The following is a 281,917-nucleotide window of genomic DNA, read 5'->3' on the forward strand; positions in this document are numbered from 1 at the left end:
GATGTATTGTTTCAATGCGTCTTCTGAACTCTTTCTCCTGTATTTATTCTAGATTTTTATATGTAAATTTTTACCAATAATCATCTGAGATAAAACAGTGTAAGTTCACTCATGTTACCTTTACACTTCTGAATACTTAGGTGGAATTGCAGATTATAGCCTGCACTTCAGTATCCTAGGGTATGATACCAGTCCTTTCTTTGATAATCTTGTGACTGCTGTGATCCTGATGGTCTCGATAAAATTTTCCTCTTAAAGTAACCTGACTTTTGTTTATCATCTCATTTGGCCAGGTCACACTGAGTGCTATTTTAGACATCCTAGACAGCTTTTTGTTAAATTCCTGCACCCACCCCAATCAGAAAGGAGTCATGCTAATGCTCATTTCATACTTCTGCTTCTGTGTCGTCAGACTCACAGACTTGCTCTGTCAGTAATCCTCTGGCTTCAGGGTGACTGTTCAAGAAATAAGATGCTATTCACATTTAAGGCATCCAGCTCTTCAAAAGCTGTTTTACCTCTTTAAATCTGACTCTCACCTAACTAATCTGGTATTTATGATCTTTAGAGCCACTTAGTTTACTCCAGGCTACTAGTTGTAGCCTTTTTACTACAGTGCTGAACTGCGTAGGGAAACTGGAAAAAGTTGAGCCAAAACATCAGGGAAGTACTGCTTCACCTTCCAAAAGAGAAAAAAACTCAACAAATCTGACAGGCTAGTGCAAAAGGAGCATAGAAATCCCTACCAAAAAACATGTGGGAGGGAGCATATATTTAAAATAGGACCGCCTAATTCAGCTGCTAAATCACTGTAAGGAGCTCTCTATGTCTGTGTGTGCGGGAGGGAGAGGGAGAGACAGAGGGAGAGAGTCAGAAAGGGAGAGAGGAGCAGAGGGAGGGAGGAAGGGAGGGCAATGTGCCTTTCACAGAGCTGGGAGCTCGATGGGAATGTTTGATTAGCTCCTCTCTGAAAGAGAAAAGGTGTCCAGGCCTCCCTTCACCGCCTGCCTCCGATTCTTTAGAATAATGTTGGCTGGAGTTTGTGGTACAGAAAAGCTGGGAAAAAATAGCACTTTCATACTGTGTGGAGGAAAGGAATAAAAAGTTACACACCTCAAGCAAGGTAATTTTGATGTTGTTTCTCTACTATATTTGTTTGTTGGGGAGAGGGAATATTGCCTTTTTGTGTGTTGATAGTAGTTATATTTTCACCGCTAAGAAACTGTAGGGACATAACTTTTTGTTTAACATTCCAGCTGTGTGCAGAAGATCAAAGACTTAAGGAGATTTGGACATAGATGTAAAATGAAACTGTACTTTATATAGATTTTATTAAGTTTTTATAAAAGCATTAAACCCCTACTGTTAAAGTGGACACACATGCTAAATAGCAAGGGCTTAACTCTTTCATAAAGCATGGTGTATATTAGTCACACACCAATAGACATATATATGCCAACGATTCAAATAGTGTGTAAGATGTAATATGACTTGTTCCCTGTGTTTAAAGTACTTTTGCTTTCAAGACTTTTTCTTCACCTCTTTGATCAATAGGGAGGTATGCGTTGTATCATTAATTAGCACTAGATGACTCCAGGGAACGCTAATCTACAGGACACAGAACAGAAAATAGCGTTATTCCACTCATATGACCTATACAGCATATTCTTTGCTAGTCGGATAAGTACAGATGCATGAGCAGTACAGTAGCCTAGACTCTATATACGCCTTTGTGCCGAGCGCTTGTTTTGCTGGTGAGGCTCCAAAAATGAATAGCATTGTCAAGCCTGCCACAGCCGTTCAGCTCTCTGTGGAGAGATTAGAGTCTCGATAAGTCTCTTCAAAATGTGATTTCTGTCAGACTAGTACAAACATGAACCAAATGCCCCAAGCAAACTTTCAACCCTACTTGATATTTTGTTTCTAGAGTTTATGGGAACTACGCCACATCCAGAGCAAAACAGGAGTTACAGATTTCAGAGGCAGATCCTCCTTTTCCTCTAACCCCTCCAAAATTTAAACGGAAGACCAAAAACAAGCAAGCACACACAGAGAAAAAGTTTCTTCAGTTTAGATGGTTTAGAAGATCTATTTGACTGAGAATAGCAATGGAGCCATATATGTTTATAGCGTGTGTTTTAGCATGTCAAAGATAAAAACACCTTGCACGACTATGCTTGAAGACTGGCTTTTTGCTGTACCTGTAGTACCACGTCCTTCAGTCCTTGCTCAGATTATCACTTGAATTAAAGTGATTATTATAAGACTGGTCTCTTTAGAAAATGCAGAGCTCAAGGAAAAATAAAGGATTGCATGTGCACATTAGTTTCTGAATATTGAATTGGTATCTTATTGCAAAGACTTATTTTCCTTCCATATTTTATCTAGTGCTTTGAGTTGCTGGGGTTGTTCTCACTGGGGTGTTGGAAAAAGCTTCCTGTCTTTCTGTTATTCAAGACATAGGAGTATTTAATTAATTGGAGTGAAAATAAAAAAAAAAAGAAGAAAAAAAAAAAAAAGAAGAAAAAAAAGAAAAAAAAAATGAAAGAAACCTTGATGTCTTACCAGTATAATTGAATATTGCATTGTGCTTTTGCCTGTAGCAGGAATTTCATGTTCTTAACTTGCTCGCTACTTTCTGTAAGACACTTTCTTCTTTGGCAGTGTTTTTGCACAAGACTTACCACTGCTGATTGAACTAAGTAGTTTTACAACCAACACCATCAAGGAAACTGTTTCCTCACACTTAGGATGCAAGAATGAGTCTCTGTGGATTCTCTGATGCCTAATAAAGAATGAGTTCCTACTGAAGTCTCTCATTTAGTGGGAACATTAACAAAGATTAACATTCACCCCTTCACCCAGCTACTTACTTTCACAAAAGCAGTAGGAATTTAGTAGGAAATTAATTTTTAACATTCCCTTTAGTTAAACTTGATTAATTTGAGTATTTCTGAAGAAGACTGGGTGAGACACAGTGTAAACACAGAAGATGGGAAAAGAGTCTGATTACTTCAGGCGAAAGAACAGAATTATTTGCTATTTCTGGCTGTTGCTTTTTAGAAAACACTGCTAAATATAAACCTGAAGTTTATGTAACAGTGGCATCAAGGACTTGACTGTACCTAGTCTGTCTGGAGAAATTAAATTTTTTCCTATTCACCCCAGAGTCACAAATAGAGGTTTAGAAAGAAAATATTGCCAAGTAACTTTCATGCTAACTCAAGACCTAGGACACACGTGCTCACATCTCTGCTCCTAACTGATGATAGGCAAGACATTTAGGATAGCCAAACGAACTAAGCAATAAAATGGCTAGTTCAGCTTACTATCCACAACTGTGACTGTATTCCTTCTCTGGCATCTTGAGGCTAAATGCACAGAAAAACAATGCTCTGGCACACAAAGTCACCAAATCCCCATACCAGAGATTTTGGGACTGGGATGGGCAGATGCTGGATCAGCAAGGTGTGTGTTGGCCCACTGCAGTGGCATGGGAAGGCACTGTATTTTCTGGACGGGTGGTCCAGGGTTTTCTGAGAGTCCCAGGAGATGTTCTGGCCTCCTGAAGCTCTGGGTCCACCAGGACTCCTCTGACGTGCTGCAGCATCATGTCACATTCAGGGCTTGCTGATCTGGGTTGGAAAACAGAAACACAGAACAAAACAGAAATAAACGCAAAACTAAATTTAGTTGGTTGGTTGGGTTTTATTTTGCCCGCCTTGAGTAATTTTCAAGGCCCACAGGGAGAGATAGGTGCTTAGCACCTCCTTAAACACTTCAGTCACTTTTTTGAACTTGCCTGCACACAAGGAGCACGTTGTTCCTGTGCTGTTGGCCTTGGGTGCCTGTGCTGGGGGATTCAGCTGGGGTGTGGGACAATGCAGCCAGTGTTCAGGGCCCGATTGTCACACGGAGACTATAATTATCTCCCTTCTAATGACCAGCCAAGCAAGATAACAGTTTTTATGCTATGTTTAGAAAACAATGTCTTACTACAAATTGGTGGCTCATTCGCCTGTAAAAGAGCCTCTCTAACTGTCTTGGAGCAGATGCCATTCTTTTGCATCCTGATTCCTTTATTTATTGCACATTTCACACTCGGAAAACTTGGGTGAATGCTGCACAGGCAGTGCAGCCTCCCCATGTCACTGAAGATGGCAGAGCGGTGCAGAGTGCCCAGAAAACCTGTGGCTGTTTCGGTTGTATCTACATCAGTAAATTGAACTCTGACCGTCTGGCTCATGACAGCCTGCATCTTGTGGGTGAACTCTTTTAGCCCCCAGCCCAACAGGGCTGCACGTGTGGCTGCAAGCTCTGTGGGAGGGAGCAGTAAGGATGCTTCTTGCAGACTCCCTATAATGCCCTGCAGTGGCAAAAAGCGGGGTGTGAAGGGGCTTGCGATGGGTAACACAGCAGTGTGTATTGCAGATGAGATCTTACCCACAGGCATCCTGGGGAGACTTCTGACATGGTGTAGGCTCCTAAGGCATCTGTGGGGGTAGCTATACCCACCAGCAGTGACTGCAGTCTGTGGCTATGTCTGACCCTTGCAGACAGGGAGATGAATCAGAAGTGGGCAGTCACGACGGCGACACTCATGGTTTAGCTACCTGAGCGTTGGCTCAGGGCTCTACAAACATTCAACACTAAGCTCTGTGCTGGGGCAGCTGCAGATTTTGTGGTGTCTGAGGGCTGCTGCCACATCCCCTGCTGGGTGCCCTGCCAGCAGAGCAGCACAGCTGCCCACTCCCTCTGCCCACAGCCTGCTCACCTTACCTCTTGCCACCTTCTCTGAGCTGGCATCTCTGCACAGTAGCAAGGATGTGGCTGGGTCATTTTTTTCAGCAAATGAGCCCTGGAAAAAGCCAGAAAGAAGATTTCCAGATCAGAAACAAGATTTCCCAATGAGTAGGAACCAGCATTTGAAGTTGGAGCTATATTTTAATTAGAATAACAACACCATCTGCAGATTTTGCTTTCACCACTGAAGCAGAGCACCCAAATCTATAGCTCATCCCCCAAACTGGGAACACATTTGAATTCAGAAGAGTGTTTATAACCATCCTTGCTTCATTCAAATCAAGATTTAAGCAGGTCTTAACCTGCCAAGCCTTACCGTCCTGACTGAACTGGCTTTCTAGTAACTATTAAGCCCATCCTACCTCTGCTCTATCTCCAGAGCAGCAGGGTGCGTTAAGAGTTCAGAGGCACATTAACAGCACTATCTATGTCAGCTATCCTTAATGTGTCTCATTCTACAGGACATCCCATAGATACAGATATAAAAAATACTTTGAAGATGCAAACTGCATTTGGAAACTGTATTTTGGCCTGTCACCCTATAAAATAGCTTTGTAAATGCAATGCATGTAACACAGCAGCCAACAGTTTCTCAGCTGGCAGCTGGTTTCCTATGAAAAAAATTCATAATTGCCAAGTGACAGTTTTACATGAGCCAAAATTTCTGGTAAAATTCTGAATGATCTTTGTGTAGCTTCACACAATCCTTTAATGTCCCCACCAGGATGCATTGGGGATTTCCAGTGCCTCCAGGCTTGTACATAAAACTGTGGAAATTTTTACCTCTCCAAAATCACTTGTTTACAGGGAAGTTTGAATGCGGCCATGTCTGTACCTCTGTCTCTCTCTGCCAGGTTCCCTTAAGGATTCAGAAGGCTCCATTCTTTCTCTTTTCACCAAATATGCAGCTTACCCTGGAGTCAGTAGAAGAAGGGTGAGACAGAGGAAAGCTGGCAGCAGCGCTGTGTATCCTGGCCCTGGTCACCTCCAGCGAGTCAGAGTTACACAAGGGTAAGGGATCCATGACTCCGTTGGCTGTTGGCACCACTACCAGCCAGCTTAAGATGATAGGAGCCCACCTTGCTCACCCTGGTGGGAGCCCACCTTGCTCATCTCTCTGGCAATGCATCTGTAGCACACCAGTATTTTGTTCTCCCAGGCTTGGTGGAAGAAGCGTTTGGACATGGAGGGTATGAAGAGAGACTGGTTGGAGATGAGGTTAAATGGAGAGAAGGAGAGGAGTGTCCAGACGAGGGAGGGAGGAGGTTATAGAAATTTAGAGTAATTGCTATGAAACAATTTGGTGCAAACAGAACTGCTTCTGAGGTCAAATATAGGTACCACATGTGTACTCATGAATCTGCCAGGAATTAAAGTGGACACCTGACATTTTCTTCAAGTATGGGGTAAGCACCATGCCCAGGTCAGACAGATGTTCTCTGACAGATGTTCCCCCTACTCTGGGGGCAGTCTTTCTACCAAAATGCCTCTCAAAATATGTGGTGATTTGGGATGTAGCATCTCAGGTTTCCATGGTCTACATCTTTGATTCTCACAGGCAAAATTTGTGCATCTAAAGAATAAATTTTAGGCAATAACTAGAAGTTTATATGGTAGTCTCTTCAAACCAAAGTTCAGAACAAAATTCCTGAGCATGGAAGTAGATTATGCAGTATTAAGGTCTGCAGGCTTTGTTCTGTTTTTAAAACAGACCTTTGACCCTAAATTACATATTCCTGCTCTTGATCACCTGTTTGCTCCCAATCCATGTGATTAACACAGATTTCCTTTTTGATCTTGGGTTCTCAAAGACAGAATCCTGTGATTCATCTCTATGCTAAAACAGCAAGTTTTAAAAGTTTCTAATAGGCAAAATTATTAAATCAGTATCAGCCTGGCCTTCAGATGTATTTCTCAAAAATTTCTAGCTGCACCTATGCTGTCACAGTATCCATGGCCAAGCTCTGGATGCCATGTTCCATGCCACCACATTCGCTAGCTCTTTATCTGCCTCCAGGGCACTCATACACATAAAGGATACAGTTTTGGAAGCATAACCACCTGCCATGTTGTCTGCATGCCCCGTGTGCTAGAGAGCCCACTCCTGCCGTCTGCCAAGGGCTGCCAACATGCATAATGTAGGGCTGCACAGCTTGGCCTGCACGATGTCAAGTCTTTGACAGCAGTGCCTCTTCAGAAACCCCTAACATCCTCATTTATACTGCTGGCACCCGTGCAAACCTGTAGCTCACTTTCATCTCAAAAGCAGCATGGAGTCCCAAGATATCTTCTGCAATCATTAAAAAGCAGAAACGATATTCGCAGGACCACCATTTTCAAAAGGCTCCACACAACAGCCACGTCTAGTGATAGCCCTTCCTGATTTGCTGAAGATATTTTGTGTACAATATTTCCTTAATCAAGTCACCATTACTAGGCATCGATAAATTGGCTGCTTACTGCCTTATCTAAAACCAGTGCCACATGCTAGGAGGGCTCCAGATAGTTTTTTTAATTGCATATGTTTTATGAATCCTTATCCAACCAGTCCATGGCTTTGGCATGGAGTAGTTGTGCTGAGTGCAGGAGATACTGAATTGATACAGCGTCCATTCTGGTTTTCTGTGAGATGCTGTATAAGTTTATCAGCATGCTTAAGGACTGGGTTTGCTTTCAATCTGGAGATAAAATTTACTTTTGCAGTAGAGGGATACATGTAGCTTTAATAAGCAGAGCATACACGTCCTACATTTTCTCTAAATTTCTGTGTCTAAATTTCTACCAAACAAAAAGGTGTCAAGCTGTGTCTCAACATGCTACAAAAATTCCCCAAACCATCTCCAGAGTGATGTGCAGTTTATTCAGTGCCTTTTACACAAATTCTTTACTTTTAGGCCAAATATGTACCTTCAGGGGAATTCTGACACACTACAATAATTCTTAGCTTGCAGGCAGCACAATAGCGTGGTTATTCAGTGCTTGTTTATTGTGCATCCAAACTGAGAAACCACATATTGCACTTTCAAAAGTCACTTTGACTTTTCAGAACTGGGTGTTTTGTTGAAAATAGAAACAACGCGTTTTTTTTATAAAAAGTGAAAGAAATGTGGCCAAGAATCTTACTCTCCCTACCTAACACATCCCTCAGGCACTGCTGGATTGCAGATATTCCCATTCCCTTCATGTCAAACATTTGCTCTCGGTTTCTTGGGAACACAGCACTGCCAGGACTGACAGTACCCAGCTGGGACCTGGCTGGTATTAGGGAGAAGTAATTAAGTTAGGAAAGGGAAAGAGGTTGCCCTCAGCAGTGAGCAAGTTCCAGTGCACAGACAGAATAAGGCTCAAGCCTGGGAGCAAGGGGAGGAGATACATTAGATACGAGAGCTGTGGGGGACGGACAGACAGAAGGTAGTTGTCTGGACAGAGCTTCACAGGTCAGAGCTAACAGCGATTCCCAGTGAGCAATAAAAGCTGTGCATCGAAATGAAAAAATGTAACATAAAATAATACATTATTAAATGTAAAAAGAAAACAGGAAAGCATGGTGCAATGACCCTCACAGATATAGTCATCCGGATATTCCAAACTGTATTTTCTCTGTGAGTGGGTGGCATATCCTAACTGTATTTCTTCCTCTGCTGGGAGGAACAGATCAGGACAGCATAATTGGTGGTTATCTCTGTGAGACAGATGAGAAAGTATAATCATTGCAGTTTTATTTAGGCCCTCAGAAAGGTCTGGCAAGTTAAATCACACTATAGTTTTAAATAAATTACCTTCTTCTAAACGAGCTCTGTGGAAAGCAGAGAAACCATTTGTCACTGTTACTTCAGCCTTATGTTGGTTTAATTTCAGGGCACTGCATGAATATAAAATGAGAAGCACAGGGCTGCTTGGGTGTTTTTATTCAGCTCTAAATTGCTGGGTATAGCATCGTCATTTTACCTACCTGACTGGAGCTGTTTTGGACTAAATTCTTCTTGAAAATCCGCATGTAAACATTTCTTAAAGTGTCTCTGGAATAAATAGAAAAGGATTTGTGTGCCCCAAGTGCAACTGAGGTAGCATTGGGACCTCTGAAACCCAGGGAGGGTCCCAGGACCCTATGTCCCCCTCCCCATCTATGTCCAAACCACAGAGCAAGGCTCCTTTGGCATCTTCACAGCTCTTATGGACTTGACCATGCAGTGGTCAAGTTTCATCAGAGAGGGGAGAATGTGCCCAGGCATCCTTGGCACCCTCTCAAAAAAATATTAACTCTCTTCACACTCACAGACCACTCAATAGGCTGAACAGCCCAACCTGAGCACAGTGACCACATGCTGGCACCAGTCAGCTGAATTTCTTTGAGAAACAGAGCTGACAGCTACCTCGGTATAACAAGATGGTGGAAAGCAGCACATCTTCAGGCAGCAGAGCAGTATGTAAGCCCTCAGCTCCCATCTCTGAAGCAAAAGGCTTAAAATGCTAAGCAAGAACAGCAGCAACCACCAGCCTGCTGTTGAGGGTGTGACAACCCACGGGGGGAAGGACAACTGTGGACCAGTGTGGGATTCGTGTGGCCACAGGGAAGAGATGACAAGGAGCCTGTGGCTACTGCTCAGGTGGTAAAGACTTTTTATTCAAAATGAATAGTCCTGCCTATGATCCTAATGCTAGCTGTGCATGTTACACAAAGACACATTGAGGCAGAAGTGCAAGCTGTCCACAGGCTCAGAAACTCATCCAGCAGAGGTCTGGCTGTTCATTTTATCACACGCACAATTGCTTCATGTGCAACATCTATTATTTCTTCCAATTCCTCCACCACTGTGGAAACAGCTGCAGACATAAAAGCCTGTGTTTCCTCATCAACTCTTTCTGAGGCACTGGATAACTTAGCAAAGTGAATCTGAGTACCGCCTCCAGGAGGTAATTTTGGGTTCTCAGTCCTACATGTATTTCCACAGAGGCACCTACCCCTAGCTGGGACAGGGATTGTCCTTTTGTCTCTTCCTGCTGTTTGCCCAAGCCTCCTGTTTGCAACCAAAGCCCAAGCTCCTCTGAAAGCTGAAGAAGGTTTAATTATGCACATGGTACAGGAGACTCTGAGTTTCTTACTGACACTTCCCACAAACAGTGTGGGCAATTTATTTGTTTTCTTCTCTTTGATCTGATAAGGTATGAAATGTCCTATCCTTGCAGATGGTGCTAGTGCAGATACAAGCTTTCTCTTGCCTCATCTTTTTTATAACAGAAGGTAATGGTTTCTATGATATTTTTAAATCCCTGAATGAATATATTTTATTTCAGGCCATTACAAGACAAAAGTCCACCATCCCATGCAAATGAGCTCATGCTTACAAGCTAGCATTTTCAGTCTTACTTCTGTTACCCAGTGTCCTGACCTAAGATACCTGCAGGACAATCTAAGCTTCTGGAATGAAATACAGTTATCACCACTGCTTTTCTAGCTCAGCAGAACTCACTACCTGTCTTTTCAAAATAAACTACCATTTGGATTTTTTTTGTGTATAGACTTTCAGAGCAAATCAATGCACTGAGTGAACAGCATTCCTTCCCTTTGAGGAGAAAAGAGAGGAAAGTAAATGCATGTGACAGGTATTAGCCCTATTACCTAGTGTGCACCAAAATGCACAGCTATGTTATAATGGTGAGCAAGGTACTATACTATGGGGACAGAATATGAACATGAAACCAAGAAAGAGTGAAACGTTTTTTAAAAGAAACAATAGGAAAATAGATAAATAAATAAATAAAATCTTTTATCTGCAAAGACGATGATAAGCTTGTTTATCTGAACCGCTATACTCACACCTACACCAAACCCACTTGATTTTCCTGTAAGGAGCACATATCTAACTCAACCCACAGTGCTCTAAGATGGTGTTGTTAACTCCAAACTACTTGCTCAAATAGCTTTCAAACAAAGTCCACTTCTGTTTTTTTTAACAGTGCCAGTGTTGCTGCTGTACTATAACCTCTTGAGAAGGAGAACAATAGCACGCTTTATTGTGGTACAAAGGAAGTACAGAAATTAATTTCTGCAGCACAGGAGATTACAGGAAACAAACTGCTAACGCCTGCAGAGTCAAAGCACATGGCACCAGCAAAGAATTTCTGTTTGCACATGTAATGGACAGCAATGCCTTACACAAAACATCAAGGACTTACTTAAAACCTGTGCTTCCATCAGCAAAAGTATAGTTTTCCATACAGTAACAGTTTATACAGATCAAAACCATCTGTTTGTTTGTAGAGGTTCTTTCATGTAACAGCTCCCTGAGAGCCGAGCTGCTATTAAAAGGCATAAAAATCTGACTTTATATCCTAAAAGAATGGTTTGCTAACTCTGTCTTTTCACTGGCATTTGAGCATTTTCAAATATTTTTAGCACAGGAAAAAGGAATCAACATTCTTTCAAATAGAAATTTGATTTCAAAATGTTAGGATGGGGCTTACACTTGGAAACACTGAAGGAGATGCTTTTTACTGCATTTGTGCGTGACTTAACATGGGTTTAAGCAGCATTGATATAATGCACATACACTGCTTTCCTGGTATAGTAATAGCATCTGTTATGGTGGTCAGAAGGATACAGATGAGGAAATGTACTAGGAAAAAAAAAAATCCAGCATAAAGTTTGGGAGATTTAATATTGAATGGTCACTAGTTAACCAACTAGGACTGTAAATAATTAATGGAAATCTGGTAAGCATAGCTGGCATTATCTCTCAGTTCATGAAGAGTGTCACAGAAAAGGAACAGAAGATGCCAGTGAATCAGGGCTTCCAAAATATCATCCATTATTCTGGTTTACTAATGAGACACAAACTCAAAAGATGCTTTAGCATCCCATTGCTGGGAGTGAAAGGAGCCACAGCTACTGGACATAGCAAACATAACCAGGGCACTGGACATTATAACTTTTTTTTTTTTTTTCTTTTTCCCATTTTGTGTGTTATGACAGGAATTTCATGAGGCTGGAAAACTAAAATCATGTAAAATCCCTGCTGCAGTCCCCCAGCAGGGGCAGGAGACTGGGCTGCTGGAGGGCAGGTAGTCAGGCACAGCCTCACAGACACCAGAATGCAAAGACAAGGAAACCCAGCCCATGGGAGCTTCTCACAGTAAGATAATACAGGGAAGAACATATAGTCCAAGACAGCTGGAAGAAGGTGTTTCTTGGCTTTACTTTCCACTGAAAAAAAAAAAAAAAGTCTGAGGAAAACACACTTTCCTCAGTGAAAACTCTCAGAACCTGACTGGGAAGCCAGGCATTAGGAAAGACCTTGCTGTTAACCAACTATTGGTATATTCTCTCACTCTTGGCTTTTTAAAAAAATATCCCAAATGCATTTTCCCAGCTAGAAGTTAATGAGTAGGACACAGCATGCTCCTGTGCTGGCTGAGTAATTATCCTTCAGAAATGCCTGAAAAAGGTACAGTAATCACATTTTTATTAATGCATTAGTAATAATGCCACACAGATTAGTATTAAAAATATTTTAAACATATCATGTTTTAAATGGCTCTTTACTCTGAACTGAGTACTCTAAACTGTAGTAGAGATGCCATAGGCAGAAAGGAGGAATACAAAATCCACGAGAGAAAGACCATGTGAGATTTTGATATCATTTATCCCAGCTATGGAAGCAGCAGACACACTCCTCTTGTACATAAGATTTCTCATTTTGGCTTTCTTGAAGTTAATTGCAGTATGGGTTATTCTCTTATGCATCCATGCGGCCCCTTGCATCACACTTCTGAAGGACAGGTGGTTTAACCAGGTGTTGATAGCAGGGAGTCAGGACAAGAACTGCAGAAGGCTGAGGTGTAAATTCATGTGGCCACTTGATGGTAAGTTTGCGATAACATCAGTGGAGGACTTTGATTATTTCTCAGAGGTGGGATCAGATTGCATATAATAGGTGTTTGAAGGGCATGAGGTTTGAATACTCTTCAAAACAAAAATAAGATCTGGGATCAAAGGGGAGGATCAATACCAGACCTACACAAAGCACATCCTACTTTAGCAGAAAACATGGAAAATCAGGCGAATTGGGGGTTTTCTGTATGGTTATTGAAATAAAACCAAAATATTTAATGACTTTGGTAAACCTCTGTCTTTCACAGACAAGTTAATAGTTGCATGCATGAAGTGGTGATATTAGGTTCCCAAGAAAAAAATCTAGGGTGTAAAAAAAAAATTAAACACACTGAGACTTACAATGGTAGATAAAAGGAGAAATCTCAGCAAAACTCATACTATAGATTAACCCAAAGCAGAAACTTCAGTTTTTGCGTTAATGAGATCTATTAATTTTGTAAAGTAAGAAAGGGACACTAGCTTCTTGTTTAATTGCAAAGTGTCATTCTCAATCTGCAGACATCCCCAAAGCTGCCATTGAATTTAGACTAGAGGGCCAGTCATACACATAGGTCCATTTGGAAGATCAGAGCCCTAGTTCCTCTTTTCTTCCCAGAGAAAGAAAACAAACAAACAAACAAACACACCATTTTATTCCAGACATTTGTTCCTTTTAAGAATTTGAAAGTAGCAGATGCCATGCTAGCCCACCATATAGGAGGTCTCATAGTACCTATAGGATATCTGTGCATATTTCCTGGTATACCAATGCCTAACATAGAAATTAATATAGTTGGAAAAAATAAGTTTCTTTATTAAAATTTATTTCCATCAGGATGCCAGTAAAAGCTGCACCAGCAACAGCACAGTCCCCAGTAGCATGCTTTTGAGAGTAGCTATGACAACAAATCTGTCAGGTAAATCGAACAGCCTTGCCTAAATGCTTCTATTAACTTTCCTGTCGGTAAAATACCTGTTATTGCAGGCTAAGGAGTCTGCTGAACTCATTTGCCTCCTGATAGATTTTATATATGAATTCTGTTTAGATTTCTTGGCCTCTTTCTACCGGACATTCATAGTACTTCATTGCCACCCAGGAGGGCTGGGATGGTGCCTGGTGCAGCTGGCCTTAGGATGGTCGGGCATGGGGACAGCAGGGCCTTTGGAAAGTAACAAGAGCTCTTGTGCAGCACTGGTGGTTTATATATTTTGTGAGATGGGAGAAGTCAGGCAACATTGGACTCTGTCCACAGCAAGGCACACAGCAACCTACCCGTGAGGCAGCTTTCACATGTATCCTTCACTATCCCATCCCTCTTCTACTCTAGTTAAACTGGAGATGAAAGTGTTTTAGCACTAAGCCAAATACTGTCAAGACTAATTCTCACAGCTCTCTCTGACTTTAAATAAAGATTCCACTGCTGATTTTACTCGCTATAGATTCGGGGAATGCCCAGTCAACACCAGCACGGCCTTTAAAGATGTATGGTGTTTCTGCAAGTGGCCAGAAAGTCCCTCAGTCTGCATCTCCTGTTCCTGGGATTGAGCTGAAGTAAGAACTGATGTGATCTTGCTTCTACTACTTGCACAGCCTGGGGTGACCCCTGACTATGCTGTCCACTGTTCTGAGAAGGACACAGCCCTGTGAGCAGCTTTCCATGCCCCAGGATTCAGCTTGGTGGCTTCTAGGCAACTTCTGCTTCTCTCCACCTCAGCAGTTAGCAGGTTTTACTGAGATTGATGAGGAAAGGTGCAGTACCAAAATACTTATTTCCAAGTGATACTGTTAACCATAGTTGCTGGCATTTTGAGTTCCCTGACCATAATACAGAAGCAGAAATTGGAGGTTCAGCTGGCTTGTGTAAAAACAGTTATAAATTATATAGGCCTACAACTGGATAAACTCAGTTTAATCTGGCAAACTATTTTCATCTTTCTCACTCAATAAACATGTGGTTTTCTTGAAAAAGAAGAGCAATTAAAATAAAAAATGTGGAAACATTGACTTTGAGGAAAGATTGTGGATTTTTTCCCTCTGCCCTATATCTGTCTTGTCCTTCTAATTTTCCTTCCTGAGGTGGGAGAAGCCCAGGTCCGAGTACACAAATCTCTGAGTGGAATCTGTCACTGCCATGTTTTCCAGGAGGCAGACAACTTGTTTTCCCTAACTGTTTCCAGCTTTAGTACTTACTCTCTATACTTTCTTTGATAGCAAGCTAATTTTGACTTTAGTGCAAAGCTTGCCATTTGTAAGCATGTAATCAATTTCCTTTCATTTTGCGCCTTGAGTTTTTCCTCTACAACACACAAATATTTTCTCACTCTCTGATATTTGTTAGGCATTTTGTGGTATTTTAATGACTGATGTTAATTACAAGCAACCAACCCAGGATTTCCCCAGCAATCATAATATAATGAACACTTGCTACTAGAGGTAAGGAATTAATGGTAATTAATTGCTACTAGAGGTAAGGAATTAATACATTGTGATGATTTCCTCTTTTTTGTTTCCTCCTATGCCTTGTTTAAAGTAGTGTCTCCTAATTTGCTAGAGATTAAAAGCTTCACTTCTCAAGCTCCGTAACTCATTAGAAAGACAGTTTAAAAATACAATTCTTTTTTGTTTTCATTGTCATGCTAAACTTCTATCCACTGACTGCTCAAGCACTACTCATTCAGCCCACTTGTAACTCTTTCAAATTCAAAGAAACAGTGGGCATGTCAATAAATGAATGCGAATAAAGATAAAAATATTCCCCCATATAACATCTCCCAGATGTTACAGAGGGGAAAAGTGACCACAAAAGCAACATGGGAGGTGATGCTCAGGAAAAGGAGGATACCTGTGATAAGCCTGTAGTCTTGTAGTCTGGACAAGAGCTTCAGGAATGGCAGACATCAGGAACTGCATACGTAGACCCAGAGAAAAATGTTGTCCAGATGTTCCGAGACTCTTCTCATTCTCAGGCATGTTCTCACACACACACAATAAGGAAAGGAAATAATCCAGTAATTTGGCTCAAAATCTATGATGTGATTACAAGATACTTTGCACAACTTGCTTCAAGAGTAAGCAAATTTATGTTCTCCTTACATTTGTGAAATTATGGGGTGCAATTGGACATGCAGACAGTACAAGTCTGCGAATACTCCCTAGAAAACTAGCAAATTAACTTGAATAGCTGCAAGAGCATGTTCATATCTGTCATGTCCTCTGCTACCACTGGCTTCAGAAATAAGTATGAGGGATGAAATCTTGGTTTCACTGAGGAAAAAGGCAAAACTTGGACAGAAGGAAAAAAATTAGTCCATGGTTGTTCCACAGACCAAATATCATCTTCTCAGGGGGACATCAGCTGCTCTGCAAAGCAGAGAGCTCAGGAGAAAAGAGCACCGTACATGAGGATGGTGAAATGTTGAAGAATAATGCACAGTTGCTATTCCCCGATGTTTCCAGTATCATTTATCATAACTCTAAATACAGCCTCTTTTTTACAGTACTCTTTTTTTTTTTTTTTTTTTTTTTTTCAGTGCTCCTTACTGACACATTCAGACTTTGCTTTAATCACCATGAAGGCCTCAGTTATTGTGATCTTCTTTGGTAAGTACTAAAGATGTGCTACAATTAGTAGTTTGTGGATTTGTACACCCCATCCTGGCTGATCAGTGACTCCACTGCTGATGAAGCTCTCTGTGGAAGGTAGAGTAAGCCTTGACACAGCTTTTCAGAAACAGTACCCAAACTTCCAAACTTTTGCATAGAAATAATATTAATTATTTGCAGAGCTCTCTAAGCATGTGGCCATAGCTGAACACAGTCCACATCAGATGGTACCACTAATGCTGGAAAATATCTGTAACTTAAAGATTCCCTATAAAGAAAAATCAGCTATTTATTTCATACTGTGGGAGCACCCCCCCGTTTACCCCTTTCTCTGAGAACACAATTTCTGAGAGATTTCCATGGCCAAGAAGGTGCCAAATGAAAATGCTTATAAATGTGTTCTATTTTCTTTCCTCTGGATGTCAGATGAGATCGTACTTTCTGGGAAGGCGTAGAGATTCCAGAATTTGCGATAGGTCTGACATGAACAACCTGGTTGATCGGGCATAGTTGCTTTGCGTAGTGTACTAGTGCACTTATCACCCTTTGATGGTGCTACAACTATCATGTAACCTAATGCTGCTGTATGACTTTAATTGCAATATTCCCAGGCAATGCTCCATTTAGCTGGGACCCTCCAGCCTGGCAGCATACCCATATTTAGTTTAACTTCATAGTTACCTATGTTGTTCTTTTGTCTTTACTAGGAAGACTATCTTCCTCCACATTAAATGAGGCCCTAACACAGCGTGCAGCTGGGATTTTGCACTTTCTTTTACATTGCTTCTATTTTTTTTCTAAGTACAATTTCTCTTCACACAACTTTACCAATGTCAAGAAGTCCCTCTACTGCATCTATATGCTGTAACTTCAGAAACAGTGAGACTCTTTTTACTTTTGAGCAGGTTGTAACAGTTACTGTCTGCAAGCACTTGCAACCAGTCTAGGGGGAGAAGATTATATTAAAAAGAAGAGAGAGAAGAAGAAGAAGAAACATTGCTGTTGCTGAGTCAACACTTCATAGAGAGTTTTATTTCACTCTAAAAGCTCAGAAAAGAAGGTGAATAGGAAGGCCAAGACATTTGTAACAGTTATTACCCACAACTTAGTGCTTATAAAGTAAACACACAGAACTGTTTGTACATCAAACACTTAGCAAGTAAACCCAGCCAGCTAAGCAGCATACATATATAGTGATGTATTTTTTAACATAACTGTATGTCTCTTCTACAATCACATTTTTCAAATCACAATTCTACTTACTTAAGGAAAGCAGTGTCCTTGCTGGGACAGGGTATTGGACATGCCACACTGGAATCTCATACATTTCATGATGCTCCTGGTATCCCATATCCACTACCACCACTGAGTGAAATGCCACAACACACTCTTATAGGATACCATCCCTGCATAGGCTATTAAAATATATCTTTCTCTCCCTAAATTTCTAGCTGTTTTATGCACAGAGCGTGTTTCACTGGTATCTCTATACACCAATTGCAATGAGTTTCTACCGCTCTTGGAGATACTTAGGCTTTTTTGTGATTTTCTGGAAGTGCCTGGACTTAATGGCATATTTTGACATGAGTTCCACCGATTAATGTGCAATCAATTGATGTTTAATCCCCTTCAAAAAGCTAACTGTGGGGGCACAGTAGATGCCATCTTGACTGAAAAGTTAACCAACAAGTTAACCAAAAAATCTCATGAACAGGTGACTGATGCTGGTAGTTCCTTTTTTTCTGATACTATGTTTTCTTTGTTCTAGGTGTATTTCTTACATGTACATATGCAGCCAAGGAAGCTACAAAGAAGGTTAAAAAGGCTAAGCTATGTAAGTGGTCCCATTAGTGTGCCTAGCTGCTTTACTGCAGGCAAGACTGATGCATAAACGTGTCCAAAGTGAAGTCATATTCCAGTAACTTCACAATTCTTTGCAGAGTCAATAGGAACATACATTAACTAACAAATTCTACTGAAGTCAAATCACTGAAATGTGTGCTACTGTACACTTGTAAAGAGGATATTGTGTATTTCACTATTAAAATGTATCTTCATAGGTCCCCAGGTACTATACACACTTACTTTGGAGAAACAAACACTGAAAATCAGAAGTATCCCCAGGCTTCTTCAGTCCACCCCCACTTACAGCCACAACCCTTGGCACACAGGTTGTTATGTGTTATATTGTAGATACAGAAGACATAGACATCTCTTGTGTCACAAAAGCATTGGTATAAGTGCATAAGAGGAGGGCATCCCTGTCACTCAGTTACTCATTATATTCATGACAAGATAATTCATCTATGAAAACATTCAGTTTGACTTTACCAGGATTTTGTCCTCACAGACGTACCACAGATCGACTGTGATGCCAAGGCAGGGAAGATAATCAATCCCGAATTCATTGCAAAATGCCCTCCGGGATGTCAAGATGTAAAATACCGTGTGTACGGCACAGACATTTATGCTTCTTTTTCCAGTGTGTGTGGTGCTGCAATTCACAGGTGAGTGGGTTTAAGTTAGCCAAGCACCCTGAGAGAATCATCATCTCAGTGTGGGGAGCTCTTGGCCATTCAGGTCCTTTAAAGTTCCCAGTGCCTTGTAGGTTTGATTGCAGGCTGCTGTTCTCGTGAAAAGCATGTCAGAAAGACCACATGTGATGCAACGGATCCTGTTTTATGAAGTGCTGTCAATCCTCTAGTCCTACTGAAATCAGTCATGTCTGAAAGTGTTTTTCAACCTTAGGAGAAATGTTTTGAGTTTTTTCAGATCTGCCATTCAAGCATAGCAAATGACTATTATACTATTATTATTCAAGTAGGATGGAGCTGCTGCTACTAATACAGCTTTAGAAAAAAAAAAAAAAGACATATCACTGGCAATGAATACATACAACTCACATACTTCTGGGACTGGTTTTGGCTCTCTAGATTTGAATTTAGCTGTCGTTGATGTCAGAGGCTGAGTAATGTGCTTTTCTGCCACAGAAGGAAATACTGGACAAGGAAATGTATAATGCAGATTTGATAGTACAAATTATACCAAGTTTAATTTGCCATGCAAAAGTGTGCAGATATTTTTAATGGAGAATAACTTCACAACCAAAACACACCATAATTGCAGGCAGGATGCAAAAGCAGGATGCATTCAGCTGAAAATGCAGGAAGAACTTGTAGAGTCTGATCAACATCTTGGCTTCATTCAGAGTTATCATAATGCTTTCAGTTCTGAGAAATACCTGGGAACCTGAGTAAGCTTGAATAGTTCAGACTGTACTTTATTTGAAAACACATTCCCTTCATATTACATTAGGGAACTGTAGCAGCACTGAGAAAGGAAAAATGTTCATGAATCTTAGGCAACACCAGTGGGAATTTCTCTGCCCTCCTTCCTTTCTCAGTCCCAGCCCATGAATTGCTCTATCTTTGTAACAGCCTACTCCAGTATGACCTGCTGAGATGAAAAACTGTGTTAATGCAAAGCTTGTGATTGCCATGGGAAAGCATCTCTAAGTCGATAAGAAGATGCAAAGTATTTCGTTTCCTTAACTGTCTGCTGTGAATTTTTACTTGAACCTGTAAGAAGACAAAAGCTCTGCTATAGGGGGTGATGCCCACGAGGAGACAGTGAAGCCCATGCTGGACCGAGGACGAACGCAAGGTGCTGTGGATGAGAGCCCATCACGAAGCCGCACCTCCCGGCAGAGGTGCCGGTGTGCGCAGCGCTGCCATCTCCTGGCTGCAGCTGCCCTGCTCAGCCCCTTGCTGGGAGATGGCTCTCGAGGGACCGGCTTTCACCTGTCACATTCTTCCTGCGAATGCACATTGGAAATTGTGTGCATCGCTGCAAGCAGAGCTTGTCCCGGTGGGAGGTTATAAAATGCTGACGGTGAATGCAATTTCTGCCACAGCTCAAATGCTGGCTCCCTGTGTTATTGGAGTGAGGATTTCAGTTTTCCTCATTTGCGAGCTGAGTTTGGCTTCATTAACTTACATCGGCATTTCTGCAGACAGTGAATTTCCTTTCCTTATGGTTATTATACCACCAGCTTCTCACAATCATCAGAGAAAGCTAAGGCAGTAACGCATTCTTCACCACTGCTGGCTGCCCATTACTAATTGCCATGCACTGTGCAGTTACTGTCAATTATACTAGCCCTTTGTAGTAGCAATCATTTTTTGTACTGTCCTAATAATGCCACAGCAGGTTGCATACAGTGAAGGTTTTCTGTTTGTCCTGAGAAAAATATTATATCAAATGTCAAACACCATTTATTGTGCACCAGACAAGGAGATGGTCAGGTTTTCTGCAGCTTTTTGTAGTAATATTTTGTTCACTTTAGTCTGGGCTGAGGCCAGAACCAGGCTTAGTTTTCTGTGGTAATGCATTCTGAAAATCAAAGAAAACATCAGTTTTCATGAAAGAAAAAGCCAAGCAAGTGGGAGGCTTGCCTTGCATTTGTCTAAATTATTTCTGTTGCATGGCTGGCCCTAAAACTCCTGTGAGTATATTGCATATCTTCAATCATGCAGTCTAGCTTGTAGGAATTTTAACAAAGGCAGAGACTCGTCCTTAGAAACAAAACACATAGATCTATGGGAAGAGCAAACAGAGCCCGACAGCACTGTGTGGCAAACTGCTCTTCTCTGTGTTGAAGAAGTACAATTTTTTCTCAGTGGCAGACTTAGCAGTAGCTTCATGGCTCCACTGTAAATCCTGGCTTAAAGATGAAAGCAAATGCTTCCTACCTCTTGCACTGCTGAATGGTCTCTATGTTTCTGGGGAGCGTTTCCTCCTTCAGCTACTATGTTTTCCCCTTGCAGTGGTATCATTGACAACACAGGCGGGAAGATCCTGGTTCAGAAAGTGGCCGGCCACGCTGGTTACCGGGGGAGCTTCTCCAATGGAGTCCGATCCCTGTCACTGCCGCGCTGGAGGGAGTCCTTCCTCGTCTCAGGTACTGTGCCAGAGCACCTCAGTTAGTTCTTATCCTGGGCTTCAAAGAGAAATACACCCCACCAGAGGTGCATGGGGCTCAGCCCTCTGCAGGTCTGCCAGAGGTGACAGACAGTCTGGATTGACTGCCCAAGGGCAGCCCAGCTCCTGCTCTTGATGCTTAAAACCTGAGCCTTGGTACCGGTGGGAAGATCTCCCTAATGCACTTGCTCTCCACCCTGACAAGTATTGCTGCTAAGCAAACTAAGTGGCCTTTTGGCCCCCTCAGTCTGCTTCTGCACCTGTGTCTTCTGAAACAACTTGTTTCTGTGCTGCCATTCAGGCTTTGCAGAGAAGCCTTTTGGTCTGTTTTACTCTGAGTTTACTCTGAGAAAGCCACACATTTTCACTGCAGCCGTTGGACACAATGGCCCAGGTTCTCTGAGTTCCTCGTTAAAATTAAATATGTATAGTTTATCCATATAAACCTTTAAATAAAAACTGCCAAGCCTTCTCAAATCATATATAGCCATACTGTATTAATACAAAACCCTATATTAAAAAATGTTATTGTCGTATCCCAAATAAGTTATGAAATTCTCCCACCTCTGTGAGCCAAAAGGTGCTGCTATCTACCCAGTGCAGGGAAATCCATCTCAATTCAATGCTAATTCCTTTTTCTGCCCAGTAGCTCCCTTGGATTCATTGATGAAATTCATAATTTATATACAATTTCTAAATCTAACCTCTTGCTGCATCCATCCAGTGGTTAAGTTCTTGCTGGTCCACACATCTGAAGCTTTGGGATAGGCGTGACCAACTGATGTTAGTTAACTTCATCTTTTTTGGAAAAATCAACAGCTCAAGCAACTGAACAGCCTCTAAAAATAAAGAAATGTTCTTTTCATGTGAAAATTTGTGGACAGCAACAGAGGTTTTAGAAGCTGACCAAAATGAATTGCCATCTGGAGTTTGCATTAATATATTTGGATGCACTTTTACAGCATTTTACCATGGGTACACCAAATTGAGAAGGATTTATTTTGGATGAGTATGGATTTCCTGGAATAGCTGAATTGCTACTTGTACTTGTTGCTGCTTTTTTTTTTCGCAACAAACAGCACATTGTAATTCTGGTACATAAATGAGAAAGAAGAACTTTTTACCTCAGCAGCTGCTCGCTTATCCTATAAAACTGTAGGAATTTTTGATTTGTAGTAACGAAACTTTGTTCTTAATTAATTAACGAGTTACTACAAGAGATTATACAAGAGAAAGTCACAAGTACACATAAGAGGAGATGATGAAAAATCTGTATACTGATACAGGCATGGTGAGATTTGTCTTTCATACACTTAATTTTACGCATGTTGAGTGGTCCCTCTGATGTAAATGTAGTTTATGAACTAGCTCAAGCATAAACGTGACATAATATAGCCTGTCTCATCTCACGTTTCATATACAAATAAGAAAGGAATTCTTACTATACCTGATGAAAATGTGGGAATTTTTGAATTTCAGAGAGAAATTCAGAAGTCTAAAACCCCAAGAAGGTTGTGCTATTCATCACAGCAGCCTGTGGCTGCATGCAGTCAGATCTCATTCTCAAAAAGAGAAAAATGGTGTTTTTGTTTTGGTTTGGCTTGCTTTTTTTTTTTTTTTTTTTTTTTTTTTTTTACAGTTATGAGTCATAAAAACACAGAGCTGCATAATGCATTCCCCCATAAAATACAAGTCACCTAAGGCATTAATTTAAAGCTTTAGAGCTTGCACTGAGTCTCCTGTTCTCCATCCAAGTTCCCCTTCATCAGACCAAAACTGTACATGTATGTGATGCTGTACCCTGGGACAGTGCCAACATTTTATTCCTAGTTAGGACATTGTCACCAGGAGTTTGTGATGTTTAAATTGTGAATGAGCATCCACACAAAAGAGCACAGAGGAGGAATCCCTGGGGGACCCAGGGAATGAGGTGGCGTGATTTGGGAGCAGCAGGGGAACAAGGTCTGTCCTCTGGGATTAAAGCAGTCAGCACACCAGGAGGTATGCAAATGCACTGGTATTCACTTTCAAGCACTGAAATGCCTTGGCACTCAGCTGAATGGCTCCATTCAGTTTAGTGGGAGTTTCGCAGCTAGTGGGTTAAGAAAATAGAGCTCTAAACCTCTGGCTTTGCTACTTACAAACAGGCACGAGAGGGTGAGCGGCCACCACACCATAATTTGTACTTCAAACAGACTGAAACTGAGGTTTCCAACCCAGATGTGAACCCATTTTTAAGCATGTTAAGCAAACTCCGGCCTAGACACAACTTCTTCCAGATGACACATCGGTAGAAAGGATGCATTACCATTGCTCCAAAAAGCAGGGCCACATTCAGGTCAGGCTTCAGACCTACCTTTTGACCACATATGGGACAATGGGACACAAGATGATGTTTATCAAAACCCACAGAGCCCAGGAGTACGCAGCTTCCCCATAGCCAGAACCTAGTTTATTTGCACAGTGGCAGTCTTCAGGTTTACATTAGAAGCATCACAAAAAGAGTCTAAATTTAGATCAGATTATTATGCTGCTGCTGCATCTGTGTAACAACTCACCTTATCACTCCGCCACTGCTGGGGATAAAGAAATGCATTTAGAAATCATCTGCAATCCTATAACATTTTAATCTTTCTCCCAAATTGGAGAAAGAGCTCCTTAGTCCTGCTTGTCTCCTGAGCCCAGTTTTAGCTCAGAGGAAAGTAAAAGTGAAGACCTGCTGTTCTTCACTTAGTCCAGATTCTGTGAGAGACCCAAGGGCAAGGAGAAAGCTCTTTCCAGCTTGTCCATGTATGTTAAAGCGCTTTGGTCTTTGCAGGAGCTGTGCTGACTTCCATGGCTCTACTCTCCATTTACACAACTGTAAATGAGAAATGTAATAGATCCTTACAGCATTGCCTCATTAGTAACTCAAACTAACTCCTTCATCTAGGGCTTTTTCATGACTGAGATTTCAGAGAAGAGTAAAATCAAGGGGCTAGAGACATGCAAAGGGACAAAGGACAGTGCTTCTCAAGCTCCATGGCCATCCCTGCACATAAAGGACCAGTTTCTCTGGCACATATACTTCTCTGTGTGCTATCACATGGGACATAGTTCCCAGTTCCCAGGTGCGGCTCAGTCTGTAGCAGCAAGTTCTGCTGAATGCTGTTGATCTCTCAATGAATTACTAAGGATGACAACTGTCATGCTCACAGTACCCATATACACCATCTACAAGAATTCACTGAGGGCATAAGGAAAAGCAAACCTATCATCATGACTCAGGTTTTGCAGGAGGTGAAGGCACATCTATCTGAGGTGGTCCAGATGCATGACACAGCACATCATTTTGCAGAGGAGTCCCCAGGGTCTAGAAGTCCTTTTGTACATCACACCCAAGCTTGCACAGATATTTTGTCCAGCTTTCAGAGGATAGAGCAGTCTTCCCTAAACAGAGCAACACTTTTCATTGAGTGATACAGGTATACCTTGGGAATATAAAAACTACCCTAAGAGATGGAATTGCATGGCCACATGTGCCAATAGAGATGGCATCTGGTGTGGCATTAAAAAGATTTGTGGTTTAAAGCTTAACTGGGAAACATACCTCATTGTTTTAAGACAGGACCCTCATTTTAGATCTAAATATAGGAACCATATGTTCCCACACATAAGCACAGTCTTCTCTCACTGTTATTACTGCAAAAGACTGTTGCTAGAAATAGATATTGCAAAACTGAGGTCAGAGAAGAATGCTGTGTGCTTGATGAAACGAATCCCACATCAAACACACTTTCTAACTCAACTACATATTCGGGCACTGGAAAAGACTACATAGGGAGGCCGTGGGTTTAAGTACAGGTTATACAGATGTTCTTCGGGAACAATCCCATTATGCTTAACCTTAACCATGTGAGAGCAAAAGAATGAACTACCTGACTTCTTCAAATCCATCCCAGGCCTGTGTTTTCATACTTTCTATCTTTTTTTATGATGCTGGATTTAAGCATTAGTATTTTTAGTGAAACAGTTTTTAGATTCTGCCAGCAGATGAAAGAAATCTTCAAGAAAATGAGTTGGGCAGTGAAGAAGCGAGGTTTGATTCTGAACACATATGTTAGATGGGAGTTTTGTTGCAAGAAAGCTTATAATTTTCTGTTATGCTTCTTTTTTTTTTTTTAGAGGGCAAGCCAAGAAAAGGTGTGACATATCCATCAACTCTTGAATATTCTTCCTCAAAAAGTACAGCTGTTAAACCAGGCAAGTAATTATGATGGACTTTTCCTTATATCTATTCACATCTATCTCTTGTAGCATCTCAGTTGTGTAAAGATTTAATTATAGAGAAACTGAAGTTAATGTACCCCTTATGTTCATCAATATTATTATCTCATTCAAGTCTCTCATGTTTTCTTTATATTAAGCACATAGAATTATTCTAGATATATATATATATATTTTTTTTTGTTATGCCCAGTTTCACAAACCTCTGTTCCCACCTACCTTTCCCCTTGCTTTAAGTCTGAGAGTATGATGTTGTATCTTTCTCCTAGTGCTATTTGTGTTATCTCTTGGGATCTTTGATGTATGCAGTACATATATATATAGTGGATTATAATAATTATTATATAGTAATACATAGTACTACAATATTAATGACACAGATGGCAATGCACAGCAGCTTTAGCTAAGGATCATATGATAAGGAATTACTCTGTATAATCACTTTAGCCTGTAGCCTACTCTGTCATACTCAACTCGGTTTAAATAATTTAGTTGTTTTCAGAGGTCTTTGATATCAAGCCGCACACCAGGTGGTAGTTGATATTCAAGTGTCTCTATCATGGAAATGACATTTGTTTGTGCTCCCGGTCACAACTGTGTAAAGTCTAGGCTCTACGTAGGGAGTCTGAATGAAAAAATAAATGTCTTCTGCTACTACACACTTCCTTATCATGGGTCTTCTGCTCTTTGCTGAGCCCAAGCCTTTCTGAGCTTATGCACTGTAAACAGTGGTATAAGGAAATGCAATGTATCTTCCCCATGTATTCAAATGCTTGTCAATAAGTGCATCCACCCAAGGTTGCACAGTTGTTACTTGGAGTCCTGCTCTTCTCCTGTATATTGCTGTTGATCCATGAAAGCAAAAGTACAGAGCTCTTTCCTCATCTTTAGGTTTTTATTTACACAAAGACATCTGAATGCTGTAGTTGTTCAGACTGAATATGCATCACCTAAAGCCAGGCCTTTAATTTACGGTTCCTGCGCATTTACAGACAAGTAGGTACATATTTGTACATATGTCTTGATGCAGAAACCATTGGCCTAAATATTATGCAGTACTAGAAAGGAGGCAACACTTTAGAATTTTATTTTATTTTTTTCTAGGAAGCATTCACTAAAACTACATCTCTCTGTTCCCAAATCTAACCACACTTGAAGTATCAGTCCAAGTTCCTCACACCAGAGCAGGAACAATCACATTCAGGGTAGAGCTCAGTAGGCTGTAAGCAATGATTTCTTCCACCAGTGAGAAAACTGACATTACATGAAAATCTGTATAGGAATGGGAAGTATCATCAAACCACGTTGCAGTCACAAACAAAATATCAGAAAACTGCTCCTGCAGCAAAGCAAAGATGCAAGTGACTTCCTTCACTTTGTTCCTGAATCAGTTTGAATGAATGAAAGTGTTACAATCCTAGCAACAGAAACTGTGCACTCATGCAGAGAAAACCCAGGATGACCAAAGGAGCAAATAATAACTGATATATCAAACACAATACTTGAAGAGCCCACTGCCTTGCTTTGCCCATCCCTGTCCCACAAGTAGAGATCAGACCACCACGAGTAGTCTTCTCCAAACCCAGTTTATTCCCACTGCCTCCACTCAGCCATCTCAGCTGTATGCTGCCAGAAACAGTTTGTTCTTGAGATAAGATCTCTGTAATATGGTGCTAGAGCCATCTTGCAATACGGTATTTCATATTTCTTTTTCAATTTTCAGAAAGTTATCTTCTTCCAACTTAAATTATAGAGACCACATTGCACAGCTGGGTATTTAAACCCATTGTATCTAGGTGTTAAAGGCAGTCTTTTGAGGATTACACTTATTGCCAGATTAGAGAAAATCCTACTTCACATCTGATCTGCGCTGTCAGAGACGCGCTTTTGGTCCTCATCCTAGGGGCACTGGAGACTCATAGTACCTGATGTTTCTTTAAATGCCCCTCAAAAGATGGGCAGAGGAGGAAAAACCTTCCCAAAGTTGTAACTAATCACAGCAGGTAAAAAAAAAAAAAAAAAGAAAAAAGCTACATTTAAAAAAAAAATAGTACAAATTATTAAGTAGCCATTAACCCTGGAGCAATTTCTTAAATAGGTCAACGCTGTCAAAATAGCTAGAGAAGAGAAAAAAAAAATAAGAAAGAAAGATCAAAATCTTCCAGTACTCAGTCAGACACAAATGCATAGGCGGATTTGTTTGCTGGGTAGCAATAAATGAACTGTAATAAATGTTCCAAGTACTTTGATGACTTTGAGTCTTAGAAGAACAGAAAGACAAAAAATAATTTAAAAAAAAACAAATCCTTCTAAGCCAGTCCATGGCACTCAGGATGTGGTCCCATCTGGGAATGTCAGGCAAGAAAGAGATGCATCTGAATGTGAATTAGTGACTGAAACATCACATGGTAGGGCATATTCACCAGGCACCCTACACACACCAAGAGCCTGACTCTCATTAATCTTATGAGGATTGGTTTATTGGTAGAAAAAGAAAAAAAAAAAAAAAAAAAGTGTTTGCTCACTTCATAAATTCTGTTGACATTGGCAGGAGCTTTTGGGAAATCAGACACCTAAATCAGGCACCAACAACATCAGCTGACTACTCTCTAGAGGCACCCATCCATCACTTTTTCTCTCCTGGTGAGGAAGCTCTGATTAGACCAACTAGCCTTTCTAACACTAGGTGATGGGATGCCTGCTTTTGAGGACAAATAATCTCTGAATAGAAAATTTAAATTTGTTTTCTTTCAGAGCTGGATTTCCTAATGTCTTCATTTTTTCTGCAGAGCCTAAGAAGCCTGAGCAAGACTTAAAAGCTCTGAAGAGTGCAGGCACCTCTAATACATCAGAAAAAGCACTGGAACAAGGTAGGGGCTGGGAATCTCAGTGCCCTTTTCTACAGAAAGCCCACTGCTTTATCCCATCCAGCCTAGAATGCCCACAACTGTTCATGAGAAGCAGTCTGACACTGGTAACACACAGCTTTACCAGCCTCCACTCCACAGCCTCTTTCCCTCTGAAGTGACCCCATTACATGAGTGCCTGCAACCGCTGCCTGAAAGGCATGGGACTACTCAGAGCAGAGAGGACAGCCTCACCATTTAATTTCTGCCTGTGCTTTGGATGAGTTCAAGTGTCACAAACTTCAAAAGCCTGCATTGCACCTCTCAGTAGTTTCCTCTGCAGAACCTATGCCCTGCAAACCCTGTGCAGATCCTGTGAGGGAGGTGGGCACCCTGCCTTTGGGAGCACTGGGAACAGCTAGCCCTTGGGAGCTCCTCTCGTGTCCCAGGCTCTAGCAGAAACCCAGCCAACAAGTGCCAAGGCAATATCTTTGCTCTGTTCTTACTATGCTGCTTCCCTGGCCCAGGGTTTTCTGCTATACTTTTAGATTGCAGCCTCCTTGCTCCATGCAGCCTAGGTTATGGAGAGCTGACATGCCCGCTCCTGGCTTCTGCAGCACCACATCACATGGGAAGAATCACTGTGCCCTCTGTCTTCTTGCTTTTAGTGTGGCAGTGTGGAGCAGGGCACTGCTCAGCCCAGAGAGCCATTCACGCTGATTTTTCAGCTGAGTTGTTTTGTTTTTCTTCTGAGCTCTCTTTCAGCATTATCCCATTAAAACTGTCTGAGGTCTGAGTTTTTCACTGGCTAGCATTAGGTGGTAATTAATCCACCAGACAGCTTCATGATGGTGCTTTCCAAAAGGAGAACATCCAGCAATAAAATGCAAGCTTGTGCTGTGCAGCAATGAATAGACTGAATAAAGGCACACCATTCCCTTTCAGTGCACACAGCCTGTCAGGCCATCCCCAGGGATACAGGCAGGGAGGAGAGGAGCAAGACTGGGGTGAACATGGAATATATTCTAGAGTGGATTTTGGTAGATAGATTGAAGAGAACAGGAAAGGCTCCTTTCTAAGATAACAACTTGAAAGAACTGTAATCATGCTAAAAACTTTGTATAATGCTATTTAGTATGCACATTTTTGCAACTAGAATTGTCTGTTCTCACGACAGATGATACACTTTAAAAGTAGTAACAACTGTGAGCTGAGTCAAAGTGAGATAAAATCGGCACCTCCCAGGCGGTGCTCTCCTCCATGCTCCCCTCAGCCAAAGCCCTTGTGTGTGCTGCTCCTGCCCTGACCCTCTCCTGAATCACCCTCCCCTAAAAGCTGTCTTTCTGCCAAGAGCATTTCAGTGATGCAGTAGGCAATGCATATTTTATTCTGGTCTATGACTCAGAATTGCCATCTTTTATTACCAGATGTCAGTTGATTTCCATTTATATGGACTTTCTAACAGCTTAATTACACTGAGAAAAGATGATGGCAAAACAGGAACTGCAACTGGCTGTTTGAACCACTGCATAGGTCTGAGACATCTGTCAGGCAGCAAGGTTTCCCTGTTTAAAGCAGAGAAAGTATAGAGGAAACATAAGGCTATGACAGCCTGCTGTCAGCACCTCTAGACAGCATCACACAGGCATGCATGGCATGAGGTCCACAGATGAGAATGTTTGTAGACACCCTGAGGAAAACACCAGTGACTTGGTTGCCTTAAAGAGGGAGTGTTACTAATGATGTTTCTATGTGTGTCACATAGAACTTCATAGGGTGATTGTGTTGATTTTCCTGCAGGGGACACAGGCCGCAAGGTGGATCAGACATCACCGGTACCGACACCAACTATACAACTGGCCACCACAACTCCAACCCCAACCAGCACGACCACAGATCCTTTCACCACAACACCAAAGCCAACCACAACGCCTGCAACAACCAGAACCATGACAGCTGCAGCTGCAGTCAAGTCTCGACCTGGACTGCAGCATAGGGTCAGAGATACAGGTCAGTAGCATGGTTGTTTGCATTGCTTTCCTCTGACCAACACTTCTGCTAGAATTAAAGGAACAAGGCAGGCAGTTGAACATACCATTATTTAGTAGATCATGAAGTCAGCAGTTCAATGCAGACACACAGAGTGGATAAGGAAATTAATTCCAGCAGATGGGCTGGAGTCAGAGCTGTACAGCCTTTGAGACACATACAAAATCAGTGTGCCTCACATAAACATGTGTAGATTCTCCAAGATAAGAGTTCATCTGCAGCAAACACAGCAATTATGGTTAGTCCTTATCTTTGCATATAATATACTGGCATCTAAACTGATCCATGTGGGAGGAAGCTCTCCATCCTCAAATGCTGTGATAATTTTCAGTTGCAGTAGTCAACAAATATTTCCTTGATTCATATGTCTGGACTAAGCATTCAACAAATAGCTCAATATACATTTTAGATTTGATTCTGTGATAACTTCCAATAAATGAAAGCTATAATATATTTTCTGTAACAACTCTTTGATTTCAAAGATAAAAACACTATGATGGAATTATCCTCAAGATTTTTGCACACCTGGTTTTCCCTAGTCTTTAATTCTCCCCTATATTTATTATTAGAAAAAAAAATGCAGTTTATTATGGCTCAATAGCTGAAAATCAAAATGTCTTATTTTCAGGTTCTAGCAGCGTCCACCCAGCATATTCATCTGTGGCAGCTGCAGCATCAAGTAAGTACCATGAAGAAGTATGTGCCACAAGGCATTCGATAAAATGTGTTTTAAGGTGGCAATGATCCAATAACCTTTCAAACCCCAGCAAAGTCAGTGGTTGAATACAAGCTGGATTTAAACTCAAAAATAGATGCTTGGCCTGATTGTCAGAGATGCTGATCACCCATACCTCTGGGGAAGCCTTTCCAGCAAATTGCTGCATATTTCAGCCTTGAAAAATGCTGGATTTTGCAACACTTGAGATAAAGTGTGTGCTGTTTGAATTGTATTTGCCTATTGCTTCCTTCTGTCTTACTCTCTTAAAGGAAAATCTCATTTAGTTGTAAGATATAAAATACAGATGGCTGCATTGCTGTCTGAACTTAGGGCTGAGAGCTCTGAAATGCTGACTTCAGTTAGACCAATGCTCTTTTGGAAACCTTAGGCTGTGGTCCTGAGCCTGGCATAAATGTGATGTTATTCCTGGCACACCACTTGTGTTTTTGACAACAGAGTGGTGGCTGTTCAGAGCTCTGTATCTTCATCCAGAAGTCTGCTTCCATTCCAGCCACAGGCTGCAATGCAAACATGTAGAGGAGATTGCCCATACAATGTGTAATTGCTCAGCTGTGCAGTCAAGGAAAGGAGAACATTTTCAGTTATTTGCAAGTTTCTGAGTATGAGGATATGATTGCTTTTGAATGAAAGGGAGCTAGGAGGTTTTATACCCTGTTGCTATTTCTGAGTGCCTAGAGCTTGGTTCTGCTCTCACACACCTAACTCTGGTCATCCCTGCAGCTGAGTAATTCAGAGCCAAAGCACGTGGCAGGCATCTTCTGGCCAATTCAGGTCTTGAGGGAAAGCACCATTAAATCAAACTCAGCTGCGAGCCCAGAAGTCTCCTACTTTACTACTTCTGCCTAGAAAGCCTGCCTGCACCATGAGCATCCCCCTTCATCAATTCCCTCCTGCTTGGAGGGCTTAGAACAAGGGACCCTGCACACCCAGACCAACAGACCATGCTCCTGCCCTGCTCCACGTGGTTAATCTTACTGCATCAAATGTGCAAGTATGTGAATAGCAAGATTAACAGAAGTGCTAACACAATTCAAAGCAGATTAGTCTCAGTGAGAAACTGCATCATTCGGTACCTAATGTGCCTGTAAACCTGGTCCTGCTTGTTGCTCTTTTTTATTTCATGTACCCTCAGGCTGAGCAAAAAAGAGGACATTATTGTCTTTTACTGACAATTAGAAAAACCCATCTGAGATTACCCAGTCAGTAAGAGATGTGTGTTGAAGGTGAAGTTTTGGCAACACTGAAATCGTGGAGACCTACTTCTGACTTCATGGACTTCATTTCTAGAACCATGTCCAGCATGTCGCTGCTCAGCATCTGGCTTCCTGAATTATCCTGATCTCTTCTTGATTCTGAAGGAGAACAGCTTGTTGAAAACAAACAAATAAAACCAAAACAAACAAAAAGTGCAAATCTACTTTTGAAGCTATAACCACACAAGCAGTTAATCAGTTTTCTCTGTCTGAAGAGTCTTTTGAACTCACTCCTGTTATTCAAACTGAAGTTTCTGATGTTGCCCTTGGGCATAACCAGAGTTTGGCTTGACCAAACAGAGTCAAATGTTCTGTACATCTTGGCTCATAGGGATTTGCAGACCTACTTCTCACAGGGCATTCACAGTTCACCTGCAAAAGACGCTTCAGAAGTAAATAACGTTAAAACAGAGCACAGTCAGAAGGAGAACAGCTGTGTCTGCTGTAAGCTAAGGTGTTTTCATTTCCAGCCACTGGTACTGGCAAAAGTTCACAGGGGCAAAAGCAAAGCAGGACTTGCAGCTTAGGGCATTGGAGCAGGGGTAGAACTCCATCCTAGCTCTTTCTCTTCTTTCCCCTTTATCTTCTGTTTCTGTCAAAGATGTGGAATCACCAAAATTTATGAGACTGCTCCATCAGAGGACTCCTGCGTTAAAGACTTCAACGTGGCAAAACTGCTAAATGAAAAAAACACTGATGTATCTAGCTTGGCATTTGACAGCTTATTCCTCCTTACCTGCCCTACTAAAGAGTGCACAGCTCACCAGTGCAGTATGCAGCACAGGAATATCCTGAGGAGGAAGCAGCAACAGGAATGGGCTCTGAAAGTGGATACAAAACCTATTTTGCTCTGGGCACAACTCAAATTTCAGCTGTGCTCTGGTACAACAGCTTCTGCCTCTTTCCAACAGCAGTTAACCCAGCATGCTCGCAGGAACCATGAACACACTTGCCTTCTCCCGTCCCAGCTCTTCAAGCAATTTTCTGCACAGCTGCTTGGACCCTAGATAAGGATTGATTATAAATCCAGTGCTTCTGTGACCACTGTGATCACAGTCATGTCCCCATCTTCTGTGTCAGACCAAAGCACTGAGCTGGCACCTCCACACCAGGCAGAAAGTGCCTGCCGTGCGCTCCAGCTCAGTTCAACCATTGCATCTCTTTTCAGCCAGTGACCCCAAGCTGCCTACCACTGTACACTGCTGTGCTTTCATCCCCAGCTGTGACTCATCATAGTAGTAAGAGTAGAAAGAAAAGAAAAAGAGGAAAGACATCATCATTGAAAGCAGAACAGAAAGCACTGAAAACTCTCAGCCAACAGTGCAAAAACATCAAGGCTCATACATATAGGAATAAGGGAAGCACAGGATAAGGGGGATAAGAGCTCCATCTGGACACTAGGTGGAACAGCTAGAGCTTGGGTTTGGATGCTGCCTTCCCCCCAGGTTAACTCTGACTGCTCAGCCCACCAGCGGTGCTGACCAAGTTGTGGGGTGCAGTTGTGTTATTTGCACAGAGTAGTTGCTCACCTTTTCACATGAGTTTCCATCATCTGTAAGGAACATCCCAAAATGCAATTCTCTCTGCTGCCCTGCCATCCTTTCCTGCCTCCATGCCTCCCACTTACTACAGACTTGCTTCCAACCATGGCTGGGATCATCCTCTGTGGCAGATCAGAGCTCTTCCCCAGCATGGTTGCATTTTGCTGATCCCAGCCCTGACCGCCACTGTTTCCAGAGCTGGTTTTGGATTTGCCTTGCATGTTCATTCCTTGCCCTGTTAGCCACACATTACATACAACCATTCTTGCTGTTTACCACCACAGCATTGATCTTAAATGGAACATCTCTAATTGGGTGTTTAGAAGGTTTCTCTACTCCACTGCCTTTATTTTTTTGGCCCACTTCTTGCAATCACTTGGTTACTGCCTGTCCCCAGTTCAACTTCTTGCTCAGCCTTTGGCTTGCACAGAGCTCTGCTTTAACAGACACACAATTTCATGCCACAGACTCTCTGGCTTTCCAAATCAAAGGAAGAACAAGCCTTGTAGGCCCTGGAAACATGATTACCACTTTTCCCCTCTACTACTACAATACTCCTTCCAGCAAAAAACAGCATACTGCAGGGATGCCTTGGGGTGGCACAACAAGAGCAAACAGCCCCGCGGGCCCAGCAACACCCAAAAGGAGCAAAGAGGGCAAGCCAGCCTGCTCAAGGGTGTGGAGGGACTAAGCAAAAACTATGGCACACAACGCTTCTGAGCTAATCTCTTTCTTAGCCTCTTGTACTCTGTTTCTACTGACCTTGTAAATTGTGTTACATAGACATTCAGGCTCAGCTGTGACAAACCCAAACCGAGGCAAGCTTTCAGGCACAAAGCTAATTTTCTTCCAGCTCTTTGGCATGTACCCATCTTGGGTATGGAAAGCATGCCCACCTCTGTGCAACGCTGCTGCATAAGCAGACCTTCCTCTCCAGAACCTGAAAAGGCAGCCTCTGCCAGCTGCAGATCACCTGGAGCCAGAGCTAGAAGCCTAGAGAGTTCAAAAGTCTGGCAGATGAGCCTGCAATTTACTAAAACAGGATCTCTTTGGCTTCCGGAGTTTGCAAGCTCTCTCAGCACAGCTTGTAAAATCCCATCAAAAGACTTCCATTGGCCTGTGAAGATTTGAGATTGGGTCATGCATAAACTATTTGCTGTCACTAATTTTGTAATATCAAGTCCCCAGGGAGCACCTGTTCCTGTTTCCTGAGACAACCATTCCAAATGGTCTCATTTATGATATTTTATTGAGAAAAATATCTTGCAGACCCCCAGCCAGTGTTCACAGAAGTCAGGTACACATTCCCACTAATTTCAGCAGGTTTTGGAATGTTAAGGTGTAAGTTTGTTAACAAACTTCATAAAAATAAGTAATGAGAAGAAAAGCATGATTGAAGACATGATCTTCTGCAAGCATTTTGAGCCTTCAGTATTTTTGTACAATTGGAATTTAATGTGTTAACCCAATCACCTTAAAAAAGCATTTTGTATAGACAGTGATGAAGACACTTTAGACACATGAATTCTCCCACATTATTTTTATCATTGTTTCATTATTTACAGTCTGCCTGCTTGCACTCACCGTCTCTTGTCTCACATGGTAAGCTCGCTGCAGGAAGAGTAGTATCTGGTCTGGATGTTGTTTTGTTGTTAACCTTCCTCACATAGCCAGCACAACTGGATAGTACTGAAATAGAAATAAAACCAAATAACAAGTGTGAGCAATTGAGTTAAGGAAACTTAGAAAGGAAAGTAAATCACAACATTAACTACAAACACCTTAAGTGTAAACCAAAGGCATTTATAAGTAATATTCATAACTGAATGTTAACTAACGTATGTGACAGACAGAGCAAGGCAATTCTTTTTTAAACTTGTTTAAAACGTATAGTGTTAACATCTCAGAAAGAATATTAATGAAAACTCTCTATATATGAACCATTAACTCTGATAGCCATAAAATGAGACTCACTGAAAGTCCCAAGTAGAAGTAGCCCTGCACTAAACATGGTACAAATGACACTTCTCCATTTTGATGTCTACAGGACAGGTTCAGGCTGCACAGGGAAGAGGACTGAATACAGGTATGTATTCTACTAATAATAACTACTACATTTTTTTATTGCTAGAACGCTTTGTCTTTTGGTTCCATGTACTAACCAATACAATATTTTCAAAGCATTCAGGGGCCCTTCCACATCTACAAATAACAGGAACATTTTACGACCCAGTACAGGTAAGCAATTGCTTCTCTGATTTCTCCTTGTAGCTAGTTCCACCACTTGCATCTACTGAGCAGCTATCACAGTGATTATTGCATGACAATAGTGTAACTTTCTTAAAAAAAAAATGAAAATAAAGCAATGGGAATAATTAAACCTAGGTTTGTTCCCACAACAATACCCTAAACCCATTTATATGAGTCTTTTAAAAAATTTGCTGTTGCAAAATGACAGGGGAACTTTGTGCCTGGGGAAGCTTGGGGTCCATCAGTCTGACCCTACAAGTTCTTCCAGTTTCCAGCCCCTGAGCATGGCCAGCATCTCAGGATCCAGTGCCCATTGCTCCAGTGCACAGGAGAACTACAGCACCTACTAATATTCAGAGTCCTTTCTTCTGCTTTTGCCACCCTTCTTAAGCTTTTAAATTCTTCAGCTTTTTTTTCTTTTTTCTTTTAATCCTTAGTTTCCATTTTCCTTTTCCATTTTGTTTGAAAACACATACAGAAAGATAATTCGGGGCCCCCATATTCCTGGTGGTCCTGCTTCTCTCTCCTGGCCAGCTGACATCTAACCTCACACTCTTTCTCGAACCACACAGGTATTCAGCGCCAAGAGCCTGTTGCTGCTTTCCGGAGGCCTGCTGGGTCTCCAGCCCACCTAGGTGAGCCAGACTGCTAGGAGCAGGTTTTCTGCTCACTTTCATGGTTTTAGTAACCCCAAATTAGCCCACAAGCTAATTAGAAGAGGCAGCTCTGCAGATGGTTTCTGTGCGTGCTGGAGAAGCACCAGGGCGAGCCTCCTGCACTGAATACCAACTAGCAGCATCCAGGACAAGAAGGCAAAGGACAGCTATGTCACTGGCAAGCTGTTGTTTCAGGCCGTGGGAATCAACATCTACCACAGTGTTTGCAGTTTTCCTTATTTGTTAGTCAAAATGAGGAACAAAATCCCAGCCCCTTGCAGCCTATCGGGTCTATGATCAAGCTAAATTTTGTTCTGTTCCTGCTATTCCTGGGAGCCTCCAGGCTGATTGCAACACAGAGATTGCCTTTAACACTGAGGGGAGAGACATCATCTATGCTTTCCTTCTTCCCTGGCTGTGCAATTCACCAGCTGCTTCATCAGCAAGCAGCCCTTTCAGTGGGTGCTCTGGACGCCTGCCGAAAACTTCACGTGGCTCCAGAGCACTCGGTTCACATGCAAACACCAGCTCTGCTTTGATGGATAGCAGAGCTTCTCAGGGGTGGCTTTTATCCAGGAGCAGCCAGAGCAGGGAGTAGGACGAGAGCACAGGCAGCTAAATGCCCTGGGGAGGGAGAGGCTGCGAGGCCTGGGGGTGCACCTGGGGCCTTGACAGCTCTGGTGAGCTCTGGGAGGTGCGGGAGAAGTGCAACAGGGCAGAGCCAAGGGTTCTGACAGTAAGGCTCAAGGACATCCTCATGCAGTAGGACTTCCTGAGAGATAGAGGCTAGTATAAGCTTGCCCAGCAGTCTCTTCATCAAAACAGCTGTCTGTAGTTGACCTAGTTACAGCCTATTTAAAATGGATGCACTCCTGCTCCTCTTGAGATTATTGTTAATCTCACTTTTACACTGTTCCTCTTTGTTTCAGTCTCAGCCTCTTCCCTCTGGTTTCCATCCATAACTGTCTCATATTCTTTTTTTTTTTTTTTTTTTTTTTTTTTTTTGCTATACCAATGGCACAACCATTTCCGTTTACTAATCTCACATTTGTTGCCAATCTTCTTTGCCCTTGTCAAAATCCAGTGCCCACCTTCAGAGGGGAAACAGCTATGTGCCTGTACAGAACAGCAGAACAAATATGTTGCCTGCAAAAGTGCCAGTCACAGCAATGCACTAACTACACGACACCATCTACAGGGGAGAGAGCACCTGGGATGGTAGACCTGCCCCGCTGATGGGACACAAACAGGAAGAGCCCTATGATCTGGACCAAAGGATGTGCTGGCTAGTCCTTCGTCCAGCCAAATCTTTGCCAGAGAAGCATGGGAATGCAACGTTGAGGCATGTTTAAATAAAAATCAGAGTTTGACCCCAACCAAACATATCTGCTTAAGGCATCTTAAGATCCCCCCCCAAGATGATTTGAAGCACAAATTTCCCATCAGGAGTTATTCTGTTTCCTCAATCACAGAACAAGAAGGAAAAACCCATAAACATACACTTGCTTATTCCCCATGAGTCCTGATCCTGTTTTTTTCTGCCCAGGTTCTGGCAGCTCTTCCAAGCAGTTGCTTCACTGTTGCTTCACTGTTGCTTCAGCGTTGCCTCCAAGCAGCCAATTTCTCTCACGATCAAAGGGAAATTCCTGGACAACTCCTTGCTTTCTTGGAAAGGAGAGTTGTTTTTCTTGATTCTGTGAAGCGAGCACATGCTGGTCAGCAAACAACACTGACTGGGTCTGTGGGTTTGGCCAAGCTGTCGAGGAACTTCCTCTCTCCAGCTCAGGTTAGCAAAAAGGTTTGCTTGGAAAACGCCCATCCTGACACACCATTCATCTGCTCAGCTTCTCCCTACCTGTTTTTAAGAAGCTCTTGATATTACACATCAACTCTCTTGATATCTTGTGCTCACCTAGCCCAGATTTTTTTTTCCAAGATAAATATGCAATTATTAAACATATATATATATCAGTCTTGTAGTATTTTAAAAATAAACCCTTGATTCTTATAGGCATCATTAAAGGAAGAAAAAAAAAAAAAAAAGAAAAAGAAAAAAAGGCCTTTGCAACTTAAAAGAATACTAATTTTCCTTCCAAAGCACATTTCATTGAGAGCTTGCTTTGTGATGTGTCTAGGACTACATCCAAGAACAGAGCTTTTGCCTAGATTTACATATCACTCAGAAATTAGTGCATTCTTCATGTTTGCAGCCAGCTACCCCAAGTCCTTGGCACTTAACTATTGCTTTTCTTTATTAAGGTCTTCTCACCACAGAAAGTTTTCAAAGGATGTGAGCCATGAGAAGGCTGCTCAAAGAAGCCATAGACAGCTCTCCCTCATAGGGAATTGGAAGGACCCACAGTTGTCTGAGTCAAACTAGTTCTTGAGAAGACCTGATCTAGAGGTCCAGCATTACTCCCACCGACAAAAAGCAGTCTTTTCCTGAAGTTACTGAAAACCATCTGTTTTTTCTGAGGTTAAAGTCAGATAAGCTTGAGGAGCCTGTGCTGCAGCCACAGAGCCTTGCACCGAGGGTAACCCTTGGCTATGAGCTGGCAGCAGAAGCAAGCCTGTGATTCACAGCACAGGCACATTCCCTTGCTCTACATCCTTCAGCTCACTTCTCTGCTTACAAACGCAGATGTTTGCACAGCTCCTATGCTAATTTCATGTGCAGTGCAGTTCCTGCACTTTTTCTCCCTGAAACTCACAGCAATGTGTTTGTAAAGAAGGCTCAAGAAGTGTTTGTTTGTTCTTGATTTACTCTTTGGCCTTTTTTTTTTTTTTTTTTTTTTTTTGAGCCAGTCAGGCTGAGAACTGGCTTCATTAAAATCTTTTCTTTTAGCAGCCATTGGACACTTCTCAGCCCTCTCTGAGCATGAAGCAAACCTTTTGAGATTGTCTTCTCACAAGATGGCTTCACTGAAATCCATTTTCTTAGTGACAGAGGTCAGAAAATGTGTTGCCTGGTGGTAACAAACAAGCACCAGACCTTTGCTGTGGATAGGGTTGTCCTGCTCCACAGCCACCATCCCTATCTCCACTCAGTGCTCATGACTCTCCTCAGGGATGTACAGAATGCTGGCCAGTAATCCTGTCCAGGTGGTTGATAAAGTAGGAATAGTTCTCCTATTTTTCCTTCTCTGTTACCCACTCCTGTCCTTCCTTCAGCCTACTTCTCCTGAGTGAAATCACAGCAAAACTTGCGTCTGTATCATGACTGATTTCTCAGCCTTTCACTTTCTCAGTTTTCCAAATTCATCGTAGTGCATCTAAACAGTGCTCACTCAGCATGAGGAGGGAAGAGGGCCTGGAAAAATCACCTTAGCCACGAAACGCATCAGGGGTTCCTCCTATCTGAAGGGAGAGCACGTGTTTATTCAGCAATCTCACGCATGCAGCAATCTCCCTCCCAAAGAACCTGATAGCTCCTAACTGGTTTGACAATCTCATGGCAAGGTGATTCTCAGAGTGTCCTCTGGCCTAGTAAAGAACTAGCCTAGTTCTTTACTAGGCCAGAGGACACTGGCAAGCCCACAGCTCCTTTATTTATTTTTTTTCCCCAAACCTACGTGTGGTTCACCCACTGGCTCTAGTTCAGACTACATCAGCTGCCAGTCTAGTCAGGGAAACATCACTTTTTAGAAAAGTTCTTCAGCATGTTCCAAGAACAGAGGCAGTTTGGGGTTTATTCATGAAATCATCAATTCTGATGGAGTTTTCCCACGCCTGATAGGCTGCAAAAAAAAGATTTAGATGCCTTCTTTGGGTTTCTATGGGTTTAAATGATACAGAGATCAGTAGGTGGGAGACACATGCAGATTTTCAGTGGGAAACAATCTAGGCCAAGCAAAAGTATACTGAAGTCAGTATACTGCTTCAGTGTCAGTGAAGAGGAACAAAACCAAAATAGATTTGAAGAGGCATATTTAAACTCATAAAAAAGATGACTGCTTTGGAGGCAGTGATGTGAGGCTGTTAAATATGGCTTGAAATGTGTTCGTAAAGGTTCCCAGGTTTACTGATTTCCTTAGCTCCTATTTGTTAATGGTGATTCACCATATGAATTGACCTTTTTAAATTGAGCCAGAGCTTTGTAATCTCCAGTAATTCCATTATTTTCAGTAACACTTTGTCTTTTCTTTCATGTGTGAAAGCAATGGAAACAGACTTATGGAAACCTGGACTGAGCCTTTTTGACACAGGTAAATATTTAAGACATTCAGTAACTAGTCTGGGAATAATTGGTTTCCATCACACATGGGGAAATCTAACACTATTCATCAGGCCCATGACACTGCTGATAACAATCTCATTTTAAGAAGTAATTACAGTATTTAAAATGATAAATGAACTATGTTGTTTACATCTTAGTAGATAAAATTACTCTGAGCCTTCATCATTCTCAAATTCCTGCCTAAAGCAAGAACAAAACAGGTGCGCTCTGGAAAGCCCTACTGCAGGAAAGGGGTTCTAGCTGCTGAAATCCTTTTTAAAATAAGTTATTTTGGTAATGCCACAGGTCAGAAGACAGTCTAAAGATGCATTCAGAGAAAAAGGTGACAAATTATTCTGATACCAATGTACTTAACAAGGGAAAGCATTCAGATGAGGATTGGGCAGTTTAAACTGAGTATAAAGAATAGCAAATACTATTTAAATTTTCTAACGTTTTAGCCTTAAAAAGTGAAAACGGCATAGAGAAGACGGCATTTTTAGAAAGTGAGAGTTTGAGTGAGAAAAAAAAACAAACAAACATTTGTTTCAGGCTCAAGAGACAAAAACAAGACTTGAATAACCCACAACCTGATACAAGTCCCAATACTGACCATATTTAAGGGACCCCTTTTCTTGGGAACATTTAAAGGAGACTATGCAAAATACGTGGCAATTCATCATAAGGGATTCTTATAAGGAACATCTCGCGTTAAGACATCTTTTCCATCACCAGTTTTGTTGAGAAGGCTGTGCTGTGCTGGTGGCCCTTGCAAAGACCATTCTCTTGAATGCTCTGCTTACTTCAAAGCCCTGGCGTGACTAATCCTTGTGCTGGCTGCTATCAGCAGCATTGCCCATTTGCATTAGCTTGCAAATCCAGTGTCAGTAGCTGTGGCTGTTTAGTCAAAATTTGCATCAGCCCAAACAAGAACAGATTTCCCTTCTCTAGCAGAAGCACACTAAGCCAGAGAGAGGATGTGTTTCTATCTGTTGGAGCTTAAGTCTTCCGTGTGTTTATTTAGAAAAAGCTACAGTGCTAATGCCAGTGGTACAGAGGGGCATTTTGAGACAGCAAATGACAGATTGCATTAAATGTAGTGAAAGGTTAGGTGTGGGAGAAGGGATGTAGTATTAATAGTTTCTCAGAAACTGAAGTGCCTGTATGATAAAGTCTGATGAATTCAGATTGTCACTTCAAAGGACTGGTTTCTGGCGCACATCTAGTCACTGCTGTCTTACTGAAATGAATGGAAAGTTTAATAAGCATGGACAGCTGTGACAATCAGTGAAGGGAACTTTAATTAGCATGGAGGAGGCTGCCCATGCACTGAGCAGAAATTCCCATGGCAATAACAACATTAAATTGGACTGGCAGAGCAGGGCGGCCCATAGACACTGACCACATCCCCAATTAGTGGGGAAGGTTATTTGGCAGGTGACCTTATTGTTACACCAAGCATAAATCAGCCTGCTGACCCACGGCCTTAGGAACTGGTAACAGCGCTCATCAGGGCAAGAACGAGGAGAGCCGTGCTGCCCACGCGTGGGTTTGCTGCGCTGACATCAGCTCACATCAGCTGATCAGCTGTGCACTCGGGTACAGACCGCAGATTTTATCAGGTGCAGCTAGATGTGTAGGGCAGATAGCTACGAATTGACTTCCTCTTACCACTTGGTTGCGAGAGTGAAAGGCACGTGCTTGTATCTAACTGCACAGCAGCACTAAATCCACCTCCTTTATGTTCTTTGAGTAAGGCAGGCGCAGGGGGCTGCACGTACACGGTGCCAGGCTGGCACATGCTGGGCGCTGTGAGATGGAGCGTGGTGCTGGTCTGCTACTGAGGAAACGTCCCATTTCTGCCTGATTAAAGGCCACGCTGGAGCACCCACAGTCATGAGGACAAGCTGATGAGTATTTTAGGCTTTAAAGAAAAAAGCACAGTCATTTTCCTCTGCTTGACAAGGAGAGGTTATGAACAGCTCCAAGTCATTTCTTCATTTTTTTTTCACATTGCCCATTGCCCACTCCAGTTCCAAGTGTCATAACCAGTGCTGCCAGCAAAAAGAGCCATCACCTTCCTACAACCCTGCATCTCCTGCCAGCCCACGCCCCCCACATGGCTGGGGCTGAGTGGCACTACAGGGTGCCCCATGTCACTGCCAGCTGCTCTCCTTCCTTCCAGCTTCAGCTCAGTTGTTTTGCTGTCATCAGTGTGAGAGAGCACAGGGCTCCTCACTGAGCACCCCAAAACCATGGTGTGACCCTGTGTATGATCCAGCGTGACCCTCAGGCAGGAGCAGCGCTTACACACACACACCCCTTGCACACCCGCTCCCCTGTGTGGAGCCACGTCCGCATCCTCATCACGCCTGCAGGCCCTTACACCCTCACCAGCTGCCGGATGGAAACGGCCCCACTGCCCCTAGCCCCTCCAAAAGGCAGGGAGGGGACAGACCTAAGAGCAGCAAAAAGAAGAGTTAGGTCAACCCAGGTCTTTTTCTGGGCCCAGAACTGAGCATATACTTCTATTTAGAATAACCTCAACTCTTGAAAGATAGGCCAATCTGTATATATATAAAAAAATATATAAATAAATATATATATATAAATATACACACACACAAACATTACTAGGCAAGCCAAAAGGACTAGGAGCTAGGTTTATTTGGCCAGATTTCTTTGCCAAATATTTTCTCCAACCTCAATTTACAATTAATAAATTCTCAGATGAACCAGGCAAATGGAAGTTGGACTGGTGGGAGCTGAAGCTCGTATTTTCCCCCCGTTTTCTTGAATGTTCCCTGCATTATTACAGCTCAGTCATTAGGATCTTCAACAACCAGCTCAGGTGGTCCAGGACCTCTGAGCTGTTACAGCTCTTACACTAGGGTTGCTGGAGGCTGACTGCTATGGAGAGACAAACCCTGCAGCACCTTGCAACTTCTCTTATATATTAAGGTCACGCTTTCTGAAATTACCTCTCTAGTGTCTCTCTCTGAACACAGTCTTTCCTTGACTTGTTGATGAAGATTTAAGGAAGTCTTCCTTTTACTCCTTTTATAGAAACAATATGCAGCTTGCAGAAATAATTATTTTGACAAACTGCTCCTTGGCGAGTGTTTAGTTTGGGGCTTGTCTGATCATTGCTGCCTCTTTTAAGGATTATCCCAGATAAATCCCACTAATCTTGCCATGCTCTAGTGAAAAGGAACAGCTTTTTGTCTTTGCTTGGGAGTGAGATGCTGCGTGGTTGGAGACACCTCCCCAGACATTCAGTACATGGGTGAAGTTCAGCATTTTCAAACCCTTTAAAACCAGAAATCACAACTCCCTGTGACTCACAGCATCTCACAAAGACAAAAACTCATGTTCCCAAGGCTGTAGCATACAAACATTGCAGCCGGGACCTCAGCTAAAATCCACTAATAACCTATGAGACTGTTTCCCATGATTTTTCTGTAGGTCTCCACCACCCTTTACTGATTTCTCTGTGATTTCCAAACTAACACAGCCTCCAGGCTGAAGCCCCATGGCTCGCCTTGCTTCCATCACTGTAATGTGGTGAGCTGTGGCATTGCCCATGCCCTCTTCTCCAAGCAGAAAACCAACATGCTGAAGCCATCATTTGTCTGCCTCCAGCATTGCACAGCTCCTTGCAAACAGCCAGCAAAATGCGGGCGCTGTGGCAGCACTGCTTGCAGCAAGGAGGCTGACTCACAGAGGGGAGTCAAACAGCCAAAAAACACTTACTGGCTCAGTGCTCGCAGCTGTCTGTCCACTGGGACACATTTTAGTGTCATTTCTAGAAATGCCTGGGCTCTTGTTTTTAGCAGGAACCACCCTAGACGTGACACAGGTGGAAAAGAAAAGTTCCCAGGACGTGCAACCTGTCCTTGCTTCCCTCTCACATTTACCAGCCTCAGGCTGCAGGGTGTTGGGCAGTGGCTGGGGGCTCCCTGCACACACACTCCTCTGCCCCCCAGAGCCAGACAGCCCCTGGCACACCCTGACTGAGCCTTCATCTCTCTAGGCTTCGCTTCAAAGGAGGACCTGAACCCGAAGCCACTGGAGGCGACCTCCCAGGGGAACCCAAGTACGTACATCAGAATTAATTTCATAATTAAACAATGCTATTTTGTTAATTACCTGTTACTAGAATGTGTTCAAATTAAGTAGCAACAGGGAAGTTTTGAAGAATCCCAAGAAACTCAAGGAATGCATTTTCCTCCAAGGAGGACGGACGATCGATCTCCATCGATCCCTCTGACAGACGCAGTCGGATTTTGCTTCTGTAGGAACAGGAGCACAGCCGAAGTGTGGCTTACCTGGGTGGCAGATGATGGCTGCTCACTGTTCCCTCTTCTGGCACGAGTGCAGCTCCATGGTCCCAGGGCATGCAGCTTCGCTGGGGGGTTTCAATGGCAGAGTACAGGAAACCAATGCGCTGTGGCCAGCGATGGACGAGCAAGCTCTGCTGACCCATGCACACCTTTGGCAATGTGGGCGCAGGCACCCTTCCCATTGCAGAGGGTGGGAGGGAGAAAAAGATGCCTAAGAAAGGGACCCAGCAAGGAGAGAGGGTCTGTATCCTGGAGGGGATGTAGAAGGAGTATCAAGGAGCCCTTAGTCTGAGGATGGAGATGTTCCCTGCTCTAAAAAGCAAACCTTGCACAGCTGGTTTGCCCATTAACTCATCTTGAGATGGGGCCCGGAAGAGAAAGAAAAAGGGAAAGCAAATCACAACTGGAGAGGTGAGGTCCTCCTTTTCCTCCTCCTCCCAGGAAGCCTCCCTGGGGAGGGGGCCTCACACTCCCACTGTTCCCCAGCCACTGGTGCCTACCCTCCTGCAGCTTAGTCTCGCAGCACTTGCAGCTCAAGGACTTTACATTACACGTTGGCCCAAACATCCTACATGCTAAGGTACCCAACCTAATGCTCCTAATATATTTTTTTTTCCCATCCAAGAAAGTCAAATACACCTAAAACTGGTACAGAAATAAGGGAGAGGGAAAAAGGGGAAGGATCTGCCCTTGCAGACCCAAACTCACTGCAGGAAAGCAGAGCTCAGGACAGCTCCCTGCAGAGCAGACGTAGGCTTCCGTCTTGCAGAGCCCTGCTGATGTCCAAGTGCAGGAATCCTCCTGCCATCCGAGTCAGCTCCAGGAATTAAGTTGGAGCAAGCATCTAAGTCTCTGAATGCTCAGCCCCTGTTGGCTGAGAAACTTCCACTTTCCACGTATACATTGCATGATGTATTTCCCTTTTAAGGCCAGGAAATTCAAGAAAATTTGGACGTTAATTGAGGTATTATTTGTTGTGAGTTCCCAGCCTTGCCTCGCTATCTGCTGTGAAAGAAAACAGTTCTCCGTCACGCTCCTATAATTCAGCATTATTAGAATTAGAAAAACAGACGGCTATGGGAGAAAAAAATTGAAAGTAATGAGATGGGAGGCAGTTGCATAAGCCGGTAGGAACAATCGGCACTTTGTTGCCTTCAGGCTATCTAATGATTAAAACACTATTTTGGAGAGTCTGATTGGTAGGAGGCACCATCGGAGAGAAATCAAGAGATGCAGACGGCAGGAGAAAACGTTAGCGCCCCAGTTAAGCCAAATGTTTGATCCCGCTCTGGGTCATGGTCCAGCTGCCAAGTGAGTCACCACTAACATGCAGAGAAGGGCGGGCTGGTAGGCACTGCAGGCAGCACTTGCAGAGACACAAAGATGAGGCTCATCTGTGTCATTAACAGAAGGCCTTTGAGTGCAGGCCTAGGTTTTCCAGAAGGACTTTTAGCTGAGTGAGGCAACACCCAAAAGTGCTGCTGCATGCACGGAGGCAGAAGTACAGCTGTACTTTGTGGGAAGTACAGCTACGAAAAGGACGAAAAATACTTTACACGCTTGTGATTCTCCCCTCAGGTTGCAAGGTTGACTTGTCTTTCTTGATGGATGGGAGCTGGAGCATCGGTAAACGCCGCTTCCAGCTCCAGAAGCAGTTCCTCAGTAACGTGGCTCAAGCCCTTGGCATTGGCAGCGCTGGGCCCCTGATGGGCATCGTCCAGTATGGGTAAGGGCCGCTTCTGCACCAGCTCACCTGCACACAGACATGCCAGGGCAGAGCAGAGCAGCAGGGTCATCCAGCTTTTCACCTCTACTGCTACTTATGGTTGAACGTGATCCAAAATTATACCCACTGTGGCCTTTTCAACAGATGCTGAGATGAGCACAAACAAGCATGCATTTATGCACAAGAGGCTACAGACCTAGCTCTGTTTTGTTATTGCCAGAAACAAGAATCATAACATTTGGAGATGCTTGTTGCTGAAACACTATCTAAAACCTCACCAGTGCAGCCTTCTTGATAGTTTATATTCTCACTCATATTCATGGCATGGAGGCATTTTGTTGTCAGTGCCAGTGCTCCCATCTTGGGGCCTCTACTGTGGCTGTGCATGCTGACCAGCCCTGTCCTGGGGGGAACCCAAAGGGAATAGGGCACAATCATGCCAGATAATAGCATCGCCCTGCCTTAACAAAATTTGGTGGGCTCCTTGCTTCAAGAGAGCAGTTTGTCCCCATCTGCTGCCTTCCCCCTCTTCTGGCATGTCCTGGGAAGAGCTACTCCCATCACTGGTGGGTAGGGGTGTGCGCCCCAACAGCAACATCTGTGGGGCTAGAGTATGCTGAAGGCCTCACACCTGCACTACCAGGAGCCAGGTAGTGCAGACAGCTCCTAAAACGCCCATACTTCTGTATGTAAGGCAAAAAAGCTGACGACTGCTTCTTATTTTTTCTTTTTTTCTGCTAGTGATGACCCTTCCACAGAATTTAGCCTAAAAACTTATGCCAACCCCAAGGACCTAAGAAACGCCATTGAGAAAATCCCCCAGAAAGGTGGACTTTCCAACGTTGGTAGGTGATGGGATGCATGCACGGCCTCAGCTCGGGGAGGGCTCCGGGGGGCCTGGAGCGAGGCTGCGCCTCCTCTCCGGGTGTGGAGGCCATGGGCAGCAGGGCCTGGTGCTGGGGCAGGGCTGGCTGGAGCACACACTCCGACTGTAATGTGCCTTCCTTGGTCCAGGCTGCTGCAAGTCCATCACAAGTGGAGCTACCTTTCTTCTCATGGACATATCCCACTGATGCATTGGTGGCCACCTCCAGCTGCTGTGGGACACCAGGCGGGGGCAAATAGGGCTCCACACAGCTGCCAAGAGGGTTCAGGAGGTGCTGGCACCAGCAGTGGTGACCTCCCTGCCTGCTCACACAGCCACAGAAACCGCATTCCCCAGCTCTCAGCGTGGCTCTAACACTTGGGCCTGCACTTCGTCCACCATTCCAGGAGTAGGTTGCTCATAGCCCCGGAGGGACTGTCAGGCATCACCAGACAGAGCACTGCCGGCCCTGTAACTCATCCTCAATCTCTTTCTTTTTCCAGGAAAGGCACTTTCATTTGTTACCAAAAACTTCTTTTTGGATGCTAACGGAAACAGAGGTGGAGCGCCCAACGTGGTCGTGGTGATGGTGGATGGGTGGCCAACCGACAGAGTGGAGGAGGCCTCCAGGCTGGCCAGGGAATCAGGGATCAACATTTTCTTTGTCACTATTGAAGCAGCTGCTGAAAACGAGAAGCAGAATGTTATCGAGCCTAACTTTGTAGACAAGGTACTTACCGGGCTGGGCTCTGGCTGGAAGCTTGGTGTGAACTCAACCTTTTTTCTAGTGATTTAATTCAGGGAGCTTAAGCAGTCCCTCTCAAAGGACATTTTGCTTTCTTTCTTAACTCTCAGGGTTACTTCTGGTCCTGCTCACACTGTCTTGATGTCTCACATACAAAGAGGCAGCAGTGCTGAAACCAGAAAGGGGATCTTTCTGAAACTTGCTAAGAGAGACAGCAAACTGTCTGACAGCAAATCTCTGACCCGAGGCACATCACGGAGCAAACAGCTCTTTGCTGACTACCCATTGGCACAAACCTGCAGTCATTCTGAGGCAAAAGGTCTGAATGTTCAGCAGCGTGACAAAGCACAAGCACAGCCTGAGATTTCTGTGACCTCCTGATGTGCCTCTCCCACCTGGCAAAGGCTGAGAAGCCCTGAACAACCCAGCACCCTTGCTGCACTGACAAGTAGGTCCCACACATACCAGGGCTGGGACACTCTACGCACAGGCACATCTCAGTTGTTAGCCACACTGGAGAGCTGAAGCATTTTGTTTCCATGGTTGAGCTGATGTGGGTTATTTTTCCTTGGTTATTTATTTCTGCTGCTATGAACTCTTGGAAAAGGAGCAAATCCCTGTCATGTGCAGAAAAACAAAACAATAGCAAACAAACAAACAGAGAACACAAGCCTTGCACTACTTGCTTTTGGCACTAATGGTTGCCTGCTCAGTAGTGCCTCAGGACAAGCTGGCACAAGGTTATGGCAGGAGGCATCTACCAAGTGCCAGACCTGCCTGAGCTCAGGAAGCCGGGCAGTTATCTGTTATTTTCAGAAAACAGACTCCTGTCTGAACCATGTTACTCTGCCATAAATAATTTTCCATGAGTTTCAGGGCTGTTCCAGAGGGCTCCGCTGTCTCCGGTCAGCATTTAATTAGACTATAGCCTTATTTGCATTTACTTTTCAAAAGAGCAAAGCAATAGCAAGTCTCTGTGAACCTGCCAGAGAGCACAAGTAGTAGAGGTGACTTAAAATAGGAAGGTAAAGAGGAAATGGTGACCTGACAAAGCTGCATCTCAACACTAAAATTGCCCACCAGACCCCCACAAACTCAATTTCCGCCACTCCCTGCTCTGTGCTGCCCCTACTTCCTGCACTCACCTGATTCCCACTAATCCTCCAAAAGCTTCCCTCAAATCTGCTCCCTACAAATATTCAGTTACAAAGATAAATATATATGTATTTTCTTTTCTATCTTTATGTGCTTTTTGCATTGCTTGTTCTTTTTTTTTTTTTTTTTTTTTTTAACATGGGTGCAAGCCAGGGAGAAACCAACTTCAGTCCCAGGTTTCAGATCAAGGCAGCAGGGTCTGTCAGCAGGCACAACTCTCCTGGCTGGCCTAACCCTGGGAGGGTAGGAGCTGACTTTGCCGTCTGGCAACCACGTCTGGCTGAGCCATGCTAACAGTGGCTCTGTGATTTGGATGCTTTCTCTGTAAACAATATAACTTATCTAAAAAAGCTTGACAGGTGGCAAACTTGGTTATTACCCTTCTTTCATGGCTATAATATCAGCTCCATCCCACAGCTTTTTTTAAAAAAGGGCTGAAAAACCTGGCTCCTTAGAGAAGCATCTGTGATGTTACATTGACGTCATTTCCCAGGGAAGCAGATGGTGACTGGAGGAGAGGCCCCTTCAGACTCTAGCATCGCTCTTTCCAGGAGCCTAAATTTACAGTTTAGCTAAAATCCCAGTTGAAGGAGGCAGACCAAATTTCCACTGCATTCATACTTGTGGTGTTTTGCAGGCAGTGTGCAGAACAAACGGTTTCTATTCCATCAGCGTGCCCAGTTGGTTTGGCCTACACAAGATCGTCCAGCCCCTGGTGAAGCGGGTCTGTGACACCGACCGGCTGGTGTGCAGCAAAACGTGTCTCAATTCAGCTGACATTGGCTTCGTAATCGATGGCTCCAGCAGTGTTGGCACTGGCAATTTCCGCACTGTCCTCCAGTTCGTAGCCAACATCAGCAAGGAATTTGAGATTTCGGACACCGATACCCGCATCGGAGCTGTCCAGTACACATATGAGCAGCGACTTGAGTTCGGCTTCGACAAATACAGCACTAAGCAGGACGTGCTGAGTGCTATCAAAAGGATCAGTTACTGGAGTGGTGGGACCAGCACAGGGGCAGCCATCAGCTACACCTCTGAGCAACTGTTCACCAAATCCAAACCCAACAAAAGGAAGATCATGATTCTCATTACAGATGGCAGGTCTTATGATGATGTCCGAGTGCCAGCCATGACAGCTCACCAAAATGGTAAGCTCTTCTGTTATCTACTCTTCCTGCACACTTCCACATTTACCCAGGTCAGAGAAACACAGTTTGCTATCATGCACAGACACTGGAGGAACCCTTAGGAAGGAAGCATAGCACCTCATCCTGGGATCCCATCAAGCTCTAGACCACCATCTGTTCTCTATCTGAATGAGGAACTTCACACACACACACACACACAAAAAACAAAACAAAAAAAAAAAACAAACATACAGGTATAGCAAGATGCAGCTAAGCCTAGGAGATCTCCACAGAATTCTACTATCTTAGTAACACATGAAGCCTCCTTTGGCTTTCTAGTCAGGATATTCACACATCTCACAGTGCAATAGCAAGACATTGGAGCAAGAAGCTATTGTTCAGATCCCCACCATTGAGAGCTTTACTATTGTCTAAGCCTTTTTGCTACTGGCAACAGGCATTGTTCCAATGCACAAACCAGGCCTTTCTTCCAATTTGACGATGCCACTTTTAGACAGAGAGGGTACCACAATTCACTGCCCGTTCTTAGTGGCCTGGTAACTATGTCTGCAGTATTTGTGTTAACCAACTTAATTTAATGCGATGAAAACTATTATGCTCATTCTTATCTCTGGGTTTCTTTCCAGGAGTTATAGCTTACTCCATTGGAGTTGCTTGGGCTGCTCAAGATGAACTGGAAGCCATTGCAACAGATCCAGATAAGGAGCATTCCTTCTTTGTGGATGAATTTGACAACCTCTACCAATTTGTTAATCCACTCATCCAAAACATTTGCACAGAATTTAATTCACAGCCACGGAACTGATGGAGTGGAACAAGGCAGGATCCTTGGGCATCATGATGAAAGCACACAAAATGCTGCCGGAGTAATGCCAGCCCTGAGCTCAAGAAATACCAACACTGGTTTTCTCTGGCACTTTCCGGTTAACAAAGTTGATTGCATCCCTATGTATGATAATGCTCTGTGTAGGCTGTTGATTTCTTTTTTTCCCCCTGCAGGCTTCAGAACCTCAGATTTGGATGGATAGTAAAAGAGGAGGAATTAAATGGAGGTGTTGGAAAAGCTGCTTCTGGTATAGATCCCCAGCTCATCTGACTCCCACCTCTGGGCACACACAGGCTTGTGTTCCACGGTTTCAAAGCACATCACTGATACCACAGTGTTGTTGGACAACCCATAAACCCTGATGATCTGGTCTTAGCACCCTCACCCTTTAAGACGTGCCACCTGCTTCCTGGGGGACCAGGTCCCTGCAGGGAGCAGCAACGCTGCTCAGCTACAGTAGCTGAAGCACCTCTACGTGACACCGCCTGTCACCTGTCACACAGGTCAGGATTGAAATCCCAGACACAAACTGGAAAGTTAACCTTCAGCTAGTGCAAATTCAAGTATTGAGATTTATCCAAACCCAGAGACTGGAAAACCAGCGAGAGGCCAGAGTCAAGCTATGGGATCTGCAACCATTTAGAGGCCCCAGTAAAGCTCCAGATCCACACAGCAGCCAACATGCAGGAGCTGGAATCTAATCTCCCACAGCACGGCATTAAAATGTGGTTAGATAAAAGAAATAACAATCTTATCCCCTTAGCTCACTGGCTCCACTTCATCATGTAGCTCAAGGCCTGCTGCATAGCAGGAGAGCTGCAGAGGCAGAAGAGGCTCCTTTGATAAAATTGTGGGTTTAGGCTGCACACTGTCTGAAAGGTGTTTGAGACCCCCACTGCTCTATCATTAAACTACGGCACAATTGGAACATCTTACAGCAGTCTTTAGTGTGTGGATAATTATTTGAGAGCCATTGCAAAGATTTAAAAGGAAAGTATCTTAAAGTCCTGTATTATACACCGGGAAAAGCAGTATTTCTAAATTTTAAAGGCATCCTTTTCTGAAGTTGGGGTGGACTTCTGTTTTATGGGTTGATTTCAAAATATACTTTCTACAGCCCTGAGTTATTCAGAATTCACAACTGTTTCTTATGTGAAGAGGTCAGCTGGTCAGCAACGGGAGTAATGACACATTAAGAGGGTCTAAAGGATTGCACTACAATTAGGAAGCAGCAGTTGCTGGTTGTTTCCATCCAGTGCCATTTAAGAAAATACATTCCTTAAGCAGAAGTTACAGAAGGAAAGGAATGATGTTTCAGTGCCAGTAAAAATGTGCATGTTCATGCACCTTATCGCAGTCAAAGCAACACCACATCAGGCTTGTGGAAATAACAGGAAATTGGAAGAAATTAAAGCTCAAATTTCACATCTTACTCACAAACCTGATTTTTAATAACCTTTACAGTTTTAATAAATAACCATGACCCAGGATGTTATTATTCACATAAAAAAATAATAACTGAAGTTGCCAAAGGAGGCTTCTTTCTGTCAATAAAATGTACACGATCTTTCAAATCTTTGTTTAGAAATATAACTGAAGTAGCTTAAAAATTACAAGAGAAGTAACCATAATTCAAATTAACAGAGACAGCCACTTCTACGTGATCTCCCTAGCACGATAACATACATGTAAGCCAGGCTAGGGTCCTCTCATGAGGTGCTCCAACCATTACTACCAAAAGCAACACTGGATGAAGCAGTAGTTTTACACAGGGATGGTTCATATCTCCCTCTTTAAGAAAAAACATTCACTTCTAGCTTTAAATGAACTTTATCAATATGAAAATGCTATCTTCAGAGAAGACACAGGTCATTGCCAGCTTCCAAAAAAACAAAAGCAAAGTCATAAAAGATATTTGCACACAGTTTTTAACACTAACCTGTGCTGCAGCACTTCCCCAGCAATAGCCTCTTGGCTTGATAAAACTAACCATTAAGGACAGAGAGTTACATAGAGGAGCAGCCCTGATAGCCCCATCTTCAGACCCACTTCCCTCACCACTGTTCTGCTGTTCATTCTCTGTCAACAAGGAATATTACATGGGCTGGATGAACCCAAACACATACAACAGATTTACTGGGGACTTTAATTCAGATGCCAGATTCATAATCTGAAAACCCATTTGCATTAATTTGTGGCTAGCTGAGAAGGCCTAGGCCTTAACTTCTAACTACTCTTAAGATTGCAGCCAAATTTTTAATGCAACAGCTTACCACTGCACATCAATTTCCATACTGGCCATACCCTCACAGCACAGGAGACTGGCACTCCTCCACGGGTGCTCCCAAAGGCCGTGCCTGTGCTCCCCCAAAAGCACAGCACAGATGGCCAAGGCATTAGGAACAGCTGGAGCCACAGGTGTTCTTTAGGACAGACTTCTACCAAAAGCTTAAAGCAACAACACTGAGTTTTCAAACACTCCCCACAGAAAAGCTGAAGAGCTATCTTCCACCACAAGCATTTATTAAGGGCACAGCAGGGTTTGTTGTTGTTGAAATGGTTTGTCTTAAGTTCACAGAACACCCATGGTGCTCAGATGCCAACAAGCAGTTTTATTAAGTTCTTGAGATGACCTTCAAATTAATTTTTCATCTCTCATCTAACCTGCGATGCTCTACCCATAAACACTGTAAACTCAAGTGTAATCCTCAGAAGCTGCCAAAATATGACCTTCATTCAACACAAGCGTGGATCGGCACAGAACACACTTCTCTTTTAACCCTTCACCTTTCATAGCAATGAAAATATCACATCTACTGAAGTCTCAAAATAATATTAAAAAATGATAATACAGCTTCATAAATGTTTGAATGGGGTATATTTGGAGAAAGCAGCAGAGCTCTTTTTGTAATATATACAAGCTGTTTTGAGCTTCTCAATACAAGTTGCTATATATTTTGCAATAAAAATGTCCCAAAGGCATTCGAAGTACGTTGCCTTGTATGTAATTCAAAAAATAAGTTTCAAATACAGTCCATGTCATGTTAGTTTCTGAAACACAGCCGAGGCTTTCACAAGATTTTAGCAAACCTAGTAAGACTGGAAAAAAAACACACAAGTGTTTTGTATTTCAGTGTTTTTTTGTTTGCTTGTTTGTTTACATACTCAGCTGAAGAAAAAAAAATGAAATGCCTAGAAGTGAGCTAGCAGAGGCAGGACCACCAAATTACTGGTCAGAGGAACTCCTATTTGAAACTGTACTGACTTCTGGGGTGGAAGCTGCAGCCTGGTTGGGGCATCCAGAAGAGTAGGGCACCAACGGGTTGGGCCTAGAGGCAGGCAGGCAGCCAGAGCAACTACTCACTGGACGTACAGCCAAAAGAGGGGTCTGATCACCCTCTCTCTAGGACACAGGCATCTTGGCACTCCGGAGTTGGGCTGGTAGCTTATCACTGCTCAGCAGTCACAGTGCAGAGCATGCACCAGGAAATGGACACCACCGTGGGGGAGCTCAATGTGGGGGCAAGCACCTTTCCCTCAAACTCCAGCAGCAACTCCCCACAACTCAGGTCAACAACCTGAGTTCAGTTATCTCAACAGACAGAGGTAACAACCCTGTTTCTCAGCAGTGTGTTACCGAGGCTAGTCTGGATGTAGGATACTTGAACCCACTGCTGTCACTGCACACAAGAGACATTGCCTGCCACGTGCACCCTCTGGCTCCTCAGCTGCTTCAGTACGCAGAGGCCTTCCCTGTGGCAGCTTCTCAGCTTGCTCCTCCTACCACCACTCTCCAGCACATAAAGTAACAGTGACAGGAACCAGGAAAAAACTCTGGGGTTAAACATCTAGACAGGCCCAACTCAACCTAAACTTCCTTAATGGATCTACTACCCTACCCATCAGCTCCACAGGTCTTACCCATGCTGAGGTGGCAAGTCAAAGCAAGCAGTACATATGAGAAATGAGACCTAGAAACCAAACAGTAAGAAAGTTTTCTGTGCTATACATACCTTAATTTATGTTGTGGTTGAACGAAGTCACCATCTCTGTCCTTCTTCTAGCTATTTTTCCCTGCCCACCATTATGGAAAGCAATTAAGCCAATTCCATTTTCTTTTCCACTGCCATCTCAATTTGAGGAAGTCTTGGACAACAGCAAGCAACCTACGTTTGTTAAGTTGCCTCTACATTAAAAACATCACAGTGTTATCTGTATAACCAATGAGTGTCTCAAATCCCTCAAGGTAGTCTTTAGGCCTCCTGTGTGGGAGGGTAACTCCTACATTGTTTTCTCCTTACCTCACGAATCTTCTACTGACCTTCTCTGGAGGCAAAACACAGGCTGAATGAATTTGTACCATCATTTCATACAACAATCCTTATTTATCTCTGAGGAGGGAAGAGGAATAGGACTAAAGCAGAAGGCTTATTTTACCTACCGGGGAGAGAGAAGAGACGAGAACTTCATTTGTCCCACCTACAAGCTTAAAAACCCCAACAGGACGGACTTGCTGACAAGTTGTTCTGCTCGGTTCTGTGTAGGTTCCCATACCACCCCCTCAGCAGCGTTGTTCTGAGCGTTTTCCCGTAGCAACGCGGCTACCATCTGTGATGTGTGGTTTGCTCTCCCTCATCCTCTCCCCAAGGGCAGAACCATGCGCTTATTTTTATTTTAAACAAATGTTCTACCCAGGAAGCGCACCACGTTTCACCGTGATCAGGGGAGGCTGATAGTTCCTGAGCAACGGCACCGTTCCCACCCTGCACGCGTCTTCAGCCGAGGCAGACAGCAGGGACCACGTGCCTTATGCAGGGTGCCAACAGTGACGAGGCAACAGAACAGTACAAAAACAAGACATATGGAGAACGGAGAAATTGAGACAGCCCCTTAAATGGTAACCCTCGGTGCAGTTCAAAAGGTTCACATGAAGTCACCTCGAGCCCCTCCACACCCAAGGCACTAGACCGTGTGCACTTCCACCTCCCGGTACATGCTCCAAGAGCACAAACTTTATGAGAAAAACAAAAAATTATGAACACAATACAAAATGTTGAAAAATAGTATTTATTAGCACCCAATTTACATAATTATATGGTACAAATGACACTTACTTGCTGCTGTAACATTAAATAAAGCTGCTCTTAAAAACCATTGCTTGTTTCTGGAAGTCCATGTGATTTTGCTCAGCACAGAACGCGGGTACAGTATACAGCTATCCCACTTCACTACTGTCATATCAATATAAATACCTGCATGGTTACCTCAACGTGGTCTCATTTTAAATGGCACACTAACATATGCAGATCTATATAATTTTAATGACAAAATAGTTATCTGGATTATTCAGGCAAGTGAATGTAGCTTTAAATAGAACCTATCCAAGAAGTTTCACAAAGTATGAATTGCAGTGAAAAAGAGAAAATTCAGGGCTGCAATCAAGAAGCTCAAAAATATAGTGGTGTATTTCAAAATAATCTCCCTCTGAATTTTCTACCTTGTCATTTCAGATATTTATCCAGGATTTTAAAATATTGAATTTTAGTAAAAGTTTAATACTAAGTGTTTGAAGAAGCATTTTCACGTATAGCAAATATTTATACTTTTTCTTATAAAGGCTTATCAAATCTTTGATCTTTGGAGAATGATCACTTTTTCACTTTTTTTGTTTCCCACAAGAAGCCTATCTGAAATCTTTGAAACACGTGAGTTTTTTGAATCCTTACTCCCAAGAAAACTATTTCCTTCACAAATTAGAAAACAGTATTTCTCACTTAAAAAAAAACAACCAACACATTCACTTTTGTACAACAGTAGCATTTAAACAAGGTAGTTTGGTGGTATTGTAGTTTGACAGCTTTGTACCGAGCCATACACAAACTGACAAGCAGACTATTACTCAACAAGTAGGCATTTCTCATTTGGATTCACCACTTTGCAAGACACTTGAAGCCCAACATTGTTTCAAAGTAGTCATTCAAAACTGGCGTGCAAAATCATAACCTCAGCATAATTCTGAAGGGGAATCTTAACTTCTTTTAGCTGTTTAAGCAAGAGTTCATATATAAGTCACAGTAGCCTTTTCCTATCAACTGTCATGGAAGTGGCCTAAAACAGAAGAGGAGCAAACGGAATTACTAACATTTAAGTGGTTCCTACCTCTGGCACCTTCTCTGAAAGAACTGTCAGGTAACTAACGTCAACAGGTTTTTCTTTTGTTTTGCAGGGGAAGTAGCTGAATATAAACAACAACAATCCAAACTGATCATGCTGAAAATTACTTCAATTTTACTTGTGAAAATCCCATAAAGAAATCTGCCTTTTTTTTTTTTTTTTTTTTTTTTAATTTTTTAACCTGACAATTTCTTTTAAAAGAAAACAACTGAAGATATTTATACGAAATACAATGCAGGTATGTGCTGACAAATATTAATAGAAAATCTTACAGCAACAATATTTTTCTTATCACAGATTTCTGTAAGTTTCAGGTGCACAATTCAAGGAAAATATAGCACAAGACTGCTTTTCAGTCTGTTTGGGCTATAAAGGTACAAGAAATTATTAGCAAACATGCTCATTTCGCATTTCCAGAAAAAGTGCTCACATATGAGACAGTTTTCAAAACCTATGCATGTTTGTAGATGCCTGACTGCACGGAGACAATTCTAGGAGCCATACATCTGAAAACAATCTACATTCAAAAAGCACTATTTCAATGATAGGAAAAATAAAAAAATAAATTCTCAATGGAAAAATATTAGCTTGAAGTCCATTGCTTTTCCCTTATACAATGTTTTTGGCTGCTTTTGTAAGTAATGCAAAGCAATGAAAATATTTGGCTTGGAGACAAGTTATCCCTTTCCTTGCAGAGCAGGACAAATCCAGCTGCGTAAATCTTCTCAGCTTTACAGCCTAACACTGGTGTGGGGACCAAGGCTTTCTGTGAAATAGCAAGGAACAATCTGGGGGGGCGCTGCAATTCAAGCGGAGGGAATTGTCCACACAAGGCTTTGAGCAGCTTCAAAAGCACACGTGCAGGCATGGTTTGACCACGGGGGCGACCTCCCAGGATCACAGAGTGGCTTGGCAGCAAAGACTGCACAAAGTTAGTGGAGCACACAACACCACAACTTGGTCAGGATGGGCTGAAGGGCACGTGTTACTGAATGCCACTTTAGTTCATCTATACTTTGTCATCCAGCAACAAATCTCTCTTGACAATGACCCTGTTCAGACCCACGAACTGTACTATGGAACTGGAATTACACCTTCTGTAGTGGAATTGAGATTCTCAGAAACCCTGAATGGTACAGTACTTCCTAAGTTTTCACAACTGACAACACAGCAGCAAAATTAGGTCAGCAGGTAGGATAAGAGAGAACTCAGCAGACTTAGATGAACTGGGAATAAGGAGGTACAGAACAGCCTTTTGGTGGTGGGAGGAGGAGGACCGAAGCCCAAACCCCAGTACCTTTCAAAAAACAGTCTGAAAGAAAAACAATAGTCCTTTACGAAATAAACCTTTCAATGAGAGTCTACTGCATATGGGATTTTAAGATTCCAAGGAAAATATAGCCTAAAGAAAGATATAAGTGGGAAGATTAAAAATCAGACTGATAACCTGCACAACTGGTGTGTATATAGATGTATACAAATACACACATATACACACACACATACATATACACACATACATGTGTATATGTAAGCACAGGTGGAGGCATCATTTTAAAGGTCCCATTTACCAGGAGCTTCCCTCCTGGGATGAGTCCCACCAGCTGAACAAGAGCACTTGTCTGAGCAAAGGCTATTTACACACAGGTCATTTGAGTCCCCCCCCACTCCCCACATTTGTTCATTCGCTCTGTTGGGCCTAAGGCTGCCTTTCAAAATGTGGGTTACTTCTTGTTGGTCAATCCATCTTTAACGTGATGGATTAAACACTGCCTATGACTTGATTCTTACCAGTTTCACTGCGGCTCAGCAGAAACATTGCAGAGGTTTTGCCTAGCAGTTCACAGGCCATTAGTTTCAGTAACTGTTCTTCTCTAAACTGATGAAGCAGCCAGCATGGTTCACCAATTGTAACATCTTCAACTAAAGATATTGCCGGATTTAGATAGAACATTCTCAACGCCTCCATGTCCTTATGGAAAAAGGAAGATTCCTGAAACATTTGTCAGATTTGGGCGTGGAGGGAAGAACAGGTTTTTCAGAAAAATCTTTGTTTCCTCTCTGTCACTCAATACTAACATCTCAACACCACTACGATGCTCACCAGCAGCAGATGTCCAAAAAAAAAAAAAATAATAAATCAATGACTGTGTCAGACTACAACATTTTATACAAACCAATTTACCATATGTGAACATTTCACTATTATACTCTGATCTTTGTTTTTCACTGTGTAGGCCAAGACAATTTTCACCATACAGCCACAATTTTCAGAATGTTTTTAAATGCTGTATTATAAGCAGCAGCATCTTTGCACAGTAGTTTCCATGAAGCTGATCAGAATTCCAGCTCACCTGCAAGAACGCTGAAAAGACATGCAGGCTAAGCAAGTCACAAATCACCTGGAACCGCTGGTCCTATTCATTTATGTGAGAAAGTAAAATCAAGATGACAAAGCAATATTTAGCAATGCATGCAAATGGGGGCACCTTGTCTAAATTGACATAGTTTGAAATTCAAATGATATTCACCTTTGACACAAAAGGGCGTAATTTGGAATCTGAACATACACTAGAATTTGTCCTTCATACAACCTGCAACCAATGGACAAATGAATAAATCTGAAGAATCATTATGGGAAAACCTCGCTAACTTGCCACTCTATATTTGAAGGGTTTTCCTTTGCTCCCTGTGATACCATCAGGCTAAATCTGCACTGCTTCCCAGCCTAATTCTGCTGAGATGACACAAGTTCCATGGAGGGCACGTTGGTTCTGGCCACTTAACTTGCTCAACCTTCCAGAGCTCAGCAAACAGCCTCCCTGCTTCCCTCACTGCTCAGCACGATCCAAATGACCACTGCCTACAGATCTTCAAAGTAAAATATGAATGATCTCATTTGCAGGAACTCTCATGCTGCAGAAATTATTCACGTTAGATTGCCAGTCTGATGCTTCTGCGAAGAAGACTGTTCTAGAGCTGTCTTGTACAGGCACAAACACAGTAACTGCATTTTCTTCCATAACCCAGCCTACTTTACCAGGTTTTACTAGATTTACTAGATATAATTTGTATTAAATGCTTCACAGTCAAGTAGGCTCCCCAGAACAGTCTGGAAAGACGCTGCCAAAGCACAGTCTGAAAACGCTTCCAAACACACATCTTGAGAGGCATTCAGAAAACTTGCTTATCAGATGGTTATGCCTGCTTTTTAATTTCTTGTTTCCTGTGGGATGGACTAACACTTCTGACAAGGAAACACTGCTGATGTGACACATCAGGTTATGGAAAGTGCTGTTCCCCAAAATGACACTGATTTCAGATGTGTTCCCTTCCCTCACCTCCATCCTTGTGTTTTAACACACAGGTGTACTGCAAAGGGTGGCGTAACTAAGTCCTTTATCTGTTTTACATTTATTCAGAAGGACAAGCTTCTGTTTAATTTAAATTCACAGCTGCAAAATGGTGCTGCACCGCCCAATCACAAAGCTGGATGGTGAACACCACACTTTTACTCGAACACATCACGTATGGGACTGCTACAATAATGTTATTTGAATACAGACTATAAAAATAACCCACGCTATATAGCATGTAGTTGTCCACACTTCTTGGTAAAGAAGCTTTGTTTTGTTTGTTTGTTTTTAAATCAAAATAAAGATGAATGAGATCTGAAAATAATCATGTGATTTTCTTGTAACTAGTAAGCTAAAATTTTTACTTGGTGTGTCAAAACACTTCTGTCATTGAGGCACAATAAAAAGCAAGCCCAAGGATTATATAGCAGTGAGGGAAATGTATTCCACAGTAGAGTTATATCTAGAGCTTCTTCCAGGCTATTCCAAATCATTTTGTGCAAGAGTTTTGGTAACCAAATCAAATACGTGAAAGCACACAGCACAGTGAAGTAAATTCTAAATAAAAATGAAAGTACTTAAAAAAAACCTAGTGGAACAATTTTCAATTTATGAAAGGATTGCAAATTCTCCCATTAAATTAGTTAGTAAAACCAAAATCAGTAGCACAGTAGTACATTAAAAAATTATATGAGTTAACCATTCAAAAAAATGTAGCATGTATACTGCATACAGGAAAAAACTTAATGGTAAAATGCAATATACAGAGTTGCACAAAAATTTTTTTTTTTTTTTTTTTTTTTTTTTTTTTTTCCAAGAATAAGCATTAGGTCCAGTCTCATTTACATCTTTAGATGCACGTATCACATTCATGAAAGTTACCAATTATATTGAACCAGAAAGAGCTGCAGGTAAAATGAAAAAAAAAATTAGCGCACTCAGAAGTTCAAAGCTTACAAAAACAGGTTAATCATGAAACAGAAGTACCTAGCTGCAAAAGAATCATAAAGACACACTGAAAGTGAGAGAGAAACATGAGAAGCAGCAATGCTTAGTCTATATGTAAAAAATCTTATTTTGTCAGAACTAAGATTTGGGCTTGTGAGACACCAGACCAAGAAGTTTGGACTTCCTACACAGAAGCATCGTGTTTTGGGCTGGGGGGAGGACATGGACAAATCACATTTACCAGATCACCTTCAGACTAAGTCCAACAACTCATTGCATACGCAATGGTGTTGTGGGCACCAAGACATGGAGAAATGAGCTAAAAAGCTGGAAAAAAAAAAAAAAAAAAAAAAAAAAAAAGAGTTGTATAAAAAGAGCAGACTGAAAAATAGCTTGAAGAAAGTAGAAAGAAATGGAAATATACAGCTAGAAAGTACTGCCTACCTGCAGGTTCCAAATTACAAAAATGATTAGAAATATTTTAAATGGCACAAAGCATGGCTTGGAATACTGGCATGACGTTACAAAAAGAACTACTAAACATCACATAATTCCTCCTGTCAGTGAGAAGCAATCATTGAAATAATCTTCCAAAGGAAGCCTAATCATTTAGAACATATACAAAACCTCACTGGCCAAGACAATATTAAAATGCACAAGTCTACAATCCGGCTTTAGCAAACAGATGGACTAGATAACCTAAATAATTTTTTCGTCCCTAACTCCTATGATGATGTTCAGAAGATCTGGCAGGCTCATGCACAATACCCCGCAGTCCTACAAGTACATGACCAAGTACAGTAAAAAGACATTGACATCAATTATGAAGACCAGCACAAAAATATATATACTCCACAACCTCTTTGTAAGGCTACATTTGTTTTGTTTTTTAAAGGCACCTCATCCTCTAGCTATTGCCAGCTTTAAAAAAAAAAAACACTTTTCAGTTTGAGCAAGAGCTCAATAGTGAGAAGGAAACATCTTTCAATTCACATTTGAACAGCCATTTCTTACATTCCAATTGTAATCAGAATGACAGTTTTAAAAAACAAGCATGCTGGCCTATTAGTTTTATGTACAGCAATTTAAACAACTAACTACATATCGTATTGTGGAAGCAAAAGCACAACATTCATTTCATACTCACGCCATTATCCTCTGTATACACAAACTCATGAGAACTCTTAATACTAAAACATTAAAATGCACCCATGGAGTCTTCCCTTACTAGACATTTAATACAAGTTTACAATATATATACACATATATAATATACATAGCTTTTAGAATTTTTCAAATAAATCTTTGTAATTTCCTCTCCAAAAAGAAAATAAAATAATGACACTGAAAGAATATGAGTCAAGTACACAGAACTCTCACGAAGTTGAATGCTCAGTTTTGCAGCCAAGTTTCCCCCTTTTCATCATAACCAACACACTTTATAAAAACTAAATAATCTGATTTACTATTGTAGTCATCTGTTTCACGGTAAAAGTTCTAATCTTATCTATGGAAATATATTGCATATCAATATCATGAAGTGACATATCTGAATATTCTGAGCAACAAAAGGTATTCCAGGATATTTTAGCAGTAATGTGTTGCAGGCTCAAACAGCACAGGTCAATCTTTTATTCTAAATAATACGGTTAATCTAAACTCTGAGTTCAGCTTCAAATGTGGTCCCATCTCCAAATATCACACTAAGAACAACATGGTCAAACCCTATGTTGGTATCTTTCAATGATTCCTTCTTAAAAAACGTCAGTTTAAAGGTAAAGATTTTTATCAGTTTCCAGTCTTAACCTCACGCTGGTATTTGAAAGAGTTGCATGGATTGGGTTCTTTCCTACTCACATCAGTACCAGAAATAATCTCCAGCATCAATTCTGCCTTTCCTTCTGAGGAAAATGCCAGCTTCAGACCGAAGAATAGTAAAAACTCTCATGATACGGAAAAGAATCCACTCACTTTCCTTTAAGAATGGATAAAATCACTAAAATGTTGTTTTAAAAGTTATTTGCCACTTGTATCAACAGAGAAGCACATCTGTTGAATAACTTTAAAAAGTACTCATTTTTCAGGTAACCTAATTAATGGCATAATATACCCAGTGAAGTGGACATGTTGAGAAGTTCCACAAATGCTGAAGTATGGAAATACCTCTAGAAGTGGCAGAATCTTTCAGACTGACTTTGTGTTGGCAACTATTACACTAGCAGGACTCACACAAAGCATCAGGCATAGGTTTAATCTTCAAAAGTAATTAAACATGTCATGGTACCACAATGCCCAGAACGATACCTTTTTTTTTTTTTAAGCTGGAACAGAAGGAGATGAACATTTGATAGTTATACTGTAAAATAGTATCTTTGGGAAGTCTTATGATAATTTCTTGTGCCAGATCTCCAAGAATAAACAGCATTATAAATCTGAATAAGTTAATCTGCTACTACAGTATATACAGACTGCTTCAGTCTGTTGTTAATTGGGACTAAAGGCTCAGCTTCTAGCCACACACTAATGCAGTCTTTAAAAAAATTATATAATTTTTTTTTTGCAAACTAAATATTTGCTGTATAACACAGAAGATTTAATAAAACTTCACTGTATTTTCAATTTATGTTAGTAACTTGCTTTCCTTTAACCACATTTATCTTAAGCTAGCAGCCAGGTGGCTGAGATTAAGCATCAGCTACCTCTCTCTGAACAATCTGCTTAGTAATACCAAAGGGATGACAAAGTGCCTCTCACAAGACACAGTAATGAGCACATGAACTGACACTTTTTCCAGGTGATTTGATTTTTAAGCACATCACGGTTCCTCAATGAGAAGCATCCCAGAAAGTTTCCCTCTTTTCCCTCTCCCTGAAGCAATTAAACCCCTTCTTTCCAGTACTCCATTTTATTAATAGAGAATACATAGACCTAGTTTCACCCAAGGCCTGCCTGGACGAAAATTCACACCCTCTGAAATAAAAGCGCCTTTTTTTTTTTTTTTTTTTTTTGAACTATTTGAAACTGAGAGTTTCCAAGCTCTCAGCACCAGCTGAGCTCACAGAAACCAGAACAAACTTCAATTTAGAAAACAGCACCCTGCAAAAACTAAACACTTACAAACATTCTCTGAATTATAGGGCAGGATAAGAAGATTCATGCCCACCTCTTCTCTTTTGTGCAGCTGGTTAAATATATACAAAGCTAGAGTTGAAATGGAAGCACTCTGTCATACAAACACTTTCGCCAGGGCATCTGCTCCTGCACTGGCAATATAACATTTGGATGGGTGGAATGCCACATCATGAATGGACTCATCAAATTTTTTGCGATGAGCAGTGAATTCTTGGATGCAGGTCTTGCTTTCAAGATTCCATAAGCGAATCGAACAGTCATGACCTAAAGAAAGGGGAAATGGTTTTCTTTATAATTCTCATTTTTGCCACCACTGTGAGAAAAGGAAAATGAAATTTCATGTACTTACTGCCGGACATCAAGTACAAGCCATTAGGATCAACAGCTAAACTTGTAACCGCATCTAAGTGAGCTACCATGGAGTGGATCAGTTTGCCTTTGAAAGAAAAGATGTAGGTTATTTTTCTGGAATTCACTGATACCCATATTCACTACTTAAACACAGTCTGTTTAATAATACGTTATTTTCTCCCATGACTGAATCAGGAAAAAATATGAAGCTGCCATTCTTTTAATGTTTACAGTCTCAGGAAAGATGCAGAACCAATACCACAAACTTTGTTAGCCCTTTGTTTTCTGTGGGCAAAACCGCCTTGATGCTACAATATCGCTGTGCACATTAAGTATCTGCACATGAAGTGACTTAAGTGAGTCCAGCAGTAAGATTTTGACTTGGAAGGAGGACAGGGGCTGAATATAGTGATTAACAGTGAAATAAACTAAATAAGAATATGGGATAATTTTAATGAACCCAGAGGGAATTAATGTTCTATTACAGCTTATTATTATGGTTATAGCAATGATTTGATATGAAAAATAAGAAAACATGGGTCAAATGTATTTTCTAAGCTGCTGAAAATCAAAAATAATATGAAAAGCTCAGCGTTTCCTCTACTGTACATTACAGAACTCTATCATTGAACAAATCATCTATTTTCAGCTTTTTTCTCAGCTTCCCTTGGGTGCTTTGACCTCTTCTTATTTAACACACATGGGGGGAGTAGCTAACTTATAATCAACAAAAATATTGAAAAATCTCACTTTTAACTTTTAGGGCAGTGTGACCTGGAAACAAAGAAGTCACAGGCTAAAGATTATCACAGTCAGAATAACAATTCACAAGATTCACGGTAAGAATAACAATTTAATACTACTATTCCTACCAAAAATTCCTTTAAAATCACAGCATTTTTAATTACACATCTTAGTGCAACTCTCATTACAAATTAGAAAACACACTGTAAGTGTCCAGCTGTTTCTGCAGAAGAGATTTGTAGAAATACAGTATGTCAAATTGAGAATGATGCCCTGTAAGGAAACCATCAAGCAGAGATCTTTAAAGAACTAAGGAAGTGACCAAGCTTCCTGCCCTCAAATCAAAAGAATTCAGGTACACACAATGAACATAAGGACACGCGAACTAAAAAGAAGCTTCTCTTCATGCTAATTACCCAATACATTTTTATATAGACTGGTAATTTCAGGGCTCTAACAATGAAAAGACGATTTCTTTTTCAGGGAATATTCAATTCTTTGTATCCCTCAGCATTTGTTTGAATAATATTAACCATAATGAAATTTTTGTTATGTCCTACAACTACTATGACTAAGTCCTGCCAAAGATATGCATACCTGTATTGTTGTCATAGAATTTGATGTGTCTGTCTTCGTGAGCTGTGATACTAATTGGAAGAGTTGGATGACTGATGACTCTATTTATCTGACAGGAGGAACTGACTGCTAAGAAAAAAAATCATACGTATCAACACATGTAAATTGCCAAGCGCTTTGAAAGATTGCTACTAAAAAATAAGTAATCAATCTTATCTGCAATACAATTTTCTACCTAATGTGATGGAAACTCAACTGAAAACCTTACATAAACTGTTTTACTCTAAAAACTCTTAAAAACTCTAAAAACCCTTTTACTCTTTCCAAATTATGCACACATAGAGACGTAAATTAACCTTACAAATGAGTGTAAATACAAACAGGTACAGTCTAACTTTTTGCCACAGTTTTAGATGGGTGCATCAAGTAGGACAGGGAACCAATAAATGAATGAAAATACTATTTTTGCATTTCCCACCTCCACATTCCTCCTCTTGTCCAGCTAAACTTTTTCCATAGCAAACAGGCAGTACGGGAAAAATTAACATAATTGGCTGTATGTTTCAAAGCAAACAGGATCCCTTGCTCTCATCCCCACAGAACAATACCCATCTACCATCATTTGATACACGCTGATTAAAATTCTAATTGAAGAAAAGCATACCCGGCTATTCATGAGAATCATTTTCCTAGCATTCAACAATCTTGAAACATCATTATTTTATATTTATACACACACAGAGGAACTGGGAAATTAAAGTAAAGAAAGATATTCTGGTGGTTCATTTTTTGACTGGAAACCTAGGCATTGATGTGACACACAGACTACTACAAGAGTGGTCTTAAAGAGGGACAGACTACTAGGCAAAACACAGCCATTCCACAAATTATCAAAACACAGTTATGTTTTTGTTGTTTTTTTTTCATGGAGGAGTTGACTGTATCCAGTTAACCTGCTGCCAAGAACAGTCAGATCAGCTAATCAAAATCTTATAAACAAAATAAAAGTCCACTATAGGATCTGAACCTTCCATAGGACACTTAAGAATTATCAAAAGTGTTAACTGAGGCAAAAACATTTTTATTAATAAACACACCCCTAGAAGTTATTAAAAGCATGAGACTGCATCACAGCCAGTTTTCCTTAATTTATAAAATGCCAAACAGAATGAGGCCCTCACTGAACAGCAGATTCCCTATGGTAGGACATTGGTAGGGCATTTCAGGTGATTCATTCTCCTCTTGCATCGTTCCATTCATTCTTGTACAAGTTTGTTTGTGTTTTTTAATATACATAAGTATTATAGTACTGTTATGTAACTGAAAACACTAAACAGAGACTGCTGGTTATACCATGGTCTTCTTTTTTAAAAAGGAATACTCCTAAATAACAGTGATGAGGAGGAAGTGAAAACAAATGGCAAGAAGAAAACTTCACTGAATAGAGATAGGTGATTCAGGACTATTTTTTCAGACAGAAACAAAAGATACTGGACTACAAAAAAAAAAGTAATAACGCAAAGAAGGGAGATGGGATATTCTGTTCCCTCTTATAAAACGACAGAGTTGTTCAACTACTTTTAAAACAGACAAGCAAATGAGCTAACAAGAAGGGCTTACTCCCTTATAAAAATATAATTGGACAATAGAATTCACTGACATAAAACTTTTAGGCGAAAAAAAGTTATCAGAATTTAAAGAAGGATTGAACATTTATGTTGTTATCAGTTTACTATTTTGGCCTGAATATGAAACTTCAGGCTTCAGCTCATTATGGTCTCATTCCTAATGCCAGGATAAAATAATTTATTGATAGCAGGCTAATTACAGTTTCCTCCAGAGCATGTGATATTGGCCACTGCCATAATCCAAAGCATTATGTAGGACTTTGAATACTCTTTCACTGGAGTTCTGTTCATCTCCTATGGTGAAAACTTCAAAGAAAGACCAACTGCAAATGAGTTGGAAGTCTATACAAAACTTAGAAAAGTGATAGCTGTGACAAAAAATATAAGGGAAGTCCCCCACACGCTCCCAAATTTTTAATAAATTCAACTTTAGATTTGCCTGGTATTACCTCTACCTCGCAATTTTGGACTAAAGAGAGAATAGAAAATCCTGAAGCTGACAAGATCACTGGGCTCTATTAAAGAAGCTTGGGAAATCTATGCTTTTCTTTCCAGCGCTATTCCTCAAAGGATAATTTAGAGTGTCTGCAGTTGTTTCTTCTACCTTCTTTCAAAATTATATTCACTCTTCTGCTACTGAAATGCCCGTGCACTCAGGTATAGTAATAACAACTTACTGATACACCTTAAAATGCAGTGTTTAACATAATTAATGCTTCAAGTTATCCTAACTTGTTATCTGACAAATAATAACATATCATAAGAAGTCATCTGACTGATTGCTTGAAAACACTGAAAAAAACATTAATAGCATCTGATTTGATCTTAAGCAATATATATATATTTTTTGGATACATACTAGTATCTACTCCAGACTCCAAGGTAAGAATTCGTTGTCGTGTCTCCATGTTAAAAATGCTAGTGTGTCCAGTGTTAAATGATGCTACCATCAGGCTTGGGTCACTGCTCACAAGATCTACTGATGAAGGGATTCCCATTTCTAGAAAATAATGTAGAGATTATTTTTGTAAGATTCGACTGTTAAAAAAAAATAAAAGAACACTAAGCACTTTGACATTTAAAGGGTCATGGATATGAAAAGAAATGTTACATTTTTAAAACTACACTATATACCAATCTAAACAGATTGCCCTGAATGATCACTTCTTTATTCCTGTTTTTCTGGTATGCATATGAACAATGTTCTTTACTAAGATGCTCTGTCTGGAACTGGGGCTAGACAGAAATCTACTGGCAATAGGAACCTTCACTCTCTCCAGCTCCCTGTCCTTTTTCTTCCCTTAACTCTGAGAAAAATTTTCAACCTAACCTCCAGTTTAAGGACATGATATCAAAGCGGAAAAATCATTTACAAGACAGACAATTTTAAGTTGTTATTAACCTGGACTTCAGACATAAAAAAAAAAAAGGTTTCCAGATCTAAATTTTATCTGCTGACACTAACAGCATGGAAAGTTAAATAAATACATTTTTCAGCTCATATCACAGAACTCAGAACTTCTTCCATTGTGCCTATTATGATATATATATACATACACACACATATATATATACACACACACACACACACACACCCCAATGTCTTTACACCGTGGATACCTGAGCACTACTGGACAGAAGGTCAGATGAGCAGATCTTGGGTATAAGAAATAACCCTTAAAATTTCTCTCCTCAAATGTACTGGTCTCTACCAACTATGTGAAAGAACACTATCAGTTCCAACAGATGTCAGGAGAAGGAAGAGAGGTATATAGTGAGATACCCAAATTAAGTAGCCTATGTCCATTGATCCAGATAATGCAGGAGTGTCATCACCTCGCTCATGGGAGAAACATCTTACTTGCATGCGCTGTGTGCTCAGAAATGTTAAGTCACTACAGATACCACAGTAAAGCCAAAAAAGACAGTCATGAAGATGAAACCTGTACTGTTTTGAAGTGACCTTTTCTATCACTGCAATGCCTGCTTACCTGCAGCTTCCTGGTAAGCCCACAATGGTTAATCTAAAGGATTTGAGGGATGACTGCTGAATATTTTAGAGAGTTTGTTCAAGTTTTTAGTAAGCCATAGGCGAAATTCTCTTTCAAAGAAGAACCTTTGAATTTCACGTCTGCGTTTTAATTCACAGTTTAGAATATAAAAAAACACTGATTAACTCTGTGAGTCAAGACTATCCTTTCCCATTTGCCCCTCATTAATTTAATAACTTCATTTATTTTATTTTATTTTATTATTTTTTTTAAATCAAAACCAGAAAATCTTCCAGGAAATCTTCAAAGTAGAGAGGTAGGCAAGTTGGAAGTGAAGCAGTTACAATTCTGACAGAACCCTGCAGACTTTTGGAAACATAGTTTTGCCAGAACTGTTTCTATTTTGCTCAGTCTATTTAAACTAACAAGTAATGACAGAACTGATCAGCTTTACACCATAGTTCAGGAAGTCTGTTCAGTTCTGCCAAAGTTTATTTTGCCTTGAAGTTTTTCATAAGAACCAAAGAACTGCCTTGGTTTGTGAGTTACCTTTAGAAGCATTAGGTGTAAAATAGTTCTTAAGACAATGTCAAGTCAATGTCAAGTGACTCCTTCTAGAGTGTTTACTGAAACAGCAACTCCAAGAAGTTAAGTCTCTAAAGAACAGGATTTTGGTCTGTGCATCATATTTTAGCAACTAAATCCTAAGGACTGATTTTTTTTCCAATAAGCAGCACTTAGGGTGACTAGATTATTGCTTTTTATTTAATGCACAAACTAGAAAATCAATTGCAATCTGGCAATTCTATTTCCTTGTCAGTGGCACAAGAAACCTTACCTAGAAGGGTACTAGGCCACTGCCCTGAGCCTAAGCAATGACTGTTCCAAATTGCTCTGGCAATAAGGGATTTTTATTCTGGCCAAACCAGAAGCAAAGGCCTAACGGAAGCTCAGTCTGAATATCAATTATGTAGTAGATGCATTATATTCCATGGATCTAGTAACATCAGCAGACAACCTGCAGTAATTTTTAAATGTGTGCATCCCCCTATGTGTAGGTATCAATATTATCTGGTGTCAAAGAAGAAGAGACTCAAAATTTACCACCCCACAAAAACACCCATTGAGATATAAAATCCAGTTTAAAAAAAAAAAAAAAAAAAAAGGAAGGTTTCTAGTCAATAGCCAAAACTATGACATTCTGAATAGCGGTAATGAACTTTAAGTTAGGGCACTTTTCTGTACCTTGATTATCATTAAATATATTGAGAGCTGGAGCAATTTCTGTAGTTTTCCATAAACGTATAGTGCCGTCTGCTGAACAGGACAGCAAACGCTGGTGTGTGCCACTGTAAACCAGACCCCACACTGCATCTGTGTGGCCTACAAAAGCACCTCTTAGAACAGAAGGATCTGTGAACAAAAGACAAACAAAACATTTCAGAACAAAGATTGCATTAACTCAACATTTGTATCTTGGTCTGTGTGCTTATGGACCAGCCTCAACAAGCTAGTCCATAAAACAAAACAACAAAAAAAAACCCACAACCAGATCATGCCAACATAATAGTCTCAATTATTCTGGGATGAAGATACTTTAATTTAATCAGCATACATGGTATTTGGTTTGCAACTAATGGAATAAATCAAAGTTTAAGCAGAAAGGACAGTATCAAAGTTTGGAAAACAGACTTCCATTTCGTAATTCTCTCTCAAGCAACCATTAATGGCATATTAGTCTTTTTTTTTTTTTTTCTTCAAAATACAACTTTGAGGCCAAGCATATCTGAAGTGAAGAATGTTTTAAAACCCAGACACAAGGCTGAGACCCATTCAGATCTGGTAAACCTTACTGAACTAGGTCTTTTTATCAGTTCACAGAAAACATTAACAGCTTTGGTCTCAGACTAGACAACCTCTTCTTATCTCAAATGCACAGAGATTTGTCAAAGAAAAGGACGTTAAAATACACATTTCCTGCACTTGCCGAGTATTTGGTTTAACCTTATACTTTTTCAACCCAGCTGTTTATCAAAATTGTGAAGAGACCAAAGCACTTCTATGAAAATGACACATTTCATCTTCTCATCAACAAATAATCAGTATTAAAACAAAAATTTACTTAAAGCAATTGAAGCCAACATTCAATTTACTCTTTTAAACTTTCCAAGAAGTATTACATACCTATTATACTATTTTAACCACATAACATTAATGTCACTAGATGTATCATTTGTTGGTGTTGCTGACAACAACGTACCATAAGAGTCATAGGGGTCGATGTTCGGGTTGGTTGTATTCCAGCCATGGATGAGGCCGTCGGTTCCACCACTGTAACACTGTTCACCGTTACTGCTCATCACTACACAAAGCACTGGTCCACTGGAAGAAACCCCAACCCCCAACAAGTTGACTATTAAGTGATGAACAATGTCAATCAGATCCTCAAATTTTCACAAAAAATGCAATAAATTTGCTGCACTCTTTGCAACAGAAATTCTGCATTCTCAGATCATATGCTACAACACTTCCCACAAGAAAACCTCCACAATATTTGGAGGTCATATTATATTATATGGTCATACACTATTATATGGTCATACAATATTATATGGTCAGAACAATTTAGTCATTATGAACATGAAATATGAAATGTCTTACACTTTGAAACTACAGGCTTTGTTATTTCACTTAAGTAACTTTTTTCCCTTTTAAAAAATTATGGGCTTCTTCATAAAAATGATTTGATAGATTTTAATTCACTGGGAACAGCTTCATTCTACATATGCATGTATCCAACAAAAAGTCAGGAGATACGATGATGAAAAGAAAATTTAGTTGAATTTGAACTGTATACTTTTTATGGTTTTCTTTATAAAACTGTGCTCTACTTAGTGTCAGACAAAAAAGATCTATGCAGAAAGGAAATGAACATATGCAGGTGTTTTACATAACATGGGAACTAGAAGCACTACATGAAAGCAATACTAGAAGCACTAGTAGTTGATGTCAGGAATTTTTAAAGATTCTGTCTCTGTTCAAAAATATTCTATTTCTGAAAATACGATTATTTTCTTAGCAAATACTCACTTATGTGCTCTGAAGGTATATATTGGCTCTACATCAAGAGAAGCACTCCTAAAGGAGGTACAAGAAAATGTTAACATGTATACGACCTTACACAGTGCTTTACAAAAATCATCCAAAAGTGCTAAATTCTTAAAATCAGTGCTACCTCTTTTGAAGTCTCCCCCTTCTCCTAACATGATTTTTTTTCTGTATCTAGTAATTATTTGCATTCTTTCAAAATATAATAGGATTTTTGGTTATTTTTTTATTTAAAGACTTGCAAGGTTGAGAGTTCAAGATCTCTCACACACCAATCAAACCAGCAGGTGCATCAAAAGTGGGGAAGTAGTGGAGGCTTATCAGTATCAGTAGGAATATATCATTGTGTTCCTACTCCCTATCTGATGAAAGAGGTTTATGACACTTCGCTTTTACACCAAAGCTGTAATGCAGTTACAAATCACTTTAAGTACTGCTCAGGTCTTTACCAATCAGGGGTTTGTCATCACAGACTTCAGGAAGACCATAAGCTTTGCCTAAGCTTCCTGAAAGGTATCATGTACTACTCCCTCAACGTTAGCCCTGCTAAAAATTTGCTTGTTTCGTCACGGCCACAGCAACATGAAAGAGACTGTTCAAGCAAACCTAGCAACAACTCCATCAATGCCTAATTCTGTACACAGATATATGCATATGTGTGTGTGTGTGTCTATGTAAGCTTATATAGTGTATGTGTGTATTTATATACAGATGCAAGCACACTAACAAGGCTGCATCCAAATATCTTCACTAGTAAATTAATTTGCAAGGATATCTACACAGAAAATATAAAAAAGGTGAGTAGTTTCCATTTTCAAAAAAAATACATTAATGAACATGTGTAGATTTCTTCTGGTGCTCTTTAAAAATCTCCATAATTCTCTAAGAGCTTGTTTTCTTATTTTTAAATTGAAGAAAAAATTCCCATTAGCTCCCAGATGAAGCTCCATTTATATAAGTAAAAATGTCTTAATGGAACAAAACAAAAAATCTTACTTTTTTGCTGGGGCTGTTTTTTGTAAATTCCACATTTTCAATGTATGGTCCTCTGAAGCTGTTATTAACACTGGTTCAACCGGATGAAAAGCCAGACCTCTTATTCCATCAAAGTGACTTCTTAATGTGAATTTGGGGTTCCAAGTCTTTCTCAATGCATCCTTATTGTTTGCTATCTAATAATCACGATAAAAAAAAAAAAAGCAAAAAAGCAAATTCACAATTAATCTGGAAGGCATAAGGAACGGAAATCAGAACTTTGGTTTGACATTTTCAGTTGTCAAATTACCTCACCTATTTTGCATAACAACCTGTTCTTGAGCAACAGTCCATTTAAAACTGATTAGACTACTTAAAACAAGTATGAAGGTAGATGTATTCCACACAGGCAACAAGTATACATCTGCAGCAATGCACTCTAAGCAAATGAAATACTCCACATCTATTAAGTTACATGATTGAAAAGCTGGAAAGTACTTTTCTGACTGATACTTTTGTAAACTTGATTTAGTATTTGAAAGTTGATCTATATCTACTGGCTCATTCATTAACACTGGGCTTGAATCAAGCAGGCTGTGGTCCCTAAATATTGGAGGTACCATCAACATAGCATCTCTAAAGTAAAGATCTAATAGAAACACAGAAATGTCTTTGCAGTGCAGCAAAGAACACCATCAAACTTACTCATCTAAGGCAACACAAGCTTCTGATAATGCCAGACAAGTAAATTGTGCCAGAAGAAAACAATAAAAACAAACAACAACAAAGAAAACCTCAGCTACATACTAAGTATATAACTGGCAAGCACTAAGCTATCATATACACAGACAATTACTGAGGAACAAATGCCACCAGATCCAAAAAGAAAGTCCTTTAAAAAAAAAAAATAAATAACAGCTTCTTCAACACTGCTCCTCCAAAAAAATGTTGATGAAAAATGCCAAATGGACTTTTATGATTTTGTCAATCAATACTGCCATGATTAAATTTACCTTGCCATAACCACTGGAAACGGTCCATTAATAAAACATTGACATAAACAACTGTGACTCAGATATTGATGATTTCATTACAAAAAAAGCTATGGATAATACCAAATAATTGAGTTTCATTAACTCCAAGAAAGAGATGACTATCTAGAGACATTTTGAGAATGTCAAAGAACACACACAAAAAGGTTTAAGAACAAAAGTGCCTTTTTTTTTTTTTTTTAATATCTGGCTTTATTAATAAAAACTGTGTTTCACTTACAAGGTTCCATAGATTTTAAACGATGAGAAAGGAGGCACAGCAAACAGCAGGCTTTGTTTCATCACGTTTCTTAGTAATTATGCACTGTCTGCTCAGTGAGACAGCTCAGTTTCTTTGCCAGTCTACGGAGTTCAGTTGGCTCAGAGGGAACAGGCAAATGCTGGAGCCAGAGCAAAGATGGGGCAGGACTGCAAAGTTAGCTCTGTCAGTTTTTCTGGAGACTGGCCAAGAAAGTCTCAGCAAAAAGGGTACAACACAGAGTATTCACAGATGGCCAGAGTGGAATTTGGTTGCCTAAAGACAGGCATCTAGCACCTATTTAGGTGATGGAGGGAAAAGAACCTGACCTCCAGCTGCTGTACCAGAAGCACAGGTCCTGTGTCGTGTCTGTTAAAGCCACACAGACACCTCAGTCACCTAACAGGACATGCCAGTTCTAACAGAATAGTATCCCTGATTCGTTTCTCATTCATTCAGAGACGCTCTTCCAAAAGAGTGCAAGATGATTATGATTAAAAATTGGGAAGTAGATGGAGGGCAATCTCAGCCAGCGGACCAGCAGCAGAGGTGGAGACAGACGGGACTCGCAAGAGCTGCAAGCTGGGTTACGAGCAAGGCAGCTAGCAACCTTTTCTCTCTCTCCACTAAAACCCAACAGTGAGGCAAACTGAGATTTGAATAGCAGTTCTTGGGGTGTGGGGGGGGTGGTCGACCCCAAAAATTAGCACCTGATTTGCTTTTACTTGTAACTGTAATGGCTGCATCTAACTACGCGTAATAGTTTTGCAGTTTAGATACTCTAAGGTACAGTGCTCGGTCTGTTACAATTTTATGAAGCTTCTTTTATCTGCCCAGAAAACTAGAAAGAAAATAAATAAGAACCAACTGAAGTAAACATTTGTTAAGACACCAATGAGCAATATTTTAGGGAAAAAAAAAAGATACAGTTACCAGTTAGTCAAGATAGTACTAGTTAGTAACCTAGGGAATTTCACCTTGTTATCCACAAAAGGAAAATTTTCTAAGTATTATATTAATAATCTATATTACTAATTGAAAACCATTCTTTAATTTACTGCCAACCAATGCAAAATTTGAAAACCCTGAACCATAATATGAAGTAGCATAATACTGACATCTTTTCTAAGAAAGGAATCCAGTAAAAATGAAAATAGGATTCCTGAAAACAGGAATCTGTCTGCAGCTCTTGAGAGAAAATGAATTTAAAGAGTGAACCATGAAAAAACTTCCAACTTCATTCTCCGTGTGACATAAAACCAACACACAAAAAAAACAAACAAACTACTAAATTTCTACTAATCCTATTAAATCCTACTTGATTCCCATTTGGCAGCTGAAAGAATATATGAAGTAGTCCAAAATAAAAGCAGATTATGTTATTTGTAAGCTAAGCTTTCAGGGAATCTTGAAAGGGAAAAATTAATCATTCATTTTGTTTCAATAAAGAGTACAGTGACAAGAGCAAAAAGCTTCACAAACACTTTTTTTCCCTTTATTGTCAGCACTGGAAAAGATAAGGGGTGAGGCAAGCACAACTACAAATCCTGATCACTAGACTTAACGTAGGATTTAACAAGTGAACAAACAGAAGTTAACACTTCCAACCATGCAGGATGGGATGTGGGTAGATAAAGAATGATAGGTTCTGTAAATAAAAGCTCTTAGTTCAAGGTATGGAGACCCAGACAAACACTACAGTTTATACAGACACCTGAACAATGAAGTCAGCCACTGAAAGCGTTAAGCTCCTGTACAGATGGATTACATGTGTCGTGTCCTCTGAACTTAAAGAAAACTCAGCATCTAATTTTAAGGTTTAACTAGAAAAAAATGAAATTTGTAAGTCATCTTACCATCTTTTTGGAGACAAAATTAGGAATCATTAACAAAAAACTTTAGATCTGAGAGCAAATTAGGAGATGTTGCTAAGACATTGCAGTCCTGATGATTCAGAGTCACATGCTCAGAATCTTTATACAGTAGTAGAGCATGTCTCCACAGTGTCACCCTCAAAACATGTAAACTTTTATTAACTATGTAATGTACTGCTCTACAAGTACATACAAGGGTAGAGCTTCAAACTAAGAACCTGCAGGTTATTTCTGAAATCTCAAATTTTATTTGTGACAGTAAAATCCTACATGGTGGTCACTGGAGTCAGATTACTGAAGGCATGCTTCCTCCCCAACACGCAAGACTCAAAAATGTGATCTATAACCACTCAACCTTGAGAGAGATGGGCAATGCAACCTAAAGACTAATTTAAAGTTAATCATCACTTTTGTGATTTACCAAAAGGAGTAAGAATCCTTCCAAGAAATCAGAAATATACATAAAAAGTTCAAAAAAGCATAAGAAAGATTTTTGATAAAAACTGAAAGAAAAAGAAGCCATATGTTACACACACAGACACAGAAGTGCTGGCCACAGCGACTTGCTAAAAGTCTCTGGTGCAGCTTCCCATTTGAGAAGAGACTACTGTCCACGCCAGATAAGGTCAGCAATTTCTCTCCCTAGCTAAGTATTAAACATCTTCAAGGACAGAAATTCCACAGTTTCTCTGGGGAAATATTTTGCCCTTATGTCTAATCTGAATCCTTATACCATAATTTTTTACTGTTTCCTCTTGTTTTAACACCTGACATTACAGAGAAGCTTGGCTCTATCATCCTTGTAAGCATCCTTCCAACACCTGTAGGGCTGTAATTAGAGCACCCCTTAGACTCCTCTATATCAAACTAAACAAGACCAGTTCCCTCAACATTTCTTCATTAGTCACATGCCACTGGAGACCCTCCAATTTCTCCACAGTCCTCTTGAAGTGGAGGGACCCAAAACTGCGTATAGATATGGCCTCACCATTAATAACCACTTACATCGTAAGTCAGTGAATCTGCCTCATTGGCTACTGTGAGGCCTGCCAGTTCTCCAAGACCCAGTTCATTTTCAAGGGCTTCATCTGTTCCCATAATGAAAGATTTCCCTGAAGAAGGAGGGAATGTTAAAGCTTCCACTGCAAGAAAAAACAAAAAAACAAACCATGAGCATGGGTTTACAAAATGTTGATTTATAAAAGCATATTTGCCAGTTCTGAAATACTAAACATATCTCAAGTAGCTTAGTGCAAAAAGACATAAAAGGATCCATAAAAAACAGATTTCTAAAGAGTATCATTGTACTTACCAATTAATGGTATCCTCTGAACACTCTCAAGTGTGCATGACTCAAGACAGTAAGTGTAAATAGCCACAGGAGGGAAGAGTATGCTACCATTCGCCCATATATATAATGCGAAGTAACACAGAAAAGCTCAGGCCCTTCCCCAGCTCCCCTATAAAATATGCAAACAGAACCTGTAGCAGCAGCAAAAAAGTACCCAAGAAGAGCTGGTGGGAGCAGCTGGACTTCCTTCTTAATACTGTATCTGCACATACTCAAAAGCATGTCTACAGCGAGGCTTGTTTATATGCACTACCACCTAGCAGTACGTTTGGAAGCTGAGAATTCACTGCTGCTTGTAAAATTACTGTAACTGCCAAAGTCAGTCAGTATTTAATTCTGGGTTTTTACTAGCAGTATGCAATCTTAATAGTTTACAGCTGCTATAGCATGCCTGTAGGAGCTCCATTCACTATCCCATAAACATATCCAGAAGTAGATTCACTAGAAATGGACGGATAAAAGGCTAAGAGGAAAACAGTTCATATAAGGCTCTGCATCAAGTGATACAACTGGAAAGAAACTATGCCTTTATGAACTTCACTCCACAACAACTCTACAAAACTACAGATAACAAAAAGGGGGCGGAATAGATAAAAATGTGCTGTCTTCTGGACATGACAGACTTTCCCTTATGTCTCAAATTACAAGTTTTTTTCAGTAAATTACTTCCCAATCAAACCACCCCCCTTAAGTTCCATTGTAAATACAAGCCCTTTCAAATACCATTGCTACCGTGGAGAAAAAAGGAAACACCATCTCATTCTCAGCACCTTATTTAGTCTAGCAGCATCAACACTAAGTTAAAACTGAACAAACCATGGCTTACAGTGAATAGCCTGATTTATTCAGGCTGCTTCCTCCTTGTCTACAGGCATCAGGTTCAGATTCCATTCAATTCCCCTCCAGACCATCCCGCAAAAACTAACCCAATCTTCGTGATCCTTCCATTCCACTCATGCACCTCTATGAATTGTCCTGTTTGCTTTCAATTACCCTTTAAAATCAAGTAAAAACCCTTCGGCTCTGCTGTTTGATTAGGTCTCTTAGTTATTACTTTTTAATTACAAAACACCCCTTACCTTTATCACCCTGAAGTCTAAACTATCAGCCTCTCATTCTCTCATTTGACCTTATGAGGTAACGTTCCACCCAACACCCAATACATACAGGATGTCAAATCTGAAAAGTTACTAGAATTAAAAAAAAAAAAATGTATGCTAATATCAGCTGGTCTCAGATTTGCAAAAGGAATACGCAACTAGAAGCTTGCAATACTGAACTCAGACTAGTAATAGTCAACTGTCCTCTTGCTTTCCTGAGAGTCCATCTGAGTCTCTAAATTAGAAAACACAATCTTGAAAGGACATGAAAATAAAGCTCTGCAAATACGTCTCTCCATACATGGGAGAAGGTTGGAAAGGAAACATTCAACCAAAAATTCCTATACTTCTCAAAGTGTTGCTAAGTTACTCACTTCTTTCATAAAGAAAATCACTGAGCATGTAGGAAACAGAACTACTGAGATCTTCACTAACTATGCCACACGGCAGGCCTTTTCATGCATCTTAATTATAACTTGGCCGACCTACTTTTTCACACTCACTGGAAGACTGCTAAGTCAACACCATGTTTTGCTCATTTTTCTAAAGACACATTTACCATTTAAATAAAGAGCAAGATACAATCTTTTAGAAGCTTATATATCCTAATATATTTATTATGCTGCATATTACAGCAACTCAGATGTTGAACCAAATGCATGATTTAGCAACTTAAAGAGGTAATATTAATGAAGGAATTCACACACTATGTTGCAAAAATGCATGATTTTCCATACTTAGACCGAGCCACTATGAGATTTTTTTGAATTTTTGGAACACCTTGTGGAAATTAACACATTGGCAAGCTGTAAGTCGTTCAATATTACTGTACAATCACCACATGCATTCGAAACCTATACCTATGCATTTGTGTTCACCTGCAGAGCCTCTTTTATCTTTGAATTAAAAAAAAGAACATGTATGTGCATATGTCTACATATACATGTCACACACACAAATTATAAAGAGATACTTATATACCAAATGTATGTCCACACCTGTCTGCTAGAGCTTAGCATGAACACAAGCAAATCACTTAAGATCCCCATAGTACAAAGCCACCAAATGCCAAAGAAGTTTTTTCCATCACGTTCAAAGGCTTTTCTTAATTGTCTTGTCCTTCCTAGTAAAGACCGGAGTGGAGGAATGGGAATGCCATCTGTTGCATTTAGACAGAACTTATAATGCTGAATTAGCCTTTATAACATGCTTACATAGAGGATACTCTTTAAGAATTAACTATAAACATCTACCTTTATAAAGGTGTATGTAACTTTTCAGTACTTACCTTCATCTGTCCTGTTTATCTCATGTTCAATGAGCCTTGAGCTACTGGGCCTAGAAGAAGGTGCAACAGATGGCTGTAATGAAGGGAGATCATCAACATCTCTCAAGTTTGCAAGCATATCTTGCAGCTTTGACCTGTTGGGCCCTAACCAGAAAAACAAACAAACAAAAAAATAGTTTATGGATAATTCATAACAACGCTATTTATATCAGATATGGTACAGCAGTACATGCAACAATGGATCCTACCTTGCGTTAAAATGTTAACGTAGAAAAATAATGAGCACCTATTTTCAGCAGTAACTAATCATCCAGCATGAAATGAATTTCTTGAAAAGAAAGCGACAGAAGCAACTGAGAATTGCAAATGCACAACTTTCCCCACTTTTATTAACTCATACTGCTATTTGCATGGAATGCTCAGGAATGCCTCCAACTGGGTCACAGCAACGATAATTATTAGAGTAGTTACTTTTCCAAAGCAATTGATAACATTTGTGAATATTTTAACATTTGTGCATCAGGTACTTTGTGCAGCAAATTCTTAGGACAAGATGATGATTTTTAACTTATTTGTGCAGGAGTGTAGGATTGTGGAACTATATAATCTAAAAAAATATAGCTACATTAAAATAAAAATGCAACTGGATTCACTGCCCTACTTCCTGAAGCTACATATGGTGAAGACCCATGCCCTTCTTGACACTTACCTGTGCTTTGCTCCATCATTTTCCCACATCCCTGTTTTGACTGTTTTATATAGGATTGAGGCTGAAACATATCTTCGGTAGTTTTTCCTGTTGTAAGTTTAATTAAGAATGGGAAAATGTCTTACCCATAGTCCATTATGGTTTTTCCTAGACCAGTAAATAATACAGCTATTTTTAAGCAGCTTTAACACAGAAGTGTACTCTAATATATGCTTGCTGTTATTACTTCACAGGAGTGTTTACTACAGCCTTGCAAAATCATAAGTTTACTAATGCAGTTGCAAACTCTACTTTGTCCACCCTAGCCATAATGATAGTAAATTAACTGAATTGTGTTTGTCTGTCACAAAAATATTATTTAATTGAGAAAAAATTAAGTAGGATTTTGCAAGATTGTTTTGCTATAGTATCTAGTTTATAAAAACAACAATATTTTATTTAGTAGCAGTTCAGCACCTAAACATGATTTATGATGAGACTAAAGTCATAGTTACAAGCTTTGTACAACTTAATGTCAAGATATTTAGTCCCTTCTTTTTCTCCAGACTTCCTTCCTCACATTCTTCTTCACTACGTGCAATATAAGACATAGCTGAAAACTGACTGGGATTCTTCCCGATTCTTCTGCACTGATTCCCATCCAACAATTGTTTGTCCATGGAAAGATGCTTAATTCTGTTCTGCAGTAAACCATTTGCTCTCCCAAGATCAAACCAATCAAATCAATCTAAAAGGTACTGGAAATGTACTAAGCAGTAGTGTAGTTATCTTTAAGAAGGAGCACTGGATGACCAAGTGCTGCTGCCTTACATCTGGAATTTTCTCATAAATGTATAGAACAAATTCCAGTAACAACTATATTCATATTAAAAATATTAAGTTTCATTACCAAAAAGAATATAATTTCAGTGGTTTGATTAAATAACTCCTGCTAAATTAACCCTACAACTATTCACTCTGACGCTACATAGCAAAGTTTGTGCATTTTAAAAATAACAGGCAAGTTAGAGATCAATTTCACTGAAGTCATATATGCCACCTCTAACTTAACCATAAAGAAATTTAGAATCAGTTTTGTGAAGCATGAACATTTCAGTTGTCTAACTCAAATTCTTTGCCAGGCTTGCAAGTTCCAGTAACTGAAATGATTCCAAAGATAACAAAAATATCACCTAAGGAATTTAGAGTACGGCAATGATTTACTCTAAAAAAAAAAAAAAAAGAAAAAGTTTGCATATTTGATTGAGTAACTTCAGCAACATAACCAACTGCTGAGACTCATCACATCAATACAAAAGCTAATAAAACAAGTCAGCCTCAAACAATAATGCGAGGATCTGACTTTTTGCATCATTAGGCATGTTTCTTTGGAAGTGAGAATATCACTGGTATTAATAAGCATCTTCCCACAAAGGGAGAAATATCTCAATTTCCTACCAGACTACATGCAATATAACTAATTTACGTCATTTAAACATGAATTCTCAGTATGGCTAGATGTTTGCAATAAAGCTGCAAATACAGTGCTTCATTTTAAACACTTCATCTGAGTTCTGAAAGTTTCACGTTTAACTTATAAAAATATTGGTTTTATAAAATGGATCTGTGTTTCAAGAAACATAACAAAAAACTACAATACAGGGCTAGAAACTGTATTTCAGATACTGATCACAGTTTTTTTATTTGGGTAAAAATACCCAATGTTTTTAAAGATTATTCCCACAGATAAAGAGCAAAAAATAAATCCCATCATTCACAAATAAATGGATCGTCAGAGTTACTTCCTATTTCGAGCCCTGCATAACAAATTATGATGACAGTATGACTTTCATGTTGTGAATGTTAAGTATAAACAGGGGTAGAAATTAACCTGTTTTTTTCCTTCTGTCATCTAATATGATACTCAAGAAAGTTTCTGTTGTTACTTAATTTACATAACAGACTTTAAATCTTCCTGTGAAACTGGCATGTTTTCAGCTAAAAAAGGGTTCTGAAATTTGCTATATTGAAGTGTGAAGTACTAAACCAATGCAATTTACAATTTACGCTTCTGCATAACAAAAGTATAATCCCTTCTCCAAGCACAAATTTTCAATTAATCCAACACGTGGTTGGAAGAAGTTATATCTAATCCAACTAATTATCAGGTAACTTGATTGAATATCATTAATTTCAACCCCTGAGAACTGGTGAATAGGAAAGCAGTCAGGAGCAGCAAAGTAAAAGAGTAAGTAATTTTAGGAAAACATTGAAAGAGAGATAGAATTAAGGGTGTGAAAGATGTGGGATTTATGATCTTAAGGTGCAATGTTTTCCACTTACTCTTCACCCCCTTTTTCCCCTTGCGCTCCTTTTTGTATTGTTCCTTGAGTTTGGTTATTACTCCCTGGTCGACATTCCAAGCTTCAGGCATGAGACACTGGTCTTCCTTTTCTAAACAAAGTGAAACAAACGAAACATCCTTTTTCAGTAATGTCACCAAGTGACCTCCAACTGAAGGAGGTAACAGCTGCTGTATTTGTCTTATTTTAAACAGATAGAAATAGCACCAAGCTTGTGAAAGCTATGAAACTGCTACTCCCATTCCACTTTTATTTGCTCAGAATTTTCTTAACAAGAAACTGACATAAAATTTCATGTCTAATTGCTACAACCAGATACACAGCTGTTCATAAAACGCAAGCAACATTTACTTTACAATAATTCAGGACATTTTTTTCAGCTTTTTCTTTCCTTTAAGGAAAGAACTACTACACCTAGAAGCAACAGTTATGTTACTGGTCAACATAACATTACCACTGATTTTGTAGCACTACATTTCAAATTTTCATTTCATAGCCTTTGTGATATGCTGTCATTTACACAAAGCAGAAGCACAACTATACCTTTTTGGAATACAATGTACACATCACCAAGCTTCGAAGAAAATACTAAACCACTAAAGCCACGAAATTTCACAAATGGGGGAAGGCCTGAATTTTTTGTATTTGAAAAAAAAAATACACAAAACGTGTCAACATGCCTAATGACAAAAAAAATCCCCACCTATTTTTTTGAAACCTCTCTCCCAAATTGCTTTTAATTAATTTAAAAATTATTTGCAGTCCAAGTTTTGTTTGTACATCAATCAAATATTCTAGACCTTTAAAAATATAAACATTAATAAACTTATCTTCAAAATAATTTGCAGAAAGGTTGTTATTACATCTGCAGAGGAAGCACAACACTACCTATCATAAACTGAAGGAGTTATTTGGACAGACAATACAAAAACAGGTTTGGTTTATTTTGGGGACTGACTAACTAGAAAGTAACTATGCAGAAGAACACCTAGTGATGCCAGCCAACACCAAACTGAACAGGAGCCAGAAGCCTGTTCTTGTAGCAAAGACAAGCATACCACACTTCACGAACTGTAAGGTAGCCAGCAGAGTGAGGGAAGTGATTATTCCCCTTATTTGGCACTTGTGAGACTACATCTTGTGTGCTGGGTCCTGCACACTATTTATTTCCCTAGGACACATGATAAATATGATACTAAATACATAGCATTGATATAGTATAGCAAGTCCAGGGGAGCCACTAAGATGGTTAAGAAGACTGGAGCAGATGATGTACAAGGAGGATCCGAGAAAACTTTTTGCTCAGTGTGTTCAGCAATGTCAAAAGAAGCATCTTTAGTGCTGCTTACACTACCTCATGAGCATAGAAAAGACAGACTCTGGTCAGACGTGCACCACAGAAGGACAAAATACATTTTACCTTGGAGATAGTCAAATTTGAGAAAGCAACAGGAGTTTGAACTATCTCAGCCTTTAAAAGGCTCCAGTCGTGATCCTATACATACAATTGATGGATTAATTCAAGACCCAAAGTATTGAGGCATTAGCCTTTTTGCAGAAGCTATCAAGTAGAAAAGTAGTAATAAACTGGCAAGAGACTCTTAAAGAGTCTGTGGGCTACATCATGTCCTCTTAATATGCACACCCAATTAAGTACCACTAATGATCAACAATTAGGTGATGAGGAATTCCAAAAGGTACACGAAAGTCATGTTGGAGGAAAAAAAAAAAAAAAATCCTTTCTGGGACCAGGTTAAAAGTTTTAAGCATGCTTTTCCTCCCCAGCTAGACAAAATTTTTTGCTCTCCTCTAAGAAATTGTTTAAATGGATTTATACTAGCTAGTATTGCCTCCAGAAAACTACAGACTATTTTAGGATGCTTCCTGCATGTCTCCCAGGTTCTGTTCAACTTCACAAGCAGATCCTGAACTATGTGCAAGTGCTTTAAAATTTAAAATTTCGCTGAATGCTTCTGAGGACCTTTTGAGGTAAAAAGGTCCCACACGTTACTGTAACTTATCAGTAATGCTTAAAAATCCAAAACAAAGCAAGGACTTTCTCTGCTTCTGTCCTTTACACACAGCATCTGTCTTTTACTCTACATTTAACAGTTTCACTTAGGTCAAATTAACCTAAGTGATTCATAACAGAAATTCCTCGAAGAAGCTTATTCTTACATACCATCATTACGAAAGAAATGAGTTGTGAGATATAAATAACTAAAAAACACGAACATCTGTAACTCAAAGAAAACCCTTAATACTTCCAGAAATGGAACTACTACTTTCCACGATTTCTTTTTAATGTTAGACTTTTGCTCATTTGTACTCAGCTGTCATCAATGAAAGTAAAAATAAACTTGAAGTGTGAATTTGAGAACAAAAATGCTCCTGTTAGCATACTGACTTTTCACTAACACAAGAAGTATGTATACTTTTCAAGCATAAATGGATACATGAACACTGAAAAGTGTTAAAGAGAAGAAGCATCAGAATAACCTAATAAAATTATTTTTGATTTAAAGATCAACATTTCTAAATTTGATTGGTGAAGAGAATACCGACTGGTCTATCTAAAAATATTGAGACACATCCTCTCAGGAAAGAGGATGCACCAATTGAACAATAATTTGGAGTCTAACTATGAGCTGGTAACTTCAGTGAAATATAACATCTAGAGCTGTTGGCTCATGTGACTGATTTCTGTCAAGGTTTCAGTTCCATTATAAAGCTCAATTATTTCCCATTCATCTTCCATAGTTATCTGTCCCCACTAACGTGTAAAACTTTATGCTGAAGCTTAATGAGGAAACAACTCCCCATCAAAATACTTAATCAGTTCTCTTCTTTCTTCCCTTCCCTGTGAAGTGGGTTTATGTAGAATATTTATGTCAAGGTAAAGTGAATCCTGGCATCTGCAGGACATGACCTTCAAGGACAAAGAGACTAGTTTGTGAAATTTCGCTTTATGACTAGGGGCTTGAAGACATATAATTTAATAGCTTATAAAAGAACATTTGAGCAACAGAATAGATAATATTGCCCAAATTGCTAGGACACAGTTAAAGTACAACTAATTCAGACTTTATGACTCACGGTACTTGCTACATCAAAGCGGGAGAAAGCAAAAGAAGATGAAATACCTTTCATGTTTGGAATTATAAAATACATCTTTATCAGAGTCCTTTCATTAGGACTGGCCACTGGAACAAATACATTGCAATCCCACTCATAAAATTAAAATTCTATCTGCCCCACTATTAAAAAAAAAAAAAAAAAAAAAAAAGATAAAATGACCAGAAGCATACACTTCCAAGAATCCTTACCTAAAAGCACTATAAAGAAAAATGAGAATGCTACATTATGAGGATCTGTCTGTCAACATAAAATTTACCATAGCAATACTCAGAAGGTGCTCCAATCATGACAGAGATCAAAATAAATCCATCACAATACATTCTTAGAACATTTTTTTTCTCCTGGTACATTCCATTATATTTCCTTACCCCAGTCTGTTCCATCTCCTGAACTTCTTGATTCCCCATCACCTTCATCTGAGGTAACCAAGAAGTCAAACTCTTTCAAAGCTTCTTCTGTATCCCTGTCTTCACAACTGTCAGACAGCACTCTTTTCCTTACAATCTAAAAGGTGAGGAAGGAAAGCAAAAGCTGAATTAAATTACATGCACTTTATATTATACCTAACGTACATCAGCAATGTCTTGTCTTCCATGCAAAATCCTAACAGGAAATTGAAAAAGCAGCAAGAAAGTATACATTAATGGGAATTCTGGAATTAACAGAGAACTTTCATTCTGATTTCTGTGTCATAATCATAATTGCTTGTAGACTTTTTTCAAGTTACCACCAATATTCACTTGGTAATAAATCTACAGTGAGCTAGATGACTACTACTGTTTTTAATACCAGGAAAATACAAACTCATTTTTAATAGAGGTAAAAAGAAACAAGCAAACCACGCTGTAGAAAGGATAGCAAAGCCAAACTGGCTCTGCTACTCTGAAAACAGCCTTTTTAACTCTCACCTCTGAAACCACTCTAATTACTGACCAAAATATGAGTCTAGAAAAAAAATTGCCAAGAGCTAATTTGCTTTGATTTGACAAAAGCCATTCTATCCTGATTATTTCCTAAGATATTACTATTATTTACACACAATACTTCAAAGTTGAAGCTGTATTTCCCTCACCAATTTTAATACAAATTTGGTAACTGGAAAAAGAAATACATGTTTCAATGAAGGACCTCACAGCACAGTATGCTTTTTTATTATTATTTTTTAAACAAATGTACTTTTCCCTCAATAATCAAAATAGACTAGCTGCCTTAAAGTTAGTTAACTAACAGGTGAACTGATAATTTTGAAATCTGTAGCAAAAGATTTCCTCCCTCCAGAAAAAATACATTCATCATGGTATTTTGACATCTTGCTAACAGTCAGTCTCAGAAGACTTCAGTAGATAGGCTAACATCTCATAGTGCATGAAGATAAATGTTTCCTCTAAATTAAATTAACCAATTTTGAAACCCGAAACAATACTCAACATCAAGCTTCATTACTTCGGCAAGCTTACTGAACATACTGTATTACAGATGATTTTACAGATGAGTCTATGACATTAGTTCACAGTTCATCAGTGACAGGAACAAATTTATAGAGATCCTTTACAACCAATGCGGTTGTTTTTTTACGTGTTCGTTCTTAAAATTGTTCATAAAAATGATCACGTCCATCAAAACTCATATCTGTTTCAATTGTTAGGAAAAACAACTCAATGAATCAATATTAATTCTGAAAAGAAGAGGATTGAGTATTGGTTATATGTATCTATATAATGTGATCATTTGACTAAATTACATTGCAAAGTATACATCGGGAGGGTTTAGGCATTTGACTGAATTCACAAAGTTTATTAACTATATACAAAAATTTTCCACTTATACTCCTTCTTCTTCCTTCCACCACTTACTTAAAAGAAGAGGTAGTATTTCAGTTCTGTACCCCTACAAGGGGAAATTTATACAAGTCACTTCAAGTATTAAATGCATTTATATAAATATTCAGAAACAATGCATGTTTGACTTGCAACATTACAAACAATACCTTCAATGTAAGCTGAAAAATGTAAGAAAGCACATGTAGTACCTTAAAAACTGTATCCAACATATATAAAAAATACTAGGCAGTACAGAATAGTTGGAAGACAATTCATCATTTGTCACTCTAAACTGAAAGTAATATAGGTAACAAAGCTTAACGAACTCTGAAATGCATATATAATTCCTCTTATGCACACATGCTTGGACAGACCATCATAAAGATGCATTAATGATTTGCACGTGTACATACACAGTCATATACTTTGCATATAGGCATCTCATTAATCTCACTTTTTCTGTTCTTCGTAACTTTTTCAATTATTTTTTCCACTCACTGTTGCGGTATCAATGATTGTTTTCTCTCTTCCTTCAATATCTTCCTCGTCTTCTTCATCACTAAAGTCTGCAGCTGCATTTTCAAGGAACTTGAAGGTCTCTAGCAGAGAGGCAGAGTCAGTCAATTCTGGCTTCCTAAACAACAACAACAATCACCAACACCATGAGTCAAAATAAATCATAAAGAAGTCTGTTCTGTTTTATGGTGTCTAACAATACTTGAAATTAAAATAAGCCTACAGGTAAAAATGGACTATTACAGGTAAAACTGAGGGTTAAAAAGCTAAATCTTATCCATAAATCCATGTTATTACAACCAACAATTATTCCTCATCCAGCTGCAATTACCAGGACAGGCACTTCAGGTTTTTTATTGTTATTTTAAAAGCATTTTCAAGCACTCTCCATTTGATACATGCCCCAAAGCCAATACTGATACATCTTCACTGAAAGCCGCAGCAACCAGGATATGAGTTACACCTACAAAGTTGACCTCTCACTTGTACCTCAAGGTACAGGACAATTTTGCTGCTGCTGCTATCTGATATTCTCCACATTGTGGGAAACATCAAACTCTAGATCTATCATCCATTAACTTTTTAGACAACCTAAATTTGCCACTATAAAACAATATAATGGAAAAATATTGCTGATGACTAAGTAACAGTCACATAGATGTTAACATTAAACAAACAAGGAAAGGGATGAAGATTGGGTAAAATTATGACTGCCAGCATTGGCACAAACTCAGGAAGTGTGTCTCAAACAGGAACTACAAGGGTCATCATATTAACAACAGAAGAGGAAGAATCCAAGAAGCCGGACTATAACCATTATTAAAGAAAACTCAGATGAATGTAAAGCAATCCCAGAATTTACAACAGGTACCATGTTTTCTATGCAGAAGATGTACTTCTCTGTCAATATTTCAAAAATAAAGAAAGTGTGGAAAAAATTTATTCAGTTAGTGATTGCTTCCAGTAAAACCTTTCAAATTCTTTATATGACTTTACAACAGTAAAGGAAACAAACTTTATTGTTGTTTTCTTACCTTTAATCAGTAGTCTGTGCTGCATAATTCATCACTACACGCACGCCATCTTGATTTTCAAAACCACTGAAACCACAGCAGTCTCTCCCTCTCATTTCAGAACTGTAGTTCTAAATTATCTTGTACTGTCATCCTTTCTGCCAGCAAGTGCCTTGCTAAAGCTACACATTGCTCCTGCTATGACCCATTTCAAAAGGTTCAATCAATTTACAAGCCTACAGTAGTAAGGCCTTGTAAACTCCCTGCAGTGTAACACCTGATTATCTGTCCATCACTCACTTATTCCAGTGTTTCTTCGTAACACTTTGCAAAGGCTTATTACAGGAAACGTTCAAGGGCAAAAGCTCTCACGTGTAATACAGCATGATAAACAGAATACTTCCTTCTTTATTCAGTCTCAGCTCAATTATTTCTATGCATAAATGACAAACAATAGCAGAAGTGGCTTCATCATAGCCTCAGTATGCTGGCATCTTAAGACAGTTTGCCATCCCACCCTTCTTTTCATGGACTGAAAATACCTATAAGGATTTCACTTGACACTAGAAATTCCACATACACAGCAGCATAATACACCACGGCACCACTGACGTTTTCACGGTCACTGGCTTTACAGAATATATTCCTTTCACTTCTCTTATCCATCTTAGATGAGAACAATCTCAAACATGCTTCCAATTTACCTCGCTTCTTGCACTATTTTGTCCCTCTTGTTTCTATAACAAACCTGAAAGCACTGTATAACATTGTTCTTTTTCCTTAATTAACTACTATATTGGCAAATTATAGCACCTCATGTATCTCTAGCAGTAATATACAGTTTCAAAAAAATCTTACGGGGCTGTCATTTTGCTGTTTCCAATGCAGAAATGTAATGTGCTTCACTTGACTAACTTCTTGATTTTTAGGAAATAGTGTGTGTCCTTGTTAATTTTCAGTAGACTAAAATGTACAACCAAAACTGCATTCCTACTTTTTTCCTGTGCATTCTGCCATATACAAACATTGTGGTCTCATATTAGCAACTGTCAGGCATACAACAGTAAACAGCAATGTATGAACTACTACCAAATATAGAACAGAAAATTTTTAATTGACAGAACTTGTTACTGCATGCCAAATATCCTTCTACAGACACAAGAATTTGTAGTAATTCATACCTAGATTAGTTTCTCTACTGATTTGATCTTACAGTAAAGTTCAAAGTGACCACCAAGAGAGATTTATCTCTTCTGAAGTAACTGTTCTGCACGCAACTATCTTATTAATTATTACATCCTTTAGTACGCAGGATAGATACTTCACAGTGTATCTCCATTGATACAGGCAAAAAAAAAAAGCACCTGATGCACTAGAAAACACAGAAGCTAATCATACACTCCAAAACTTCTGCACAGTAGTAAAATGTACAAAGTCAGCATAGTACCACAGAAGATTATTTGCTCTAGGGAAAAACTTCCAAGAGACTTCAAAAGAACAACAACTATGAAGAAAAAAAAAAAAAAAGGAAAGAAAACAGTGTCAGAATATTTAAGCTATTTAAAGATTCTACCCAGAAAAGAAGCTTCAAGCTCACAGACAGTTTGATTGGCTATATTGTACCCTTATAAATTTTAACAGCCTAGTTAACAGTGACTCGAATCTATGGCATTCTTCATCCTTTAGCAATACATAAACATAACAAACGCATGACTTTAGATATTACTGTCAACATGAACACTTAATACTGTAAAATACTCAGAAGAAAATACCTGGACTTAGCTAATTTGTATTACATAATTTGATGGCAATTTGAAGCTTGTTTGTTTCATTTTTCTTCATCTGTTAAGTTTTTGTTTCTGTTATGGGGTCATTCACAAAGCAACAGGAAAAAGCAGAAGTGGCAAAAATACATTCTGAGATAGTATAGTACAATGAACTCCTTTAAAGTCTGTTTTAGAAAAAGAAACACAGCTCAACATTTCCAGGGCTCTTGTAGTCTGTAACACTTGGACAAAAAAGCATTGAGGAGTGACAACAATCGTACTGGAGATCCATGGGCAAGGACTGTCCTGTGAACTGTCATGGTATAAGTATGAATGAGGCAAGAGCGTGGCAAGATTCAGGAGCTGCTACAAATACAGGGAGACTAAAAAAACAAAAAGACCTCAGAAAGGACAATTTCTCTTCACTGGACTGTCCGTGATCAAAACACATGTAGGGGAAAAGGTCATTTTTCAAGTGGTGCTTTTTCCTTCTTCCCCAGCCACGCTGTCTGAAGAAACACCGCTGGGGAAGAACAAGGCAGACAGCAGGAGCAGTGACAACAGCTGCCAAAGCACAAAGCATCGAACAACGTAATTTTGGCAGAGCCTTTCTCAACTCTGTGCTCCTCAGTGGTTCTCAATCTCTCTTCCACCACTTGTACCTCAACTGTACTCTGTAAAACCACCCCTGCACGGTTTTCTCCTGGACTCCACCCTCGGCTTCCTTTTCTCAAGGGTTTCATCCCAGTTTGTTTACCACTTCCTAACCAAACCTAAAAATCTGTTAGTCAACATAACGTTCTCTATCAGGCACTTGATAGCTCTGCCTGTGCATTACATCCTCCTCTCCTGTAGCCATATCCAACAAGCCAGGGAAACCTTTGGGCAGACAGCACCTGCGACTCATGTCTGTGCATCATAAGCACGGCAGGACTGTTTGTCACGAGTGTAACAAGCACAGTCAGGAAGTAAAATACAGGTACATTAATGCTGCTGGGATTTCCATCTTCCTACTAACAGATGGACAGCACGCTGATTATTCTTGACACAGGGAACTTCTGATCCCCAAAGACAAGACACTTTTTTTTTTTTTTCCTGTTTAAAAGAACAGAATTCTTGTTATAAATGGGTTGGTAACTTAATTACTTACCTCCCTTAAAGCAATACCAACCTGAAATCCCATGAATATTTTTCTCTCCTGGGAGAAGTTGCCAGAATTTTCTGCAGCTGGGACCACCCTGAGAATCTCATTCTAACTTGTATTTTATACAGGCTGTTCAATTATTCAGATTTGTCTTAACTCCTTGTTCCCTTTAAGACTAAAAATAATAATAATAACCTCTTCCCATGAAATCAAAGAAATACAGTGTTTGATACTCCACATGTACTATTTAAAGTACGCTGGGACCCCAATGGGCCTCAGCAGCCCATGCAGCCAACTCTTTGCTTTCTGCCCTACAGTCACAAGGCTCAAGACAAGTATTTTCTGTAAAATCCAGTTGGCCCTGACATTAGCAGCCTAACAATATGTGTAGTGTTGAACTGGCTTTCAACATTTAATATTCAGGATGTTAACAGAAATCCTGGTTTAGATTTGCTTTTACTGAATGAAAAGGAGAAACCATAACCTATAGAAAAAATGAAGTTTATGTGGCAATAACACAGCGCATTGATGGATAGCTTTCCTGCTTCTAGCATGACCCAGACGTTTCACATCACAAGTCAATTATAGCCCTGTATTTTTATTGTAACCAACACCCTCAGTATTTCTGCTGTTACCTTTTCCTTTCCTGATAGCAACTCTGGGACTTTCCGTGGTCATGTCCAGGAAAGCTGCCACAAACTCCTCCCACGAGTTGCCCTGCCACAAAGCCATTACCTGCCTCAGTCCCCGGCAAAAAAAGGAGAGGGAGGTTTGGTGTGTTGGGGGTTGCTTGTTTTTTATTCCAGGACATACACAAAATGTCTTAAATAAAAACAGATTTATTGACAAACTCAGAAGCAGGAAGGAACACCGCAGTATAAAGTTAAATAAACACAGGATCAGCTCAGGCTGGGAAATGTTTCTGGGGGCCTGTACAGGAAAAAGCCTGTCGTGGCCCAGCATTTGAAGAGCAGTTCTGAAACACCCTTTCTTTAACCATTTTTGTTGGCTCGGTTTCCTCCCACTGTCAAAACGTGCTAGCACAAGGTCAGCATTTTTATTAATTTCCCACAGAATTCAGTTATTTTGTGTTCTAATACAATCTTTTCAACACAGCTAATTGAGTCCTTTCAAACCGGACACAGTACATAACGGCATGCAAATTGAAATGCTTTCCTTCCTATGACAACTGCCTTTACCAAACAGTCTTAGAAATCTTCAATACGGTTCAAAATCTTTCATAATACAGCATGGAAAAAAAAAATCAAACGAATAAAGTGCAGAATATTTATCATCAAAATTTACACGCAAGGAACACTGGACAGGCTAGACAGTCTGTTGTAACCTTTGAAACTTTTTAGGAATTCACACCACACAATGCAAGAACCAGTGCAATATGTACTACAGCTGGTAAGCAACACTTACAAAATGGTTTGGATGCAAATTGGAATTATGCAGGAATGCCACTAATAAAGGAAAGGCTGCTTATCTTGCCAAATCTAGTCAGGCAACTATACGATGTCAAATAAACAAGCTTTCTAAAATGTAAGGATACAAAAAAAGTCAATGTCAGAAGAGCTGAAGTAACATTTTTAAAGTTACTTCTCCATTCATCTCCCTTCTCCTTGCTTCTCTTTCTCACCCTACATGACTTCCTTGTCTCTTTCTCCCCGTTCCTTCTGTGCCTTGACTCTTATGTGACATTTCCAAGACGCATCTTTCAGACCCTTGTGCCATAGATCTGTGCCAATGAAATGAAAAGAGTCATCATTGGTACTATTTTCTACAGACAAATCCCTAATTTATCTAATCACTTTTCCTGCTTCGATGCACCTGTTGAAATTGTCTAGGTCTGGCCTAAACCAGGTATCTCTGAAATGCCTGTTAGGTCACTGCAAGATGGGGGCAAGTACGAATGGGAAAAATGGGGAAAAACCATCAGTAAAGGGAAGAAGGCAAATTGATTTTGGATATATATATATTATTCAGTATTTCTTCCTGGTATACTATTTTGATTTTTTTTTTTTTAATGACAGGTGTTACCTCAGGTAGTTAAATGCAAAGATCTTTTCCCAAATAAACCATTTTATAAGCGAGTTAACATACAACAGTCATCAGCCAATAAGCAGCAATTTCATTACGTGTGTCAGTGTTAATAGGATTTAGAGATGCAAGAGTTATTCAACGCCTTCTGGTACAGAAAGATATTTACTTCCTGAAGCCTCAGATGGAATGATTTGTTGTACATTAGAAATATAAGATCTTCAAAATGTTTAATCTTAATCTTTGAAAAGGTCTTTGGATCTGCTCTCAGATGTGTTACTATGATGCCTTTTTGCTCCAGCAAAGCATAGGCAGCAGAAGCCATATGCAGTTCAATTAAGTTCAAAAAAGAACAGATCAGTTTCAGAGAGAAATAAGCCTGAATCCTTCACTTGAAAGTTTCCATTGAATATTTAAATATAGCTCTAATTCTCTAACTCTTAACAAAAATTCAGATAATTTATCTATATCATTCTTATATATACACACATGCACATGTACATATATACAAGCTTATGCTTGGTATACCTTTGTTTCTTTCCAGTTCTATTCCTTCATTATATTTGCTTCCATTCATATCAAGCAGTAGTCAAACACACACCTTCAAGAAGGTAAACTAATCTGACTGTTTAGGTTTCAGTCAACAAGATAAAACTATTAAAAATGAGGTAATAAGTGAACTAAAGATACTTAAATACTCTCAAGTTTTCAAGGTTACATGTGATGCTTGCAGGCAGCTTTCCTTTATATCTCAGTTTGCTGGAGGGAAAGCACCCATTCCTCTCACTTCAGGTGTTAAGAATTTCAACCATTATTATGAAGTTATTATTTTAGTAATTATTTTTGAGTCCAATCATGCCAAGTGGTACTTATCTTTTGTAATGCAAGTGAGCTGATTTGAAGAAACTGAAAACAGATGCCCTTTTAAATTCCATGAAATAAGTGGAAACAGGACTATATCTATCTCAGGTTATCATAACAACATTTCATTTATGGAACCAAAATCTTCCAGGGTGCATTCAAAATCCACATGATGTCTTGAGTGCTAAAGTTTTCATGAGGATCTGTATGTTAGCAAATAAATAGGTAATGTAAGAATACAAATATTTGCCCACAGATGCAGCAGCTAGTACACACGCAGACTGAGGCTACTTCACTTAACAATAAGAGAAATTGAAAAGGGTTTAAAAGACTTTCAGACAACAGCAATTATTTCATCATTATACCAAAAGAAGAAAAAAAGAGGTGGGAATAGTTCTCTAATGTAGCCCCAACACTTTAAGATACTCAACATTAAGCTCAGGGGTATGACTAGATGGCAATTAAAATAAATAAATTAAAATTAACAGAATTCAAGTTACATATTGTCTACTGTAAATCAAGATTATTTTCCTAAGTATTTTCACTGCAGTAACTACTGTAAGCTTAACCATACTGAAGTAAACAGCACCCATGTTATACTCCAAACATTCTCAAAAGCCTCTGCCATAAAAAGGCTCAGCTTACTGTTGATTTGAGAGCACTGAGTCACTGAGTGTCTGAACTCTGGCTGTTGACATAGGTACACAAGTTCTGGTATAACAGACTTGACTCATGAAAATTCGTAGAAGTGGTGAGTTGAGAGCAAGAGGAGTATCCTCCCTACCCACCATTGAGTATACATTTCACACATCCCTGGAGCCAAAGGAAAAACACCAGGGCTTACCCTTTCAGCAGTCAAAGACATTTAAAAAAAAAAAAAAAAAAAAAAGTAAACTGTGGGTGCATCGGTGCATCTAATTGTCAGAAGTACAGCAGTAGATCAGAGATATTCCTGAAGGAGGCTGAGCAACAGCAGCAAACACCATGCATACCTCGGAGGGCTTATGAAAAAAACACACTATAATCTGACAGTGTAGCAGTGTAGAGAAGCAAGTCTCTCTCATTCTTCAGTTGGAATTTCTTTCAGTACAGATCTGTGTCTTGTTCTCCACTACTTTCATTTCACCGAGAAAGTATTGGTTGATTACCAATAAATGACAGTCGTGACATAAAGGAAAGTTTGTTTCCTCGTTTCTGTTATCTCCTCTCCTTCCCCCAAAGTGGTAACCATATGGCAGCATGAAAACATCAAACATTTTTTACTTTCTATGGAATTTATCAAATGAACGTTCAGTTGCACAGAAAGCCGTTTAGCCAATCTGTTCTTTCTGCAACTTACGCTGCTATATGGAGAAATCTTCAAGAACATTTACATCTAATGTGTCTCCCATTTTCCTGTTCGTGTAACATATTACTATATCCCATTTTCCTGTTCATGTAACATATTACTATATCAATTTTTTCTTCCGTTCTTCATTGTGCTCTTTTCCTTTCTACAGTACATTATCTTCATCACATTCACCCACGCTTTTTCCAAAGTCTTACTGATTTGTCTTTGTTTCTCATCCACAAACTCTTTCTTCATTCCCTGTACTCTGCTTCTCACATTCTTCCTCCCATGTAAACAATTTTTTTAAAAAAAATCAGACTTAAAAATCTGCATTCTTAGCTGAGTTCACAAACCCTTTTCTTCCAAGACCAAACAAGTCAGCAATGTTCTGTGAACTGTATTTTATTGCTTTGACACAGATATTTCTTGTTAGACCAGATTAATTTTCATGCATTACATTTTTTCCAGCACTCTGTTCTTCAAAGACAACTCAAACATCTTCAGGTTGACCCTTAGCCTCAGACTTGCTAGCAGGTATTTGATATCAATGTCCATTAAAAGTTTTTAACCACAAAATTTGCCAAACTCCATTGACTTCAGTAGTTTACAGCCTTCTGTGTTCTGTGGTGACAGGAAAGCTTTCTCCCATGAAGTATTTCACTGTACCCATACAGCCACTGCCTATCTTCCATCTGCATTTTACTTTGCAACTGTCCCAATGTCCTGTGGTCCTGGCAAACACATGCATGGCCTTCTACTTTTAGGGGTTGCGTTAAGGTTTTGTGTTTGTTCTTTTTTTCCCTTGGTCTTCTGATCTCTCAATGTAACTTTTTCCTCTTCTACCACTACGACATGGCACTTGTTCGCTGCACTCCTTCCAACTTTACAGGCTCATTGTGACCCCAATCCTCTTCTCACTTTTCCTGTGCACCAGGAATAACAAGAAGCTTCTAAAAGAACTGTCAATCTTTTCTCCATCCTGTTACATAGCCTAGCAGTGAAGTTGCTTTAGAGTGCTCGTACCTCAACTGTGAGCCAGAACGAAGATGAGCCACCTCATTTTTTCCCAGGTCTGGTAAACGGATAGAAAAATGTTGAACCAAGTTTTTGAAGGCTCATTAAGAATTCCAGTTGGGATCAGGTACAAGAACTGCATGCCTTATAGATCTCAGTGACCTATTCAATACCAATCCTCTTCAGAAATAAACTGGTTTGTATATTTTAAAGGAATGCTGATAATAAAAGAGGCTGGTAATGGGTAAGTATGAGCTGAGAGCAACACCTCATCTCCTTTCAGATTTCCAATCTGCCATAAAGCTGCATTTTGAAATTTTTGAGGCAAGTGACAATGCAGCTGGGAAGAGAATAACAGTGTCACACACCACAGGAAGAGTGAAGTATAACATATTACAGAATCTAATAGCACAAGATGAGATAGCAGTTAAGTAACAGTCTCGGTCAGGAAGAAAGTCACGAACACCTCCTGCATGGAAAATTAAAAGAGATGTTCAGAAAGCACACTTGAAATACCCAGAAGAATTGCAGCATTGAGAGCTAGCCTTATACTGAGATTCACCAAGGGATTTTGGTAAAATCTCAACTTTTTCCTTTCAGTAAGAAAGATGTCAGCTGAAACCCACAAATTCAAAATGACCCATGAAGACTGACACGGCTTCATTGGACAAGATCACTTGAAGAGTCTTCCACTGGAAAACCCTGGAGTCGAGTCTCACATCATACATCAAAATGCTCCCCTAATCCTTCTCATACAGTCTTCCACCTTATGCTTTACAAGTGAGATGAAAGCAGTTTCTTCGACTGTGCACACCTAAACAGCCTTGAACTTGAAAACATGTTTTTCCTGCATCAGTGAGTATCCACAGCTAGAGGGTATACTACAAGTGTTAAAACTGATAGACCTAAAATAAACCTATCCAGAAAGGAAATACATAGGAAAGAAACACAACTGCATTATTAATTGCTATATTAAAAACCACTGTCCAACCATTTCCTCTATCAAATAATTACCTTATTATAAATACCCATCTGTTTTGAAGAGAAAACAGATTTCAATAAACTTTCAAGTATAAGAAGGGGAGCTCGGTTTACCCATTACCCTGAAAAGAAGCAACTCCTTCACCAGAAACCAAACTAAAATTGTTGTCATCTATCAAGCACTCCCCGTTCTTCAAAAACAAAGCTGTCGCACATAGATGACATGGCTTGTCAACTGTGTAGCAGCACAATGTATTTCAGCAGCTTGTGAGTTTTCTCATACACTCAGATTTTCCACCTCACAGCATAAAATTTAATTACACAACAACAAACTCCTGCCCTCACAAAACTCGTTGGCCTGAAGTTGCAAGAGCTATCTGCTGGGTCCAATGAAATTTTACACAAATGCTTTTTAAAAGACAGAATGTGACATATTGACAGTATTAGACCTTAAAATAAGGTGGTCTTGAATTTTGCCACATTAGCACAGAAAATGAAAAAAGAAGCAGAATCTTCAAGAAAAGCTGTGCTTGTTGATGACAGCACAAACCGCTGGAATAGTAACCTCATGTATTGTTCAGACAAACAATTCTGCATCATTTTCCTTAAGTTTTGTAGCTACGGTACTTTAAACAAGAACAGATTGCTTTCCTAATGCCTCTACAGTTAAGTTTTGGTTTTCTTTGACTTTTTTGAAAACAAAAACCTCTTTGCATAGAAAATGCAAGAAAATGGAATAAAGGCTTTTATGTTTTCAGCATCACTTAAAAACAAATGCAAGGACAACAAGTTTTTACACTCCTTTACTGACTTCTCACAATGTTACGAAATATTAAAAAAAGATAAAAAGATAAATGAGTATCTTACACTTCACATTTGCACATGTATATCCACTCAGGGAAAACCATGGATTTACAGAAATCAGAATACAATATGAGAATCTGCTTTTCAGATCCGACCAAAAAAAAATCCTGTATCTCATATTGATTATCACGTCAAAGTCAGCATGCACCAGAAAAAACAAAGCCTGTAAGATATTTTAAGTTTCCAACAATCCAAATAAGCTGTTAACTTGAAACAATATTGACCTCTAATCACATATCAAATGTCTCGATTTGCCTTTGTGCTGCCATGCAACTGGTAAAAAAAAAAAAACAAACATGCTGCTTTTAAAGCTGCATATCTTAAAAGTTGTTCCCGTACTTACTGCTTTATGTAATAAAAGTAGTTAAAATTACGCTAATGTCCAATTAGAAAAAAGGCTCAAAATCTCAGTAAACAAAAATCTGTTCTACACCATTAATCACATTTATGCAGAAAGAGAACATTTTCGTGATACTCACCCAATCATTGTGTTTTCTTTAATCTGGCCCTCTGTACCATTTACCATTGGTTCTTGATTTCTGTTTTCCTTCTCTGAAGCATCACTTGAAAGTCCCAGTAAAGCTCGTACTTGTTTTGACTTCACATCCAATATCGTGTCGGTGTAGCCCACTTCTTGCAGATACCTGTAGGACAGAACTCATGCTAATTTTTCACGCATATCTTACTCAAAACAGTAAATGAAAACTTCTCCCTAAACTCATCTTCAACCCCATAGCTTAGCAAAGTATGGTGCTGTGCTAACGAAACATGCTTATAAATCATCCTGTACCAGCTGCAGAGGGATCGCCTCTTGCAGTACCAGCCTCTACAGTCACTGAGGCGGGGGGGGAAGGGGGAAATAATCAAAGAGCCTAGCAGTCAGAGGTTATACAATACGTTATTCATTCATTTACTAAAATGGGTGGAAAAGCACTTTCAATTAAAATATTTACAACTGGCTTATAAAAATTGCCACAGTTGCATGTACAATATAGCCATTTTATTCTTCAACACATGGAAAACACACATGAAGCCTTGCAAGACGTGTCAGATATGTTCCTTCCCCAGGCATTACTAGAAGCCTAGAAAACAGAGGGAATAAAACCAAATTCTGTAGCTATAGCTACTACTAAAACCTGTTATTTGTAACGTACTATGTTTGATAAAATCTTTGCCTTGCCATTTTCTCATTCTTCAGAATCTGCAAACTATTAATTTGTCTCGCATATTTGGGTTGGTTTTGCTTGTATGAAAACCTTAAGGTCTAAAATTGGCTCTTTCATCAATATGCAGTTGTACCTTTGCATACAGTAATGCATCTGGAAGACCAAATAACTGGTCTCTGTCCCTTCCTCTAGAAAAAGAAAGTTACTATCTTCTCAGAAACACCGAACAGATTAAATGATCAATATTCTGGATAACCCTGAAGAGTAGAAATACTAGTTCACAATAAAAGCTGTCACAAAACAAGGATATGCACTTTCCTAGCAAGAACATCCTCATCCGATTATTTAACGATATTCTCTACATAAACATATTTGCAGCGAAATACTGACTGATGACTGTATCAAAATCAAACGAGTCATCTATGCAAAACAGAGTCTGTCAGTAATACAACTTTTTTATTCAGCAGTGTGTAACTTACTCATGAATTACACTGGGAGGGAATGACTTGCCTTCAAATCACTGATCCAAGGCAATACTACTTTATTTACATTTATTCAACTTACATGCAAATATATGGGTTCTCGAAAAAGAAAAGGAAGTAAAAGCCATCCAACTGACAAACTGGACAATTTAATTTTTGTATAACTGCTTGGAAATAGGTCCTTTCTATTAAAGTCCAGACTGTCCTTACCGTCTCCCTCCCCTCTCATTTAATCTTCTGTAACACAAAAACAGAATTGGATATCAAAATTTTGCTAGCTGATTAGAAGGCCACAGAATCTAGCTATCATCATAGTGAATGAGGCTAATGCATGGAAAAACAGACATAAGGAGACCTTGATGACAGGCCTTGAAGAGATCTTTTCAATTTAAACCAAGTGCTGTAACTAAGGCAAAAGCAAAACAAACAAACAAAAAAAAACAACCAGAAATATGACCAAGTACCATGGAACCGCATAACTCATTATGAGCAAAATTCAAAAATTTATTTATATTAGATATTTGTGCCGTTAAGATGAACTGAGAATTAGAAAGCTTCTAGTCTAACCTTCTTAGTGTTTTTTGCACATAGACTAAAACAAAAGTTATCCCTCTCCAAACCAAGTTATTATTACTTTACATAGTTGCAAAAAGAATTGTTTTATTTTGTAATTGCAAAAAGAATTGTAAAGTGTCATGACCTCCAAACAGATTGTTTTATTATACTCAGTAAAAGCAAATGAGATTGTCTGATGACAAGGCTTCTCACCTGAAGTTCTGAAACATTAACTTTTTTTCAAAAGCCTAGGAAAAGTAGGGCAGAAGCTGAATGAACTTCATCACACTAACTTTTCGTCAAAGAAAATCTAACAGAAAAATCAAATACCACCATCATCACATTTCATTACCAGATACTTTCCCTTGTATTCATTATTCAAGTTCTTCTCTCTATACTTACTGTCTTAGCAGCTGTCGTCCTTGTTTCCATATTAGCTGACTGTTTTGTTGTGGCTGAATCTCTGTTTCATTCCCTTCATCTGGAAAAGATTATTTAATTATAAGCAATTTTTCCTTTGTCCTACTTCTAAAAAATATGTCCATCCACTTGTGAAGGCAAATGTGATTTGTGTTAAGATTATTAGGAATGGTTGAATAACAAAATAAAAACTTCAACTGTCAAAAAACCAATCCAGATTAAAAAATGCATATAGCATGTGATTCTCGTACTACCTACACATAACAAAGATCGTCAAGTACATCTTACTGCAGGAGACCAAGTTCCACTAGTCATTAGTGCCTTTCAGTCTGTTTCACATCCAAGAGTCCCTTTTTCATTAAGGGGACAATCATACAAACAATTTGGAGTCCCAGATTTGCACTAGCCTTATAGTGTGTGTGTATATATTTATATATATATATATATGTGTGTGTGTGTGTGTGCGCACTCATAATTAAGTTTAAATACAAACACTTAACTGCAAACAACGTCAAGTACAACTGTACAAGTACTTGAACAGCGTCATGTACAATTATATCTGTTTACAATTTTTGGTCAACCAGTTTCCTTATTTTTGGACCCATCAGACCTATTCGCATCAACTTTACATTCATCTGTGTTTGCATTAGCTTTGGGGGAGGAAAAAAAAAACAGCAGTATTTGTTTATTTTTTAACTTGAAAAGCTGATGAAAAAATTTCCACCACGTTTTCCATAACCACAAATCTGGATGTGAACAGTAGTACTCTGGGAAAATCCACAAAAAAATTACGTGGCTGTTCTGGTGAGAAACCTACCTGAATGCTGGCAACCAGCAGCTACACATTTATGGCATATATAGCTTCATACTACACCATGGTATTTTTTCCCCTCCCCAGGAGACAAATAAGCATACATGTATGCTTCCCAAGATAAAAGACTTTGGTTTATTATCTACAAAAGATAATAGATAAAACTCTATAAAACTAGAAGGCCTTGTGATCCAAACACTGAAGGATGAACAGTCTTCTTACATAGACAAAAATTAAGAACCAGAAAAACCTGGTATAATCCTATGAATAAATGAGTATGTGATACAGGAAGTATACTGTCCTCACTGAGAAGTCATTCTCCTTTAAATAACTGAATTCAAAACCAAACAAAACAAACAAGAAAACAAAACCCACAACCTCTACTGAAGAAGCTATCAAAGATTAATCAGAATTCACATGCAAGAGGAACCGTAAGAATTTTATCTATATTAAATTCACAAACCCATTTGATGGGCAAATCATCAATTGCACATAGATCTTCTGAGAACAATTGAGCACAGCTTGACTCAATACACAAGCTCACTCTATGCAAGAATTAACACACAACTGAGATAAATTTGCCTGAAAATCAATTTTGAAAGTGAAAACCTTCCTTCTGAAGGTTAAATACATCCTCAGTCAAGAGTTCTCTTTTTCTTACGTCTCAGAAATGATGACTGCTAGCAGTAACAGCAGTTTATAGATGATAATGAAGGGACTTGTATAACAAGAAAGTAACAGCAGATCTCATGAGAAGTAAAAAAGATATTTAAAAAAAAATCAGATCCAACTCTTACATCTAAACTGTCTTACTGGGTTTCCAAGAGATCACAGAGTAAACAACCAACAGGGATGCATTTGGAAAAACTGCTAGAAACACTTCTGTATTTTTTCCCTGACTGGCAAGATGGGGGAAGAAGAAGAAAAAAAAAAAAAGATCTATCCAAGACAACTCCAACAGTTGTTAGAGCAACATGCTATAGCTCCATCCTGAGAAACTACAAAAACGAGATCTGTAGAAGCTATCAGATATCTAGGATGCTGGTGTGATCAGGACAAGGTTTTCTAGTGGGCCATATATAGATTGGAGTCTTCCACCTGAGTAACACCAAATTAAACAATTCCTTCAGTTAAGGAAATGACCTGGATAATAATATGAAATAGAACTTTCAAAAACTTCATTGTATTTTGGACAGGAAAAGGGTGGTGTAAAATTTCATCATCAGCTGGTGCAGGATTTTTTGGTGGTTGTTGGGTTTTTTTTTGATGGTGTTTGCATTTTTTTTCCCCAAAAAAATGATCTTCTGAATCCCATGAGGTGAGAGTTAACCATGACAGTAAAACATGCCAGCCCTTAGACAAACCAAATGACAGAGCTGAAGTCTGCAGACTATATATTCTTCCTTTATATACAGGTGATTCTGGTTGCTGTAGTAGAAGCATCAGGGGCCTGAGATGCAAAAGTAGCTACCTATTACTTCTCCTCTCAAGCTCCTGACCTACAACATACTAAAGGTATAATCCTCATACCCTTCCCCCCAGGGAAACTAAGGATAGATAGGAACAGGGAAAAAGGAAGTAATTGCAATTCTGAATTCCTCAAGCTGAGTGCCATTGTCAAACTCTCACTTACGTCTAATACATATTTTCATACAAATTATGTACCACATAGTTCACATCCTTTGCTATTAACTTTTTATTCAGAAGAATTATTCAAAAATAAAAGGATTCTATAGCTATAAATCTAATAACTCTCTCTTCCAAAATATCCATGCACATTACTTAGAAGGAGATCAATTATTCTCTTCAGAAGCAGTCTGCTGGGTTTGCATTTTTTTTAAACTCATTTGAGACTCTTTTAGAGCATTAACATATTTTTAATTTTACATGAGTAAAATACAATCTTCATTAATTATGTCTATTCCCACTGACTCTACTAAGTGGCATATTTCATCAACACCATCATTTCAGCATTTGCACAAACCATAGCTGAGCTTTTATGTCAGTAATGAACTCATTCTTCATAAAGTCTTACCAGAATCATAGTTTGGTGGCTTCATATCTCCCTGATTCAATTCTGTGCCATATTTTAATTTGTGATATTTAGCCCTGAAAAGAGAAAAAAAAAATCAAAAAAAAAAAACCAACAAACTATTAGCACATTTAAAGAGTATGGATAAATACATAAATGTTACCTGTCTTCACTACAAAAGTCACTCCTTCTTTCTAGGGTATGTACAAAACAAGTAATTTCAGCAGGACTTCAGAGGTGCAATTTTGTCTAATTATTTTTTTCCAAGATTTAGAGGTATTTGCAAAGCAAATACTAATTAAACAGATCAGCAGTTAGTAGGTTGTACAGAATGGTTTTACTTCCTTTTGGCAATATGCTTGCTTCTCCCACCTCTACTCTTCTTTTTTTTTTTTCCCTTAAAACTTTCATTAAACTATCAAACATTTTTACTATCCACAACACTTCGTATTTCACTGTCACCTCAGTTAAGCAACCTTTTTTTTTTTTTTACCCTTCTTCAAGCTCTCCTCGCTAAGGACTACTCTATACCAGTGCTGAAGTCTCGTGCTGATGGCAGCCCAGCAGCTTCACCAATTTGTCATACAGCTGCTAGAACTGACACTCAACTGAGTTAAAAATGGAGACTTCTCTTCCAGAAATACTTAGCCTACAGAAGGCCTATTGTAATAAACCCCACAAAGCATGTTATATGATAGTAAGACTAGCTAGAAGTAAAAGAAAAAAAGCATTATGACTGAAAAAGTTTCATCGTACAGAACCAGCCTCTATAAACAGAGAAAATAATGCAACAGTAGTACACCATTACAAATGTACATGTAAGTTATTAAAGATTCATCAGAGTAGATCAAGTCTTATAACACAGTAATGAAGAGAAAAAGTGAGGCAAAGAGAGCCTCACTGTCTGCTCCCCCTCATCTCACGCTCATAGTAACTCCAGTTTCTATGGTTGGTTTTGACCAAATATGAAAGCTTTAAAAGACTCCAAAACCCTATAAAGTTTTGTAGACATTCCTAATCGTGTAGAGAAGCAGCACCCTCAATATAAGGCAAGAGAGAATTGAGGCAGTACTCGACATTCAGCCTGGCAGCAGCAGGATGACCGACTGGCACACACGCAGGCACAGCTCCAATGCAAATGCAGCGAGCTGGGTGTAAGAAGGCAAGACACAGGCTACTGAAGACAAAAAGGGAAAAAGAACAGACCCTCGTATAAACGAACAGGAAAATAGGCTTTTCTGCCTCCACAACTCACAAGGGAACACTCCCACTTAAAGATTGTTTTTACAAAAAAGAATGGGTGCAACAAGTCACGATTGCGTAAGGCAAGTGCCATTAAGCTAGAACAACCCTATCAAGGGGGACTGGAGACAGCTTTCAAGTTACCTCTGCCTCGTGATTGCTTCTCGGGCATCCTCAGTATGTTATTCTTTTGTTTCCTTTTGCCTTTTCCTATTCCATCAAGCAAACTCATTACTTCTAATAAAATGATGCTGAGAGTAACTAGCAATGCTTAGTAGTTCTTTAACTTAAGTATTGACAGAACAAATTCCCTACTGATCCAGCTGCTTTCTAATTATAATAAACATTTAATTCCAGATGTCCAAAGTAATGTTTTGTGCCTTCTTATTGAAAATTTCCCCCCTCATTCAGTGCACTATAAAATCAGTTCAGCGAAGTGAGAGTATTCATCCACATTCTAATCTATTAATGGTAGGTTTGTTTTTTTTTTTTTCATTTTTCTTTTTTTTTTTTTTTCCCTCCTCATAATGCATGTTTTTTAAAGCCTTTATTGTTATTTCTTACTACAAGAGGATAGCCTAGATTACATGATCTTAAATGCCATAGGCCCTTAAATTTATTTTACTACTAAGCTGGACTAAGACTTCATCTTTCAGAAGATTTAACTTTGGGCAAAAGAGGCAGAGAAAAGTAGAAATACAGATATGAAAAAAAAGCTGACATACACTGTCAGCTCTTTAATTGCCTATCCCAAAAAGCAATCCTTATTTCTAGTTTTATTGAGAAGGTTAAAAACAAAAAGCTGTAGACCTTTGCCCACGTGAAGTGACAGAAAATCCAACGCCGAACTCAAACCTGAATTAACTAGAATGGATTAGCATAAATTCAGGTAGCTGAGCAAGACACCAGTCAGATATGAATCAGAAATATGAATACCATGTCAGAGTACACGGCCTGGTGAACCCATCTTCAACTACAGTCAACTTCTAGTTTAGAGGAGAGAAAAAGAGATAGATAAATAGCTAACAGTGCATTGAGAGAAAGAGAAAATCTACACTAATTCTGTTCTAATTAGTAGCATCTTTATTGTATAGCTGACAATGTCAGAAGTATGAAAGACAATCTTCTTCCTTCTGAAGTATATTAAGGAAAGAGCTGAACATAAGGATTCAGGCTCAATCTGCAAGGAACAGTCTTGACCATTCAATTTCACATACTGAAACCAAACGGTAAGCATCTTCTCATGAAAGAAACTAATTCTTGTCTATACACATTCTTAATATGGTTACTCCCTTAGCATGTTTATATTTATCTAATCCTACAGTAACCAAGTGTCTCCTGCCCACCTGTCACACTTATTTTCTCCATTTCCTCAGAAAGTACATATTCCAGTTACTATCTGCTTGAAATTGGCCCTCAACAGTTCACTTTGAACTCTAGTTCACATATTACAGCAGTGAGATGCTATTACCACAAAGGAAATCAAACACATTTCTTCTATAAATCAGTGTACAGAAAAATCAAAGTTCCTTCACCCTTTCTGTCACCTGGTCAAAAACAAGGAGGTGGCTTTGGTGGTTTAGGGCAAGTGGAGAGATCAATCACAAAGACAAGCCTTATTATCTGAAACTTGATCAACTTTGGTAGTTTAACATCAATTTCTGAAAATTACATCTGCATTATTAACAGTATGCAGAGACTGGAAAATTACTTGAAAATAACTACCTTAAGGGCACAATTTTACAGGTGTCATTTTCCATCTGAAAACTAGCCTTGCAAGTTGTTTGGAAAAATCCTATTTCAGAGCTGAAAAACTACTTTACAAGGAAGATAGTCTTCGGAAGATAAGTATTACAATTGCTCTGCCTTTTTCACTTTCTTGTACAAGTAATTTATTAGTAGCAGTAGTGGTGGTATCTTTAAACTGTGTTTCCATTACATGAACGGTGCTTCGAGACATTCAATGTTGCTGCAACAACACTGGAAGAGCTGCTCAGGAAAATGCTAAAAGCTTTCATCCTTCTAAATTTCCTAAAACTGAAAGCAATGAAACTTTTCTGAATGCTTCACACAGAAAAGTTTGATTCCAATCAATAAAGGCCACTGTTTCTTGGAAATATCTGTCGCCAGACCTGCAGCATCTGATCCAGCTGTGCTGAGGGAGCCTGCCAAAACATCCGCAGAAGATCTAGGAGTCGCCGCCAAACCAAGAGACATAAACAAGAAAGACTGCCAGGAACAGCACTGCAAGATGTTCTACCCAGGGGAGAGGGCGCCAGCCTTACTCTGATCAGACACACCAGTGCAGAGAACAACATAAAATTAAATCAAGTGTTTCTAGAGACATGGCTCAAGAGTCGAGTTCTTCGGCTGGAATATGTTAAAACAGGAAATGACCTAGACTAGATTATTAAATTAGACGTGTACTTGAGAGAAATAGAGCAACCAAACGTACTACATTTTGGTTAGCTCCTGAAAATCCAGAGAAAATAATGCAATTTATTGGTGGTGGAGCAACTATTAATATAGTAATAAAAATAACCCTCAAGTATGAATCGCCTCGCACTGCAAGCTACTGGATGTTGGCAAAACTACATCAGAACTGCTGCTGAAAAGGTGGTACTGCTTAACTACTAATTATCTCCTAAGTTCTCTTCTCCTTAGTGTATTAAGACTTTTCAGCAGAAATAACTTGGCTTCATATACAAACAATGGAAAGGTAATCTCACAATTACTGAGATAATGACTGAACATTAAAACTAGATTTGTCAGAAAAAAGCGTCATAATCCTTATGCAAACACCACTTTCTACCTTCCCTGCTATAAAATTATGCAAGTGCCATGAAATAGAAAACAACGACACTGCTTCCAAAGCTTATTATTTATAATTAGCTTAGTAAAAAAAAAAAAAAAAAAAGGAAAAAGAAATGCTGAAGACCCACTCTACAAAATAGCAGTTCATAAAAGCATGTACGTGAGAAAACCAGCGTCAATCATTTCTTGCTCTGAGGACACTGCAAGCACATACTACTTTGGGTCACAGTTTCACATTCTGTCCCTTTACTAATAACCTGTTTATTTGACCTATCGTGGAAGGCTTTGGTACACTGCAAGGCCATGGCAGAAGTGGAAGAATGCAGGGATGTCTCCCTGCCCCCTCCCACCTGCACCACCCTTGTTATAACTTGACCAGAAATGTTTTCTTTTTACCTCATAGGATCTAATTTTTCAGCCCTGAGTTCCCAGTGGCAACAGCCAGCATATAAACTAACTACTGGCTGACCAGGCCAATAGCTGATTTAGGGAAGTGTTGGGAAAGAGAGTAGTGCTTCCAAGCTCCGTGTGTTGCCATTCCTTCAAGTATCAAGCAAGAACACTTGCTGGAAGACATTTCCAGCAGAAATACAAGACCATTTCTTCAGTAACTGGCAAACAACACTACTGTTTAAAACCACAAACTGTTATAAATAGCTGTTCCAGCACACACCATTCACAAACATCACATTTACTTTGAGAACTATTTCACTCCCATAAAGAAACCATCAAACTCGATCAGATCAGCTGCCCATGTAGTTTACTGACCTAAGTAGCCGAGGCTAATAACACATACTGCAGAAAAAAAATATAAGAAAAAATGCAAGATATGCGTGTAAAAACTTTCAACAAGAGACCACTGGGAATTTTTCCTAATTCCGACAGTGAATGCTGCATTAGGATTTAAATGCCTAATTAATTTAGTTGGCTCTTACTGGATGCAATTGGTAGACATTTTCATTACAGATATGGAAATTAAAAATATTAACTCTTACAAAGCTTCTTTGATAGTGCACAGAAATATATTTATTTAGTCTGATCATTTTGGATAAATTACTAATTTACCTGCATTATGAGCTTGAAGTATTAGAGAAATACCTTAGTAACCAGGATACCTCCCTTAGTTTTGAAATACGAGAAATCTTACTGAATATTATTCCTTAGAGCATAACTTTATCTGTACAAGAACATACTCTGTTCTCTATCTTCTTTTAAAGTGACTCCAATCTTCATAATGATGCTTCAAATAGACTTTCCATGGCTATAAACTACTATCTCCGTTATGCAGAAATTTGTCATTTTTCTATGCTATTTGATATAAGATCAGTGCCATAAGAAGGCCTGCGAAAAAGGCTATCTACCTTAGTGTTCCTCTGATAACTCCCTGAGGCAAAAGCAAGTATGCTGAAGCTCTGAGGCTACTGATATCCAGAAAAACAGTTGCAGCTCTATGCTAGCAAATAAATTGGTAACTACTGGAAAAAGTCAAACTGGATGGTGTAAGGCATGTCTCGTGTGCCAACAGAGCCCAAGTAAGATGAGAAAATCTAAATACAATACAGTGATGTACAACTATTAGAATCCTTTTTTTTTTCATCTAGCAGCAATAATCTATTCCTTGTATGTGCACATGTATATTTCTGCTAAATCAAGCAATTTAAAACAGTTCATTTTATTAGCATTTAATGAAAGAGAAGTAGGAATAATGTGATAGGGAAATGGTACACAAGCAATGATTGCTTTGCAGTAGTACCACAAGCATACACTTTAGTTAAAGCATTTTAAAACACATCTTAATAATAAATAAAAAAATGATAATTACAAGTCACCCTGCCCTGAAGTAAATCACTGGAGTAGAAAGACTTCTCCAAACACAATAAAAATAAGTTGTTTGCTTCAAAGATTAGAACAACAGTAACATATGTATAAAACAGACTAGAGACTTCCATTGAAATTCCCATAAACAAAGAAACTAACATTTTATTAGTTGGTCAACACAGACACTTCTTCATTCCTCACACAATTAACCAGAAGATATTCCCATAGAGTCTATCATATTGTAAAGTCTAAGAACTTAGCAAGATCAAAACCTAACAGTTACTAAAGACTTAAGACAGCCAAGATTTCAGCTACTAGATATTAATAAACAAAGCTAGCCCTTTGAACCAAAAGGGAATATTCCAATTCTGGAGTATACAGTTAGGTGGAATCTTACCAAGGAAAAGGAATTAACTATTCATCAGCTGTGGGCTTTCCTCCCATATTTCTGGAACCATATTATATTAGCTATTGTTACCAGAATACAAGCATTTAGACTGCTATTTACTATTGGTAAATATTACTATTTAACAATTTGTGAGCTGATTGTATATATAATAAATTTCTCTCATCTTGGTCAAACACAGAGGCAACAGTATCTGTCTTCAGAATTTCCTCATCATGTACTCATCACCAAATCAATGTACCTTTCCTGTTTAAGTGCATATTCCAGCATTTTGATTCTCCGCACTAGATCCTTCTTCAGATTTTCTTGTCCCTTCCTTTCACCTTGAAGGAAAGCGATCTGGGCCTGCAAAAGAAAATATTCAATGTAGAAACTGTTTCCTCAAAACCATTCAGCAGAGCTCAATCCTTCCTCCCCCCTCAAGTTACTTTCAAATTGATTTGTACAGTTCAAAAGAAGTTGGCTTAGTGTGTTTCATAAACATTTAATGCCTAAACTAAACACTGCATAGATAAGCCTTCTAAACTGCATGCTCATTACAGATCCTAAAAAAAATACAAAGATAAGAAATAAAGCAATTCTAATTTGTTTGACGGGCTTTATTTACTTTCATGGATAAACATTCAATCAAGGATAAGGAGTAGATAGAGTAAGCATACAAAAAAACCTTCAGCAGATGAAAGTATTTACCAACAATAAGTAGAAGATGGAAAAGTATTTCTGCTTACTATCTGAAGTAGTATATAATTAGTACACTGTTGTACAGATACATTAGATACATGATACTAGTCAGAGAAATGAAGTACAGCATGTTCAACTAAAAGAAAAATAAAACCCTGTTTGTAATACAGTGCCAACTGTTAATTATAATACTAAAATAGGTTAAAGAAAGATCACCAGAAGTACTGTAATTAAGAGAGAAAAATGGGAACCAGGGAAAGGTATTTTGGTGACAGAGAAGAGGAGAGAAGTGGTACAGAAGTAAATAGAAGTGGAAAACAGACATCTAGCCTTTATCGACTTTCAGCAGAGTAGGGATTTAGTTGCCTGTGAAAAACCTCCTTTAAATAGAAAGTGATGATAACCACAAGATACTCATTCCTAATCATAAAGACAGAACTACCTGCTTTTGTACTTTATGCTTAAATCAAGCCCATTACAAAAGACAGGTTCTCTCCCAAGTCATGAAGTATGCTTTAGACAAAAAACACCTATGGGCAGTCTCCACTTCACACTTCAGCCCCCCTGTACTGCCAGCTGCCCACTGTTTTCAGTATCACAAGCTTTGATGCTGCCTCTGCAGCTAAGTCTCAAAGCATCCCATGCATTTGCTGAAAAGCATGAACAGCATAAAAGGCAACTAGTCAAGACCATCAGCCATTGAACACGAAAACCAGCAAATCTTTCATTTCTACAACCATCCTTTATAGAGAAGTCTGATGTTTTCTACAGGTACTGCAGTCTGCACCAATCTCTCAGGAAAAGTTTGTGAGAAACAAACAAATACTGTCCCTAGCTGCCACAATTTTGAAAGCAGTCCCCAGATACTGTAATTAATGAAGCAAGAGACTTCTAAAGAACAACTTACTTGACTTTAGGTTTTTACCTTGCTTGATGGTGGTCAGCTAGATCAGCTGCTTTAAAATAAGATACCAGCTGACGTAATTTTGTTGCTCAAACACAGCCAGTAAATAGCATGACAGGCACTGAAGAAGCCCTAGCTACCAGTCACCAACTACAGCAGCCAGGTTATGACGCATGGCAAACATTGACTCCTCTCCAATTAAGTCTTCATCTTCACTGGGGAAAATGTATTTCGCTTCCCAAAAAGCCTCAGCTGAATGAGAGGAAAGCACCAAGCTTCTCACTTGGAACTCAATCTGGAATGAGCAAAGAGCTGCAATCAAATTTAATGCTCACTGTACAGGATGGAAAAGTTGCGGTACCGTCTTGGGAGCCATCATTTTCTTACACTGTGCATTTTAACTGTGCAGTGAGCACTTCAGGCCCATCCAGCTTATCAATGGTAGAAACACCTCAAGCACATACAAATCAGCTTGTAATAACTGTACAGACCCCAGATCACAATGCAGAGAGATGTGCACCCTGATAATAATTTTGCTCTCCATGACCCAAACAGGCCCAGGAGAAACAAACACATACTGTTTCAACTAAGAAAGCGAGAGAACATTGAAGAACACTATCAAAAAAGTAAATAATGTAAATATGTAGTCAGCCAAAGTGAAAAGGATTGCCCAATGACACCAGGCACGAAGCCCGTGTCCCTGCAGGCCGGCCCGCCTGGGCCCGCCTTGCCCGCTGCCCTGTGGCAGCACGGCCATGGCGCGGCCCTCACCGCCATAGGCCCAGCAGGGAGGTCGGCCACTGCCTCCACCAGCAGTAGCCTGGGCAGAGGAAACACATGGCCTCTGAGCGGCTTTGAGATGAGAGACATAAGTGGACTTGACTTAAAAATACTGTATTACACACCTCCTTTACATAAAAGTGAGCAGCGCTGCTCATCACTGCACTCCTCTGCTATAGGGCAGGCCGGGCTCTGTGACCTGACTAATCGTTTGAGAGCCAGCACCTTCTCAAGCACATAAAGTAGTGTAAATAGCAATACTAACCACCTCTGGAGCTGAAGCACCTACATTTTATAATTCAACAGGAAAAAAAAATGATTGTGCTGTACCTACTCAGAGCCACCAGCACGCTCTGTAGGTAATACCCATACTATACATGAAGAAAGGCTGCTGGAAGAAATGTTAATTGATTCTTTGAACCTCTTTTGCTGTCAGTGATACACCAACGCTGTCACTGATGTCTTACAACTTTTCTTGTTCCTAGGCTTCCAAGAAAAGCTCACAGCTATTACTCGAAAAGCACGCAGCAGCAACAACAGGCTGGAATCAGCAGCCCATGAGCTGCCTTTCCAGCCCTGCACAGGCTTTGGCTTTCATTTCATTTCACAATGATAACACAAAAAAAGTAAGGAGAATATTCCCCCATCTTTCTCATCAGGAATTAGCAATTCTTATTCCTTATTTATGGAAGTATGGAATAATTACAATTAGGTTGGTCTTAAATCATCCTTTATGTACGTAAGCTGAAAGTTTCGTGTCACTAGTTAAGAAATTCTTGATGAAAATATTAAGGTTAAATTGTAACAAACATGAGGACAGCATTAAAATAATAACTAAAATCTTACATTAACCATAATACTGAACAGTCCATATGTCAGAAGCATATTTCCCTCTTTACAATGTTTGGCAATTAACTGAAAACATGCAGAGGAACCTAGATGTTCATACTACAAATGAAACAATTTGTAATATAAACGAATACTTAATTTACATAGCTAAAATGACAAATGATGAGATCAAGCAGTATTTGCTCAGTCTGTAGCACAAAATGGTTATAATTCTAGGTTTATCATTTCTGATCAAAATATTTAACCAATACCTGTATAAGTATCTGTGCAAACAGTTCACATGTAAGAGGTCTGAGTGCTGACATGACAGAAAGTATAACTGAACTGCACAACTACAGTTTTCTTATAATTAGAGTAAATGGCAGAATTTTATAAACAAATTTGGACTGAACAGACAACTCCCCGTTGTCGCAGCTTTGGTGCAAGCCGAACCACAGGTGGGAGCTACCGGACAGCTACAGAGCAAGGGAGGAATGCTTCAGCTCCCCATAAACTGTAACACTCCCTGCTTTACACTTGTGCTTTGGCCACTCCTCGGAAAGTTTGCCAAAAATGTCAAGAATTCACAACCATGCCCAACAAACAGGTTTTGTGACAACTGACCTTCTAGCTAATAAAATGCATCAAGTTGTAAACTAGTCATCAGAAACCTCTAAAACTGCCCACGGGGATCACGCAAAACCCCATATTGTTTCTTGCCCTATGGGTGGGGCACAGCTCTCTATAACGCAGCCAGCCCTGCTGGCTCAGCACTGAAGCCTCACAGCAGCAGCAACCTCCTGTTTATTCCAGGCTAAGTGCTAGGAGTTGCTGTATTACAGCTAATCTGTTAAATTAAAATCAAGAGAGTCAGGTGGAGGGGAAGAAGGGAAAAATAGGATACATGGAACAGTCTGATAGTCTGTGTCAGCTACTATTATATAGTCCATTTTCCCCCCACTTTATCTATTAAAGTTTTTGGTATTACCAACTGCAACAAAAGCTTTAAGTTTCAAGAGCATCTGGTCTAAGCTAACTGTACTGTAAATATCTTAACTGTTCCATTTCTTCACCATGAGATTTTAAAAATAACATTCATTTTTAAGTTTAAAAGAAAAAAAAAAAAAAAAAAGGAAAAACAGAATCTCAGGTGTGTTTAAGAAATTCCCCAGAAGGCTCTAGGGTCACTTTACTGTGAAATGGACAAAACCGTAAGGCAACATGCTACTTAGCACAGTGTTAGAAACTTTATTATTATTTTTGAAGTTGTTGCCTTCCTAATACACGTCTTATAAATACAGAAATACCATCAAACAATTACACTGCACCTTAATACATATGGATGTTATCAATGTTTAAAAAGTAGGCTGAAATTTACACTTTCTGGAATCATCACCCACAGTGACAAGGATGTCAAAAAGTATACCTGCACAGCTTCTTAGACTGGCATCCTGACATTACAGAAAAGAAAAATAGTTACGAAAATTTTAACTTGAACAGAAAATGTTTACAAAGAAACAATGCTATGGCTACTAAACAAATTACTCATGTTTACTATCAACTTCTATCTGTTTATAACTTTTACAGCTATTTTAAGTTAAAAGGGTATGTTTGTGGTTTTTAATTATTAAGACTCAAAAAACACTAAACGCCTTTCCATTCATTTCTTTAAAATATTTCTCTTAAATTTTAAAATAAGTAGCACTTCAAATTTTGGGGCACTTGAAGGTCAACAGCCATCATTTGGCAAAGTAAGAGCTATTAAGATACACAATCGTGTACATACCGCTTCTCTAATTCAACAACAAGGTCTTACCAGGTTGGGAGATAGACGGCAAGGGAGGGAAAACACTCTGAGGAAAATATTGTAAAAACATGTAAATAGCTAGAATAACGAAACAGCTTTACAGATGGATCAGCCTACAACAGTCGTCCTAACCGGTCCGCCAAGATCTGCCAGAACAATTCTGCAGGCTGTCAGGTGTGCTCAGCATTGCAGATTACAGTTGCCACACGGAAGCGATACATGGCAAGTCTGTTTGTAAATAGGTGCAGGCATGCCCTGAAGAATCAGGGGGAGAAGAGGAGATAAAAACCAGGTATACCTGAGTGCGTACATGAAGGGGGAATAGCTGCGGTCTAGCACCACTGGCAAACAATTTTTCAGGCGCCACACTTGAGAAATGTTGAAAGTCACACCCACAAATTTGCAGCTCCCAGTCCTCCGAGCGATGAGCAGGTAGGATGCTTCTCTATGTGCCTGCAGCCATTGGAGATAACACAAACTGCGGTAGGACCGCCGGCAGGAGCAGGATGCAGGTACTGATTCTGAACGCTTCCCATCGTGGAGAATATGTGATCCTGCCGAGCATGCGAGGTCTGAACTGCTAAACCATCACCAGGTTAAAACACACTTGATGCCCTGTATTTCAGGAGTTGATTTTACTCCAAAAAACAACATCAATTTGCTCCATTACTGGCATTAGAGATAAGCACTGAAAAAGTTAAACCAGCCAAATGAGATCAAAGATATCGCTTACAGTAAGAAAAGAGAGTTGCAAAAGCCATCCACTTACATTCTTCATCTCTTTGAAAAGATTGTTTCAAAACCAACTTGTTATCAGTCAATTTAAAACTCCTAGTAGGTCTTCCAGAATCAAAGATGATTTACTAATTTATTCCTGGCAATACCTTGATTACTAATTTAATCATCTCACCCAACAGGAACGCTTTTCTTTCTGCAGTTTGAAGTGCTTTACTACGTAGATCTCTTTTCAGATAGCCAGTCTCTCTTTTATCCACTCTTTGCTACTGCCTTTCACTATTCTAGCAACTACAAACATTAAAGTATCTGCTGAGTTAGACAAGCAATATACATTCAGCTTATTTAATCATTCTTCAGAATTAAAATTCTCTTTAATCCTTCAGTCCTTTCTGTAATACACTTAAGTGGAGAGCATTAACTTTTTTTTTTTCCTTTTGAGTCACAGGAGCACACTCCACGCAGACTGACATAAGGACAAAGAGATGACATTTTCAACGTGATGTAATTTTGTAGGCAACACTGTGGTGCCTTGTCACAAAATAGCAGCATATTATGAGCTCAAGTCCAAACTGTAAATGCCCGAATATAATTCCTTTCCACTTGCCATACAAGATCCCACGCACAGAAGGGCAGAAATGCAGCAAGAGCAACCAGCAGCAAGACCGATACACAGACTTCTGGCCCGCATCTAAACTGTGACAATGGAAGTTCACGGTCCGAAGGCATCACTTGGGCACCATGAGACAAGGGAGAACAAATCTGAAGGAGAAAGGCAGTGGCTCTGCCACAGGAAGAGGAGCAAACCAGACAACCTCACAAGCATTTGGGAAGGCAGTGGGCACACACTACTGGTTTTTGCTGCCACAGCCAGGAACACCTACGCCGTGCCCTCAGGCACGCCTCGGCACCCCGAACTGACTGCGGCACCAAGTGGGGCAGACACCAAATGAAATAATTTTGCCCTCACCTCCTGTTTACAAGCACAGCTACGAACATTATGCATGCCGGTTCTGTTGGATGCTTTTGCAATCCTGCCCTATGCGCCTGACTGCCCTAAAAGGAAACATATCCCTGGCTAAGAGCAGAAAAATGCAATCTTTCCACACTGCAATCTTGCATTTAACTTCTTTGTTGCTGGGTTACTTCAACATATTCTATTTCTGTTTATATCAGCAAACTCTGTACAAATAGGAAAATAAGATCTTCTAGATGAATCAAACTACCACCACACACCAAGCAGGCCACTATAACAAAGTAAACCTTCATTTTCCCTCTTGAGGGTATTTTTATTTTTAGTGTATTGTCTGCAGAGGTTGGATCCCGAGAGCTCTAACGAGATACAGAAGATCAGTTTAAAGTATCTAAGCATTTCTCAGCAATTAAAAAAAAAAAAGCAACAACAACAACGACAAAAAAACGATAACAATCCCTCCCCTGTTTATCAGTCAGTTCTTGCCACTTCTCAGATAACAAACTTAGAAGGGATGACTTGAGGAGGCCTGGCAGCCTTGCCAAATCAAAAATGTGAGTAGGTTACTGACCGATACCTATCTATTTTCTCACAGAACTGTGCACGGATATCAATTTTAGTTGAGGCTTAATATTTGTGTAGCCTTATTTCTTTTAGCATTAAAGCAAGGTGAGCCAAAAATCCCTTCAGATGCATGTGATCTTCCTTTGGGAATCTTACACAGCCTGGTCTGGAACTAGTAAATAAACTCTCCGTGTCTACTGAAACGCAGATAAAGGGCGAGTTATATTTGCAACTTCTTGTTCAAACAGTGCAAAGTTACTTACCCCTTATGCAATAAAAGTGACATGAGCAAAGACCTTCAACAGAAAAATGAGTCCTACAGCTGGAGTAGCACACAGCCATACCAGTTTAGATTATAAACATGCATCCAAAAAGGCACATGATCCTTCACTATAGGCTAACCTGACACCAAAAAAAAAACAACACCAAAGTTGTGCACCTAGACCAATACAAACTATTTTTCACTTCAGCAATATTCAAATATTAAATAGCAAGCCATGAAAATCAGACAGTACTTTATTATTCTGAAGTATAATACTGTGAAAAAAAAAGTTTCTAAGCTTGAAAGACCACTTGGAGACAACGGTAAGCCTTCACACATTTGCAAAATTCTATGCCTGCTCATCCCACGTTCACATTCACAGTAGCACCTTCCTAAATGAGTTAGACCCAATTAAAAAGCGTTTCATGCATTTTTGCTAACTTACAGGTTTTAAGAGATTTGAGAAGAATGTGAAAACCTGATGCCTGGAAACACTGGGATCGTTTATGCAACAAAAAATATCACAAGTCTATAAAACTCAAGTACAGACCTGCAGAGAACCGGTCTCATCAGATTTTATTTACATTCCACTTCTCCACAAAAGCTCCAGATTTCTCTAATGCAGCTCTTTAGTCACTCAGCATCTACTCCCACCAGTCCTCCTGGTTTGAGTAAGACAAGTCATGACGGCTTATCAATGAGAATACGGGGATTAGCTGGCAGTCGTGCATGTCAGCAAACAAACAGGAAAAAAAAGGAGCACAGAAGCTTCTCTTTGCTTTGCATGAATTTGGCAACTAGAAAGTTTGCTACAAGAAGTTATCAGAAGATTTGTTAAAAGAAGTTATCAGAAGAAAGAACATCTGGTAGCCACTGAGACCCAGTTAGCATCATCTTTCCCAACTAAATGTGCCTCAGTCTTCTGACTTATTTTCATCCACTCTTCTTTTGATTTATCTGATGTGTTTGAAACATGTAAGTTGAAAATACTGTCCTTTTGGGGTGGAGAGGAATTTAATACTGATCACTGTTTTCTTTGTAATATCTGCCTTACCAGGAGAAATATTTTATCAAAGACTTCCACAGCACTTCTGCCAACTCCTTTTTCACAGAGAACCTCTGAGATTTGATGTATGTGTTCATATCTGAAAAATCTTACACAAAACTTCTTCAAATGCCATTTTATCTTCCATTTTATTGGCAAAACCACCTTCAACGCCTCAGGAGTTTTCTTCTAACTAAGCAGCTGATATTATCAACTCAGCACTCACTTCTTTTTTCTCTGAGCAGTATTTCTGTATTGTCCAGCTATCACAACAATTTTTGACTAGAAACGTTAACTCAATAAGAAGACCACGATCTAAAAGCCAACTAACAGTAAATATCAACTATTTCTGAATCGAGTAACCAATGTCCTAAAACACACTATAAATAGCCAGAGCCATCTGGCTGGTTTGCCCCTTCTCCTCATTACTTTAGCTCGTCTATCTCCAAGGACACAATCTTGCCATTCACTAAGCCTGGCTTCGCTGCCTGCCTTTTGCCTCAGAAAAGCAGCAGCAGGAGGGAAGATCACCACCAGTGACCCCCAGGGAGCTGCAATTGCTAAATCCGACTTCCATAACCGACCTCAAGTGTTTATCTGTTATTTCCACCACATTCCTTTTATTACAGTTGTTTGCTATCATTTAACCACAATTTATCTCATTTCATAACTCCTTCCCTATCTTTTTTTCTCCTCTCTCTCTCCCCCCTCTTGGCACTGTCTTACAACAGGAATATTTTCAGCAGAGCTGCAGAGACAAACACAGGATATTCGCCTTTCTCCCTAACCTCTTTGCAAACCTTCTCAAAGGAAAGCTGGCCTAGTCAAAACAATTTTGGCATCACCGTATTGGGTACCACTACTCCAACCATTCCACCACCTTGGAGAAACAGCTATCAGTCAGAAGAAATGAAAACTTCCAGCGGAGAGGACAGGAGCGAGAAAATTCCTTAGGAGGGTTTGGGGTGCCTACACATACATGGTATAGCAGTTTGCTGCAATTTAGAGCATTTGTGAAACATCAGACACACCAGCAGCAGATCTGCAAAGCATCTTTGCCAGAAAGACATTGATCTGTCAAAAGCAAAACATGCACCTTACTCCCAAGGAGCAACTGAGCGTTCCCCTGGGAAGCCTTCCCCACTGACTCCCCCGGGGAGCTCCCAATACAGGGCCCCCACATGCTGCCCCTGAGCGCGGGGCACTGCTCATTAACGCTGCTCATTAAGACTGCTCATTAACGCCACCAACAAAGGAACAAAACAGGGAACCACCCCCAGGCAGTCAGAAGGCCCACGGCTAAGGCCAGGCGGCAGATCAAACCCCGTGCGCCTCTAGGAAAGCCGAAAATGCCCCTGGGTTTGTGCACGTGTTCGTCTCTTGATGAAGCTGTTGGGACAGGCTGGTCCAACGCATAATGACAACATTGAAATGCAGTCCAGAAAAATGCAGAATGAATAATAAAAAAAAAAAATCCTTAAACCTTTTGCAGAACAGGAAACCCATTCTTGTCAACTCTCCCAAGCAGCTCCTACAGAATTTGACAAAAAGAAAGTTGCTTGGTTCTGAAAAGATGCAAAAATAAGCGATAGCACTATAAAACATGGTTTGTCAATACCAGAAGGAGAAATAGGAAAGTTCGTATTTATTCCTGGTGAATTACTACACAAGGGGTCATGAAAGTTTATTATTAGGGTAATTTTTCAATCTGCAGATGTCAGAGTACTGTAAACACAAAGCCGGCATTAATAGTGAAATGCATAATTAGCATATAAGCATCTAGGGAAGCCCTGTATGAATCTGTTTTCAGTTTGACTTGAAATACACAGCTTACTAATGATACTTGCAGAGACATCAATATTGAAGTCCTCTTTCACCCTGAATGAAGAAGATTACATAGTAGAGACAATAATCGTTTTTAAAGATTAAAGAAGAATAATCAGAAAATTGCAGCAAACGTGGATAGTTGCCAGGGAAAGCAAAATTTAGGCACTTGATAGGAATAAAAACCTTGGGAAAGCAGTGTTAGACCAGCAATTAGGAGCAGAGAGTAAGATGCCTGACATGTCAACTCATGTATTTTTCTAAACTCCGGGAAAGGGTGTGTGTCACCTGAACAAGCATCACATAACTCAACAAAATGGTACTCTAGCTGAATATCACATTTAATTCCACACAACTAATTACAAGGAAAAAAAAAAAAAAAAGCCCAGAGGGGAAGAAAAGGAAGACAGGAAATCACAGTTGGATTGACTTATGAGGTGGTTTTCAGAAGGAGAGTATAGCTTAACTAATCACTGACTGCAGAGCAGCAGCCAAGCAGGGCAATATCTTAAGTATTTAAATATCACAGCAGTAAGAAACTAGAGATAAAAAGTCAACCTCTAAGAAGCAAGATGAATTAGAGATAAAATTTATGGGATACTAACAACACCATACAAAAGAGGATCCCTGCCACACAGCCTTCCAAGAGAGCAGGCAATCTAACATTTAATTTACATTGGACGGAAGGCCAGTAAAGCACAATCAGGAGCATTGTATCTTTATCTCGAGAGAGAGAGACTGCATGACCTCAAATTTCCATTATTCTGTTAAACACTTCCAACTATATAGGCCAACAAAAGGCTTCAGAAGCAGCGTGGAATCTGTTTTTAATTAACACTGCTCATCCTTCGCTTGTACATGCACCGCCTCGCAAAGCCCTCCTGCAGCTGCCGAGCCCCTAACGCCAACCTCTCACGCGGATCAAAGCCCATTCGACCGAACACGGTCACAGCAGACGTCATGCCCGATGCCTGCAGAGACAGCCAAGAATTTTGCACCTTTCTGAACATGACTCTGCAGCAGATAAATGCTGTTACGGCTTGTGGCAATGCCAGTCACAGCTAATTATAACTTTATTGAGACGTTTTGGCAGGAACCAGAGGAGTTGAAGCAAGCAACTTGTAATCGGGTTATATTCCCAGTTCTGCCACCGAGAATACACGGCTCCGACACACAGCTTCAACGCTCTGCTTCCTTCCTGCTGCCTCATCCGTGACACTCACCGAGCTTTTGAGGGATGCTGGGGAAGGCGGGGGAAGAAGGGGAGGAATGGCATGCCTGCCTCTCGTCTCAGAGGGCACTATAAACGTGCTCAGTGTTATTACTAGGAGAGCACTGGCAGAACTTCTGAGGACCTGTAAAACAGATGTTGTTCTCCAGAGCAGTCTGTGAGACCTGTATCAGCTGTGCAAAAACACCCAGGGGAATCTCATAAATACCTCGATCTGTGACACGCAGCGTTCTTGTTACAGGAAACTAAGCTGGTTGCTGTCTACATAATAATTACTGGATATAGTGAATAGAAACGTGGCTCTGCTACTAACAAATTTTTCATCGAAGCATTGAGGTTAGAATAAAAATTACGTCCCTCTCCGGCTCACCACCACTTCCCTCTGAGTCCCTGCAAGGGAACCAACACTGGGCAAGGAATCTCACATCTGCCACTCTTCTCGGAGGGCTTTTGCTCGATGTTACTATAGAAAGTAGAATTAAGGGGGTGACTTTCCTGCTAGTTAAGAATAGGAAAAGAAAAAAAAAAAATAAGAAGCGGTTGATGTTGCTAAACTGGCTCAAGACCGTCTTTATGAAGACGGTACCTTCAAGGAAAGCCACAGAGAGCCGGGAGACGGCCGGGAAGTTGGGGCGAGGCCGGGAGACCCAGGAAGGCAGCCCGGGAGACCGCGAGGATTCCCCACCGACACCCCCCCGCTGAACAAGCCCGAGGGGGCTCCCCCGGGCAGGCAGCGCTCCCCCGGCCCCCCCCCGGCTCCCCGGAGCCCCGGCACCCCCGGAGGGCTCCGTGGAGCAGCCGAGCGCCTCCCGCGGCGGCCGGGCCCGGGGAGCGGCCGGGAGCCGCCATGTCGCGCCGTGCCCCGCCGAGGCCGGGGCTCCCTACCTGCAGCTCCGCCCGCTCCGCCTCCCACTCGGCGCGCTCCGCCTCGAAGCGGCCCCACTCGTGCTGCAGGAAATGCAGGATGCCCGGCACGCTGTACTGAGCCCGGGACGCCGGCACCGGTGCGGCGGCACCGGGCACCCCCCCGACACCGCCGCCTCCTCCTCCTCCTCCTCCTCCTCCTGCCGCCGCCGCCTCTCCCGGCTCCAGCCCCGGCCCGCCGGCCGGCGGCGGCAGCAGCAGCGCGTTGTTGTTGTTGTTGTTGCTGAAGAAGACGCCGGGCCCCGCTTGCTCGTCCATGGCCGGGCCGGCTCCGCCGCCGCCGCCGCCGCCCCCGCCCAGCCGCGTCCCGGCAGCGGCAGCGACCTGGGCGCGTCCCGCCCGCCCGCCGCCGTCAGCGCCTGACAGCCGCCCCCGCCGCCTGCTACCGCGGCCCGACGGGGACAATCCCGGGGAGCGATTCGCCGCCCGGCCGCCGGGGCTGCTGGGAGATGTAGTGCCCGCGGGCGGCGGCGGGAGGGGACTCGTCCTCCTCCTCCTCCTCCTCCTCCCACAGTGTCACGCTAGGGCTCCCTGGGGACACGATAAGGGGCAAGGGTTGTGCAGCAGCTCCGCCAATGCCCACCAAAGGCTGCTCTTTCAGCTCCTGGCGGTTCAATTCTGGTCTTATCTGGCCACCGCTCGCTGTCAAGGCGTTGGGAACTCTGCATCCATCACAGGATTAGTGGGTTTCCTGAAAACCTTTAGGGTGGCACAACGGTGCTTCTCAGGAATTACCCCACTGCCTCTTCTGAAAGGATAACAAGGCTTTTAGAGACTGATGGCAACACCACAGGTGGAGGGCAGGAGCTGTCAGCAGCATTGCTCTCTCACACCTTTCCCAGAAGCACTAAAACACCAAAGCTGGGCTTAGTTGCCCTGTTACATAAGAGGCTTGCTAAAGAGCGATGCGCACCACCACCACCACCAGGCTTTACAGCAGGGCTTTGTGCTAGCAGCCCTCAGACCTCTCCACATGAAGACAGGCAGATGTGGAAGGCTGCCTCAGCCACAGATGGGTGGCTGCCGAGCCACGATGGGACATCCTCAGCTCGCAGCATCAACATCAACCCCTGCGTGCCCCACAAGTGCCCCGCTGCTTGCTCAAGCAGCGCTTCCTGTTTGGCTCTAGCTGATCCGAAACTGCACTTGCTTCGTAACCCAGCCCTGAGAAGTTGTAACTGCGGCTGGTGGGCAGCCTCTGAGCACTTTTACAGAGGGGAAAAAGAATTAAGGAAGCTTGCAGAAAGGATCAGGAACCGCTGGGGAACGTCACCAAAAGCACCCAGCTGGGAACTCAGGCTGGGGGAAACCTGGTAGAGAAACAGGGCAGAACAACAAGGCTCACTGAGAAAGGAAGGAAACAGCGGAAAGACGTGAAGGGGAAACGCAGCAACAAGCTTCATGAAAAAGCGCAGCAAAATGGCCAGCAACAAGGAAAATGACGAAAAGGAGTGTGACCAAAAAAAAAAACAAAAAAAAAAAACAATAAGCACTACAGACAGTTCCAGTTTTATTTTTTTAATCAAATGAAGTTTGATGCAAAAATATCATGTAAAACCACATGGTCATACTTTTCATATCCAGAGCAAGTAAAGCAAATGAAAACTAGAAACTAGAGAAGCATGTACACGAATGAAGGTTGAGCCTGTTGTATACCATCACAGTGTACATAGAAAAACCTCTCCCTTCCCTATATCTCTGTATCTATCTAGCATTATTTTCCCTTCTGCTAACGTTTTTACTGTTTTTCTACAGACTTTAGTTATGCTTGATTGCTACACTTCCCCCCACCCCCCTTTTCTGAGTTTTCAGGTGTCTTTTTAACTGGAGTGTAGGCAAAACATGAAAGTGCTGAGATTAAATAAAAAAATACAGTAAATAAAGACAACCTTGATTATAGACAAAAAGTTGTCAATTACTAGATTACCTGCAGGAGGGAGTGGGGGGGTGGAGGGGTGGAAAGAAGCAGGTTCTAAACTTTTCTAATTTTTACTTGCAAATTTTTTGGGTTCAGTTATGTAGCGAAAGTTTCCTTAACGCTTTCACTGAACTTTTCCTTAAATGTTGAACACATTCAGAACAACTGCTGAGCAAAATAGCATTGTACTGTTGAGCATTAAGATTTTGATCAACTTCAATCCCAGTACGCAAAGATGACAAAGATAGTGAAATTACTCCTCATGTACGGCATACTATTTTTAGTGCTGCATGCATCTTTAACTCCAGCAGGAAAGGAACAAGACTTGAAAGCTATTCTTATTAACACATTTATGAAAAATGTTTGAAAGACTAGAGTCTGCATTTCTTGTTGTGGCGCAAACTTCTTGTCCTCACTTTAGTGCTAAAAGAATCAGTGTGAAATAAAAGGCTTTCAGATATCTTTATGTTAAACCTTCTTCACACACCAAATACAAAGAGCAAAAAAGCATTACCTTGTCCTTCATTTTGCAAAGGTCTTCAAAGGGTTACATAAGCTCTTATGGAAAATGAAAGACCAGAGGCAAGTGATTATGCAAAAATAATGGTCTACAAATATTTCACCCAACTATTAATCATGTTCATTTCTATTTACTATCCCTTTGTTATATTTACGTTCAAGTGAAGCTTCTAAAATATATACAGTTTTTACATAGTGCTGTTATATCCAGAAAAACACAAACAGAGAGAAGAGATGAAACCCAACAGTCCTAGTCTTCCAGTTACATGACTTCTCTATAAAGCAAAATGTATAGAAAGAGCCCTATGGAAGTCTACAAATTCAACAGGAGTGTCAAAAACTTCATGCAAGTCAGTCTTGTATATACAAGAAAATACATGGTTCTCTACTTCTGCCAGGATGAAGGGTAAGGTCTGTCAGAAGGCAGACATGACCATTGGGAGTTGCTGGCTCTTGTGCCGTAAGGTCAGCACAGCACACGATTTCTCTTTAAGCTCCAAAATCTGCAAATCAAACTCTCTCAGATGGGAACCATGTGCTTTTTTAAAAAATATATAAATAAAAGCCTGGTAAGAGAAGGAAAAATTGGAGGATCCTGGCTCACGCTTGTGTTCTGCTTCCTTACAGTTGGTTAAGGTGCAAAAGGCGCACGTCATTTGGCTCTGCAAACTTTATCAAGACTACAGATAAGATATATCCAATGAGACTAAATTTTGCAGGAATCAGTAAATGTCTAGGAATCTGAACAAAAAGCAGCACACAGTCATCATAATCAACTAGCGTCTGATAGAGAGACTGCAATAACACACAGCACCTTACAATGGCCAAATTCTATAGCTACAAAACTCCAGATAGCAGGCAGTCCTCTTTATAAAGTCATTTTCCAATGCATTTTCTCTTTTCAATTTATCTTAGAAGAGATAGGGTATCAGATTCTTGGAATCCTTTATTAATTTTCAAGCACGGAAATGGACCTAAACGAAATATACATCATATAAGTAAAGACGACTCATTACAACCGCATGCTTGATTGTTCACCTTGAGAAAGGCTTAAAGTTGTCTTTTTTTTTTTTTCTCTTCATGCAAGCTGAAATGATTTACAGTGTCTGGCAGCCCCCTTCCTTAGTTTGTTTTAAAAGGAAAAAGTGCATACTTCTACACTCAAAATTCCCCATGGTATACAGTAAGTACTGCGTAACAGCTTCCCCTCTTCCCTCCATCCCCACTGTGTTAGTGTTGCCACAGTGGTAGCATAACAGTCACTACATTTCAGAAACCATTCAGAAAGGTTCAGGGTACCTTTTAAAAATAAATAAAACAATTTCATAAGATAGACAATAGGGGTTTTTGGTGGATAATTTATAACGTAAATGCATAAATATGATCACATTCAATTTCTCAAAAACCTATACAAATACTAGTAACACCACTTCCCTTGTAATGCATGGATTTCAAGTAATTACACAAAGCTCTACTAGCCTTTAACATACAAATTTCACAAAATTACAGACACATATGCAGTAACACATCAGGGATAATGTAATGCTTCTGACTAGTGAGCAGTCCAAAAATAATAAAAGTAATTCAAAAAAAGCTAGTTTTCAGTTTAATTGTTGGGGTGGAATGTACTGTGGGTGGTGGTTGCCTAGCAGCTGCTTTTGCTTTGCTGGCCTGACTTGCTCGGACTGCAGTTTCTAGACGTGTTTTTAATTCGGGAGCAGCTCCCATTACTGTCTTGAAAGCATGTGGGTAAAGTGGACCAATGTGCATTAGATTCTGAAGTGCAAACTCATGAAGATCCTTAGATACCGTAGATGCAGAAGCAAAGGCATTTTCATTCAGTAAATAGGAGATCAGAGTGGGAACAAGAAGTGCAAGCAACTGGACTCCTAAAAGTAAAAGAAAAAAAGAGTAGCAATCATATCAGAAGGAAACAAAACAAAACAAAGAACTGCATCAGTTACTAGTCTAATATGGGTTATTTCATTTTCCATATAGACAATGAGCACTGTAATTACAAATGAGCCTATCAAGAACAAACAATATGAAGACCGTTTCCTTGTCTTTGGTCACTCAAACCTTGCTTATCAGAATTGTGCTTCAGACTTCTATTTTTGTTCATCACAGTTATTTTGCTCCTGACACATCTTTAGAGATGCCTTTGCACAGTCTGACTGCAGATCATTGATAACAGATCTTAAAATGTCGAGTGACTATCATATTAAAGGACTTTAAAACACTTTTGTGACAGAGAGAAACATTATTCAATTGAATCTGAAAAGCAGCCTCCCCACTGAGCATAACAGAACTGCTATTACTATGCAACTGCTCACTAAAAATTCAGGGACATTTATCTGGTATATTATATTACTCCATATTGGAAGGTATCAGTTCAAAAACTACCATTACAAATATGTAATGGGCTAGCAAAAACTAACAGGACCACAGCTGAAAATGGCACAGAGTTTATCTTGAAAACAAAAAAATCAACTAAAGTAGTAGGGCTAATTTTTCTATCTAGAGAGGATACAAGTACACCTCTGAAACATGTAAAATATTAGCTGTAAATTTAGAAGAACTTAAACATTTCAGTTATTCTCCCATTTTACATGTGTTTGAAACAACTATGCCAGAAGTATATCATCAGTGAAGAGAAATATCAACAGGGAATACATTTGGAAAAAAAAACAGTAATATCTTTACAATTGATTTTAAATGCTGATTACATCAAGGTCTGCAGACTAAGTCTTTGGTTATTACATTGTTTCAGTTACTCTAACTGAATTTTAAGATATACTATAACATTGTATTCTATCTACAACGCAAACAAAAGGCTCCATATACAGATCTAGGTATTCTGACCAGTGCAATTCAATTTCTGGGGCTCTTTAAACAAGCTTAGTTGAGGTGGTAGAAGCAACCTGATAAAAGCGATGAGTATGCTAAAATAAATAGAAGTTAAAAACAGGAAAAAGTAAATTTACACATACATTTCCAAATACAAGAAAGCATCACTACTTCTGTTCACATTTAGATTTTTCTTTGTAATCACCAAAATCTGAAATCATACTGTACACATTATACAAGCCCATGTATACAAGAGTTCTAGTAATAGACTCACAAAAGTGTGTTGCACAGATGTTTTGTGAAAATGGCACCAAGTTCCAAACTGCAAGAGTCCTAGTGTTCAATATTTTGTTTTAGAATTACACATTTATCTAGAAAAACTAAATACTTACTATTCTGCTCCTCACCAAGGGCAACCAATGTTTCAAGGACTTTAATTCCTTCCTGGACTGCTAACAGCTCCAGGTTGTTGTTTGGGCGGTTCCTCTCCACAGCTTTCAACTTCTCCACCATTATAGGGGCCAATGAATGAATATACGGAGTTGACAGGGCACGATTGGTATGTTGGAACACAGAAAGCAGAAGCTGGTAACACTTGGCTTGAACCTAGTGAAATCAAGATAAATACATTGTCCTCAAAGTTACTTGTTAACTCAGGGAGTTCTAATAAAATCTGCTATCTATGTGTGTGAGACACATGCGCTACATAAAAACAAACAAACAAACAAAAAAACAGAACTACAAATCAACTACAAATAAGCAGGAAAGAAACAAAGTGAGTAAAACCAGTTTTCAATAAGAGAAGCAGAAGCTTTTTATATGTAGTTGATTCTAATCCTTCAGTTACATATTACTTCACATAAAGGCTAAGGGATTGTCTCTGTGAAATTGTTTAGGGTTGATTTTGTGCCATTAAACAGCTTGGTAGTCTTCAGTTAGAACCAACTGCAGGTACAAAATGGTGTTAAAAAACAGAGACTCAGAGAAAAGAAAGGAATGGTTAATGTCACACTAGGCAGCCACACAGGTCCACAGAGAATGACATCTGTAAGCCTCAGAACTCTCAACACTAACAGTAGATTGAATAGCATTTAATGTTTTTGAAAATACAATCTCAGAAAGGTAATGGAATCTATAAAAATGACTCAAATCAAAGTGATCTTACAGGTGTTCTTTTGTACACGTGTATGTGTAACTACAGAGTGAATTGGAACACATATCCCTCTCCTCTCTTCCTTTCTATTCCTCCCCCGCCCCCCTCTTTTTGCTAGAAGTAGGGAATAGTAAAGTCAACATTTGGGAAAATGACTCACTGATAGCCTTATCTGGAAGAACTTTTATGAATGCATTTGAGTTGGGTTCACAAAAGCACTTCTCCAAAATGCTACACAAACAACCAAGAGCAGTTGAAAAGGTAAAACACTACAAGCATGTGAATAAAACACAGCACATTTTCAAACTACACTCAAGCCAGAACAGAAGGAGTTATCAAGCATGAACAGAAACATTCCAGAGGAAGTATTACTGAACACAGTGATCTGGGAGGAGATGGGGGATGACTGAAAACAGAGATGTATAAATAAAAATATTGATTTAAAAGGACAGATAATAAAAACTAATAGTAAGAAAATACAAGTTATGCAGCTCAGTTTGTTTGTTAATATATGACTGCAAGTTTTTTGTAGAGTTCAGTGTTTTAGGTCTGAAGTAATAACAACTCCTCAAATAATATTTCTGTGCTTTTTAAACAGAGCTCCATGGTAGAAAAGTATGCTGAGTAATGCATTAGGAGAAAAATCTTTGACCTTGTTCAACAAATTATTCCTGTATCTTTCCATACCACTCCAAATAATTCCCTTCCCTTTACTCATTATTAATTAAGGTTATTAACCTTAAAAATAATGAGTAAAGGCATGTGTTGTTGTGTTTTGTTTTTTTTTTTTACATGCATGTGTAATTGAAGTACAAGTTTTTCAACTCCATCTGACAGCAGAATTCCATGTAATTTCCTTTTATTCTATGTATTTATAAATATAAATCTTGTGACTACTTTGCATTCACAGAAGCCCACAAAAACTCCTGCAAGTTAAAGCCAGGGCTTCTTCAAAGTCTGTAAAACACACTCTCCCATAAAACTCACCAATTAGCATTAAGAGTCAAGGGTCTCTCATCTGAGAGCCTATAGCTCCAGAAAATGAACTTGCCTTCAGGATACTATTATACAGCATATCTAACCTTTCAGGCGTTTGCAGGCAAGTACTAAAAAATATTCCTGTATTTCTTCTAAGACAGTGGTAGTTCTTTAGAAGAGTTGTTCCTCCTCTCCATAATCAGTTCAATGCTTATATTACAAACAGGTGCCTCACAACTTACCCCAAATCCAGTAATGACTGCTTTATATTTAAAAAAAAAATTAGAATAAACACACAACAAGCATTACAGAGTATATGCTCTACACGTCAGCAAGGAGAGTGAGTGGACATAATCTGGCTGCTGTCAAAGCATTCCCTGTGAATTACAGAATTAGCATTAAGTTCCAGCTCACCGAGAGCTTGCCAGCAGGGTGGGCAAAGATGTACTTTGCTGTTTGTGTGTTTATACAGAGCTGACAGAGTAAGACATAAGTTTCTGCATGATAGAGCTGACACTTACATTCACACGCTAAAATCTTAAGCAGTCTTTCATCCAAAGTTAGGCTTCAGAAGAGAACCAACTGAGTTTTATGGCCACAATGGAAAAGGCCAGCCGTACTGCAGAGAACTCTGTCTGAACAGGATTCTAAATGCTTCAACGTGACCCTACGTGGGTCAGCATTTTCTGCGTATTTTCCTTCTCAGGGATCTCTGCAGTACTTGCTTGTGGAAAAACTAGAGGTTTATTCAGTTTTAGCTCCCACCTGCAGCTTTGTATACCCATTCAACCATACTAACGTATACGTGGCTGGAACAGTTATGCTAAACTATAGAGCACGGTAGCCTGCTTGAGCAAAGTTAGGCTACAACTTTTTGTTTTCTCTCTTTAGTGAGAAAACGTTTCAGAAGACAATTCATAAAGACAAAGCAAAGGACGGAAGTGAATTTGCAATCTGTAGATGCCCTTGACAGTGACCATAGAATTATGTTTTCTCAACTGGGTTTTGTATGAACATATAAAATAAGCATAGGATTTACACAGAGTTCATCGGAAGTGTGGGTTGTAATTTTATCTGCAGAATATGTGGTTTAGTTTGTATTAGAAAAGATCAGGGTCAGTGTAAAAATCTCACTATTCTCTAGTATCCGTACTTTTTCTATTTGCTAAAATTTCACACAAACACACTTTTCCTTTAAAAAGCTGCACGGCAGGTACCTCACACAAGGCTATGAACAAACTACCTAGAAGCACTTGCTTTGGGTTGTTTTGATAATTAAGGAGTTCCTATAACACAATGTTGAAAATTCTGGTTATTTTGGCAAGCAGTATCTGTCTCTGAAGTAAAAGCATCACAAAACATTCAGGAAACATAGTAAATGTATCACAAGTACTTTTTCTCAGCTCTGTATCATTCACATTCCTGTATCATGATCTTACCCAAGGATCACTGGAATTTAGCGCATTTTTAAATCTGTTTATACATCCATTTTGCAAAGACTGCACTCCAATTATTTCAGTGCTTGCTGACCAAAGGAAGAGAGCAATAGCTGTAAGTATGCTTACTTCATCAAGAACAGGCTTAGAGGTTTCTGAAAAAAAAAAACAAAAACAAAAACAGACTGTTAGCTGACTCCAAAAAGGAGTTTGAATTTATTTAGTAAAACCCAGTGAACACACGGAAACTCAAAGTCAAAATAAATGTACTTTAAAAGACTTGCAACTGCATACAAATACACATTTTCTCATTACAGAATCACTTTATTGTTATTTGACTGTGACTGAAAATTTAAAGCTGAGCAACTCTTTTCTAATAGCTGTTTAAATAAAGTGATTCAAACTTTCCAAAACAAATATCAAGCCAAAAACATCATGCACACTTCTCTGAACAAGTCACATTTTTGTTTTCAATCTGTAAACAAGGTGGAGAAACGTATTTTTGAAATCTTATCCCCATTAAAAATATAATTTGTTTCTTTTTTGTTGTTGTTGTTCTCTTCAGCTGATACACCAGAGTAAGAAACTGATAAACAGCAGGCAATAACTTTCACATAATGTGAGGTTTTACCTAACAGACAAATTGATCTGATGGCTATCTGTCACCAAAAAAAAAAGTGGTCCTACTTCAACCGTCCCTTCTTTTCTAATTCATCTGTATTTGCAGTTCTCATTCTTTTTTCTCCTTATACCAACTCTTCACGGATCTCATCCATGAACAGGGGAAAAAATTAAGTACTTCTCTGCTGGTTTTGTTGCCAGATTGCTATGACTCTCAAGGGAGAGCAGAACCAATGAAGCAACAGCTATATGGACAGCAAAAACGAAGGCAGCATGACATCCTTCTACAGATGTCAGCTAGTCATTAGGTTGGCTTAGCCACGATACGGAAACTCACTTCAAAAAAAGGACTCCGAGCATTAAGTGACAAACATGTGGCAGGGTTTTGTGTTTTGTTGTTATTTGGTTGGTTTAGGGTGGTGGTGGGATTTGTTTTGAATTTTATTGAATCACGAGACTTGAAATTGTATGCAGCAGACCTCACTTAGATTCTTGGTGATACGCCCCACTTCACAAAAGACTGGGAAGGAACAGGAAAATTTACATTCTTGCAACAAACTGTCTGCAAAGAGCCTAGAGACCAATAATGTTTGTAGAAAGATGAACTGGGGAACCTTTACAGTAACAAAACGCTGGAAGACAAGAGCTGATATGATAGAACAAATTAGAATTTTGACTTGGATAATGCAAATACGTTGATCTTTCCCCTTCAGACATTTTCAGGACTGTTTGCAATTACCTACTCACTCCCTATATGTCACATGAGTAACTCCATTCACGCTTCTCTTTAGACTCCATAAATAGTTCCTTGGGGATTCAATGGGAGGTTTTTTGGCTGGGCTGCCATTATGCAAATGACAAATCTTTGTGTCTCTTTTTTTGCTAACTATGCAACTGAGACTGTACATCTTTTTTGCTTTTTGAAGAGCAAGGCAAAGTACAAATGGGAACCAACAGAAGTACTCTGTAGTTCTCTAAACAGACACAGCAGACATCCTGCTGGTGGGTAACAGATTTTTTTTGGCAGGGGTAGGGTTTTTTCTAACCACTGAAAGCCTGCAACAGTATTGTGAATTTTCTACTCCAGTATGAACTTTGCCACAATTATCCCTTGCTGTCTTCACATTCATTCACTTTAACATTCACTGTCGTTAAAAACTACACAAATCCTGTCAGCAAGCACTTAAAAGATATAGACTGCCATTTTCCTTGAGGCTTAATTTAAAGTGTTGAGTCCATATATACAGTACAGAACAATCTAAAAAACTAAAATCTCCTTTCATTTAAGCTAGCAGGTATTCTGTGGAAATAGGAAAGGAGGGGTGGAAATGATAGTTTGCTTGGGCATTGCCAACACCTCTAGAGTTGCCAGTAGTCACAGAAATTGACCCATGGCCTAGGAAGTGAAGTGAATTCAGCTTGAAACTCCTTCAGACTTTACTTGCGAGACACTGATCAGGTGTCAGAAAGACTGATCGGTATCAGAAGGTAGATTTCCAAGTTCCAGAAACAAGTCACTAGCTGAAACTATGAAGACTGATAAAATTAGCTGGGATGAAAATATGAAGCACAAAATTAATACTCTATAATGGAATTCAAAATGGCAGAGCAAAGTCTAAACTAGTATAGCAAAATACCCTGAAGAAAGCAGACCTGCAAGACGAGTTGCAAAAGGCAACATTTCTAATAGGAGGTTATGACTTATATTGCCAAAGAAAACAGACCAACAAGGAGAAAACTGTGAGGGAATCTCCTAAGGTATACCTGTATTTTCTTAAAGACAATGTTGTGTTTGGCTTCAAAACAACCTGCTACATAACTTCTATTAGTTAAGCTGTGTGCACTCAGATCTTGCCCATTTCAGTTTTACAACCAATTCACTGCCACTTTTAATTTCCAACCCTCAGATACGCAACCTATTAAATTATAGACAGACACAATACTTGCCTTTTCATTAAGGCAAAACCCAGCTCTCCAAGTTTCCTGCACTGCAAAACCACTTACCAGGTTGCGAGTATTCCAGGACAGATGCCAGAGTACTGCGGATAAGACTTGCCCACTGTTTTTGAGTTTCATCAGTCTTGACTGTTGGAAGAGTAACAATAGCTTTTATTCCTTGAAGGGCTGCACTGACTGGAGGTGGGACCTGATTATCTGCTGATTTTACAGCTGTTTCTTTCAATACTCTTGTAATTAGAAAGAGGATAGTGGGCAGCACTGTCATGCAACCTAAAGAAGACAAAGTAGAATTTCTGGAGTTAATTTCAAACAGTGTGGTAGATAACCTCTTAAGCTTTCTCAGAATAGTTATACATGGCTAACAAGATAAACTGCTAACAAGTAATATGTGCAGGTCAGTATTTTAACTTCAGTAGTACTGGTGAATTAATTTGGTGTACAGCATAATCAAACTCATACAAGCCAACACTTGTTATCAATTCAAGAATGATTCAGCTATTAAAATTTTTCCCTGCATAGCTTCCATGAGAGAATTAAGTGTCTTAAAACATGATCTGCATATGTCTAGGATCCTGTAAAAAAAAGAAATACAGTAATTGATCTGGAAGCAAGTGTCCAGGTTAGGGCAGTTTCCAAGGAAGCTGGTGGTGTTACGAGCCTCAGAAGCAGCATGAGGAAGTCCATTTGAGCAACTTACACTCTGGACAAAAGCTGTAGTCATGTGGTTACTCTACAAAGGAGACAAAAATGATCCTCCTCCTACAGCATTACTTTTCTGAAGAAATTAACAGCTACCTGTAAGTTTTATGCAGCCAGTCCTGCCTTGTGCAAGTTAGGCGAACTCAAGAAGTACTGGTCAAATAACACAAAACCTGACTTTAGATGAACGGGAACTTCAACAGAACAGGCTTTAATACTGCATGTAGACTCCAAGCACCCTTAGGATTGAAAGAAGGGTAGCACTGAAAGAATGGAAGTATTGGGTTTAGGTGCCCAGTATCAATATACAACTCATTTTAGATAGTTAAGTCTCTTTCCATACCTAATTCTTAATCTTTTCTCTGCCTCATCTTTCCACATCTGTGGAAACACAAATACTTCTGAAATCCAGTGAGGAGAAATAAATTTAGCAGAACAATTACAACCAGAAAGGACTGCTGGAGGTAAAACACCCTTTTCAAAGCAGTTCCTCTAGGTCAAATTGCCCAGAAAAGAAGAAATGAAATGAAACCTCTCAGACAGCAACAAATTCTTTGTTCACAGTTTCCATTAATTCCAAAGTTCCAATTAACACAAACGTTTGCTCACATACCATCTCTTCTCCCTGCAGCCATCAGCTGCATACATCAATAGTTTTGTAGCTACTTTCATAGGTCACTGCCAAACGCTGGCAGTCATGCCTTCACTCCATTCAAACAGAAGCAGTATGATTACTCTTCTTGCCCAAAAAATAAGGAGAAAGGAAAAAGAGCCAAAAATCAAATACAATATAGTTCAGGGCTCCAGATCACCTCAGAATTTGCCTTTTTTTTTTTTTAAATATTAAGAATTTTTGGGCATGAATTGTCTATTTGAAGACAGCCCATGTTGTTTCCTGAGCATGATTTTGTCCAAATACGTTATTTACCGTTCATTTAATTTAGCTAAAGGATCAACCTCTAAAATGTCTTGTCTACATCAGCACATAAAACTTCCTAGAAATCCAAGATAAGCTCCTAAATAACTTTTTTCTCCAAAAAAACAAATATTGAAGAGCAGGGCTTCCAACATATTTGTATCCTTTTCTGCTGAACTACATTCAGTGCAATTACTGTAGTTTAGACATATACTTTGTGACAGCCTTCCTGAGCAGAAGAAAGCTCCATTTAGTTTAGAGTTGCATTTGGGATGACTGACAGCCACTGGCTGCATAATAAAGTGTACCATAGCTGAATTGTGCTAGTTTTTCCTCAATAGCGCTCTTTATCATACAGCTGCTTCTCAAGACCTTAATTCTCCCTGAGATGCCGATCTTCTATTATAACATGATTAAAATTGGTCACCAGGCTTCAAAATCATGAGAGGTAAAAAAGGAAGGGAAAAAAGCAATAGAATCACAATGAGCTCATTTCCTCAGCAAACTTAGAGCAGGCATCCAAACTTCAAATCATTTTCTAATGTTGGCTCACTGGAAAAGCCTGAGTTCTTACATTATTCTAGAACCTAAAAATCATTTTCAATAGATGACCCTAAAGTACCCTGTAAATATACATTTACGGGGTTTTTGTAGTATCACATGTCCACTACACATTCCCCTACAGTAACCACACGTAGGTGTTTTGTCAATACTTTACCTGCTGGAGAACAGAGAGAAGGCAGGTCTGACAGTATAGTAACAGTGGCAGCCACAAGACGAGCACTCTCCTCAGAGAGGTGGGATTTGGCAGCAATGTGACTCGGAGAATCTGACACTTTTGAACTTAGATGGGGCATGTGCCGTACTAGGATAAACATGAGCAGTTCCATGGCTGCAAATACTAGAGATTTTCCAGGCACAAGTCCACCACTCTCACCTCCCTCTCCTAAAACAAGAGGATTTTCTTTTTCTTCAATATCATCTTCATCTGAAAAAAGGAAGAAGACAGTTAAAATAAATAAATACGAATCTCATGCCAAAGATTACATGAAACACTAAAAGTTAAAAATCAATAGGAAAAAGTTGCTTCACAGTAAAATACTACAAATATGGCTCATGTCAAACTAAATGCTCTAGTTAGAAGGATTTCAAGGGATTTAAGATGTGTTAGAATTATTGTGATTGCAGCAATACTTTATAAAAATCCATCCAGAAGTAGAAAAAAATGTAGTAATACACAAAATAAAAATTTGACTTTTTTTTCCTTCTAAATCAAATGACAAAATTAATGGCTCTGACTGCCAAATAAATGATCATTACAAATTATTTTTAATTTAATGGCTATAAATTAAGTGTCCAACATTGACAAATCTTTTTTCAGCTTAAGCTGAATAAAGAAGAGGACAGAAAAGCACCGTAAGATACTATGTCTAACTTGATGATTTCGGTGCATTCAGTTTGGAGAGTCTCTCTTTTGAATGGCAGCTCAGCCAGCTGCAATCTTTGCTTCTCCCATTACACAGCAACAGAGATTCAGCAAGTCAGAGGTGGCCTGAACTACTCCATGAATTTAAATGATTGCTAGTGTTATCACATGCAGTGATTTGAAAAATGAAACTTACTTGGCCTATGGTGAACAATTCCATTAATTCACATAAAGGAGCAGAGCTCACATTTTTAGCTGTGTTGCATTCTCAGGTTTGAGCAAAATCTTCTATTTTCACTTGTAAAATGAGTAAAAGCTAACATTTTTTTTTCCGAACAGTACGGTGTGCCAGAACAAGATAGTAGTTTTCCTCAGTAAAATAACTACACTTGGTATTTTACTTTGCTTCTTTCAAGTGAAATGAAACATGGCAGAACTAACCTAAATAGATATGATCAAATATTTGCCATGTTGCCACCAATTTAACCAGCAAAGATGGGAAACAGTACATCCAATACGAGATTTTTAAATAAATGGTAAAGGGATGCTTGAACAGCTCTGTAAAAAGAAGAGGTTACTAGAAGAATGTCAGAAAGCAGCTTTTGGACAGATGCTAATATCCTTAAATGAAGGGTATTCTTAAAGTAGAAGCAAACTAACAATTTGCTGACAAAAAGCCAAGGCAAAACATTAGAAACTGAAATACAACACCAGAAATGGGGATTAAAGAATAAAGAAATAATTTTACTGGTGCTCTATAAAGAGAAAGTAGAGGAATAGGACTTAAGTATGCCAGCTGAACGTGAAATCTCATAAAAGTTTCAGCTGAAAGGGACCTCCATAAGTTATCTGGGTCCAATCCCCTGCTCAAAACAATGCCAACTGGAAAGCTAGAACAGGTTGCTCAGGGTCTTGCCTGATCAAGTTTTGAATACCTCCAGACATGGAGATACCACATCATCTCTAGGCACCCATCCCCGTGGCTTCACCACTCCCATGGTGTCAATTTTTTTTCCTTATATCCCATTTGGATTTCTGTTGTTGCTGCAACTTGTGTCCGTTGCCTCTTGCCCTCTCATTATATGCCTTTCAAAACCATCTACCTTGTTCTTCTCTCTAAATCTCCTTTAAGAAGGGAAGAATGTTATTCAAACCCATATTAACCCTCTCTTCTGCAGAATAAACATCTTCACATCATTCAACATCTCGTGTCATACGTCATCTCCATAAGAAGCTTAGTGGACCTCCACTGGTTACTTTCAGTTCATCAATATCTCTCTTACTCAGGACGGAGAAGGGGCTAAGAAAATTATCACCGCTCCAGATGCAGCTTCACAAGCTCAAGTTGAAAGGAAAACTCATTTCCCTTGATTTAATGATCTTGCTCTTCTAATGCAGCCCAGTAACAGAGTATTCAGCACTGTGTGGGGACACCAACTGATTCACCTATCCAGTCCACAAGGTTTCTTCCAGTTGGTTTAAAATGGCTTCATCCACCCCCTCTTCTTGGTTAAGCAGTCTGTGACCAACAAGAAGAGCATCCTTGAATGGTATATCACCCTTCAATTCCTCTTAGCAGTACCAGTTCTGACCTGTCAAAGAGGCATGGCTAGCCTTAGATGCCTACTCCAGCACCCTGTTCTTTTCTTCTTGCCAGTCCTACAGCATTCACCAACCAGATGTCTAGAGAAAAGAGAAAGCTTTTTGTTGCTGGAAATTATAACCTTGCAGCTTCCACCATCATGGGAGTCCCATACTCCAGGACCCTATTCCAGCATAGCCTTTGGCTTTCCTTCCACACATGACATGGGGTTGGGCTCCTGCCCCAGCAGAATCTCTGTGTTGAATATGCTGTTCTCCCATTTGGTTTTCCTGACGCTGCACAGTCTGCTCATCTTCCCATCCATTTCCTTCACATCCCATAGGTGAGACCAACATTACCACTAGCCCTTGCTACACAGACAAGCACCCGGAGGACAGTCACATCAAGAGTTTCAACTGGATTTCAAGGCAGGTCACCAGATCTCTCATATGCCAGAAATGACTGTTCCTCAATCGTCAGACTGTCTTGCTGTGTGTCACTGCCATCATTATGCTGACTAGCAGTCTTGTACAGTCTTGAGAACCACTTCTGGGCTGCACAAGCATGTCTTTCAATGCTGATTGCCTTGCTCCTGTTTGCACACACCATTCTCAGAGCCCTTGGTTGGTGACACACCTTATGTGACATCCACTTCCTGGCAAGATCTGGTTAACAGGTTGGTTTCACACTGGTTCCAGTAGCAGGTCACTCAACTCATGAATGACAGTTCTGCCAGGGACACTCCATGGCACCCCACAATGCAGGCTGAACCACTAAGCTTCAGAAAAAAAGTTCATTGAAACGCTAAAATGTAGTCAATAAGGAAACATTAATGAAACTGATCAAGGTGTTCCTAAGAGCTTAGGTGTGGCATGTTGGGTATAATTTTCATCACTCGTGTTCAAGAAAACAAGACATGAAAGACTGATTTCAATGCTTGGAGGAAGAAAAACTACATCTTACAACAGTTAAGAAAACAGCAGGTAAGATTATGACCATATCTGCAATATCTGTGGAATACACAGCATTTTCTTCCTCAGTGTAACCATACTCTAATGCATTGAGTTGTTTTTCCAACATGAGAACCCGTTCCTTATTTATACTGCAAAACAAGCCATGTTTTCAAAAATCTTACTTAGGGTGTTCCTTTTTTCTTGCAAATAATCTTGAGCTGCTCTTACTATCTGCTGGACAACTCCTGTAACCAATAGCTGGACTGAAGGAGGATCCCAGGTCAGGAGGAGTCGGTGAAGGACACTTAAGAGTTCAACACCAAGGAGCTACAGTAAAACAAAATATGCATTAAAAAAATAAATTAGGTCTTACCAGTTCCCAATTGCTACATCACTTGGTTACAACAAGCAAATACTTCTCCCACACAAGAATAATTACAGGTTTTGTAATAGTCACGAATGAAAGATCATGACCTAGGAAAGCTAACTGTCATAACATGCTCATACAGTACCTGATCCTCTGCAATATGGATCCTGGCACAAGGGGAATCCAATAAAGTATGAAGTGCTTGTAAACAAGATGTGACATGTTCAACAGGCTCTTCAGGTCTTGGGGAACAGAGGAACTGTATACTAACACCTGAAAAGACCAATTATTAAAAAAGAATGTTCACTTCTTCAATTACATAAACTACATTCACAATTACTCTATTAAAATCACAATAATCACACAAATACTCTACCAAAGCTATGAAGAACACAGCAGTAGAGAGACAGGAGTAGACACAGAGAGAGAGACAGAAATTTCAAAATGCTATTGTCCAGACAAGTGATGCCTTTTAAACTTCTTAGATTTCAAGCAAAGTATCTTTTCTTATTTCCATAATGTGCTGGTACTGAGCTTTAGATTCTCAACTCTTACCCAAAATTAAGTGCATTCGATCTTTGTTCAACTCTGGTAAAGATTTAGTAGTAGGTGGAGTTCCAGGTGTCTGGTTTAACATAATAGATGTAGCACGTTTCTGTGAGTTAGGCATTGCTGCAGCAGTCTCTTCAACCGATTCTGAAGCATTAAATCCTGTGCTGTTCAACCAAAGCGCCACTGCATGTAGTATAGGAGCCCAAGAGTTTCGATAATGCAGTCTAGCTGTATCAATTGTTTCTGGAGTGTAAAATGCTCCTCCTGTTAAAGTAACAAAGCAAAGGTCAATTCTGAAATTCTCTGCAAATAACAGACAAGAAGCATATACTCTGAATTTCTTAGTTATTTACTTTGGATATGTTTGATCATGCATATATATTCAGATGCAATCCTTGTTAGTGACAGTGCATCCCAATTCTCCTTGTGAAGAAGCAACGTTAGTACCTCTCATAAAAAAGTGCAATGGCTATGACAGAATAGTAAGCAGAGGCAAAAGAGGCAGGCAAAGGCATCAGGTCTTGCAGCATTTTTCATACAGAACATTCATTCTTAACTCAATGAAATATTATAAGACAATATCCACAACATTCTCAAGAACGTACTATGTTTCCTTACAGTAGACATCTTTTTTGCACTTGATGTCAAAGTATTAGAGGTGTAGAAGTATTATTACTTCTACAAAGACAAGGCGTCAATCATCTCTGTGAGTCAGATAAAAAATATTTTCATTGCAGATTGAAGGAAAAAAGCACGCAAGCTTTCAACATACATTGCTGTTACACAAAAGCAGAAATTTATTACTTGCATTATTTTAAGAGATGAAAAACATGCCTGCCGAACAATTTAAAGAAGAATTTGAAAATCTCCACTAGCAGTTTTATCCCGTTCTTCAAAACAACAGGAAAATGAAATTTCTATATTTACCATCTGGTGGAAGCTGAGTAGCAAATTCAGCAGGTAAAGTTAAAAGCGCGTAATCTTTCAGTGCAGCTAACCAGAGCCGGCTAAGTGCAGGCAACTCGGGTTGTACAAGTGTTATCAAACTGTCTGGTGGCAGCTCATCTACAGTACCAAAATCATCCTCATCCTCCTCTGTGCTCTTTGAAACACATTTTGGTTTGGTCTCTGCTTCTTTCTTTATTTTCATAGCAACAATGTACACCTAGAAGAAAAACAGATTTGAAAAAAGAAGCCACCTTTCCCATGTAAAAGATTCCATACACAGATGAGTCACAGTTCAGCCCCTGTGGGCCACAAATACTATTATATTTGTTGCTCCTGTTATGAAGTCCATGAAAGTTACCTGGAAAACGACTTGGAAAAAGATTTGCAATATAATTATATTTAAAAAATATAAAGAGAGATTTTTGCCTTTATTTCTACTAATACGTAACATTTAGGGACATAAGTAATATTTTCTGACAACAACACAATTTTCTCCTAAAAAAGGAGAACATGTCAGCATAACACAAACATAATGATTTAAATAATTGATTTCATTAAAACAGGGTATTCTCTTTGCCCTACATTAAAAACTACTAGATAAATTAGAATAAATTGTCATTTTCTGGAAGCAGATTAGGTACCAGAAAAATATATATTTTTACTGTAGTACATGAATACAAGAGCGTTTATATGATTGTCTTTGAGAGATGCTATGAGAAGACAAAAGGATTTTCAAACAAATACGGGAAGAAGCATCAGAAAAATACAGTAAAAATATGCATTTTTTAATTAGAAAAAAAAAAAAAGAAATAACTGTCCTTATAAAACAGATGCTCCAAATCGAAGCTGAAAATAACAGTATGGGGTGATTAACATGATTTCATGGCTGAACTGTTGATACTTTACTTTGTAATTTCAAAAAAAAAATAAAGAAAGAAGTCATTAAAGTACTACATTAGAGGAAACCAAAATACTTTTTATATAATTAGCTATAAGGCTCTATAGCATTCAAGTAACATTTCAGGAAGAAAGGCAATATAAGTATTGCTGACTGTCATTTGTAGATTAACATTTCAAGTATTCCAACCATTCCCCAGCAACACCTACGTTAAGCCTCTAATTTATAATGAACTGAAATAAATTCCTAGTTAATTAGATGCAATATTTTACCAAAATATATTCTCATTATTTATTAATTTACTTTTAAAATAAGAGCAATATGATGGAACCAAAATGAAAATCTGATAGGGTATGAGAGCATACTTTGATACAAAGAAATTCAGTTAAAACAGCAAAAGACCTATCAAGCACCGTTACAAATATGAAGAGACGAAATTGCAGAAAAAGGAATGGAGAAAGATATAGAGATGAAAAAATATCAAGACTGGAACTGTGGCAGGTAAGGAAGATACAGGTACAAGGTAAGGCGGCAGATACAAGGCTTACTGGCTGACCAGACAGTAGGATGCGATGCTACTACTGAGGTGAAGTCTTTTCAAACTTTTAAAGATTTAATAGCAAATGCTTACCTCAGCCCACGCTTTCAGAACTGCAAGTTTTTCCATAGTTGTGGCACTCTCCCGGTAAAGCTGGCTAGAAGATCCCTTTCCTGCTTGCACTTTATCCAGGGAAGAGACAAGAAGATTGTGAACTCGGCGGAGATCATTCAGGTCACTAACAACCCCGCTTCCTATCCATGCGCTACATACCTAAATAACAAAGTTGAGAATTGTCCTATGTTAGCAAGGTAAATCAACAACCTTATAAATGAAAAAAAAAAACTATAACTAATAATAATAATGATAATAACAACTAAATAAATCAGCAAATCTCTTCCTGTTTAACATCAAAAAATGTGAGATTTTCCTTCTTTCCCTCTCACCACCTGTGGTAACAGAATTGCTCAGTTGAATTGTTAAAAAGGCTGAAAGGCTGTATTGTATTAAAATGAAACTCGGTATTCATGGAAAATGCTTAACATAGTTTGTAATCCTCTGTAAATAGGTTTTTATCCTTTTCCAACTGTCTGGTCAAATCATTCAAGCAATGGGTCTTCAGATTTATTGTAAAAAAAAAAAAGAAAAGAAAAAAACATTGTACAGCAATTCATAAAGAAAAATCCATTAAAAATGAAAAAATTCAGTCTTTAAAAACTTATAACTAAAGTTACATATTAAGGCTCCATCCTAGCTTTCAGCTTTCAAGGTCATTAACAACTTCAAGAAAATTCCTAGGAGCGAGTAATAATAAAATCTTTAAACCGGGCTTTGGTATTGGAAGAACAGTGCCACGTTCTAGAAAAGTCAATACCAGACATGTGAGTGTCTCCCCACTTTTGTTTTTATTTCTCTTTTCTTATTATTATTTTTTTAATTGAACAGACTCAAAACAGGTAATTAGATCTTAATTATCATACAGATCATCCGTTCCTGTCTAGTGCTATACATTGGCATTCATCCTCTGAAACACATCCATGCCCAGATATAATAATTCTGTTGCAGGTGCAGCTGCTTTTATAACAAAAAAAAGGACAAATTCTTTCTTTATACAAGAGCTGCTTTGATTCTGGTGGTGATTCTACAAAAACGTGGAAAAGAAAGAAGAAAAAACAAAAAACAAAAACAGCAAAAAAGAGTTCACAAGCTCTTTTTTAATGGCAGTCTTGTCCTATCTCCAATTTATTTGATTTGCTTTGAAAGAACCAGTTGCTTGAAAGCCTTTGTGGAAACACCTGGAACTATGGACATACTTAAACACAAAGCAGTCCTGAATATATGCAGAACAGAGCTGCTGAAAGTCTGTCACAAATCTGTAATTCATTCACAGCAGGACTAGAAGCAGCTTCACTCCTGCTGCTGGGCAAGTCAACAGCTACTTCAGTAATAACATAGAACTATAATATGAACAAGCTCACTCAGTACAGCTCATCTCTAGCTATATCATTCCAGAGAGAGTGTTAAATATCCAAATTTAATCACCAACCCATTCGATCCTTTAAGTACACACATCAATTAGAAACTGACTGAATTAAGGAAGATTTTGACAAGTTACGGACTCTTACATGTTCTTGCATCTAGCTTTAAATGAACAAAACCTTTCCACAAGGTAAGATGAACATTTTCATTCCTTTGTATAAGTATCAAGATATGCCACATTTGATCCATGCTTAATTGCCAGCAAAACTGGTAGGAGTATAAAACAACAACTAAAGTAACAGTGCTGCAGGACCAAGCATAAATCTCACATACATAGAATTATTGCATGAAAGCCATTGTTTGCACAGCTAATTAAACTGCTGCTTTAAACTACAGTAGTTTAGCTGCTGCAAACCACACAACACACACAATTACAGCTCTACTGCTGACAACCATTTTAAATCACAGTAGCACAAGATCATAGGCAAGAAAAATACAAACACAGACAAAATCTCTCTTTGAATTTTTGCTGAGAGGTTGTTACTATAATAAGAATGCTCAGAGCTTCTGAAATCTAAAACAGTCAATCTGAATAAAAGTTTAGTGTTTAAAGGTAAATCATCATCAGTCAATATGTTTGATCAGACAGAAAGGCATCTGAATGAATACATTATCATTGGTCTCATTAAGCAAGGGGCTTTTTCTTTTTTTCTAGTGTTTTGTGTTTCTTTTATTTGTTTTTATTTATGTATTTATTTATTTAGTAATTAGTAACAAATGCAGAGCTGACACGGAGACACAACTAGTTTCAGAAAGACTAAATATTTTCTGATGTAGCTCCCAAAAAGACTTCTGCATTCCTGCAACAACTTCACTGCTTAGGTTTATGAATTTTTCCAGCTATTTACTACTATTTCTCTTCTGCATCCCTCTTCCAAAGAGCAGAAAACTCATACCCATCTTCTGTTTAAATGTATTAAATGTATTCAGTTTAGCTTATACAATCTTTTCCGGTACCTGGCAGGCCTTCGCAGTTATATCAGACGGTGTATCTTGGGAAAATGCTGGCCTCAGAGCAGCTCCAACCTGTTCACAAGAGGAAAAAAAATCCAGTTAAAAACAGTAACAACATAACATTCTTCATCTAACCTTGTTTAAAATTCAGGCACATACACTAAACAAGCAAGGCAAGATTGCCAAAGACCCCAAGCTTATCCTTGTTATCTAGCAAACATTTGCAATAGTATTCTTTAAATTACAATGAAGAAACATTTTCCCTTGCTTAAGCATTGTCTTTTTAAGCCCCTACTATCTTTGTCAAATATGTAGCATTATCTTTTTTCTGTTAATGAGTATCCTTTTACATATGAAATCACTGTAAGTGCAATTTATGTTAAGACTCCAGAACACAAACTTTTTAAGGTCCAACAGAATAATAAAATGAAATCAAGCATTTATTACTGGCTTGTATTACGTTTTCAAGATGACAAATAGAACAACTGCCTTGTTTTTCGTCTAAGACAGTGTTTTTCTGAAACAAAATGGACCAAGTCAAAGAGACAGAAGCAATGGTTACAGCAACAAAGAAGGAAGGAGAAAAAGACAAGAAAAAAAAAGAATGCCTTTTGTTAAAAACTATTTGTGAAGATCCTGAAAACATAGCAGCAGAATCAGAGGAAGACAGATGAGATAACTTGAGTTGGGAAAAAGGCAGGGACCGGTGGCAGAGAAGAGAAAGTTAGTGGGCACAGAACATACAGGACAGCAAAACCTGACAAGATTAGATGAAATATGTGCAATCCTACGAGTGATTCCAGAGCTATTCCAGAGCTAGTCAAGTCACTCCAATAGGCAGGGAGAAATGGCCCTTATCACAACTACTCTTCATCTTCTCTTTTAATATATTTGCAATATGTAACAGAATTGGAGAGCCCATATTGCCCTCCTTATATTAAGTGTCCCTTCTCATCATCGATGTTTCTGTGTAAGAACTGAAAGAAGTATTTTGTCACTTCTGTGCAGATTCTTCTATGGACCAGTGCACTGTACCAGACTCTTAAGTTAGAAGGCAGTCTGGAAACCACATGTATTCAAAGATTTTACAGACTGATCAACATGTATCAGAAAAAGCTAACTGTATGTTCCAAGGAAGACAAGACTTGTAGACTAAATATACCTAATTCTGGCTCTGTAAAATAAAAAGTAAACATAAATGTTCCTGTAAGGCTGAAGGAACAGTCAACTTCAAGCACTGTTGTTTCCAAAGCAACAGAAAGTCAATCACATTGTGAATATTGCTAGCAAAAAAAAACACTACAGTGCAGTGAAAGCAGTTATTTAAAGAGAAAAAAAAGACAAGTTCCATAATACGATATTCTTTGTACACAATAGAGCCCCATTAATATCCTCACCTGCTTGTAAGAATAGTAAAGTGACCAAGAGGAAAATAAATAAAATTCAAATGTGTTAAAATATCTTCTTTCATTGTAAATTGATTCTTCAACGTTTTATAAATTTCTCTCATACTTATTAGTGTGGGAAAGATCCCCCTGTTGCTCCCAAGTAGGGAACCTGACCAAGTGAAAACTTGATCTTGAAAGCATTTATCCTATGATAAATGTAAACACTGAAGTCAGTGGAACAAACCACATATGCGATCGTCAGCAAGGCTGAGATCTATTGAATTAAACAAGAACTAGCAAAACTGACTAGAAACGCAAACCAGTAAGAAGGTAAACAAAGAAAAAACCCTCCCCTCCTACTACACCAGCCTTAAGCTGTACTCATTATTGCAATCAAGCCTCAGGTGAAAGATTAATTTTATGTGGCTTATATATTTCTAATAAACCTTCAACTGTCTATCTCCTATTCCTATACTTTTGTCATTTTTGTTTAAACAGAAGTGTACTTATTACTTCCCAAAAAAAACAGATTTACTAAGTTCAACCTGGAATTGAATCAGTGTTACTTTCAGATTCTTAATTCTACAAATGAAATGTCACTCTTGGCAAAAAAAAAATAAGTCTGATTTGTAATATTTCGCTTTCAGAAATCAATAGCTACTGATTTTTTAATTTTGTCAGCTAATAAATTGGAATAAATAGGAAGAGATATACAAATTTTAAGAGGTAAATAAAGCAGTCTCTTCAGTACATTTTCAAACAAAAAATCTCTTCACTGGTCTTTTGAAGTTACAAAATGTTCTCAGAGCTAATACTCGCATATTGGCATAAATATACAGTTTCATGAAGTTATAAAGGAGGTCTCACATTAGCCTGGTATTGCTCCAGTATCACATGGCCTGGAAACTCTGGCTCAGGAACTGATGCAAATTTCTTGATAATGTCTTCAAGGGCTTGAAGACCCGCCATTCGTAACTGGTTGCTGTGATCAGTTGCAGCCATGAACGCCATTCGAATAAGGTCAGAGAGATGGAGTACTAAGAAGTCATCTTAAAACAGAACAGAACAAAAAGACCATTTTATTAACTTAAAACATAGCTGAGGTGACAGATACTTGAAACATTTTTCTCACTGACGTACAAATTCATTCTTAAGACGACCTTAAAAATTAAGCACAAATTTGAAAAAAAGTAGAATATGAGATATAAAAAAAACAACGTATTGAATATTTCAAATGTATCTGAGAACCATAAAAGAGATTAGAACATCATTTAGTAAAGCTAACTTCTGCAATATCCCCCCCCGCCCAATATTTACAGAAAATCTTTCAGGCAATTCCTGAGTCCTATGCTTATAGTGACCCCTGCTGATAAAAGAAAACCTAGTCATGTTTAAACACCTAAAAACTAAGCCCTTCTATTTCTGCTCCCAAAAGCAACACCCAAGGCCCCAAGTCAGCATCAGACAATACACAGAAAAGAATACATAACTCAGTAAAGTTCTCAAATGATTCTTCTCTTTTTTTATTCATTTTATTTCTTTCCTTACTCTAAATTTGAGATTACCAGATGGTATAAAACCAATTTGAAAATATATTTTTTAAAACCATACTATCCAGGGTGATAAAAAAAAAATCAGGAAGACGAAAGCTCTAAATGCTTTCACATCTCAATGTAGAAAAAAATACATATTTTTAGCTGAAGTTTTCCAAGGCATGTCAGTAAAGACTGAAAATTGTTTTAAAAAAAAGTACCAAGTGGTAAAGACTGTCATTATTTGTTCAGACCATCACAGATATATTAGTAAATTTTAAATATTTTGGAAGTTGAATTTGAGGATAGAGATATTTAAATTTTTCTTTTTATAAGGATACCAAACACATCAAGTTCACTGTTAATAATTTTGGAGATGTTAATTCTTATGATTATTTTATGCAATCCTTTTCAGGATCCTTTAAAAAAAACAAAAGCAGCTATATTACGATTTGCCTCTACAATGCAATATTGTTTCAAAAATAGACTTTCCCAAAGCTCTTCCCTTTCACTCTTCAAACAGCGACCCCAGTCTCTAAAAAAAAAATCAGAAACAAGATTCTCTCAAAACCAATGCATAGTGCTGGAACCAGAATGCATCAAAGCAACAAAAGCAACTACCTAATAAATATCCATTTGGAACAGATGCCCTTAGCAACATAGGTGCTAAAATCCACAAGCCCTACTTATTCAAGGATGCTTATATATATGATACTCTGTCTACATGCACACAAACACTGTGCCACATGGGTGAAAGCAATCACTATGCACCAGAACCACTACACACGGATGACTGAAAGACAGAAACCTCCCACTACCAGTTTGAAATACATTTTTCACAAAACAACTATGTCATCTCTGACCTCTCAATTACGATCCTCCAAGTCATAAAAGTATCTTCAAATCCTGAGCTTTAATATTCATCACTTTCATGGATACCAAAAGAATGAGCTTTACAAAGCAGCTGGGTCCATGTTCTTCCCACATCTCTCACCCTGCAGCCAGTACTACAGCAATGTTACCTGACCTCCTCTCTTCTTTTTTAATTCTTTCCTAGCATCCCTTTGCTGTGGAGATGCTAATATAACCTCTGAATTTTAGTTCATTGCTGTCATTAGGTTAAACCCAGAGATACTATCCCCCGTATATAGTTAGCTAGAAGTTTACGGCTTCTATTTGAAACTGGTGAAAACTGTTCACATTTCCCCCCCCCCCTTTTTTTTTTTTTGTCTCCTCCTCCTCCAAGCACATCAATCAGATGTCAGAAGTTACATCCTCCAAACATCACTCTGTTCATGGTACGGTAACTATAATGGTTACAGTTTTTGTCTTTTCCTTAGTTTTTAACTGTTTGAATAAAAGGAAGTTCACTTTTTAGCTGCTTATGTTTTTATCTTGGTCGTGTAATCTTTAGCTGTAAAGAGGTGTCAAAAATAAAAAGAGAAACAAACCAAACACATTCAATAATTACTTTTTGGGTTTTTAAGTCTGGCTGAACGAGCCAGCGCCAGGTCAAAGTGCGCCTTGTTGGCATTCTCACACAGCATGATCACTCGGCAGAGACAGTCAGCTGCAAATACACGTGTTGCCCAGCGAGGTGCTACAGATGGCTTGGTTTTATCCTCTTCACCCAGAGTCGTAAACATGGTATCATCATCCATCTCATCCTTCTTCTCTGATTCCTCATCCTTTCCTCCTCCCAAGGGAGCTGCAGTGCTCATGTCTACAACAGAGAACAATTAAAATAAAAATCCTGCTGTGTCAAACTACAGAAGATGACTGACTAAGGACATGTCCAAGCCTTTCCTTAGGCTCAGATTCAAAACACAATAATTCTCCAGTTGATACTGCAACATTCAAAAAATGCAGAAAGGCATAGGAATATCAGTAAAGTTTTTCACCTCTAATTCCCATAGATACCAGTTATAGCTGAATCCTATATCTGAACTTCTCAGCTTTGAAAATTAACCTATTAAGCTGTCAGGGAACAGGGTAAGTGGACCACCGTGCTCCAATTCAAAGAAAAACCTCAACTTTTAACTATTCCACTCCTCTTTCAAGTAAAACCTAGAGTGAATATTAAACTGAAACAAATCTACAAAGTTCACACCACAGGCAAGATATACAGCCAAGTGGGCAATTGATAGCAATCAAGAGTGCTTAACATTCAGGAAATTTTCTGTAAGCATGGCTGTGAGACTTCATTTCAGACAATAAAATTGCTTCAGGGATCACATTAAAAATAAAAAAGGGACAAAAACTCATCAAACATGCTTATACACTTTGGCTATTCAGATGTGAGAACATAAAATCTCAATAACAAGGTCTAAATCAGCAAAATGCCAAAATACTGACAATTTTTTTTCTGCAGTAATTAGAGAATGAGAAGTTATTGCAAAAGTAGCCTTCTCCAACTAAAGCACGTTTCTTAGAAAGTCTGAATTTAGGCAGCTGAAGAGCCAAGTAATTCAATAGAGAGGCGCTATGGCAAATCAAACATGGATACAGCCAAATCACAACAGGAGTGTTTTCAGAAAGCATCCAGGAAAACATATGTGGCTGATTTGTAAATCTCTGCTTAAAAAGCAAACTAGACTTTGTTCACGTGCCAGTTAGTGGTATGAAAGAGTACAAAATGATGTTCCTTGCTTATTTAAGCACAACTGAGAGAAATGCATTTAAATATCTCACAAAGATCATTTCATGGACTAAAAAAAAAATAAAAAATAGTGAGGAGATCAGACAACCACATACAAAACTTTAAAAACTTATCCCACATAAAATAAGTAAAGAACAGCCCAAGCTTAAACACATGAAGTGAGGTCTTTCTGGGTAGATGCACGGTAACTACATTGCATAAAGAAATCATTGGTAGCATTACTCATCAGTAATCGTAAAGCTGGCAACATTTAGAAAGAGCTTTTGGATGAACTCACAATATGCCAATAAACAAGCATAAATGCAAGGAAAATGAGCAGAATCTGCGTCACAACCATCCTACAAACCAAAAAACAGGAATAAGGTCTCAGAGGACAAGGTCTTTGCAAACAACTCTGCAAAGCTGAGCAACAAGCAAAGAAGTTTCATCACCATGGTAACCCATCTTCACATCAGTACCTCAAAGCCTCATACAGAAAAGCTCAGAACACGTACAGCACTGTTCCTTCTGTATGGCCCTGACGCACAAAGGCTAAAAAGCATGTTTCTGCTTTTTCTAAGACACTGAAATGTCAGGGCAATAATCACTCTGCTTCTCCACTGGAAATCCTACTTGAAGGTGGCTAATTTTCTAATCTTAAAAGAAAACATACTTTTTAAAAATATAACATTAATGATTTCCTCTTTTTAAGTGCTTTTAATGCATAATACTCAAAATTCTATATACAACATAAGCTATAACACGTCTTTACAATTAGAAAGGACAAGTTCCAAACAAATACTTCCAGAAGATGCTAATACTAAAGCAATATCAGTTTTTATGTGAATAGTACAGAACACTTACCACTGGAAGCTGCAAGGACATCCTTACAGAGCATTAGCCAGTGAGAAAGGTTTTCTACTGCCAGCGATGAAAGCATATGTCCCAGAGTATCGTGGATGTCCGAGCACAACTTGCGATCAGTCTCCCGATCCAACATACCAAAAAGGACACCTTCGAGGCCTGTCTCTGTTATATTAACCCCCTGATGCCGGGAATGACCATCTCGTCGAGAACCAGCTCCTGGTGCAAAAGGATTAATATCTGCAAAATGAGAATGAGAAATCTTTCCTGAAATCAGTAACTGAGTTTTAAAATTTGGAATAACTACTGAGAATCGGGCATTATGCACTCATGCACATATAGTTCAGGCAATAATACATTATGGTGTTACTTAATTTCTTCTGAATTAGCTTTAAAAAGACTTTACTATAGTTTTTTTTTTTTTTTTTTTTTTTGTAAGGCATGTAACAGCTTATAGGATTACTTTCAAAAAGAAACAAAAAACACAAATGTGCATCTCTTCAAGGTACACGCCCATCAGTTTTTTTAAGAACTCCTAATGTTATTGACTCTGAAAAGTCTTTCTAGAGACAAACTTAACCGGTGGGATTTAATACTACGTAACCCCACAGTTCTATATTCATAGGAAGAAGACATTGCTGATCAACACTGTTGAACATCCTATTTTCAGAATGAAGTGATGTATGCAAGAATTGAACCAACCAGCAAAGTCCACAAGTTAGTAGATGTGCTGCTAAGAGAAAATAACATGAGGTATCTCAATCAAAAAACATCAAATGAAGTCAACTTTCAAAAGAGCAAGACCTAAAGCACTGGAGAAAATGTTTCCATTGTATATACAATGTATTCCCTACCTGATTGCCATTCTTAATAGGGCAGAAAAGTTTAAGTCTGAACTTCACAAAAAGTTTAATTACAGGTGAAATTAAATCAACTTGAATTACAGTAGGCAGGGGTGGGGAGAGAAGTTATTAGAGCTGGCAGAGATGGTTTTAGAGTGTGGTGATTTTTTTTTGTCCTGAAGGCAAACCACATGCATGCATGAATACACGTACTCAGCTGTCACAAAAGGCCCTCATGAACGAAGTACTTACTGATGCCGCTATTTTCTTTGTCTCCAGCATTTTTTGCTAAGCTCATGGCATATTCACATACTTCTGCTGCTTCCCTCTGAGCAAGCTGTCGTAAACATGCAACTGCAGCACGGCGAAGGAGCAAGTGGGAGCTGCACAAGTGAACCTAAATCAGAACCATTACAGGTGAGTGAACTGCTGCATCTCCATACCCATAAATAAGTGCTGCTAAGGACTAACAGTATTCTACTTTACAATTATATGCCCCCGTGTGAGCTGCTGGGTACCAAACTCTTTACAAGGTCTTTAAAGTTCACAAGTAAGCACTTTCTATAATGCACAAATCTGAAAATAAAGCTGACATATACAGAATTGACAGGTGTTATCTGTTAAAAGCGTAAGTATTGACACTGTGCCACTATGATTTTAGACTAATTATACTTTCCAATCTGTTATACTCTAGAATACTATTCCCCATCACATTGTGCTATGGATCACTTTTTTTTTTTTTTTAATAAAAAAAAAAGGCACCACCAGCTGCACCACACAGCTACCATAAAAATTTCCATTTCAAGCTTGTACCAGGATTTATAGCGTAATTTTTTATACATGCCTGTCAAGAAGACAGCTTCAGGTTTTGTTGCTAACAAATACCAGGCTTCCAATTCTTTGAAATCATCTCAAGTACAAGCAAGTATTTTTTTCTTATTGAAGAATTGTGCATGGTACCTATTTTCTTGAGAGGTAGTAGCACAGAGAGTAGTTACACAGAGAACTGTATGTTTTTCCACAGTGGAAGAGATGAAGAGGGCTCTTTAAGAAACTAATTCTTTATTTACCCTGAGGAAATTGTTTTAATAAACTGAATACACATTTGCTTTCTCAGTATTAGGTTATTATGTGGATGGAAATTACAACCCTAAATGAAAGGGCTGTGTAGTTTATAAAGCTCTTTAACAGTACATCTTTATTCTGTGCGTGAATATACATGTACAAGATTTCAGTCTTACAAGATTTCTGTACAAGATTTCAGAAATAAAACACAGAACATTTACAGCATTTAATTAATGGAAAGAGCTTTCCCTGTTTTCAGTTGCAAAACAAACAACTGTGTGTTTATGATGCCAATGCAGGAAAGCAGAAAGGAAACTAGATTGTGCAGCTCTGTAGTTTAATTTTGGTATCTGGCATTAACTCCATACAAAAGCAAGTTGGAAAGTTATGAAAACTTTAATAGGGCAGGGCAATGCAGACTTTGGCTACATATCTAAGTTTACAGTAAAATGAAACGCACAAGACAATTCATAGTAAAATTTATCAAACTGCGTAAGACTTGAAAGTAAGGGATTGGAAAAACAGAAGCAAAATAGCTTTTGTTTAACAAAAGGACCATTCATTAAGGAACATGTAAAGAACAGCAGAAAAGCTCGGGAAATGTTTTCAAAACACCACTTGTCATACCTACATTGACTTCACTTTCTGAAATATTACCCACTAGTACTTAATGAGTAACTGGCTAGAGAGAATGTCAGATTGTGCATGGTATTTATACAGAAGGGCCTAGCTACTTATGGATATATCGCATATCTGTCATGCAAAATTTTGTGCAAGGACAATTGACAGACTCTGGGAACACACTGCACAGTAGTGTTCCAGAGTACAGGTGGGGGCTGAACCATGTAACAATGAGAGGATACCCTAGGGGAAGTCTGGAAGGGAGACCATGAAACAGTTCCAGTGCTGACATAAGAAGGATTCTATTCTTTCACACGACACAGAACCACTAGCTCCACAGTGAACAATACAATCAACTTTGCAAAACACCCAACCAACTTCAGGGAGTATTTTTCAAACTTCTTAGTATTGGACTGCTAAACCCTCCTAAAACAATTAAGAAGTAAATAAACAATAGCAATAAAGAAACAAATGAAAACACATACACCACCTTTCCTCTTATAGTAGTATTCTGTATGTTTTGGTTTCTAGCCACTGCCTCATTTCCTGGCTTAAGCCAGGATTTGCTGACAGAACACTAATGGGGGGAGCAATGTTAATCACAATAGCAATACAAGAATTTGAGTGTCAGCACCTGCTATACTAATAGCAGTTAAAAAAACAATCCAGAATCTCCCACCTTTTCCAAGCTCACCTTCTTCCATTTGTGCCTGCAGTCAGTTGGAAGGAACAGGGCATTTCAGCATCTTTGTAACAAGTGATTTTCTAAAAACGCTTGCTACCTTGTGCTACCTAGTGTAAAAGTGAATCCAGCCCTATGACTTTAATTTGGGCAGCATTCTGAAAAGCTTCTAAAATAACTTGGGGACAGATGTCCCTTTATTGCATTCCAATGTTTTGCAAATGTGGCTTGCTTGTTATATATGGGTATCCTTGGCATCTTGCAAAGTGCTTCGCCTGTGCCCTCTCTACTAGGCACGTACACAAAACTTTGAGGAACAGAAGGGATGCATTTTGTACTCACACAAAGACTTGGAACCAGACTGGACAGGTTGACGTGCCGTGGTGCAAACATATGTAGCTGCTGAAGGCAGGATATGGCCGCTGCCTGAACAAGCGAGTCTGAATGGTCTTGTGTGATTGCACATCCCACCAAACAGGACGAACGGATTGTTGAAATTGTAGCTCCATTACCTAATGATAATAATATGATATCCTTAACATAGAAAAATCTTGCTATGACAGCTGTAGATTTTAAACCTTTAAACATATTTTAATGCATAAAAGTTCACAAAATTAACATGCAGATTTTCTGAATTCCTACTGCAAAATAGCGTCCACACTACTTGAAAGAATCATGAGTGTGTTTCAATTCCTCTGTTGAAATAATAGGTTAAACAATACTCTGTCCAAATGAAATTTTGGATCAATGATCTTCAACTGGAAATATTTTAAGAATATCTTCACAGGACATGAAACTAGAAAAGTTATTCGCATTTCAATTCTGAACATCTTCTATATGTGGCCATATATATGGACAACATTTCATACACAAAGCCATTTCCTAAAATATCAGACAATGTGTAAGCTAGCATATGTATCTGCAGGTAATTTTTGTTAGCTCCATCAGATGAGTCAAGCTGTTCTAACAGGACACACATTTGAAAGAACAGAACTTAATCTGAAAAATAATTCCATTCCATATCTTAAGAATTAACCAGCATGACATTTAAAAAAAAAAAAAACAACACTGAATTACAGCAAAATGTAACTTGCAGAAGATATTCCACGTAAGTATCTTTATTAATAAAGTTCATGACACTTCAAATCAAGATCTTATTATACAGCAAGCAGATATCAAGTTAAATTAAGTCATCTAGAGACATTTCCAAAGTAGAATTGTAAGCCCAATTATTTAGAATTAAAATTGTACTACTGCCTGACTCTATAACACTGACGTAAAAACCAGCCTATACACATTCCTAAAAAATCCCACTAGGTGAAAGTTAACGATCCATGTTATCTGAGCCACATAACTTGGGATACAGTGTACTGGCACGGCAAGATCTTATTCTCTGTGGTAAAGTACTGTGATAGAATAACAAGAATAAGTGGAAATGAGTTATTGTTCACATTATCAATGATGTCAAACTTAAGCTCTTGCCATCAGTCAAAAATAAAACTACCACTATGTTGAAGAAGCAAAGGAAAAATCTTGCCCTACATAAAACATACACACAGCAAGGGTGTTTTTCATCTTTTACTTACCATGCACGTTTGTCATTAACCAGAACACCATACATCACTGTAACTTCTTTATATAAATCTCAAACTGAGGTGTGAAGGGAAAAAAATAAAGGAACCACCAGTAGACATAAAACAGACTTGAGGTTCCTTCCAGGACCCTGGATTTGTCAAAGCCTTCCCCTACTACCCACAACCACAATAAACAAAAACTGATTATCTTCCATTTAAGGACACGATGCATTGGCTTTATACAAGTTAATTTCCCTTCCTCTTCAAATTAACACTAACCTTGCAGCTCAGGCCCAACAGTAGTTATTATAGCCCCAAGACATCGGCCTAAGCACTGATGTACTTCTGTATGTGATGGTGGAACAGTTAAGAGCAGAGTAAGAACTAGAGAAAGCGTTGGCTCCACATATCCACGGTACATTGGTCCACTAGAATCTACTATCAAGGCAAGTGAATGGAGAGACCAGGTCTACGAAAACAAAAAAAGGAAAAATATTTTGAGTAATACATTTAGAAAACGAGTATGTATGTAGATTGAACCTAGCTCTGCACAACCCTGTTTACATGTCTAGTTAGCTTCTCTTACTCCAGAAGTGTTTCAGATGTCCAAAAAAACTCAAGCAATCAAGTGGGAGTTGAGATATTTCTAGCGTGCTGTTTGGCTGCCAGCATTTTTGTGGATAACGAAGATGACAAAGTATTTGAGCAAGAAATGGTCAAGCACTTTGAGAAAGAAAAATAGAAACACAAACAACACATCCACTTTAAAAAAGTGGAGGGAGGGAGGGGAGGTTGGGGAAGAAAAGTGACCCTTTAACATGGGAAAAAGGCAGTCATTTCTGATGTAGAACTGGATGCAGATTCCAAATTCCAAAGCAGACAATTAGCTGACAAAGTCCTTAGCTGGTAGGGCCTGTGATATTATAAGTAGAAACTGATTTCCATGACTAGCTGAAAAATTCTCATGCATTTTCCAATGAATTTTCTTTTTAGGTGGTGCAGAAGAAAGCAGCACTTTAAACATACAGCCAGTGTACTATGGGATAGGAAAAAAAAAAAAAAATCAACCTATTCAGTTATAAGTAAATTACAAAATAATTTACTGCAAATGTCCAAGCAAGAAAAAGAATTTTTGGTCACTAAAGTTTCATGTGACATCAGCGTCTCTGACAGACCTGAAAGCAAGAGATATCTCTCCAAAAGATCCTATTAAGTGATCACATTTCAGAACTTTCTTCATTTAAATGCGATGCAATTGCACTGAAGAGACATTATGTTAAGAGAGTATTACAGTTACAAAGCTAGATTCTTAAGAATCAGCTAGAAAATTTCCCTTAAAATTGCTCAGTTTTGGTCCTCTCTGATGCAACCCAAAACCCATTAACACTAGCAATCACATGAAGCTATTTTAACAGTCCTAAGCACGTATGTAGTACATTACAGCTGTATGTACATTCTCATTTTTGTGAATTTCCATTGCTCATGTTCACATACAGCTCCTGCATACCTACATTGCAGATGAGATGTAAAAGCTTAGCTTTTCACAGTTGCCTGTTATCATACTCTTAGTAGAAAATAAGATAGGCATACAAATTCCACCTGGCTTCTAAATCCTTGCCCTTTATAATTCAAGTTTTTCATAAAGCAGTAACTCCTTCCAGTTTAAAGATGAATGATTAGCAAGTACATGCTTTAAAATTATTTGCTCACACATAAAGCTAGGTTATATATGCAAACTGAACTTTGACTTACTGTGAATAAACTTAGGAAATTTAAAAGTGACTTTAAATTGCATTTAGTGTTGTGTTTTTTGTTGTTGTTGTTGTTGTTGTTGTTGTTTTGTTTGTTTGTTTAACATCTATCTCCAAACAAAGCTAGTCTTGTTTTCCCAAACAACAAGCTGCAAAAGCATAGGTTATTTTCTTATTGCCCTGAGGGCAATACAAACAAACAAAAACCACTATTTTTTGTTCTATCAAATTCATAATTTAAACCAAGATGAACATGGATTTATGTCTTCACGTAGTTACTGGAGGCTTCACCTTCTCAATCTGTGGGTATAAGGTACCCCTAATCAAGGATGGCATTCAATTTCCTGCTGCTAAAGCACAGCAGTCACTTACAATCATTTCCTTGAGTTAAGTTGAAAAAAGAATGGCTGGAAGTTAACTGTTCTATGGTAGAATTACAGCATGATTTTTGAAGAACAATAATTACAGACAAGACGTGGCTTTTACTCAAAAAGGATTTCCTCTTTTCCCCTTCTTTGGTAATTCTAATGCTTTGATAGATTTCATTGCTGCACTAAAGAAAGATGCAGCATTTTTCCTTCTACCATTCAACTCCACATTGTCAAGAGGAATGTTCTGTCAGAATTAACTTTGAATTCTAATCCTGAACATTTAAAAACAATTCTGTGGTAATTGTGTTTTTTACCTGGACTTCAGGAGAAGTTCCATCTTGTGCCAAAGCCAAGAGAATACTGACGCTAGTTTTCAGATGCTGCCCAGAACCTATTCCACCAACATATCGATGGAGGCAACCCAGAGCCAAAGAATGTCCCGTTCTTGATACAACATCTCGAGCAGATTTTAACCTGTAAACATTTAAATAAAAACATGTCATGTAATTCACTAGATTTATTACAAAAACTCTTCAAGTACCATAACTGTGCAAACGACTGCTTCTAACAGAATTTTGCTGTCCGTGTTACACGACTGTAAGAAGCCTTAACCAGAAAAGCAAAACCAATATACATAACCTATGCTGCTATTAAACTGGAATACATATAAAGCATGTCAATAAAAAAAATACATTTTAGTGATTTTCTTTCTTCATGATCGTAACTTGACATTTTAGATGAGCAAGTGTTTTAGAAGTATAAGAATATAGGAAAAGAGCCTAGTGTTTACCAATGTTTCACAGTAGACTGATTTAGTAATCATAAGAGTCATTGCTAGGCCACTGCAGTGAAAAGAAATCAAGAACAAAAAAAATGACAAAACATACACAGAAATTATGATGGAATCCACAGCTTCATCTTCCACTGCAGACAGCTTAATACAGCTGCCTTTTTCTATAGCTGCATTCTGAGATTTTTCCAATAGCTTTTGTAGTAGTATTTTTATTAATGAACTTAAAACACGAATAGCATTCTGAATGACCTAGCTGCATGAAATAGTGACTCGCTGTGTGTTTTCCACAATTCTTCTGCTCAGAATGCATGTCACATACATGTCAACTATAATTAAAACCCTCATCAGAAAAAAAAAAAAAAAAAAAAGAGATAGAAGAAGGATATCCTAGTTAGAAAAAAGATTTTTTTCTCCTGGTTGTCTATACATGTCAGAGAAGCACGCTCATAGCCATTAGTAAACAACAACAGCAGCAGCAGCAGCAAGAAAGTAAATGCAAATGCCATACATGGAAAAATGGTTTGGCAGTGTCAACAGACTGGCAACCATTGTTAACTTGAGTCCTGCATAAGAAACCAAGGGAAGAGTCCCAGTAGCGGAAATTCAAGGAACAACCATGAAGATGATATACTTCATTACAAGATGAAATAATGGAGAAAAATTGAATTACTCAGAGGTAGGAGACTATATTCATGTAGCATGGCCAGCCAAAAGACATGCTGCAGCCCTGAGGTAGGAGCATTCAGATCCACAGACTGGCTGATGTCTAAAATTTAAGCTGAAATTGGGAAATGTGTTGTCTTGGTATATGTACCAGGTATCCTTCTAAAGAGCTGAGAGTTAATGACAGAATATAGAAAAAACAAATGGGCCAGTAGGTAAGTTAAATTGATATGTTAGTGGTTCTATTTCATCAAAACATCTTTCTATCATACAATTCATGCTACAGGCGTACTTAGTGTAAGCTGAGTTTATCTACCTGAAGCAGTTTAGTTACCTTACAAGTAACTCATGAAAAACCCTTCATTTGTATCATTTTGCATTCCAAGTAATGTAACAAATAAACTTTTATTCCTGGAAGAATCACACGAAATAAATCCAAATTTGAAGACTGTTTCAAGATTTCTTAAACCTATATAATCTTTATAATAAAGCATGGAGAGAAAGAGTAAAAAAAAAAAAAAAAATGCTATTTCATAGAAGAATTTTCCAAACTATATTTTATTTCCCTTTATGAATCAAAGCCAACTTACTTATCAAAGCTGTACTGAGCCATTCTAGCAATGAAAGTGGCTTCTCCAACCACTTGAGCCATTCTGCCAAGAGCTTCTCCTGCTGCACATCTCAGAATAGGATTCGGATTATCAAGGGCACCCATCACCAGCGTCAGAGCAGATTTGCGAACTTCTTCTGGTCCTAATGTGCTTTTGTTCTCAGCTAAACCCTACATGAACAATTAAAAAAAATATCAAACATTCCATATCAGGGGAGGAAGGAAAGAGCAACACTACTGTAAGATCTTCAGTTAAAAATTACATATTTAAAACTCAAAAACACAGTCTTAGCTTTGCCAGCACTCTACCTATTTCACATACAGAAGATGCATTACACCAGTCTTTGTTATCAAATTCATTATAGCGTTACACACACACACCTCAATGCTACTGAATCTTAACTAGCAGCTGGCTTGACACAGGATAACCAAAGGAAAAGATAAGAAAAGAAGGGGGGGTGCTTTAAATTTAACTGTAATATCTCTTTATCAGACAGAAAAAACACAGCTAAGTTGCATTTCTTCAAGAATCAAATAGATTTTAAGTACATGAGAACATTTTTTCTTAACATTTATATATTTGAAATTGTATATTGTATGCTATAAGTGTGTTACAGAGCAATAACACTAAACACTGTTTCTGCAGGTTCTCCGGTTTCCATATTCCTTTAATAACACACTACCTTCCATTATAACTTTAAAGAAGTCTTTACTTTGGGAAAAATAATCAAATACATGTGAAGCACTGCATGTGTTATAGAGGAAGAAGCTGATGGCTCTACCATAGATTCTCATTTTCTGTTCTGAAATCCTCATTTCAGCTCTTAAACTTTTGACAGTTCTTTGGCCTTTTGGCATGGCATGGGAAATCCCAAGCTCCTTTCTCAGAAAATAGCTTTCAACTTGTCTCATGTTTCAGCATGGCTCATATTTCTAAGGACAAAGCAAGGAAGAGAAGCCTTTGCCAGTGTGAGATCTGTGACAACTTTCTTTTCAAAAACTCTACTAAGTTCTACATAAAGACTTGACATTTCACAGGCAGCTTTTGGGGGGGGGGGAAACTGACTTTTGCTGCTACTATAAAAACTTTATCCAACTAAAGGTTCATACGAAAATGTGTTTTGCCCAAGTCTGCCAGGATTTTGCAGTCCAGTTCCCAGAATACTCTAATTAAAATGCTCCAGATCACATACATAAATGGGCTTGTGTCCTGGTTTCAGCTGGGATAGAGTTAATTTTCTTCCTAATAACTGCTATGGTGCTGTGTTTTGATTTACAATTGCTTTGTGTATTCTTTTATCATTAATATTATTTTCCCCTCATTTTCCATCCTATTAAACTATCTCAACCTAACAGTTTTTACTTCTCCACACCCCCAGTCCGATTCTCTCCCCAGTCCCACTGGTGGGGAGGGACAGAGAGTGAGCAGGTGGCTGCATGGTGCTTAGCTGCCTGCTGAGTTAAAACACAGCAGTATGCCCTTCAGCTGTACATCAGGGCTGAGGTGCCTTAATTGAAAGCTAGGAACCAAACTGAAGAGGGAGCCATTCACTATCTAAAGCATGAGACACCTAGGCTAAAAAGCCTGGGTAATTATCTTATAGTCAAGGGCGAAGAGTGTGTCATTGCATCCTAAAAGAAGTGGGACAATTCACTCTCCATAGACAGTCCTCTCACCCCATCAAGTGGGGATCAGAGACCCATTAAAAAGCAGCTGAAGATAGGCAGTCATTGTTTGGATGGCAAAGGTCAGACAAGAAGAAACCCATCCAATCTTTAATTACAGTCTAACACTTCCATAAGGACAGCTTCCTCAGTGCACAGGACTCAGTTGCCCTGAAGCTGAAGGATGATGACATAATGGGGGAAAATCTGACAGACTCATGAATTGGAAATCCATACAGAACATCAGAAAAAAATCTTGAAATACCTTAATAAATTTGACAAGTAGAAAGAAAATCTTACACTGAGACACTGTTCCACAGAGCCTCGAGGTAATACAAGTCACTGAAACCAAGTATTTCTCTCACTTACTGTCTAGATTCCTGACTTCATAGCATGAGGATAGATTTCCAAGCACAGATAGAGCACAAATAATTGTAATGAAGTCAGTGGGACTTGAGCATAAGCATTTAAAATTCTATATTATATTAAGGAGTCTAAAGAATAAATAGTTCAGACATCTAAAATGGAGACCCAAGTTTATCTTTGTGTTTCCGTGAGCCTCACCTGCACAATACTCATCTGCAAAGATATGAGGGGTGTTTTTTTTTTTTTTTGAGTATGTATGACAAAGTATTTAAATCCCTAAGTACAGTGCAAAGAAAATTAGAGCGGTGAAAAAGAAGATAAAGACAATACTATACAGACATGAATCTCATCTATTCTTTGTACTCATACATGCAGATGAGCTAAAACAAAGAACATCTGAAAAGAGGGGAGGGGAGAGAGGGAGGGAATTTGCAAGGTCTGGGTTTTGTTTCCAAAAGTTTAAGTATTAACTTCAGCAATGTTCTTCTAACAGCCTTTTGTACAGAACACAAGTCTACAAACTAAACTGCTGAATTTCCGTATCTACTACAAGTTCACAGGTTTTACCTTCAAGGCACTAAGAACAGCAGTAAAGATATTAAGCTGCACAGCTTGCTGTCGAACACCTTTAGCCTGCTTGACACATTCAGCAAAGTGATCCAACATCTGTAATCTAAAACAAAGAACATAATTTAAGTGACATTCTTTCAAAATGCAAACCAAAACACAGCTGGTAAAAACTGCACACAACCAAAAGGCCTTTTAAGTTGGGTCATAGAATTTATGCTTCAGGGGCTGCAGAAGGCATTCACCTTAGGCAGAAAAGGTAGTGTTATTTTGAACGTCACTTTGCTGACTCTTCTTTTAGATTAATTCATCCCCATTTTTGGAAAAAACACCACAAAGAGAAAGCCATTATTCAGATACATTTGGCTGTATAACTAGAAAGTTATGAGGTCAAGACTGGAAAAATGCTGCCTCTCCACTACCATTCAAAACAATGTTAGGTTCCATGTTCCTATTACTGTTCCTATTATTTTTCCCATTTAACCTCATGCTGTGAAGTGTTACTGTGAGGAGCATTCCCTAAAAGATACCAAGATCAGGAGTACAATGAACAATCTAGATACGTAGCTACTCTGCAGTTCCCCAGCCAGATCTTTTCATAGCTAAAAACAGTACAGACCTCATTGAATTTTGAATTTGAATATAAATGTAAACTGACCTATGTTTGTAAGAGACATGAGGAAAAACCACACCAAAAAGAGCCACAGATGCATCGATGACAGATACTCCTAGCGGAAGGGGGCCAGGTACAGCTTCACCAGCAGGGATACGCAAATAAATCGAAGATGGATCATGCTCCAAAGCACCACTTCCAGATGCACTGTTAGGCTGAAGCTGCAAAATGCCACATAATATGTGAATACCTCTGAATATACCTTTGCAAATAAAAATCTTATCTAGAGATAACCAAAAGATGTATGCAGTAGCTAAGAACAATAAACTACCTTACAAACAATTAAAAGCAACTGCAGTGCCTCCATGCACGCATGCATTAGCATTTACAGGGCCAGTTAAATCCCTGAGGGTAAAACCAGTTAGCATCTGGGTAAGTGCACAAACTATGACTCCTGGTAGAGGATATGGAAATCAGATACATGTATGTATTTAATTTCTGATACCCATAGCACCTTCTGAAGTAGCAGCTTCTGACCACAAACCAACATTTCAGAAAAAAGATTATTCATTCACTCAGAGCACTGAGTTACAATACAGTATACTAAATGGTCCATTTGGGTTGTAATGATTCTCTACCCAGAAAAATTTAGAAATGGTATTATGATTACTAGCATTCCTATCACCATGAAAATACTTCCTAACCATCATTCTTTCAGGAAACACATCTAATCAATTGACTACTTTCTTTAAAAAAAAAAAAAAAAAAAAAAGTTTTCACAGCTTTTTCATTATCTCATCATGAAACAAAACATGAGTCTTGTAGCTCTATATTCTTCTTAAAAGGTTGGGAAAGAGTAAACTTCTCTTGAGACTTTGATATGATTAAAAACTAAAATGTGACCAAGCAGCTGCTTTCTGAGAAATCTTGCCATTATTAAATAGACTGCAGCAGAAGCAGCGTTTTCAGCTCCCCATCTCACCCAGGACATTTCTGAGAAGTTGAGCTGCAAAAATTTATGATGGCACAGTTCAGCCAATTCTCAGAACAGTTATTTGTCTAGAGAACATAGTGAATGAATTAATGAATTGTTCCCAGTGTGCCATTTGTTTCCAGGAGCCGTACAAAAAAAAAAAAAAAAAAGGTAATTGTGTCAACACTGGTAGCTTATCTGAAAAACTTTATCAAGAGAGATTCCCATAGCAACACTTGCTTCTTTTTTGTATTCATATTCTTCTGTTTTTACATTACCTGGTCTTCAATGGACTTATGATCAGTTTCCTGCAGCCAAGAGCCAAGAAGAACACTGTCATCGTAATGACAAAGAGACCTCAGGAGTGATGTGGTTGTATTAGCAGAGTTGTCTGTCAAAGTAAATTCTGCTACCAATTCACGAAGAAGTGCATTAAATGATCCTAAGACAACAGACATTAAAAAGTATCATTATTGCTTTTTATCCAAAACATTTCAGCTACAGATCAGGCCAGCCCCCTCAGGATGACAATCCAGATTCTGCAAAATCTGGCTCATCCACATGATCATGTAGACATAATGAATTAATAAATGTTTGCACATTTAAGCAAGGAAACAGATATTTGGTTGAAACTGCAGTTCTGTGGAAGTCTTTATATATGCCTGGTTGGACTCAATTTGCTTTTTTAAACTTTTAGGAAAAGACAGATGTGTACTTTTTACTCAGCCACCTAGTGCTACATGGCTGGTCAAATAAAGATATCACCAAAAAGACACTCAAAGTACAACTTTTACTTTAACAATCACTGTCAAAAAAAAAAACCAACATACCTTCATATGTCTTTGGAGGTAATAAAGCCAATATATCATAAAGTCTTAAACGGACCATCGCTGCACTAGCTTTCAGATGAGCTCCATGTGCTTTAATTACCGATGGAATGCTACAGTATCCAAAAACAGAGACAGACAGAAACATTGCAGTTACTGAAAAGAATATTTCTTATTTCTTTTGAGAAGATATGCCACTAGCCAGAAAAGGAAAACAGTGTTCAACAAACTACTCTGATGAGTTACTTCAGCATTACTCAAATAACTAATTCTTGGAAATAATTCCAAAAAAATAAATTTAAAAAAATTTCAATTTAAACTGCTGCTTAAACAAAAGAAAACAACAACAACAAAGAAGCCCAACCTGTGTTTTATCTTTTATTCTGTAAAATATTTCAAATCCTTTAATTAGTACCTTTTGTAAAAGTATATTTATTGGTTAACATCTAGTATACCAGTAACTTAACTTTCTTGTCTTTTCAACATGAAGCAAACCTGGAAGTAAAAAAGCTCATTGAAAATCCAAAACACAGTTAAGAAAACAAAAATTGGGAACCTGAATTAAAACAAAGTAGTCCTAGTATTTCAGCTCTGGGTAAAAATAAACATAAACAAAAAGCAGAAACAGCAGAAGAATAGACCAGTAACTTCCTCTCAGTACTGAGATATATATATGTATATATATATAATATATATATTATAAAATATATAATATAATATATATTTATTATATAATATAATATAATATATATTTATTATATTTTATATATTATATAATATATATTATATATATATACATATATATATATATAATATATGTATATATTTTTTTCAAAAGACCATTTCTTTATCTCACAATGTGCTTCTAAAGGTAACACAAATACATTCTATTTTTTTTTTAAACTGTCTACTTACTGTGACATCATTGTCATGGCACATTCTATGGGTGTCATCAACTTCCTGATCACATCCTCAGTAAGGAGCTCAGGACAGTGAGCAACAAAACTTCTCATAGCTATTAACAAAATATAAATTAAAATTTTACTCAGAAGTATAAAGCAACGTACAGATCCTAAGAGGATATAAAAAAGCAGCAATTAAAAATATTTATTCCATGTGTGACATATTCATAAGACTACATACCAAAAATAGGTCCCTGGTGAAAATTTGACAAGTCTTACTCATGTTCAGAGAAAGAAGGGAAGCTAAGGCAGATTTCTCTATAATATTTAGGACCATGTTCTGTTTTACTGTGTGCTTGTAAATTTTGAAATTTCAAATTCTTACCACACAGAGCTCCAGCACGGCCTTCCAATGTTACTTGCCATGTGAAAGAATCCCCTCTTGCCTTTTCTGCCTCCAGCTCCTTCAGAGAACGTGGAAACACATTTCGCCATAGCAGCAACATCTTAGGGAGATGATATCGAACAACAGAAGGACCTATTTATAAAAATAAATCAATAGAAGACTGTATAATAAAAATTTGTATTAAACTAAGCACAAAAAATCTGCCATGAAGGCATCTGCTCTTATAACTATTTTTCTCTTACTTCCCTTCTCTTCCTACATCTCCCTACTTGAATCTCCTTTATTCTTCACTGTTCTCTCATTCATAGGTTACAAATGTTCTATACAGTGAAGGTAAGTCTGTTTGTTGATATTAGTACTAAAAATAGGGACTAGCCAAATCTATATGCTGAATCATATATGTAACTGCTGACACTTGTCTTTTTATTCTGACTTTTAAGTCTTATTTTTATATTACTGTTATGAAGGCAAGCTCCTTAGCCTATTGCAACTTATTCATATGATAGAAAAATAAATGACAGTTACTGACTATAAACATAGTTTTCAGTCAAATTTAAAGCAAGCTTCTGAAAAAGCTCTAAAAAATCCAATGCAAGTGCATTACAAATATATTGGAGGACAAGCAAAATAGTGCTACACTGTTAGCAAAATGTTGGCAACAATGGAATGATGTAGAGAATACAAAACATAAATGGCATTTGCTGAGAGATCAAGATACTGAAGGACATATCAAAGCTTTATCACATTTTCCATTATAAAACCAGAAACAAATGAACAAAAAAAGATTGCTGCAAAATTCATAAAATTCACTTTATAACCTGTCAAAATATAGCATCCAATATTTCTGTGATGGCATAAATAAACAGTCGTACATAAGGTTGCTTTGTTTTGTTTTTAAAGACAACTGAATAGCTTTTAAACTGTTAACACCCCTAATCAGTATTGCTGCTCACCCATGATATGCTTGCAGCTTATTGAAAGGCTAATTATATTTTATTTGCAGTTTGTTTCTTGTGCACCACTGAACTGATTAGTACTTTTCATAGAATGACTAAATGCTAGGTTTCCAAAACAAAGCAAAAACAACCAGAGTAGATTTTTTTTTTTTTTAAAGTTATGTCACCTTCTATTACCCTTCAGCTTACATGAACTCTAGTATTTCTGCATCATGAACATCACCGCTGACACAAATGAACTAACACTGCTTCCAGTGGTATCAATGCCCTAGTACTAGACACTGTACTGATTATACATAGCAACTATTTGCTAGAGTGGATAACCAGAAACGTTGGGCAAGCATTATAACAAAACCAAATACAACTGTTTTTACAAACCTAAAGTCATAAGTGCTCCAAGTAAAAGCCATCCAGCTTGAGTCCGTTGCAAGGAAAGTCTGCTGTTCTGTGCAGCAGTTCGTAACAGATCCTCAGCAATACTAACCACCATCTGCAATGTCATAAAAATGGATTTCAAAAAAATAAACTAAGCCACTCCTACAAATTCACTCTTACTAATCTTATGTAAAATTTAAATCGATCTTCTATAAAGAGCAGGTTACATTTCATACAGATAATTGGCCTTTGCACATGACAATACAGACAGTAACATTCTTTTGAGTAATTATTCATTAATATGACCAACAAGAATGCAAATTTGGAAGAGGGATGGGAAAAAAAAGCTGGTAAATATTTTAACTGAAATGCTACAAACAAGCACTCTGACCATTGCTCTTGCTAGGTACAAGGCCAATTTCATGACCCTTTAACTTGTTACTATGTTAGACATTTTACAAAACAATTACTTCTTGAAAAAAAAAGCTCTCTCTGTGCACTCCCACCTGAAGATAATTATCTCACCTTTCCTTTAGCATGAGGAATGCCTAAGGGACACTGATGCACACCACCTAATAAAGCAGCCATTGCAAAACTGTAGCCACTGACAGCTTCAGGGGAAGTCTTCAGATTGTTGAGTCTTTCTGCACATCTATCTAAAAACGGAGTCAACTGAAAAGGCAACGCCACAGCTACACACCGCAAACACCATGCGGCAGCAAGTCGAGCAGCCATGCTGGGATGAAGAAGAACTGAAGTTACTGTCTCCAACAGGCCTACAGGAAAGAGTTTATAGTTTTAAAATTACAATATGTTTTTTCACATGCGTAAACACGTAAACTGCATCAATATTAGACAGGCAACATGAAATTTAAGAATGCCAGAACTGCAGTACTTGAGTTTTTATAACTTTGCCTTTTTCTTTAAGGAAACCCAGAAGCATTATTAGCATTAGCTTGCAGTTCCGCTGGAAAAAAACATGGGTATCCACAAACCAAAAAAAATAAAATAAAATAAAAAAATAAGGACTACAGTTCCACATTACAAATGTGGATTCAGATGTTAAAACAAGCAAGAAGAAAATCCCACACCAGCCCTGGTCAACTCAGGTTAAATAACAAGCTTTTTAAACGGGACTATCCACAGCTTCATCTCCTGACAAAATGCCCCTAGTCTTCAGGTTAAAAAAAATAAAATCTATCAAGGAAATACTGCTTTCCAGAAGCATGTATTTCAGACCTTGTACAGTAAAACAATCTATTTCCTTTAATACCATTATTGGAAACTCATTGATGCTAAAAATCACAATTTTACTCATCCTGAAAAGGAGCTTTAGGCAAAACTTCCATCAAAAAAAATACTTGAAACTGTCAAACTAAAAGTTAGGGTACTATACACAGTGAGCAGCACAAACTCAGCTATAGAGAGTACTACAGGGGATGACAGTTTAATTGATTTCTTTCTTACACATTAGTTTTCTATTTAACTAGATTGTAATCATATTTCATATCCACTGCTCAAATATCTCAACCTATTTAAGTTTACCTGCATACCTATAGAGGGTTCTTGAATAAGAGGAGATGCAGTGGCATTCAGACTCTGAACCAGACTACCCAGTTCTTGGAGAGCACACACCATTACATGCTGGCTTGCAGCTATATCGGCAGCTCCTGCTTTATTTTCACTGTTAGCATCATTTACAACTGCTTCTGCAGAAAAGAAAAGTATCTCGTTTAACTACCATTTGAATCACATATACAGGATATAACATATACAGGATAGGAAGGGAAAACTGAGTTTTAACATCAACCCTAAATATTATAATAAAAACACAAGTTTGCCTGTAGCATGAGCTCACAAAGCAAATGCATCCTGAAGAAAAATAAGTTTTAAAGCTACCAGCCAAACATAATCATCCAGAGTCCATGAAAAACACATGCCCAGAAGTTGCTGTGGATGGCGCTGCACTAAGAGGTAGGATTCATACTGTAACCCAGCAAAAGTAAGCATATCCACATGCAGCATGTGTGTATTGTATCTATGTATACACACATACCTACAGATGAAGTAATTAGGACCACAATCTTGTCACATCTAGATTCTGTATATGAATTTGCATGAATATATATGGAATAAAACTTAAAAAAAAAATTAAATCAGAGCAATATTAAAAAATTATCATAACTATTAATGATCTTAGAGCTATCCAATTAATTTCATAGATCTCACTTCATGTTTTTTTCTCCTGCACAATGTCCCAGGAGCAACAGAGTAAGGGATGGGATTCCTTACCTGATGGGTAAGGAAGCTGCAACTGTCACTTCTAAGAAAATGGATTTCAATATCAGCTTAAAATTTATGTATCTTCTACACTATAAATTTAACAAAAGATCCCCCTTATATGAAGGGAAGCAATCATTACCAAGTAAAAATACCTCTAACTTATCAAATTCATTGGAAAATATATATAAAAAAAAAAAGCAGGTCATCCCATCATCCAAAAACATAACGGAATTCTCTCTAACTTTGATAAGCAGGTGGCAGGAGGAGTAATTTCTGCAACCGTTTTATCTCAGAACTATCATTTCTGATAGACTCTCCCCTGGGAGCACAAGGGTTCCGACTGCAATAAATATTAAAGTTCCAACTTCAGACATACCTTCCCTACCAAAAAAAGTTAAGAGAATAATCTGCAAAAATTTTAAAAACAATTGCAATTCCATACATTAAACATCAATTTTAAAAACAAATTAGATGGTGGCATTAGAAGAAAAAAAAGTTGTTTGCTAAATGCACTGTTGTGCAATTCCAGCTTCCCTTCTCAATCTCTAGCTCAAATTAACTGTTTTATAAGAAACAAATGATAGTTTTGAGATGTGTAATCATGATGTAATCTCTCATAAAATGAGAGATTACATATTCAAGAGGCCATAGTTATCCTCTCTAATTCCGGTTTTCAGATTACATCTTTATGTGTCACCTATAAAATCCAGCTGGGTATCAGCATGGATATTAGCAGGGGATATACAAGGATGTTATCTGACCTACATGTTCTTCAGCAGTACTCCGCCCAACTTTCAATACAACCTATCCCAAGATTAATCGCAAAAACACACTTCTGTTCCCCATCTTGCATTCTAAGCAAATGCAATTCCAAAATCCACCAGACAGAGGATAACAAGACACTTTTACACAGTCACCTTTTAAGTACAAGTTACATTTTGGATAAAAAATTTCAAACAGAAAGCAGATGAATTATTTTTTACCATAGCAATAAAATTACTTCTCACAGTAGAAGAAAGAAAAAAGGTTGAGATGATGTAACAACAATGATTTTCAACAGCTCTCAAATACAGAAAAAAAAAAAAAAAAAAGTTTCTCACCCACTGCTTTCATTTGTTTACCAATAGCTTGACATATATCTTTGGCAGCTGCAATCTGTGCTTTCTCCCCCAGTAAGCTGCCCACAGTTGCTCTCAGGATAAAGGACACGCATCTTCGAGAATACACTGCTTCCACGTGGGTCTGGGTTGCACGAGGATGGGAGACCAGATCGAGCACATGGGACAAAAACGTAGCAAAGTTGCGCTCCAACCACTGACCTCCTAATGTTGTAACAAAGACAACATAGGCCTGCAAATTCAGAAGTTACATACAGATCCAATTAAAACAGAAACAAGAGCCTAACAACTGAAGTAATATCCATGCATATTGCAGTACAGTAGTGATAGCAGGGGCAGTTATATGCAACCTTAATAGGGCTAAGCAGGATGAATCAACCCATCAGCCAAGCCTTTGAAGCCAAATTGCTTCCAGTACCAAGAGCAGCTCCAATACTGCTACGTATACTTTGAAGTGCAAAATGCTCTTGATGACAAGGCCTGTACATTGCTCTAAATATGTCTCTTTTTAAAAATGTGTTTAAATAATAATAATGCAAATAGCAACATGAACACGTTTTAATTTATGATCAAGACTGAGCATTTGACAAGTTCACCTAAGAAACGACTTAAAAAAAAAAAAGGCTTCACAAAATACCCTAGGATTAAAAAAAAAAAAAGTGAGTTCTGTTAAGATACTGCAGCATATTGAAATACACGTCAGACTGGGAATGCCTGAATTTGAGGTTATGCTGCTGCTACCTTCCTCTATTAGAAAAGGAAAGCTTCTGTATTCAGATTTCACCTACTCAGAAAAGACATATGGAGAGAAGAAACATAATTTAACAAGCTAGGGCAGCAAACTTGACGCAGCAACCAGGAGAACCAGCACACACAAAAGGAGAGAAGTATTTTCCCTGTCTAAAAGGAAATAGAATGAAAACAGGGAGCCAGTCTTTAAGATGCTAATTTTTCAATTTTTTTTTTTTTTTAAACAAGCTAATCACACCTAAAACACACTGATTAAATCAAATAAACATTCCTAAGCACATGTTTGAATCAACAGGAATAACGTATCTTAGAGGAATGACACTATATATATACATCCACAAACCAGGTGAGCCAAACTAGCCTTGTGAGTTATTATAAACAAAGACCACAAATAAATCCTAAAAGAGTTACAGTTAATGTACAAATGTTACTTAATTTAAAATAAATAAATACTACAGATACTAAAATACTACAGAATACAAAGCTTATCACAAACCTGAGTAACACCAACTCGCACTTCCCTGTTGACAGATCCTCCTACTTTTAACATCTCTCCACCACTCTTTAGGAAACCAGACCCTCCCCGCAAAAATCCAGTGGCCATAAGTTCCAAGACTTCCTCAAGTGTAGCTCTCTTCACATTCTGCCGCATCACTTTTGCGAAGAGAAAAGCAATCATTTAATCTTAAAGCTCCAAACAACACAAGCAATCATCTCAAAATCTCTATTACCAATTCAAAACTGTCTTGCAACATAAATCTAGACAACATTTCAGGTAGCAGCTGCTTTTTATGCTTACAAAATAAGCTACTATTCCCAAATGATTTTGATAGCTTGACTTTTTTTTTCCCCCCAACTACAACAGCAAAACTGAACACTTTACTTTTTTTTTAAGCTAAGAGCTTATAAAACCAAACAAATCAACTACACATGTCTATGTACTAGAATAACAATGTATCATGCAACACTGTCACATAACATGACACTGAAGATGCAGCTTGTCCATTTGGAAATACAATCCAGAAGGAACATACCTGTTGCTTGTTTTGGTATCAATGCTGTAGCCATGACTGTCCCCAACAGCTTTGACACTGCAACTCGCACGCCATAGTTTGAGTTTTCCAGAGCTTTGAAGCACAGGGTCGCAACATTCTCTAGTTCAGCTGTCCACATAAACACCGCTTCATTTTGTAATTCCAGCAGACACTGAAGGAGGAAGAGAAAAAAAAAAAAAAAAACTTGCTGAGCACCAATAGAGACTATTCTTACCCTTTATCTAGGTATTGGTGTAATTGTCAGGTTTATTCAGCAAGTATTTTAATATTAATATCTTGACTTTTTTCCTCACACTCCCAATTAACTGAAAACTTATCTGAACAATCAGAATAATCATGGAATAGGTTGACACAAATTAAAAAGTAAAAGGAAAACACAAAAAAAGCAACTGTGTTACTCAAAATCTCTCCTACTGTGACCCACAGTTAATTTACTCTTTCATTATTTATTTATCAAGAGTGGAAGCCAATACCGCTGTACCTCAGTACATGTGAAGCACTAAGTCAAATGCCTGAGCCTTCGGTATTAACCAGTAAGGACTTATCTCTCCCAAGCAATGGTCAAGTTTCCCATGATAAGCAACAGGTCAAAGTTCAGATGCAGACACTTCACAGTCACAGAACAAAGAATTTCTAGAACTGGGGGAGAAATTCACCCACCTTGGCCACTGCACATCGTACAGCCATAGATCTGTCTGTCAACAGAGAGCGGGCATTCTTATAAATATCACGGTGACAAGAAGCTGCTGCTCCTCCAAGGCCACTTAAGACTTTCTGTAAGCTCATCAGGATTTCACTGCGGCCCTGAGACTGCACACATAAGAAGCATTTATGCAAAAACACAGACATAAACACCTGGCACTTGATTTAAGTGCTATTTCCACATTTTCCTACTTCTGTACATGCATATTTTTGTAAGCATTGCTAACACTTCACTGAAGTCTGGTACAACCATTACTTGGCTGGCATGAGATGGCAGTAAGCATTAGATACGACCTTACTAGAACTGCTTCTAGTGCCACATAAATTAAGAAGAGGCCAAATAGTCCAACAAATTGACCCAAAATAAGTCGCTTCTGTTCTGTCCCAACTGCCGTAGCCTCAGGAAAAACAAACAAATAAACAAAACCCCAAGCAAATGATATAAGAAAATGTGAAGCCCAAACAGTCAACAGATTCTTACCATACCTGCACACAGGCAGGTACCTAAAGTTAGAGGGCACAAAAAAAAATTATCTGTATATATAGATATCACAGCATACAAGGGCACAGCTGAAGAAAACTAATGTCAGGACAAAATGCAGACTTATTTGATATAGTCAACGCTGTTATAAGTCCCCCCTTTATCTCCAGCAGTGGGATTACTCATGTTTATTACTGCATATACATTTTCTGTGACAAGCAGGAATCAAGATCTACACAATCAGCACTCCTTTCCAACCTGTCATATATTTCAAAAGAAACGGAGCTATTTCGGTCGTATCAGCCCCACTGACAACCCACAACACATTCTCTCAGTATGATGATACACGCTCTCTTTTCAGGGCAGAACGTATCCTGCTGACAATCTGCATAATTTTTTTTTGTTGAAAAACTTAAGTATTTCTTTTTAATTTTTAAACAATTGAACATTTACACAAGGTACACAAGTGGAAATACTAATGCAGTCCTTCAAATGGTACATACAGCCATTTCGCAATTTTAATTACTGAGGCCACAATAAAGCAACTACTATACTATGCATATAACAAGACTCTCAACCCTCCCTCTGCAGAACAAATCCACTTACACGCTTACCTTGATACAAGTAATTTGCATTTTTCTACATAGCATAGTCTAAATGGAACCAAGACCACAAATGTAAAATATTTCAAAACTTACCTCTGCACTTTTCAGAGATTTTAAGAGATTATTCACTGTTTCTGGAAAAGAACTACCCAACATTCTGCCCATTTTTTCGTAAAATGCTCCAACACATGCCACAGCAGCCCTATGAAAAAAAAAGACATACACGTATTTGAATGGATATTATTACATGATCTACATTATCTACACAGAAATTCTGGAGAAGACGAGTACATGCTGAAATCTCAGCAAGACCAGGATTTTGTGTTCTATTAACAGGTGCTTGGTAAACAAAGTTGTGAACTAGAAACGCCCCACTCCCTAATGTATTTGGTACATTTTCATAGATACTGAGAGATTTTTTTTTCAAACCTAAGAACTTATGTATCTTAAGTTATAGTGCACTAACACAGTAACACATATGGACACCCTGAAAAAATCACTGTATCCAAAAACACTTATATATATTTTTTTCCTTTCCAGGACATTTTTGATTAGGAAGCAGTGTAGTGCAGTTGGATATGCAGATTGCTCCAGGGCAGTTACAGACATAGATCCTGAAAAAAATGCACATTTTCACTATGAAGAAATAAGTCTTTTTTTTAAAAAAAAAATAAAAAATAAAATTAAAAAAAAAAAAACAAACTGAAATTCTTGGATTTTTTTTTTCCCCTCAAAACTGTGTTACAAACTGATTACAGCCTACTGCTTAACTGGCACGTCTCCTACACAACTCTTCTACACAAACATGAAAAACTAAAGCTTGAAACCTTATAGAAAAAAAAAAAAAAGACCTTTTTGATTATCACTTAAACAGGTAGCATGAATTTCTGTGCATGTGACAGTACTAAGCCTATTCTACTTATAGGTGTTTCTCACAGAGTTGCAACAGTTTCAGATGAAAGAAGGACAGTATCACCACAAACGGTGACTACTTCAAATTTCGTTGTTACACCCCGTTATGGTAATGCCTGAAGGCAGCCCAAATGGAGGTTTGCTAGACACCGTGAATATATGACATGATACCCCACAGGTGGTAGGGCCCTAAAGCAGCTTCAACAGATGTTGCTTGTGGCATTAACCAGATTCCTACCAGTGAGACTCTGCTCCTATACATGAAGACAAGCTGGATCACATCTACATGCACGCCCACATCCAAGCGTACAGACTCTGAGAGACTTAAGCAGTACATTACGACAGGGGAATGGAAGCAAGCAATGCTCGAGGTGGGGGGAAGCTTCTACACTTGGTTACAATTCCCTTGGCAATTGCTCCTGCTTGACGATCTGCAGGCTCTATCATAAATTGGGTACTTGGGCTCAATCACCAATAAAACTGGTGGAATTGCTTCACTGCATTATTTATACGTTGCATAACTACTGCCATCCTCTCCACTGCACAAGCACGTGAAGAAACATAAGATACTCCTCTGCCTAGAGGAAAGTATCGAACTTTCAGACAGAAGTGTATCTGTCACCTTCAAATCCTGCCCTCCACAACCTCCATATTGCTCTTTTTTCCTGCTACACCAATCATATATAAACTCCACCAAAGCATGAACAATATAAGTAAACATGCACATATACAGGCAGATTTTTCTGTAACATCCATGACCACTTTGCTTAAAAAAATCATTCCCCTTTCCCCAGTAATACTGAACGTACAGTTTTGTGGGCAGGTAGGCTGCCGTGTCATCTTTGCTCTTGATGATATCATTACACTTGTCAAGTGTCTGAAAAACAGTAAATGTGTCTCCAATGCTGTAGAGAGCAGCCAGATTTTTTGCTAGCAGTTTTCGCGTAGGTGGCCCTGGGGAACTGCTGATGAGTCCTGTTAGCTGTTCTACTAGTTTCTTCTGCTTTTCCTTGACATCTGTCTGTTAACGGACCAAAAATTAACACAGTAAGTCTTGTTTCAAACAACACCCAGCAAAAATACAAGAGACTGAAGTAAACTTTATACCACTCTCATTTCCCCATAATTCAGAGAGGCTTTAGATACACCCAGTAACAGCAGAGACAGATGCTAAATGATCAGAATTGGATGTTACTTTAAGTAATTTTTTACATTCTTTAAATGACTTACTAAAATTACAGTATTACCTGCACAGAACATCTTTTAATCCCCTTTACCATCAAGAATCCCTACACCAGAAGGGAAGGTTTCACCTTATGACACTTTATGACACTTTAGAAAAGGAACCAAACTAAGTGGTTTATGCAAGAGTCACTCTGACTGCCTACAGTTAAACACTTAAAAGCAACAAACTAAAACGGAGGCTGAATCTGGGATCAGACAGTTATGATCAGACAGTTATCTGAATATTATCTATTCGCTTTCTCTATATTAAAATCAATACATGTTTTAGAAAAAGGAAAAAAAACACCACTTACCTTGTTAGCAGCTACCAGCACTTTATCCAAAAACCTTAACCATTCAAAGATAAAGACGGGCCTCTTTGCTTCTGTGATCTGTGCTAGCGCCTCCTCATTCAGCAACAAACTATGAGCCAGCTCCATTACTGGTCAAATTCTGCTTTTATCATAGATTGTAGTGACTCTGAAATAAAAATTGTAGTATTAGTATGAAGTATAGTAGAACAACATAGAGCTTTGAAAATCACATGAAAATATGAAGATGACATACATCAGATGATATTGGCTTTACAACCAAGTACGTTCATCAGTACTTCATGGATCAGAGCTGCTAATAGCAAAAAGAGCACCTACAGACAACCAAAAGGTGCAAATTCTGAGCCGGGAAAAATATACCAAAGTCACTGCCTAAAGAAGAAAAAAAAAAAGCAACACAAAAGAGCTAAAGGAGTCATCTCACTGCCTCCTCTCACACAAAACAGAGTAAGAACTGTCCCTAATCAAGACTCTTGACCCCATTCCCAAAGCTGAAACATGAACCTGGACACCTCCTCAACATCTTCAACAGACAAGGCGAGAAGGAGATGACCCCCTTACGAGCACTAATGCAGAATCAGCGTCTTTTGCTTTCAGGAACAAGCGAATGATTCTCTTTTCTGAAGAACGTGTGCATGCCCCGAGACACAAAGTGTGGGCTCCACAGAAATAGCACAGCACGAGGCTTGCATGCTACCAAACATAGTTCCAGAGCACAACAGAGCTACAGAAGGGACATATGCGAACAGCAGCACCACATTAAGGAACACAGAAACATGTTTTCTAGAAGTAAGACTCATCTGTGCTGGTTCAGAATGCATCACTAAACATCACAGGATAACCTACCAACATGTTAGTCAGTAAAATCGCACAGCAGATATAACTCTGTAGCCTAATGCAGTTTTGCAGCTGATATTCTAGGGTGGCCCAAAATATTTAACTCCAAGAAGAGCAAGGGGTGGAAAGGATAAATAGGATTTCCCATCCCTCACAAACCTGGGAGAGGCAGGAACTGTGACAGCATTTGGGATCACTGATCTAAGACTTCCCAGAGCCCCCTGGCCTTGCTTTACAGGGTGGACAAATGCACCTCTGAAACAGAGCAGCCTGGAGCACAGGCAGCAGCCAAAGGACTGCGCGCCTCCCCTAGAGGCAAAGCACCATACATCCAACACTGAGACCCTGCTCACTGACTGGGGGGCAGCAGCAAAGCACCACCAAAAGCACACCACTGGCATAAGCAAGCACCCTGCAGGCAACATCACCTTCAGCAAACTACATTTAAAAGCAAGCGGAGCTGTTTAATGCAGACCTGATGGGTGGGAGGGAGGGGGAAATATCTAAAAAAACAAAACAAAACAAAAAGTCAACCGAGTCAACCATCTTCTGCAAAAATACCCTCCCCCCCAAATAAAAAAAAAATATATATATAAAAAAAATCATCACACCAAACCCAAAACCTGAGTTTAGCGATGCTAAGACTTGGATCTCAGGTAGAACAGGAAAGGCAAATCAAACAAGCAGCACCGTGCCTCCCCATGGCTATCCTCCTACAGCTGCACCGGTCTGCCCGTACTCTCAGGGTGTTTACTGTGCTCTCCCCTGCTTCCTCCTTTGAGGTCAAACCCAACAAATTCTTAAAGTGAAATGAATTAAATTAAATAACTTTACTTGTTTATAAATCAGCTCCCCATTAGACAGTAGGGAAGGGTGACACACCGATATCACAACCGTAATGGGGTTCTAAACTCACCTGCGAGCACTGAATTTTTAGGAACTAGCACAGCACAGCGCCTGTAACACCAACCTGGCTCCCTGCCCCTCGGTACCGTATCTTGTGGTGTTTTTTTGTTACTTACATCACCAGGGGCAGATCAGCAAAGGTGGAATAACCACGTACAGAAGTATGTTCTGCCCTCCTGCTGATACCTCACAAACACTTTTGCTGGATCATTATTTTTTTAAAACGTTGCAAAGAATTCAGAGGTCTTCCCTATCGCTAAGGTACACAGGTACACAGGTATTTTGGCTGCCCAAAACTCCTCAAAAGGAGAGCAGAGGGAAGCGCAGTGAGCAGTGGCAGCACTAAGGCTCTCCGGAGAGCAAGTCTGACCCAACAGCTCCTTGCTCCCTTTCCTCCCCAGCCAAAAGTTGTGGTTTCTCCCTGGCCTTTAGAGTCCTGAATCCCTCATCCATGAATCCCTTATCTCTTCGCCTGCTGGATTTAGGGACCACAAGCCCTAGCTCCCCACCCTGCACGCAGGCACACATTCAGCCGTGCCACCGAGGCGCACAGGATCCGATGTAGGATGAATTAATTACAAGGCATTCAGGGGGCTGAAGGGCCTCGAAGCCCTCAGCTGGGCTCTCCCCAGGTCACCTACGACCACCAGAGCCTTGCTTGGGAGCCCCCATAAGCCTGCCCACCACCTTCCAACCTGCGCAGGGGGCACCGCGCCCCCGTTACCGCCCCCGGGGCTCCGCTACACCGGAGCAAAGCAGGCATTAACCCCACAACCGTGCCAGAAAGCCCTCCCGAGAAGCGCTAAGCCCCAAGCCGGGGCTCACCCGGGCCGCCGAGCCAGGGGACCCAGCCCCCGGGGCAACGAGCCCCGAGCGGGGCTGCTGCAACCGCCCCGGTCCCGGTCCCGGCCCCAGCCCGGCCCCCCTCACCCTCAGCGGGCAGCGCAGCTCCGGCAGGAAGCGGCCGCAGCGCAGGCGCCAGCGGCCGGGCCGGGGCGGGGAAGGGAAGGGAAAGGAAGGGAGGGAAGGGGAAGGGAAGGGAAGGGGCGGCCGCACGCAGGCGCCGGGCTGAGGTGGGCGTTTGGGTGCCCGGGGAGGTGTGGAGGGCCGGGGGGCTCCCCTCAGCCTCCTACCGGGCAGCGTGGGGGTTGTGAGGTGTTTGGGGAAAGGGGCTGAGCAGGGAGGGCATGCGTGCTGGCCATGGGGGAGGACGAAGAGGAGGATTATATGTCTGATTTGTTTATTAAGTAAGTATCCGCCTTTTTTTTATTTTATTTTTTTTTCCTTCTTCAATGATTATAAGTGTAAAAAGAATCAACAATGAGCTAAGATTTGCAGGGGGTATTAATTCGTAGGCAGGATGTGAGGCCAGGCTTGCCCATGGTGCGCCGGGTGAAAGAGGCTCTTCAGAAGGAAGAAAAGCAAAAAGAAGCCAACGAGAGGAACCGACAGAAGAGCGTAAAAGAGGAAGAAAAAGAGCGGCGTGACCTGGTGTTGAAGAGTGCGTTGGGCAACGAGAACAAAGGCTTTGCCCTGCTGCAGAAGATGGGCTACAAGAGTGGCCAGGCCCTTGGCAAAAGTGGTAAGTTTGTCACTGTCTAGACCTGCGTGCTGCTTTCAGGTGTACCCTTATATTTTATGGACTGCATCTGCTGCTTCACTTATAGATGGGGTCAATAAATGCCTCTCTAAGAGCCCTACCATTACTGTCATGTTGTGACAGGAAAAAAAAAAAAAAAATTTCTAAAACAAAAATGACTGTTGAGAGATGTGAGGGAAGCAGCAGTACTTGCTGCTTGCTAAATGCGTTTCAGTATGTGCATGTCTACAGGAATTGCACTAAGAAGTTGATCTGATGGTCTTGGAAAGCTCACTGCTCAAAAAAAAGTCAGCCCCTTCTTTGAATTTATCGCTGTATTTTGGAAAAGAAACAGTACTTAGCATGAAGTCTTGACAGATAAAATTAGTGAAGGAAAACATCAGTAATTGTTATGCCAGTTCAGTGCATCTCTAGCAGATGATCAGCAACTGAAGTGGCCCAGACAGATTCTTGTTGTACTTCATCTTTATCAAGCTGTGAAATTCTCAAATAAAAAAATGCCACAGAAGACTGTAGCAAAGCAATCTTCATCACAGGTATGCTGTACCTATCAAATTGACATCATTTTCTTTCCGTTGGGTAGTGTTCTGAAGAAAGCATCCAGCAATTCCGCAGACAAGGAAAAAAAGAAAGGAGGTTGCAGCTCAGCTAGGTTATTTGTAGTGCACTAAATGTATATCAATAAGAGTTTTTTCAATTTCCAGAAAACAGAATTGCAATAAAATTTACATATTTAATGGCAAAATCAGCTTGCCTGTTTGAATATACCGTGCAAACCATAGTTTGAGAAAGACCTGTTTTTTTTTAAATCGGCCTATTTTTCCTTTTCACAGGAGAAGGCATTGTTGAACCTATTCCTCTGAACATAAAAACAGGTTTGTGATGCTTCCTAATTTACTTAGTTAGGTATCAGAGCTTCTCAGATGCTTACATTCATGTTTTGAACTTACATAGGCAGAAGCGGGCTTGGTCATGAGGAATTCAAAAAGCGAAAAGCTGAAGAAAAACTAGAAAACTATAGACAAAAACTCCATATGAAAAAACAAGCAAATGAACAAGCTGCAGATCAATTCAGGTAAAATTACGTAAATGATACCCCAAGCAGTGCCTACAAGGCTGTTCTTTTTTATATGTTAAGTTTGGCTATTCTGTTAGTGTGTTACTAATTCTGCATGTTGTTTGAATGGGAGGTACGAGTTGAAATATAAAACAAGCAAGAGCAGTTGAACACTGTAACACTGTACTGCTAAAAGTATGTATGAACGTTTATAAAAATAAAAGATTCAGCAATGTGAACAGTACATATGCTAATTCTCAAATAACTTGCAACTTTTTAAGTCAAAGAACCACGTCATCTTTTTCAATATAAAGCTCATGGATAATCCAGAGCAGCATTGCTGCAGTGGTTTTGGGTTGCAACAAACTAAAACTCAGGGTAAACTTTGGGGGTTTTAATATATATATTTTTTCTCCTTGTTTGCTTGTTTATATGTGGAGAAAGAAAGACTAGGGAAGATTAAAATCTTCTCTGCAAATGTTTCATGAACCATTTTTTCATGTATTACGGAAACCTGGTGGAAAAACAGTACGCGAAGGGTAATTATCATCAAAAGCTGTGTCCTGAAGAGGTAACTGAAAGGTTTATTTCAAAAAAAAAAAAAATACATGTTGCTCCTCCAAAAATGATGTTAGAAGGGACTTGTTAACTTCAACATTGTTCTGGTTAGCGTGGTCTTCTCTGGTCTGCATTTGGCAGTTGGAGGGATTGGTATAGCTAGAATCTTAGCACATTTTCTATTTTAGAAAAGCTGTTGACTGTAACACATTTTACTGTTTGTCTTCCTGCTTATTTTACCTATCTACTTTTTCTTAACAGAGTAAGGTTCAAAAACAAACAAGAAGAACGTAAGATGGAAGGAGACCTTCGAAAAAGCCAGAGGGCCTGCCAGCAATTAGATATGCAGAAAGTAAGACACATTTCTCTGTGTTGGAAGGAAGTTTAAAGTATAAAGATATAGGCTACAAAGTAATTATTAATAAATTAAAGTTAATTTCCATTTAAATCCTTCATTATTTAAGGATATTGATGTTCCCAAGGAGACTTGGTATTGGCTAGAACCTGAAGAGGAAGACAAGAAGGATGAAGAGGACAAGGATGATGAATGCACAAGCTCAGACTTAAGTGTAAGCTTCACAGCTAAACGCATGGCTCGATTCACAATGAAATTGTGTTCCCTTTAATGTTCCCTTAAAGTATGTATTCGTCATTTTCAAAGCTGTAGTAAATGATCTCTTTGCCATCTTAAAGCCGTCATTTTTAAAACAATTATATGATAAATCAGTTTTAATGTTTTATATTTTATTGCTTATCTTTTTTGAAACTAATCTTTAGAGAAATGTTTTTTAATGTCTTTAATGTTTTCTGAGAACTAGATTACACCACTGTTGTTAGCTTAACATATTTGATTTGCAGAGTTGAAGTGTGAAAAATTCCATCAGAAAGTATCATACAGTTGATATAAGGTAGCTAGGTAATACTTCGGCTGTATCTTCAGTGCGGGTTTTGTAGCTGGAAAGAATAATGAGCAAACAGCAGCCATTAACTTTCCAGAGATCCTGGATTCCTTTGCTGTAGGTACAACAATTTGGGTAACTTCATGCCATACTGAGTTACAACAGCTTTTCTAAAGAAAAAGGTTAAACAATCTGTTTTAGCAAAACCAGCAGCTCAAACCATTTTACATCATGTAAGCCCCTACTTATTGCATCCTTGTACCTACCTATAGGTATCAGAAAAGCTACAACTCCTGACTGCATATTTAAGAGAAGAACACTTTTATTGCATTTGGTGTGGAACCACCTACGAAGGTGAGAGTAAACTTGCCACTTATGTGTTTTACTTCGCTTACGCAGCTAGACTCGAGTAATGCAATATATATTCACTCTTTACCCTGTTGCATGCTTTCGTCAAGGACAGTGCTATACAAACTATGCCTATGCTTCTGTTCTTTATAGTCAATTCTCCTTTTCTGAGGTCCAGAATCAAAGGCTATCAACTTTTTGATATTGGGTCTAACCTTATTTCATCAGACATCTTCCCTTTACTATAATGCAGATGGTTGATACTAGGTAGCTTCAGCATTACCAGAGACACTTTCCTAAGAGAGCTCTCAACAGCCCACACGTGCCATCTGAATGGCTTTGTCTTCTGTTCTGCAACCTGGCTTATGAGAAGCTGTCATGATGTAGTCTGGTAGCTGCGTACTTACCCCTCGTCCAGGGTACAAAGTTTTCTGGGAGAAACATTAATACTTCTGTCAGAATATATACTTTTTGTTTCTCTTACTAAAGTCTTTTAAATATACATAAGGGATTTTCGTTCCAAGATACTGTTTTGCAAAAAGCTTGGTGGGTTTTCATTGTAAGCCAACTGTAAGTTGTTTACATGCACAAAAAGTACATGCTGGCACTTAATTTGAATTGGTATTAATATTCATTTTGTTTTGAGAAAACAAACGTCAGATATTAAAAGTCAAAAAAAAAAAAGCTTGCAGGTGTTTCTGGAACAATTATAACACATCTAACTTCATTGCACAAGAGAGGGTAGAATTTGTGTTGCTTTTTATTTATTTATTATGTTGTTATTTATGTCCAGTGTTTTAAAACACAGTTTAGAATTAATAACTTGCAAACCTTGAATTCTATTTAACCTGTTTTGTACAGTTTCTTCAAATAATTCTAGCAACTTTTTTTCATTTTCTTTCAGTGGAATTAACTGCTCACTTTTTCTCTGCTTATTCCATAGATTCTGAAGATTTGTCTTCAAATTGCCCTGGAGACAGTGCTGCAGATCATGACTAAAGCCTTTCTAAAGAAAGGAGTTCTAGATAAGTATGTATAGTTGCTATACTCTGACAATATATTTTTTTAAAGGTTCATTTTTTTTAAAAAAAGGTTCATTGTTGTGCCCAATTTCATACCACTGTACACAGAAGAATCATAAAGTTGACAGGTTATACTGCAATTTTTGAAGCATTCTATGTTTTTTCTGCTTGTTGCACAACTTATTAGGAATTAAAGATGCATTATTGCGAATTACTGTAACGTGAAGGCAGGTAAGAATTCCACAGTCTTCAATTATGCTCTGATTTTAAAAGATCAAGTTTGAATAAGTCTTGTTACTTGTTATACAAGTAACAAGTTATGTAAGTAACATATATTATACAAGTAACAAGTTGTATATGATTTGTTATTCTGTTATACAGGATGTTAAACAGGTGTGTGTGGGGGTCATCCTTATTGGATGACTACAGGTCAGAGTTTTTTTTCCTTAGTATCTCAGAGCTCACGGAGGAGGGAGCTTTTGAAATGTTACAATGGCATTTAATATTCGGTTATATATAAAAGGTACATATTCACCAGATCATGGGACATGTTCAATTTAAATACATATTTATAAATAATCTTAATAGACTTTTTATCCTTAGGGAATGACAACTGCTTCTGTAAACATCCTCCAGTAGAAAGTTACTACTAAAGTATACAAATACTGCAAAAAAATAAAGATCTATTAAAAACTTCTGTGACAAGCTAAACAATACTTCACAGTAAGAAAGGAATCATCGAAGGGCTCAGGTTGAAAGGCACCTTAAAGGTCTCGTTCCAACCCCCATGCCATAGGCAGGGATGTCACCTACTAGATCAGGTTGCCCAGGGCCCCATTGAACCTGGCCTTGAACACCTCCAGTGATTGGGCAACCTGTGCCAGTGCCTCACCACCCTCTAAGTGAACAACTTCCTCCTAAACCTCTAATCTAAATCTCCCCTCTTTTAGTTTAAAACCATTCCCCTTTTTCCTTCTTTATTTGATTAAGAAAAAAAGTTGCTCTCCATAAGCCCTCTTTAAGTACCGAAAAGTTGCAGTAAGGTCAGAGTAATGGTGAGTAGTGGTGGTACAAGTGCTCTGTGCAAGAACTACAAAGGTTTCAGCTGAAACTTGTCACATGTTAATTTTCACATTGTAAGGGTAGGTTTATGGGTGAAAGGGAAGTGGAACTAGTAGTGGTATTTTTGGCTGTTGGGATATAATTTCTCCTAGACCTTGAGTACTGCAAAAAAAATATGAATTAGTCCAAAATAATTGAATGCTTTATTTATGAACAATAACATTCATTATAAGGGGAAAGAAAAAACAAAAAACAGTTCTTAGAAAAGGACATAAAATCAGACCGTTATTTAGCACCGCTTACAGGGGATCAACAATAGATTTCCATAAGAGTATAAAAATGACTACATAATCTTTTATATTATTCTTTTTAACCAAACACCCACCTTTAACCTGTTTAACATTTTAGAAAAATCCTATTATAATTTATCATTACTACACATCATCACATCATACTTATTTTCCTGCTTAGAATCTCTGCGCATACGCCTTTATGCGGTACCACAGGAGTGAGCTGTGTCTTTTCAAGCAATTCAAAAATGAGACTCAGAAAGGCTAATTTGCCCATCTTTACTCCCCTTCCTATTCTACTAAAGCTGTAGTCTTTGAAGTATGTAACCAAGTAGTAACAGGCAATCTGCTGTTGCCTTTTGCAGAGCTGATGGTAAGTCCACTAGAGGTGTTCAGGATACCTGTTACCAGTTGCACATGCCTCAGTACTACAATAAGTGATTAAAACCCAGCAGTATGGGGGAGAGGATGTTTAAAGTGCTTTCGACAAAGTATTTAAAATGGTTACTTCTGAGAAAATGCTGGAGACTGAGTACCCCAACTTTGTTTCAGAAAACAAAAAAAAATCCCGAGGGTTTCAAAAGTTTAGGATAAAATCTCTTTCAACTGGATTTCCTAGAAGCTAGATGCTTGACATTTAAAACATTTACATTCTCAAGGAACACCTACTTTAAAAGAGTATTTACATTTTAGCGCATTAAAGGTGTTAGGTGTTCTGATGGAGATATTGTGAAAAGAAAATTCATTTTAAAGACCTGAAATTCAGTAAAGAATAAACCCCACCTCTTTCTAGTATTCTTCCTACCAAAATCAATCTTTCCAATTCAGCACATTACCTCCTCTGGTCTAAAGAGGGGAGGGGGAGTCTAGTAAATAATATAAAGTTTGCTATTAAAAAAAAGAAAGGTTTGGTTCACATGCCACAAGACAGAGCTTCATCCACTTCAACTGATAACGGATTGAGCACGTGTTAAGAGCACACACGTGGGGAGTTGCCACAGGCCAGTTATCACATCAACACAGTCTTACGGAAGACAAGGAGTAGGTTCCTGTGCTTATTGTGTAATATAGTTCAGCTCATACCTAACCTGTGTTTCCACGTAAAAATTGTAAGCGATTGTTTGCAGATGTTTGCTGTTCTGATCTGCAGCCAGTGGGAGTGAACGGTGATGCGACCATTTTGGCCAGCAAGCTCCTCAATGGCAGGAAGGCGGAACACCATGGAAAAGACGTATCCCGTGTCTTGCTCTTGCTTCTGATATATTTATGGAATTTCATAAGTTTGAATCAAACTGGATTTAAGCACGATCTAGAAGACTTAAAATGGCGTTTACTGAGTATGAACTTTACGTGAGTTGTCTTTATCAACACTCTTCAAAAGCTCAAGTATTTCAGATGCATGGGGCCTTTTTGAGGCGTCCTTTGAAAGCATCTTTTTGATTATGGGTGCCTGCAAAAAGAAATTAAAATTGAGTTATTTTTTTTAAATGAGTAAAGAGAGAAACTAACTGAAATAATGTATTCTAATACTATACCTGTGTTTTAAACCGCTCAGCGAAGCCCTCTGGAAATTTACTTTCTCTTACTTCAGGCCATATCTGAAATTCATATGAGATAAACAGTTTCAGTATGCTTTTATTCATTATATTTTGCATCTCATTTCACAACTTGTGAAACTCATTTCACAATCTGTAATAATTTACAGAAGTAATCAGAATACAAATCTACAAAAAAGGTAAGGCTGCAAAAAACTATAGAAGTTTGAAAAATTCTCATTTAGTTGAGCTTTGTTTTTTTTTTTATGGTCGTTTTTGTAAACTGTTGTCCCTTTTTAAGATTAAAAGTTTCACAAAATACAATGATGTGTTTGTTTCAGCAAACCTCTCTACTTCATAACCATTATCCTTCTGTTCTCAAATAACAGCGATTAAAAAAAAACAAACAACACACATTGTGAGAAGGCTTAATTTCTTGTTCTGACAACGTGTGGATGTTATTTCTGAGCCAAGCAGGTGTGCTTCCTCCCTTTTACCTTGTTCAGTGCTACAAAATTATTTCTATGTCACTGCAGAAAATGCTAGGTGGAGTTCAAAGCAACTAACAGTGAGCATTTCTAAATACATGCTTTCAGAAATTGCTTCTGGGTGACAACTATTTTTTTCCACGTAATGATTTTCAATTGGTTTTGCCTTTTAAACTTTGAATACCGTAGGACTGTAGGAATTTTTGCACAGTTGGCTGTGAGCAGGGGAAAGTCCCTTAGTCTTTAGAAATACTACAAGGTAGGCAATTGGAGCCAAGTCAAATCTGTGGACCAAACACACTTTGATATGCTTTGGTTTTGTTGGCAAAAAGCCAAGCTAACAGTGTTCAACCATATACATAGATCTTACAAAATAATGACTTCAGAAACAATACACATCATCTACATCCCTGTCCTACGACTGTATAGATTTGAGCGTAGTTTGGGCAAAGATTAAGTAACACTGGTATCTTCTTGAAGTAATATTTTTTCAATTAAAATAAAGCCATATATTCCAAATCACTTTCATTTCCATTTCAAAGAACTACAAAGGTTTCAGCTCTATGGAAACTTTATTCTTGTCCCATGCTGTAGTGAAGAAGAGCATGGCAGACACTAAACTCTCCCAATTCTTATTTTTCTAAAATTAGAAAAATATTCCTTTCCAATACTCTGATCAAATAAAAAGATCAGATATCTTTTCGGTAGATACTTTTTAGATTTTTGATTATTTTCCCTATAGATGCATGTACATATCTAAGCTTAGTAAGGCTTTAATCTGTATATCAGTAGGACATAAGTAAAATAAACCCAGTGATGTTTCTTCAGTTATTACATTTTAACTGAAGCATGAAGGACTTGTGAGCCTTACAGACATGAATCAAAGGGAAAATATGAATAGAGACAGTACTGTAGTTGTACAGATTCCTTCTGGCATGTAATCAGCATAAGATACCTGCAGTAAGGCAAAATAACTATACATGATATGAAAGGGTTTTTTTTATTTTTTATTTAAAGATTACATACCGTAATTTTCTCATGACGACTGGCCAGTGCCGAAAGAATTTCAAACCAAATTAATCCCAGTGCATAAATATCTACTTCCTTTCCATATTTGTCACTGAACTGCAAAGATCACAACAAAAATAATGTAGGTGTCAAATACAACTGGACACGCCTTCTTAATGGAAAATTTGAAATCAATAAAAACTGTCACCTGAAGACTGCAGGACTGGCATTACTGGATCCCTTTATGCTATGATCTTGTTAAATAGTGGCTGTGATGTCACATTAAACACACTGAAGTTATGACTTCTACAAAACTAAGGCATGCCAATGTCTCTTTGTTACAAGTAATGAAACAGAGGGACTCAAATGCCACAGTTAACAGAGGTCCTAAATTCAACTACATGGCTGGCAAACTGTTATGCAAGAGCACTTCTTACACCAGTGTCAGACCTTGTAGGTTAGGACAATTAAATAAAACCACCACACTTGCAAACTGCTTTCTTCAGAATAAGGTTACCCTCATATACAGTCATATCAGGGAACATTAAGCAACTTGGTTTAATACTGCGATAAGGGTCAAACACAACCAATACTGAGTTTATACTGTGAAATGCATGCAGAGACAGTAACACAGCAAGATAATTACCTGCTCTGGTGCCATGTATGATTTTGTTCCTCGGTTCCCAGTCAGAGTTTCATATGTCACAGAAGTCACAAGACCAAAGTCACCTATTTTTATTTGACCATCACGTGATATGAATATATTCTGAGGCTATATACATACATATATATATAAAAAAAAAAAGTAAATCAGTAAATTACTGTATCACCAAGGTTTACCATCAAGTATAATCAGCCACAGAAGTGTTCCCCTTAAAATTTGGTAATCGTTCACAGAAATTACTAAGAAACAGATTGGGGGTGGGAAACAGAAGAAAGTTCAAATAACTTTGCTTTGAAATACACAAACTAAGTTTAAAATAGCATACACCTCAATAACTAACTTTATTTTAACTACTTGTGATGACTATATCATGCTTTAATATTCTTCAAATACATTGTGTATATAATATTTACTATCCAAAAATGCTTTTTAGTCCTGGGATTTGATGCACTTGTGCAAAGCATTTAGGCTTACATGGAATTCCACTCAAAGTATAGTTTCTCCTAGGCACAGTAGGAGTATCTGTACAAAGTTGACTGCAGAGTTGGGGCTTGCTACAGGTATCTCACAGTTTTCATTGAACTTAGCATTTTTAAATTTGACAAAGTCATCAGCAACTAAAATAAAATTGTGTAAGTTTGGATGAAGCTTTCCAAGCCATCTGTTATTCCAAAGAATAAACTATATTTCTGAATGCCGTTAAAACAAAAAACAAACAGCCTCATCCTGTCTCTAACCCAAAGAAGATCCAGCGGACTGTAAGGCCAAGAAAGACTTAAGGTTTCACAGGAAGTGATCTTTGTGTCAAGAATGCCCAGCACAGTTCTTTTGTTCAAGAACAACCAAGTCAACAACACATTTAATAACAGTAGTGCCCTATTTGAAGACTTCACTCATGCCAGGCACAAACAGACATTCATCTCAGGATGAAGAGAGCTTGAAGCTATTCTGCAGCTGTGATTCTGTGACACAGATCTCAGGTGGCCAAGCACCTAAGCTAACAGATCAAAGTGGGGATAAAGAAGTTGCTAAATTAAAATGCAGGCAGACAAGTTAGCAATAGGACTTGGAAGAAGATTACAGCTAGTTTCCATGGATGAGAGACTGGGGCAGCAGACTCATAGGAACACAGGAAAGTATATAAAATCAAAAAGTGTATAAAATTCAGGTTACTGGAGGTCTTGAGAGAAGGGGAATATGCATCAAGGTCAGCATCACTGTATCATCTCTCAGCTCTAATACTCTCTAGGTATTTGGGCATAACCACTATATGAAGAAGACAACATCCTCAATCTACATTTAGTGTGACTCACTGCAGCCATCTTTAGTTTTTAGGAAAGCCACCACAATAATGACTTGCTCACAATGTAAGTTTTAAAACTGTAAGCAATGTTGTAACTCGCATATAAACATTGAAGGCTTGTAACTTTGTTCTTTAAAAATATTTTGTTTTAATATAAAGATTGTATGGTCGTGCACTTCTGGAGACTAAAATTCTATTCAAAAAAGTAGCATGCAAATATTTGTATGCATACATGATACAAGAGCAACTAGAATCATTATCAAATACAATAGATTCTAGGATAAACTGTCCCCTTGCAATATAATAAGAGCAAACTTCCTAGACTCAACCTTTTGCCTTCTTTCTTTTAATTGTTTTATTACCAAGGAAGATCAGTATTCCTTTTCCCAATAGGCTGTCTTGTGACCTAGTAGCACATAACACACGAAAATGCCTGTTAATTGATGACTGCTGATTGCTTTGGCCTTTTTTTGGTGGTGGGTATTTTTGTGTTTTTTTTGGGAGGATTGGTTGTGGTGGTGTAGGTTGTTTGTTGGTTTTTTTGTGTTCATTTTTTTTTTTTTTGGGGGGGGGAGGAAGAGGTTTGTTTCGTTTTTTAACTAATGCACTCTGTGTCCTTTAGTTTAGATTTTAGTTTAGATTTTAGAATGAAATCCAGCCAGTTGGTACTACTTTTATCTAAAATTATTACAATTATTTAAAAAATACCTCTTCTGCTTACCTTGAGATCTCGATGAATTAACCCTTGCGAATGAATATAGTTCACTCCTTCCAGTATTTGTAAAAATTTGTTTTGTGCCATATCTTGGTAACTTTGTTTCTTTGGGTTTTTTCCATTTTTTTCAATCCAATCTTCCAGAGTTCCTTGTTCACAGAATTCTATTTGGATGAAAAGGCAAGGAATTTTTGTTTCTGACCTCTGCCTGCAAAATAAAGTTATACACTATTAAAACTGGCAAGATACAATTCCTCCAAAGCCTCCAAATTCCTTCCAAAGCATTAATGATTCTCAGGTCCCTCTTCTCTAAAAAAAAAAAAACAAACAATAAATAGATATAGATATATTTGTAAAATTGTTATTCTTTTTGGAGTTACTCAAAAGAAAGTCTGAAAGTTTCTTGATTTTAAAGACCTTACACCGCTAGGTACTAGATCTAAATAAAAAACAATCCAACCAAACAATCCCTGTTCAGTTGCTACATACCTCTGCAAGATTCCTAACATTTTGTTTACCTCCTTTTGTTTACCTCTCTTGCTCCCTGTTGAGCAAGAAATAGAACAGTACTTGGGTCCCATCTTGCCCTCTAGGAATTACTGCAAAACTCTGGCAGGTATTCCCTATAGTGCTCAACAGGATTAGCCTTCCTCCCCTACCTAGAATGATCACATTTTTTTAACCTTTGTCCCTTAAAGAAGGAAGTGTGGTGACATCTTTTATGTGCACAGGAAGTGTTCAAAGCCGAGCTGGACAGGGCTCTGAGCAACCTGATCTAGTGAAATATGTCCCTGCCCATGGCAGGGCGGTTGGACTAGATGATCTTTAAGGTTCCCTTCCAACCCAAGCCATTCTATGACTGATTACATGACAAGTCTGTGAATCAGAGAATCATTCTGAAAGACGGAAATCTAAATGAGATGTATTCACTGAGTTCCCTCACCATCAGCCCACAAAATAGACTAAGGCTGGAGATGGGGAGGGAAGGACAATATGCAGAGGAGGAAGCACCACTTCTTTTTCTGATTTGCATTGTGTGATCTCAGTGCCTTAGAATAAAGCATTCTGAGGCACTGAAAGAACAAGCATTAATTAAAGTGGCTCGGGACTCTCTACAGCCTTGAGGTCAGGCCACTAGGTGGCCTTCCACTCTGGGACTTCAGCCCTTTGAGACTTCAGCCTTTGAGACTTAAGGTCTTTTTCTGTGATAACCAGCATCTGTTCAATATTAAATGCATAAGCTATATTGAGACTCCAAGCTACTAATGGTTGGATTTTCAGGAGACTTTTTTTGCCTATTTAATTCAGTTTTTTTCTGAACACTCTTAACAGATATTGTGCTAACCGTAATTTTGAATCCATTAATATTTTATGGCTTTAGGTAAATTAGGTAACATACCTGAAAAGTGAAAATTTATAGCTATGAAAAAGGCTTACCATAAAACCTTTGAAAATTTAATAACCTAACTTATTAGTAAAATTCTTACCACTGTCTTGCCAGCACTCTTAGTGCTGGAAGACTACCTCCAACAAAAGAACATTTCATTCTGCATTTCTACTCTCAATAGCTCTGTGTTCACAATAAAAACTCTATCAGACACCATAGTTTAAATGTTACTTTAGAGAAATAATTACATTTATAAGAGTTATTGGATAATCAATTCCTAAAAAAAAAAAAATTAAAAAAAAAAGGGAGGGGGGCTTCCAATCAGGAAGCTGGCAGACCATTTTTAAGTTATGTTAATCCTTGTCCCATATTTTGATTTTTGCATTCCTACATTATTCTACAGATACAGCAAGTTCTGTATAATAAGAGACAGAAGAAAGATAAAATTATTAAATATTCAATATTCACCAATAAAGTATTTAACTATAAACCACTGGCTGCTCAAGAGTACTGTGTTTTTTCTCCTAACAATGATTATGGAACTACACATATGCATTTATATTTGTGTAATGGTGCATAAACAGTGATCAGCTTTTCTTTTAACAACACAAAATTCAATATGGAAAACACATTCGTGACTGCAAACTACTGTTTTGTAGTTACCTTGAGTCTGGATAAGTCACATAGTCAAGCCCTTCCCAGCTACAATAATACCGCACTATGTATTTATGTTCAAGTCTTGCGAGTCCTTGTACTTCACGCTTCACCTTCCTGTTTGGAGAAGAAAAAAAAAATCTCAAACAAAACAAATATTTCAAAACAAAGATATTTTCCTACAAAAATTAAATATTGAGTTAAATAAAAGACAATTTAAATAGCAGCATACAGACAGTTTTGCATTGATTTTGAAAAATAATGGAATGTTCTTAGAAGGTAAAAAATATAGCTTTTTTTTTTTAGAAATCAAAGCCCTGCTCAACAATGCTGAAAAAGGTTTGTTTACATATACAGAAGTGTGCAAATACTCATGAAGAACTATTGCTGTAATTGGCCTACACTTCTTGTTAAATTACACAGTGAAAACTAGCACTTTTTACTAAAAAAGGTTGTATTGATTCTTCAAATACTGTAATCAAAATGAAAATAATACACAACTGTGAAGAATACAGGAATTTGAAGGGCAATGTAAAGGACAACTATTTTCAAATTTATTATTTCATAGAGAACAACTTTATTTTTCTGAATAGATTACATAAAAGAAATGCAAGTTCTTCAGCTGCTGATTATGTACTCTACTAGTAGTCTTAAATACTCTAGTTGAAAAAAATTACTTTAAAAATTTAAGATCATTATTCTGTGTGGAGATTATTATAAAGGACAAGTAACGTGGCAATATGGTTCACTCTTCACATTACATAGTTATATTATTTAGATATAAATTATATGTATTTTCCAATTACAAACCACAAAATGTATTACTTTCATTTTTCTCCATTTGCCCTAATTATAGTCATTATATATTATGGATAAGTAAATTTTCAGGTAAGGTACCCTGTGTAAAGTAACATTGCTGCTTCCAATGGTTTTATTAATCAGCAAATTTTCTTGAAACACATTCTACAATATTAACAACCAGAAATCATAAAAATTCTGTACAAGTGTACTTAGGGATAGTTGAACATAATAAATCTACTTTCTTACAGCTGTATGCCAAGTTATTTGAGAGATTGCAAAAATGAAGACTGGCATGCAGTTTTCAGCTTTACAATGAACTAAAGAAAAGTTTACCAGAAAGACAGTTAATAATGAAAATTCCTTAAATGCTCCAAGGATTATTAAAAAAGATAGTCATGGAATAATAGAATGTCTGGATTGGAAGGGACCCACAAGGACCACTGTGTCCAACTCCCGGTTCCCCAAAGGGCCATCAAAAAAAACATAACAACAAAAATAAACAACAACAACAAAAAAAGACTATGAAAAACCTGATTAAGGATGTCCTAAAAAAAAAAAGCAATATACAGTACTTACATTTTGAGCTCAACGCGCTTGACTGCATAGGTCATCTCATCAATCTTTGCTGTTGCTTTGAAAACATTCCCAAAACCACCTTCACCAATTGGCTTTATATTTTTATAGTCTTTAAGAAATCTTAAAAAGAAAAGTAATATATATCCAACTGGAGTGTACTTAGCATTACATTTAGAAGATACAGAAATGGTCCCAAAAGGCTTAATAATATCTGCTGAAATACCATTCTATAGGGCTCACTCAATATACACATACACAGGTCTAAATCATAATCTTGAAAAAAAAAAAACAACCAACAACAACAAAACAAACAAACAAACAAACAAACCAACCACAAGGGATAGCAGCCCTATAACACATCATTGCAGCTCTCATCTGAAATGTAAAAAAATGAGTTCCAAACCCTACTTCTGGTAAATATTTCAAAATTTATACAGAATGGGAAATGTAGTACTTCCTCTGAGTGCCTATACCTATGGATATGAAACTCATCCAGATTCTGAATTCAAGTCTTATTCTGTACCAGGCAAGATAAACTAGAAGGAAATCACTCCTACATATTAATTGTGAGCATAGAAAAGTGTCATTTTCGCAAACATTTCACCAACCACAATCTCAAAACATGTTTGCTGTCTGTCTGTTTAAGTATTTGTAAAACAAAGTTCCACTGCAGTTCCTTTTTTTTTTTTTTTTTCCATATAGCAACAGAATAAGAGCAAATTTTCTTTATTTGTACAGGGCCTGACTGTGATGCAGTTATCTTTCTTCATAGTCACTCATATGGTGCTGTGGTTTTGATTTGTGATGAAAACAGTGCTGATAACACTAATTTTAGCTGTTGCTGAACAGTGCTTGCATAGCATACAGGTCTTCTCTGTTTCTCTCCCTGCCCTGCCACAAATCAATTGACTAGGGGTGTGCAAGAGATTAGAGAAAGGACACAACCAGGCAGATGACCCAAACTAACCAAGGAGATCTTCCATGCCATATAACCCCATGCTCAGTAATAAAGCTGAGAAGAGGGGGGTTGAAGTAGGTATTACAGCAATATTCTCTCATATTCTATTATAAATAACCAATTAAATCTAGACCACTGCATAATGTACTTGCTATACAGGTCTTAGTAAAAAAATCCTTCTTACCTTTCATCCGCTGTGTATTCATTTTCCTCACTGTTATTTGGCAAGCTTTTGTTTGAATCCGACATCTTCTTCTCTTCTTTGTTATTTGCATTGTTGAAATTAGCTGCCAATTTTCTTTAGCAGGGATAAAAGCAAAATTTATAAGAAGCTGTTTTTCTAATACATGACAAGAAAAAAGAAATGTACCACACAATGGTGACATTTCTTTGTTAGATATAAAAAACAGTCAAGTGGTATGTAGTATAGTTTTATGGAAGATAGCGATCTAGAACTAAACACATACCTTGTGGCTTTAATGGCAGAATTTTGTCCGTTTCTCTACATGAAAAAGAAAAACAACAGCAGCTAAGATATCCTGATTTTTTTCACTATAATTAGTTTAAAACGCACCTGAAAATGTATCCAGCATCTGTCTATCTATAAATGTGTTCATACCTTATATAAAAGGTAGGACCCGTATATAAACGACACAAGACTCAAATGCATAGTAAGTTTACAGATGATAGTAAATTAGGAAGAGCTGCTGACTCCCTTGAAGGTAGAGAGGTCTTGGAGAGATATCTTGACAAATTACAGGGCAAGGCAATCACCAACCACATGAAATTTAACAAGAGCAAGTGCTGGATTCTGCACCTGGGTAGGAGCAATCTTGGATATATGTGCAGACTGGGGGACAAGGGGCTGGACAGCAGCTCCCCAAAAGAGATCTGGGGGTTTTAGTCAATGGCAAAATGAATATGAGTGAACAGCATGTCCTGGCAACTGAAAGGACCAACTGCTTGCTGGGGCGCATCAGGCATGGCACTGCTAACTGCTTGAGGGAAGGGATTGTCCCACTCTGCTCTGTGCTGGTGCTGCCTCACCTCAAGTAGTGTGTGCAGTTTTGCGCACCACAATGTAAGAAGGACATAAAACTATTACAGAGTGCCCAAAGGAGGGCAACAATGATGGTGAAGGGTCTAGATGGCAAGACATACAGCCTCACAAGGGGGGGTGGAGGAGCAGGTACTGAGCTCTTCTCTCTGGGGACAGTGACAGGACCCAGGGAAACGGCATGGAAATGGCCCACAAAAAAAAAAAAAAAAAAAAAAAAAAAAAAAAAAAAAAAAAAGCGCTTAGTTTGATCACCCTTCTCGCTAGTACAAGCCCATGTAATCCATGATACATAAACTGGGTCCACAGTAAATACATGTAAGTAAGTGATAATGGATAACAGTAAGAAGGTACTTAATATTCCTAGAAAAAATGCTCACATATTTTCTAGTAATTAGCAGTAAAGGAGGAAACTGATGCTACACTCCGGCAAGAGGCTTGCTCTGTTCAGGGTCTAAAATACAAGGAAGACCATCTTTTTACTGTACCTGCAAAGGTGAAGCCTTTTCAGATGGCAACATGTCTTTCATTTTTTCTGCCAGGTATGCATCTGTGTCTTTAAAGCGAACACCCCTATTATGGAAAAACAATACTCTCATTTTAGGTGAAAGTCATCATAAACTAATACAATGCTTCCTAGAGTTTAAAAAAAGCATAGAAGTCATTCAAGTTTTTAAAAGCAAGACCTGAGTAAGCATTAACCATGACTGATTTACACTACAAAACTTCATGCAGGAGAGCTAATAAAAATAGCAACATTTTGTAATACATTTCCCTATTTCTATAGAATCTAAAATATATGATATCCTTTATTTAAAGAGTTTAAATACAGAGGATTATTTCAATACAGTGCAGCCACTTTTTGAATTGTATGTATCAGCTTGCTTTACAATGCCATGAAGAATATAAAAGAAGTGAAAGCAGCACTACCACCACATAAACTGCTAGGCATGAAAGGCTTGACCTAAGGTTCCCAAATTACAAATGAAACATTATGCATGTTAGTTTTCTTTTGTTAAGCAAATTTTCCCTTTGTTGGAAATGAAGATTTATGGAGAATGAAAAAGGGAAAAAAAATAATCAGAATGTACAGCATGGAAAAGTACTAAATTTAGTATTAAAAGTACTAAATTCAGTTACACTGAATTTTACAAGAGTGACACAATAGGAGAATGAATGTTAGAAATGTCATGAAATAATACAACTGACTGGTGTATCTGTGTTCCTTTTATGTTGCAATAAAAATGCCTCCGATAGGAACTATTCAATAAAGAAACTAGGACAAATATTATTTAGAATCAGATCTAAAATTAGTAAATACATTTTTATCACTGTCACATTATCAATGAACCCAACTTACCCAGACGGAGCCAACTCTCCAGGGGAATTAGGCTCACTAGCTGAAGGACTGGTGATAGATTTTTCACTCTCTGTTTGGAAAAAAAGAAAAAAAAGAAAAAAAAAAAAAAAGAGAGAATGGTTAACAAAATCACACAAAAAAATCCTCAGAGAAAAAAAAAAAGCCCATCTAAGATGGGGGAAGGAAGATTACAAGGTCCTCAGTGGAAGCTGATAGCAGCATGGAACATACAAAGCATTGCATAAGAAAGGCATCTGCCTAACTTCCACCTAGCCTAGTGAAAAACATGCCCTCTCACAGTGAGCATTATACAGACACATTTGCAGAAGTAGCATCTAGGATTTATTAAAAATTAAGAAAAGAGTAACAACTATTAAAAGCAAACGTTTCCATTGTTTACCGCAGTTCTCTGTGGGGGGAAAAAAAAAAAAAAAAAAAAAAGCAACTCTAAGAGTTTATGCTTCAATAATATCCCCCCCACACACAATTTTTTATTATTATTTTTTTTTAATTCAGAAATACACTGGGCCTTTCTACTTTTGGCTAATATGTACATTTAGTTATATTTTGTTTATTACACGGATACCACCAGAAATGAAGACACATAGCATGACTACTAGGAAGACAACAAAACAGCCCACTCTCCTTTACAATAATTGCTAGAGAGGTTTTGCTACAGGCCGTAGATGTCAGACTATGATGAAAACGTGAAGATCCATGAGCTGACAGCATATTACAATATTAAAGGAGGATCCTAGAGCTTAAACAGACTACTCTAAATAGGCAGTGAACTTTAAAACAACAACGAGGCATTTAACATCCACACTGAACTGTTAAATAATGAAAAAATTAAGTACATAAAGTCAAAAAGATTTTTCCTCCTCTGTGCTGCCTTCCCTTCACTTAAATTAGTTCATATGTACTGTTCTGCGCACTTCAGAAACTGATTTTGGATTACTATTAGAACTCAGATACTTTTGTGCATCTATGGAAATATGATGGCTGCCATGAAGACAACAGCTCTGCTCTCTAGAGGATTGTGTTAGCAACTGCTTCACTGGAATCATCCTTGGGACATCACAGAAGTCAAGCTCTTTTCATTCTAATTCCTGCTTTTGCCTTTCTCACACTTCCAAGATTATTAATCCAATTGATCCAGTAGGAGATTTATGCTTACAGCCAGTCACTTGGCAATACTTCAGAGAGCAAACAGAAAACTGGCGTATTAGAGCAGGCAGGAATCAAACATGTTTAATATACACACATTCTTGAATAGCAATGTATCAGACCATCTTCTGAAATACACAATTAGAGATAGCAGCTCTGAGATTGAGATTTTTTTTTTTCATTCAGCAATTGAACATACAAGCACAACATAAATTTTACCAACCAACAGAATCCTGTAACCCAATCACAGTAAGAAGGATTTTTTCACTCTAAGTGGAATTTATGTTACATGCTTTGAAACAAAATGAATGAGTCCATTTCAAAGACTAAAGAGAAAATAATTTAATTTCTGTCTTAAGGCTAAATATAGCACACACTGTTAAAGATTCACACTCACGTAGCTTCTCATAAGCTTCTTTTGCAGCAGCCTGTTTTGCAGCACCTAGAGAGTTTCCAGTACCACGTCCCAAAATGTGACCACTAATTGTGCAACTACAAGAAAACCTGTAAAATACAATAGCGAATAAACTCTTCTTATATCCTGTCTGACAAGCCTCAATTTAATGATTTAAAGCACTACAGTCAGTTGATATTACAGAAAGAAAAGCTGAAATATACTTCTTCAAGAGAGTATTTTCAATATGTTTAACATAATTAATAATGGTAGATAATTAATCTGATGTGCCTTCAGAAAATATATATATATATATTTTAAAGTATTTAACACTTTTTTTTAAGGTTGAACTCCCCAAAACATCATATAGGTACAGATGACCTCAAATTAAGTTTTTAAGAATTTTAAGTTTCATAAGGGTTGATTTTGCAGGGGAGCAGAGTTTTCCAGCATATTGTCCAGACAGTTAAAACATGCAGTTCATCAGTCTTCAGCTGTTGCTAACTGGAATATTTGTACAATTCACTGACTGCTATGCATACAGAAGGAGACACAGGCAGGCTCTCCTTCGTGCTTCGTTCCTAGGGGTCTTTGAAATACATGCTGAGAAGCCCACAAAGATGCCAGAGCATCTCTTCTCCCAGCTGAACACTCAGCCCTGTTAGCCTCTCCTCTTACGTCTTATTCTCCAACCCCCTAAACACCTTAACGACCCTCAGCTAGATTCTCTCCAGATTATTTCCAAGTTTTTACTGTATTTCTAAAGTTTCATATCACAGAATCACAGAATTTCTAGGTTGGAAGAGACCTCAAGATCATCGAGTCCAACCTCTGACCTAACGCTAACAGTCCCCACTAAACCATTTCCCTAAGCTCTACATCTAAACGTCTTTTGAAGACTTCCAGGGATGGTGACTCCACCACTTCCCTGGGCAGCCTGTTCCAATGCCTCACAACCCTTTCAGTGAAGAAGTTCTTCCTAACATCTAACCTAAAACTCCCCTGGCGCAACTTAAGCCCATTCCCCCTCGTCCTGTCACCAGGCACGTGGGAGAACAGGCCAACCCCCACCTCGCTACAGCCTCCTTTGAGGTACCTGTAGAGAGCGATAAGGTCGCCCCTGAGCCTCCTCTTCTCCAGGCTGAACAAGCCCAGCTCCCTCAGCCGCTCCTCGTAGGACTTGTTCTCCAGGCCCCTCACCAGCTTCGTCGCCCTTCTCTGCACCCGCTCAAGCACCTCCATGTCCTTCTTGTAGCGAGGGGCCCAAAACTGAACACAGTACTCGAGGTGCGGCCTCACCAGAGCTGAGTACAGGGGGACAATCACCTCCCTAGCCCTGCTGGTCACACTGTTCCTGATACAAGCCAGGATGCTGTTGGCCTTCTTGGCCACCTGAGCACACTGCTGGCTCATATTCAGCCGACTATCCACCATCACTCCCAGGTCCTTCTCTGCCTGGCAGCTCTCCAACCATTCCTCTCCCAGCCTGTAGCTATGCTTGGGGTTATTGTGCCCCAGGTGCAGGACCCGGCACTTGGCCTTGTTGAACTTCATGCAGTTGACCTCAGCCCATCGGTGCAGCCTATCCAGATCCTCCTGCAGAGCTTTCCTACCCTCAAGCAGATCGACACACGCACCTAACTTGGTGTCATCTGCGAACTTACTGAGGGTGCACTCGATGCCCTCGTCCAGATCATCGATGAAGATATTAAAGAGGACCGGCCCCAGCACCGAGCCCTGGGGGACGCCACTAGTGACTGGCCTCCAACTGGACTTGGCTCCATTCACCACGACTCTTTGGGCCCGGCTATCCAGCCAGTTTCTAACCCAACGAAGCGTGCGCCAGTCCAAGCCAAGAGCAGCCAGTTTCTTGAGGAGAATGCTGTGGGAGACGGTGTCAAAAGCCTTGCTGAAGTCAAGGTAGACCACATCCACAGCCTTTCCCCCATCCACCCAGCGCGTCACTTTGTCATAGAAGGAGATCAGGTTCGTCAGGCATGACCTGCCTTTCATAAAGCCATGCTGACTGGGCCTGATCGCCTGCTTCCCCTTCAAGTGCTGCATGATGACTCTCAGGAGGATCTGCTCCATGAGCTTTCCTGGCACTGAGGTCAAACTGACAGGCCTGTAGTTTCCCGGGTCTGCCCTCCGGCCCTTCTTGTAGATGGGCATCACGTTTGCTAGCCGCCAGTCGACTGGGACCTCCCCCGATAGCCAGGACTGCTGATAAATGATGGATAGTGGCTTGGCCAGCTCCTCTGCCAGTTCCCTCAGTACCCTTGGGTGGATCCCATCTGGCCCCATCGACTTGTGCACATCTAAGTGCCGTAGCAGGTCACCAACCAGTTCTTCGTGGATAATGAGGGCCACATCCTGCTCCCCATCCCCTTCCACCAGCTCAGGGTACTGAGTATCCAGAGAACATCCGGTATTGCCGCTAAAGACTGAGGCAAAGAAGGCATTGAGCACCTCCGCCTTTTCCTCATCTCTTGTAACTAAGTTTCCCCCCGCATCCAGTAAAGGATGGAGATTCTCCTTAGTCCTCCTTTTTGTGTTGATGTATTTATAGAAACGTTTTTTGTTATCTTTAACGGCAGTAGCCAGATTGAGCTCCAGATGAGCTTTGGCCTTCCTAATTTTGTCCCTGCACAGCCTCGCTACTTCTTTAAAGTCCTCCTTAGTGGCCTGCCCACTTTTCCAAAGCTTATAAACCCTCTTTTTCCTCCTAAGATCAAGCCACAATTCTCTGTTGAGCCAGGCCGGTCTTCTTCCCCGCCAGCTCGTCTTTGGGCACGTGGGGACAGACCGTTCCTGCGCCATTAAGACTTCCCTCTTGAAGAGCGCCCAGCCTTCCTGGACCCCTCTGCCCTTCAGAACCGCCTCCCAAGGGACTCCACCAACTAGTGTCCTGAGCAGCACAAAGTCAGCCCTCCGAAAGTCCAATACAGCGGTTTTACTGGTCCCCTTCCTGGCCTCGCCAAGAATAGTGAACTCCACCATTGCGTGGTCACTCTGCCCGAGACAGCTCCCGATGATCACGTCCTCCACCAGTCCTTCTCTGTTTGTGAAGAGAAGGTCTAGCGGGGCACCTCCCCTGGTAGGCTCACTAACCAGCTGCGTCAGGAAGCTATCTTCCACGCTCTCCAGAAACCTCCTAGACTGCTTTCTCAGGGCTGTGTTGTGCTTCCAGGATATGTCAGGGAAGTTGAAGTCCCCCACGAGTACAAGAGCTGATGATTTTGCAACCTCTGTCAGCTGCCTGTAGAATTCCTCATCCGTCTCCTCATCCTGGTTCGGCGGTCTATAGCAGACCCCGACCAGGACACTAGCCTTGTTGTCCCTGCCGATCCTAACCCAAAGGGACTCGACCTTGTCATTCCCAACCTCGAGTTCTACATGGACTCAACCTTCGAGTTTCCATGGACTGATATTAGACTAATAGGTCTGCAGCTTCCTGGGTCTTCTCTCATGCCCTTTCTGTAGATGGGTGTAACACTGGCTAGCTTCCAAGCAGCAGGGACCTCCCTGGACTCCTATGAACTTTGGTAAATTGTTGAGAAGGGTCCAGCTATGACATCTGCTAATTCCTCCTGCTGCATGCACTGGTGTACAAGCATTTCAGATGTGCTCCTGAACCCGCAGCACTCCCCAGAGTGGCATAGATGTTCGCATTAGCCTTGCCACCCTCAGCTGGTGACATACAATCCCTTGGGTTAACATCAGTGTTGCAAACAGTATCCCCCACTGATCCTAGTTTTTAACTAATGGTAGTGTTAACAAGAAGTACTGAAAGCAAGTAAGAACACTAAGTATATCTTACGTGGGCTCGTGGGCATCTCCAACACGGCTTATGTTATTGTAATTAACTACTAGCAATTTCTTTTGTGAGTAGTCATTTAGTAGACTGACATAATCAACTGTAAATCGCACATCCACAGCTAGTCCAAATCGTGAGGTCACTGGAGACGTCATTTGTTCTGGAGCTGGCATATTTGAATGACTGTTTTGCTGTAAAACAGAAAAGGTAACCTAAAAACTTAAGCTTAATTAAATTAGTTTAAGATAAACAATGCATGAAAACTAATACAGCTGCAAGGTTTGTCAGCATTTCAAAATATTTATAAGAAATTCAGAGGACAGTCACCCCGAGCCAGACTTATTACATTCTGGATTTCCAAACACACATAAACCCAGTTTTCAAAGTACTGCACCTGTGTGTTTAGCAACCTATCACCACATTTCCCACCTCTTTTAACAAAAGGCAGGGAATGAACAGCGAAATGTCTCATAAAAAAAGAGCTGTTTTCTGAACTTTCTCGCCACTTCAGAGCCAAGTAAACAGGTGGCAGCAGAAAGCTAAGCTGCTGATGTTGCCATTAGCAAGGGCTGTAAATGCTCCTGTGCATGTACAAGAGGGGAAAGCAGGACTTGTTTGAGGTGCCTCCTGATTAGGCAGCATTTGTAATATATTAGCATTTGGGTTAGAATAAAGACAGTGACATGGTAAAATAATGCAAAGAGGTAAGGGAAGATTTCACTCAAAAGGTGCTAAGAAGCATTCAGAATCAAAAACTAAATTAGAGAATGGTTACCAAAAAACACCTGTCAGAAACAAGGAACAAAATTCAAACCTAAAAAAATTGAGGGGGGTTAGAATTAACTATACCATAAAGAATATAATGACCAAGAAGCAAAGACTAAACAGAACAAGTGAAAGTAATATATTTTATGAGCAAAGTGGCAACAGACACACTGAATAATAGCTTGCAAATGTTCTGAAGACATTCTGAAGGCTCAACAGCCATCACGATGAAAAAGGAACACTGTCCACTCTGGACATGCCAATGCAGCTTAACAGAGGCAAATAAATTTCCTCATCCTTCTATAACACAACAGGAGAAAATACTCTTGATAACACCCAGTAGTAGAATAAAAAGGCAAATAGTTCAGTGGTAAGAAGCAGAAAAACATTGAATAAAAATGGACAAAGACAATTTAACTAAGTACTCAGAACCTCTTCCAAATTAAACATTACTATTTTATTTGCTACTTTTAGAGAATCATCTTTAACCTTTACCAGCAAAAGAAATACATACATCATACAATTTACTCACCTCTTGTTCAATCATTTCCCATGTATTTTTTGCTGCTACTGCTTTTGCTTCCTTCTTAGATTTAGCACTGCCGCTGCCATATTCTACGTTGTTTATTTTAACCACAACCTTGAACCTGGAATAAAGGAAACTTTTCTGTAACATTGTTAAATTTTGTCTCATAAAAATTTAAACACCTTTTCAGATTCAAATTTATTTTTATTATGTACAAAGCACTATAAATTACCTGTGGAGGTATTTGTGCATTTGCATGTTTTTACTACATCTTACTCCAGGTTATCATAAATCTGTAGTATAAATACTTCTAGAAATTTTACCTCCCTGATCAAAACTGCATATTCTTTATTTGCTCTAACAGTGCTTCTAAATGTTTAACACCTTTTATAAGCAAAATTACTACAGAATGCACAAGGTCAGCATCATTACAAGGCAAGTTTGTGAAGCCCTACCAACAAAACATACCTCAGAGCTGCAAAACTATATGAAGGGAAAAGATCAACTAATCTTGATTTCATGCATCCAGAAATGATATTACATTCACCTTTGATAAGCTAACCTACATTGCTTAGTACAAAAAAATGCATTTGGTGATTCACAAGACCCAGGTTAAAATGCAGTCCCTTTTGGCCACTTTGGGTCTCCAAAAACGAACAGAGGCACATCAGAGATGCAACATGGGATTATGTAGTCACTTCAACTCCAGCATATCTCTCTGCTGCCATTTCCCTCAAAAGGCCAACCCATTCTGCCCTTCTAACACTCAGCCACTTATCCCCTCTACCTCTGGCACACAATTATTTGTGCACTGCTGCTGAAAAAGCAACAGTGAGTCAGACCAGGAAGTCAGCTCAAGACTGACTGTACTCAATCAGGTTGGGCTGAAATCAATTTTTTTTTTCCCACAGAAGCTTGCATGGTGCTGCATTCTGGATTTGTGATGGAAACAGTGTCGATAGTGTTTTGGCTATTGCTGAGCCATGCTTGCAAAAAAGGCAAAGCCTTTTCTGTTTCTCACACTGCCCTACCAGTGAGGAGGCTGGGGTGCACAAGAAGCTGGGAGGGGACACAGCCAAGACAGCTGACCCTTACTAACCAAAGAAATATCCCATCCCACCTCATCCCATCCCATGTGGCTCAGCAATAAAAGCTGGGGGAAAGTAGGAGGAAGTAGGGCATTTGGGATTGACAACTGTCCTCTCAAGTAACCATTAAGTGTGATGAAGCCCTGCTTTCCTGGAAATGGCTAAACGTCTGCCTCCTGATGGGAACCAGTGACAGAATTTTGCTTTGCTTGCGCACACAGCTTTGTCTCACTAAATTTTCTGTATCTCAAGTTTTTCTCACTTTTGTCCTTCTGGTTCCCTCTGAAAACTCGGAAAAAAGCTTTCTCCTTAAACCCTGTGCATCGCATGGCATCCTCTGTACCCACCCACCCATCTGTGTTTTCAAACAGCTCTCTACCATACACTTTCAACCAATCCACTTCTCAGAAGACAATCTTTGCCCAATTTGCATCAAGAATCCTGATGGCTACTGACATGCATAGTGAACTTACTCAGGATCATGAGATGGGCCTTTCATGTCCACAGTGACATAATCAAGCTGTAATTTATTCCTTTGACAGTAACTGTTGATCTTGCCCATACACTCTCGTTCCATCTTGGCACAGTATCTGAGTACGAAGACCCTGTAAATATTGACAGCCATGTTTAAGCCTCCACGTGCTACTACAGCAACAACCCCAATTTGGTCAGCCCACTACTGTGCTACAGAATATAAAATGTTGCCAATAGGATAAAGCTCATAGAAAACGATTTTTAGGTTCTAATTCAAGTGGTTGATTTGCTACTTTTTTGAAGACTTACTGGAATAGCAGCTTGAGAAAGCAGAGCAGTGAATACAATGATTATGAAAGATTTCTTAACAGATTTCTTGGCAAGAAAAGGTTGAGTCATTCACTGAATCCTGAGAAAAATCTGTAACATTTCTCCGGACAGAACTAAAACTGATACCTCTAAAGCGGAACTGTGTTAAAATGTCTCTACATTGTAACATCCACTTTCAAAACGTGAGTTCTGTCAGGCTCGGTGACACATACAAAAATGAGCAGAGAAAAAAAACAAAACAGAATGACAGTAAAGAGTGAGTCGAGAAGAAGCACATCATTTAGACGAGGATTAAAAACAAAAAAAAATAGATGAAACCACCACACAACCCGGGCCCCGCGGCGCTGAGCACGACCTCCCCCGGGGCCGTAGTCCCCGCGGGCCCGGCCGCCATTACCTGGGCTCCGACCCGCTCGGCTCCGCAGCGCAGCCCGGAGTGCGGCCCGCTTGGCCCGGCCCGCTTCGCACCGCCCAGTTTCTTTTCCTCCAGCGTCGCCGGTCTCCGGCTGGAAGTGAAAGCGAAAGCGACACGCCCTCCGAGCTTTTCCCAAACATAGATGGGGTTGGGTAGCCCTCCTCCCTCTCCGACTAGCCCGGCTACACGGTCATGTCCCCTGCCGATAACAGTCCCAGCCATTCCTGCTGTTCGCAGCAGCACCCTTCTCCTTCAGTGCTGCAGGGGTCCTGAGCAACTTGCCGAAGAAATTAATTACAAACCGTGGTTAGGCCACATAACAAAGTCTATTTCCTTTTGTACATTTCGAAATCTCAGCTCCGTTGCTATCCTTTTGGTTGGATATTGTTTGACTGTGTCATATTATTTTATTGCATCCCATTTTACTGCAAGCTCTCTATGTAAGTTTCTCCTCAGCCCTTAACCGCCTTTATTACCCTCCTCTACCCTTCTGCCCCCGAGGGAGTTGTTTAATGGATTGGTCATTAAGCACGAATCATTCCAAATGAAGCTTCGCCACTAATTACGAAACAAAAAATCAGCATACCTTTTTACATGCTGCTTCATCACATTCCTCCTGTGTTGACAAGTGTTGATTTGACAAAGGTGGTCTTCCACCTTCTAGAGACGATGCCAAACTGCACATACTGAACTTTTAAGATTTAAAAAAAAAAAAAGTCAGTTAAGCGTACCTACTCCCCCAGAGCACAGACATGACCAAAAGTGAACACATTCAGCTAGCAGTGGGGATGCAGAGAAAAACATCAGAGAACTCAAAACATTAGATTTCTAAGTAAAATCATCTTGCACATAAAAAGACAAACAATTGATGATATTAGTCATAAGCAGCAACAGTTCTAAAGTGAAAGAGGGGAGGTTTAGATTAGATATTAGGAAGAAAACTTTCACTATGAGGAGGGTGGTGAGACCCTGGCACAGGCTGCCCAGAGATGCTGTGGATGCCCCATCCCTGGAAGTGTTCAAGGCCAGGCTGGATGGGGCTTTGGGCAGCCTGGTGTGGTGGGAGGTGTCCCTGCCTATGGCAGGGGGGTAGATCCAGGTGGTCTTTAAGGTTCCTTCCAACCCAAACCATCCTATGAGGAACTAATAAGGTGTGTCTGAAAGTATAAGATTACACACAGATAATGCATGCTGAAATAGATATTTCTGATAGAAAAAGCTCTAATGAGTGGTCTTATTGCCTTATTTGTTAATCACAGTGTTCATATAAATACAGCAAGGCAAACAGCTGTCTGAAGTTAAACAACCTGCCAGTGAGTTCTGCAAGTAAGCATGCAAGGACATTGTACAATTCCAGCATTTTCAGGCAGTCCTACTTTGAAGTGATCATGACTTTTCCACACACAGTGAATTGACAGGAAAAAAAAAAAATCATCCGTGGTTTAAGTGCTTCAATTCTATATCTGGACACTTCTAGTAAAGAAATATACCTTATCGAATCTTTTAAGGCATATTTAGTTTCCAGTGAAGACTCAAGCATACATGTACAACCTGTTCGACCAACTGTTAAACCATTTTGAAAGCACAAAGATTACCTTTATCTTTTCTGAAAAGGTACACATTTCCCGGGATCCACAGCTCACTGACTGGAACAGAGGACTCTATGAAACACAGTGCATCTTCTTAAACAGAAAGACTCCCAGCTTTTTCAGCTTTTTTTTTTTTTTCATCACTCTTCTATGTAAACTCTGTAAAACTAATTTAGTAAAAGGTAAGTGAAATCAGCATGCCTAACACTGTTTTGTTTATCAAATGAAAGTAGTACATTTTATTACAAGTCAACTAATGGATAGAATTAAAGAAAAACATTAAATTCAGGCATAGTAAGGTGAATGTTTTAAATGCCCTTTGGAACCTTTTTCCATACCTCAAATGGGAATACAAAAAGTGAATATGTTTCATCTTTAACAGTCTCTTATTCAAATATAACGCTTACTGAGAATCAAAACCCTTTGCTGTTCTTAAATTTTAAGACTCTCACCCTGCCAACACATGCATATTCTACTTCCAAGCATGTAAAATACTGGCTATGCTATGCCAGTAAATGATCAGTGCCTGGAACCACACTTACAGGCCTTGAAAATGGCTGTCCTGGCTACAGGCCATTTAATTGTATTCTCTTTATCCTCAAATTAGGCTGTGTCCGAACTCCCTCTAGTAAATGGCCTCAGCCCAATCTGGAAATTACTTAGGAAACAAAAATCACACCAGGAGCCATTATAGCATTAATGCCAACCATAGAGACAATCACAATCTAGTGCCTGGGAAAGTTGTATGGTGTTGCTTAGTTTGTTAGCGTAAATACAGCTATGGTGGCCAATAGCATAAAGTTAATTTCACAAGATTAGTTTCACAACTGGAACACAATAATGATGAAAAATGGTCCATTTTTTTCAACAAGGGTGGAATTAAAAGGGCTGCTATGTTATGCAAAACCTCTTCCACTTAAAAAAAAAAAAAAAAAAAAAGCCAAATTTCTGGAGACAAAAATGAATTCATATTCAATAAATTCTAAATAATACACTAAAACATATGTTGAGGAGAACATTTCTCTTCCAGAATGGAATTTCTGGAATATACTCTGATGCTATAGCACAGCACAGCACTTCACCATTCTCTTTTCTGTGTTCTTCCAATAATTAAAAACCATTGACAGATAATACCGAATTCCAATAATATTTCCAGAGTCAGGATTTACTAAGTTTAAGAGTCACATCAAAATATATGTCAGCTCCCATAACTAATACAATTCCCTTCATAACTAATATTGTAATATTATATGTAATATAAAGTGAGATGATTTGACACTGATTGGATAAGTATGTTGCCTTTTTTCAAATACTCAAAATCACTTATTGTATACAGAATCATAGAGTAGAATCATAGAATACCCCGAGTTGGAAGGGACCCATAAGGATCATCAAGTCCAACTCCTGGCACCGCACAGGTCTGCCCAAAAGTTTAGACCATGTGACTAAGTGCACAGTCCAACCACTTCTTAAATTCAGACAGGCTTGGTGCAGTGACTACATCCCTGGGGAGCCTGTTCCAGGGTGCGACCACCCTCTTAGTGAAGAACCTCATCCTGATGTCCAGCCTAAACTTCCCCTGCCTCAGCTTAACACCATTCCCACAGGTCCTATCACTGGTGTTTACAGAGAAAAGTCACCAGCCTCTCCACTCCCCCTCGTGAGGAAGTTGTAGGCTGCGATGAGGTCCCCCCTCAGCCTTCTCTTCTCCAGGCTGAACAGGCCCAGTGACCTCAGCTGCTCCTCATATGTCTTCCCCTCTAGGCCCCTCACCATCTTCGTTGCCCTCCTCTCGACACTCTCCAACAGTTTAATGTCCTTCTTGTACGGTGGTGCCCAGAACTGCACGCAATACTTGAGGTGAGGCCGCACCAGCGCAGAGTAGAGCGCAACAATCACCTCCCTCGACTGACTAGCAATGCCGTGCTTGAAGCACCTCAGGATACAGTTGGCCTTCCTGGCTGCCAGGGCACACTGCTGGCTCATATTCAACTTGCTGTCAACCACAGCCCCCAGATCCCTCTCCGCAGGGCTGCTCTCCAGCGTCTCATCGCCCAGTCTGTATGTAAAACCGGGGTTGCCCCGTCACAGGTACAGGACCTGGCACTTGTCCTTGTTAAACTTCATGTGGTTGGTGATCACCCAGCTCTGCAATCTGTCCAGATCTCTCTGCAAGGCCTTTCCACCCTCATCCAAACCCACAACTCCTCCAAGTTTGGTGTTGTCAGCAGATTTGCTCAAAACATCTTTTAGTCCTACATCCAAATCATTTATAAAGACATTGAAGAGCACTGGCACTCAAATGGAGCCTCGAGGGACCCCACTAGTGACCATCCACCAGCCAGATGTGGCCCCATTAACCACAACCTTTGAGCCCTGCCCATCAGCCAATTGCTCACCCATTGTACATGTATGATGTTTTTTTAAAGTTGTATGTACATATCTTGAAATGTGACTATTGCTATGGTCTCTACTTAATTAAAGAATCAAACATATCTCATCTTCACGTTATGCTTGGTTACAAAAGTTTTCTGGTTTGAATCCTGTTTAGCTACCCCTCAACTGATCCATTATTGCATGTACTCACACAATGATATGCCACTTAGCCATTTTTTAATTTACAACTATAATTCAGCTTCTCAATCTGTTTTACAAATCGAAATACTAAAGAATATAAATTAATTGCCTTATATGATTACACATCTCTGGCTGACCTTTCAACCTTTAATTTCAAGACAATGTAAAATATTTATTTTTGCCAAATTCAAGAGCTGAATCCAGTATGTAATTATATTTTCTGTATCTATATTGTGCTTGAATTTACCGTTTCAGCTTAATGCAACAGAGCATCTAGTAAAGACAAACTTTAATATTTGAATCAGCTTTTCATCAGATAGATTTCTTCAAGGTACCTTCTTGTACCTTTAAACCAAAAGCAAATTCAGGAGCAGATTATACTAAGGCAGGTGGAAAATTAAAGCATAGTGTTTAAAACTTGACAGTCATTTCGCTGACGCCCAGCTAAACTCAACCATGTACATATCTACCTGATTTCAGATTCCTGGAAAGCAAAGCCTTCACAAGTAAGAAGTAGTATTTTATTGGGTAAAATGAGGTTACTGAATACCACTTGGTTTCCAAGATATCATTTAATTATAGTAAAAAAAAAATAAAAAAATAAAAAAATGTTGCTAGAGGTTTATGTCATTTTTTTATAGAAGGGGCTTTTTCATGACAACTGTTAAAAATCAGAAACTCTAAAACATCTTGGGGAGGAAAGTAAATCACTGTAGCCTGGGGCTCTGCAGCTGTTCAGGCTGTCTCTGATGAGGAAAAAAAAATGCTTACAGAGAAGATGCCTCGATATTTCAAGTTCCTGAAAGAGATGTTACAGCTAGGTGTCTCTTCATTTAAGACTGCAGTGATGCTGGGTTGTATTTATAATCCTACTTTTGTTTTGTGCATTGCTGCAGTGATGAATAACCTATTAATCTAACTCAGATTAAATATTCCTTTTGATCTGATTTAGAATTCTTAGTCTCACTCCTCTGCATAATAATAATAATAAAAAAAGTCTGTTTGTTTGTTTTGTTCTGTGTTGACAGTAACAACTGTATTTTGAGTTAGTAAAACTATAGACAGGCTTTTGGTATCCCATGAAGTTTGGAACAACTCTTATTTAGCCAGTCCTTGAACTCTGTGACTTGATTCCCATCCTCTTCTACATTGTCTATAAATACAGTGGCTGTCACTGCCAGGTTAACTACACATTAGGTGAAACTTGCAAGAAATAATATGCTATTCCCAGAAGTATCACATACTCCCTCTTGCAGATACTACTTGACTACAAGCATGAATTTAGTTACTGCTTTTTCTGTGTTGAGTACATTTACAGCATTCAGGGTAAATTAAAATGAATTGCACACCATCATTCAACTTATGGACAGCGGGGTACAGCAATGTACCAACCGAGCTTTTCCCAAATACACACAAATATATTTTAGTAGCCCTTCTCCCTCTCTGACTAGCCTGTCAGTATGCTCATATCCCCTACAAAGCATGATGTGCCACCTCTTCTGACTTCCTGAACATCCAAGACTTCAAACATGTCATCTCCAAACACTCACCTTGGGTAAGAAACCTATTATAGGACAGCAATTATTCTTAAGGTTTTGCCTCTTAAATTTAATTAAAACTACTTCTGTTTCTTTAACTACAGGATCCTCAGACATATCTGTTTCTTTTCAGAATCCCTTTCTTTAAATATTGCTTTCTGTAGTTTTAATTGCCAAGCTCTTTGGCATGGTCTTTTGGTTGGTCAGTCTGGGATTTTTGTTTGTTTTGTTTTTTTGGCCCCATGTGTTGTGTGACCCAGCATCTTTCACCTGACGAGCAGGTTGTTGACTAAGGTGCAGTTTTCCAAACTTCAAGTGACTTGGAGTGAACTTCCAGTTTCTCTGGTAAGATACGAAGTGTCCTCCAGCTTTGTGAATTGCTAATGTCTAATTGATATCAGCAGTATTAGCAGAAACCAATCAACAAAACTTGCTGGCTGAAAAGATAAACTCTGTTTATCAAAACTTTTTATCAAAAAACAACAGAGTATTACCTGACTGATCAAGCCTACCCAGTGGTAAAGGACCTGTTCCTAAACAGCAGTCGGTGCATGCAACTGTAAAATTTGTTCTTTCATGCCTTTTGGGATTTGTTTGTTCTAGAAAACATGGACCTTTGGAATTTCAAATACTCTAATGTTATACCCCAAATACCAAAGTATTTATACTGAAGTAACTGGCTTTGGCTTTATCTCGAATAAATTGCGATGCTATGGAAGGGACTGTGGCTGTCCTTGCCAGCAGGTGTCTCTCCAGAAGGACGCTGCCTCTCCAGAGAGATGCTGTGCTGCCAGCCGACCTGAGGGCATCTCTTGCCTGTTGCACCTCTTCCTCCTCCCTGCAGGTCGCTTCTCACAAACGCCAACATTTCTTAAAAGGGAAAAAAAAAAAAAAAAAAAGGTGAGCGGCGCTGGCGGCTGCTGTGAGGGACGGGACGGGACGGCCGCTCCGCGCCCCTCATGCGGCTCCGCCCTGCGGCGGCGAGGGGCGGGGAAGGGAGAGGAAGGGAAGGGAAAAAAAAAAGGAAGGGGAGGATCTGCCGGGAGCCCCGTGTCCGTGCTGGGCGAGTGTGCAGCGGTGCCATGGGGGCGCCCGGCGTGAAGGCGGTGTTCTTCGACCTGGACAACACGCTGGTCGACACGGCGGCGGCCGGGCGCCGCGCCATCGAGGAGGTATTACCCCGGCCCCGAGCCCTAAGGCCGGGCAGGACGGGGCTCCCCGCGTCCCCTTTTCCCCTTCCCTTCCCTCCCGGCTCGTGTCGGGCCGGGTGCCACGGGTGTGCTGTCGGTTGCAGGTGGTGAAGGCGCTGCGGTGCCGGCACCGCTGCGGGGAGGGCCAGGCCCGCGCCATCTGCGAGAAGGTGCAGGCGAAGCTGCTGAAGGAGTGCCACGACCCCGCCAGGACCTGCATCACCGAGCTGCGCATCTCGCACTGGGAGGAGGCGATCCGCGAAACCATCGGCGGGGAGGCGAACCGCAGCCTGGCCGCCGAGTGCTACTTCTTGTGGAAAAGCACCCGGCTCCGGCACCTCACCCTGGCCGAGGAGACGCGAGGCATGCTGACGGAGCTGCGGAAAGCCGTCCGCCTGCTGCTGCTGACCAACGGGGACCGGCAGACGCAGAGGGAGAAGATCGAAGCCTGTGCCTGCCAGCCCTACTTCGATGCCATCGTCGTGGGAGGAGAGCAGAAGGAGGAGAAGCCGGCGCCGTCCATATTTCATTACTGCTGCGACCTCCTGGGGGTGCAGCCCGCCGAGTGCGTCATGGTCGGTGACTCGCTTGACACCGATATTCAGGGGGGCCTCAACGCTGGCCTGAAGGCGACTGTCTGGCTAAACAAAACGATGGCAACCCCCGCAGATAGCTCCCCGGTACCTCACTATGTCATTTCTTCCGTTCTCGACCTTCCGGCAGTTTTACAGAAGATGGAGCGCAACATTAATGCCAAGTTAGGAAATGAGCACGCGGTCAGTAGTAATGGGGCATGCTGACAGACCCAGCAGATGGTCTGACAACACCGAGCTCCTGACACATCCTCATGTTAAAAGTTTGACCCTAGGATTTTAAACTCATGTATGTTACGCTTGCTTATACAGCAGGTGGGCGAGCAGGAGCACAGCTGTCAGTGAAGCAGGATAGAAACAAGAGTATTAGATTAATATAAAGGATGCGAGTGCAGTTAATTTAAGATAACTGCCTGTGTCTGAAAACCATTTCAGCAGATGGGCTAAAACATACTTGTCTCTGACCAAAGTTCCTAGTCCCTTGTTTTATACTGGAAAAGAGAAGTTGGATGTTGTGACCTTTCACATGCTTTGCTGACTTGTAAGTTCAGCAGAAACCTCGGTTCAAGCCCTGTTTGCAGTGTGAACATGAAAGTGAGAGTGTTGTACAAGCTAGTAAAAGGTCTCAATTGATCTGCAGCTTATTTCAGAGACTGAAGTGAACTTTGCTATTTCTAAAACCAGAATTTATTATGTAGCAGATTACTAGGAAACGATTACCTCTGATCCCTTTTCAAGTTTAAGTTTTCAAGTTTTAGCGTTTTTTTTCAGAATTTGCAGTGACTTTTCGTTTACCGAATCAGTACCTCTTGCCAAAAATATTTAAATGTACATAGAACTTGTATTTGTAAAGGGGACCATTTATCAGAGGGACTTCATAGATAAGGTTTTACTTCATATTATCATGGTGTTTATACAAATAGGCAGCATATGTGTAATTCAGATTACAAGACAAGTTTTTGTTGGAATGTAATTGATATAACAGGGATACTTTCAATGATCTTACTGTTCTGTCAAGCTCTTTAACAGCTCATATCATTGTGCTGTCTGATTTTTTTAGTTAATTTTTATCAGACTTCTTGGTCTTGCTCAGGTAGATGACTGCTCAGAGTCAGCTGCAGGATCAGTGATTTTTTTTTGTCAGTTTTAATATCAAGCACTGCTATACAATCCCTCCTTAATCCAGTTTCTACATGTATGTCATGTGATTTACTTGGAGGAAGTATGACTTAGTTTATAAATGATTTTCATAACTCTCTTCCAGGAACTTGGAAAATGATATGTGTTACAGTAAGGTATACGGTTTCATAAAGTGTATGCGCTGTTTGTAACACTGGGTGCATCTAGTGGATAGTGGAACATCTAAAACGAGATGTTTTAGAGATGACCCTGTAAAACACTGATATTTCTCTTTCCCAGATTATTACCTTAATAACTTAATTTTGTTGTACTTCTTATTTATACTACAAAACAGATGAGAAAAATTTCCTCAAATACAAATGTATTAAATGGAAATGTACACACTTGGAAAACCTGCCTTTTTCAGAACCTTTTTGCTATACATAAATAGGGCTGAATATCTGATAACATGTGAGTAATCAAACTTAATATTTTAGAATAAAGCTATGACAAACCTTTCAAGAACAGGAATATTGAGGAGCTGGCAGAAGATAGCCTGGCACGTTGGCTGTAAAGAAAGGTCAGCAACGAGTACCGAACCCTACCAGAAAAAGGGGAAGTGGAAGGAATCGTGTATACAAGAACGGTACTTTTGTTTAACTTTACATGAATTTAAATTGATGTAATTAGGAAAGCTTCACAAAGAGTGACAGATTCAGTTTAGAGGAGGGTGTTATTAATCTGGGTTAAATTACTTGGCAAAGGGCTCCATCATAACATTTCTCCTACATTTAAGTAGATGGAAGTATTCATACAAGTTTGAAACCCTGTCATCAAATTAATCCTTAAAAAGGGTAGAGCCACTCATGTCCTTCGTGTTGTTGAGCCAAGACCTTTGAAACACTAGGATCATTGAGTAGAAGAGAGGCTCCACCCATACCTATGAGGAAACGGGCATGAGCCACAAGTGATCCAATTACAGTGACACGGTGAGTGGCCAGATGTAGTATGAGACAGCAGGACTGGCTGGACACACCTTTGATACTGAAGGAAGAGGCCTAAGTTAAGATCTTATTTTGCCTTTGGGAGAGTATGAAAACAGTCACTGTTGTTTAGCTGATGAGCAGAACACTGCTGATAAGATTCCTTGTAACATAAAATTGAGAGGAGAAAAAAAAAATGAAGATCTTGGATCCTGACCAGAATATTAAATAAAAGTAGAAATGTGTCCAAAAGGTTAGATGGATCCCTGATAAGAACAGAAAAGATAACTTAGATGAAGCCATCCATTATAACCATACTGTCTGATACAAAAGCATTAACTTTGTTTACAACAGCATCTGAAAGTACTGGCAGTATAACTCCATTGTTTGCACAGCATCAGGCTAATAGAACTGGGGTCAGAATAATGTTTCTGACATAGCTATGATTTAAAGTAGCAAATATTAATAATTCACAATTCTGTCTACGGACTTGAAGGATGTACATACCAGGATGTACGTACCATTTTTTAATGTAAGTTGAGGTTTATATTCTCTTACCATTGCATCATTCTAGGATGCTTCTATGAATGAACCCACTCATTGTATAAAAGGTCTCTCGTTTTAGAAGAGTCTGTTCCTTCTTTTGCACTTGGCCAGTTATTTCCTCATATTTACGATCTATGAAAAAAAATGCTGTAGCTGAATGCTCAGGTGATATTGTGGTCTGCAAAGGCCACACCTAAGTACACTTTTTTCCACTGTTGAGAACTGTACCAGACTGGATGTGACTACTGGTTTCCAGTCGGGATGATGTTATTATGATGCTGCTATAAAACAAGAAGAATCAACATGAGAGATTTCTCCACTGGGAGTCTTCTTAGAAGTAATTATCAAAAAAACAGGACTACGTATCTGGAATAACTCTAAATACACAAGATGGTTTTCTTGGATGGAGGTATTAGAGAAAAGCAGGAGAAGATAATTTTACTTATGGAAATGGAAAAATAATAATAGGATCATTTTCAGATCAGAAGCAGAAATAGATCAATAAAACAGTCTGTATTCAGTTCTAGTTAAGTAAGTTCTGGTTTTGCTTAGTGATATGCTCTATTAGATAAGTTATCTAGTTTAAATTATATTGCCAAAACACACTAAATAAAAAAGAGAAAAAGAAATTCCATCTATATTTTTAAACACCTTTCTTTCAGATAAATTTTACCTACTGAAGCTGATCATCAGTAACTTTGACTTTAGTTAAATGAACTGTAACAAAAGTGTAATACCGACTGTATTTTAATTCTTGATTTAAAATAATCCATGTACTAGTCTAATAAAAATATTTTGTTTATAAAATATTTCTTTTAGCACTCTGTATTACAGTGGGTGACTATGTGGCCAGATTTACAATAAAGGACAAGAGTTCTATTTTTATTTTTTTTAATAGCACAGAATTAGCTTTAAAATTTGTGACGCTGACATATAGATATGTTGAATATGTGTAGTTTCAATCAAAGGCTGAGACATAATTCTGCATTTATGAAGCTTCATGGCCTGACTGTATAGACCACATTGAATTCCTAACTGCAGTTCACTGCCAGTTGAACCTGACTTGCCAAAAAGGCATTTGGCTGTACCCAGTGTATGAAGTATCACAGATCTGCATGTCTTAGCATCTCTGTTCTTTGTATGTGTGAGGCATTAAGCTGGACAGCAAGAGCATCAGAAATGGGAATATTTTTCTATGTGCTTGAAAAACTTCAGCACAGAGTTGAAAGTTCTTTGAAGTGACTCAAATGTAGCGAGGTGGGGGTTGGTCTATTCTCCCATGTGCCTGGTGACAGGACGAGGAGGAATGGGCTTAAGTTGTGCCAGGGGAGTTTTAGGTTGGATGTTAGGAAGAACTTCTTTAGCGAAAGGGTTGTTAGACATTGGAACAGGCTGCCCAGGGAAGTGGTGGAGTCACCATCCCTGGAAGTCTTTAAAAGATGTTTAGATGTAGAGCTTAGGGATATGGTTTAGTGGGGACTGTTAGCGTTAGGTCAGAGGTTGGACTCGATGATCTTGAGGTCTCTTCCAATCTAGAAATTCTGTGATTCTGTGTGATTCTGTTTTGTGCAGGAGACATGCACCAGAATACTAGGCTATTGGAAAGATGTTTGGATGGGGTGACCACAAAAGATTATCACATTTCCTGAAATATGGACAATGGATAGCTTCCTGTGCAGCAGATAACCTGAACCCATTCTGTTTGTCTTTTCCTCTGAAGCTCTTGTTAATTGGCAATAGCAATAATATGGTTTTGAACTAGACTGAAGTAGTCAGATGTCAGAGCAAATCTCTTCTTAGAAAATGAACAAAGATAATGTATGTTGTTGTTGTTGTTGTTGTTGTTGTTTTTTTAATATATTCTATGAATAATATTGCATGTTGTTTTTTTTTTTTTTTTTTTCTCCCAGTTTCATTTCCCACCCCCCTTCAGTATATTAGCTTACTCGTCAGAAATAATACTCAGTGGTAGGCCAGACTGACTTTGAAAGCATCATGGCTGCTTTAAAGCAACCACTGCTACAATATAAGGAAGAAATGCTACTTAGGCAGAAAAATTTCTCATAATAATTTGAAATAAATGCTGAAAGATTCCTAGAGTAGAGTTGTAATATGAATTTGGATAGCCAATGGGTAGGAGGGTGAGCTTAAATATAACATGCTTACTCCACTACCTGACACAATGTCTTAAGGTTTACATGCGTGCTTACATTCTATATTCTGTGTGAAGCACAGCGAATTATGGCATGGTTTTCTATCACCTTATATAAATACATACACAGTGTGGGATTACCATCAGAAATGCTTCCAGTTGGTTCATGTAGGGACTTTTAGAGCACAACTCAGTTGAGCTATGTAAAACAGTTACTCTGTGATGACTTATGTCCTCAGGATGTCTTACTTTCCTCCATTGATTATAAACATAGCTGGATGATGGGGTCAAATAGAGATATCTATTCTACTAAGTGACTATGAGCATTAAATGTAACTATCTGAGATTCTGTTCAAAGTCAGAACTAACATGAACTAACATAAGAACTAACATAAGTTTGTCTTTGAAGGAGACCATCTTCAGTATTGTATGTATAGTTCAAAGCCTGTTGAGCACCCATGAAGGACTACAGTTTCAAAGAATTGTTCTGGGCTGCAATGTATGACAATATATCATCCTCCTGTATTTTAAGAGTCAGCCAAGGTACAGAACAGCCACCTCATGAACTGCTCCTTATCTCAGCATTTAAACACAAAATCTGTCCCTGCTCCCATACAACCACTCCTGAAATTAAAGACAGGGTTAGAAGGGGAGGCTTTGGAAAAACAAACATCAAGTTGAGAATGGAGGAGTGTGGTTATTGCTCCCAGGATACTCATTTGATTCATAAAAAACAGCCAGGAATGCCTCTGGCAATAGATTGTGCAAGAAGTCAGGAAAAAAGCTGTTCTAACCTGGATGCAGATGCAGTTTGGATCAGAAATTGCAAACGTTTTAGCTTTATTCTTCAATAGCACGTACAGCCAAAGCAGCTGGCAATGCATGCAAAGCATGTTATAAACTTCCAAACATACAGTAAATAATACTCCTGAACTCAAAGGAGTTTGCAGTCTACACAGGCTTACACACAGGTTTTCATAGAACCTATGGATTTAAGATTATCATAGTCTGAGTGTACTCTTAATTCTTTCAGTCATCAATAATAAAGACATTTGTGTCCTTCATTTTTGTCTTTAACCTTGCAGCAGAGGAGCAGTGGTCACTCATCCCATGGCTGTGTGTGAAGTCAGCAGGATTTGTGTCTATCCATCTGCCCTCTCTCTGTCCCGGTCTGGTCATTCATTCTCAGCATTACAATACAGCAGCAGAACCATGTAGTGTTGGCAGTTCAGATATGTAGTGACTCCTTTTTCAACTTTTGCCCTAAATCAGGAGGGTTTTTACTTCTAAGCTAACTTGAGGGATTTAAATAACATTTAAAATCCTTCCTTAGTTCTATACTAACAAAACTCATCACCTAGAAATCATCTGAGCACGTTGAGAAGTACAACAAATAGAAATGCAAAGTGTCTCTAATGTATGTAGTGTATACTGTTCTTTTGTGCACAGCTTTTACTGTTCTATCAACCTTGCACTGGGATTGTCTCCATTATAACTCACTTTCTAGATCATGCTGTGCACATACAAGAGGCATAACAATGCAGAGATGATGTCAGCTGTGTCTAAAGCAAAAAACTGCAACTTTGCGCCTATGTTGCAAGGGACCTAAACACAGAGAATCACGTTGCCCGCTCCATATAGCATATTTCAGCTATTTATTCCATCTCATTAAAAAAAAAAAAAAAAAAAAAAAAAAAAGGTTGCAATGAGTGCCTTGTGAAAAGTGAAAAGTCCTCAAACACAAAAAAAAAAAAAAAAAAAAAAAAAGGGCATTTGAAAAAATGATAAATGAAATTACGGTGCTAGTATGTGAAGTTTTAGTCCTTCAGAAAAGCAATCCATGTTTCCCAGGTCAGTAAAAACTAATGGAAGAGAGCCAGCTCTTGTAATGAGATCATGTGAGAACATACATTTATTACCACTTCTTGGCAGCTGTGTGCCGCAAGCATGTGTTTGGGCCATGTTTGTTTAAAACAGCCTTTCCTCTCAATAAACTTCCATTCATATCACACAGACTAGGTAAATTTGTCAACTTGTAAAAAATAGTGTAAAAGCATGTTTAAATAAAGCCCCCAAACAAAATCTTCTGTTAGTCATCTATAGATACAAGAGTTTATAATGCAAGTTTAAAATACCAAAATTTAAGTTACTTTCCTGCACGTTTCAAAATAGAAGTTGACGATAAGTTGGTTTAAGAAGTGAATGTTGTGCAGACAACAAAACACTAACATGCATTTCCTCAGTTTCTCTGTGTTCAGTCAGGTCATCACTGGCTCTGTACATTGGAGTTTTCTGTTAACCGTATTCAAGAGCGACTTTGCCACACTGAGAAAACCCAGCTAATTTACATTCTGGAAATAATATGTTGCTAGGCAATATGGAAGAAACTATACAGGTAGTTTTAACTACATTTGAATATGCATTTTAGTTAATGCATGTAAAGCATTAATACATGTTTTTGTTGGGTTCTTTCTTATGATTGCAATCATCTAAGAATTACACTTTAGGTAAAGGATTTAGGGAACTGTTTTGTACTTTTCAATGACTCTAGGAAATCACAAGGTATCGTTATGGCTCAAAGCCCCCCTCTGCTCAATGAACTTTCCAGAAATAAAGATGAAAAACATTTCAATTTATCCTGCTTTCCAGGCTAATGTCTATGCCAGAGAGCGTTACATTAGCAATTTTTTATTTACTTATCTTGTTAGTATGCTCAATCGCATTGCCTTCAGGCTTGTGTGGGAAGACCATTCTGCCTAGCTAGTGACCGGTGTAAAAGAAAGCTCCAACTAGGTGTGAAATCATAGAATTATAGAGCCATTTACCTGGGCAACCTGCTCTAGGGAACCTGCTTTGTCAGAGGGATTGGACCCAATGATCTCTTGAGATCCCTTCCAACCCCTACAATTCTGTGATTCTGTGACAGAATCATCAAGGTTGGAAGAGACCTCCAAGATCATCCGGTCCAACCATCCCCCTACCACCAATGTCACCCAATAACCCATGTCCCCAAGCACCACGTCCAACCTTTCCTTGAACACCCCCAGGGACAGTGACGCCACCACCTCCCTGGGCAACCCATTCCAATGCCTGACTGCTCTTTCTGAGCAGAAATGTCTCCTCATTTCCAAACTGAACCTCCCCTGGTGCAACTTGAGGCCATTCCCTCTAGTCCTATCACTGGTTATCTGCAAGAAGAAGCCGACCCCCAGCTCCCCACACCTTCCTTTCAGGTAGCTGTAGAGAGAACAAAACATGTAGAGAGAACAAAATCACTACATATCAACATGTATCAACTGTTTCAGTATGATTTGTTGTTTCTTTTGCTGTGCAGGTGTTAAGAATGTCACTAAATTTTTCTCTCCTTTCAATGAATTAGATCATCAAGTATCCTCAAAGTCATTGTGCCTTTTTCAGCAGAGTAATAACACGTTAGGCCTGTCTTTTTGAGGCAGCCAGTCTCAACTGTTTTCATTAGCCCTACTGGTTGTTTTTTCTTTGCTGGGAATGATGTGGCCTGGTTTTGTGACACGTAAAATCTCACCGGGGTTCCGATTCGTCAGGAAGTCTGCAGTGGATGGACTGACAGCCTTTGTTTTCCAAACTGTTGATGCCTTCCATTGTTGCAGACATCTAAATGGGAAGGGTCCTGAATGTTCTAAGTGCTTTTTTTCTTTTCAGTAAGAAAATGCATAAACAACACAAACAGCTTGTTTATTTTATTTTCTGTAAATGTAACTGGGTAAAAATTCTCTCTGTTTCCATCTCTCTAAGCTGAAAATATTTTAAAGGGTGTCAAGTATCTTGATAGCTAAAACACTGAGACATTTCTTATCTTTTTTCCTGTTACTCGAAAGTTTTCACCTGTTTTAAAAAGGCTGCTGCTACAGCCAGAGGTTCATCTTAATGCTGCATTATTTTTGGTTTATGTTGTATTTTTATGCTGTACCTTCTAATGAAAACAAGCCTCTACCTTAGAGATGTGTTTACTTTGAGATAAGTCTACAAAATCAACTTTTTTTTTTTTTTTTTTAATATTGTGCCCCTGTTCATATTCAAAAATAGTATTCAAAAACAGGCCTCACTATTTTTCTTCTGTTTCAGTTTTCAATCACTATAGACCAGTGCTGCATTCAGGTTTGTAGGCATAGAGGAATTTGTTTAATAAAAAGGGTTGGTTTTTTTTTTTTTTTTTTCCCTGTATTGCTGCCTGCTAAAGGGATGTCTTGGGATGTCTTTAAAGAGTCACAATGCTGCAAATATGCTATCTTTTCTACAATGAAAGAAGCAAATATATTTTAGGGTGTTTTTTTTGGGGGGGGGGGGTTGGGGGGGGAGGGAGGATGCCTAATTTAGGAGCAAAGAAAGAGAAAATTAAAGCTGAATATCAGGACTGTTTCTTGATTACAAAGTGTCTGGAGTAGTGTTGAAAATAAAGTTTGGGCTTTTAAAAATACACTCAGTTTATTATGCCCACACTTGCCCACCTGAGCTTCTTAAAACCCTTTCAGTATATTTATATAATAGAAATTTTAAAATACATCCGTATCAAAAACAATGCAATAAATAGCTGGAAACTTCATTTTCCAAGTTTCCTCAGCAGATGGCATTAGAGGTTTGCTAGGTGCAGATACAAGCACTTTCTTCTTTTTTTTTTCCCCTCCTGTTTTCCTCATTTTTGTTTTAAATTTAAAACATCCTGTTAGACAAAAATAAGTCAGAGCATTCTTCTTTTCACACCACACTACCCTCCTGGTATCGTCAATGACCACAAGACCCTATTTCACTAGGCAGTGTACAAATACATGGCTTATGTAGGCAAACATCATCTTTGTTTTAAGAATGGCCATCTGAGGCATACTTTGCAAGCTGCACAACAGTCTGTTGGAAAAGAACATGCAACACATTTGTGGTGACATCATGATGCCAAACAAAATGCACCCTTCTAAGGGATGAGCACACTATGCTGGAACTGAATTTGATTTATATTGTGTAGGTATTGGATTTAGATTTAAAAAAAAAAAAAAAAAAAGAAGAACTTATTTCCTGCAGCTGATGCTGCAGGGGCACCTGTATGATTTCTGCTGAGCTCATCTTTCTACATTTAGACAATACATCAGCATTTTGTTTCTACAACGTCATGTAAAGGATTTCTATAAGCTGTTACCTGCTACTACGTAGTATTTTTCTCAGCCTGGTAAGTTCTCAGCCACGCCACAGATTTGGGCAGTGGCTGTGAAGTGAGCACCTCCATTCCTACCTGGGTACCTAAAAACATGGGCAGATCTTCATCTGCAAACCCAGCAGCGAAGTGTTTGGCATCTCCCCCAGTTACTGGCAGTGGCTTTGGTTCCCAGTGGTAGCTGTAGGTTCAGCTACAGCTCTGAGCACAGGCACTGCTCCCTGCTGTAGGTCTCAGTGCTCAGCAGGCGGCAGCTGAGGATCAATGTTCAGCAGGAGCAGCCCGCAGGCTCTGCACAACCACAGCAGCCCATCGCAGAATTGGAAAAATGACAAATATGATGTCCCCAGGTGCCCAAGGGCTGCTGTCTCCAGCTTAACTGAGAGGAAATGAGGCAGAAAACCATCAGGGCTGGCTGGTGGTCACACAGCAAGCTTGGGATGGAGACAGAACTCACAGCCAGCTCTGCCTGTCCCTTGGCAGAAGTTCTGGTCTCTGAACCAAGACAAAGCCTCCTTGGAAGCTCTCCTAGGCCAAGGCAACAGCATGGTGTTAGGCCCTGTCCATTATCACGAGAATAAACACCGCAGCACTATAAAGGTTCAAAATATTCACTCAGCAACTCTTCTCACCTGTGAGCATGGCTGTGTGGGAGCAGCATTGTTTCCTCCGGCAAATAATTGTGGGTGAGGGTACACACTTAAAAAACTTTCACTGTCTGCCTGTCTTCTCCTGAAGGCCCCTGGAACATTCTGAGGCTTTCTCAATAGGGCTGGTGTTAGAGTAGTGGTTTTTTTTTCCATGTTAAGTAACATAATCAGATGTTTGCACAGAGAAAAATGCCCTTAAACAATCCCCAAAGCCTTTCAGCGATGCTTAGGAGGCAAAATGCTGCATTGCCTTAGTGACTGCCTGTTTGATACACACACCGGATGTGGGGAATGCAATGATTTTAAAGTACCTTTGTGCATTACTCAGGCCAGAAAGAAACAAAATGCCAAGACTTTGGTGCTAAAAATCTGGAACAGTCAGTGTAAATGGTCAGTGCAGCTTTGACCACTGAGACTTTAGAAGGCTGTGTCACAGGAGTGACCAGAAATGATGTCCCTCATGCTATGTTTCCTACCCTCCTTTTCCTTTTCCTACCCATTCAAGTCCGCTCATTATTTTTATCCACTTCTAAGGATGTATTTGCTAAGCATTTTTACTACAGGTTTATACCTAGCATAAAATAAACTCAGGAAGCTGGTCAGTGCATCACACCCAATGTAAGCACGACCAGTTACTGCTTTGTTTTAATGAATAATATTTCTTCATTTAGCTGACTTCCTAAAAGCTTCAGTGCTTTTCCATGCACTGCAGACAACAAGTTGGGAAGGTAAAAAGGCTGAAATTTAACATTGCTGCAGATTTCCACAGGTCATACCAGAGAAACAACTGGTATTTGTTCTGCTCGTGCTTGCAGCAATCCAGCCCAGACTGAGGCTGTCCCTGGGGTGACCAGAGAGGAGCCCCGCTAAGAGCAGGGTGTGCATGGCTGAGGGAGGTGGTGGAGAAGTCTGGTGGGCTGCTAGCAAGGAGGCTCCTGTCACACATCATTGAGGAACATTTTACCTCACCCCAGCAAAGCAACTCAGGGGTGATGTCCTCTCTGACAGATCAAAGCCAGTGGGAATTCCCTTTGAGCAAAAGCAGCAGCTGTTATCTCCGAGAGGCTGAGGGATCAGGTTTACCTGGAATTTCCCAAGACAAAACCCATAGCTGCTGGCAGGTGTTTGTCAGCATGCAGCGGGCTGGCGTGCAGAAAACTACCAGGATATGCCATCGAGTAGCAAGCACTTGAACTGGGACACTGGGGGGGGAAACAGGGGCATCCTGGGCAGGGATGTCACAGCACCTCTGCAGATGAGCACAGGGTGAGCAGAGTCGCAGCATCAGGGAACAGGTACACACAAATAACTCACATACTTTCCTGAACACCCTACATGTTAAATGCAAAATTAATTCCCACAGGATATTGTGACAAAGTATAGATGGTTTCAGAAAGATGATACAACATTGTAGGGGATGAATACGAAAGAATATGCTGAATTTAGTGGTTTGGATGCAGCTTATGCCTTGGAAAGTCTTTAAATCACCAATGGCCAGTGGCTAGAAGTGTTTACCAGGGAAAGGATCACCCCTGAAAATGCCTCACTTCTCCTCCTCCTCCTCAGCCATCTACTGCTTGCCAGCCCTACATTGCCACCTCACACACTGCACACCTGACTGACATGTTTCCAAGCTGGCTCCATACGGGTGTTCTCAGACAGTCTTTTCCCACAAAATCACAAGGAAATATATATTCTTTCAAGTGGTGTTTATTCTGCTTAGTATACAAGGCACTGCTTACGATCAGAGCCAGGAATAATAATTTTATATATATATAATATATATATTGCTTTAGAAGAATATATTTCTGTAAGTGGATAATAAAAAATTACCTCTTTAAATGTGGCATTGCTGGACGTAACAGCTTTTTATGTGAAATTTGCCCTGGGAAGAAGTACTGAGTAAAGCTATGGACCACACAAGTTTCAGTCTAAAAATAACTCTCACAAAGGAAGCGGAGTTGTGGAAATTGAGCTCCTCCAAGCCTACAAACCTTTCGATGTGTGCAAGTGCTATCAGTCAGCTCTCAGGTTGAAACTTAGATTTGTACCCTGGTACCTTGCTCAAGCAAAGCCCCAGTGACTCATGCATGTGACGAGCATGTTGTGCACGTGCAACTGCGGATATCCCACTGACCCTGTTCATCGATATGGTTATTACCATCTTAATATATTTTTTAAACATTCACATAGGCAGTTTTGACTCTCCTATTCTCCCCCAGTGCCTCCAAATATTTTTCTATTGAGGCTTTCCAACATCATTTTCCAAGACAAGCTAGTCAACTTTCCGGGACTGTATATTTCTTAGGGGTACATTGTACCAGAAGTTTTCTGCACTGATTCTTTAGAAAACAAATCAGAAACTACCAAAACCAGCACTTGTGAATAAGATCTGCCACTGTAATGCTAGTTCATCATATAGTAAGCAATCCTACGTCTTAAAGAACAGCACGAGATGTATTGCTACATGATATGCTCAGCACAAAACACAAACAGATAATATCACCCTGATGAATAAACAGAAGAGCTATTATCTCTAGCATGAAGTACTGGCAGGTTTGTTTGTCAGCATCCACTCGGCATGAGACTACATGCTGGAAGTTCTCTGGAAATATTTCCGCTCACGTACACTCTCTTTTCTGTTATTTGGTCACTGTAACCTTCTCAAAATTTATTTCCACAGACCTCTGTCAAAGCTCACCCATACACTTGTGTGCTACTTGAGGCACAAGGACTTGGCAGGAATGGCTTGAAAACCTTTTTCTCATATGTGTAAATCAGTTTCTTTCCACTGCAAGGCTAAAGAAACTGTGGCCTCTTTCCAGACTAAAGGAAAAGAACTCCTTATCTAAACTTAAGATGCAGTTGTAACTTTATTTTAACGAGGTTGTTACAGTCTTCAGCACTCATTTTTTAATTATTTGGAGGAATCCTCTAGGACACAGTGAAACAGAACTGTAGGATATTAATCTGGGCTAGAAAAATCCAATTATCAGAAACAAGCAGACAGCTTTTCTAAACAACAGCCATTACATTCTGCAGGGTCCAAGTTTTAATTAAAACTAACAAAGCTCTGGTGTTCTGGATACAAAGAAGAACTCCAAACTTCCCAGTCCAGTTCAGGCTCAGCTGCCAATTCTGTCTTCTCTCAGCTTTATCTATATTCAAAGCCATACCAATTTAACTCCCAAGCAGTTTTTAATCACATTTAATGAAATAGATGCTAACCACTGCAGAAATGCTCTTAATTTGATTTAAACAAGGTTTATATTAGCCTAGTTAATTGAGTTTATTGCCACCTTCCACTGGCAGACATAAATTTCAAAGCTGAATAAAAGAGATTATATGACTAAGTTTAAATTATACAGCAAAACAGCATCATTTTGAAGCTAAAGGTTACCTAAGTTATAGAAACCATTTCAGGAGAGACTTTTGGCAGCTACCATGGAAAGACCCAAACAAGAGCCCCAAAAAGCTAGATCTGGGGATTGGGGCACATATGGCACAGGTCTGCGTGAGCAGCAGCCCCTTGTGCTGGAAGCTGTAGCAGGGCAGAGATTTTATTATTCCAGATGTAAATCTCAGATTTTGAGATCTTAAAATAAATGGCTTTTTCAGCCACAACATGTTGATAATGTATCATCCAACTCAGCTAAACAGATCCAGCCCAAAGCAGAGACTTTTTTGATAAGGATGTTAATTTATAAATAACTTTAATGCTGTGGATCACACAAATCTAATCTGTTTTTGTTTGTTTGTTTGTTTAAGAGAATTATAATCTGATATCATTAATAAGCTTTTTGTTTTTGCCTGTTCAAACCCCAGCCAATCCTAAATGTCATTGTCTGTATTGAGAATGCCCCCTTTATTAACAGCTCAGCACACTCCTTTAAACAACCCATTACCCTTGCAGCTAAGACACTCACTATTTGTTATTTTACGGATCCAGCAGATAGGACACAAATACCACTGCATTATATTGTAACAGCAGATGATTATAGTAAAAGAAGCTGCACAAGTGAGCAGCAGAGGAGTTTCATTTAGTGAATTCAGTGTGTCCAGAGACTGCACCACCGCTCCCAGAGGCTAATCGTACTGCTTCTCTATAACCCAGTTAACATACGAAGAGGCTCCCATTTTATCCTGGGGCTCTACTCACCCTATTACCCACACTGCACACATTTTAATTTGCTTCTGGACTTCAGACTACGATAAAACAGCTAGTTCAATTGGGAACAAAGCCCCAGGTCTTTGGGCTTTGATCCTGAGGCCAGCAACGCTGTGTGATATATTAGTTAGCAGCTGCTCACAGACATTCTTCAGACTGGATCTTGCCAGGCTGACAAATGCACGGTGCTTCCTATGCCCCTCGCCCCACTCCAAGAGGAGGGTGGTCCAAGACCTATATCCTGTGATGGGATTCAGTTACAGGGCTGCTGATTCCTCTACAGAAGGAATTCTGTTATTTTAGGAAAAAATGCTGAAATGATCTCTAAACTATATCTTGTTGTATGTATTAGTAGTATTTCACCTTGTGTATACCTCCTTTTCAAACTCAAAGGAGAGCTGACAACTTTAGTTTCACTTGGTATGAAAAGCTTGTGATTTCCCTTACTATTGTCATGTTTATTTTCCATCTTATGTTCTAAGCTAGGTTCTGATTATTGAGCTCTCTATTCCCAACCTTATTTCTTGATTTTTTCCCTTTCTATTTTTCAAAAGTTCTGGGGAAAAAAAAATTAAAAAAAAAGTCTCTGGAATATCTAATTACATGAAAGCAAGGATAATGTATAGACTATTATACTCTGGTGTGATTTACCTAGCTTGGAGAAGTTAGCATTTTCTGAGAGTACACTTTGAAGCTGCTAAATTTCATGGGAAAATTGAAAGAACTTAATTACATTGGAGCACAATTCTATGTTGCCACCCTAACCATCATATTTAATAGCACAAACTGTATAATAGCTTTTGTCTTTAGAAATTCTTGAAGCGTTGCATCACTTTTAGATCTGACTGATTTTTTAAAATATCTTGTTTATAAAAAACGTGATCTCAAATTTAGAGAAGACAATAGCTAAGATGCTAAGCTAATAGCTAAGAAGAGATAGCTAATTATATCTGGGAAACTTTTTGGAATATTTGTTTTCCAAAGAAAATTCTGAAGCTGAATTAGTCTAAATTATTTCTGGAAAGTAAGAGATGCTACACCACTGCATTTTATTCCCTGTGAGGGCAATTGTGTCTTTGTGGTTTTTTTTGTTTTTTTTTTTTTTTTCCTGTTCAGCTGAAGAATTTAGAAACTAGTCATTAACACATTTCTAATTTCTTTTCTCCAATCTACTAAACACTTAATTTAAGAAAAAAATACTTTAAGACAAGAAGAAACAAATAAGTGAGCAGTTCCCAGGGTATGGACTGCAGATGATTTAGAGAAGCATGGGAAATGGTCCCCACTGTGTATTTTTAGATAGTAGTATGCAAGCAAAGTGGTTCCTTTCTTTCACTCCTGCAACATTTTTGTGGGGTCACAGTGACCGTAAACCCCCCAAAGCCTTGGCAACCTCTGACTCCCCCAAAGTGCCTGTTTTGCCAAAGGGAGAAGATTTCATCCTGGCATTATCACCAGGGTACTCCTTGCTCTTCTCAGGCTCGGGTGGCTTTCCCATCAACAGGAACCTTCTTCATCAGGGTGACGAAAGGTGGTCTCCTACAAAAAGAACAGCCAGTGTTTGGACCTTTTCATCCCAGGAAGGCAATTTTTTATTATTATCATTACAGGCAAAATTTCAGACCCTTAGATCTGCTGCAAGGTGAAGAGCTTACAGGAGGGAGAAAATGCATGGGAAGAGCTGGGACCACTCCTCCATCTCCCTGCCCCTTGCTGTCACCTGCTCCCTGGGGCGGGAAGGTGACAGGAGCTCAGGCAGAGCCTTTTCCCCAGTTTGTACCCGAATTGCAGGGAAGCCCCAAGCCCTCCATCCACAAGGAGTTAGTTCTGGAGGCAAGGCTGAGGGTTCCTCTGCTGCAGACAGCCAGACAATAAGGCTGGCAAATGCATGGGCCATATATTTAATTTCCCATGGGAGTGTTGCTGCTGAGGGAGCATTGTACTGGCAGATATGGCAGAGCTATTGCCAAGGCTTATTTCATTTAATTGCAGTGCCTCGTTACTGACAAACATCCATTTCAGTTCATGAAAGGTGTACGCTATTTTATAGAGTGCCTAATGGCTCCTGTTCCTGCTCTCCTGAGTTTGATCTCACTGGGTATTTGATCTAGATGCCATCAGGCATCAGCAAATGCTTATTATGTGTAATGAAGAAGGAAGGTCTAGCATGAGATGGAAAATTTTGGTAACAGCACAATAGCCGAAACATAAACTCAGCGGGAGCAGAGAGAGCTTCGGGAGCAGAGGCGACGAGGAAGCATCCTGAGCCATGAACAAGCCCCTTCACTCTGTGCAATCCTCATTTGTGTGCCTGAAAAAGCCCCGAGTGACCCCACACAGTGCGGGTATTTACACCTCTGGCTTCAGGAGCTGAGCAAGCCATTAGTTTCTCCCAGAAATATCACTTTTCCTTGGTAACTTTCCAGGGCAGCGCTGCCAAAGCCTCCCTGGATGGTACAGGTAACACCCTTTCTCTTTTATCTTCATTTTAAGTTCCCAGGCTAAGCTAGGCTCTTTCCTCCCGCAAATCCTAGCTCTAAGCCTCATCAAAAAGCTGTAGCCCAATTTATAGCATATTTTCTCATCTCTAAACAGAACTTCACATCCTTTTGCAAATCTTTCCCAATTATAAACCAAGGTTACACAATGAAATAACAGTGCCAGCTAACAGCAAGCACCATTTTTTTTTTCAAGAGTGTCCACTTCAGTGGTTGGAGAAGGCTTTAAGAATCCCAGCCCTTTTTCTCAAAAGCACACATAAAAAGACAGGGAAGAACCTACAAAACACATAGAGCTGTGTTAAGCGGACACATTCCCAGAGGTATTAAAATGCTGATACTATTTTTCTAATAAATGCCCCAAATGAATTCTTCAGCTTATCTCATCCTTTATCAGCTCTAGACGAGACAGGCACAGTGGGAAAATATGATTAGTTTTCTCGTTCTGTGTTTGACCAGGATTTGACAATCTGACTTCCTAAATCCTTTTCCTTCACTCATCACAATCCCACCCCCCCGGCTCCAGTTCTTCCCATTAGCACATTCCTGTACAGCTCCGGGCTGACCTCGGCCTTTCAGACCAAAAGCAGGGCTCTTGGGATCAGGCATTTACCAAGACACGAGAAAATTCTGAGTGTTAGCCATCAAGTGCCCCTTCTAACAAAACATTACTGTTTACCAGCTAAAGGGGACCACAGTCACTTGTGGGATAAATCTGTCTTCCCCTATAGTCTACAGGAATTCTTTTCCCTGAGTATCTTCACTGGTGCTGTTCCTGGGCTAACTGCATTTTACTTCATTTCAGTGGCTATGAGAATTTGCCCCAAGTGACTTCTTCAGGTTCTAACATAAACTCATGTAGTATAAAAAGGTGGGGGAAAATACCTGCAGTCTGAAGTTTCATGCCATGTACCGGCCAAGACCTGCTATTAGGGTTTGTTACACAAATGACATTTAAGAGCGTGAGCATTAAGTGGAAAGCTGCAATCGCGTCAGAGCACAGCCGCTGCAGTCAGCGGTTCCCTTTCTCACCAAAAGCAGCTGAATTGTGTTCTAAACAGACATATCACCATTTCCTCATGTCACATATTTAATTACACTTGAAGTAATTAAATTACTTCCTTTGCCTCTATGACTTAAAAAGCCTGTATAATTACAGAATAGAAGGCCATCCTGCAGGCCATTTGATGGCATTATAGCTGTGCTGATTCACCTGATCTTGAGCCAAGCTCCACTTTAATCTTCCAAGTCTTGCTTCAGTTTGAGGAACAGCCAAACACACCCAGTTGGGCTGTACAGATTAGGTTTCCCACTATCCACTGAAAAAGGAAGATAAAGATTAAGTTACTATTCTGACACAGGATTTGTGTGTGTGTGTGTCTGTAAACTCCTGTGATCCTGGCTTAATGAAAAATGGAGAAGAGGGGAAGGAAAATTGACAGGCAATTTCCTTTATGCATTTTGTATGTTAACAGACAAGTAAAATGTCTCTGGGTGAGGGCATGCTGTTGCTGTAGTTGTCACAGAGTGTCCCTACAGCACAAGGCGATCCGGATCTACAGCAGCACAGAAAGTAGGAACAGGGACAACGATGACGATGGCAATGCTACTAACAACAGCTTTCAGCTGTGACTGCACGTAGCACCCCAAGCAGTGCTGACCAGAGGGCCTGATCCTGGCTGGGGTGCTCAGCACCTGTCCTCAGGCACAGACACCTTGGCATGGGCACCTTCCAGCACAAGCCACCTGAGCACCTCCAAGCTTTCCTTCTACTTGATGGCTCTTATCACTCCATATTTTTATTTTTATTTTTCCTGCAGCATCTCACAGCTGTTATTTCATATTTCTCCCATTTTTTGTGCCATCTGCAATTGTGTCATGAAGCAACTTAAATTTCTTCCATGTCACCGATGAAGTACTACATACCAGTGGGCCTTTTCGTAACTTGTTCCCTGTGAAGCACATTTTATCAAAATCCCCCATGGGCTGGTAATTTCCCACTAACACTTAGAGATACTCTAACTCTTTGGGCCAATTAATTGGGCCAGTTAATTCAGTAGATGGCCTCTTGACTATTGCAATAGAAACAGTGACTGTGAAAGGAGCAGCATCAATCCCTCATGGCCTAATCCTTCCTCTAATTTCTTACAGGCAGGCTTCCTTCACCCCAAAATATTCCTTTTCTTTCAAACAACAATTTAATTTAGCAGGAGACACCTGTGAGTGCTGTGGTGTTGGTGAGTTCTCACTTGTGAATCAGCCTGGTAGATGTCCTTGCTGTCTATCCTAAAAAGATGGCTGGGGTGGCCAGACCCACAAGGCCAGGTGGGCAGGCCCAGGTATTTTGGTGGGCATCCACATTTAGCTGCTCCTCCAGCCTTTGAGTGCATTCTTTTTGTCTCTTTTCTTTATCTCTTACAACCAGAAGCTATTCTAAGCCTTCAAAGGATTGCTCCTATGATTTTACTTGTTATTTTAGCAAAGTTCACAAAAAACAATATTTTGCTTTCCTCACTAGACACAAGTCTCAACCCCAGCAGAAAGGCAGACAGACCTTCTGTCAGATTTGGTAGGAAATTGTGACTGGAGAAAACAATCATAACTATAAAAAAGAGTAATTAACAAGAAAGTGTGTGACATTGCCTTTTCCTGCCTAAAGGAAGGGATAGACTGGAAATTAGTGGAGTTCATTAGATCTCCTCCTTACCCTATGTATTCTGAGTGGTGAACACTGAAGTACTGCTGTCTTCGTTTATGCCAGCACTCTGGTTAGCTTCCAGTCTCACTCACGGACCAAGATGAGCAAGCACTGTTTTTTTCTAGCTGGTGTAGATATTTCTGCCTGCTAGCACCTTAAAGGTCCACTGAGGAAAGATCCTCTCTCTGAGGTTAGCCTCTGACAGCACAATGCATTGTCTGTTAAATCTCGACAGGAGTAACTACAGCTCCCCTGGGGGATGCAGATGAACACCATTCACCATATCCTGCAGTTTCAGAATCTGCAAATGTTGAAGGCTCCTTTTGCTTCTGCCCAGCACCTCTGCAACAACAAAGACTGGATAACCACATAGTTGTTCTATAGCAGGCAGAATGAGCACGGAGAATGCTGTGCACAGAGAATGAATGCATAACAAATGTGAGAGTATCTGGTGATAACACCATAACTGGAAGGCAAAGGTAGGCAACAAGAAGCCATAACCAAGCAAGAAGCCCTGAGCTTTCTGCAGGGCATAGATATGGTCCTCAGTCCTGGGAGCAAGTGGGCAGTGAATGGTAAATGAATGGCTCTTGGTTACTTAACATCTCTGCATGTTTCACACTGAAGACTGGTGGAAGGTATCCTCATTTCCTCTCAAGTCCAATCACCAATGACAAGAACATCTTTCTCCTTTGCTGATAACCCTCTTTTGAGACATAAAGTTGCAACTATTTCTGTGTTCCTAAACCTATAATGAATTAAGATAAAAGATCACAGCCAGGAACACATCCTGTAATGCCTGGTTGTTGAAATGATAAAGAAACAGCTGTCCTTGCCAGTATCCCATGCATGTTGGTACTGAGCAATAATATGTTTTGATCTACCAGCCTGCTATGTTGACACACTGAAACAAAAAGTGCTTCCACTCAGCCAAACCACATATCTTGGCAGTCTACATCCTGAAAGACAACAAAGACATAGTCAAAAAAAACTGGCAACCTTCCTGGCACGCTACACCTTGGGCTTAACAAGTCAGTCACGCTATGCTGGCTCTGTGGTTTAACAATAATGTAATAACATAAAGGGAAATTCTGGAGTGTGGGTCCTCAACATGTTGTCTCTACTGACCTTCAGAATCTGGAAGAGCTAAGGCAATAGCAAGGGAACTCCCTAAGCTAGGAAGTCATGCTGCTTCCCATAATCTACTCCTGGGGAATGAAAGGTGTTAAATGGCAAACACTACTTACTGCTTACTGTAACTCCTTTTCTCTCATTTGCCTTTTCTCTTTGGCAGGGTTTTCCTAAGACCTCAATGATTGCACCATGAGTATAACAATTGCCCACTCCTTTTTAAATGTTAGCCATCAAATTAAGACATCAGCCTCCACAGGCGTTCCTAAAGGCAAAATAATGGAGGTGTCCACCCTGGGTAAAAAGACTCTACACTAGTGTGCCTCTAGTGGGATGCTAGGCTGGAGGAGAGCAGGGGAGAGAAAATGGGGAAAATTTACAGTTTTAGGAGGGGCTTGGCAAATTTCCAAAAAGGAAGCAGTCATCAGATATTATTTCTTATGAATAATTGAGCTAGTCACCTCTGAGGTTAGCTTTATTAATTCTAACACAATGCTGAAAGCAACAAAGATTTGATCTGGCCTTATTTTGCAGAACGATGGCTGTCAAAACATTAAATCATCTTTTGGGGCTTGGAAAAAAATATAAAGAATCTACTGTGAATTCCTGTAACACAATGGATCTGACCTCTTTTGGCTAAAGGCAGAGCGTAAACAGTGTACGGTGCCAAAGAAATGCTGCTGGTTAATACTGGTAGATGCACAAAATAGTTATTTCACTGGAGATAAAAAAAAAAAAAAAAAAAAAAAAAGGAGAGAGAGAGAAAGAGAGAATTGCCAAGCAGATCAGAGAACCTTCAGAAAAATGAACGTGATGTGCAATCAGTTAAAACAACAGAAATGCTCTGAAGAGAACAACCAGCAAACATATGGATAAGTGCAGAGTATTGACAAACAGCTGTAGGGTTTCTGCAAAGAAGAGTCATATGTCACAAATCTACCAGTTATTTCCAGTCTGAAAAAAAAAATAAAAAAATAAAAAATCTCTCTGATATTGTCTAATTGGGTTTCTAAAAGGTATTTGAAGCAGGTCCTTCACAGAAAGCTCTTAAAAAATTAAATTGATATAGAAAAAGAGAGATTTCTCAGATGAGTCTGTTAATAGTTAAGAAACCAACAGTGGGAATAATCTGGTTAGTGTGAAGATGCCTGTCTTCTCTTCTTACAGCCTTTTCTCTAACACCCAAAATGTACTAAAACCTTCCTCTCCTCACTTGAAAATTGGAATCAGAGCCAGACCCAGTTTTTATCATCTACCTTTCCATCTACTTTTTCCTCCTTTTTGAAAAAAAAAAAAAAAAAAGAGATCTTATTCATATGTTTTGAATATAGTACTGTAGATATGTTTCCATTTCAATGATACTTGAAATGAAAATGCTGATGCCACTGAAGATGGAAAGCAGTAAGAGCGTCCATGCTGTCAGGAGAAGTCAAGCATTGGAAAGGATGTTTTTGGAAAGGACTTGTCAAGCAGTAAACCAGTGATCCTAACCCCAATATCAAGAAGACCTGTCAAACAAATGACTATACAATCAGTTTGCAAATACTTAGAAGACATCAACAAGAGTAAAATTGACCAGCATGGGCATCTGAAGAACAGAGTCTCTGGCTTAGTGGATAGGTTGGAAGCATCAGACATAGATGCCTCTTGACTTCAGTAAAGTTTTTTGTAGCATTCCACATGATAGTCACATAAGCAAGGTAATGGACTACAGCATAAACAGCATAAACATTCTGTGCCCCCATGGCTGAAAACAAAACAAAAACAAACAAACAAACAAATAAAAAACAAACAAACAAACAAACAAAAAACACCTCTTTTTATGAAGGTTTTGGTGTCTGTCTGTACATACATGTATACTCCTGCAAGGGTTTTTCCTGAGCACAGCTCCAGTGAACAACATTGAGGACAGTGAAGAGAGGGGAGGGTAAATGGTGACACACTGTGCTCTAAGGTTTTTAAAGCATTTTGGAGAACGGAGCAAGATTTCAAACTGAACATGAGCAATGAGAAAGCAAAATCCGAAAACAAGAATCACACTCAATAAATGACAGTGCATGACACTTAGGAAAGTAAAATCAAATGCACAGTTACCTGCTTAGTGAAAAAGGGAGACTGGAGTTGAAGCTGATTCTAAGCTAAATAGGAAGTAATAATTTAATGCTGTTAGTTCATTTCAGCTGTAGTAATGACAACATCATACTTATCTCACAGGAAATAATGATAACTTTCTAGTCTTTGCTAGAAAAGACCTCAAATGCCACGTTGTGTTTGGTTATAAAAGTTGTGGAGAAATGAGAAAGAGAATCTACTCTGGATGACTTCGTGTTGAAGTACTGACTGTGAGGGAAGATTGGGCTTGCTTATCCTAGTAGCAGGCAGGTTTGAGGAGGGTTATTAAATAATAATCTTTTGGTAGGTTGCTCTGAAGGTTATTTGAGGCAGGATTGTGAAAAATTTCTCTCCACTCAGAGAAAGATAGGAAGAACTTGCCCTAATTTGCAGCAAAGAAGACTTCGGTCAGATATTGGGAGGAAAAAATACCTTTTTGACTGGAGTCCTGAACTCAAGGAATAAGTTAATTAAGGATGTTGGAAGTTTTCATAAACCCACTGGACAAGCACTTTTAAGGAATGCCTGAATACAGTTCATCCTCTCTCAGTATAAGGTCTTGTCACAGGTCCTCTCTAAGGGCTCTTCCAAATACTGTGTTCTGATCCTGCAATTCCATTTGTAAGTAGCAGGTCTTTGCTCCTGGGATATGTATGTTCACCACCTTTTATTCACACTGAAATTGAATCATTTTTATATGCAGTCATGGCTGACCCATCCATTGCGTGTTTCCCTGTTTTGTACACGATCATTACAGCATTTGCTGTATCAGCTCAGCCGACCAGCATACAGACCTTACATGCTTTACCAGGAATTTCTCTGCCCTCCACCAGTGAGTGAGCAAAGGTTTGAAAGGTTATGATTCCCCAGTACCTGCTGTCTGTGCTGTGATACTGCCTACAGGCTATAACTGACAAGTCATCAAATGAGCACAGCCTGTGTGAATCACTGTTACAAGGCGTTCGGTACATTTGCAGTTCCATGTACCCCTATAAAATCACATCTTGGTTGCCAAGATAGTGTCTCTAAGCTTTTAAGATTTTTTTCAGCTAATGGGGGGGAAGAGGAAACAATAGAGTCTGACAAAAGTTAATTCAGATATGTGAAATTTTGCTCGATATTTTTTGACAACTGCAAAGAAACCTCTTGATATACTGTGTGGCATCTGTGCAGAACAGAATATGCTGCATACAAATAGGAAACAGATGTCTTCTAAGTAGTAGGATATATTTTAATCTCAGTCATTACATGCCGTTTTTTTTCTCTTCCCCCACAGAAACATGTTCTTTGGGTTTTCATTCTCTTTTTTAAACTATGCCATTCATATATTGGAAGCTACAGAATATTTTGTGAAAGTCAGATTTTTTTCTAAAGTAAATGTGAAGTTCCTGTTCAGTGAAGATACAACCTCATTGTATAAAAAACCTGAAGATAGCACATTTGCCTGCTCTAATGACCACCCCTACACAGGCTGCATGTCAGCCTGATACCATCAAGTCTACCCGATGGTAGAACATCAATATTTACTCATGTAAAACAAACTTTCTGTTTTTCTTCACAGGCCAGGCTTCAGAGAGCCAGCACAGAGGTAGTATCTGTAGTGCGTCTGCCTGTCCCATGTTAGGTCTTGTGACAAGTGCCACATCAGCTCATTTGCTGAGGGGCCCCCTAAACATGGGCCACTGCTGGGAGATGGCATCCGGAGAATACAGTGATGCCCTTAATGGAGCATTCCCTAATGGAAAGAAGGGAAACAAACAAACAAACAAACAAACAAAAAACCTCAGAAGACTAAAGGAAAAGGTTTTGAAGTGCACATCAGACACAAATTGACCTAAGTGCCGGAACAGCAGGATGCTTAAACAAAAGGAGGGCATAAACTAGGGGAATAATAATTAAACAAACAAACAGACAAACAAAAGCAGTAAAATATGGTTTGGTTTTTCTTTCATTGCTCTCCTGATTCTCCTGTAGAAGGAATCTTTCACCAGAGAGTAGTATTAATAAGATCAGTCAGGCCTGGCCCAGTACCTCTTAGTCTGATTTAATGTGTTACGGGAGACAGGGCCAGCTGGGATCCCTCGTAATTTTCAGCTGAGCACTGAGGAAACCTAGCTGGTCTTCATCCAGACGTGTTCAGATGTGAAATTTATGAGTTTAGGTGGAACAAATCTGAAGCTCAATGGGTTTTCATGGTATAAAGCCTTCTGTCTCGTTTTGGCTACAGTTGCCTTTCTGAGATTTTGTACTAATCCCAGCCTGAAACCCGGAGCAACATTAGTGGGTGTGACCCTGAAGAACCATCCAAGCAGAAAATGATTTTCATGAAAACCCAGACCATCACATTTTGAGCAGCTCTGCTTTATTTCAACAACTTTTGGCTTAAGAGATTAGGAAGGTGGCTAAAAACCTGCTGGTCTCATGCCCCCTTGGCTGCAGCCACTTTCCAGAGGAAAGGAATTAGGTTTGAATTCCAGTTTCCTCACTCACCCCCCAACACACAGGCAATCATCTAATGCAGCAGTTGTGCAAATAGACTCCCGCCCATTAAAAGGCTACAGAGATGTGCCACTCATGCCAAGTCCTGAACTAACCTGCTGATAAAATGGTAAAATATTACGGATTAGTTTGGAGCCTTTTTATAGCTATATAAATGTCTGAAATAATTTTAATATGCTAAGACATTCTGTCTCCGAGTAGAACATATTTCAAGCAATGCACAGTGCAGGAATCTGCTACGCCTCTTACAAACATGAAGGAAGCACACAAAAAGGAGCAAAGATGAGCAGGGATGGCTTTGACCTATCCTTACACCCTCTGGATGCAGTGCTACTCCTGCAGTCCACTGCAAGGTGCCCTAAACCACCCCTCTGGCAAAGAGCAGCATTTCTGGACAGGGGGTCCTGTGCAATTTTACCCCTTCCACAGCCAGCCCCAGCATGGGCTTGGCCAGGTTTGGGAGAGCTCATTAGACAACACCTCCTTCAGTCTTCAGGTAATACCACTATGAAAGTGAACATTATATAGTACATTATATTGTTATATTATATCTAAGCCCTTTACATATAACCATATTGCAAAATGATACTCATATCTTATCAGGAAATTAAAATAAAATGGGTGTTGTCTTTCTGGACAGCCAGCAATAGCAGAAATACATCCACGTGGAAATTTCTTCATGGTTGACAAAGTACTCAGTTATGTGCTTCTTTGTATTAAAACATATATTCTTTATTTAACATCCATACTAATAACTTATGAAAACTGAGAAATAGCAGAATGGGAGAAGAAATAAGAAACAGAAAGAATCAAAATCAGTAGGCTCACTCTTTTACTTCAATTTAAATACATGTACTTACGCTTGTGGGGTTAATGCCTAATTGGCACGACCTGTAAAAACGCTGACTTTTTGTTGGGCGAATTTCAAAATATACATGCTTCATGCAGTGGAGAAATGGGGAAGATGTGATGCTGGAAGAAATGTGGAAAGTGAGAGCTGATGTGCAGGTCCATCCCAAATGTGCAACTGCAGTCAAGCAGCTGGAGTGGTATGACCCTGTAGGGGAGCAGATGATGAATACCTCCGCATTTTGCTGAACTCACAGAGGGGGCTGTAGCCTGGGCAGAAAGGCATTTTCTTTCTGCAAGAGACATTTTCTTTCTGCGGTGGCTGTGACTTTATGGTCCTATTTGGGCTGCTTAAATATGGTGGGATGCTGATTATGCAATGGTATCATGCCTCAGCCAGCCGGCTGTCAAATCTGATCTGACAATGGTGATTTCTCTTAGTCTGGAAGTATCTCACGCAAGATGACCAGCCTCAGCTGCTCCTTTGTACCTAGAAAAGCCTCGCAGAGGCCCGATGCTGCAGCTCTGGACTTGTCCCAAAGACTTGTCATGCCAGTACAGTTTTGCAAACAAAAGGTATTCAGGTACATGCCAGCTGTGATGAGTTTTGTCATCTAAATTTGCTTTCCAGGGGCAAGTCTCAAGGTGATGGTCGGGGCTGGGCATAAGGATGGGGTGGGGCGGGGGAGGAGCACCACAGGGTGGACGATGCAGATCAGGGGTGGAGAGCAACAGCACTGCTCCCCGATCCCTCTGCTGCATCTGCACTCATTCTGTGCAATGTTGGAAAGCTTTTTACAAGGAATGGTACCAGTGATCCAGTTAGTAAGAAATCTGGGCCTTGGGTGGATGTGGGAATAAAAAAATAAGCAAAGAAATGCAAAGGAGAAAAGGTAAAAGGGTCTTCAGTGGCTGTACATGTTTTCCTTGGATCTTCCTTGGACTGTTTATTTTCTCTCACTGAAATTATTTGGGTGAACTGGTGACTCCAGGGTGTTTATTACCTTAATTACCAATGAACCATTCAGATGAAATTTACTGGATAATAAAGCTGTAGACAGATGTACTCTGCAGATCGTCATGCACAACTGTAAATTGAGGAAAAGAGCAAGAGCTTACTTACCATGCTTAATTGGGCACAGACCAGAAGGACTCTGGAATTTATAGCTAATATTTTCATCCATTAAAAGAAAAGAAAAAAAAAATGTTTCTGATTTGTAAATCATTGCCTTAATTCAATTTAAGCCATGTCAGCAGGAGAACCTTTGGGTCACCATTGCTTCCAGATCTTGATTTACTTGAGGTATATCCAAAGGAGGAAAGAGCAGAAGTCAGGAGAAAAACAGGACAAAGCACACTGCAAATGTTTAGAAGACCTAGGGAACTGAGTGCTTTGGATAAAACACATGGATTCGTGTTTTGTTGCAGCCTGTGGCCAGTGTAAGAAGCATACCGAAAGCACAGAAAAACAGGATCCCCCACTTTAATAAGCACCAAATGAGTCCTAAAAGGGAAATGAAACTTCCAGAGGCCCCAGAGACACAGGCAATAGCTGCCCAGCTCCCAGTTACAGGTGGTGGCTGCCTGACATGGCCATGCCTTTGCTGTACTTTTTACAAAGTAAAGAGATGTTTCTGAGGAAATTTGTTTGAACTAGTCACGAGAGGAGTTCATTTGTCTTCTCCCCTTCAATGAAGAGCATCAGCTGGGCTCTTGTAGGAGGGAAACAGAACAACAGCAGCTCATGAGAAAACACTGCAGAGCTGTGAAACCTTCTACGGGGGAATGGAGGGGAGAAGGGAAGAGAGGATGTTGCATGGGAAGGGTCTGTGCCAAGTGACTCCAGGCTCCTCATTTCTTTGTTAAAAAGTAATAATGTATTTTTAACTCCCAGAAAAAAAAAAAACACCACAAACAAAACAAAACAAAACAAAACCTCCAGTGCCTCCACTCAGGTGCTGACATTTGCTATACAGAACTGTTTCTTTGTTTCTTCATGCTGATTACAGGCACATCTGAATGCCCGCAGGAAGTATTTCTATAGGCTTTACTGCCTTTTAGTAGTTCTCTGCATCCTCAGCTCGTTCTCAGCTAGCTTTTTGCTGACAAACATGCAATAGAAATAATTATCGATACTTGTGGTGAGGCGAGATGGGAAAGTAAATACCTAAGAAAGTAGCGCTCCTAACAGCAGGCAGCCCTTTCTGAAGAGATGCATTCTGTAATTTTGAAGCAATACCTTGAAGCACTGCTAGCCAACAAGCAAACATCCTAGCCTCATTAGAGACTGTTCAGCCAGCCGAAGTCATCAGGTTATTAATACAGTTATAAAACATCAGCAACCTTAAACTCAAGGCACCCTGAGCCTACCTTCATGAGGCAACCTACATGGCAGCAGACACAGAATCAGGCTACCTTCCCCTTGGTAGAGGGCTGGCAGAAGTACTGGGTTTCTCACATCCCCCTGCAATCCCAGCAGGCAGGCCATAGGAATCACCACAGAGCGTGGCTTCCCAGCTTTCTTTGGCGCTGGCCTTTCTGCCAGCCACGGTTCATTGCTCTTGCTGGGCGCTCTTGGCCACAGCGCTGCCCGCGGCCTGGGCTGAGGGGGACCAACAAAGGAAAGAAAGGGGAAAAGCCAAGCTGTGGTAACTTTTAATGACAGGTCTTGTTAGGGTTAAAAAAACAACTCAGCCATCGTGCTGTGATTCAATCTGAAGGGGAGCCTGTCAGCCACACTGCCACAGGTCGCAGCACTCTGGAGGTCGTTATCCTCAAAATTAACCATTGGGAGCTGCCGTGACAGGCTTGCGATGCCCTGACAGATGCAAAGCTCGCTGCTGCCTGCCAAACTGGAGACTGATTACTGCCACTTCTGCCACCTTACCCTGCTTGCAGGGTCCTGCTTTTTTATATGTTGTTCTGAGACGGAAAAGCAAAGTCTCCCCTTGCCCCCTTCCCAGGCCCCCCAAGCAGCCCCCGGGGGAGTGCGTTAGCCGGTACAGATGGACGCTTCAGATAGCACCAGGCAGAAAAATCACAAATAAATCATCGTCCTTTATTTGTCCTGTTTCTTAGTATTTCCTTGAGTAACAGAACAGGGGGTTTAACATTTTAGAAAGATCTTATCGTCCTTTTCTGTTTTGACTCAAAAAAAGAAAATACTGAAGCAAAAATCAGCAGTCAGGATTGATAGGAACCACTGGAGAGGACTTCCCAAACCTCTGAAACTCTCCAGAAATGCCAGACACTTGAACTTTTTCCTTATCGGTCCCACGTGAGCCCTTGGATATCTTTCTGGCTTTAAGAGCTTTGTGTCTGCCAACATTTTGGAGGAAATCTGTCCCGGTCTTAGGACGTTGGCCACATCATCTGCGATCCTCTGCTGAGGATGAACTCTCCTCATCACTCACATCGCATTAACTTTTCTGTGTCAAGAACGAGCTAAGCTTTTGTTAGCTGAATGAGGCAAAGTGAAAACCCAGCTGTTGATACTTCTTTCTGTCTGAGCAGTATTTATTCATTGTGATTTGCACCGCAATACTTAGAGCCTCAGTGTAGACCAGGACCCTGGGATGGTATGGGCTATACACAAGACAGAGCTACACACCCTAAAATTGTACAGTCTGAAATAGCAAGACAAAGAACTAAGTTAGTCTTCCACATGAAGAAACTCACACATCATGAAATTGCACAGTCCCAGCGGGAGAAAAATGTTTGGGTCTGTGGATAGGATTGGCAGGAATTCATCCTCTGAGAATATCAGAATAAAATGAGAACTTAGAGCAACATCAATTACTGTGAATTTAGTAATTTAAATGATGTATACTTAATATGTGCCTCATTTAACACCAGAATAGCCTGTCTATTTCATTGTTTGGATAGCTTATCTCCTGAATGGCTATCTGTTTTACTACCAGTCAAGCAATATTCACAATGAGATTTATCCTCAATTCCTTCTGAATTCATGTTTCACAGACACTTCAGTTCTGTGAAACAGCTCTTTGTAGGAGTTATCTTGAACTTACGATGGCTTCACATTGAGAATTCAGGGGTATTACTTGACTGTTATTGTAATGTCATTCGTGTATTCAGTTGCAGAGAATTATGAAATATAATTGCAACAGGGGGTTTGGAGAACTTATGTATAAGACATTTCAGTCATTAGCAACCTCAGCAAAAACCTGTTGGATCAACACAGGAAGGCAGAGAGAAATGCTCCTATTTTTCTAGCGTTCTGGAATGTTTTTCTCATTTGTTTATTCTAGTTTTTTTTTTGAGTGAAATCTGGTTGCAGGAGCATGGGAAATTGCCCTAGATTTACATCCATCCACAGAAGAGAAAAAACCTCATCCAGCACAATAAATCACTTTCCATTTCATTTCAGAATACAATCACATGACAGCGCGCTGGGGAACGTGGAAGTGTGACGGTATTGCAGCTGCACATGGGCACACAGGCAGGAGAACTAATCCAAGGCAATACGGAGTTCAGAAGTTCAGATCCAACATGGAGTTATTAAAACCCTATTACAACCTTTGCTGAACTCAAATAATTTGACAACCCCCTCCCAGCACCAGCACCACACAGCCACTCTCTCTGTACATCGCATCCCAGAGCAGATGAACCTGGGGCTGCTTGGAAATGACACACTTCCAGCGTGAATACTTATGCCCTTTCCTCACTCGCTTCAGTAACTTCCAAGAATAATCATGGACTTGCTCTTTCCCTCCTAATTATAGGGGTCTCAAAAGACACGGCACACTAGATTTCCAAGCATTTTTAGCATAATGGAAATGTCAAGGCAATATCATGATGTATTCCTACAGAATAAAACTTTATAAAACAGATTTGTTTTCAGGAATAAGAAATTTCACAAAATGGATACGCTTCTCTGTGCATGTAGGGTAAAAATCTGTTGGATATTGATGTTCCAGGATGTGAAAAGTCAATGTTTAACCCAAGGTGTTCATTATGCTTGGATGGGAGTGCCACTCCTGACCCAGAACGGCTGCTGGGAGAGCAGGGAGATGGCAGAGCTGCAAGGAGCGTGCGGAATCGAGCACTTTCTGCTAACTCATGGACCTTTGCTGACCAACAAACCGACTGACCCAAGAACATCATCTCAGCCAGAGTAAGGTTTTGTAACAGATTTCCCACTGCTAAGTGTACTTTCTGGAAACAGGGCTCCCTGGGATTCGTTGCCCACCCACTCCACCCACGTTCACACGGTTAGGTCCAAGTGGAGCTGATTTTGGTTTTAATCACCATTTGTGGGTTTCTTTGGAGTTTTAATTCAGGACAGAGCCCGTAGCAGGAAGAAGGGGTGGGGAGAGGATGAGGGCACCCAACACATCACCGGGGAGGGCTCCCACCCACTCCAGCTAAAACAGCAGAGATTTTTGTGGGGCTTCTGCACAGTAACAGGTCTGATGGGAAAGGCAAAGGGAATCAGCAAAGGAATTTCACAACACAGTATTTTTGTTGCTGTGGCTCACTGTTGGGCTCCTTTCTGATGGTGTTGCAAGAAAATTGCCAGGAGGTCAGAGGGCATGTACAGGAGGGGTTTATGGGCTGGTGGGGCCACAGAAAGACCTAACCCATGCCGTAAAGAGCAGCTCTCTAATTTGGTTTCCTTTGTTATTTTCCTAAAGAGAGAGGGTACAATTTTGCATCTGAGAACCTAAAATTAGGCTCTTAAATCTGAACGTAAGCCCTTAAAGAAAGATTGCCAAACATTTTAGTGGGATTTGGCAGTGCTTGGGCTATTACTGAATCCCTCGTCGCAGGCCACATCTCACTGCCCGACCATGTATTTTTTATACAATGGATTTCATAGCAACCACGAACCCCATCACAACCCAGGGGAATGTGCTGGGACTGTGATATGCACCGGACCTCTGTCTGACAGGATATAATGAGCACAATCTGGCTAAAAGCACTACAACAACTGTGTCGCGTGGTGATTTAATAAGAGCAGTCAAATTTGCTGAAACAAAGTCACTGAAAACTGCTTCTTTAGACACACCTTACACAATTTTTCCCTCTCAAGCTTATATTTTTTTTTTCTCATTTTCAGTTATTCCTGGAATTATAGGTCCCCATTTCTTAAGCTACTGCTGTTTCTCACCCTTTCAGTTGACCAGTCATGACTTTGTGCCATACCAGCATTGTTTCATTACATCCAAAACCCACGTATCGGTTTGTATATTCCCAAATCCTCCTTGCCTAGATTTTCCTAAAACACTTTCACACTTTCACAGTCACCTACGACAAGCTAAGAAAAGCACCTGGAAAACCTATTTCCTTCCAGTAGGGAGGGAAATAACTTTTTCTACTCTTTAAGTTATGAGCATATTAGCTGCTAAGCTGATGGCTCCGCATAGGAGCTTGGGTAGACACGTTTTGCTGCTGGGTTATTGCATCACCCAAGATTTCTACTCAGAGGACCTCGGAACAAAAAAAAATCATATTCCTGGCCCTCCATCTTTTTCAAACAATATCTGAGAGTGGAAGGGAACACTCATTTGTTTTTTTTTTTTTAAATGATATTTTAATTACTCATGTCATGTAGCAGCAAAATGGCTAGTCTTTTGTTAAAATGTGGCTTAATTGCGTTACGGAGCCTTCATGGGACCCTCACACATAAAGCGCTTTTCTTCAGACTTTCAAGACCTAAATTTGCAGTTGGCTCCTGACCAGCGCACTCGAGCAGATACGCACGTAGGTAGTGGGCAGCCCCTGCGTTGATGAAGTAATCGTAGTTGACTGCCTCGCCTGTGCTATTCCACAGATATGCCCACAAACAAAAATTGGACATGCATGTTGGTTTTCGTTTTGAGTTCATTCAAAAAAAAAAAAATTCCCTTGGTATGTCAGAAAGCATGGAGACACCTTCACGGACTGTTGGCTACGCCTCGGCAAAGCTTTACAACAGTCTGCTAGACAAAAAAGAGACTGATGCAGATACCTTAATAAGCATCCCATCTGTGAGGTCATCGGGATATTTCAAACAACTTTCAGCTCTCATTAGTTTAGCGGTTTCCACAAGCATGTCCTTATCTTTTGTAACTTTTGCAGCCAAACTTCCTGGGAAAGCCTCTGAGCTGGGTGACATTCTTACCCATGGGTCAGTCTGCAGTAATGAGCCACCAATTTATGTGTCCTTTGCACTCTCAGGCAGTATATGTTTATATTAACCTTTCATGCCGTGAGTTTTTTTCCTTTATCCGTGTAATTCTCTGGCTTCTACCATGCAAATCTCATTATTCCTAATAGGCTGCAATTAGGATCTCCAAGCTGGTGATCACAGTCATTCGGAACAGTGAAGGGCATTTTCCAAGAATAAGCGCTTTTTCTTCCATATTAATGATGGAATGTGTAACAGAGACTATGCCCAAAAAGCAGTAGAGAATAATGGAGCTGCGGGCTAATGGGGATCCTTATCAACCCTCTGTTTTGTACCTTCAGCTCACACAGAAGGTGTAGCACAGTCTATTGCTGCATGTAAAACACACTAAACACAGTGTTTCACGGAAATGAGGTTTATAGTTTTTCAAGTCTGCTAGCCCCGAATGAGTAAATGAGTATTTGTTACAATTTCTTACAGTTTTATGCACTTGAAAGAGATAAAGCAGGTTCATCAGCACTTGCCCACATGCTTGGTCTTTATTGCCCTAATGAGTACCCATTTAAAGAGGATGTTGTAATGCAATTTTCTAAGAACTCCCAATTCTGTATTCAGAAATTGTTGGACTGAAGTATGCTTCCTCATGAGGTGCAAGAGATTAGCACGTACAGACTTTTTTTTTTTTTTCCCCCAGTTTTGCATGAAGGACAAGAGGGGAAAAGGAGACCTGGTGACGTACTGGTAGCAGATGGGTGCTGTATGAAGACACAAAAAGTGGTGACAAGGAATATTTATCTTCAGAGTCTTAAAAGATAAAAACAAAGCTTTTAAATAGGATGCAAAAAGCAAGGATAGGCCCAGGAGCAAGCCAAATGTATACATGCATGTGCATGGCTGGAGGGGGTGTTTGCCCAAATTGGGTCAAAGAGGAAAATATTATTTAGGGAAGAAAGAGAAAAACAGGCTAAGCAGAAGGCATTACAGCAGTTTAGGAGTGATTCAGGTCAACAGCTGGACTAAAATCTTGGCTGGAAGAACTGAGTAGCAGTAATATAGGGACTAGAGTAGAAGAAAAGGCCTGGATGGGAGAAGAGCAAATGGGATATAAATAGTCTTTGATCTGTGATCTGAAAATGTGGCGGCTGGGCATGACAGCAGTGAAGATAGGCAGGACAGAGCAGAACGGAAGAGAGAGTTTTCACACTTTGTGGTACAAAGCTACAGATCACCTTTTTACGTGCCAGTCTTCTTCATTTTAGTCTGCTGCAAATTGCACGAGGTTTATTCCCTCAACAGTTAAACCCTTTTTTTGCAACACTGTGGTTCAGTTAACCTGATGTGTACAGCAGCAGTCTTTTCCAAGCAAATAGAACATGTTTATAAGCCCACTAATGACATGAGTGAGGAGAGAAGTTCTTTAGTCCAGACTTTCTCAGCTACCTACTCCCTCCATGAGCTCTGTCTTCTCATAAATTCCTATAAAAAAAAAATAAAAAAAGAAAATAAAAAAAAGAAAATAAAAAAAAAAAAAAAAAAAAGAAAAAATCTCATAGGCAGCACCATTCAGATCAAGTTTATACCAACAGGAAGAGATTTGAGTTTGGATGTAACTAATTTTGAGTGTTTGATAACCATTTCTCCTGCTTCCTTCTTGTCTATATACCATCCCAGTTCTGTACTGCATTGCCTATTTACAGCCTGTAGCAGTCACCAGCAATGACTATTCTTTCTATACTTTCCATAACCACCCTCTCACATAGAGTATTTCTGGAACTTCATGAATGGTCTGCTCCTCCAGGCAGGGTGGCTTCTAGATTTCTCAGTTTATTATTTTTTCTGCTTCCTTATGGATCTTAGAAAATGTGATCTTTAAACACAACAATTATCACGTTTCATCATATGTATCTGTATTGACTTGCTTGCTTTTCATCTTTAGAACTTCTCTGCTTGGATGGAGTCAGTAGAGTTTCCTTTTCATTTTTCCATAAACCAGGACTAGCTTATGCACATTTGAAAAGGGAGTTTGAACAACAGTAAAATCCCTTTCCTGTCTGAGAGAGAAATATTACTGTCATGCTTACCTGATGCAGACTTGATGCAATTCAGGATAACAAAATGAAATACACTTTTCACTCCCCCTTCCTCCCCACCCCCTTCAAAAAAAAAAAAAATGGAGGTAGAGAACAGAGGTTAAATAGATGGTGCTGGGCAACAAGAACTAAATGCATAATAGCCAATATTTTTCAAAGGGTTTCCCCAAAGATATATCAAAACTATATTTGCAATCAAAAGCACCTGTATTTGCGTTTAAGATTGAAGATTTGTGTATGTTTTATGATCCCAAAGTACTGTACACAAACCATTCATGAAACACAAAGTTGTTGCTGTGGATGTCCTCCAAATATGTCACTTTTCCTATACTTTGTGACGCAGCAAGTACCCTGATTTGTCACCATAGGAAATATGCCAAGGTAAGGGATATTAACATATAGAATTGACAGAAGTGCAGACATCTAGAAAGAGAGTAAATTAAACCCATACTTTCTAATCAGATCTAGAACTCCTCTCTTCAAAAGTCCTCATAGAAAGCCCCTTCATAGGACTCAGAGTAAAAGCAGGGTGTAATATCTTAGGCAGCTGAGACCTTGATATCTCTTTTGTTTATTTAAACTGATAGGTCTCAAATTGATGACTCACAGAATCGTGGTAACTGTTATGCAGAATCATGTTAAACAATACAATTCAGTGTTTTCAACTACAATTTAGTGGCACATTGTCAGTAATCAGTCCACTCATCCCAACTATTTGGGGAACAACTAATCCATAAAACGTCCTTTCTGTCCTTTTCCTGGAAGCTCCCAGAGATGTAATAAAGGCAGCTTTGCTTCCAGAAGCCTGGCATAGCCTCGCACTCTGCCAGCCGCCTCCATCTGCAAGGCCACACAAATGCTGCATGGTTCTTACTCCACAAAGCATTGACTCCAAGATGTACATAGATATATGCTCAGTGATACAAAGACACACACAACTGGGAAAAATAAAAGAAAATGTGAGCAGGGAAGATTATCAGGAAGGACCACCACTGCTGTTAGAAGCCTGAGTTTCTGCTCTGTAGGACAGGAACAGCGGTATTTATGTGTAATTGTTAGCCTTTCTGTTCTCTTCAGAGGTTAATTACTCTATTGTAGGTTTTTGTTTGTTTTTGGCAAACATAGCTTAGAGTTCAATGTAGCAACTAAACTATGGGTGTTTAAAGGCATCTGAGATGTCCTGGGCCTTCTGGCCTCCAGATGCCACCCAGAAGTGTATGCGTCTCCTGTAGATCCTATGCCATGTTTGTCTCACATCCATATGGGTGATTCTGATGGCAACTCTATGCACACATCTTTCTTGACAGCCCTTCTCCTCTAGAAAAGAAATGGGAAAAGTGGGGTGCAAAAAGAGTGCCTGAGGGGGTTCTCTGAAGGCTCTCAGTGCTCTTGGTGTTGTCCCTGTTTACAGCAGGGTGGTGTCATGCATGTCATCTTGACAACCTGATCATTATACCCTGCTTTTGCTGTGCTCATATATTCTGGGTAACCGTTATGCAAAGATCTTATCAAACTACATGTAATACATCTTGGTGGGAGCACTAACATGTAATAGTTCTTGTGATCTGTAATTGGTAACATTAGATGATGCAGTCCTAAAGATGTGAAAAGAGGGAGAAAAGCACTTTCTGAGTGAAGGTAAGGTACCAAGAGGTACCAAGACTGAAGCCCGGCATGAATTAGTAACATACCAACGACTATCACAGTACCTGCCTATGTTTACACGGTTTTACCCTGTGGTACCCATAGGAAATGCAAGGGGCCTTATACTTCTCAGGCAGCTTATACGATACAGCGCAAGGCAATAACGTGACCGTGACCTATGATTTCTTGTTAGCTGGCTTACCATCACAATAACTCGTTTGCCCACATAGACATAAATGCCAGCATGAAAACAAGATAAATTTCCATCAGACCAATTTCAATCTTAATCTTTCAGGGCCAAACAATCCCTTCTGCTGAGGGCTCCAGATGCGATAAAAAGAATGTAAATAGCAGCCTAATCAGCATGACAGAAAGGGAAGATGTGAGAGCATCTCACAAGAGCAGAGCCTTGGTTTCTACTATTTGAAACCCAGCCAATGAGTTATTTAATCTGCAGCAACATGTATAGTACCAGTAGCTTGTAAATGAGATGATTAATATAAATTTTAAAACTTTTTTTAAGATGTAAATTTGCAGATAGTTTCCTGTAGGCAGGTGGAACACCACCTCTGGCAACATCTAAATTGTCTGAAAGAATTAAGCATCAAATTTCTTTCAGTAATCTATGTAAGTACTTGGCCAATTTCACCAGATACAATCTCATTAATAATATCTCTTGCACTTTCTTTCATGATGGTTTTGGTTGGATTTTTTTAAGGTTTTGTTTTGGAAATCAACTGAAATAGAAAGATCTTAAAAATTAGATCTGCTCTTTTTCCAAATATTGACTTTTTTGCTCCATAGCTGACTAAGCTTGCATAGCAGTAGCTCTTTTATTTCTAAACCAGAAAGGTGTTTCATGCTTAATCAGTAGGTGTTGATGGTTTTTTTTCCTTCTCATTCCATATAAAGAAGTTCTCAATAAAAGAAGATGGCAGGAAAAAAAGCTACAGGTAGGCAGTCTCCAGCAAAGGAGAGAATTTATGTTTCTTTCACATATCTCTCGACCTCTGAGCTTGTTCATATATAGTTGAAGTGGTTTTAAGAAAGCATGTGACTTGAAAATGGTTTAGCTGAAAAAGCAGAAAGAAGCTTTGTAAACTTCACTCTTTCAATCTATACAATCTATTCACCCCCAGTAGACCAAAAACATACATTAGAAATAAACCAAAATAACAGACCCAAGAATTGCAGGTGGATTCTCACCCTGCCCTATCTGAAGCAGTTTATACTGATGTGTGCTGGGGGATCGTGGGCTCACTTGTGGGATGGAGAGAGGTGACCCTTTCGTGTGCCCCCAGCCCACGTCAACCATGAGGTAAGCTCGCTCGCCACTCGCTTGCAGAGAGGTGGCTCAGGAAAGTCATCCTCAAAAACTACATGAGCCACAGCTTTCCTTCGACACACATCACTAATACTTCACCTCCAAAGGCTTGTTTGAACAGCTGGCTCTATAGCCTTTGGTAAAACAGTCTAGATTATTTTAACTGAGCACTTGGCATGGGAAAGGAGCCATACTCTAAGAGCACAATATAAATCTGATTGAAATTGCCAGAAAGTCTCCTGCTGGGTTCAGAACACTTTGAGTTAGGTATAACAAAGCATCTCCTGCCAATGTACTGCAAACCATGGTTGAAAAGTGCTGACAGAGACAAGCATCCCTCCGATGAGCAGATGTGTTAGGTCAGCATTTTCCCTGTGCCTGGCCCCCCCAAAAGGGCTGGCATGCCACTGCCTCCAGCTTCCACCTGCCTCCATGTCTGTATTTCTGTCTGGCCCACGGCTTACCAGTGTGTCCTCCTATTTCCCAGAGCAAATTACTGGCTCCTCCTGGCAGGTTGCCTTCACCATGGGCCAGCATGAGAACATAGTTACAGACCCGTACGGAGTAAATACTCTCTCTTTCCAGATAAACTCCAATTTGGTGAAACTGTGAGGGTAGCCAGTAGCTTCTAGCATTATCCCACATTTCTGCAGATTCAAACAATTAATTGTTCTCTGTTACATTAAATAAAACTGAATAAAGTTGCATTCAAAAAAGTAAAAAAATTGTAAAACAAGTTGTACTCTACTTCCCTCACTATCCTGCTTTTTAAACGATCAACCCCCCCAGTCCTCTCAACAAACATGCAGCAGAGATCCAGCTTTTCAAACACTTGCTCCAGCACTAGCTGCACAAATTTTTCCTATGTGATACCAATTTTGCTGTGGCTGAAATTGTTGTTATGATGTTATTGTAAGACTCAGTGATGATGACACAGGCAGAAGAGGATGCCAAGCATGGATTAAACACAGTGTCTGCAAATATCTCTGTTCAGGTGGAAGTAAGAGCATGCAGTGGTCTCACTGAACTCAACAGGACAAAACACCAACATAAAGGAGGCAGATAAGTACCGACAAAAACAATCTTCCTCCACCAACAAGAAAGTGTGATACAATTGTGTTAAGAAGCAGCCAACAATACTTCAAACTTTTCAGAGATTCTTGCTGCAAGCACAGTTAAATGATGCTTATTAATTCTACAGCCAAGTTATTAATTCTACTGTCTTGAGTTTGTCACAGCAATTTTTAATTCATATGCAAAAGGCCACATTCCGTGAGCTTGCTGCCAATTAAGGTTACTTATAAAGAGCACTACATCTAATCTCAAATCTCACTGTTTCAGAGAAGGGAGAGCAAGCCCTGAATGGACACGAGACGTCCCTGCCCTCCCTCCTCCGGGCTGCCACCTCCAGTCCCTTTCAGCCCACATGAGCTTAGTGAGAGTGAGCAAAGCCAAGTCAGAGACTGGACTTGGACTGAAGGAGCACTGGGAGAAGGCAGGGGGACATTTTGCTGCAGGTGAGGAATGCATCCAGCCCTGCACAGCACAGACAGGACATGTGGGCCTGGCCCCCGAAGGCCAAAGAAGCCCTGGCCTTCCTTGGTTCCTGACAGGAACTGTCTGGCCAGTTCCAGTCTGGCCTTCCTGGTTCTTTGTCTGACCCTCTGCTTTTGATGCAGGTATTTAGAATCTTAAAAACTACGCCAAAGTGTATTTGGAAGTGCCACTTTCCTGGCAGGGCTGCATCAAAGCCGGGACAGGTTGCACACACTACAAAGCCACCAAGCAACATGCTGACAGCACCTCAGGCTCAGCAGCTGCCCAGGGGAAGGAGCTGCTGGCAGGTTTTAACAGGCTCCCTCTGACAGAGATTTGTAATGAACACGAAACGCCACAGCAATGAAAATGTACTGTGCTAACCAGGGCTGAGCCCAAGAACAAGCTTCACAGGGACACTGTGCCATCCTTCTTGAGAGAGGTGCAGCCTTCCCCTTGTTTTCAGCTTTCACAAACTTTATGGGAAATGTTCTCTTGGTGTATGAAGACCAAAAAGGTCCTCCCTGTTCTCAGTGCTTGTATTTCACAAATTACTGCACCATGGGAATTTGTTTCTCGGCTCTGCCACGCTATCTTCTGCGTATGTTACCAAAATGCACAGTCTGATAGCTTCTACTAATGTGATTAGCCAAGGTGACTGGTGCAGTAGTGACAAGCAAGAGATGCTAACTTTCCCATGGTTGAGCTGCAAAATAGTGATCAAGTCTGTTACGCCAAAAAGGGGATGCTGGAACTTGTAATATTCATAGAATCAGAGAGTCATTAATATAGCTCCATATTTCTTAACTAATCAGGGATAAGGGCACTGCTTTCTGAAGTGCACATTTAAGATTTTTAGTTGTTAAAAGAATTTAAGGTATGAATTAATCACTATCAGTAGATGTAGATCTAGTAGATGTAGATCACGTTGCAAAATTTGCCCAGGGAAGTGGTGGAGTCACCATCCCTGGAAGTCTTTAAAAGACGTTTAGATGTAGAGCTTAGGGATATGGTTTAGTGGGGACTGTTAGCGTTAGGTCAGAGGTTGGACTCGATGATCTTGAGGTCTCTTCCAACCTAGAAATTCTGTGATTCTGTGAAATTATGGATCAAATCTGGGAGATATGGAAACAAGACAGCTGTGCTGACGGTATCTATCTTGATGGGACTGATAAATAATAGCAAAACTGACAACAGAAGAACAGAAGAATGAAAAAATTGTGAGTTTGACTTGACTCATGATGGTGATTGAATTTTATGATATTTGTATATACAAAATAGAATTCAGAAAATGCATTTTTCTCCTGGTTTGATAGCTTTTTTTTTTTTTCTTTTTTATTTTTTTTTTTTTTTTTTTTATTTTTTTTTTCTTTTTTTTTTTTCTTCCTTTTTTTTTCCCTGAAAACAGAAGAGTGTGAATTTGCTTAAAACAAAAAGAAGTGAAGAAGCTAGCATTTGCATGTCATCAGGGTGTAGGATAAATATTATGGGACTGTGGGACATAACTTACACATCACAACACTGCATTTCCTGAAACAAATAATATGCTCACCTACCAACTCTTTCAAAAGAAATTAAGATAAATGTCTTTCTCAAAACAGCTGTTTTTTCTACTTATTAGATGTTTTGCTCCTTAATAGGGTAAGTTCAGTGAGAGATCTCTTTGATTTATAAAACACTTCGTTTGTTCCAAAATCCCAACTATAAACAAACAAATTTATTGCAATTCAAGCTGCAATCATTCCTGTTATACTGTCAGTGTTGATTAACTTCATCATAATCTGGTATGTCACTTTATTATAACAGGCAGACACGATGTTCTTCTCATGAGAACGCAGTAATGGATATAGGGAATGAAGACCCTTGTAAAGCAGGCTGTAATCTGCTTTAACACAGAAAAGCAAAAACAAAACAAAACAAAAAACCACCACAACAACAAGAACGACAACAATGGTATTGATGCTGGCCTAAAACAAGCAGTGGCATTCTTCACACTGAGAAAATCCCCCGTTATGCAGAGTTGCCGAGTATCAGTTTAATAGCCGCTGCACTGCATGGTGTAGCGGGGACGGTGCCGATTTCCAACCAGCATCACCCAGGCAGACAGGGTGGATTGCTTGGTTTAACTATTTTCTCTCGTAGCTTAAACAGGATAAGTAGATTTTATTTTTGCCAAATACTTTACACAGAATAAATCATTCCAGAACCTGGACAGTTATGCTGAAAGAATTAATTTCTGCATGACAACACCTGTCATCACTTTTCCATTGAATCAAAAACCAGATCTCAAAGACAGCTACAGTTGAATAAGTAAGTTTCTTATTTACAAAGAAAAAAGCAACTGTGCTTCTTAAAAACTTCAAGTATTTTTTGACGGCTCTTGTTAGAAGGAAATAAAACAGTTTAAGAATGAATAAAATAGTCTGAAGTGCCTCACTATGGTTTGTTAAGCATTTTTCCCATGTGACAAAGCAAGCTTTCGTCTTGCTTTCCGGCTTCTGGGTCTAAATTTCATAACGTGGGTGACAAATTATACAGCTGTGGATCTATATCTCTTCTTTTTTCCCTCTATACCCTGGTTTTACCAGAGGGGCATGGGGACCACAGCCAGGTCCTTTCACTGCTCTAACAAAAAATTAATCTTTTCTTAGCCATAGATTCCTTCTGAACTTCTTGACACAACCTCTGCCTTCAAAAGATCTGTGCCTGGAGCAGATAAAGATTTGAGGAAGGGAGCCAAAAGTGACCATGCAATTGCCCGTAGGGTGAGTCAAGAGCACATCCCAAGCAAAGATTCCTCAAAATCAGAAGGGAGAATCTTGCAAGCTGACATCTTTGCAGAAGCAGAATAACATGTCTTCTGCAAAGACCCAGAAAGTTCCCAAACCCTCATTTTTGGAGGGTGAGCACTTAAATCCAGAGATGACCAACTGGCCAAGAAGCCAACAGTCACCAGCCACCAACATCTTACTCTGTTCTAAATTTATTCGATGTTAAAAGTATTTAAATCCTGCCCAAATAAATCCCCTAAACAAACATTTCCAATGTGGAAACAGTCTCTCCCACCTGTCTAAAATGTTGAAAATAAAGGAGAGGTTGAATTCTTTTCCCTGGGCGATTACAGGTCTTTTGAGTGAGTTAAATAAATAAATAAATAAATAAATAAAGGAGAGGGGAAAAAAAAAAAAAAAAAAAAAAAAAAAAGATGAACTAGGCACTGACAGAATATTGTCCATGGAACTACAGCACCCCATAGCAGTAAGGTACAGCCTTGAAACGCCAGCAAATTAATATGTTGCTTAACACCAAAGAGGTTTGACAGGTACGTTTACCTAAAGGCTCAGAAGATCAAAGGATGAAGAACATCGAAGTTATAAGTTTAATGCTGAAAGGGTTGCTTTGTGGAAATTTCACAACTGTCTCAGATTTACATCCCTTCTAAACATGTTTTTGAGCCTTTTCAAAGTACCTGTGAACATTTGTGCTGCTCACAGAAGTCCATTCCGTCTTCCTGGTCTTGCTTAATCCTGAGCCTAGTTGCTATTTTTTTGGCAATGAGTCTCAAGCTCCAGCTGTACATCACATAAATTTCATTTCCTTTAATTTATTTGGAATTTGCTCATATTTCATCTCTGACTGCCCCCTTGCTCCTGTGTTGTGAGAGAGGTAATAAAAGCAACAAATCTAACTGGTCAAATTTTTTTACTATAATGTCTAATTTTACACATTCCCTTTTGTTTATGCCCTCCCATATGAAAAAGCTCCAATCTTATCAATCTCTTTGGAAGCTTGAAATCATCGGAGGGGTCAGAAACAGCTTCTTTCTACTCCTCCTCAGTGTGCTAAGAGGGGAAACCGGGAAGGCTCTGCTGCCTTTGTAATCAGAGATGGACACATCATGCTTGGTGTGGAATATCTGAAGTCATGGAGATCAAACTACTGGACTAAGCATGTTCCAGAGAAAGCAAGGTGTTTTTGCATGCAGCAGCTTGAGGCAGCCTTAGAAAATAATTTTCTTCTAGACTTCTTAGTTCTCAGGTTGAGGAAGACAATGAGTATATCAGACTACCAGGTGCTTTCCTAGGTGACTCCATCTCTGTGCTGTCAGTCACTAATAAAAGCAGCTCCTACTTCACATGTCAGTAGATGAAACATGAGTAATTCATTTAGTCACCTTAAGATGCTTCTAAATCCAGAGTTGCCTTCTTTCCTTTCAAGTTAGAAACTTCACTCCTCTTCTAAAGAGTCGCTGACGGCAAGTGTTGCAATGCACAAATCATTATCTTTTAAACAGATTTCTTTAGTCAGTGTTAGATTTTAATGTTAGCATTTCAAAACCATCTAAGAAATTTACAGGTTTCCTAAAAAGAATAGTGATTACACAGTGATGCTGGGCTAAAGAGAATATGTGCTTTGTTCTGGTGAAAGCAGAGGCCCAGACTTCAAATGTTATTGTTTGCGTTACACTTTTCACAACAAAAACTGATTTCCTCCATTACAGATATGAACTTACTGACAAACTGAAACCCACCCTAAATTAGTTGTACGACATGGTATAAAATCTACTGCAAACAAGAAACCTCCAGGTTTATAAAAGTTTCCTTTTGAAAAGACATCAGACACAGAGCTTTCTGTCTGTAAGAACTTCTCAAAAAGCAATTTCACACACCGAGGCAGAAGGGAAATGATGGGAGATGTCCATGTGTTCTCATTGCCAGATCTCATTCACTTCCATTCACACTGGCCCAAGTAGCACTGCACTAATGGCTTCAGCTAAATCTAGAAGTAATTAATTTACTTCTGAAGTTGTAATAAAAGTATATAAGAACAAATAGAGGGTTTTCTTATAAAGAAATACAGATAAGCTGAATGCATCTAGATCTGGGTCCCTACTGACTTTACCACGGTTAGTTACCACAGGGTTCAGGCAGCAAATATCTAACAGCTGTAGAAGAGTTTGTTGCTGCCCTGGTGAGAAAAAAGTTGCATCAACTGCAAAACAAACAAACAACAAAGAAAACCAATTTAGGATTGACTAGTGCAAGGCTGTGAGGAATGAAAACTAGGCTGCCTGTGGCAGGTTTAGGATAAACCACCTGCCGTGAAAACCCAAGCCAATGGCCCAAACACTGAATGTGCATATTCCTGGTATCCAAAATATGCAGACTTAAATAGCTTAGAAAAGGCTCAAATGTTCCTAGAAAGCAGGAATCCCTGCAGGACAAGGGTGCTGTGAATCCTGCCCCTGCACTGCAGTGAGGTGTGCTCACTGCCCAAGTCGCATGCAAGGCCAGCATCGCGCAGAGATGGGCACAAAGCTGCTGCGTGCCCCGGCTGTCCCCAGGTCACTCCCTTTGGGAACTGGGTGCTCCAGCAGCTCTGATGCAGCCCCCGACACTTGGTGAGGAGGGGATGGGGACAGAGGAGACCTGCTGACCTCAGCCTGTGGGGACCCAGTCAGGCCTGATGTTTAGCTATGTCTAAAGACTGGTGGACAACCAGGGGCTTCTCCCTGGAGATGAGAGGAAGGAAAAGAAACACCAGTAGTATTACAGTTCCACAGATTAAACAGTGATTATAAATAGAAGCTGGGGAAAGGAAAGGAAAGGAAAGGAAAGGAAAGGAAAGGAAAGGAAAGGAAAGGAAAGGAAAGGAAAGGAAAGGAAAGGAAAGGAAAGGAAAGGAAAGGAAAGGAAAGGAAAGGAAAGGAAAGGAAAGGAAAGGAAAGGAAAGGAAAGGAAAGGAAAGGAAAGGAAAGGAAAGGAAAGGAAAGGAAAGGAAAGGAAAGGAAAGGAAAGGAAAGGAAAGGAAAGGAAAGGAAAGGAAAGGAAGAGATGTGGGCAGTAAAACTGGAAAAATATCACTTCAGTTTTTCTCTGTATTGTTTTTTTGATCAAAGACTTGTGTTCTACTACCACTGAGTCTCCAGCACAGCATGAAAGAGAAAAACATGACACACCAGGAAAGAAGAAGTGCTGAAGAATGATTGATGTAGCAATGCCTGCAGTGGAAAGCTGGACTGAGAAAACATACATGCATAAAAATTAGGTGCGGCATTAAGCCCTGCAGGGCTCTGTAATGCATGCACTAAGCAGAAAGAAAACTTATCCAGAGGCGATGTGAAAGACAGGAGCAATATGCTCTGATAAGGACTTTCATAAAATTCAGGACCCTAGCACCAACAAAAACACTGCCTTACTCCTGGCCAAGAGAAGCAAGCACGCTTTGATTAGTCCTACAAGGAGTGGTGTGAGCTGTGGAGCTAACGAACCTGCCCCTGTCTATTTGTGTCTCATGGTTGAATTGTGTCTATTAAAGGATGAGCATGTGCTGACGCAAGCCCTAGATAATACACCTCTCTTCTGTCCAGTTTGATCGAAGTTTATAGGAGGAACATGCAGGAACCCATAGATCTCTGTGGCTCTTGTCCAGAGCAGCCAGTGGATTCAAAAGCGGTTTGTGAGGATTAAGTAATAGACACGTATGTGTGGCCAGCAAGTGCTACCCATGCCTTGCCTCCCCAGGAAACTAGCTAAAACCAGATCCTTCCCTCGTCTGCTTATTAAAGGAAAGCATCCAAGAGAAATGTGCACAAATATTTTGCAGAACTGCTGCCCACTTCTTTTTTAAATAATTGCTGCATTAAGTGAAGTTGGAACAGCCTCAGAGATCAACACATAGTTCAGATTTCATGAATAGCTGAGCATGAAAAGCCAGGAAGGAAAACAGTCCAAAAAGACTGTAGGTGGTCAAGCACATCTGCAAAGACACTTGAGTGGGATCAGACTGTTAAAAATAAAAATACAAAGAAAAACAGAGAGACAGCGCTGCAATGGCAATGAGATACACAGCCTTCCCCTTCTGCCTCTGGGCTCCTGGGGAGGAAATGCCGAGGGGTGATGCACTCCGACAGAGCTGTGTAATGAACACCATCCTGTTGGGCTGGCTTTGATGGCCCTGAGAAGCCTCCCAGAGCCAGCGGTGGCCCAGCAGACATGCTGGAGACCACCACCTGCAGTGGCCCAGGTGGCAGACCTCAATGACCTCACTCCCCAAGCAAATAACCATCGTTCTCAGCAGCCGAGGCCCAGAGTACATCTATGCCAGTGGCCAAGGCTGTGGCTGAAGGAGTTTCAATGGTATCACAATGGTAATGTCCAATGCCTCACGTATGGGCCAGCACAATCTAAGCTAAAAAATGTCTAAGATATTCCATAAGGAGTGAACTTTACAAATATACCATTTTCTTACCAAAAAAAAAATAAATAAATCCAGACCCTAAAGAAATACAGCTGTGAGTCAGTCCTAGAGCCATGTGTTAGAACCAAAGTGACATAATGAATACAGGTTACTGGTTTTTACTCCACAGCTTCTAAAATAACACAAAACTCAAAAGATAACAAATAGCAAATGGACTTAGCAGGCACATACTATTTCCATCATGTTTAATTGCACTAAATTGTTTCAATAAACATAAATACAAAGAATATAAAGGGCAGATAATGGCTGTATAATAGTAACAATCTCTAGTTATCCACTGCTCTGATGACCCACAATGAAAATTAATGCATCAGGCTGGTTGTACAACCGATGCTGATTTTTGTCACTTTTCCTCTAGTAATCTCGTACAATTTATTTTGTTTATGGTTTACAAATTAGATAGAAGCAAACTGGTATCCTGAAATATAGACTTATAAATGTCAAAATATAAGCAAATTTGCTTGCGCACCATCAGACTATTTGTCTTATTAATGACTAGTCTTATTACATAAGATCTGCGTGCTGTGCATTTATAAACCACATAATCAGCTTCATTTGCCTTCAATCACATTCATGCCCTAACAAGCACTTATCGAGATAAGATGAATGGCATCACATATTTTGCCATAAGGTGTTTTACAACTCATACCTGGCTAGACAATGTTTATTCCTCAAACTCTCCCGTAATTACAGATATTGCTTAAGTAACTCATGTGTGTGCTGGTGCTCTGAAGCACACCGTGTAAACACACCTTGGAAGACTGACTTACCACCTGTGGGGGAGATGATATCATACTTCCTTGGTGGTATTACCATAAACCCTCACTTCACGTTTGCTTGTAATACGAGACACGGGAAACACATGCTGCATGTAGCTAGAAGATAAAATGACACATCTCACTTTTTAATCATTTTGACTTTCCACAGCATAGCCAAGTTTTTTTGTTGTGTTTCTTTAGTGCAATGTTCTTTGCCAATGATTCTTGTCTTCATTCTCATCCGCAATCTTTTCAAGATGCAGTTCTCATCGCCGCATATGCCTCTCATGCTAGTAGGCAAGACAATTTTAGTGAAAATAAAGGCATTGCTCACATACACCATGGAAAAAAATGGTCTACTGTCAACACGGAGGTTTAGCCTGGATCCTCTCATCTTCTCTGAAGATGGTCCAAGTCGAAAGAAACACTACTGGGTGTGCTAAGCCAGAGAAGGTTTGTGAGAACTGAACATGCAAAGAACCTTACTGGGGTACAGAAATGCATCGTAACTTCCTCCGAATCCCACAGCAACTATTTCATGTGGCTACTGGGGAAAGTGCCTGGTAATTGTGTGCAGTAATTAAATGAGTCCTCTTCATTAGCTATGAGCAGAGAAATAAATCGTGGTCACAGAAGAACTGCACATCTGTTGACTTCAGAGAGGAAATTAATCCTGGTAAGAACTAGTCTCTGCATGAGGGTTTTGCATGTCTACAAAGTTTCCTTAATTGCCCTCTCTGTTTTCTGTACAAAATAGAGTGGACATCACAGAATCACAGAATCACAGAATCACAGAATTTCTAGGTTGGAAGAGACCTCTGATCATCGAGTCCAACCTCCGACATCTTAAATGACAAAAGATATCCCATTGAAATATTGTAGTTCCACAGTCACTGGAAAAAGTTTCTGAAGAGATGGCTTGGGCAATTACTGAAGCAAAGAAATGAAAGATAATTTTGATAAAAAAGATGGTCCTACATGTGTACTCCACCCAAATATTCACACACTGGTGAATTTTTCTGAGCATCAAAACAGATTAGCGGCCAGATGAGGAGGAGAGTTCAACATTAATGTTTTCCAAGCAGATCATAAAGATAGCTCCTGCTAATGCAGAAATAGCTGTTCCTGGGGACAAGTAACCCCTGTGTCATTCCCATGTGAACAGGAAACACTCTTAATCACCACAAGACTGCTATGATAATAAACTAATAAAAGCAATGAAATTCAAAGTTAACACACATCCACATACTTAACTATTACAACTTCTTCATACTGTGTTTGTTCAATGTTTTCCATTACCTCACAAGGAATTGTTGCAGGACATATAATATTGAACATAAATTTCTTCCTGCTCTGAAAAGAGGGACACAAGATTATGCAGATAGCAGTCCTAGGGTTGTGAGATTTATCTTAAAAAATACAACTTTTTGTTCTACTCACTTGTGCTCATTTGGGTACCCTCTCCAGTTTTAGTGGCTTCAAGAAAAACACCCAGCAACAGCCAGGTGCCTGGAAAAAGAATTGACAAGAATTGCCATATGTTTAAAAACTGTAATCTACAAGGAGACTGGGAGGGTCCATCTGGAGAAGTCTGAGGGGACACACCACATCTGACTTCAAATATATTCACACATATAAAGGCTTGCAGACAGAAGAAGCTACTCGCTGGGTCCCTTGTGGATAAGAGGCAGTGTATCTGAAGCACAAGAAGGCAAGCTGAAGTGTGACACTTGGGAAGGGGTAACAAAGCCCTGGTCATAGTGTCAAAGGACGAAGGGGAATCTCCACCAGGGAGGGTTTTCAGGAGGGCTCAAACAAGCATCTGCTGGGGATGTTACAGGCATATTTGATCTGGGCTTGCAAGCAGCAGGGCGGGATGCGTTATCCCTGGAGATCCGATCCTCTCCAGTCCTCTATGGCTCCAGCTCCATGCTTCCCCTCCGCAACTTCCAGCTGCAGTTTTTGGTCTCCTGGCCTCCCAGGCTGCTGCACCTTGCATGTGGGGACATGAAGCCAAGGAACAAGCGGTCACAGTGAGAAGCTTTGTGACCTCTGATAGCTCCCACACGTGTTGCTGGTACCGTGAGCAGCGCATCTGCAGCTGAGGTCCTGCAAGTGAACCGTGCGCTTTTCTTCTCTCACGAGTCAGGACATGACCACATCCACAGCAGCGTGGGGTCGTTTGTCCCAGATGATACGTAACAGATGTAATAAAAGACACACTCCCTGACTGCCTGTGGAGCTGGCTATGTGTTTATTTCTACTGGTTTAAAACATGTTTGTTCTCTTCTCAGCCTTTCTTAATAAAGCAGAGAGTATCTGTATGAAGTTATCTATCAATGGGAACACTCAGTAAGGGTCTGCTTGAGCATGAGAAGGTATTAGGTAAAACGGACAATGCCAGGCAAAAGTATGAAAAAGGAAAATGAGTCCATGGATAGGAACAGAAGCAATTACATTTAGATTTAACTGTCAAGCAAGTAAAAAATGTCAGGGGTGGCCTCTGGAAAGTCCCTAATCATGTTGTTTCAGTGCTTGCCACTCTAAATTGGAATTTTAATAATTACTTGCTTAGCAAGTGTGCTGTACTGCTATGCTTATGAGAGATTGTGAAAGGGTCTGCAATTACCTCACAAGAAATGTTATTCACATTATTATCACTATGATCTATGTACATCTATGCAAATTGTTCTGCATCCCCAGGTGATCTATTTCAGGTGCTGGCTGGAATTTAGAGGTAAGTAACTACTCACACGGAGATTGTTCCTTCATAAATTTAGCACTACTGACTGACAGAGATGCTTATTCTAGATTACAAACTGCTTTGCTGTGTAATCTGGACAGTTGCCTAAATCTTAAATCAAGAACAAATAACGGAGAGCCCACTCAAAATTCATCCTGCAATATGAAAAAAAAGATGCTGTGGAGCAAAACAGGTCAAGAAAAGGTATGTTAAAACCACAGTAAACACATTTTAGAATGCCTGATGTGGGCTTAGTAAGCAGAATCCACATGCTTATGTGCTGAAATTATTTCAGCTGACCCTCATGGAACAGAGAATTGTACACCAGGCAGAACAAGTACAGCTTGACCACACCATACCACCCCACAAGGCAAGTATACTTGGAATATAGATAAAAAATACCTTGATTCTGTAAAATCAATACAAACTTGCTCTGACAGTTCAAATCAGTCCAGAAAACTCTGAAGAGATCCCCAGATTTTCTCCCAGACTGGATAGGATTTATTCATACTGCTCTTACCAGTAACATATATCCTTACACATCTGGCATGAAGCACAGAAAATCAGTCAGGTCCGTTTGCTGATGATCTGGTAGCACACTGCCATGGCATTAACATGCAGCCGTGGATCCCGCAGCTGAACGTGCTGGGAGACGACCAGCTAGATGTGTGCTTCCAAGAAATAAGTGCTTAAAGGAGATTTAAATAAAGGGCTTGTGGTTGTTGTTACCGTAAAGGGGAAATGCTTGTTAATGTCAACATTAAAAATAATTGTAAAATCATCGAATAAGACTGCCAGCTAACAGGATTGAAAAAGCACTCAGATATGAGTGACTTTACCAGGACTAAGAGTGAAGTGTATGGGCTTGCAGAGAGCCGATGGCTACCTGGCTGCCCTCCACCTGCAGTGCTTGGTGAATGTGCAATAAAGTGCATAAATGTGTGCCAGGGCCACCATCACCTCTGCTCTGCTTAAACACGCAAAGCTGCATCAGGCCAGAGCAATCCTGAAGTGGACCTCATTCCAGCTGGTTCACCCCCATCGCAAGGCAAAACCATGTATGTGCTGACCACAGCAGAGAAGCAGTTTCTTAACTTGTCAAAACCTTCAATGTGCAGCCTTTTCCAGTGCTCGGTTTTCTTGGCAGAAAGTTTTTCCTAGTGGTTAAATCTTCCATAATGGTCAGGTAAGTTTTGACCATAACATCCATTGCAGCTGGAAAAAATCCCCAGTCCTCGTTACTTTTTATAACATCCATCAAAATACTGAAGGCCTTAGCCTAAGCAAGCCAAAGAATTTCCATCTCCTAAGCTTTGCTACAGGTCTCTGTTGCACTCCTACCTCCCTCCAGTCTGCCCATGTCTCCTGAATATGGTGCTTAAAATTGCACAGAGTTCCCCTGCAGAGACTTCATCTGAGCAGGGAGAGACTTAGAGTCACCACCCTCCTCTTGAATATTATCCTGCTTCTTACCCATTGCAGAGCAAAATCTGCCTTTTACAACATCACTACCTCTGTTTAATTTGGGATCTGTCATGACACCAGCATCTGGTGAAAATACTGTTAGGTAGAGAACAGGAACCAAACTCACTTGCATCTAGTCCTCTGCACTTGCATTAACTTCATCTTGTCAGTGTCCAGTCTTCCCAAATCAGTCACAATACTAAGCCTGATTCCTGCACTCGCAGCCTGCTGAAGCTTTCCTCTCTAATTTGAATCCATGTGGAAACACTGGCTTACACGGAGTGGCCTATCATTTCTCCTAATTGGAATAACTTACAGAATAGTGTACTGCTTAAATCAAGGGGATAACTTAACATATGCTGAGTTTATCAACATCTTTCAAAGCTCTTCTTTTCTCAGCATTTCAAGAAATTTCCCATGCAAAAACACTTAACGCAAGCTTGGCGCCATTGCTTTTTCCACAGGCACTGTAAAAGGTGAAGCTCTTGGTGTGCTGAAACCCTTGCTTAATCACACCTCCAGAGACTGCCTGCATCTCTCTGCCCCCTCACACCCAGCCTGTGCCCTCCCTCAGCAGCCGAAGGCATGGTGCAGGCAGCTCTGCCCACTGCAGCAGCAGCAACTGTGAGTAACAGTGAGGCAGGTTGTTACTGCTGCTGGGTTTTATATGTGCACTGCTTCAGGCTCTGCATTCAGCTCTGTAATCCTTATCCAAGGAATAATCCTTGTTTGTTCCCCCGATCTAATGTCAAGTTCCCTATCAAGGAATTTAAAGTCTTCAATAGGCAGAGGACTTTCCCAGTCCTGTTCCAGCAGTCACTGCTGTGTGACACAAGCCCTGGAAATGCTGACATAGATAAATACCATGAACACATCTCAGCCACTGGGCTTTCATCAAAAGCCCCGTTACCTTCAGTGGGACTTTCTTTTGCATCTACAGGTGAAACATGGGTGTGCTGCTTCTTCACAGTTTCTTCATACCTGCCTCCCCATACTTCTTTTTGATAAAGTAAACCAGAATTACTTTAATAAAGGAAAAGAAAAATAATTTACAATGCTTGTCATATGCTCTTTCATAGCCTGTACGCTGGTGGGCTTTCTTGCCCGGGGGAAAGGGAAAGGTCGAGGCAGAAAAATACCCAAGTCTTCTTCAGCTTTCGCTCCAGGATACACTTTATTATCTAAACATCAAATTCATAAAGTAACACAAAGCAAAGCTATTCCCTCATCCAAAGCCAGCTGCAGGGGCTCCCAAGCTTTCCATGCCAAAAAAAGGGCACACATCTCAACCTAAACCCCTGCTGAAGCAAGTGACAAGCAGGCAGCCTGTAACCCTTTCCTGACTGTTTAACCCTGCCACAACAGGGTTTGCTGTTGTGAACGTTTCCTTCCAGGGCTGGAACAGACAGCTTTACAGTCTTTTGGGTTTTCGAGCACACAGCACTGTAAAGGCATGTTTTGTGCATCAGTTCTTACAGCAGCACTATACAATTTTGCTGAACTTATTTAAAAATCCAGCCACGGAATGGTGTCTGTGATTATTTTTTGTATGTTTGTTTTTACAAAATGGAAAACTTTCTTGATCACAACAAACCTGTGCATACATTTTATCTTTGAGAAATAGTCTGAGCACAGGAAGACCAGCCATGTGTTAAGAGTTCACGACCTCTATGAAGCTGCTATTACATGTGAGTTTTCAACACTCAGCCAAGCTATGAAGACAAAGGGGGATGAATAAAAATGAAGATACGCAAAAATGTCATGTATTAGGGATGCTTAGAACAGAAAACAAAAACAAAACAAAAACAAACAAACAAAATAATAGAAGCAGAAAACTAATAAGGAAAATAAGAGTTTTTTAAATAAAGCCAGTTCCTCAAAGGGGCAGACAATCAGAGGGATGCAAACAGGAAGAAAGAAATAGTCGAGTGGAGAGGAGAAATGTAAACACATTTATTTTCAAGGCTGCTTCACATAAAGGTCTTTCACAAGCAGACCACGGGTGCCTGCTGTGGGCTTCTGAAGACGGAAGGCAACTTTGTTTTGTTTGACTTAAAAATAGGATTAAAAACTCAGTCCCTCATTCACTATCCCACAAATTTAGACATCATTTTCCTGAGTGCTGGCTGCCCATGTTCTGTCTTAACGTGCTAAAGAACAGTAGAGCAGATACTAGGCAGATCCAAAATTAATTGTTATCACCCCCATTTTCATAGGAAAGCTGAGGCACAGGAAAGATTAAATGTGCTTATGTCCAGAAATATAAACTTAATATAAACTTACTTTTTTACCAACAGGTGCATCTTGTTCTCTAATATTTTAACAATTATTTAATGACTCCCTCATTTGGAAGAGTAGCATTTGACTCTCTGTACCTTGACCCACTGTCTCTGAGGGATGTGTGAGTACTGAAGTCTGCCCCATAAAACTGCATTTCACTTACATCGCACTCACTTCTTGGGAGATAAGAGGTGGTGCTAAGAATGAAAGGGATCTTTTCCATTTCCTGAACCTTCAAAAGAAATGTCTGATGAATTCCTTTGGTGCAGTCTTTAACACTGAGTTAAGACACATACCTGAAACAAAACCACTCAGGTTAAAGACTTCAAGGTAAGTTTATTTGCCTGGCAGATTAAAACACTTCCCTTCTGCTTGAAGACCTAGCTAATTTGATGTGGAATCAGCAAAATGCAATTAAAAAACAACAGCTGCAACAAACAAAACACGTTACTAGGCTTTCTGTTTGGTTATGTTCAAGATGAGCAAGTGAGTGTGCAGTATCAGAACTGGACACTACATCTCCTTGAAGTTTTCTGCTGTATCTGCTAGACAAACCATGGCACATGGGCGTGGTTGATAGTTCTTTAAACTGTGTTCACTGAGGCTAGCTCAAGTGCAATCTCTTCGAGCACTTTAGGGAGCTGAGACCTATGCCACAACAGTGCTGCATCCCTGCACACTCAGCACCGACCCTCTGCTGCAAAGCGCCTCATCTGCAGCCTCCTCCTCCTCCTGCAAGCTTCTCCCCACCATGCCACAAACAAACAGGGAGGTGTAAATATCCCCTCTGCCATTTTTGCCTAATTTTCATCAAGCTTTCATGAGATGAGCTGCAGGAGCAGCCAGGAGCAGGCTGCAGCCGGGGTAAGATGACCATAGGCACCTTGAGGACATGACCAATGCTCTGTGCAAAACTGAAGTAGGGGCCTGCGCATAACCAGTAGGTTAAGTAGGAACTAAATCAGCTTCTGTCACTTTAAAACTTTCCTCCACCCTCCATCACCTCCATCCATCAGTTGCCTGCAGCATGTATATTGAGGAATCGCGTGCAAACGTTACCATAACCCAAGGCTTAACATAAACTATACTCTTTCAGGTCATTGGCAAATAACAGGTATATCCGGTTGTGCCTTTGTACTTGCCTGCACGCAAATTAAAAGCGCATGTAAAGTTACAATAATCAAAGTCAGTCAGGGGGAAGGGGAGGAGTGCAGGGGGATAATAACCGGGGGATCGGGTTATTTATCTTCACGGAGAAGCCACCGAGAGGAGCCTGCTTGCATGCCATTTACACCTCAAAAGAAAGACAGGGGCAAACCTGGCTTCTGGCCAAAGCCGTCCCCTAGAGCACCCCGAGCTGTGCCTGGTCCTGCCGTCTCCCTGCAGCTGGTAGAGCGCCCTGCTACCTCTGCTGCTACCTCTGCTGCTACCTCTGCTGCTGCTTCCCCGCAGCACCGCGTGGCCTCCTTGCTGCCACCCGGGCCGCACGGTGAGGCTGTCCCGCTGGCACAGGATGGCGGTGGCCAAGGCGAGTCTCAGGCCATGGTCCTGCAGCCACACAGAGCCTGGGTGTGGGCTTCTTGGGAAAGGGAAGAATTTAAGGCAATTTCTGCCTTTCTCCCTTGGCGTGCCATGAGATTAACAGACATTAGCGAATGCCTCTTACCGGAGCGCTGTGACAAGACGAAACCTGCCCTGACTGGCACCTGCAGTCTGCTTCCCTCGTGGTCTTTGATCTGCCATTGCTGAAGGTTAGAAGACCTGAACGGCTCAGAAACAGACACTTCCCTTGGGTTTGCTTCCAAACGCTAGCAGCGATCTACGTGTGTCAGGAGTGTTTTCTCTCCCTGCCGAATTTAGTGAGAGGAAACCTTTATTACTATCCCTTTTCTTACAGCAGGAGGCAACTGTCTTGATGCAGCCACTATGGGGAATAGTGCAAAAATATCCTGTGCTCAGTTTTTCACCATTGACCACAGATACCGCAAAGGGAGTTTCCCTTATCCCCTTGGTTTGCCTCGATTTTCTCTAATCCTTTCTTCAAATTAAAAAGTGCGCAAATAAACAACTCCCATTTCCCATACCCCAGGGAAGAGCATGAATAATTTTATAGGCTAGAGTATTAGCCGCACACATCCCAGTCCTCAGAATTTGAGTCATTTCATTTACCACTAAAATGCAGTTACTGCTGGAGGCAAATACACCACAGCCTTGCACAACAGCGCGAGGGAAGCCAAGAATGCCCTACTGCAGAGGATGTGCAAACGTTTCCTTCGCTAGCTTTAACAGCCAAGTCACTGAAGGCCCATTTGGGATTCCTGCATTTACATCTGACCGGCTACTTCAGCAAAGCCAGCATAGCCAGACCCACTCTTTTTGGAGGAAAATCTGTCTGAGGCTTCTTCACAAATGCTATTGACCTTCAGGAATGGAGGGGGGAAAGGCGGTGAGCATGTTCCCTGGTGCATTTGACGGGGGTGACATTTTTTAAGGGGTGACATTTACAAGCATCTACCTGACTGACATGAAATTTCTTAGTTCATGACACGGATTTACTATGGAAAATCCCAGCAAAGGGCCTGTCTCTTCACGTTTAAAAGCTAGGGAAAGCCCTCATGATGCACACATCATCATGTCCCCGTTTGGTTTGTCTGCCACCTTGGCAATCAGTTTGTGCCCAGCACAACCTCCTCCCTCAGAAAACCTGTGAGAAGCAGGCTTAAGTAAAGGGTAACATTTATTTAAAACACTGTAAACTCTCCATTGCACAAGTTCAATCACTTGGACCAGAAATTACCCCAGACCCCATGGAGTCCCTGCCTAATAGCGCAGGCATGTCTGGCACACCCACTTGAACCTGCCAGAAAGCAGAACGGGCTTTTCCAAAGCTCAAAGTGAAGCCCAGAGGAGGAGGGCACACACTGCCAGCCCCATGAAAACCCTGAAGAACAGGTAGCCAAGACCTGCCTTTTTTATCTGATGCTATGCCTCAGAAATGGTCCTGCTCTGGCTCCAAAAGAGAAAACACACACACACATATATATATACACACACCATGCCAGAGGCTTTTGGTATCGCTTTTTGAAGTACTCTTAGATGCATGCAGCCCAGTTCAAGAACTCCCTTAAGCAGCAAGATTGGAGGCATCATAATAGGGGACAAAGTAATGGTCATACCTCTACGCAGTTTCTGTACCTAGGTCAGACCTGCAGCCCCCACTACATGACAGGATTTATTCTCTGAAGGAAGGAGAATTCTGAAATTCAGCTTTCAGGATTGCTCTAGAGACTGCTAAATTTAAGTTGCGTTGCCTACTGTAACATTTTGGAGAGCTATTTTGCTGTCAAGGGATCAAAGGATGGTGCACAAACAGAGCAAACTGAAGAACCCAAATGACCAATATATGTGTCATGAGAAATTATTGCTTGGGAAGTGGTGAGCTGAACATTCATGCACCAGTTTAGCTAATGTCTGAGACACCTAAGACACATGATAGGAAAACCCATGTTCTCATCAAAGAGCTGTAAGTTTCTTTCTTTCATCTGTGCTTTACCATCTTCTCTCTGCATGCAGCATTGTCACAGCGTCTACTGGCAGGGTTCCCTTAGCTGGAAACTCCAAGTCACCATCGCTTAAACTTTGTCCAACTGCAGCCATCTGGGCTGAAATTTCCTATCCCAGGAAAACCCATTTTTCACATGGTAATTTAAAAAAATGTTCAATCTAAAAACAGTTGAACCCATTTACGAGAACAAAGAAAATAAATGTTCATGTTAAAACATGGTGGTGGCCTTTTCTTTGAAATGCTTTGTAAACTCAAGCTTTAAAGCAGAGACTTGTCATTTGTCCACATAATGTATTTTCTCCCAGATTTGTGCTTTTTACTCTTCCCTTGATAATTCACTTAAATTCGGACAAATTTCCAATCTCTAAAAAGCCATACTTTGCACATCTTTAGTAGAGACTTTGTAGAACCTGACAAGTAAAACTTCAGAAACTTCAGGCATAGAGAATATATTTCTGCCTGTGAGTGAGGCAGACTTTGCTTTCAGCTGTAGCCTGGCGATGGTTTGCACTACCATCCGTCGCTACACTGAGCACACAAATACAGCGGTGTTTGTTGAAATGGCAAATATTAAGGTCCTCGAGTTAATGAAGCAACGGGACTACAACTACAACCTCCACATCACAACTACTAGCAGAGCACCCAGCAAAGCCTGGAAGACAATAGAGAAATGTAATATTACTGCTTGGTAACACATTAACATTATTAGCCCTAAATGTTACTACTGTTTTAAGCTTTGGTGTGAACTACCACACCATCCAGGCTGTAATGTTTCCATAGTTCAAAAGATGGGTGGGTTCTCACAGCACAGCCCCTGGATCTGCCAACCCGAGCGGTGTAGTGATGTGATGCTGCTAGATGCCATCAGGAGTCCCTTTGCTAAAGAGGGACAGCAGGCAGGCACAACGGTTTGCCCACTCAGCACATTTTGAGAACAGATGCAAATCTTGAGCAGGGTCTAAAATTTCCTAAATGTTGCTGTTTTGTCCATCTTTCAGGTGACTCGGGGTACTTTAATAAAGAGCATTTGTGTAGCATAAATACACACACACAATATGCCACGAATGGCTGCCCAACAGCATGTAAATTAGACTTCACTCTTCCGCCTCATAGCAGAAGATAGTTTAAAAGGCTACTCTGAAAGTAGCCCCAAAGCGATCAGCTCCACGTTTTCCTCTCAAGAAAGACTTATCTGCACGGTTACATCTGCTACAGCCAAGAAAAGACCGCACAGTTTGGAGAGAAACGCCTGGATTAATTATAACACCATGCCCTCATTTTCTGCAATCCCATCTGTGTGTTACCTGTGTGGAAGCAATCTCCAATGTTTGCCTTTATTTTGCAAATAACGCGGAAAATGCAAACAGATGGAGAGGTGACAAATCAGACCAGCACTGAGCTGAGCCCCAGCAAGTACTGGGAGGTTTCTTCCCATCCCTCAGCAGCTGTGGGAACTCGGCTCAGGGCTAGGAGCCCAACTGGGGCTTTACAATTACCAGGGAGAGCTGGAAATGTGAGCTGGGAAGTCAGTGGGAATGCAGGGAAGAGCAAAAGTCCAAGGAAAGCTGCAAATTAATGAAGGTTAAGAATGTGATATGTAACCACAAATATATATACTTTAACAAGCATGCCAAAAACGCTTTAATTTAGGCCACGGTAAGTACATAAATATCCCTGAATCATGGAGCTGCAGCTGGCTCCTGTGCATGCCTGGCACTCTGAGCAGCGCTGAGGATGTGGCTCCTCGCATTTTGCTGGCTTCTCGTCCTTGGCACCACGGGACAGCCGCCAAGCTGAGGAAAACCAGGAACATGCAGCAGACATGATCTCATTATCTTCCACACTTGTGGTAGCCCTGCCTCAGGTCAGTCTTAGCACTGAGCAGTTCTTTATGGCACGGACAGCCCTGAGCATGCGGGTACAGCTCTGTGGCGCAGAGCAGCAGGTGCCAGCTCTGGACCCAGCTGCCGCGGGGGGTCCTGATGGAGCAGCTGCTGCAGACCTTCTTCTCCTGGACCTGAACCTTCTTGAAGTGAAACAGTCACTCCACATCGTGCTGGACTCCTGTGCAGGCATAACCTGAACAAAATCTTGTACTCACAGTGGCTTACGGGGGTCAATTTATGATCGTTTAAGTGGTGATTTCCCTGACTTCCATCAGTATAGTTGAGATTCGAATTGAGTTCAAAAGGTAGAGTAACATTTTATGCAATAGGACATTGCATTTAAGGTTCCAAGCGATCTGTGTTTTACAGTGGCGCGACTTGTTTCTTCATCTGATATAGTATTGTGCAACATTCAGACACAGGCAATCGGAAACAATATTTCCAAGGGATTATTTAATGAAGAATGGGCTGGATCACTCTCTAAACGGTAAACAATTTGTACAAGCTCTGCACTGAGGCGATTCCAGGATAAAACATTGCTCAACTGTTGTATAATCTGCCTTAAGAATTTGTAAAACGAAGAGTGAGAACCCAGGTATGGGAAAGAGACAAAGGAACCCAGTGGGGGGGGGGGGGGGGGGGTCTCCATGGCACACCGCAAAAGGAAGAGGTAAGGAAAGAAAATGAGACTATGACAAGTCCTTGAGAAATTCCAGTTGCTGCTCAAGAGGATTTATGTGCAGCAGCTCCTAACCGACCTTGCCAGTACCCAAAAAAGCAGCCAGCGGCTGTCACAGTTTGAAGAAAAAATGAGAACTGAGCCTGCAAACCCTTATTTAGGTAAGTAGCTCTTAACACTTGCATAACAATCTGGTAAGGGTTAAGGGGTTTTCTTGAAAAAGGGAGGATGGTGGTGGAGAACTAAGAAGTCCCTCTCAAAAGACAAATGAAGCCTCTCCAGGTTTTGCAGCTCCTGTCCCTTTACCAGACTCTCACCTCCATAACAAGGGCTCTTGTCCACCTCCAGAAAGCTCCTCCGTTCAGACTGGCAGAGGTACTGATGTCCCCACAGACCCTGCCAGCCCCTCCGTCTGGCATTCCTGTCAAATCAGTCAGGATCTTTAACAGATTAAGCCCGAATTCCTTTCCCTTAATCCCAAACCCACCCACTTCAGCCCCTTCAACTGCTTTCCTCTTCCATATCTTACATTGAGTGCGTTTTTCTAGGCCTCAGAAAAATTCACTCTAGGCAGCGTACATTTTCAGTGATTCAGTCTTTAGTTCTGAACAACACTAGCTTTGCCTCAGAAATTTGGGACTGGCTTCAGCAGTACTCCTGTCTGAATAAAGCCACAAAATTTGGAGAAAAGAAGCATGCATTACCTAAGAGCAATTCTGAACTTTAAGCTGCTAGAAACACAAGAAGAGAAGCAAGAAGAGTGAATAAAGAGGCAGGCAGGAAGGCAGTTTCTGGAACATAATGAAGACCAAGGGCTGGTCTCTCTCTTGTCACGCATTCACTGGGGTGATTCACCCAGACTATACTTGGCAGTAAGAGACTAATCAAGGTCACACAGCATCAGAGCCCAGAAAAATGGGCAAACTTTTATCGTGTATGGCCATCATAATGCTCAGGCTAAAATGTAAGAGCAGCCTGAGACTGTAAATACCTTGTGAGCACAGCGCCTAGTGCAGGGGCACCAGCTGGTACCACCACCCAGGAACAAAACACCTAAAAGAGACTTCTTTCTTCCTTTCCTCTCTAATAGTGACAGAATTTCTGAAGACCAAAAAGAAATGGGGAAAAAATATAGCAAACTATAGCAAAATGCTTTCTTACAGCATTAAAATAAAAGGTAGCAGGACTTTTAAATAAGTCCTAGGCTCAGGACTTATTTACAGCTTTTACTTTATTTACTTATATTTACTTCATTACTTTATATTTACTTATTTACATAAATAATGCCCTAAGCTGTGGCTCTGCGGCTCACAGCATGGGCAATGCACGTCCCCTGCAGCCACCTCCTGTTGAATGTTCTTCCTTCTGCTTGGCCACCTCGCAGGCATCATTTCTTTGTAAATTCGGATTTCCATGGGAGCTGGAACGGAATCTCCTCTGTTTGCTCCAGGCTCTCAGAGTGCAATGCAACTAGTTTACATGCTGCATCCAAGGCAGGATTTAGGGACTTACCGGGAAGAGCTGCAACGTCTGGTTTTAGGCAACTGACTCCCACAGTCACCAGGAGAAAAAAAAAAGAAAACAAGTTTGCCTGCTGGCGATGGCAAATGCCCAGTACTATAACGCAGAGCTCCAGTAACTGCTGCGAGCCACTGTAACCACCCCAATCCAGCACCCAGAAACAGCCTTAGCCACAGCTGGCTAGTTACAGCACGTGAAATTTACTTTCTACCTTGTGGTGGTGGGGGAGAGAGCAAAGCCCAGGTCTCTCTCCAAGCTTGTCCGGCCCTCAGGCCGCAGGGACAGAGCTGTGCATCGCTCCCCTTCGAAGCTGGACTGCGGGATCCTTCCAGCTCGCCCCAGAGACGGGGTGGGAGGAAGGGAGCTTACTGCTGGCGCTGCGGGGAGAAAGCTCTGACACCTCTGTCACTTGGCAGTGGCAGGAAGAAGCAGCACAGCGTGTACTGAGGCACACAGACGGGATTTCGGAGGCACGCGGAGAGACGTGGCTGATGCTGCTCTGAGCAAGAGCCGTGCTGCTGTCTGGGGGAGCCCAGGGCCCTGGCAGCGGACAGGAGCGCGCTGCTCAGCAGGGGAAGCAGCAGCAGAGCCCCGGCCAGGGCTGGGATCGCGCCCCGAGCTGGGCTGCCTCCCAACACCTCATTTAGCCTAATCCCCAAACGCCACCAAACCCCCTTTCCTCCCCTCGCGCTGTGCCCGCGCACCAGCTGACAAAGAAGCTCCAGTTCTTTATTTTGCCTTTATTTTGCTCCACCAAACGCCCCAACGAAGCGAGCCCTTCCCCATCTCCCTCCCCAGGGCTTCCATCACGCCGGGCCGGGGCTGCAGCCCCCGATCCCCTCCGGGGCCGGGCGGAGGGGACTGAAGGGCTAAAAAAAACCCCTCCGGCAGCGGGAGGGAGGCAGGAGGGCGGCGAGGCCGGCGGGGGGCGAGCTGCCCGGCGCTCCCCCGCCGCCTTCCCCCCGAGCCGCTGTCA

General features: G+C 39.8%; 6 protein-coding genes across 12 annotated transcripts; 3 read left to right on the plus strand and 3 right to left on the minus strand.

The window, feature by feature from the left end:
* Positions 1 to 889: 889 nt before the first annotated feature.
* VIT (vitrin) lies at positions 890 to 52,827 on the plus strand. The gene is made up of 19 exons (XM_032185698.1): positions 890 to 1,123; positions 16,208 to 16,277; positions 18,049 to 18,114; positions 18,631 to 18,787; positions 21,107 to 21,240; positions 25,425 to 25,502; positions 28,316 to 28,396; positions 30,173 to 30,382; positions 31,050 to 31,100; positions 36,002 to 36,040; positions 36,136 to 36,192; positions 36,777 to 36,839; positions 41,018 to 41,065; positions 45,110 to 45,172; positions 46,998 to 47,145; positions 47,887 to 47,990; positions 48,514 to 48,740; positions 50,548 to 51,061; positions 51,688 to 52,827. The coding sequence occupies exons 2-19, from the start codon at positions 16,247 to 16,249 to the stop codon at positions 51,864 to 51,866; spliced, it is 2,250 nt and encodes a 749-aa protein (XP_032041589.1). The 5' UTR covers positions 890 to 1,123; positions 16,208 to 16,246; the 3' UTR covers positions 51,867 to 52,827.
* A 12,524-nt stretch (positions 52,828 to 65,351) lies between these two features.
* STRN (striatin) lies at positions 65,352 to 125,884 on the minus strand. 4 transcript variants are annotated; one of them, XM_032184346.1, is made up of 19 exons: positions 125,580 to 125,884; positions 113,302 to 113,405; positions 106,784 to 106,857; positions 103,920 to 103,998; positions 101,794 to 101,958; positions 90,281 to 90,416; positions 88,331 to 88,466; positions 84,805 to 84,915; positions 82,483 to 82,569; positions 81,774 to 81,917; positions 79,040 to 79,176; positions 74,892 to 75,067; positions 73,878 to 73,925; positions 73,048 to 73,169; positions 72,033 to 72,200; positions 69,656 to 69,796; positions 67,190 to 67,294; positions 65,847 to 65,933; positions 65,352 to 65,761 (listed from the first exon to the last, which is right to left on the minus strand). In XM_032184346.1, exons 1-19 carry the CDS (start codon positions 125,874 to 125,876, stop codon positions 65,592 to 65,594), a joined length of 2,487 nt encoding a protein of 828 aa, XP_032040237.1. In that variant the 5' UTR covers positions 125,877 to 125,884; the 3' UTR covers positions 65,352 to 65,591. The 4 variants fall into 4 exon arrangements, with proteins under 4 accessions (XP_032040237.1, XP_032040236.1, XP_032040238.1 ...); XM_032184345.1 differs by having other exon boundaries at positions 67,190 to 67,297; XM_032184347.1 differs by lacking the exon at positions 82,483 to 82,569 and having other exon boundaries at positions 67,190 to 67,297.
* A 3,232-nt stretch (positions 125,885 to 129,116) lies between these two features.
* Positions 129,117 to 183,664, minus strand: HEATR5B (HEAT repeat containing 5B). Its single transcript, XM_032185334.1, has 36 exons — positions 183,601 to 183,664; positions 180,910 to 181,075; positions 180,181 to 180,392; positions 178,553 to 178,661; positions 177,332 to 177,481; positions 176,651 to 176,822; positions 176,113 to 176,270; positions 174,849 to 175,098; positions 173,019 to 173,174; positions 171,991 to 172,241; positions 171,469 to 171,580; positions 170,114 to 170,266; positions 169,742 to 169,841; positions 168,830 to 168,939; positions 168,278 to 168,441; positions 167,072 to 167,247; positions 166,414 to 166,519; positions 163,796 to 163,986; positions 162,064 to 162,223; positions 159,907 to 160,096; positions 158,396 to 158,565; positions 155,938 to 156,082; positions 154,844 to 155,083; positions 152,813 to 153,064; positions 150,677 to 150,858; positions 148,425 to 148,493; positions 146,022 to 146,201; positions 144,472 to 144,709; positions 143,548 to 143,808; positions 143,138 to 143,265; positions 142,808 to 142,952; positions 139,383 to 139,652; positions 137,095 to 137,319; positions 134,473 to 134,624; positions 131,295 to 131,508; positions 129,117 to 129,944 (listed from the first exon to the last, which is right to left on the minus strand). Exons 2-36 carry the CDS (start codon positions 181,033 to 181,035, stop codon positions 129,640 to 129,642), a joined length of 6,222 nt encoding a protein of 2,073 aa, XP_032041225.1. The 5' UTR covers positions 181,036 to 181,075; positions 183,601 to 183,664; the 3' UTR covers positions 129,117 to 129,639.
* Positions 183,665 to 183,734: 70 nt separating this feature from the next.
* On the plus strand, positions 183,735 to 191,453 carry GPATCH11 (G-patch domain containing 11). 3 transcript variants are annotated; one of them, XM_032185340.1, is made up of 9 exons: positions 183,735 to 183,917; positions 184,009 to 184,252; positions 185,104 to 185,145; positions 185,225 to 185,345; positions 186,147 to 186,237; positions 186,350 to 186,454; positions 187,057 to 187,138; positions 188,076 to 188,161; positions 190,634 to 191,453. In XM_032185340.1, exons 2-8 carry the CDS (start codon positions 184,051 to 184,053, stop codon positions 188,129 to 188,131), a joined length of 699 nt encoding a protein of 232 aa, XP_032041231.1. In that variant the 5' UTR covers positions 183,735 to 183,917; positions 184,009 to 184,050; the 3' UTR covers positions 188,132 to 188,161; positions 190,634 to 191,453. The 3 variants fall into 3 exon arrangements, with proteins under 3 accessions (XP_032041231.1, XP_032041230.1, XP_032041229.1); XM_032185339.1 differs by having other exon boundaries at positions 184,026 to 184,252; positions 190,657 to 191,453; XM_032185338.1 differs by having other exon boundaries at positions 183,736 to 183,917; positions 184,026 to 184,252.
* EIF2AK2 (eukaryotic translation initiation factor 2 alpha kinase 2) lies at positions 190,819 to 211,042 on the minus strand. 2 transcript variants are annotated; one of them, XM_032185336.1, is made up of 16 exons: positions 210,971 to 211,042; positions 210,243 to 210,374; positions 208,688 to 208,802; positions 207,394 to 207,581; positions 203,577 to 203,683; positions 202,013 to 202,082; positions 201,141 to 201,225; positions 200,063 to 200,097; positions 199,780 to 199,893; positions 198,638 to 198,757; positions 197,270 to 197,377; positions 195,226 to 195,427; positions 193,184 to 193,309; positions 192,556 to 192,654; positions 191,042 to 191,104; positions 190,819 to 190,956 (listed from the first exon to the last, which is right to left on the minus strand). In XM_032185336.1, exons 2-16 carry the CDS (start codon positions 210,344 to 210,346, stop codon positions 190,837 to 190,839), a joined length of 1,656 nt encoding a protein of 551 aa, XP_032041227.1. In that variant the 5' UTR covers positions 210,347 to 210,374; positions 210,971 to 211,042; the 3' UTR covers positions 190,819 to 190,836. The 2 variants fall into 2 exon arrangements, with proteins under 2 accessions (XP_032041227.1, XP_032041226.1); XM_032185335.1 differs by lacking the exon at positions 210,971 to 211,042 and having other exon boundaries at positions 210,243 to 210,394.
* A 6,703-nt stretch (positions 211,043 to 217,745) lies between these two features.
* On the plus strand, positions 217,746 to 221,904 carry NANP (N-acetylneuraminic acid phosphatase). The gene is made up of 2 exons (XM_032185337.1): positions 217,746 to 217,864; positions 217,987 to 221,904. Exons 1-2 carry the CDS (start codon positions 217,775 to 217,777, stop codon positions 218,680 to 218,682), a joined length of 786 nt encoding a protein of 261 aa, XP_032041228.1. The 5' UTR covers positions 217,746 to 217,774; the 3' UTR covers positions 218,683 to 221,904.
* The last annotated feature ends 60,013 nt before the right edge of the window (positions 221,905 to 281,917 follow it).

The sequence above is a fragment of the Aythya fuligula genome, chromosome 3, assembly GCF_009819795.1.
Source record: "Aythya fuligula isolate bAytFul2 chromosome 3, bAytFul2.pri, whole genome shotgun sequence".
In the NCBI taxonomy this organism is placed as follows: domain Eukaryota; kingdom Metazoa; phylum Chordata; class Aves; order Anseriformes; family Anatidae; genus Aythya; species Aythya fuligula.

What these genes read in the sequence shown, in the direction of transcription:
- STRN (XM_032184345.1), bottom strand. Translation starts at nt 125,876, where the DNA reads ATGGACGAGCAAGCGGGGCCCGGCGTCTTCTTCAGCAACAACAACAAC. An exon ending in GATAAACAGGACAGATGAAG is followed by an intron (nt 79,177 to 81,773) that starts GTAAGTACTGAA and finishes TTTTTCTTGCAG; the next exon opens with TGGAAGCTTTAACATTCCCT. An exon ending in GGAGTCTGGAGTAGATACTA is followed by an intron (nt 67,298 to 69,655) that starts GTATGTATCCAA and finishes TTTTTTTCTTAG; the next exon opens with CAGTCAGTTCCTCCTGTCAG.
- HEATR5B (XM_032185334.1), bottom strand. Translation starts at nt 181,035, where the DNA reads ATGGAGCTGGCTCATAGTTTGTTGCTGAATGAGGAGGCGCTAGCACAG. An exon ending in AATCTCTGAAAAGTGCAGAG is followed by an intron (nt 177,482 to 178,552) that starts GTAAGTTTTGAA and finishes TTATGTGTGCAG; the next exon opens with TCTCAGGGCCGCAGTGAAAT. An exon ending in CCGTGCTGGAGCTCTGTGTG is followed by an intron (nt 169,842 to 170,113) that starts GTAAGAATTTGA and finishes TTTTGTTAATAG; the next exon opens with CTATGAGAAGTTTTGTTGCT.
- EIF2AK2 (XM_032185335.1), bottom strand. Translation starts at nt 210,394, where the DNA reads ATGGCTGTCAATATTTACAGGGTCTTCGTACTCAGATACTGTGCCAAG. An exon ending in AGAAGCTTATGAGAAGCTAC is followed by an intron (nt 202,083 to 203,576) that starts GTGAGTGTGAAT and finishes TTTTCCAAACAG; the next exon opens with AGAGTGAAAAATCTATCACC. An exon ending in TAATTCATCGAGATCTCAAG is followed by an intron (nt 193,310 to 195,225) that starts GTAAGCAGAAGA and finishes GTATGTATATAG; the next exon opens with CCTCAGAATATATTCATATC.
- NANP (XM_032185337.1), top strand. Translation starts at nt 217,775, where the DNA reads ATGGGGGCGCCCGGCGTGAAGGCGGTGTTCTTCGACCTGGACAACACG. An exon ending in GGCGCCGCGCCATCGAGGAG is followed by an intron (nt 217,865 to 217,986) that starts GTATTACCCCGG and finishes TGTCGGTTGCAG; the next exon opens with GTGGTGAAGGCGCTGCGGTG.
- GPATCH11 (XM_032185339.1), top strand. Translation starts at nt 183,871, where the DNA reads ATGGGGGAGGACGAAGAGGAGGATTATATGTCTGATTTGTTTATTAA. An exon ending in ATGTCTGATTTGTTTATTAA is followed by an intron (nt 183,918 to 184,025) that starts GTAAGTATCCGC and finishes ATTAATTCGTAG; the next exon opens with GCAGGATGTGAGGCCAGGCT. An exon ending in GCACAAGCTCAGACTTAAGT is followed by an intron (nt 186,455 to 187,056) that starts GTAAGCTTCACA and finishes ACCTACCTATAG; the next exon opens with GTATCAGAAAAGCTACAACT.
- VIT (XM_032185698.1), top strand. Translation starts at nt 16,247, where the DNA reads ATGAAGGCCTCAGTTATTGTGATCTTCTTTG. An exon ending in GACCTCCCAGGGGAACCCAA is followed by an intron (nt 45,173 to 46,997) that starts GTACGTACATCA and finishes TTCTCCCCTCAG; the next exon opens with GTTGCAAGGTTGACTTGTCT. An exon ending in CATGACAGCTCACCAAAATG is followed by an intron (nt 51,062 to 51,687) that starts GTAAGCTCTTCT and finishes GTTTCTTTCCAG; the next exon opens with GAGTTATAGCTTACTCCATT.